At 42.8% G+C, this 255,708-nt stretch overlaps 6 protein-coding genes and 1 long non-coding RNA gene across 27 annotated transcripts; 3 read left to right on the top strand and 4 right to left on the bottom strand.

Moving 5' to 3' along the window:
- The first annotated feature begins 413 nt into the window (after positions 1-413).
- Positions 414-50,023, top strand: GNB4 (G protein subunit beta 4). Of its 3 annotated transcripts, none has more exons than XM_032446668.1 (10): positions 414-539; positions 38,181-38,279; positions 39,639-39,677; positions 40,407-40,513; positions 41,336-41,399; positions 42,097-42,259; positions 42,470-42,536; positions 42,623-42,824; positions 44,018-44,234; positions 45,141-50,023. In XM_032446668.1, exons 2-10 carry the CDS (start codon positions 38,223-38,225, stop codon positions 45,245-45,247), a joined length of 1,023 nt encoding a protein of 340 aa, XP_032302559.1. In that variant the 5' UTR covers positions 414-539; positions 38,181-38,222; the 3' UTR covers positions 45,248-50,023. The 3 variants fall into 3 exon arrangements, with proteins under 3 accessions (XP_032302559.1, XP_015727010.1, XP_032302558.1); XM_015871524.1 differs by lacking the exon at positions 414-539 and adding an exon at positions 25,893-26,023; XM_032446667.1 differs by lacking the exon at positions 414-539 and adding an exon at positions 26,401-26,527.
- A 160-nt stretch (positions 50,024-50,183) lies between these two features.
- On the bottom strand, positions 50,184-67,517 carry MFN1 (mitofusin 1). Of its 2 annotated transcripts, none has more exons than XM_015871519.2 (18): positions 66,575-66,681; positions 66,266-66,387; positions 65,238-65,373; positions 63,068-63,230; positions 62,355-62,479; positions 61,400-61,508; positions 60,796-60,903; positions 59,952-60,105; positions 59,760-59,827; positions 57,158-57,279; positions 55,570-55,696; positions 55,155-55,259; positions 54,950-55,052; positions 54,067-54,296; positions 53,406-53,561; positions 52,717-52,913; positions 52,216-52,350; positions 50,184-51,663 (listed from the first exon to the last, which is right to left on the bottom strand). In XM_015871519.2, the coding sequence occupies exons 2-18, from the start codon at positions 66,378-66,380 to the stop codon at positions 51,594-51,596; spliced, it is 2,223 nt and encodes a 740-aa protein (XP_015727005.1). In that variant the 5' UTR covers positions 66,381-66,387; positions 66,575-66,681; the 3' UTR covers positions 50,184-51,593. The 2 variants fall into 2 exon arrangements, with proteins under 2 accessions (XP_015727005.1, XP_015727006.1); XM_015871520.2 differs by lacking the exon at positions 66,575-66,681 and adding an exon at positions 67,393-67,517 and having other exon boundaries at positions 51,320-51,663.
- A 1,668-nt stretch (positions 67,518-69,185) lies between these two features.
- ZNF639 (zinc finger protein 639) lies at positions 69,186-72,825 on the bottom strand. Of its 7 annotated transcripts, none has more exons than XM_032446663.1 (6): positions 72,730-72,825; positions 71,857-71,953; positions 71,679-71,751; positions 71,000-71,107; positions 70,664-70,798; positions 69,186-70,410 (listed from the first exon to the last, which is right to left on the bottom strand). In XM_032446663.1, exons 3-6 carry the CDS (start codon positions 71,734-71,736, stop codon positions 69,263-69,265), a joined length of 1,449 nt encoding a protein of 482 aa, XP_032302554.1. In that variant the 5' UTR covers positions 71,737-71,751; positions 71,857-71,953; positions 72,730-72,825; the 3' UTR covers positions 69,186-69,262. The 7 variants fall into 7 exon arrangements, with proteins under 7 accessions (XP_032302554.1, XP_015727008.1, XP_032302555.1 ...); XM_015871522.2 differs by having other exon boundaries at positions 71,679-71,746; positions 71,857-71,985; positions 72,730-72,788; XM_032446664.1 differs by having other exon boundaries at positions 72,726-72,744.
- Positions 72,471-121,825, top strand: ZMAT3 (zinc finger matrin-type 3). Of its 3 annotated transcripts, none has more exons than XM_032446669.1 (6): positions 72,471-72,494; positions 112,427-112,752; positions 113,862-113,981; positions 115,704-115,870; positions 115,983-116,083; positions 116,934-121,825. In XM_032446669.1, the coding sequence occupies exons 2-6, from the start codon at positions 112,483-112,485 to the stop codon at positions 117,143-117,145; spliced, it is 870 nt and encodes a 289-aa protein (XP_032302560.1). In that variant the 5' UTR covers positions 72,471-72,494; positions 112,427-112,482; the 3' UTR covers positions 117,146-121,825. The 3 variants fall into 3 exon arrangements, with proteins under 3 accessions (XP_032302560.1, XP_015727011.1, XP_015727012.1); XM_015871525.1 differs by lacking the exon at positions 72,471-72,494 and adding an exon at positions 109,692-109,879; XM_015871526.1 differs by lacking the exon at positions 72,471-72,494 and adding an exon at positions 111,115-111,233.
- On the bottom strand, positions 73,953-109,550 carry PIK3CA (phosphatidylinositol-4,5-bisphosphate 3-kinase catalytic subunit alpha). 3 transcript variants are annotated; one of them, XM_032446660.1, is made up of 24 exons: positions 109,432-109,550; positions 100,546-100,688; positions 100,240-100,448; positions 99,361-99,510; positions 95,544-95,958; positions 93,818-94,027; positions 92,960-93,210; positions 91,627-91,872; positions 91,374-91,459; positions 89,037-89,142; positions 87,865-88,017; positions 87,622-87,756; positions 86,883-87,007; positions 86,724-86,805; positions 86,087-86,251; positions 85,412-85,515; positions 83,981-84,152; positions 83,609-83,715; positions 83,149-83,270; positions 82,820-82,898; positions 82,157-82,327; positions 81,576-81,693; positions 81,265-81,416; positions 73,953-80,702 (listed from the first exon to the last, which is right to left on the bottom strand). In XM_032446660.1, the coding sequence occupies exons 5-24, from the start codon at positions 95,893-95,895 to the stop codon at positions 80,432-80,434; spliced, it is 3,207 nt and encodes a 1,068-aa protein (XP_032302551.1). In that variant the 5' UTR covers positions 95,896-95,958; positions 99,361-99,510; positions 100,240-100,448; positions 100,546-100,688; positions 109,432-109,550; the 3' UTR covers positions 73,953-80,431. The 3 variants fall into 3 exon arrangements, with proteins under 3 accessions (XP_032302551.1, XP_032302552.1, XP_015727000.1); XM_032446661.1 differs by having other exon boundaries at positions 99,361-99,465; positions 100,240-100,688; XM_015871514.2 differs by lacking the exon at positions 109,432-109,550 and adding an exon at positions 100,812-100,830 and having other exon boundaries at positions 100,240-100,688.
- Positions 121,826-142,808: 20,983 nt separating the features above from the next.
- KCNMB2 (potassium calcium-activated channel subfamily M regulatory beta subunit 2) lies at positions 142,809-254,852 on the bottom strand. 8 transcript variants are annotated; one of them, XM_015871599.2, is made up of 7 exons: positions 254,565-254,850; positions 250,449-253,569; positions 250,222-250,319; positions 156,283-156,393; positions 151,497-151,667; positions 149,844-150,039; positions 142,809-145,014 (listed from the first exon to the last, which is right to left on the bottom strand). In XM_015871599.2, exons 3-7 carry the CDS (start codon positions 250,257-250,259, stop codon positions 144,730-144,732), a joined length of 801 nt encoding a protein of 266 aa, XP_015727085.1. In that variant the 5' UTR covers positions 250,260-250,319; positions 250,449-253,569; positions 254,565-254,850; the 3' UTR covers positions 142,809-144,729. The 8 variants fall into 8 exon arrangements, with proteins under 8 accessions (XP_015727085.1, XP_015727087.1, XP_015727084.1 ...); XM_015871601.2 differs by having other exon boundaries at positions 151,497-151,646; positions 250,222-253,569; positions 254,565-254,852; XM_015871598.2 differs by having other exon boundaries at positions 250,222-253,569.
- On the top strand, positions 151,664-168,261 carry LOC107318147. Its single transcript, XR_004308335.1, has 3 exons — positions 151,664-152,708; positions 163,925-164,212; positions 167,569-168,261. It is a non-coding gene; the product is annotated as an uncharacterized LOC107318147 (long non-coding RNA).
- Positions 254,853-255,708: the final 856 nt, after the last annotated feature.

A 255,708-nucleotide genomic window follows, 5' to 3' on the forward strand; every position in this document is an offset into this window, starting at 1 on the left:
AAAATGCATCCACTCTTGTCTGACTTCTCCTGTGAGCTGTCTGAATAGCTAATTTTGACAGAACTGAAAAATAAAAAACACTGCTTGCATTATTAAAATCATCAGCAACCAATTTGCTTCAGTTAAAGACTTGAAGATGCTTCCAGTGTTTTGATTAAGAAAAAAAATGAGAAAGTTTCTTATTCATCTCGACAGGCATCTTTGTAAAATGGAAGGTCCCCTGCGCTCCTTTGGAGCAGTGTAATACATCCATGAGCATGGATTCTCAGAACTATCTATAATGCATATAGTGCTTTCTGCTCTCCGTGGCTTTTTTCCCACTCTCTTTACGTCATTTGCCATTTGTGAGGGTTGCCAGGGTAATGACCAATCATCCCTGGAGAGATGCCTGCTAGTAAAGACAACATAGGCTTTCTCTTTTTTGGTATTCTGCAGTATGTATTTGAGAGCTATTCTAACATCAAGATTGCAGAACTTTTATTTAGTTAGTAGGGAGTAAAAGTTGACAGAGCATGAAATAGCAGCTTACAGCCATTAAGGTAAGTGAGAATTTTTCTTCTCTTTTCTGTTTTATTAACATACTGAATGTCTGAATGCCCTCAAAACACTGAGCATCATTACAGGCTTATTTTAATTTTTTACTATAGGTGAAACCAACCTTGAAATTATTTATAGCAGAGAGATTTTACCTAATTTGAACATTAAAATCTTAGTAGCGCTGTGTGTACAACAGGTCCAGATTCTATTCTCTTTTTCAACCGTGAATCCAAGCTACTTTCCCACCTATTCATTCACCAAATACATCCAGTCATCCCAAAAATACATTCAGAAGAATCAATGAAAAAGAAACTAAACCGGTGTGTTGTAATGCAGATTAGACAGCACTACCTTGGTTGCCTCTAAGGCAGCTGGTAATTTGAGTTGTACTGAATACGTATGTGTGTATGTATACGTTTATTTCAGGAGAGCAGGAAAACTGAAAATTCAGAGCTGAACCTTATCCTGTAAGATGCTGAGTATGTTCATCTCCAATAAATTTTGCTAATTAAGTAGGCACTTGCAGATTTACAAGGTAACTCTTTGCTTACCTATGGACAGCAAATAATAGAGCCTCCAAATCACAGATTCTTTTTCTAGTCTCATTGCTACCAGTGGAATGTGGTGCTCATAAATGCTTTGCAGGCTGGGATTGAGTTTTGCAATTTTATATTTAAGGGCACATTAAAACAAATTCTCACTGACTTCCAAAGCTTCTACAAAGTATTTGTGTAATCTGAGCTATGACGCACATGAATGAAGGGATTGTGGTGGTTGTTTTTGTTATAAATGAAGCATGTTGAAATGATCTCGAGTCAAATGCATGTGTATTGGTGCAGACACCTGTTTGCTTGCTGCCTTCCTGGGTGTAAGGGACAGTTGAAGGAGTGGTTGTATTTTTCTTTCTGTAAAATGGCTAAGGTAAGAGAATTTGAAACAGTAACTCCTCAGAATCTCTGCTTGCCACTTAATGTATTCATACCTACACATAGCTTCACGTGCTTTACGTCCGGGCAATCTTAGCGTCACAGTGAGCACAACTTAAGACCAACAAGAGAAAGCACGTATGTTTATTTCATTCTGTTTCATGCTTATTACAAAAACATGCAGTGTGAGCTTGACTCATACGGTCCCCAAGTGAAAAATGCATTTAGGGCATTTCATTTAGCATGTAAGTTCAAGCTAGTGAATTCTAGATGTTACGAAGTGTTCAGATGTGTTTCTGATAGCTTTGTATTATCAAAACAAGTGGAGCACAGCAGTAAGTCTGGATGTGTGTATATGAAGGAGAAGAAAATTGAGAGTAACAATTTTCGTCTGAGATGAAAACGATCTTTTCATCAGGCTGTAAAGAAAACATGTTTATTCAGAATGTAGACCTAGTTGCTCCTTCTTAAAATTGTTACTGGTTGTTTGACATCTCTTTTCTGGATATCACTTTTAAGCAGTTTATGATGCCTAATACTTACGTGGTTGTAATAGAAGTAAAAATGATCAGTAAGTTGACAGACAGCTTAATATTATCTGTTTATCAGCTTTCCACATGATTCTGCCATATTTTTTTTAGCAATCTTGTGGGGGGAACACAATCTATTTTTGTATTATTCTATGTGGTGGTTTACAACAGAAAAGTAATATGATTACAATTATGTTTTGTGATGAGATTCAGGGGTAAACCTTTCTGGGGAAGATGGTGGGCAGCAGGCCTCAGTGTTTGTCTTTTTTGTGTCTATTTGTTTCTGTTCTCTGTTTCCCTCTCTCTAACTTGGAAATGCACTGTGTGCAGAGAATAGCACTTTGAGGCAGTGGGAATGACAGAAGGTGAAAGGAGTAACATCTGTGATGTAAATTACTAACAGTGTGTCTTTCAACAATTGGGGCAAGGTACTTGTGACTCTGAGGAGCTGAGTGATGCAAGAAACAGGTAGTTCTGCAGCAGCAAGTCTAGGAAAGCATGAGGCAAACAGGTTGGGTGTCATGAAGGAAAGCCACGAGAGGAGGTGTAAGTATGTGGTTTTTAGCTGTGCTGGGATTGGAAATGTGGTAAGCTCTGCAAGTGGTAGAGACTCCAGGGAGCAGGATAGGAGGAGATGGTTTCTAGAGCATGTTGATAGAGCTGATGTGCAGGGCTTGGGGAGAAAAGCTGTGGGAAGTAGGCTGGGCACTGAAGCTTGGGATGTGGGGTTTACCCACTGTAGGTGCTGTTGGGTGGTTTGAGCCTTTTAATGCCTTGTCTGTTGCTGGAAACAGCAGAGTGGTGAATTCTAGTTGTTTCTTTCACTTCTGCGTTGTGAGAAAAGAGGAGGAAGAATTAACAGTGCAAATCAATCCACTTTTGAAAAGTCAGGCTTCAAAACAAAAGGGAAAAATATGGGAAATGCTAGGAAGAAGTTGTTTAGAGGAATAGGAAAATAAATTAAGATAGCAAAAGAAAGCAATGCTTATCCTAGAAAAGTTGAGACATACCAAATAAGTGGAAGAACACCTGAAAACATCCAGTCGCCTGAATATCTCATCCCTTGAGAAACAGAAAGCAGGAAAATATATGAAGGTGAACAAATGAGTTTCCAAGCATGGTGTACAGTAATGCAAGCCATTATTCATAATATACTATCACTGCACTGGACAGCTCAGCCTAAATTGTAGCCTTTGCTGCTAGAGGTTTAATTATCCTGAGCTCTGATGGATTCTTTTTTCTTATGGGCATTGACTGTAAATTATGTCATTACTGTTTTTTGGTGTTTTTTTTTTCCTTATGATCAGTCTCTCTTAAAGAAATACTGTGAGGGTTAATTCATGGCTGTAATCATTAATGAGACCATCTGATGGAATGTGTACTTATTTTTTTGTCTAATCCAAGTCCTGCGGTTCTTGTATTTGTTGCTGTTGTTGCATTACCTGGCCCTAATTATCCATTGCTACGAACAAGCTCAGTTCTGTTACTTCTGGGATCTGGCTTCTGGATCGTAGGTCCAAAATTCCAATGTGAAATGTGTGTGTTTCTGGTGTTGGAGAACTAATTGAATTGCATAGACTTATAGTGGCACCAGAAGGCACAGGAAGAATTGCAGTAGAAATTTCTAATTTTTAAATTGCCACTTACTGACGTTTTTGGAGGGAAGTGGTGAAATTGTGCTTTATCATCCAAAGCTGCAATCTAGAAACGTGCTCTTTGCATAGGCACAATAAAGGCACGCAGGAGGGAGGCTGCTGTTATTTGACTAGTAGTACGCACGGCCAGGAAATCTTTGAATTTAGCGTGTATATATTGGTACTTTCTAAAGTTGCCTTTAAATTGAACCTTAAGGTTTGCTTTTGAAGAAGAAATTAGTGAGTGTCTTGTGGCTTAAAACAGAACTGGTTGTCAAATAATGGGCATTTTAATGTGTTTTACTAAAAGATTTCAATTTGTAATTCTAGGCCTGTTTTCAGATGATTTGCTAGAGTTTCATTGCCGGTCAGTAGGCTTTAAGGTTCAGATAGACACATGCTTTCAAACATAGGATCGCTTATTCCATATATTTACTGTGTAATGGTGGACAAATTCATTTAACAGTTTAGGAGTTGCTTCTTATATATATCCTTATATATAAACGGCTGAGACCTTGGGTCAGTGTGGCCAGAGAGATTATATTACTGCGCTGATGATGATGATGGTTGAGCTGTGAGTGTGCACATAGGATTGAATCTTTGCAAGATTTTATTTCCAATTTTATGTAACTTTTGAGTTAAATTCAGGCTCACCATTGCATGATTGGCTTTGCTGTGTCAAGCCAGTAAGTCCAAGTGGCCTTAGAACTTCATCCTGCCTTAACGTGCTGCTGATGGATGGCTGCAGCTCAGCTCTGCTGCAGCTGAACAGCTGGACTGAATATGGGTGCTGCAGTCGTGTTGGCTTTTACAGAGCCTTGCATCTGGCAGGTGTTGCCTTATACAAATAGATCTACTCATAGTCGGTATGTAGTAATGTTATGTGAAATGCTATAGAGCCGAGATGCAGCATGATCGAGTGCAGTCCCTGTTGACTTCAGTGGGTGTGTTAGTCAATTAGGGACTGCGGAGTTTAGATCATTGCTTTTGGCTTACATCATTGCAAATATTATTGATGATTATAATGCTTTCAGGGCTCTTTCAGGCTTTTAGTCCACAAATTGACTGTAACGTTAAAGACTTGCCTGGGGGTAAAAGGAGTACTTACATCCATCTCATCTTTCATTTACTTATTCCTGAGTCTTTCTGCACTATTCCTTTGGGAGTGCTCATAGGAAATATACAATTTAATGAAGGGGGGGAAGGAAAGTTGTCTCAATATAGCTGTACTCAATTTTTGTTTTTGTGCATTAGACTTATGCCTTCCCTGTTTATTTATTTATTTTTCCAAATATGTAGAATTGCAGATTTTCTTTATCATAGAGAAAATTAAGGCACAGTAAATTTAGAATGAATATTGAAGAAAATTAAGTTTCCCAGCGGCAGGGATGGATACAGTGCTTGAATATTAAAACTAGGCTGTGTGGAGTCATAGGAATCTTATTATAAGGAATGAACTCGTGTCAGCAAGAGGAGGGACTGGGTGGCTTATTTTCTTTTACCTTTCCAATCTGCATGCAGTGTACAACTACTGCACATGCTGTTGCTCAAGCCAGCTCCTGAGTTGCTTCATGTGAGTGAGTAGCACAGACAGGCTTTCCATCACATAATTCTGACAGTTCAGCCTCTGTTCACAGTAGGAATATGGATAGGATAGAAATCTTTTTGCTGGTTCTGTGTTAGCCACTGAAATAGAATACTGTTTCTACCCTTTTCCATTCATGCTTTGAGGAAAAGCAGTGAATGAGCCTCTCCATGTATAGTACATGTAATTGCATATGGTGATTTTTTTATTCAAGAATTGACAATGAAATGTCTAAAAGCCACATATATACTTAAGCAATTGAAAATAAAAGAGGTTAGTAGGGATGGGCAGAAACACTTTTAGGAGATCTGCCATAGAAATCTGTTTGCATTTCAGGTAATATATTCTCATTATAGATCTTCCCAAAGGCATCTGCAGATAGAGATGGGATAAGTCTCACTCATACACGTGTGTATTTTTAGGTCTAATTAGTAAAAGGTGAGAAATGCATCTGCGGGAAAATTGATTCATGTACTGTGACTCCTTATTTAGCTGCGTCTTAGGTGAAGTGAAATTGCACTAAAATAGTCTCCCTATATGAGGCATTTTCTTGCAGTAGAAGGCACAATACATGTTATCTGTCAGGGAAAGAAATGGGCTGTTTAAATTCAGGTAGTGTAGCATCTTCAGGCAGAAGAGCTATTTTTAACTTCAGATGTAGCTTAATTTAGAAGCTGAGCAGTTGAAGTCCCTTTTTTTCCCCTCACTCCTCCGACTGGAGATTTTTTTGATAACGACTGTAGATATCCTTGTGTGAAGATAGTGAATAGAATAAAAAATCCATTATCCTCAGCTTCAAGGTCATGGAAGTACACAGGTAAACAAGGCAGCATTATGGCAATGTTGTCATATGTGTACACACAAGATTAGATTAGATAGATACACTAGTTTGTAAGTGGAAGGACCACTCTGGCTCCTTTTATATCCCTTTGTGCAGGATTTTGCCAAGTCTGTATTTTTTGTAGGAAGTGCTATAATTGCACATAGTGATGTACAGCACATGGTGAAGGGAGATGGTTTCAGTGGTTTCTAGGGGAGAAATATTTATGAGAAAAGCCAGCACTGTTTGCCCGCACTGAGTTTTTTCTGAACCATCTTCTGTTTACTTTGTAATTTAATCACAAGAACTGAGAAGCTCATCTATTTAAAGGAAGTCAGAATGCAGAATTGAAGACCTGACTTTATGAACTGATTACGGGCTTTTTAATGCATTCACATTCAGAATGTTGGGGGGGGGAAAAAACGCTCTCAATTGGAAGTCCTTTCAAGATGGCTTATTGCAAACAGTCTCTTGCACAGAATTGCACACGATTGCAGGGGTTGGAAGGTGGCTTTAAGACACTGTGGAGTCCAACCCCCTGCTATAGCAGGTACCCTGCAATGCAGTGTGCACAGGTAGGCATCCAGACAGGAATTGGTTCTTGCATTATTGCGTACTCTGTGTCACTCAACAGTCATCTATTGAATTTCAGTAGTGTTTCAGCACAGAATTTATTTCTTGTGGAGTTCTACAGTTTACATCTCCAAGCTCAGCTGAAGGTGATTCTGAAAGCTATTCTGGTTAGATAACAATAACAAAAAGCAAAGAGATGTGTGCCATTATCACAGAAATAATTGGGTTATGAATGAGCTGAGTCTGACATGGAATGGTTGGCTCCATTTCTAAGCGTAGTGACACCTGCACCATTAACTCTTAAATACCCACCTGCTCACACAGCTTCTTAGAGACCCTGAAATTTTGCTTGAATGTTTGACCAATTGTTCACTTACAGAGTAAGTAATGTAGGATTTTTAGGTAGCTACAAAAAAACACAATTATAAGTGAAAGCTTTTGCTGCCATTTCTTCCTTAACTTATGACAGCTAAAATTAGAGGGTTTCATTCTATTGTTTTTATACTCAGAGTAGCATGATGTAAAGTAGTAAGAACATCATAAAACGAGGTAAAAATGCAGACATCTAATCATGGATGTTCAGTGGAGTTGAAAAAGAAATGTCCTCTAAAGCTTGACAATTCCTTAAGTGCCTACGTTGTATAAGTATTCTTTCAATTGAGGCATTTGTTTCTGAGGAATGCTCCTTTCCTTGGCTGCTTCTACATGGAGGGGAATAAGGGAGTAACCATTGAGGTTGTTAGAGCCACTAAGCTTTGTTAAGGGCTTTTCCTAGTTCTCTACTGGCCAAACAAATCAGAAGTAATGCTAAATTTAGTCTCTGGGAGGTATTTTAGTAGTGCTGTCAGAAAGTCGGACTATGACGCACAGTTTGGATTGGGGATTTGAATTCTTAAAGTCTTCCCTTTAAAAGGATTTTCTTTATAATGAAACAAATGAATTGCAGCAATATTTGCTGAAATGCTTTTGTCTTTGTAGAGAAGATCTGCTTTTATCACATCAAAGGCTTAATCTGAAGGTTGTAGGAAAAAGTAACATTCAGAACAGATTATGCTTTCTTGTTTTGGGTATTTTGGTGTGTTGTCAGGAGACAGGATTCAGTTTGCCTATTAAAGAGGTTTAAAAAAGACTAAAAAACATCTAAAAGGAGTATTGCAGTTGTCAAGAAACAGTTGAAATCTTATAGAATATAGAGTGATATTTTTGTTCTTAAAGAAACACAGGCTATGCTCTAAATTTTCTGAGTGGCTTCATAAAATCTGATCAGCTTGAAGTTATCAGTGTTCATTTGTATCTGCTTTGTTTTCATTCAGTTTTTAGTGAAGAGGAAAGCAACTGTTTGGAGAGCAAATGAGATTTCTGTCTACTTTGTGATTTCTTGCAGAAGTTCCATTTAAATGTCCAGACAGGTTTGTGTCCCAGAAGGGTGAGTGACCAGAGCAGGCATTCAGGTACCACTGTGCAGGGAATGGCAGCAATTCTTATGCAGGAAGATAGCTGGACAGGATGGCCCCAAAGCCTCATGACTTTTACAGTCTGTGTTTTCACTGACAGGTTTTCATGTGCTTAATGTAGCGGCCGTTCCCTAAGAATTTTATGATAATCTTCATGCTTTAAAAAGTTTAAGCCTTCTATTTCATATTATTTGTTGCTGAGCTTTGTCACTCAGCAAGGAAATGTATTAGTGTTTTCCATGCCTGCAAATCACAGGGTGACACGCAATAGATGAGCTTTTATTAATCACTGTGCTGTCTTCTCAGAAATGGAAATTGATTTTTATCAAAGTGTGACAAATTACAAGAGTTAAATGAATTGATATTAAGGTGAAATGCAGGAGAGTGTAGCAGTCATACCATGTATCTGATTAATTATATAAATGCTGTGCTCTTATGGGGATTTTCGCACATCATTATTCCATGCTACCTGAAGGACATCTTTTATCTTGGAAGAGACTGTCATAGATGAGCTACTAGAAACAGTTGATGTAAAAGCTTCTGCTCACCGAAGGGGGTGAAAGACTGAGTGCTGTTTAGATGTGTAAACAACTAAAAGTCATAGAGCAGGAAAGAGTGTGGTTGAAGCATTTAGTGCACTGATAAAATCTGCTGCTTCTGGCTTCAGCAAAACTTGAGAATGAAAGAGAAATAAAGTGTAGAAACACAGGGAAGGAGATGCACAAAGGTAGTTCCTATTGCATAACCTTGCATGCCTGACTTAGGTGCCTAGTTGAGGAAAACTATTTTCCTGGGCTCTTGAGAGGTTTAATGGAGAGAAAGTTCTTCCAGAAAGTAATTCTGAATCCAGATGTATTGCTCCACCTACAGGGGAACCCAGTGCTCTTCAATGACTACATAGAGACCTTTTTGGTTAACTACCTGTCTCCCTTGACCTCCTGAGATATGTATGGAATGTGCGGAGGTAGTAGTGCAGTTCTTATAGGGTCTCTGTGAAGACAGGTTTGTAGGTAGGGCTACCAACCTGATATTGACAGTGTTCTTTTCTCATGTGCCATCACCTTGGGAAAATTCAGTTTTCCCTTCAGTTTTCTCTCTGTTTTTTTAGTGACGTTCAGATCCCACGTGTAAAGGCTGAACAGTTTGTGTGAAAGAAAAATGTCAGTGGAGGAGAGTACCTCAGACCTGTGCAATGGGTTTGTAGTCTGGAGTCAGATAGGTTCGAGGACCATTCTCTTCTAAGTTCTTTCCAAGAAATGGAAGCAGTGAGAAAGCAGTATTGAAAAGAACATACATAAAGTCTGGCTATTCATTCAAATGAATGAAAATTTTAACTGAAAGAGGCTTCAAAAGCATTAAGATTGGAAGTAGATTTCTTCAAGTGTTGATACCAAAAACTTTGCATCCAAGGCCGAGCTTCCAAGGATCTGTTGAATTCTCAGTCCCTCACATCTGACTTGCAGCACTGTTAACACTTTTATGTTTCTCTGTTGCACTTGTTGTGTTTAATACAAGACACGAAGGCACACTGGTGACAGCTCTATACCAACAGAACTTTGCAGACAGATGCTAAGATTTGATCCTGTTACTCACTGTGTGTTTTACTCACTGCTGTAGCTGGGACTTTAAAATGCAAGCAACACACTTTTTTTTTTCCCCGTATATATTTCCAAATCGTTCTGATTTAATCTCTAATTAATAGAAAATAGTTTATAACCTAACTAGAGATTTTAACACACCTAGGTGAACTTTACATTAACATGTTTTGTCATGCAAAAGAAAGGTTTTCCTCCTTTTGGCTGACATTCCTCACTGATTCTTGCATGAACGTTCATCATACCTACATTAAGTTTATTTTTAAAAGAAACTTCTTCCTCTTATAAGGTGGCCCTTATACATAAAAGTTAAAATTCATCTGATAATATCATCAGGAAGTATGAGTGATACTTAAAATCAAGTTGACATTTTAATTACTGTTGCAGGAAAAAAAAAACCAACACGGTAGTTTACTCAGAAATGATGTTGAGAATTTCACATCAGTCCTATGACAGAATTGAAGGCAAATTCACTGATTCCTTTTTACCACTGTATGATCAGTGTTAGGCTTAGGAGCTCTGGAAGAGCGTCTGGATAGGGAGCAAGGAGATAATGGTTTAGGGGTTTTCTGTAGGTATGGTAAAGGGAGGACTAGATGATCTTATAGGTCCTTTCCAACCTTGTGATTCTATGATTCTATGATAAGGGGATCTGAAGGAAAAAAATGTTTGCTGGATGCCAAAAACCATTCTGAAATGCTGTTTCCAGACCAGCTCTCTGATTTTAGTTAGTAAAAAGCAAGTTACATGACTTTGGTATACCGGGACAGAAAATAGTACATAAGGATCAAAATCAAGGAGCAATTTCATTTTAGCAGGTGGGTTAAATAGGTGTATGTTAATTCTTACCTGTAATTTTGTTTCATTTGTTTGATTTCACATTTTGTTTTAGTGTGAACAGATGCTTTTTCACTGGCAGATTTGGTTACAAGGTTCAGTTGGTCGACCAGGACTTCTCTGGTCTTACAGAGCTCCATAATACAGAGGAGAGAGAAAAAAAATCAGCTAAATATTAGAAAGTGTGAGCAGAGGTACTTCCCAGCAGAAAAATAGGAAATGAAAATCCTCATGCTTGGCATGGAGTAGCAAAATTACAATGTGTATATTCCCCAGAACCTGAGAAATTAGGAATTGAGAATATAAACATGTTTGTGTGGTATTACAGTTCAGTCTTGAAGATAACAAAAGGAGGAAGACCAGTTTTTATTTTGGAGTTATTATTTTCTGACACATATAAATAAGGGCAAATGTGTGTTTAAAAACAAACAAACAAAATAAAAAGAGCTACAAGAAAATCACCGGGGCAAAATCCCAAGGCCAGCTAAAGAAGTGGTTTAAATGAAACAAGACTTGTGCAGCAAACACTGAAACATCTGTAAAAAGCTTCAAAGTAGTAGCAAATACAGCTAAAGGGAAATGCATTTTATAATCCAAGCAAGAAGACTTCTATAGTACTACACTTAACTACCTTTCCAATGTCATTAGTGTATACGGAGGCATAAAGTATCCTCAGTCTTGTGGTCTATAAATGTCATCAATTCAAGGGGAAAATATCCTTGCATTGTTCATGGATGCGTGCTTTGGGGTGAAACAAAGTTGTAAGCCCAAGGCCTGAAAATGCATGTTGGTGCTGAGTTCTTCTGATGATAACAGAAATACATGCACATATAAATATCGATGCACCATGATTATGCTTTTGTATTCTTTCTTGTATTTTCTCAATGTACTTTTTGAAAGAGTAAATAACCAAGCTTAGTTACAAATGTGTTCTTCTCCAGGCATAGCCCTTGGTGAGAAGCATGCAGCCTCATCCCTGGGCCTGCTGCTCTCATTGTGTTGTTTCTGACCCAGGCGTCCCTGTATTCATCTGATGTGGGTGCTCCTGTACCACAGCTTGCAGTAAGGACTTCAGCTGCCCTTAGGCAAACCCTTTAAATGCCTTCTTTGATGTCAGCTCAGCCTTGGGGACTGTTTGGTATTTCTCATGTGACCCATAAGAGGACGTTCCCTGATAAACACACTGAAATGCATGGACAAGGGAAGCACAGTGTGATTCCCCGGGGGATATCAGCTCTGATTGTTGTAAGGGACTTTTTCATATGGGACTTGAAATGGTCAGACCGTGCTCCCAACCACTAACGCATGGGTGTGCAACCTTTTGGCTTGTCTGGGCCACGTTGAGGGAAAAGGAATAGTCTTGGACTGCTTATAAAACACACAGTATAGTTAACAAATTACATAGTTAATGCATAGAAGTTGCAAAACTTTTTTATGTTTCAGTAAAAAATATTTATATAAAATTTAAGAAAAGCTGAAACTAGGAGGTTGGGCACATGTCCCACTTAGATTCAAAGTAATAACCCACAGTAAATTGTTCATGAATTTGCAGATGCTGGTGGTGAGCCCAGCAGTAGTGAGCAGGATAAAGGGCTGACTGAAGGGGATGCTCAAAAGAAAGTGACTAGACTGGAGAATGACCAGATGGGGCTGGGCTTGGGAGTTGTATTTGATGTATTTTGCTTAACAGAGAGAAAGAACTATAAACACCTTCATACAATGAGCACCAACTCCTTTTGGGTCTTCTGTATTCAGATGAGCGAACTGTGGCAGGTACAAAGAAGAGCTATCAGGATGAGCGAGGGAATGAAACTCCATCTTGTGAAGGGAAATGAGAAATGCCTCCTACCCAACCAAATGGAGGTTGCTAGGCAGAAGGATCATTAAATATAATGAGAGCAAATATTGATACATGGGTAGGTTTGGTTTCCATGCTCACAGAGCCCTTAGCCTCCCTACTGAGATCACTAACAGAGCGGCCCACTGCTGCCTGCTGGGGTGAGTGGTTGTTGATGGGAGTGAATGGCTGACTGATAGGAAGGCCAGCAGACCTCAGAGCTTTTGCATGTGATGCTCACGAGAGAGTTGCCAGTAAAGCCATATTTCCGTCAGAACTGCAAAAAGTGCTTAGCAGCCTTTTAAAAAAAAGACATTAAAAAAAATGTTGCTTGCAGTATCGCTTACAAAAGGAGGAAAAAATCTTTCCTTTGGGATCTGGCTGGAATTCCTGTTTGGCCTTTTGAACTCCGCCCTGGTGGTGTCACAGCCTCCTCTTGCCTGAGCAGATCACTGGGTTCAGCTGCCGTACCCAGCCAGGCCTTGATAGCTCTGTAAGTGTGAGTGCTGGTGACATCATGCTCCCTAGGGTGTCAGCTATTAGCTGCTAAAAATAGCTCCAGGCACACACAGTAGAAAAATCAAATGTCTGTTTCAACCAGGAGTGAATGGGAAGGTAAAGAGCGCTCAGCAGAGGGGCTTTTTGCTTAAATACGAGGGCAGCGGTGTTGTACCACGACCCTGGCAACTGCTGTGGGTGATGCTTCAGGACTGAGAGCTGGGGAAGCCCACAGGGACAAGTTCATCCCTGATGTAATTCCAGCACTGTGATGGTAAGTGAGCTTTTGTGTTTATTTCCCACTGGCTCAGTTATCTTGCATTTTGCAGCTCTTAATGAAAATTAGGCTATGGGATTCACAGCACTAGAGTGATGTCAGTATTACTGCCAATATAATCGCTGCTCTATGCAAGAATGAAACACAAAGCAGTATTAATAGAGTAAAATGAAGCATTCTGAGAAATAACATACAGTACAAACTATTTACAGGCATAAATGGTGCATCTAGACTCCAAGATGTCCTGCTCAGTATGTGTTTGGAGGCTCTTTGGTGTAAAATTTCTGAGAGTGCCTGTAACATTCAGGCCTTGGTTTTACGGATCTAGGAGCTAAGATGGAGAATTCTGCTCAGTGTTTCTGTGATATTAGCTAGCTGGTTCAGATAAATTGAGCTGCTCCAAGTTAGAATTGATTCTGGTGAAGCACATATAAATGCAGAGGTGACATAACATGAAAGTTAAGATGAAAGTAGGTCTGGGTGTCTCGTGATCTTTGAAAATCACATCCTGGAGTGTTTATACTAATTAGGCCATGATCAGACACGTTTGTCCAGGCTTATCAGTGCTTCTAGCCTGAGCTACTCATAGCAGCCTTTGCTATGCTTCTTACCTTGTCTAAGGTCTGGCTTGATCAGAAACATGAGGGCTGGGGCTCCTCTAGCCAAAATGAGCAATTTTCATTCTAAGTTACAAACACATGGGCCTGAAACTCCCTTGGCTAAAGTGTCATCCTTTTCTCACCTGTTTGGAGTCATCTACCTGTGTTGAGTCACAGCCGCCAGAATCTGCTTGTAACTTCAAGTGATCAGGTGAACACCTTGCTCTCCTTCCAGCTATTGTGCCCTGGCCCCCAAAACTGCCAGGTCTGTTTGCAACCAGGACTCAGGCTGAGAACAGAGATCTGCTGCACCTGCAGAGCCCAGCTCCTGTCTCTGCCAACTGCAGCCTTTCCAAGAGGGAACACAGAGCTGGATATGGATGTGGGTTATCAGAGTGGATGCAAGTAAAGCAGTGGATCCATTACAGCAACAGATAACAGACTCATAAAGCAACAGATGCATTACTTACCCATTTTGCAAGATTCAATTATGTGAACTTTGTGAAGTATATAATTGTTTTATTCTTTATTTTTTTTACTCTGTGTTCATCCCTTAAATGATGATGCCTCTAAAACATATTCCCATCCTTCCATTATTTCATCGTGCTGATTCATCTGTGTTCTAAGTTGTTCAGAGCTGGGATCTGGTTCTGCCATAGTTCTGATGGCAGAATGATTTTTTTATAGATCTGCTCGGTAACTGTCATGGATAAAAGTGAAGGATGCCTGGGTCCTTTGCTTGCTCAGCGTGACATGCAAAGTAGAAGTTCCTTGCCATTACAAATAGGAGGACAGGGGACCAAAGTATGAATGGTTCTGTAAAATTATATTGTCTCTGTTTTTCATAGGGATTCCAGTGATTGTGACTGTCCCTTTTGTCCTCTAAAAATGAGAATTTACAGCTTTAATGATGTTCCTCTGTCAGATATGGAGTTTTCAATTGTAGTGAATTGGATTTTTAAGGGCATAGATTTTAGTTCAGCTGTGGTGTTTTGAGTGCAAGCAGACTTGCAGTCCATTTCTTCAGTCTGCAAAGCAGACAAAGAAAAGAGGATGGAAGAGATTCTCTCTTCAGTAGTGGTGGCAGAAGGGTCAAAATAAAATCATAATAAACTCGTAGTGAACTTTTGTGTGCTAGTGTGTTGATTTCTTTTTTAATTGAGGACTAATTTAGGTAGCTACTTAAAAGTAACTGCAGGACTACTGTCTGAAAGAAACTGAGAATAAGGAGTGGAAGTACAGAGGAGTTTTTACAACATAAAATACATTATTTTCAGCAGACAGTGGACTTCTTGCTTAGCGAGCTTTCCTATCACGTACATTTTCCTTGCTGTATCCCCCAGAAGGCTGAATGCTGCTCTCTCCTGCAGACAATGCAGCAACGCCCTTATTTTGTACTAGCAAAATGCTTCTTCATTCACAAGCTATTTCAGTATTGCAGAGCATCTCGCTGCTCTAGCATGCATTTGTCTGAATGTGAAGTAATTTTATTCATAAAAAGATTGTTTTCTCTTGGCTTGGGTTTGCTATCAGGGATGAAGGCACATGTGATAGCACAAACCACTGTGATCTTCAGGCAGACTTTTTCTCTGCTTAAGGCTTTCACTGATGGCCTCAGTGCTAATAATAATGTCCGTAGAATTAAATATCCTCTGTAAAATAAAATTTCCTTCTGAATGCTGGCAAAACAGTGCTTGTGTAGCATATGCATTGTGGATCATCTGTGGATGATGGCGCTGTATCCTGCATGTTGTGCTCTCAGGGTTAACCAAAAGTTCTTGCTTATGAAATATTCTGGGCAAGGGAAAGAACTACCTGGGCCTTAGGTCTGACTTTAGCTGAGTATTCAGACCTTTTTGTGTACGAATGGATCTGATGTGTATGGAGAGTGTTCCAGTAGAAACAAGATAGAAAGCTAAGCTGTGTAAATGGCTGGTAATGGATTTAGCAAGTTTGTTAGAAAGCCTTGGGAGAGGGGACTTTAAATCATCATAAAAATAGGGGTAAAATTCTTATTAATGTGCCCATGGAAGTATGGAACTTTCAGTTTCACATATCTCAAACTGGACCACACTGCCAACTCAACAGGACATGGGTCAGGAATGTATTTAGATCCAACAGCAGGAAGCTGAGTTTGGGCAGATTCTAACTGGAAACGAGGCAAGTGTATCTCTTACTATGGGTCATTAAGTACTGGCACAACTACAGAACAAATGTGGTGTATTCCACATGCATAGTAAATTGATGGCTTTGCTACACAAGTCTCACGCGTAATCCAAGTTAACTGACGCTGACAAGATGAAGGTAGAAACTGCTTAGGGAATAATGTTGACTCTCATGCTGTAAAATGTCAGACTGAAAATTAGTATACTGTCTCTGGCTGGAAAATATGAGCCTACAGCTATGGCTCTGCCCTATCTGTGCACAGCAGGCAGAATAAGAGAAGGGTTTTCTTCTGTTGCATGAGGAGATGTTAATGGCACTGTTTAACCAGAGATTTTCATGCAGTTAGGTAGCATCTCATCCGTGCTCATCACTGAGACTATCTGCCACAAGATTTCTGACTTCAGAAGAAGGGCATCCGCATTAAAAAGAAATCTGAAGATTGTCTAATGTGTGAGTTTGAGAGAATCCTTATCCAGGAAACAGTGTTGTCAGCAGCACTGTTTGAATTAAAGCTGCAGATTGGATCTACTCCTTCATGCTGATCTCAACTTTTATGTAGGGCATAAATTGAATACATTACATTTTCTAACACGCCAGGCCAGCACTCTCTGACGCAGATACTAAAGCTGAAGTAAATAGGAGCTGGCAGTGTTTTCCAGCCTGAAGTGTCAGAGCGCTTGAAATTTCAGGTGCTGAATGTAAATGTAGTAGAGATGTTCTAGTTGAAAGATGTCTAAAAAATACACCCAAAGATATATGTTGAACTGAGAATTCCCTCTGGAATCGGCAATTACTGCTAGCATTGTGCCAACCCAGCAAAGGAACCTTTTGATGTATTTCAAGAAACATGCAAGTTCAGTGTCCTGTAGCAGTGTCTGTAAGCACCAGGCTCTCAGGCAGGAAAAAGAATTAAGGTGTTTTTTTGTTGTCGTTGCTAATCGTTAACTTTGCACTCTTGTGCCTTCCTTCCTCTCTAAGTTTCCTTTTTGTGAAGATGGAACCCAGCAATGCAGTGTTTGCCTATGGGCGTCCTTTTTCCTGTGAACACAGAGAGCCCTGGAGAACAAATAAACTTTTTTTAAGTTGCTGATCCTGCACGTTTGCAAATGCAGTGGGAGATTTGGCTCCCATGTAAGGACAGAAGGATCCGGCTCCTAGGGAATAAACGTCAAAGAACATGAAAAGAAAAGCCTTAGCAGGCACTGGGGCTATAAGAACAAAAAGTGCTTCCAAACGGCAGTAAGTGAAAACCACTGGGAGATGTGGAATAGTCTGACAGGAGCAGTAAGAATGATGGTTCTGAGTCAGGCACTGAATCAGGAAAAAAGAAAAGGAAAAAAAAAAAAAAAGAAAGACAATCCAAGTGAATTAAAGCCTCTTATATTCCTGGAAATGAATTATTTCCTTTTTATCAAAAAGGGAAGAAAGACAAAGAGGTTAAGAATGTAATTATACATTGCGGAAAGAGTTATATGGCAATTTCTGTCTCCCAGGCTTGCAGTCAGTGTACTAACCAAGCTCTGCCGGGCTGGCTGCCTTTTTGTAGTGAGTCTCAGCAGCTCTGCTTGCGCTGCCTATTTGCTTTTCAGTACTTCCTCTTGGAGGCTTTCTTTTACTTCATGCTCTCAGCAGGCTTTTAGAGGAAGCTCTGGGTATTATTTTGCGTCCAGAATAAACAGCACAGCAGCGTAAGCTTCTATGCATAGGCTCTCTACTTCCCCTGTGAATTTACAAATATTGTAGAGAAACAAAATGATCACAGAAACAGTGTTTTGAGGCAAAACCACTAAAAAACTAGTGCTGAGGACTCCTTTCCTTTGCCTGTGAGTTCAAGTGTATCAGTTGCTTAATTTACTATGAGGGCCTTCAGTGCAATACAAAGCCTATGACCCATCTTCTCCCCTTTCCTATCTCAGACTGAGGATATTTTCATTCTATTCATCTCTGCTTAGATGCAGGGTGTCTGGAGGCTGCTGCAGAGTATCTGTTTTCAATGCACGCCAACGTTTTGCCAGTCATATGTCACGAGGGAACGTCCTCCCATCGGTATGAACTATATGGCCATGAAAGGAGGCGAACAATAACTGCATTGTGTCCTCCAGGAGATGGATGGAAGCTAAGGGAAATATGTTTTTGTGCACTGTACTTTAGGGTCTTGTGTATCAGTTGCACAGTGCTGCTAGATGTGTTTCCTAGTGTTTGTGAATGAAATTAAGTCAAGAGTGTAAGCAAGAAAATGGTATTTATGTGCTTTTTGATGACAGACGTATCGTAAAATGCTACAAAAAGAGCAGCTGAAATTATTCTGTAAGGAACCTGATCACCAATATGGATTTATCAACCAGGATGTTACACAGTTAACTTGATTCTGTCTGATGGACTTACTAAGAACATCCTTTTTGTGGTTTTTCTTGATGGATGGAAGTTGGTTGGAAATAATTATTCTGAGATTCAGTTACTCGTAAAGCTCTATCATTTAGTAATAACAATCTCTGCCTTTAAATGCATTTGGGTTGCTGCACTTAACATTGGCATACCCAGACTCCTGTCCTCTGGTCACAGAAGAGGATCTCTGTCATTCCTAATTGCCTGGAGAGCAGAAAAGGGCATTTCCTGCAGATTTTCTAGCTCTCATGGTGTGATGCCATGATGTAGATGAGCCCCTGCTACATTGCACAAATCACTGGGTAAAATTAACCAGAGCCCAGTTAAGATTTCAAAAACAATCCCAGAGGTTTTATGGGGTTGCAAGCTGCTTTATCCTTCATTATACAAAATAAACAATTTATTTCTTGCTACTTCTCTGGAGAGAAGAGTTAGAAGTTGTCCCGTTAGACATGAGAGCTGCCCAGGAGATAGCTAGAAAAAGCAATGTACAAGTGGTGTGGCCAGCTGGAGCTGTGTGTGGCTGTGACTGGTGGTCCCCTGGAACAGAGAGGACAAGGAAGGCAGGGACAGCATGGCCCAGGACAAGCTGCCCAAGACAAAACAAGGGCAATGAAAGCAAAACAGGAAGGGGAACAGTGGGAAGAATTAGCCTTTATTTTGTGTGCTGGAAAGATCAAACTGCGCTGCACTGTTCACATGTTTAGAAATACATTTTGTTTTGGGACCTGTCTCTCCTTATGCCATCAGTTTAACAGACAGTGATGCAAATGGAAGCGTCAACCACTTTCCTGTCTTCTTGTACAGACAAACATTAATGTTGGATGGTTGCTTTTTAGCACAGGAGCGATCCAACAGTGCTAAAATGGCATTTGTTACACTGTGTCGAGGGAACCAGCTATCACTGTAGCCGCATCATCAAATTGCATTACAGCCCTTGGTCTAATGACGTTTGTATAGATCTTCAGCTCTCCACTGTTTCTTGTTCATCACAGTAGTCTGAAGATAATCATGCAGGGACACTATCCCATTTGATGTTCTTTCCATCTACCTTAGCTAATCATCTCTACAATACACACAAGCCAGCATAATCTGACTTCTTTAGTTGAATTTTTTTGTCTTCATTTTCCTTTCTTTTAGCAGAAATGCTTGAGAGATCAATGAGGTTATTGTGCCTGGTGTATTGCTTAATTCCCCAGCTTCCTGTTGTGGTGGGATCTAGCAGGAAACTTGAAGAAATCCAAAGAACGGCCAAATCTCTGCTCATACTCCAGAGTCCTACCCTGCCTGTGGAACAGGGAAGGTTGAACAATGTGTTGCCTTAAAAGATTAAGTATCTTTTAATTACTGTATGTTTTTTTTCCAATGGACGTAATGCTGGGATTCACTTTAGCATCGCTGGGTGCTCTTGTTTTCCTTTTCTACTTCAGCAATGCCAAGTAAAAAAAAAGGGAAAAAGAAAAAAAGAAAAAAAAAAGATAAATACTCATTAAGAAGGAAATTGGATTGTTTATGATTTTAATCATTGTAACATTTGACACAATTGCACATCATTGCACAATTTGACCAGCTAGCCTAAATTCGGTGTGTTTATTCTTAACATTCAAAATGTTACATTGATAATTTAAACAATTGCAGGGGATGCACTGTTGTATTGACCTTGCAAGTGTTATTAAACATAGTAAATGCAGTATTTGCTTGCTAAAATTGAAAGGTTAGCAGCTCAGTCTCTTGGTGCTTCATATGGTAATCATTGGGAAAGCAGCTCTTCTTTAATGTAGCTGTCAGGCTGATGGGTTACAGAAGAAACAGATTCCCAGCTATGCAACGGCTAGGAATCAGTAAAAGATCAAATGACCCAGTTTCATCAGACCATCAAAGAGTGAGACTTGAATTCCCCGAATTCAATTCATTCTTTTTTCTGTTTGCTCACTTAGGCTGGTCCTAACCACAGGTTCATCATAAATTTGTAATTAACTCTTGAGCTATTACTCATTCTAGGATGGCACTGAACATCAAGTAGCTGTCACTTATAAGGCAGCAGAGACTTGAATAGAAATGCAACTGCCTTTTTTTGAGAAATGCTTTGGGTTTATTAAGAACACTTTGACAGGAGATACAATTCTCTGTAAGTGAAGATAGCAACTGATTCTGGCATTTTCCTGATGGGAGCTTTTCCAGGGGTATTTGATGTAAGCAAATATCTCTGAAAATTGGCAGTGGATGCAGTTGGATCTTGTCCGAAGCCTTGTCTGAAAAAGACACTTGCGTGTGTGCCACAGTTTAGATCAGACTGTACAACTTCATTGATTCCTGACCCTGTGGCCTTGTCTGTAACAGCCTCCACTGCTCTGACCCATCTGCGTTTTCAGCATGCTGAGATACCAGGGATCCCCTGCAGAGATGCCCCCTTTCTGCTGCCTGGTATGGGCAGGCACATTGGCCAGGGGGAGAAGCAAGAACCCCAGAAGGAGCAAGGCCTTTCAGTTTTTGAGTTCTTATTCCAAAAGTCTTTTGAGTCAGCAGCTGTGGGCCCTTCTCAGCTCTGGAAGGAATGCCAGATCAGTGCAGTGAGCGAACAAGGTGTGTGTGGGGGTGGCTGCTTCTCTGTCACTTGTGAGAAGCTTTATTCTAAAAAATGCCTCTCTCTGCTGTCATCGTTACCAGTGTAACAGAGATCTGAATGCTCCAGTGAAGCTGGTAATGGTTACGGAGGCTTCCTTGTCCACGGCCACTGGTCCAGCTAAACCAGCCGAGGTCATTGGTGCCCAGAAGCTGTAAGCCTGTTAGCATAGCCTGATGGATGGTGTGAATGTGCCTGAGCCTCATTGCTAGCAAAAAACTGTCATGCATAGAAGTTTGGACCAAAGCCCTGTGTATATGAGGAAAATCATTAACACACAATGAGCAGCTATGCAGTTATAATGTGAATTACTTCTTCATTGTAATCTCCAATTTATTTTACAGTGTTTTTACTATTTCTTTTTTACATTCTCTCTTTTTATATATATATATATATATTGGAGTCTCATACTGGCCATTTTCACTTCACTTATATTTAATTCCACCCCTTTGCTCATTAGTTCTGCAGTCTACAAAGTGTTGGCGGTGGTCAGTTTGCTCAGCAGGTGGGCAGGCAACCTGGCTCCTGATCTTGGCTCTGCCCCTTGGCAAACAGGTTCCTCCACTCCACTCCATGCCTTTCTTCCCCACAGAAGGAAACTCAGAGGTGAAGAACAACTTACTGCATTCAGCTGCATCTACCAGTGCCACTTGCTAAAGGAAAACACAAACAAAAACAAGTATTGTATTCCATATGATCCTTGAAGTATGCACAAGTTAATTAAATTCAGTAAGCCTCTTCGTTTTGCTTTCCTGAATTAGACCTAAACGTTGAGTCATCACTGATGTACACATCCAAACTGCTATAGACATCTCAGCCTTTGAGTTATAAAGAGTCTGAAATGATCTCGATTCTTCATTTAACAGCTGTGATATGCAAGCAGCGAGTCCTGGTAACTTGCAGAACAGATCTGAGCAAGCACTGCAGACAGTGTCCTCCCTCTCTACCTTTCAGCATTCTTGTATCCTCTACTCTCCTTGCCCAATTTAATTTGTTTAACAGGGTGCAGTACTTTATTAGGAGTGTAGTTGTATCATTTGATACTATTACATTTGTCTTTTAAAGCTGCTGCAGTTGACAATAGAAGTACTGTAGTTTCTCTGACTAGAGCACAGTGCCATACGTATACATGTGTGTGTGTGTGACATCTGAAGGCTCGCTGCTCTGCAGCCTGTAATTACCAACTGTGTTCAATGGCACAGTACTGCAGTTATGTACAGTAGGGTTCGGCTGTGTCAATGCACTCATTTATTGGTGGTATTGTGTGAGTATGTCTGCTGATAAATATCACACCTGTTATTTTCCAAGGTGCTGGATGATGGGGAATGCAAGAATCTTTCATTATAAATGTAAAAATGAGTTTGATTTGGTTGTGATTGGAAACTAGCTGCTATTTGTAAGAATTTCTGGAGCTCATTAATGAACATGATTGTGCTCCTTCAGCTTCCTGTCTGCTTCTGCAGCAAGGCCAAACAATCTCTGACCAGCCTGAACAAATTAATAGTTTAAAACTTCTTTCTTCTTACTTCCACACGCCTTTACTCCCCATGTCAGTTACTCAGTGTTGTATCAAGCTACGTTTCATGGCTGTTCTCCTTTTCTGTTTCCATTCATTCCACTTTACACCTGGATACATTAGTAACATACATTGCACTCTCTGCTTTTTGTAGTAACTGTAATCTCACAAAAAAAGTGACCACCTGCTGTCTGTGTGCAGCAAACTGGGCCTGGTTTGTTCCCTGTAGCACACGCTGTAAAATCCTTGAGGTATTATGCTGAGTATATGGTCATTTCCAGAGCAGGTCTAGGAAATGCCATTTATAACAGCCACAAGAAGAACTTTTTGGCTGTAAAAAGTAGGAGATATTTCAATCTGAGACTTAAAAAGGGATCTTCATTGTTTCTGCCCCTCCCATCTGTTGTTCTCTGCAGCTGAAAATGGGGCAGAAAGCCAACACCGTGACATTTGAGCAGACAGCAGTTTATGGAAGCGTCTATTACAATTCCACACCCACACCCTTGGTCGATTGGAGCCTTTTCCCCGGCCATTTCAAGTGAAGTTGCTGCCAGAGCTACAGCTGACTGGGACTTCATCTCGAGGCTGGGATTTGTCGTTCATACTGAGACTTGTTTGTGTATGTTTCTCATGCACATTGTCCTTCCCCTGCTTGCCTGCTCCTCTCCCCATCCAGGAAGAAAACAAAAGTATTTCCAGAATTGGCTGTAAAATTTTCTCAGCCCTCGTGTGCCATTGTTACAAGTGGGCTGGACTGTGGGCTCAGAGAAGAGGCAGAAGCATGAGGATTAATGTGAGCTCTGCTTTCTGCCCCTCTCAGTGATCTCAAGCATTTGTGAGATACCTCAGAAATTCCAGGAAACACATGAAACCTGCTGGTGCTCTCACAACTGGTCTTCAAAGGGAACAGTAGCATCTGAGCGGCTTTTCCAGCCCATTTGGTGTATTCTTATGTTTTGGTGTTCTTTTATACTGTGCACTTTCAGTAGTTGAACAATTATCCTGCATCACTGTGTAATCCTGCCTAATAGAGCAATTAAACATTATCAGCAAAACAAGTGAGCTTTCAGGCCCCTGGCTCCCCATAAGTTTTTAAGGAAAAATGAATTGAGCTGGATGAACAGAGTGAATGACTGGATGGGGTTGATCACCATTCTAGTTCCTAGATCTGAAGGGGAAGATGGAAATGCGAGGGGAAAAAAGAGGTGGGTTTGCATATCTCACCTGAATGAATGTGGATTGCAGAAGTGCTGCCCACGATAAACAAAGAACGAGGACAAAACAAAAGACAAGAAGCATTCCTCCTGTGGGAGGGTTCTGATTGAGCCAATGCAAAGAACTCTGATGAAAGAAAAACAGTGTTGCTACTGTGGAGGTGTCAAAGTGAATTGCTATGTGAGTACATTAAATTTCAAGTCTAGCAACTTAGTTTTTCTTTAGTTTACTGAAGGCTCCTGTGATTCATTCATGCCAATGAGGGGATTCCCTCTGGATCTTTTTGTCTCTGGGCTACCTGCATTTTTTCCCTTGCCTTCTGAAGTATGATTACTTATTGTATGGGATTACTTCTTGTATGTCCTGAAGTGGTTTGGGAAGGAATTAGATAATGGGCTGATGAAAGGTGGGGACTTTCTGGAACATGGAAAGTACCACAATAATAATGAACTCTGCCTTCTTCTGGAGCTGAGAAAAGCATGCATAGACTTTGGTTGTACTTTCAGCCATTTAGATTGTGTACGTGCCTGCCTGTCTTTACATCTTTTGGGCTCAGGCCCTGCCAAGACTGGGGTGTTTTTGAGAAAATACCTCATTGCTTCCTAATAGCAGATCACTGCTCTAGCTCACAGTGTTCATAACAAATCCATGCAGAGGGTGGTGAGGGTGTGCTGGAGCTGCCTGGGCAGAGGTTTTCAGTTAGAGCTGAGTCAGCACAGCATTCAGCAGGTTCCCTTCCTCTGCCTTCCCATCTGGGATGGCTCCAACTCACCAGGCAGGAATCCCAGCAGTGGGGACCTCCAGAAGGATTTAATCTATCAGAAAACGAATTGCTGTGCTGGCTGCATTCACTCATAATTCAAAGAGAGCACGATAGAGAAACTGATCTGGAGATTGATTTTGAGAACTCATCTGGCGCTGTAGCTCAGTATTTCTTGATCACTGCAGAAAAAAACGGATTCTAAAATAATATAAAGTACATTGCTGAACTGGCATAAGAAAATCTCCATTAAGGTATCACTGATTTTGCAGAGTAGGATTCAGCATCTGAAAGCAATGATTAGAAACAAATACGGTCAAAAAGTAGTTGTAAAATATTGCCACTAGCAGGACTCACAGCTTCCTTCTGCAAAGACAGAATGGGTGAGAATTTGACAGAAAGACATAATTCCTTTTATTTGTCTGAGAAAGGAGATTCCTTCCTGCACAGAGCTTTGCTATAAGCCATGGACCATCACAGCTGCAGCAGTGCTGCTCCTGCGAGACGGAGTTCCCTGCTGAGAGCCGTGTCCTGTGCGCTTCGTTTTCCCATCTGCTAAGAAACTTCCCTGTCTCCCAAGTGAGTCATGAGGATAAATTATGTAATTTTTTTTTAATATAAAATGTTTTAATTTGCTCCTCTGGAAGGGCACAGACTGCTAATTTCATAATATGCCGCTACCTAAATACCAGCTGAACGTTTCTGGGGCTTTGTTTATTGCCTGTGATTTTCCAGAGCTGCTCCAAAAGAGAAGATGAGAAACGATATGTCCATTCAGGGACCATATCTTGTCAGCAATCACTGCTCAGAGAGACAGAGATTGAATTAAGAAGAATGTAAGGGAACAAGCTCAGATTAAGGACTGTCTTTGTGCCCATATGCTCCTTTTATGAGGAGATGAGCTACTTCTACAGCATTACAGCGACTGAAACAAGATGATTTTTCCTCCTTGGCTATAGCACAACAAACCCAAACCTGCCCCGTGTTGATTTTTTTCCACGTTATCACTCATTAAATGCAAAGAAAACGTATTGCTGAGCGACAGCTGTCCTTTGGTACGTGGGACACAGGTGTGTGGCAGCGGAGGGAAGCAGAACACGGACCTTGTGTCCAAGGCAAAGCTGAGATGTTTGAGTCAGCTCAGGGATGTGCATAATGGCTTTAAACATCAGGGCAGCCTGATGTCACATCAATGGCCACAGGTGTATGAGGTATACGGGGTTTGAATATCCACTTGTACGCATCACAACCACCCTTCTTAGGACCAGGCCCTTCACCAGAGGGTGGTGGGCATGGAACAGGCACCGGGGCAGCGGAGCTCAAGGAGCCTTTGGACACTGCTCCTGGGCGCAGGGTTGGGGTGGTGCAGCGTGGAGCCGGGAGCTGCAGTGCCTTCAGCTCGGCATGCTGTGTGTTCTGTGACATGATAGTCCACATCCACAGCCCTGAGCTCCGCCTGGGCCCCCCGCCCCTCTAGGCCACCTCCGGGGTGGCGCTGTGTCTTTAAGCGCTCTGACGTCAGCGAGGCGCCGCCATGGTAACGGCCCGTCACGTTGCCCGTGTCCATGCGGGAGGGGGAGGAGCTCCTCCCGCCGCGACCCAGCGCCATGGAGGCGGCTCGGTGACACCCTGGCGGATCCGCCGCCCGGCCACCAGGTACCGGCCGGCTGAGCACGGCCCGGGGCGGCGGGAGGCCGAGCCCCGGGGATGGGCGGGCGGAGCGCGGCCGGTGGGGCGGCGTCGCGCGTCCCTCGGGGCCGTGAGGGCGGCGGCGGGGCGGCCTGAGGGGAGCCCTGAGGGGAGACGCTTGGCAGAGCGGGGTACGGGACGGCGGCGGCCGCAGGGCGCTCCCCGCTTCGGGCGGCGCCGCCCGGGTTCGGCTCGGCCTGCTGTGCCCGCGGGGAGGGGCCCCTCGAGGAAGGGCCGGGGGAAGCCCCTCGGCCGCCCCGGGAGCTGCCCTCGGCCGCCGCGCCCCGCCCCTACCGGGCGGCCCCAAACCGAGGGCGGGGGGAGGATGGGCGGCACCACCCGCCGCAGCGCCGGGGGGAGGAGGCGGCGATCGGCGGGGAGAGCGCAGCCGGGAGGAGCGGGGACACCGAGCTGAGGCGGGCGGCGCCGCCACTGCGGCCCCAACCCGGCCCGCAGCGCCGCGGGCACAAGGTACCGGGCGGAAGGGCCGGGGGTGGGAGCCGAGCCTGGATCCGCAGCGCCGTCACACCCCGCTGGCGGGGCAGGGCGGGGTCCCTGTGCGGAGCGGCGCTCGGAGCGGCTCGGTGTGGGGCGGGGAGGAAAAGCCGTGTCTAACGCTTGGTGCCTGGAGCCGCCCGCTCCGCATCGGGGCCCCCGGGGGCGGCGGGGAGGCGCCTGATGTCCGGGAGCCGTCCCGGGCTGCCGGCACTACGGGGCACTACGGCTCCATCACCGCCGGCACCGGCTGCGCTCAGGGAATGCGGCACCGCAGCAACAGGCAGCTCCGGGCTGATTATCCACTGCGGGAACAAGGGCACAGTTCTCTCTCTCTCTCTCTCCTTTACTTACATTCCCGTTCTGCTGTCTGCCACTTGTTTGGGTTTTTTTCCTACCGGCGCTCTGTGCAATCATCGTGGGATAACGGGGCTGAGGTTGGCGTGCAGTGGCGGAGCCCTGTCTGGAGGTGCTTCGTCTGTAAGAAAAATGCACCGTCATGAGGTGCTGTGGTGACACTCGCGAGGCAGCAGTGCTGCTTTCTTCCATCAGATTTTACTTCTTTTTGCACTATGTGCTTTTTCTGAACGCACTTAGCACTGAGCTGATCTATGCAGCAGCAAAGCTAAAAAGGAGTTGAGGAGAAAACAGCTTGGAGTTCAATCTGTTTATATGTAGTGCACAGGGCTTCCTCTCCTCACCTGCAGTGTTACCACGGGAGGTTTTGGAGTGTCTGCCTCAATGCCCCGTGCTTCCCTGATGTGGATATTGCACCTGGGTGTATCAGTAGCTCAAGTAGCTGCTGGGGGGTGTGGTGGGGATATGGGGGTGTGGATGTGCAGTGGAAACCTCACCCAGCGCTCTGACTGCTGGTAGGAAAAGGGGGAGGGATGTGGAAGGTGGTCACTGATCCGATAATCACTTGGCAGGTACAACAGGTAGAACTGTTAGTTACAGCCGGGGGAACTCTGAGGTAATGTTAAGAATAACTTGAAAATGCCACAGAATTTATGAATATAAGATCTTGAAGATAAAATAAGAAATAAAAACAGGAAAAAAACCCCAATGCAGTGTGTTGTAAATCTTTCTCAGTTACTGTTTTCTCTGCCTCAGTCATAAATTAAGGCTGTGTTGCTAAGGGCAGCTTTGTTTGATGTATTGTTTCTAATCTCAGGAGTCACGTTAGAAAATATCATCAGTCCAGTAAGAAATTCAGAATCCATGAGCCTTGTCGGGCAGCTCTTGCTTGTGGTATGTTGGTGCTTATGGGCAATGATGGTGCTGGGATCCTTCATTGTATTTAATCTTGTCAGAAAATATAAATCCATGGGTTAATGCCATTTCTGAGTGCCTTCAATTCGCCTTTTAGAAGATATGGGCAGTATTGCTAACCCAAATTATTCTCCCCTTTAATTGGATGCAGAGCTGTCACTTCGTCTTCTGGAGTGTGAAGTTAAGTTTGTTGTTGTGTCCTTCTATAAAACTTCTGTGTTTTGTAATCCAGTCTTTTGTAATAGAATTTGTGTGGAAGATACTGAACAGAGCTGAAGCAGACAGTCATGGAAAGCACGAACATACGCTGCTCTCATAAGGTTGTGGTTTGATTATCTGAAGGAGCTCACAGAGCTTTCTAGATAACAAGAGGCACTGCCAGACAAAGCTGCAGCTTCTCAAATTAAAACATCTACTCTTGAGGATTGCTCTGCTGTGCTCGGCAGCGTGCAGACAGTGACGTGTTCCATGTTTGAAGAGAGCCTGAAATGAAAGACCAAGAGCTGAACCTCTCAATGTTTGAATGGATCTCAGCTTGGATGCTGTCTGCGATACCCGATGCTCTGATTCGTCTGAATTGCTGTGGTTAGTCTGGAGAACACTATAAAGATGAGCAAGAGTTGACCTGAAGGTTTAATTAAATATATATATGTAGTTGGCCATAGTTATGTCAGTGAAGACAGTCTCACTTCCTTTAAGATGTCTCAGCTTCCCAGTGTGCCAAACGCTGACGTAGAGCAAATCCAGTTCTGATTCAGTTACTCTTATGTCTTGCAGTGTTACCATATGAAGGGACTTCATCTGGGGAGGAGAGGGAGAAGTACCCAACAGTAACATTAGTTGGTTTGAAGGTAGAATAGGTTTGCCAGCCTCTGGAATCTGTGGTTTTCCCCTCCTCATTATTTACGTTGGATCTTAGACAAATATTAATCATGTGGACCTTCAATATAAGCCAAGTCTTTGAGTCATGCTGAATGCTGCTGTTCAGAAACACTGTTAAAAGAGCTGAGTAATGGTAGGATTTAAATGATATCTGTATGATTCTCATCTTTACATGAGGAGGGAAACAGCATCCTCAGTCCTAGTATTTATTGGATGTGTTTCTCATATGGGGTTGAAGGTGTTGGAGTTACTTTGTGACTGGTGTGGTATCTTTGGGAAGAGCAGCTGACCTCATTGCTCACTGCTCTGTGCACGAGGGTTCTGCCAGTGAGACTGCATTCCCTGCACTGCTGCCCTGAAGAGCCAGAGTTGTGTACATTGGACGTTGTACCCTGAGGCACTTTGTGCTGGGATGCTCATTTTGAAACCAAGGGATGAAAAAATCACAGAATTTGCTCCTTCGGGGAAGTACTGTGAGAGTTACGGCCAGACGTGTGGAGGCCTCTTGGCACTTGGATGTCGTGATGCCCTGAAGTGAGAGCTGTGCTCCCCTGCCCCATCAGTACTGCTTTTGAGCTCGGGCAGAGCAGGTTGAGGGTAACCTGATGGATAAGGAACCTTTGAATAGCTTTTCTGCTGCCCTCTATTTTTCTTTTCTACCGCACTAATTGCTTCTAATGTAAATGATATGTGTCAATTTCTGTTTGGATCAAAATTGAAATGCAGTTTTTGATGGAGTTGCCCTCATCTGAAGTCATGCATTAAAACTGAAGATGCTTATTCAAAACATTCCAGAATCATAGAATCACAAGGTTGGAAAGGACCTACAAGATCATCTAGTCCAACTGTCCTCCTATCACCATTACTACCCACTAAGCTACTAAACCATATCTCCTATATAGTTATAACCATATAATACTGTTAAAACGCATTTAGTATTTAAAGTCAATCTAACTGAAATAAATCATATTTGATGTGAGTCTCTTAAATGTGTTTAAGTACCTCTTGTGGCTGATGCTTGTGGGGCAGGAATCTTCTTTGCAGTTACTCTTTTTAGATTCTTTTAGTACATAGTGCCTGAATGAAGGAAAACAAACCCTACCAATCTAAATCATGCAGAATGAGGTGGTCCGGAAGTAAAGCTCCTGTTTTGGGCACTACAAACACGATTTCAGTCTCCAAGGTACGTAACAGAGAAGGGGAAACTCTTTCATCTAAGAAGCAGCTTAAAAGAGGGAGCTGAATTATTTTTAGTACGGTACAAGTCCAATAAAAGCACTTTAAATGACTGAATAACTGTGTGAGCTCTTCAGTGCTGCTCCCCAGATGTTGATAAGCACCTACTTGGGTAGGGCAGGTCGCTGGGACAGGAAGTCATTTGGAACTTCTTTTTTCCTGTCGTCTGTTTTGTTACAAATGCTGGTAGGCATCAAAAGTAAAATGTATTTAAAGATGCAAGAAAGAAAGGGAAAATGGCTTGTGCCAGTGGTGGTAATTCAGAAGCTTGAGCAATTTGCAGCTCGGTCTCTGCAGTAACAGTGCAGCCCTGGTTTGCAGACTTTCCTGGTGACTATGTCAAAAGGACGAACAAAGTGCTGAGGTCCTCAGCAAACAGTTGAGTTGTTTGGGGGTTGCAGTGGCGTTGCTAACGTTTGCTTTTTCATCAAGTCTGATAACGTTTTGCATTGTGCTCAGCTTCTGGAGCTGGCAACTTCAGGACATTGAGCTATTTCTACTCATCTTTCAACCACAAATGCTGAAGAAAACTCTAAAATGGTGTGTGTGTGTGAATGTTGTGCTTCCTTTTTTTCCTTCCATCCTCTTCTTCTGAAAGCTCCATCCAGGACTGCTTTCCTTCCAACACCCAGTGAGGTAATTTCTAACTTTTGGCAACTGAACTCTATATGTTAACGTTACTTAAATATATTTGTTCTTTTTTTTCTTGCATTTTGAGATAAGATCTCTAAAAATACATCTGGATTTTAAGGCATCATAACAGCATGAAGTGGAATGAGTTGCAAGCTCAATTTACAACTTCCTGTTAGCATAATGCCAGCTTTATGTGGATGGGTTTTTATCTCGTCTGAAAGCTTTCTGCTAGATACAATCAATGTGTTAAAAATATTCTTTCTAGAAAGACAGACGTTACTTTGAGAACTTGGTGATGGTGAAGATAGTAGAGCGGCAGTGATACCCACTGCTTTAGCAGAGCATCTTCCTGAAGCGTTCAGTGTGGTTTGTTTGAAAAGAGGCAGTGCTACATGAGGGACATCAAAAGCAGTTCCCAGCAGGATGAATATCTGAAACTCCATCTCGTCACAAGTGGTGCCTGAGGTGGCTGCGCGATCTCTGCGCTCTTAATCCCTTACATGCGTTAGTAAGGAGGAAAACTGGTGCTTGAACAGTTTTCATTTTCCAATATGGTATTTGTAGTCATTCAGTGGTTCTCCAAAACTGAGCTTTTGGTAGATTTTAAGGCCTATGAGAATAAGTGTCTCTTAAAAATACGTTTATATATATATATATATTTATATATATATATATATATATTCATGTATATATATATATTCATGTATATAAAAACCACTGAAGTAGCCTGAACTCTAGACTGGGAGACAACTTATTTTTTGTGGCTTATAATCGCAAGTAATTGCCCAGAAAATGTATTGTGAACCATAAACAAAATTCAAATCAGATTTGAGGGCAACAGCTTTATCTGATATTTGGGTAATCAGTATAAAAAACAAATGCTTATATTCCCTTGTTTTCTTATGAAGGAGTACAGCTGTATGCTGAATGTTACAGCTGCATAATTGTGTGAGCTGCATAATGCCTCGCTGTAGCTGTGGTACCAAGGGAGCGTGTGTGTAGGGCTGAATGGTGAGGAGGAGGGAAGGGTGCAGAAGACTATGTATAGATAAATGCAGATTTCTTTTTTCCAAGCTGATGGATACGTCTGAAAGGAAGCAATGTGTGTGTGTAGCTGGTAGTGCTGGGTTTTCTGCTCCTGCAGTGTGTGAGAACACTCTACTCTTGAGATCTGTCAGCCAGAAATTATTTCAGTCAAGCTTACAGTCATCTGTGTGGATCAAGGCTCTTCCCTGCAGACACTATTAGTTTCTCTAAATGTCTGTCTTCACCAACTTTAAGCCTAACGTTTGCTGTGTGCTTAGAGCCTGTTATGTGTACTGTGCTGTCTGCGTATGCTTAGAAAACAGGAGGCTGCTGGAGTGGTGCTTTGTGCCTATAGGAACCAGAGCAGACCTTACATCACTTATCGTTATGGCTCTACAGAACCAAAGGGAGTGTGCCACTTCAGTCAGCCTCAGTGCGATATCTCTTAAACACATCTCAAATCAGGCTTGTAGAGGTGGGCTTTAGTACAAGTCGCTTCAAAATGACTTTGGATTGTCCTCTTTGCTATGAAAAGTGTGCTGGGCAAGTTGGTAGAACAGCTTCTGGGGATCGGTGAGTGTTTGAGGAGGCAGCTAAAGCAATATCTTGGTTCGCTGATCTGTGTGTGCCCACCTGTTTTCAAGGAGAATATTGAACTGGAACCATCCGTGTCTCGTTACTTTGGTTTACAAGTTTTCACCTCGCTAAGGTCTTTCTTGCCACCACATACACGTTTTGAACTGCAAAACAGTGGCAGCTCATTCAGCAGGTGAAAGTGCTGTGGTCACTGAGCAAAGTTTTCAGTGGCAATCGTGTTGTCTTTTGTGACAACAATAACCTGAATTTCACATGAAGTTCTGGTTACAAGGAATGTGATTTAAAAAAGAAAAAACAAGAGAAAGAAAGAAAAATCTTTGCTCATATACTGGAACATTTTGACCTGGAACTGAGCAAAATTAACATAAGATGCAGGAATGTTACTTGTAGAAGAATCCCTCTTTTGGACTGTGAAATATTCATGACATTTAAAAATTCCTTCTTGTGTTCTTTCAGTCTTTTGCTTAACACTGAATTTCTTGTTTTTCTAGAATCCAGTGTGTTGGCAAAGACGAGCGAGGGGTTTCGGTATGTTTTACAGATGTACTTGGCTTGGACTTTAAAGATGGATTTTAGGAATGAACTCATGCCTCTGAGCTTACCACACTGATCTAATGGTTTTTAATTATTGTGTGTAACACTACTGGCCTACAGTCACTGGGAACTTCTTATTTCACTGCGACGTCTAACCTGTAACTTCCTTTGCCTGTTTTGTGACTGCTGTTAACAACCTCAGTGTTTGTCAGTCTGTTTGTCTTCCATAGAGACCACAATCAACCCAGAAATCAAATGCAGAGACGAATGCAGCGAGCTGCTAGAACCCATCACTGCACGCGTTTGCTTTCTCACGTGCAGGCTGTGCACGCACAGTGTTGGCCGTGCTGATAAAATGGCACTGCTTTACATCCAGCAGCACTTTGTGGTGCTCTCTCACTGCTGCTTCCTCTGCCCTCCCCACGTTCATGACAAACACTGAGGGCTGGTGCTTACTGTGCTGAAGCCTGAAGGTGAGATTTCATGCACATCTTTGATGCTCTGCTAATACATCCAAACAGTTATTGCAGTAAATAGAAGCTCTTTTTTTCATGGCAGGCTTTATTTCAAAGCTCTATTACAATCCCAAGCTATCTGGGTGTGTGCAATAGCAGATCCTTCTGTTCTTTATGATGGGTAGGAGGGCAGGGTGTTTCAGCAGAGGAAGGAAAGCACTGGCCTGGCCCTGCTTGTGCCACACGGCTGCGTGCTGCAGTTGGCACCATGAGAGCTGAGGCTGTCCTGGTGTCCCACCGAGAGCTTGTTTGCTCCTGGGTCTCTTTTGCCACACGTGCCTTCCAGCTGTACGTGAAATGTTGAGCACATATATTCAGCAGTCCCTTAAAATTCAGTATGTTATCTGTTAAAGAAATGGGTATTTAACAAAGTTCTGCTGGTGCCATTCCTCTTAGAGGCGTTGGTTGATTATTTCCTGTTTTTGTACCGAAGCTCTAATGGAGACGTATCGCTTTAAAACACTTCCAAAATGTGCAGAAGTGCAACAATAGTGGTGACCTCAGAGAACAAGGTCACACCCAGGCTCATTTCCTGTTTTGTTCTTGGGGAAACTGGGGCCTGTGAAATGCTGGAGAGCCCAGGGTTACGTATGTGTGTGCTCTGAAACCCTTCAGGGCAGCTGTTTGCCCGCGGTACAGAACAAAATGGTGAAAACAGAGTCGTACAGAACAATTCAGTTACAGTTTCTAAGTTATTTTTTAAATGCTAATGGTATTTTTCTTTAAATTAATCGTTATTCTGCTCCTTTCTGAAAAGCCTGTGGTGTTTCTCCCCAACCAGCGTAAAGTGGCACCTTTCAGAAGTGTGAGTTAAAGCTACAAAAGGGAAGGAGGTGCACAGGGGAGGTTTGGGAGAGAGAAAAAGGAAGAGAAAGATACAAACTGACAGGTTTGAACGTCTTATGTAGTGTTATTTCAAATGATGCCTGCTTGGATTTAAGTGTATTTAGTTTATTGATGCAAAAACTCTTTGGAACATTGAGTATCGGGTAGGTGGAAAGCATGTATGGTCTTCTCCATTCATAGCTTCGAGGAGACATGAATGAGCTGAGCTGCGTAGGTCTCCAGTATTGTCACTAGATGAGGAAATATTCTATAGAATGCTTCTTTTGCGCATCCCAGATACAGAAACTATTGCTCTGTGTGCGCTACCAGAGCTCAGCTTTGGAAAGAGAATCCTGCTGTCTGTCACTGCTGCGCATGGGCTGTCAGCAGCGATGGGGGCAGGCAGGCAGGTCGCTGGAGCTGTACAAGTGACTGCAGTGTGTGGAAGCTCAATGAAGCCTGGATTTGTGCGTTACCAGTTTAGCTCACTTGAGAGAGAGCTGCAGTATTTCTTGGTGCCGTTTTCCTATATTTAGCAAAGCGTTATAGTTAGCATTCCTTATGTTTAGCCACCTGTGTGATCGCTAGCAGGGATGATTGCATGGGAGTGAATGGTGAAGCCTCCTGCCTTGCTTTCTGCTGCTGTATGTTTACTGTGTGTGAGATTCTCAGCATATGCACTGATGAAATGGAGAACTGATATGTCTAGTTGAGCGCTTCAGTTCTGAAGGGCTGTTTTTTTGGTACCGAGTACAGTTACTGCTCGAGTGATCCTTTAGTTGGTGCTTTTTAGGCTCCAGGCGGTCAGACTGTTCTTTTTTTGAGTCTCCTTAGTCGACTTATATCTGTTATAAAAATAGCAGTGCTTTGTTGTGGGGAGGAGTGCATTTACACTCCTCTGCTCTTTTTTTTCTTTCCCTGTGTATATGGTAATTTTACATGGGAACAAGATAAATGAAGATATTTTTTAAAGAAACCAAATAACTTACGATCCTCATTTGTAAACTGTAATCTCTGGATAGTAATAGCTCTGCTTTGCAGCACCGAAGGCTCCTATCACTCTGTGCCTGACTGTTCAGCCACCTGCCCAGTGTCAGCCACTTCCAGAGCTGCATCGTTCTCTACTCCTGAGTCAGCAGCATTCGGGGCTCCCCCTGGCACGTGGAGCTTCCCTGCTCCCACTCAGGCTGTGCTCACCTGCTGCTCCAGGCGGCTCCTGGCCATGGTACATCGTGTCCTTGGGTGCGTTTGGAAAGAGTTTTTGCAGAGAAAAAGCCAACATTTGAGTCAGCGTGCGACAGAGAAAGTACTTTCAAGATGAGAACTTGGGGTAATTTGCCTCTACCTGCCAATAGAACGAAGAATGAAGCCATTAGCAAATGACACGGCTGCTGAGTCAGGATCAGGATGAGGGATAATTTGTCTCTGGAGCACTCAGGCTTGCTGGTGGCTCTTGTGACACGGGATGTGCTGTGTAATCGTAGTTAATTATTTTGCCTCGGGAGGTGGCAGTTTATTTTGGTATCGCTCAATTCGCTGATCCATATTCTCCGAGGAAACCTGCAGGGAGCAAAGCTGAGCCCGCAGGGACGGAGCTTTTGGGAGGGCAGAGCTGTGCCACGGGGCTGAGCAATAGCAGCTCCTCACTGCTCGCTCTCGTTACTGCCGGCCCTTATGGGAAGCTTGTGATGTCCTTGACCCCATTTCCTGACTGCTCAGCTCTGTTGCAGTGATATACCCCCTGGCCAGCAGCATTATTACAAAGTTCCTGCACTTCCTGTTGCTTTTCCCCCCCAGGCCTCTTTGCTGCAGGTACTGCTCACAGTACAGTGTGCACGTTGGCAATTGCACTGGAAAAGAAGCATCTGGCTTCATCTGATTCGGGTAATGGTCTGCACAAGCAGCTGCATATTAACTATGGCTACTTCTCTTTCTCTCACTTTTACCATATCGCTGTAGTGTCAGAAGCATTAGAGATACCTGCACACAAATTCTTGCTGTGCTGATTCTGGCACTGGCCCTGTGTTCATGTGGTGGTTTGCCAGCAGCTGCTGTTAGTGCACATCTGGGAAAGGATCCGTGAGAGCTTCCTCCTCGCCCACTCCATTTCCCCCATTTCCTGTGGGCATCTCAAAATAGCGTTAAAAAAAATCCCAAGAGGAAGCATCTTTCTCACAGTTCTGCTAAATACTTTATGGTGAATGGCCGTTCGAGCGTGCGTGCTGTCACGGTGTCATCTGCAGGCAGCCAGTCCAGCAAAGAGGTTGGGATGCACTTCAGTGTGATGGTTACGCTGTGCACTGTGGTGTTTATTTGCTGTAGGACCCCTGTGCTTATCTATAGCTTCACCTCAGAATTAGATGTTCAGCTGCTGTGAACTGCAAAAAGAACTTCAAACTGGTTTATCTGAGCTTTCAGTTAATCTGGGTTTTGTAGCCGAGCTGACTTGGAGGCTGTTGTGTTTGGTGAGGTATAGATTGACCTCAAACCACTGCAGCATCCCTGCAGAGCAGTAGCGCCAATAACAGCCTTGCGCACTTCAGGACGTACTGATATTGCTAGGGCTTCTCAGCTAAAAGGAATGGGATTTCTTTGTTTGTTAAAGGAAAGGTAGGAAAAGGCATTGTCCTTTCATTGGGATTGATCAGTTAGGATTGATTCCAGAGATGGGTGAACAGGAGGGTCTCTGAAGTTGGGTTGTGTCCATGCATTGCCATGGTACAGCTGTAATGCTGTTTAAGCTGCTGCAGCATCATATAGAAGTGGCATTCGCAATGAGCAGTGCTGATAGTAATGGCATTATAAAGTCCTTAACACTGACTTAATGACTGAAGTGCACAGTGATCATCAGTGGTCTGTGTGCACCTGTTTTCCCATACACTCACAGTGTTAGGCGTCATTAAAAAGGTGCCCTGACTTCACCTAGATGTGGCTGTTGTTCTGGATGAGGTACTTTTCTGTGGGCTCTAGGGCAAAAAAGGGAAAGCGTTTTAAAGAGGAAAATATGATGCTGTTGGAACTGATGATGGGACCATATTTCATAGTGGTACAGTTTAGAGGTTCAGTTGAAAAACTGAAGTTAAGAAAAGCAATAGATTAACAAAGAAATACTTTTATTTTACTGTAGCAGGAAGTGTCATACCTCTCAAACGTGTGAACTGTTAAGAAGTCCAGGGGTGGTGGTTGTTCCAGGGGTGGTGGTTGTTCCAGGGGTGGTGGTTGTTCCAGGGGTGGTGGTTGTTCCAGGGGTGGTTGTTGTATTGGTAAGTTACCTGGAAGGAAAATCTTTTGCTGAAGGAGATGGTTGAAGTCTGTGCATGTGAATGGACTCCTGTGTCAATTGGTTGTGTAGCTGTAGTGGGGATAAGGGGGAGAGCTGATCTGAGGAAGCTGTTACACAGGCTGAAAAATATTACGTGCAAAGTCTGTATGTTTTTTAAGAATATATCTAAAAACTACCCTGAAAGTGTGCTTACATGTGGTCTCACTGCCTTTGCGAACAGTTGCTTTGTGTCCTCGTTGAGGTGAGAACTGCTCTGGGTTGCTGTGGGCTGTACCGGTGTGAAGATGTTTTTACAGATGTCTCTTTGTAGTCTCTTCCTACCATGTAGGTGCTTTTTAAATGAAAACAACATGGCCAAGAAAAAAATACAGAAAACCTCTTTAAGCCATTGTCAATGTTTTAAGGTTTTCATCTTTAATTAAATGAAAACTGCTTTGTGTATTGTGTATAAAGATGCTCGATCACAGCACTGTTGAGCTTAAAGGCTTTTAAGTAACCACTTCAGTCTCTGCTCTCTGTTGCCATCTTGGGGTGAGGACTGACATTCTGGGAGGTTGTAGGGTGGATGAGAAGAGCAATGCTACAAATACATTCAGTAACGTTTTTTACAGTACTACTGGGTTTTTTATTTGTTTGTTTTCATATTCGAGATTTACTCCATTTAACTGCATTTTTCATTACAGTTGAGGAGTAGAAATAACTTTGGTTTTGTCAGGGTAATTATGCAGTGTACTAAAGGAGTACCTATTTGGAGCTTCCTTAGAAGCTGAACAAATATAGATGCATAGTGATACTGAAACTTATTTCTCCTCCTCCTTATTGGCAGGTTTTCTTCACCCGTGGAGTGTGAAATAGAAACTGAAGCAAGATGAGTGAGCTGGAACAGTTACGGCAGGAGGCAGAGCAGCTGCGAAATCAGATCAGAGTAAGAATTGCTAATTCCTTATTTTCCTCTCTTTAAGAAAAGTTGTTTTGTTTAATTCAGATCACGTTCAGAAACCATTTTATGTTGAACACCTTAAAGTGTTTCAGCTAAACAAAACAATTAAACTTGTTTAAAGTCCAGCGTGTTTCTTCCTGTGGATGAAGTCAGTCCTGTGCTAGGGGATTTGCTGCTCTGGTATTTTAAACCCCTCCTGATTCCAGACGTTGACATTTCATAAATATTTCTACAGTTCAGACACTTTAAAACATATGTTGAGATGACTTAATCCACTCTGAAGCTTGTTTTCTGGGAGGAAGGCTGTGAAGGGTGGTTATAGTAAACACACTCCGAAAATTGTTGAAGTTGTATATCAAACAACTCTTGAGCAAGTTCCTTAAGAATTTTAAGATCCCAGTTTGAATGTATTAATTCAGTTCCAAAATGTGTAAGTAAAGGCTTCTGTTCTTTCTCTCAAAGATGATGTTGTCAATAGCACATAGATGGAACACTTCCTTAGGCAGAGGGGCACACAAATTAACGTTAAACGAGGGCCATCTACCTGTGTTGGATGCCTACCTCTGTAGTTGCAGAACTTGAGCCTTATTTGTAGAAATTACTGGGAACTGGGAAGGCTCTTGTAGTGGAAATGCTGAGTCACAGCCTGAAGCAGTGATTGATCACCTGGTGGTTAGACAGGGCCAACCCAGGGCAGCTCAGGTGTGTGCAGTGCAGCTTCATGACCAGAAGGAGTAGATTCAGGATCCATCCCTTCCCAGACCTCATTTAAGGGTTGGCAGTGGAGACAAAGGTATCTTACTTGAGAACCTCGTCTACCTGAGGCTTTCCAAAGGTTAACAGCTCCTTTCCTTCGTTTCTGTGTCCATGGCTGCTGCATTTGGGCTTGTTCTCATTTGCTGCAGCCAAAGACTTTGCCACTCTGCTGTTATCACTGTACTTTTAATCACGTTAGAGTGTTACAGCTCTTGTGGTTGATCCTTCAATGTTGCTAGAAACCCTACAGCACAAATTGAAGATAAAACTATTTAAATTTAAGACGGTTATTTTAAACCATGTTGTCACACCTGCTGTGGCAAGGGAAGTGAATGCAAGACTTGCTGTTTATGTATAGCATGTGGTTGGTATTTCAGCTGTATATTTCCTTTCCTGGCTGCTCGTTGCCCACCAAGTGAGCACAGGGAAAGGGGCTGGCTTCAAATGCTTATTAAGCACTTACTTTGTAGAAAGAGAGACTCAAAGGTTGCTAGGACATAACTCTCCTTAAGTCCCACATCTCCTGCTCCTCAGCTTGGTGCTCAGTGTTGCATTCTGGATTCAAATTGTTCTGTTCTTTTGTTTCAGGATGCAAGGAAAGCATGTAGTGACACAACACTTGCTCAGGTATGTTCCAAATCTCTGTGTAGGCTGTTCCTTCATATTCAAATAACCCTTGTAGTTTATGGCTGTAACATGCTTTTCTGTTCAGTAATGGAAGGAATAGCAAAACAAGCATTTGGAAATGTACCACATGTTTATATAGTTACTTTGGAACTGTAGGTGAATGAAGTGAAGCAGTTAGAAAGACAATTGTTTATTTTTACCTTCATGCCTGACCAAACAAACAGCCACACAAAAAAAATCCCAACCAACCAAACCAACAGTCCACTATCTTAGTATGTCCTGATTCTAACTTACCCTCTCAATAGAATGGGTCAGCTGTACTTGCTCTATTTAGGATCTGGGTAAGTGTCTTTTAGCTGCGCTTTGGGAACAAAAATACTTGGCATTTAGACTTTGCCGTGCTTGAAAAAGTAACAACGCAATAAATATTAGAGGATTTTCTTCCCATTGTTTCAATAGAGAACTTCCAGATTTGGTAATCTGAAGTAGTCTCAGTATTACATAGAGATACCTTCAGAAGCTTAGTAAAGCTCCAGTTGTAGTGATTATGATGTTATTCTCTCATAAAACTTCTTTTCCCCAGTGTTGCATGGTTTCAACACTGATAATCCTTTTGTTCTTATCTGTTGCATGCCAAGATAGCTTTTTTTAAGCAAAGTTTGAGTGTATTTAATTATCATGTATGTAAAAATAGTCTTCAGTATCTCAAGGGTTTGTATTTATTTTTAGATCACAACAAGTCTGGACTCAGTGGGTCGAATTCAAATGCGAACGAGGCGTACGCTTAGAGGTCACTTAGCCAAAATTTATGCTATGCACTGGGGATCTGACTCAAGGTTTGTATGATTGGTCTTTAAACCTGCAACTTGAGGCTTAGAAATAAGACTGTCGACAGCATTGAGCTTTGTGAGAGATGTGGTACAGACTTTGTGCTTTCAGAGGGAGGCCATGAACCATGAATAGGATTTTCTTATTTTGTTTTAGTCATAGTTTGTTTTTGTAAACCCAGTGAGGACTGCACAGTACTGAGAGAGAAGCACTGACTGAAAGGGGAGGTGCTTTTTACTGCCACAGTCATTTTGCTTTTTTCTTCCATTAGTTTTAACAAAGTTCTTAGACTGTTTAAGCAGAAGGGTTTGTGGGCAGGTCTGTTCCTGGAGTGATGGATGTCATGTTTTCCAGGATACTGAGTAATGATGTAACTTGGTGATAACAGAGGTTTTAAGACTTTAAGTGCAAACTTCATTGAAAAAAGGATCTTCATGGGTACAGCAAAGAGAAGTTATAAGGCTTCTAGGAGAGAGCTCTGTCACTCTGCCTTAGAGCAAACAATGTTCACAAAGCTGTTCTGTTCCCCTTTGTGTGCATTTCTTATTCTCTGAGTTATTTTATTTAGTTTATATAGTTTTTTTTTTAAAGGCATGAAACGAGTTTTGTTTTTTGTCCATTGTAATCGTGAGCCCTTTTGGATGCAGGTTTGTTCTCTGGGGTGACATACAGTTCTTTGCAGATTTTCCAACAAACGTTGCACTTAATTAAAGAAGAATGGCAATAGTGAAAGTCTTTCTGATTCACTTGGTAATCATGCATGATGTGTGTCTATTTTGAGATATTGCTTTGTTTTATACTAACTTATTTTACTCTGTGCTTGTATTTAGGCTACTAGTCAGTGCTTCGCAAGATGGAAAATTAATTATCTGGGATAGTTATACAACAAATAAGGTATTTATAATCCACGGCAATAATTAATGCATAATTTGTGTGTTTGCAAGTCAAAAATGAAATGTTCAAAAATGAACAGCCTAGCTGTTCAGTGGGGATACACTGTAGGCTGTGTTTCAAATTAATAGTCCTTGGTGATACATAATGTCTTTAGCTTTTAGCTGTTTTTATCTGCCTCTGTGATGATGTTTACTTAACTGATTTGGCTTTAGATTGTAGAAATAGACGACGTCAGAATTTAATGCTTTGTCTGTGAGGTTGGATGGGGTGCAGGTGGAGAAGAAGCTGTTACAGAAGGGAAACTTAGGCAGAGTGTGGGGCAGTGATTTGTGGCTGTAAACTGTCCATGGGTCCCATTTTGTAACCTGTCATTCAGAAACAGAACTGCACAAAGAAATCTCACCTGAACAAACAAATCTTGTAGATGTTTAAGTTCAGAATAGCGTTACTATTAAATGATGTTGCACAGGAGTTCTGTATCAAGAACTCAAGAGACATGGTGGTGTTTTTCATCCTGATATGTATGTGAGCATAGGTTGCAGTAAGTTCAAGAAAAAGAAAAAAGATACAAAATTTATGCTGAACAGTCTATTTGTCGTGTTTCATCTGCTGTAATCCAAGAATTGTTACGAGTGACTGCAGTAAAGCTTGAAAGCAAAGGTGTGATGTGGCACTGATGAGCTCTGTCTTTCTGAAGATGCACGCCATTCCTCTGAGATCCTCCTGGGTGATGACTTGTGCATATGCACCGTCTGGCAACTACGTGGCCTGTGGTGGATTGGACAACATCTGCTCCATATACAATTTAAAAACCAGAGAGGGCAACGTGAGAGTGAGCCGAGAGCTGCCAGGGCACACAGGTCAGCCATACACTTGTGTCAGCTTCATTTCCTGCTTTTATGTTTTATTGCATCAAGTGAAACAGTCTGGCTTTGAGGTGTATTGTGAACGGTGAAATAGTTTTGTTGGCTTACAAAGTAGCTGTGAGAGAAGTTTAGTGGCTGCTCTTGGATGGTAACCTTCAGCTTAAACTCTCACATCTGACATTTTCATAACTGTTTTGTTTTTAGGGTATTTGTCCTGTTGTCGCTTTTTAGATGACAACCAAATTGTCACGAGCTCAGGAGACACCACCTGGTAAGTTGTTTTTTCCTCTATATTACTTGTTTTTTTTTCTGCCCATAATGAAATGCAGTGTGTTAACGCTGTCACTTTGTCTGCAGTGCTCTGTGGGATATTGAAACTGGTCAGCAGACCACCACATTCACTGGGCATACTGGCGACGTAATGAGTCTCTCTCTAAGTCCAGATATGAGGACTTTTGTTTCGGGTGCCTGCGATGCCTCCTCCAAGCTCTGGGACATCCGGGATGGGATGTGCAGGCAGTCGTTCACAGGGCACGTGTCAGATATCAACGCTGTTTGTGTAAGTGAACACTTGTATTTCTACATGGGAAAGAAGAAGGAGAATAACAGCAATAGGTGCATGGATTTAGCTTGTGATCTGTTGTTACCTTCATTTAAAATCAATGACTTAAGGTGGAGACTGTTGAATTATGCATAATGAAGATTATCTAATAACCTATGATGCAGCTTGTAACTGAATTACTACTGTTATCTGTGATGCATCGAAGTGGTTTTGGAATAGTTTCAGCAGTGTTTTGTTCAGCCACTGGGACTGTGCTTTTTTAAGAAGCAAAGAACTGAGGATGGGAACTTTTTGCAGTGTGACAGAGTGTTAAAACTGAAACAGTAGATAAATACGATGTGCTGAGAGGGAGCAGAATAGCCAGGCATCCTCGTCTTAAGCCTTTTCGTTACGTAAAAGCATATGTGGTGTTTTCTATTGGAAATGTGCTGGAAGGCAAAGTTACAAATCAGTGCTTACGTTAGATGTTCATCCTCGGAATAATTTTGTAGTATTTATAAACTGGATTATATTTCCTCTCTGTCATAATAACACTATGTTCTGATCTGCAAGATACAAGCCCTGATAAATAGGGAATGAAATCTAAGCTGTATCTGTTTTTGATAAACATGAAAAATTATTAAGGCTGAGAAAATACCAAAGGCATGACCTGTAGAAAAATGCAGCTCCTATACTTAGACCTGAATCCTGAGATGTGTTGAGCTCTTTTCATTCCAATTTCAATCATTATGGCTGCTGTGAGACGGACTTTGATTTGGAGTAGATTTTGGCAATTGAATTGCTTGTTTGCAATCTTCTGTCTTGGCTGAGCCAACCTGGCTGACCATCTTAAGACGGAACACAGCGTACACATCACATAGGTCCTCCTGGCCCCCAGCCAGGGCACAAGTACATTTTGCTTCATTTCATGGCAGTTAGTTACATCCCTTTTGGTGCCTTTTGAGCTGCATGCTGGAGCCTGTCTGTGTAAAAGCGCAGTCATTCAGGTGATACTTGAACTATTCTAGAACTGTTTAATTGCACAGCTGCACAGGTAGCATGGTTTGCTAACAAGCTGTTTTTGTTCAGTACGTCATTCTGTCTTTGCCTGGTCACCCTGCTAATATCATATTGTGATGTTTTTGAAATAATGCATGAGAAATGGTTTTTTTTCTGATGTCAAACACCCGTCTCTCAATTATAACTTCCAGTTTTTCCCCAATGGACATGCGTTTGCCACTGGATCGGATGATGCCACTTGCCGACTCTTTGACCTGCGTGCGGATCAGGAATTAATGATGTACTCGCATGACAATATCATCTGTGGAATCACTTCTGTAGCCTTCTCAAAAAGTGGCCGCCTCTTGCTAGCAGGTTACGATGATTTCAACTGCAATGTGTGGGATACTCTGAAAGGAGAGAGAGCAGGTAAGTGCGTGTGACTGCAGCGAGCAGTGGTGGGTATTGGAAATCTGTGCAGGGCTGGTTCACTGTCAGTGCTGCTGCTGATGTAATGAACTCTGCTTGCTTCCTGCCAGCACTGCTTTCTCTTGGAATGATACCTTTCCATTTTGTTGCATTTGGTTGCATCTTCCAGTTGTTTAAGTGCACTGGCCATATTCTGTCTCTGTAAGATGGGTAGCTCTAAAGGTTAAGGAACCACCACCAAAGTTGCATTACGTGTGTGGGAAGTTTATTTTGCTGAAATGTACAGAACTGGGCAATACAAAATGATGCGCTTGCATTGATTCTGGCACCTGTCACAAGTAGTAATGCTTCTGGTGACAGGAAAGTTGTGCTCAGACAGAAGTAGTTTACAGTAGACCTTCTGATTTGAGGACTTTACTTGGCTGCTGTTTGGAGAGAGGGGAAGTGGACTTTCTCACTTGGTATAATAGCTTGAACAGTGAAGCAGTTCTGAACCTTGGCTCTGCAATTCAAAATGACAGTGTATCCTTCTCCCTAAGGGATGCGGGCAGGCTAAATTTTAATGGACACGGATGCGATACTTTGAGAGAGGAGATGAGTGCAAGAAGTGCTACAAGAAAGCAAAAACGATGCGAAGAGGCAGAGTAGTAGTGCTGTAGGAGCGACTGTTAGTCTGATGTGATACATGATGGATTTTACACATTGTTAGTAACCTCGCTGTACTGTTTCCCCATATGGCTGTTGTTGTGATATACAGCTCCTAAAGCTAATGAAAAGGGAGGATGCTTAGACCTCTTGTTAACATATTGAATCAGCCTGATTGAAGACTTAGTCTGGGAGGGCAGAGCAGCAGCTGAAGTCCTTGATGCATCCTGTAAATATTAACGTTCAGTTGTTCTTTTCCAGGTGTCCTTGCTGGCCATGACAACCGTGTCAGCTGTTTAGGTGTTACTGATGATGGCATGGCTGTAGCTACAGGGTCTTGGGACAGTTTTCTCAGAATCTGGAATTAACTGGGAGCCAAACATGTACATTCTCCACTTGAGACCTGGAGAGATCAATGCTGCAGCCTATAGCTGTGAAATAACATTTCTACCTTGTATTTGCAGGTGAAGTTTTTCTATTCACTGATTATTACACAAAAAGGCTTTCTGTAAACTAGAAAAAAAAAATCAAGTGAAGAAACAGGGGAGGGGGGAAGAAATCACTGACTTTTTAAAAGGGGCCAGCACACATCATCATGGTGACCGACAAACTAAGAGCCAGTCTTTTTGTTACGGATGGTTTGGTTAGATCGTCTTTGAAGGGTTTTTGCTTGTGCTCAGTCTGCTAATCCTGTACTTTTTTTTTTTTGTACATAACAGAATATACACATTATAGCAGCCAATCATGTAACATTTGTCTGTATGTAAAGAAATACGTTTGCATTTTTTAAGGAACTACATTTATAGTTTTGCTTTAACCTGAGGTGTCACTTCTGAGTTTTGTAGTGGATGAACTATAATTGCTGTTTTAAATGTTTTTGTGAATTTACTGTAGATAAAGTGAAGCCGATGGTATGTATGTGTTTTTATAATGGAAGGCATTTGAATTTCTTCTTTTCTTTTAGAGGCCCTGGAGACTCCCAGTTAATACCTACTGCCTTACTCACTCACTTCTTGACCTGCTTGCCTATTTTTAATCGTGGGGGTTCTTCCTTAAGCCAGTGGTTCCTGGTTCATCCATTGGCAGTGACGCCATCCAAACACCAAGGAGTTAATGCCAGGCAGATTTGCAACAACAGAGGGAAAAAGCAAAATTCCACTTCCAGAAGTATTAGCCTCCTTACTGCGGCTTTCCGCATCTGCTATTCCACCCGGCCCTCGGGTATGGAAACCAAGTGACCTGCACTGCTGATGTTAAGTGGCCGAGTGCTTTTCTTTTTGACAGTTCAGCTCTAGATGGGGTAGTTTGGCCTGTCACAAACTCTAACAGAGTGATTTGGCGCGATAGTCGGTGTGCAGAAAGCAGGGTGTTTGTGGAGCTCGCTCAGTCACCCCAACAAACAGAAATTCCAGGGAACTTTGCTTAGAATCTTAAATATTTAAATGTGCAGTTAATCAACTATAATTCCCCTCCAAACTGGGGGTTTGCCAAAGCATACCACAACCAAAAGTGCTTGTTGTCAGTTATGTGCAGTGTGAATTATAAAAGGAAACGTGTAACTTACAGTGAATCAAATAACCTTACTTACTTGTGTGGCCCTTTAAAACTTTGTGCTATAAAGTTAGTGACTTGCTTGTTCTCCTGTGGTCATGGGTCTGTGCCGTAGTGGCTCATTAGATGCTAATTGTTCTGCAGTTCTCACACTGTAAATAGCCATCTCCTCTTCCTGATTTATTCAGATGTTGGTGTCAGCGGCTTATAAATGACAAGTTCTGGCCAAGTATGGTTGAGTGTAGATAGAAGCAAATCAAGTGAGTGATGCCAACTTGAAACTACCCAGGAGGACTGCTTAACTTCTTGGTGCCTGGCAGCATGTCTGTGCCTGCAATGGATGTTCCCTTGGGAATCTCAAAGCCTGTGGCATTTGGTGAAAGGGGAAATCGAGTCTATTGGCTTTTCTGATGCGACTTGTCTTAAAAACATATGGATTTTAAACTACCAGGTCGGAAGATAAATGTTCATCTGCCCTCAGCTGAAGTTATGGGGAGTCTGGGTATCCGTGGGTCAGGTACCAAATCTAAGTGCCCAATCTTTTGTAGTACATCAAAACAGAGACGACTCTGTCATGTTTATGACGTTTGTAATCCTAAATTTCAGAACTTCCAAGCTGTGCCTGTGAACTCGCCATGTCTGAATGGCGAAGGTGCCAATAAATGTACCCATCACAGTAAATTCCCTTAAAATTAAAGCAAAGCAGCAGATCTTGTGCTGCACAAGGGTACATTTCCCAGCAGCAGATTGCGGTGTAGGACCAAAACCACACGATATCGTATGTCACAGGAATTCCTCAGCATTTTGCTTTTCCATCTGCCTGCAGTAACAGAACTATGATGGAAGACTTGTTGCTCTTTTAAGTGAGCGAGTTGAGATCTCTCGGATTTGGTTCAGTTTTTAGTGGTGCACTTAACTTTTGTTTGTTTTTAACTCACAGCTGCCTTGAGCGAATGCTTCTGGAAATTTGTTACTACGGAATTTTACAAAAATATTCTTTTTCTAAACAGTTTTTTGCCATAGAAGTGCGTTTTGAACCAATTTCCTACCCAACGCTGTTGCGAAGACAGGTGCCATTTTTACATTCTGTTGTTTAAGCTGGTTTCTACTTGTGAAACTCCAGGAACAATTTTACAGATGTATATAACTTTTCTTAGAAGTTTGGGTAGACTGTCAGCGTTGTAATGGCTCTGATGCAGGTATTGCTGCAAACAGCTTCACTGGCATTGGCTGATGAGCCTGTTGGGTTCAGCTGCCAGTAAGTAATGCCAGCTGCTTGCCTGGGAGGTTTCCCAAAGCATCGTTAAAGTCTCTGCCTGTTTGTGCTGTTTGGTAACTGGTTCTTCTAGTGCTGCAGGTCCCACCGTGGCTCCTTTTGTGTTGGTGCACAAGGAAACGTGGAAGGAGCCTCAGCACAACTGTGGAAACAGTATCTGATGCTTCTTGGGGACCTGTAGAAAGCTTTGATAGATCCTGCCAAGGTGACGTTTGCTGTTTAATCACTGTCCTGTAGTATCTAAGGCTGAAGGAGAAAACCCAAAGCCTACAGACTTGATGTGATGTGCTGTTGCCATTGTATGAGGGCAAACAAGGAACTTGCACAAGATTGCTCTTCTTATTTTCATGGCTATCGCTGGTGAGCTCACTCAATAGAATGGACGTGGTTTAATGGTTAAATGCTCAAACTCCCTCTAATACGAGGAAGTTAAGAAAATGAGCCTTTGTACGTTTTACTTAAAAGACGTAATTCCCGGCTTTGCATCTCAAATAAGATGCTGCCTATGGTGCGGTGTAGGCGCAGAAACGCAGCTCGTGCCATTTCCAACTGCTCCACAGCAGCCAACAGTGCAGCAGATTGGGCAGCCCCAGCGGGTACATCTTAAGCTGTCAAAGTTGCCAAACTGCATCGTGGTCTGAGCTTCAGATCCCTTGTGCTATTACAGAAGTGCAGTAGCTAAGATTGTTGAGGCAAAGTTACTCATTCCCAGCCTCTCTTCTCAAATCCTATTGGTTATAGCTTGGAAAGTGGAACTCTGTGCTTTGCGGGGCAAGATTGATTTCATTCAGGTAGTTTTGTTTTTTATGTCAGCATTTTCCAGCGTTGATTCAATGTTGCAATACAGGATACTAATCAGGCCAGGCGAGCACCTAACCTGGGCTTGTTCTGGTGTAGATTCAGACATTATTCATTGGTGGGGATGATGATTGAGATTCTGGAAACCACAAAAGCTTCTAAATGTAAACTCACAGAGTGCTGCAGCGTTGGCCTGTTTTCATCTGTCTGCAGACCCTTTTTTCTTCCAACCATCAGCACCACCTGCCTTGCAAACTGCAGCTGCTCGGCAGTGCCTGGCAGAACGGATGGGTTGAAGCATTGACACCCATCTGTGTATGGAAGCAGAACGTGGATTCGTGGGCTGTCCCCCAGTCTCTGAGAGGGCCTGACCTGGACTTTCCAAAGCTGGATGGATGTAGCAGCTGGTCCTGGCGTGCTTACTTTGTGCATGGGTCGGAAATAGTAACTCTTCAGTTTGTGTCCCACAATGAAGTTGGCGTTACTTTAAGGTAGAATGAAACCATTGTGAAAACATTCCAAGCGTGCTTAGTTGTTCCTCTCTGAGGACACCGTCACCTCCACTAGGTTTAGTGCTGTGCTTTAAGATGTTGGTGAGAATAAGTATTGGCTAATTCAAATAGTTGGTATCAATGGTTGTGTAGCAGAATGACTGATTTTTGAGATAGCGTTTCCTGTAAAAGTAATTAAGCATGGGTTGATGGTGCACTTTGTATACAGTAACCTGGCATGCATGCTGGTAAACTACTTCCTACACTTCAGAGGCACCACAAGCCTTTTTATCCAATTGCTGGTTATGTAAAATACATGCAGAATGTTAATGCAGTGTTGTTATGGTAAATGTGTGAACAGTGTTACTAATTGATATAACTGATAACAGATTACATGTGCCTGACATCCTTATACCACACAGTATGTTTAGGTTTTAACTAATATGGACTTCGGTGGAATAGTCTTAGATATTTCAAGCCTTTGTTTTACTTACACGATGGTGCTCTTCTATTTGTGTTTTTTCTCCTTTTCCTTTGTTTCTTTTTTTTTTTTTAAAGAAAAAAATAAAAACATCTGAACACTTGTAGTACATATGACATCCAAAGGAGTCCAAAACTAAAACGCTTCTAACCATCTCCGTTTTAATTTGCCTTCAGTTTCTGGCATTTCTCATCAGCTCGGTTCCTTCTGTCACTTGTTGCTGACTACTTTGGATACCTGCGGTCATGTTACCAATTATGAAGTGATTCTGCACTGCCTTTGGATCGTGTATGTATACAGAAACAGTCTTAAAGCTTTTATTTAAGCTATTGAAGAAACCAGGGACTTGTGCCATTTGTTCTTTAACAGTGCTGTTGTAAAAAGACCTCCCTGTGAAAAGAAATCACTTGCTATGAACTCTGTTTATAGCTTTTTCTTTTTTTTTTTCCCCCACAATGGATCTTTTCTTTGTATTTGTACAGTGGCTCAGTGAAAGATGTTGCCATGAGTTGATATTGTAACCAATAAACAAGTGCTTTTAACCAGACAGTGCCACCTGTGGGTGCTCCTTTACAGCTCCACCCCGTGGCCCCTGTCACAGAATGGCTGGGGTTGGAAGGCACCTCAATGATCATCCATCTCCAACCACTGTCCTACAGTGGAAGCAAAGGGTGACTTTTCCTTGTGAAGTAACATTACCACAGGAGAAGAGAGTTATAATTTTTTAATAAATAACTGCAGAACACATGCATGTGAAGTTCCCACCTGGGTACAATCACTGTAGCAGTGCTTCAGATGCACCAACACACCCCTGTCACCTCAAACAACACCTGGGCTGTGGCTCATTTCAATATTCACAGTTGTCCTCAGACACCCCCCACTGCTGCTGCCAGCTCAGAGCTGCACAGTCACAAACCAACACTGTACACTACAGTGCAAACAAACAGCGCTGGTTATTAACAGCACTGCGCTACTATTAGCTTTTAATCTCTCTCCTTTTAGGATAGCCCTTATTTACTGGAATATAAGTAAATCCTTAACTCTGAAGTTTTGAGTATTTCATTAATCTTGTTCATACAGAGCCATAAAAATATATAAATACTCTGAAAAGGTTTTCTCTTCTAAAATAAGTTATTCTTAAAAAGTCTGGTTAGAAAAACGAAGGTGCTCAGTGATTGCAGGTGGCAGCAGCCACGCTGAGGGGCTCTGCAATGCTGGAGGTGAGCAGAGGGGAACCTGTCACAGCTCATAGGGATGGGTGCTACAGCAGAACCGAGGAGCAGGTCAGGATGTTACATGAGGAGATCCCATCAGGCAGCCTCCACCTCTCAGTGCTGGAGCCCGACACCCAAATCTTTCCCTCCAACATGCAGAAATGGGATCCAAACCACTGACTCAGCCACTCATTTGCTGCCCTTCACCTGAATGAGGCTTCCCGCTGTGCTCACAGAGACAAGTGTCCAGCTTACCAACTATTTATTGTTACTTAAGGCCATCTTGGCTGGAGACGCAGGAACCAGTGGGGAAACTACAGCCAACCGCATCCCAGGAGCGACTGCTCTACAGTTACCACCTTTTGTTTCCTTATCCAAGAACAGGAACATCTTCCCAACCCGATTCCACTTGCTTTCAGAACGCTCAGCACCTCTTGTCCACAATGCTGGGGTTCATCATTCCCTTCCTTAAAACCCCAAACAAGCACAAATGAAAGGCAGCATCCTCCTCCCCTGGCTCTTCCTGGTCAACTGAGAACGGTACAGACAGCGGTGCTAAGCACCCTCCCTGCATAAACTCCTGGATGCCAGGAAGCCAGACCTGCCCCTCCTAAGCACTAACGAAAATCAAAAGGGATTTGGGTTTTTATTCTCAAGTGCCCAATGAAATTTAGTGTTAAAGACTTTAAACCCCCAATCTGCAAAACAAACATCACACGTCTAAGCGTCCCACAGCAATTCAGTTTGGTTCACTGTCAGAGTCTAAATTAAGCTTTACAATAATTCAATGTAATCAAAATAAGGTTAAAAATATAAATCATTTTATGTGACCCCCCAGGGAGGCGTCAGCTGTAAAATGTGCTGTGTCCTACAAGGGATCACCGGGAAGCGAAGGCTGATGCTTTATTTACTCTTCTGAAGGAAATGCTTTGTAAAGCGATCTAGTTCGTTCTCAAGGTGAATGGCTTTAGTTCTGCAAAACAAACAAAAGCAGAGAATTCACTTCAGTGCAGCACCAGAAGCAAAACTTGTGTTTGGTTTCTACTCCTGAAACCCAAAGCACTGAGAAAACCAGAACTTCTGCTCCGGTCGGAGCCTGGACCTGAGTCCCTCAGCCACCCACTGCTGCGAGTTTCTGTTCCACAAACACCAGCTGCTGCTGGTGGCAAAACCAAAATGGGACTGAAATGAACGACAAGCTGACAGCTGCTCTAACACTCTCCTGCTTCTTGGGAAGGTGTCACCCCCCACTTTACCTGCGGGAGACAAACACTGTTACAAAAGCCACCACTCCAACAGAGTGAGGTAGAGATTGTCTAAGAGCATTTCAGGAGCTTTCCTCATTCTCGTGGAAGAAGCCTGCATTTAACTCTTAACCAAGGAGCTGTTTGCTTCTGAGTAAAGGAAAGAGGTGTCAGTGTCTGCCCTGTGTATACCTTGCTTTTAGGCTGCAGGTGACAGCACACATCCACTCAGGGGTCAGCAGTGCCAGCAATTGGCTGTTGGCAGCCACATGCAGACTCACCTTAGATGCTTGGAGTGGCTCTGTATGTCCTCCAGCTGATCGATTTCTTTGGAAAGACGGGCAATTTCTTCCTCCAGGTTTTTCTGGGTAACATCCACCTGCTGACAGAGCCGGGCAAAGGTAGTGGCCATTTCCCTATAGGAAAAACAAGTCTGTAACCGGAGCTTACAGAATCCCACCACAAAAACAAGACAGGATCAATCACACGGTGTTACACTGCAACCAAAGCCTCCAGCTGCCAGGGGATCACAGAACACAACGACTGTTAAAGAGTCCCGAGTCCACAACTCCAGACTCTCACCCCTGCAGAGAAGATGTCTTACCCTCCCTAAGTACCAGCTTCACACCTACAGTCCACCAACACCTATTGTTGGTACTGCAACACCTTCTCCCTGTAACAACACTACAAACATCCCTCACAACAAACAGGGCCTGCAAGAACATTCTGCTGCCTTTCCACACCCACACTGACAAAGGTTCCTTATCTTGTGTGACACTTACTGCTGCACCTGGTGGCTGCAGTTTGCGCTCGTAAGGCTGACGATCATCTGCAGCTTTTCGGTCGCATAATTCACAAACTGCTGCTTGAAGGCTCTCTCTTTTGCTTTAGTGGTCCAAGTGAGTCTCTCATAGAGATATAACAACCCGTACATACTTAAGGAGACAGAGATGAGTTTCCAGCCAACCGTTTTCCAAATCTGAAAAGGAAAACTCCTTAGTTTAAATTAGAGTTGCCCTACAGAATGCAATTAGACTATAAGGAAATCTATTTATTTCCACCTTTTGTTGCTGTTTTTGTCTTCAAGGCCCTTTTACTAGATTAGATTAACAAATATATTATTATAGAGCAATAGAGCTCTATCCAAACGAGCTGGTACCCCAATGGCTTGGAGAACATCCAGGCTACAGGAGGAGGAAGGAAAAAGCAAAGCTCCCACCAGTCCAACAACATGTAGGGCACAATCAAGTCACCCCATAGTTGAGAAACTGAACACAGAACACGCCCAGCTACACGCAGCATCATCACAGCAATTTTCTCACTACAATCCGATAACTTGTGCCCAGTGTACCACAAGTGCTCATCCATCCCAGCCATGCTAAGAAGTTACTACATGCTTCACAGTACGGAACCCCAGAAAGGAAAGAACAGCCCATCTCTGCCCTCGGTGAGTGCTGCTAATGCTACTTGCCACTCCGCCAACAACGATGATGCTCATAGAGGTCCGTGATGTCAGTGAAGCTAAACTCATTATCAAAGGAACCATGAAATCATCGGGTGATGTGTTCTCTGGAGTTGCAGCAGGAAGGCTGGCAGCAGACGGGGTGGTAGCTAAGGGACGAGGGATCTAGAAGAGTGGAATACGGCAGCCTGAGTCAAAAGCATTAGAGAACTACAGAGATTAGTTTTATTGTCAGCTATTCAGGGTTCCATTCATTTGAAGGGAACTGCTCAGCACAGACATCTGAACAACGTTCCTGGTAAGCAGTGGAGGTTCTGACAGTTCCCTGCCACACCGGGACTAAGTCAGAACGAAGGCTCTGCTCAGAGATCCAAAGGTGACAAATAAAGAAGTTCCCTGGAGTGGTCACTCCAAAGGAAAACAGAACTTAGGCAACGTCTGCAGAAAGCATGGGAAGGATGCTCGGTTCCCTTTTAACCCTGAATAGAATCCAATAAAACAACCCTTACCAAAAATATTTCACAGAGGGACCAGGAGCAAGCGGAGAAACAGCAGAAGCAAATAGGATTTAAAATAAAAACAACTGTAATTAAAAATAAATTTAAAAATTGAATATATCCTCATTAAGGCAAAACAAGGCACTTAAAAGCTCAGCCTCTGAAGCACTCACTTGTAAACTGGGATCTGCCAGTCCCAGAAGGACTCTCTGAGCATGTTTAGGACCCAAGAACCGGTTTACGAGTGAAGTCCATCCCAAGGAGAAGTGGAACACAATGTCCTCCTGAAAATCCGCACAGAGACTGTGACAGTTCAGGTCGTAGCTGAGGTCAAACTTCCTGCATGGGATCAGCAGGTGGAGCTGGTTCTGAGCACCAGAAGGCAACAATGGTTTCAGGTTTTCTAGAAACAGAACCCAATAGTGAGGATGAGTTAACACTGAAAGCCTGGCAGCACATTCCCAAGCAGAATCCTTGCAGTGCTGACCAGCTTTGAGAACTACAAGAACACAAACTGACTGTTTAAACAAACCCCTAGAACAAGAAACCCTCGAGCATTTTAGCAGCCTGGATCCTAACAGAGCAGCCCCTTCACTGCGCTGATAAAACAGCCGCACAAAAGTGACTTGTAGATAAAGCATCACTGCCCAAAAAAGGACACATTAACTTAAAGACCTCCAGCAATAGTAGAAGATAAGGATGACTACAAATCTGTTTTTCCAGCCATTTGGTGGTGCCATACAGAAAAGGCAACATTACTGAATAAGATAACAAGGCTTCATGTAATTCAATCATCTTGCTCCGAATCTTTTATTACCAGAAACAGAGCAGAGCAGAAGAAATGGATAAGAATTAACATTGCATAGGAAACACTGCTACCAAAAATAAAACCCCTGGCTACTACCAGACTCAGTCCTGAGCCAGGACGGTTCACCCTTACTGCTGTATCATGTAAAAATTACAACACATTCAGAAAGAAAATGATTCCAAAAGCAAATTATCCCAAACTGCCTTCTCTAAACACAAAAAGTCAACATCCTGCCCGTCCCGCATTACCAATGATCTCCTGCTGCGACTGATGCATCGACTCATTGACTTCACTGGAGCAACGATCAGCCAGGTTCTTCCCCAAACCATCTTCTATGTGTTTGTTGAGTTCCTGAAGGTTTATAAAGAAAATCAAAGTTCTGTAATGCTTAAACAAAGCGTCATACGAAACAATAAGCACATCATGAAAATGTAGAAGTTAAAGAAAACTTACTGTCTTATAGAGCTTCAGTACTTGAGGAGAAGGGTGAAAGTCCAAACAAAATTCATCAACTAGAACTGAAAGTCGGCAAATCTCATCAGTCATGGCAGAGGAGACCTGTAAGACAAAGCACAGTGATGCTCCTATCTTCTCCAGACAGAGTGGAAACAGGCTTCTGAACTAACCCAGTTACAACAAATAATTCAGTTACGTGACACTCAGCAAGGAATCTGCTCAAGCTGAAGATTTGCTTTGTCCATCTTTGCAGAGTTTCAGCTCAAACTTTGGTCAGCCCCAGCTTTAATGCTGAGGGTGAAGTCATCTGTAAGAAGTCCATCTATTGCACAACACCCATGTGCTGACAGATTCACTTATTCATCTGCCAAGCTGTGTCACGCACACACTCCTCCCTCCCTGCGTTACTTACTTTATTTTCTACTTCCTCAGTAACGCGTTTGATTTTTTCCTTAGTATCTTCTGTCAAAATGTTCAGCTGATTTCGAACAAAGTCCAACCTGTCCTTCTGATCTTCTCGCTCTTCTATTGAGAGCACTCTAATGGAGCAGAAAGGAAATCACCATTACCAGCAGGTATTCTCCTATATACGAAGCAAGCTTGTACCATCAGGCATGACCCACCGAGCTTACAGCGTACTGAGCAGCTTAAAAGGCTCCAAAGTGACAATAGTGGAACAAAGCAGAAGCACTGACTGCCTCAGAATGACTGCAAAGTAGATATAAATTTACAAGTGCACTTAAAGGCTGCATTGATTGCGCACAACTCTAATGACTGGGCCTTGATATATCTTAAGAATGAGCGTTTGGAGTTGGAACTACATAAAGAGGGAGCTGGAATGAGAGGCCTTTAATACTTAGTCTTTCCTGACTATAAAAGAAGAAAAGATAAATCCAATCACTCTGTCCTACTGCTGCTCACCAGCACCATTCAACTGCTCCTTACCAATGACATCAGCCCAATGACCCTGCAGAGCAAATGGGAGGCAGCAGAAACTAACCTTGTCACAACCAGCTCTCTTCAAAGGCATTAGGCCTATCGTTTAAGTAAAACACACTTAAAATGCAGAGCAGCTGTATCTTGAAGGATCAGCAGTTACATTAAAAGACAATTCAGACTAAGAGGGGTCACTGCACAGGTTTGGGTTGGTCAACAGACAGAAAGAAGGAGGTATCAAAATATTTTCCAACAGTTTCACAGCAAGTTTTCATGGCATCTGACAAAGTGAGACAGGTTAATATGTGAACAGGCAGCTTGGCAATGCCGATATGTTTGGGAAGATGAATGTTTGACAGGCATAGCAGAGTCTGTTGGGACATAAAGACACTTCATTAACAGACACAGAGAGGAGGTGGATGCAAGTTCACAATGTTCGAGAAAGAAAAGTGGCAGCAGCAAAAGTGGGGAGAAAACATATCCAAATGTCCAAAAACATGGAACTATGAGAGAAGAAATGTGAGTTATTATCACATGTACTAAAATATATTTTTGTGAGCAAAGAGAGAGTAAAGACACTTCAGGATACAACATGAAAAGAACCAGTGGCCCAGACCAAAGAGCTCACATGGGCTTTTCCCACCCCTTGCAGCACTCTTAAGCACTCAAATCAGAGCACTGCAGCCTCCCATAGAGTTGCTCAATGTTACTGTAAACAAACATCTACAGGTACAGCATCAGGCCCAAATGTAACTGCCGAGGTGCTGGATACAATGAGAAAAAACTTTAAAAAACAACTGGAAAACCCACAGATTATCTTTGTGACCATAAATCAGTAAGAAGGAAAACAAAGTAAACCAAGATCCCTTTGCAGGAGTCACAGAACAAGGGCAAGACTGAGCAGTGCCAGAGAACAGTCGGACTGACACACCAGAGAAATCCTCCATTTCTTACCAATGGAAACAAAAAATGTGCATTTTATGACCCAAGAACCCACCAGCATGGAAACGGCTCCTTAGATGAGCTGGAGAAACCAACACCAACCAGCCCTCCAACACACCTACCTTTTCTCTGCTGCAGCTACGTTTATGGCGTCCATAATGTTTTTCACAGTATCTATTATCTGTTTAGCTCTGATAGTGTGCTGTTCAAACTTGGTTTTCACGGCTGACTGCGAGATACACTCCTGCGAGGAGCCCAAGCCACAACACATTACTGCAATTCCATACCAACACTGTCTGGAATTTCACTGTCAGAAAGCACTTGCTGCTATTAGCATGAACTTAAAGGCATGGGAAACAAAAAGAGAAAATACACAGAAATAAAAGACAACAGAACTGAAATCTCAAATGAATCTGTAGCAGCAGATCTCTACCTTCGTGTTCACTCACAGTAATGTGCAGAGGTTTGTTGTCTAAAACAAGGAATGGAAACCAAAACCAAATTTGTGGCCTATGTTTGATACATCCAGCTCTTCAGGAAACCCTCCTGACTGTCTATTGGGAGCAGAGACTGTCTAATGGGACCCCTGGCAATACTGCTTCTCTGCTGTCAATATTGACAGTCCAGGCACAAACCAGATAATCAGGAATTAGAAACAAATTTGCCCAACGGTCCTTCACATATTGCTGAAGTGTCACATCTATGAGTGCAGAACAAACATTTCTAATCCATCTGCAGTCTTGAATCTTGTACAGCAATTCAGGGGTTACAGACAATTAACTGAAAGATGTATAACTGTTTTAAATGTGGGTTAAAGCAAATCAGTTGTTATTGGTCATAAATTAAGACTTAAGTAACCGTGCACCATGAGGCACGTGGCCGATAAAAGGTGCTGGGGCTCAGTCTGCACTGTGACCACTGTGATCTTCTGTACTCAGGGGGAAGAAAGGAAACAGCTGGATTCCTTAGATCGGATCTGTTTGGTGGTGGTGTTTTGTGGAGGTATTTTTTTTTCTTTAATGATTCTGAACAAAGTTTATGTTGCTTTTTAAAAGACCCGTCTACAACCTCAGCATACACTACAAAAACAAATCGCACCTATCCAAAAATAATAGATCAAAACAAAAGGAACAAAATGAATAAAATATATTCCCTGTTCCTCGATGAAGCAGATCTAGAAATCAGCAATGAAAGGCCAGAGTTTCAGAAATATCAGCACATTGTTAGAGCTAGACTAGACACAGAGGAAAGAGTCTTCCCAGCATTAGTATGTGGTAGGTAAAAGGACGACAGTCACTCACAACACAACCAGACAATCCAAGTTAGAGCACTAGGAAAAACACAAAGGTTAATTATACGACTGGAAAAGGTAAGAGGAGGACAGGAGCATTTTTGCTGTTAGTCTGTAAATCAACATTAGATAATGCTGTTATCTATTGAAACAAAGATAAAAGCTTTCAATGTTCCAGTAACATAACCAAACCCACTGTGAGCCTTCCAGCATAGCCAGACAGTCTTTTGGTGTTAGGGAAGGAAGCAGCTGCAGGGCACTAATTCAGGCTGTGTTATTCATTCTAAATTACAGCCAGAATTATTAGTTTCCAGCTTGAGAATCTCAAACCTGATTCACTGATGTGCCGAGTGTTTATAACACCAACTAATTTAATAAGTCGCATGTCTGCCAATATGAAAATATCCTGTGTCGAATGCATAACTGTGACTATGAGAGATTTCATAGAAAAAGAAGTGCAGCGTGTAGCAAAAATACATGGCAGTAATTGATTTAAAAACTGAATTTCCACTTTTTCCCTACTAGCTGAAGGTTCCCTACTATAAGTCTAAGGACAAAAACGACAAACAAAAATGTGTGTTTGGCTACAAGCAGCAACTCCAGCAAGAAATTTCAAGTTTCACGGACAGATGTGCTGTCTGTATTCTGAACCAATGATTTCAACATCTTGGTCATCTTTCATAACAGTGCGGATAAAGCCTGAACAATCAAGGCATATCCAAAACCCCAACTGAAGATAACAAATAACAGCTTTAGAGTTATCAAATTCCACAAGATAAATGGATCCTATCACACAGGAACCAACTGATTATTTAGCCAGACCTACTGCTGAAGAACATGTGAACTCAGCTGTGACCACAGCTGGACTGAGGGTGAAGGATGGTTTCAGCAAAGCACCAAGGATGCAAGAAAACTGTTAGTGTTCAAAGCATCGGAACTAAGAGGCAGGTAATGGTGATAATTTCAAAACTCTGGCTTTAAAAATGCAAATATTTACATTAGTGAAACATACTGCCTTACTGTTTGAGTGCTGGATTGCAATAATGAATGACAAAGCTAAGTGTGCAGAACAAAATAAGTCTTACAGTACAGCAGGCATTTTAGCAGCTAATGGTTATTACATGATACAATCATTTCTAAGAGCAGTCTCTTATCATCTATACTACACCAGCATTGAGAACTGAAAACACGAGCTCAGAGCCCAGCTTTGACCCTTTCTTTCACTGAACAACATTCTGTTCTAACAATCTGTTGTTCTAAGAGGCAACTGACGGACAGAGCCAGCAGATAAAGCACAGCTGTCACATGGTTGGAATACCTGACACTCCTCTACTTGTTCACCAAGGTCACGCTCAGTAAAATGAAGCTACACATAAACAAAAGTTACCTTCACATCAGTAAAAGAGGCAGTTAAAAAAGTCCGTCATAAATACCTCAAATATCTGCTCAAAATTTTGGAATTCTTGGAATCTTGTTTGAAATCCTTCAGCAAGTGCTCCGCCTGTGGAACATAACAGGCCATAAGGGAGAGAACAGCAAAACATGACGACTGTCCATATCACTTTTATCAGGTTTTATGATATTTTTTTCTGCATTTGAGGAAAAAGAAAAAAGTTCCTACACACCACTCTCTGGCATTCCTTGGGCCTTCTGTCTCCTGGCACTCAGAACTTCTTTTGCTGAGACAAAAAAGATGCGATTCCTCGCTTCCACAGGATCAATAACTTTGAGCTCATCAACGAGAAAAGTCAGACAGCGCTCCATGTGCTGCCTGCGCACCTGAGGGAAAGGTGGGAAGCTCATGAGAAAAAGGCAGAAACAACCGAGTGCTGCCATCAAATCAAAACATCCGAGCACAAAACAAACCATGCCTGACCATCCTTAGACATCAGATGCCTTCTAATCCTACTGATGCAGCAGCTGCTTTCACTTCATCAGTCCTAGAAGCAAACATATTTCCTTCTAGAACTGTCTTTATTGTATGTTACCAATCTCAGTCAGGTAGTGAGGTAACTGATCCATTCCCCATATGCAGAGTACTGAGCATTCCAGCAAGCCAGATGCCCTCAGACAAATACGAAGAGTACACTGACAGCTACTCCAACATATTTTAATATATATAATCTGTGCCCTTGAGCAGCAGAATCACGACAAAACTGAAGTCAAAGAACATTTGAAACATGCTTATTGTGGAAGATAAAGGTTCTAATAAAGCCTTCCACTGCATTACCTGACTGCATACGCTGCAGTAAGAATTGAAGCAGCAAGTTGTTTCCATGCTTGGATCAAACAATCTATCCTTTAACCAGTAAGACAAAGCAGCTGTTTTCATTCTAATAAGTACATCACCTTGGCAATCGATATAGATATACACCTCCATGTGCATAAAAGCAGGCACACACAAATATATCATCATCTCTTTGCATATACAAATACATCTAGCCAAGCAAGAGCCACCGAGTCACTTACATCTTCCATATATTCTGGCTCTGATGCAGAGGCATCCCATCTATTGTTCAAGATGAAGATATTTGGCTTTGAGAGCCGCTCATTCACTTTATGGAAGAAATGTTTTTCCTAAGAATTAAAACACAAACAGAAAACTGTCCAGGCATCTGAAACTGTCCTGCATTCTTCTGTAATAGATCTGACCATGAACAGGGTTGTTTAAAGATTCATATTCTAAATAATTCATTAGAATGAATTAGAATTCACAGAAAACCACAGACATCCAGCAAAAAATAATAAATGGCTTCTGATAGTTCCAAAGTCTTAAAACTGATGCCAATGACACATGCCAACACGGCTGCCTAAAAAGGGGCAGAAGTACAACTAATAAAGCTTCCAAACAGATACTTTAGAAAACACTGCAACAAAAAAATCAACTCTTCTGTACATCTGTCACGTCATTTACTGCCTTCCTTTTTTGTTACAAAACTGAATCTTACCTGAATTGTTACATTTCCTGCTTGAGTTTCTATGGCTTGAGCACAGGAAAAAAAAAAGCCACTGCTGAACGTTCCCATTTTAAACACAAACCAAAGAACTCACGAGAAATCACTGCACACCATACCGTGTTCATGAGAGTTGATTCAGAATTGGCAACCAAGACAAACACATCAGCATCTAAGCAGAATTTGTCAATCCAGCTGTCCAGCTCTGTAGTCACATCTGTGCCAGGACTGTTGATAACAGAAAACAAATTTATTTATCCAGCTATGGAGTACCCAATTTCTATAAAGTGATGAAAATAGATTGGGATCAATCCTGGCAGAATTGCTCTTCCTCCCCATATCCCAAGTTTTAGATTGTAATCAGAAAGAAGTTATTCATTATGTGTTTTTCCACTAGTAATGGCATATTTGAAGTTATAAACCTATGCACAGTTTGCATAACGTAATGATTAAAATGAAGCTGGGACTGTAAAGCTGTCAGTTTTTAAAATTAAGTGGGATATAAGCATTAGCTCATGTTTGCAAAACCTCACTTATTTCTGGTACAGACCAGGGGAAGTGTCAGCTCAACACAGAGGCCACATTAATCCACAGTGACAGTTGCATTTTCATGGCACTCACTAGTGTGACATGTATGTCCTGCAGCCCTTAAAATAAGCTTTTAGATACAAAGTCCAGGCCGCTCACTCTTCCCTCACGTGATCAGTCTGGAGCATTTAAGGACAAGGAATGAGCAAAGGGTTTCCAGCTGCATTGACCTTGGTCACACTTCCATGCTGTTTGTTTTAAAGGTGTCAAAATGATCAGACAAAATCAAGTCCCTCCTGCAGGACTCACAGGACACCTTTTTGTTCCAACCCCTACAATGCCAGAATCGGCAGAGCAATGGCAGGCAGCACTATACACCAAAGAACAAGCTCTGTGCTCTTAGGAGAGAAGGGGGGAAAAAAAAGCACCACTCCATAACTTTGATTGCTTGTGCTTTGGTTATCAGGTTGCAGTCAGCAAGTCTCTTTTTTAAACACTGCAGTGGCATATTTACTAGAGGAAGTGTTTATTGCAACAGAAACATACCTGTCCACTAAGACCAAATCGTCCCTCAGCAGCGCACACTTGGACTTGGGCCAGAAGACGTGGACCAGACAACCAGCCTTCAGGTCTTTATCCATGTGAAGAGCATGAGCAAGCTGATTGACGGTCTATCAGAGACATGAAGAGAGGAGACAAACTGCAGCGTGTGCCACAAATGAGTCCACAAAGCAGCCTAATTCAGTTCTTGTGCAGATTGTCAAGAGAGTAATGTTCACTTCTGATGAATATCTGTGCCTTTCTTTTAAAAAGATTTTTTCCCCCCATCTTCTTAATACTTGCTACTACTTAAAGAACAAGTTGTGCTTCAAAAACCACACAGGAGCCATAACGTGGTGTTCCTCACAGGGCTACATGTGATACTGACAGCTGTCATGAGTTTGCCTCAGAGCTTTAAGGCATCACTCTGAGCAGTTCAAGAAGGTAAGTGCCCTAAGGCCAACGAGAGAAATGCTGTTAATCTTTAGCAAGTAACAGAGCTCATTGACAGTCCTACATAACAGATCACTCAACATACTCTATGCTATGCTATGTATGCAATGACACACACCTCAATCATTTTCAGTTTCACCTTCTAGCTTATAAATGATAAATGAGTTATCCTTATACTTTCATTAGACTTCAAACTGTTGTTAAAAGACAGAACCTTTGAGAAAAAGTTGCTGTGAAAAAAGGCTTTGACCATTCAGGAGCTCTACCTTGACACTCTTCTTCTCATCCGACCCCTCCGTCATGAGGTAGGCCTTATCTCCATCAGTCCCTTCCACGCTGAGAAAGCAGTTAGTTGTATGGCCAATCCCACTAGGAAGTACCTTATCCCACAGCATCGCATTAATGACTGAACTTTTTCCACTGCTTGTTCTAAAGAAAAAGAAAATGAGAGCACTCTGAGCACAGTGTAGCAGCATCAAGCACACCTTCCTTCTGAACTGAACGCACTCCCCTTTAATCATATTAGGCACACACTATTTTGGGGTGTGAGAGAGCATCAACCTAAAACAAGGCCTCAAATTAATGCAGAGCAGTTGCTAAATGCCACCACTCTGTCCCACAGAAAGGGCAGCCTGCTCTCTGCCTTGTGCCAGTGCTGGAATTCCCGGAGAAAAGAACTGATGGAAAAGCTGTGTAATATTTTGGATAGAATTATGTTTTGATCAGGTAACAACTCAACATTCCTCCCCGCAGCAAAGCTAAGGGACAAATTCCAGGGATGCTGGGGAAGGACACGAGGAAAAGGCTGCATGACAAAGGCAAAAGAGGACAAAATAATTTCTATGATTGCATTAACAACAACTCCTTAAAATGCTTGTGAAATTACCACCTCTGTAACTTAATGCACTGCCTTCAGAAAACACTGATCTGCACCAGTCAGGAAGGAAGCAGTGCCCCTGACACAGCCCTCTAAAGCACCAGATGTGGTAAAAAGGAGCACTGTACCAATGCTCTGAGATACGCCTGAGTATCGCTGGCTGGGGATTCTCATTACAGCCAACTCCAAATAATTTAATCGACAATAAACTCAATCAATATCTCCAAAGGAAGATGTGAAGCAACATGCAGAAAGACAATCAAATTTATTTCTTGCATGCAATCCTTTTAAAGCAAACGTTGTCTTCAATCATGGCACTTAGACTTGTCCTTATTTTGGACAGAAAAAGCAGCTCAATTAAACCAGTCTTCTCTCAACTCAATGCAACTGTTCACCACCTCAGCACCTCTACAAGGATGTGAAGTTCTCTGCAATGCCCCATTCTGCAGTAACCCTCACCCGTACAGATTTAACTCTTACACCATAGTGTGAAGCAAGCACGGGCTGTGATTTGCTAATGGAGCTACTTCCTCTAGCAGAAAGTTCAGTATTCATCCTACAGTACTTTACAGATTTATTCAAAATGTCAGAGGGAGAGTTCAGGTTAAGGTTTAATTAATCCTCTCCTGCAAAAGCAACATTCACCATGTAGGTGTAGCACAGCTTGTAAATGCATTCGGCTTTTATTATATGAAATGCCAAGGTCCAGATACAAGCAGTTTACTTATCCCAGCACCTTTCATCGTTTCTCTTTAAATAATGGAGCTACAGCTAACAGAGTGAGAATGCAACCACACACAACACCCAATGCTGTACGTACTTGTTTCAATACCAGTGCATTTTTTTTCCAATTAAAAGACTGATATTCCAGAAAATACATGTCACCATTTAAATAATCCATAACTTTGAAAATGCCAACTAAATATGCAAAATATTTGATACTCAATCTGTAATAATATCAAACACAGTGAATTGGGATTTTTCCTTGTTAGTGATTCCAAGGCAGCAGAGATTCATATTACATTCAGATTTATCAGCAAGCCATGTAACTTGTTACTGTTTTCCCTAATAAGCACCACACAGACCTATCAAACTAATGGCACAACCAGCACAACGACAGCCTCTAACATTGCCTATTTTTCTTCAGTTGCGTATATGTGGAAAGGAACAGCTCTGATTTTGTTCTTCAGTACTTATAGGACACACCAAGAGCAGTTCTTAAAACAGTTCAGTACAACAAACACACCGAACAAACAAAACCATCACGTTAAACAAACAGAACAGCCAGGAGAAAGCAACTAACTCTGATCTTCCCAAGTCAAACAATGGACCTAAACAAAAGAATTATTTGATGTAACCTATCAATAAAAATACGTAACAAGACGTATGTAATTAAACTACACAAATGGAACATGATGGTGTCACAGAAATATTCTGCAGCCATTAGGGTAGGAGTGAACACGTTCAAAGAATAATCACATAACAAAGAACTGATTCTGGTACATATAATTGACAAACATGGATGTTAAGTTCTCAAAGAGATCAAATTCATTCATTACCTGCCAAAAAATGCCACTTTCATGTGTCTCCGTGAAAGCACCTCACCGATGACTGCTAACTTCTTTTTATATGCCTGTATTTCTGCTAATTCATCTTCTGTCGCTACATGTTCAAGCTCTGGGTTCCTGTATGTTGCTACATGTAGAAAAAAAATATAAAGTTATCACATCCAGAATGCACACTGTGGGATACAATATCTACATTATCAATACTTTGTGTGCCAAAGATATGCCTACATTTTAATTATGCAGCAGTAAGAAAGCAAAAATAACTCCCTGATGTCAGCCCATCGTTTGGCAGCTCTACACAGCACTTGGGAAATCACATCACATCACTACAGATGAATCAACAGGCTCACTGCTACAGTTAAAACCTATCTACATCTAAAGAGAATGCACAGATCTCAGAACATGAACCACCCTCCACAGCAGGCTGTGTCCAAAGGCTCAATGCCTGGCCCCATTCTTTTTGACACTGCCTCCTTCAGAAACCCAAACGAGGACTGCCATGGATGTCAGAGCTGGGCTGGGCTGCCCTCTGAGCACAGAGCTCAGCAGAGTGATGAGCAACCAACCCGTGTGGCAACGTGCACCTCCATGCTGCTGAAAGCTGTGGTGTCGTAACCATGGGTTCTTTGCATTGCATCTTTATGATCTACTTTCCTATTAGACAAACAAACCTACTTAACAGGTAGCAGAGCCTGTCCGTGCTTTTTCTCTATGTGTAAGGAACTGAAACTGGGCTGTAAGTGGCTCCAAATCACATGAGGTAGCTCAGCTTCCACCATCACAGAAAGCAGCCAATGCCACACGATGCAGTCAGCTGTTAGTAGGCACAATGACCCTAGGTATGGCTGCCAGCACAGGATTTCACTTTCCTCAAGCAAAAACACAGCGATGTCTAAAGGCACATTCACACAAGCAGCACAACGATGCTGTATACGATGTATACCATAACACTGCACAGTACCACTAACATATTCAGTTCAAAGCAATGGACCAGGCCTCATGTGAAGCCCAAAACTGACCTTCCACGAAAGCTGCCCCCTCAGTGACGTAGTCCAGCAGCTGCTCGAAGATGGCCGTGATGGTCTTTTTGGCCAGCACGAAGTGCTTCAGCGGGGACACGGTGGCTTCAGCCATTATGGAACTGTGGGGAAAGTCGCATAAAGTGACCAAAACACGCAGGGAACCCACGTCCGCGGACGAACAGAACGAGGCCAGGCCGCAGCTCCCCGCGGAGCCCTGAAGGACAACGGGGCGGACAGCGGGGCGGACAGCGGGACGGACAGCGCTACAGGCCGCGGACCCCCCTTCCCCCCAGGCCCCGCCGTTACCAGGCAACCGCCGGCGGAGCCTCCGCGCCGCCACCTTGCCGTGCCCCGGCTCCAGGCCGCGGGCTGACATCACATCCGCTTCCTCCTCCTCCCACTGTGACCCCCGGCTCCTCCCGCGGTACCAGAGCGGCGGGCGCCATGTTTAGTGAGGGTCTGCAGGGAGGGGGGAGCGGCTGCCGCCATCTGCAAGTGGGTCAGAGGGGAAGGAAGGCTGTGAAATGGAGACTGAGGGGAAGTAGGCTCTCTGTGCCCTTCACAACTGTCAGGGTTATGATTTCCTTCCCCAGTCAGCAGGTTATGTGCAGCCACGTCCCAGCGGGGACATTTGTAGGTGAAAGCTGCCTCCAGCTGTAACCCTGACCTCAGAGCTGGGAGCCCCAAGGAAAGCAGAGGAGGCAGGGCTGGGTGCCCAGCACCGCCTGTAAGCACACACAGCAGCACCCAGCGTCTGTACGTCTGCATGGAACAGCAGGAGAAAAGCACTAAAAAGGACAGTGAAAATCAACCACACTGGGTAAGCATTGGGGAGATAGTAGAGAAGTGGTAGGTCTCTGTGCTGCAAGTTCCTGCAATAAGGAATGGGATTTGAATCTTGTTTTCAAGTCCACAACTCTTCCATATAAAGGAATTCTCTCATCCAGTAGCCAACCCAGAAGCTGTGGTACTCAATGCAGATCTATAAGCTTTAGGCTCAAATGCCCGAACACAACCAAAAACCACTTCCCAAAGTGACCCTGCGATTGTGGAGAGCTGCTCGTCACTGCAGCACAAACCCTGCAGGTATCAGTGTAATAAAGAGCCGAAATGGAAAGGCTTACCAGCAATCTCCTGCTCACTGCAGCTGATGGCTTGAACCCAGGGCTGATGAAGCACTGCTAAGGTCGGCTTCAGTGTCCTGCAGCACTGGCATGGCCTTTCACCCAGCCCTGCATTCACAGCGACTGCACAGTGCCCTCCCTGGGAACAAGAGGCTGTCCCCACCTTTACGGTCACTCCTTCCAGCACTCCAACTTCTAAACAGCCTCCACTCATGACCTATTTTCCACTACATACCTTGCTTGTTTAGGCACGCTGGTCATGCAGAAATAACCAACTTATTTCTGCTCCCTCTGAGGTGAGATGAGACCAACTGGTCATGAACATTTCCATGTGTAAAATCCTACCTAAGTAAAACCTGAATGTATTTCTTTACTAGGCACAGTGGTGTGTGTTTTAGTTTGGAGTCTGCTTTCATGCCGCTCCTATGGCATATTCTTTTAATCCCCATTTTAGAGATTAGAAATTGATGTAAGTCAATAGGAAGTCAACCTGGAGTCCTGAGTCACCATGAGGAGGGTGGAAGAGAAGCTCCAGCATCTCCTCCTCACTGTTAAGCCCATATGAGCAAGATCAGACTTCCATATACAAAACAATTCTTATTAGTACTCCATAGACTACATTATTGCTCCCATATTAAGCCAGGCAATATGAAATTAGTGATACGACTGCAGACATTGCCATTCCCTATAGAACAAACTAAGAAATATACAGTTAGGATACGAAAGCCCATAAACCCACTATATTCAGCCAACATTTATAGCTATAAAACTTCAGACTAAGTCCCTTGGGAGCTGATAACACCAAGTCTCACCAATCAAGAAATGTTTTATACATTAATTATAGCCTTACAAACTTACAATCAGTACAGAAACTTAAACTCCACCATTTTATGGGTTATTTCATCCTGATAGCTAAGACAGTCTAAATGACCTCCCTTAATTATCCGTTCAGCTATCAGTCACTGAGAAATACATCTATGGCCTGAAGCTTAAAAATTCACTTGGTAGGACTGTAATGCCCAAAGAACACCATCTATCTAATCACAACAGTTGGACTAAATCACTTCTAATTGTTTGGTTTTTTTTGGACTATACCAGTGTTTTGAACCAGGACACAGAAGTTTAACACGTACAGATTTAAAATGACTTTCCTCAAATGATTAGTCCCGGAAAGCTCATTATAAATCTATGGAATTCTGAACTAGGTTCCTTACAGAGGCTTTCTCCAAATGAGGTTGGAGGCATATTTCAGGGCTAAGCTAAGGCTTAGATATGAAAATTACATTGTATATTCTCAGCTGGGTCACTTCACACATCCCCTTAGAACTGCTCCTCAAAACACCACCCAGTCTGCACACAAGCTGTATGTCTCCTTTGTGCTTCAAAACAAAGACAGCAAGTGAAGGTAAATTAAGGAAATAAAAGGGATGTCGGCGGTCCCTGCTAAACGTGTGGATGAAAGCGGTGAGCAGCGCCCTGCTGCTGCGGAGGGTGACACCAGCAGGAGATGCAGCTGAGGTCAGCATAGCATCACTTCAGCATGGAGGGAGAAGCTGGCTTTCTCTTTGTCATTTCAAACTCCCAAGAGCTGCTGTTGGACCTTTCATGTGAAAGTGCAGGATAACCATTGGAATTATCATGACATGCAACTACTCCCACTGTGTCCCCCCCCCAGAATGTGATCCATCACACTGTATGTGTGATTAGACCTACTGAAACTCCGAGGAAAGGAAATTCATAACACCAAGTCATTATACATGCTTTGTTGATGTAAAAAACATTAGAACTGTACAAGTGCTGTTAAAACTGTATTTAATATTGTACTTTTAATTCCAATTCTAACAAGCTTATTGCAAGGGAAAGAAAGTAATCAAGCTGTCTCATGTATCTGAAGATGACTTAGAAGATCTTTTTCGTTTCCAAATCTCATTAAACAATCGGTACATTTATGTGGCAAGTCTGTTGAATGCCTGAAATCCAAATGGGTTTTAAGGTCTTCAATCTGTCCTGTTGAATATTCACAGTATTGACACAAATAAATCCCTTCAGATAAATGAGAGCTTAAATGCTTGCAATACTCCAACATACCTGAAAAGCCCTTTCCACAGTCATCACAAACATGGGGGAATATTTTGGTGTGTTCAATAGCTACGTGCCTGTTGACGTTTGTGTGCAGCCTGCTCCTAAAGCCACACACTTGGCATACGAAGAAGTTCTTGCATTTGTCAAAACTGATCTTGTTGATGAGGCTGTACTGCCCGCGCTCCTTGCTGTGATAGCTGTCGCTCAGCTCTATCAGTCGACACGCGTGTTCGTTCACCACGTGGCTGTGCAGATCTTCTGGATCATTAGTTTCATGCTCACAGAACTGACACAAATACTGCTCGTCACAGCTGTGTTCCTGGAAGTGCAGGTACAACTCGCTGCTGGAGGAGAACTGCATATCACACTGCTCGCACCAATACAGGTGGTCATTGAAGTGAGTGTCCGCTATGTGCTGACTCAGGTTCTCAAATATCACCGTTTTGTAATCGCAGTATTTACAGATGTACGGGTCCTCCTCGTGCAGTTTCACGTGTTCAATGAGCTGCACTTTGCTGGAGAAACTTTCTTTGCAAACTTTACAGACGTGAGTGTCCGCACACGTCTTATGCTTCAGGATCATGTGCTGTTTTAAATCAGAGAAGTACTTGCTGTTAAACTCACAGAGCTCGCATTTGTACAGGCCGCTGCTGTTGGCTCTCAGCAGAGGCCATTTCTGCTGAGCTGTGATATTCAAAGCCTGGTTCTTCTCAAAGATTTTACAGCTTTCAAGAGGGATCTCCTCCAGGTCCTCAGCTTCCAGCTTCTCAGGTGACACAGTCTGTGTTTCTATATCATGGACTTCTACAGCATTAACTTCTGTTGTAGAAATTTCTACAGTTTGAATATCCAGAGGTTTTTCTTCTTCTGTCGGGCTGTCACCGAACAGAGGCGAGTCACACGTGTCTTTGCACACTCCATTATTAGCTGCTTTATCTGTAGGAGCACGTAGATAATAAAGGTCAGTTAAAAAAAGCCCCACAAACAACCCCGCAAAGCAGCTGGGTCCATATTTAGTTGGTTGTAGAAGCTCCTAAGTGCAGAAAGCAGATGCTGTCACCCAGGTACTGGGACTAACACATAAATGATGTAAGCTAAAAAGCCTTGATTTCTTCTGTCAAACCAAGAAAGTAAAATATCTGTTACATTAAACACCAGTATTTGTGGCTTCCAGCAAACTCACACTTACCTTTATCCTTCTTTTTAGGGTCTGTATAGTGCAACCCTGTGTTTGGATGTGACCCACCCCACTGAGAAGTCCCGGCATGCACTGGACTCCCATCATCATCCGTGTCTACACTCTGCACCGGACTGTAGTATCTACCTGCAAAGACAGAAGGATTATTTTTACTTCGTTTGAGGACTTTTTTACTTATTATAATTGAAACATGATTTTCAGTCTGAGGCAAACCAGATCAGAATGATGCTCAGAAGACAACCACTACGTATTCTGTACTATATTTACTTTAACAAATGGGAGCACAATACGAGCATTACACAGCAAGACCCCAGAACTGACTCTTACCTCTGTTTTCAGAATACTTTATGTCTGGTTGTTTCATAGAACAGACGCTGTAGCAGTGGTCAGAAAAAATCCCACTGTTGTCTATGTATTTAGGTGCACCTGAAGAATCTATGTCAGAAAAAAAAAAGAAGAGAGATTGACGCTAACAAACTGCTGTAGCTACATATGATTTAGTATTCACCAAAATTATCACTGGCTACGTCTTCACTTCTTGCTTTGTGAGAGTTCTACCCTGATCTGGTAACATTCCTGTTCTGATCTACAGCTTTCAGCTGCTGCCCTTGTGTTCAGAGCATCACATACTGTTGCTGTCAAACCGCTGCCACAGAAGACAGTGAAAGGAGCACAGCTAATGCAGTGCTGAATGCGTATGGACTGGAATGCCTACAGACCCTTTAATCCCAACATCCAGGGAACTCCTCCCCTTGTGTGTTAGTCGAATCATCTGCACTTCATGGTTTGCCCCAACGTTCCAACATGCAGGAAGTCCAGAACAAACCTGCTCAGATGCATGGACTGAAAGTGGCCTAAGAACAGAAGATGCAGGTGGGTGACCTGCACATTCAGTAGAAGCCATCTGAACCCACCCCTTGTATGTTACTTATTTTCCAGGTGCAAACATTGCAGAGCCATTATTCTGAGACAAATTAAATGAACATAACTGGAGCTCTGTGCTGACCTGAATATCGAGAAGGGTGTAGTGTCTTCCGTTTCCTCTTCTTCGGATGCTCATTCATTTTGAACAGTCTGTGCTAATCATAAAGTGAAAACATTCAATAGGATGAGATACGCTGGGACAGAGGCCTTCAAACAACACTATCGTGCCAGAAATGGAAACAGGAGCGATGGCATCTTACCAGAATCCCACACTGTTCAGCATCAGCACACACAGCAGCTCGGAGGCTGACAGCCGCACAGCTAAACGCAGCAAAGGCAGCAGCACGAGGCCTTCATCTGTGGAGGGACACGTTTAATAGACTTTAATCCTACGATAAAGACAAAACGATCCACCAAACGACCATGTCAGAAACAAACGCATTGTTATTACTGAAGCTACAACACACAACGGGGAGCTGACAGCAGCGCTCGGTTCCGAGTCTCAGCCCGGGCTGCCCTTTGTCTGCTGCTCCCGAAGGGAAACGGAGATGACACCAAATTCACCCGGCCGATGTGTCGGCCCGAATAACGAGCACCGCAAACCGACCCCGGGGCGTTCTACATTATTAGCACACTCACAGGCCCAGATTCGGATTCGAGAGGAGAATCCGCATCTCCACTATCACGTTACCGACGCTGTGGTGAGATGATGAAACAATCGGCACGGAGCACCGCTTTATCGTAACGGGCCGATCTCCGGGCCCTCCCCGAGCCGCGGCCTGGCGGGGCCGGACGGCGGGGACACAGCGGGGACACAGCGGGGACACAGCGGGGACACAGCGGGGCAGGAGAGCGGGCCCGGCCAGCAGCCGACACCGGGAGCGTGTGCGGAGCGAGCGTGAGTCACGGCTACGGCCGGAGGGACGCGGCCCGGTGAGGGGGGAGGCGCTGAGCCGCGGCTTCGCGCTTCAAATGGCGCCGGGGAGAGGGATTAAGATGGGGGCGGGCGGGAGAGGAGAGAGGAGAGGCCCCGCGGGACGAACCGGCTGCAGGGAGCAGGGCGACGGCGGGAGTCACGCGGATCCACGGTCTTTCTCTCCCCACCCCGAGCCTCGCCGCCGGGACTCACCCACCTCCTGCTCATTGCCCAGCACGCACCGCAGCCGCCTCCGGACGCGGCGGTCCCCGCGGGGGAAGGGGCGGGGAGAGCGGCCGCCAGCACGGCGCCCTCTGGCGGCACATAGAGGATGGCGCATCCCGGCCCCGCTGCGGGATGTGGGGGCTGCAGGGAGGACCCGCATCCGCCCCGTTATTACACAAGGAGCTGGTTGGGGCGCGGCGCTCAGGGGCGTTTCTTCCGCACTGTGAGGCTGCCGTTATTGTGCCAGGCTTAATGTATAAAATCATACCTTCAGCCGGTGTCTGGTGAGAAAACAGCGCTTTAGGGGCAGCTGGCTCGGTTACAGCCACGCAGGCAGAGCTGTCACCCTATGGTCGTGCACTTTGAGGCAAGCAGCACAACTACAAGCCCATGTGGAAGCAGCCTCCTGGTTTAAACGAGCAGTGCAGGTGATGTTCTATTCAATCTGCTGAAACAAGGATGGGATAAAGCATTCAGTTAACCACACGGCACATGTAAGTTCTACAGAGGCTTCTCTGGGATGGGAGGCAGTTCAGCTTTGACCTCACAAGGTGCAGAGCTGGAATATCTCGTTGTGCAGCCCAGGGGTGACAAATCCAGGTATCAGAACTCCTTGCAGAAGGACTCGTGCTTTCCTTTCTGGAAGGCCCCAACCTGACCCGCGTTTGACAGAGGAAGCAATGGAGCTGCGGGGCATCCCGTTTCAGGGCATCCCATAAGGTTGCACCCAGAGGGCAACAAAAAAACACTGATCAGAGAAAGACTGTGCGTCATTGTACTCTGCCACCTCAGTCAGTTATTGGAGATGTGAGGAGTACAAGAACAGATACAAGTCCAGGTGAAGATCCTCCTCATTCAACATCAGGTTTTGCTGAGAATAGGGTGAAATCTGGGAGTCTCTTTGGAGAGGCTTTGCAGCCATTCTGCTTAAACACCTCCATGCTGCACGCTCTCCTCTCACAGCTTTGAGAACATCTGGACTCAGTTGCTCATTCTGAGTGTCAGTGTGCACAAGAGTGAACTCCACGTGCAATTATGACCTCTCACATAACTATACCCATAAATAAGGCCCATTCCAGTATTTGTCCCCACCTAAATGAACACATATAAGCATTTTCTACCTCCTTTCTTCAAGCCTTTCCAATAAGACCCCCAAATAACCAAATCACCCCTCCGCAACTCGAGCTGCTGTAAATTCTCATTTCAGAACAAGCGTACCAACCATTTTACTTTAATTTAGTTTTTAGTATATACAGGAACACTCAAAAGTGTGATAAAAACCCCAAGTGGTATTTTTTCTTTAATTAACAGCATATGATACAGACGACGGAGATAAATAAAAAGACTTTTTACAGTTCCCCATGAACATGAACTACAATTAAGTGTCACAGGCCAAAGAAGTTTGCTTGTTACTTCAGTAGCACAGCAGAAGGGATTCTTTTCCTTTTAATGTACTGCACGACTTTCTCAGTACAACAACACATGCATCTTACTGCGGATCTTCAACTTGTTTTGGCCCATTATTACTAAAAAATTATTGTTCTCTAGCTATTATACCACAGGACCTGTATTACAGAATGACATACACATCCCGACATCCCCCCACCCCCCATAGTGGTTATTTCAAAGATAACTGTCTTGTTTTAAAAAGGTATTCAGCACTGGTGGGTGTTTTACTCTTTTTTGATGCAGACAGACTGCCACTAGCTTCCATAAAGCAGCATAAGCATCAAGAGAATACATGCTCCTGGGCTCTGTCTATGCAAAATGCCAGCAGAATCCTGGTCAACGGAAGTGACCCCTGATCTCTGCTCAGCACCGGGGTGACCAAACCAGCAGCACTGGGCTCCCCAGTACAAGAGACATGGACATACTGGAGCTGGTCCAGTAAAGAGCCATAAAGACACAGGATACCTAGAGTGAGACTGAGAACTGGGATTGTTTTAGACCAGTGAAGAGAAAGCTCACCGTCACCTTGTCAGTATATACACAGACCTGACAGAGGGGGGTAAAGAAGGAAGGCAAGGCTCTTTTTGGTGCTCTACACAAGGACATTAGGCAATGAAATAGAGGGAATTTCATTCAGACATCAAGAAAAAGCTTTTAGTGTGAATCCTCCTCCGGGGCAGCCTGCTATAGCTGACCCTGCACCAAACAGCACAGTCAGACTGGATGATCTCCAAAGCTCCCTGACAACCTCAGTTCTGTGACAACTCTTGCTATCACGGTGCTGGTAGCAGAGATAGCAATACCTTCAAAACTTCAAGCACAGGAACCTGGGACATTAAGGCTGCAGCCATATGTTGTTCTATTTCAGCATCCTTTTCTCCAGCAGACAAAGGGATTTTGGTAGTGTATGTGGCTATTCAGTTAAAACTTGCAGAGGTGGAATGGGGAAAGGAGAGAAAAGATGATACTCCCAGATGATGAAATTATACATTTACATTCACACACACGAAAGGTGATAAATGTAGACCACAGTGGCTATAAAACAAGAAGAATTAATCTCCTTCCTCCCTCCCTCTCACTCTTGCCCCAAATGAAATAGACAACTTAGGCCAGCCTGGTACAGCTGATAATTTAGACTTTAGAACACTATTACTAAATGCTGGATATGGAGCAAATGCATACAGACCAATGAAACAAAGCAGAATTAGACCACAGCTGTAAACATACATAACTTGGACTTCATGGATGGAACTACAGCAGATGTAAGAGCCTTGGGAGATGGAGCTTCAGCAACACAGTTGTCAAGTTTAACTGGAAGTAATTCTAATACTGGAACAGGCTCCTCATTAAACTGACAGTGTTACACTGAACTAAACTATTTGATAGCTACTGGGGCATTGGCACCAGAACTTCAGGAGTCAAGGTATGTATTTTTTGGCCTTCCTCATGCTGAAAAAAATTTGTGTCGCATACAGAAATGACAGCAAGGACACTTAAGACATTAATGCAAATCAATGGGAAAGCTAACAGAGCACTGCTTAGTCTCTTGCAAATAGTTTAAGTTGTTGTTAGACTGTGGGTATGCCCATCTGAGGGGAGAGGAGTGTTGGAGAAGGAAGGGATGTGGACAGAGGGGCCCCACCTCTGTGCTGCGGTCAGGAAAGCTAACACAGCACATCTTGTACTTTTGAATTCTATCTCGTAAAGCTCAGAAGTTAAGAATGCCGTGCTCTAAATACTGCATTAAGAACAATTGTATTTCTAATGAAATCCGTGTTATATCTGCACATAGTGAAACCAGAATTTCCCAAAGATTAGGGCACCTAAACCTGGTACTATCTGCAAACAGAAAACTCCTATATGCAGTTTGCAGTTGGCTTCCTTCAAGAACACAGATGAAAAACCATCCCACACACCATCAGCTGCAGGGCTGGGTGGTGAGCCACCCACCCATCGTGTCGGACAGAGAGAACCTTACCCTAAACTGAGACAGCTTTTAGCACACACAAAAAGAAACAGATAAAGATTCATTATTTGTACGAAACATATATTACAAAATTAAAATGGAGATTCAACAAACTGCAATGATATCTACAGCTACGTAGTATTGAACAACAAATGAAAGCCAAATAAAACCAACAACAAAAGCGTGGTTCTTCTTTCAAGTAAAACTGAAACAAAAGCAAGAAACCATGGGAACTGAAAAGGGATCTGAGGAAGCAGCAGATGACAGTTCTCTCTGTAACACCACACCGATCCCATTAACTTGTAGTATGTTAAAAATCTGACATCAAAAGAAAAGTCATTTCAGTGGCTTCGTTTTTGTTTTTCAAATGGGCCCAGCCCACATCTGCAACCTGTGCAGACATGCAAAACAGGAGGAACTCACAATTATTGTGTAGAACGGGTGCTGGAACGTGCCAGTTATTAAATGACAAGGAACATGCCAGTTGTTGAATGACAAAGAAAATGCCTTTGAGTTGTCAACCAAGACACGTTACTGACTGCTAAAGGGCTTTCAACATTTTACATGGAAAGGAAAGCTGACAAACCAAACTAACCCTCCAGAAGACCAGCACAGGGTCAGCACGTACAGAGTTCTCTACGAGCTTGGTAATTTCTATATTGCCTTTAATACGCAGGCTTACCTTCTCCGCAAGATACCAAAGCACTGACAATTGTGGTTTTATTTAAATGCCTTCCCTTCCTTCCTCTCCCCTCGTTTATACTGAAGGTATGTCTGAAAAACCTCCACATGCACTCCTTCTGAGCAGGAACTGTGCATAAGTCAAAGGTGCTTTTTGAGCTACCTCCAGGGAAGCAAAGAATGTATATTAAGAAAACCTAATCAGCGGCAACCGGCTTCATTTGTCATTAAATCAAACACAACTCGCTTCACAGTTGATGAGGTTAAAGTGATATTTCACTGATTTCTTCCTAATGCTTTGCAGTAACACGTACAGCCCGGTCTTGGGCTCCTTGCTCCAGCAGCTCTCCTACAAAGTTTTGCAGGAACAAGGTGTTCGGATTTAACTCAAGCCCAAAACAAGCTGCGTAGTGCTTTGTGCATCTGATACTCAGAATGAAGGGAACGCTTTCCAATGTCCATGAAGTGGGAATAGTAAAAGAAAACAAAAACCCCAATTCCAAGCAATCCAAAACAATGTAGAGCTCAGTTACAGGTGCTTTCACAGTCCATAAGCGGATCTTATTTCTGATATTGAGAATAGATGACATCATCCTATTTACATCAACCTAAGTCAATAGAAACTCCATTATCTTTAGTGAATTTATATCAGAGAAACGCGGCATAACAAGGTAAGGTAATTAGTATTAAATGCTTTGAAGCTCAAACCCCTTTTTTTCCCCCCTGAAACACCAGCAGAATGTTTTCCAAATGCCCATCTTGGTTACAGTAGGAACAATAGCTTAACATCCATGATCTTCCCTTTTCTGTTTTAAAACAACTCTAATTTATCCCACATCACAGTACGTCTATCACTACGTTTCCTTTCTTTTATTATTCGATGTCCATATGAACATGCACAGCATATAGATGCAGTAAGTTTTGGAAACAGAGCCTGATTCCTCATACCTTCCTGTTTGTGCAAAAAGGGTGCAAAACACTGTATGCTTGAACTGAAAGACATTTATATCCGTATTTACACAAGTATATGGTTAAGAAGGGGTAAAGTACAAAAGAAGGCGGGCTCATAGGATGCAAGAAATTTGAGTTTATCTTTCCATCCTGGTTGGAAAAGTCCAACCATCCTCATATAAAAAAAGAAGTTAAACATTGTTTCATTAATAGATAAATAATGATAATATAGCACCTAATGTGGCATTTGTGCAACGATTTTACTCTGTTAAATTAAGAGTTATAGCCAACAGGGTTTCAGATTTCGCAAACAAAACTATTTAAACTCATTGGAAAAAAAAAGTCATGTTTTCAAAGAGCTACACCATTAGTGTTGACTGCAAAGTAATCTGTACAAAAGTCATTTTGCTTTAGGAAGTATGACCAAGGTTAGCAGGAGTAAAAATATGAACATGGAAAAATAAAAAGGAATATGTAACAGTCGATAAAGAATAATGGGAAGTCTGTTGCACTACTCCAAAGGGTTTCTTAGAACTAAGGAAATGAAACTTCACATTTCCCACACACTATTCTTGGAACTCCCATAGCTTTCACTAAGTCAGCTTTCCCCCCCACAACATTGTCAAGTATCTACGTGTACAGTAATCAACTGCAAGAGCTTGACTATGAAAGGATCTCCAAAAACCAAAATCCTGGCTTTCCAATCCCCAAAGTCTTTCATAACGTAATTGATTGCACATTTTTAATATATTACAATTTGCTAAATTAAGCCAACCACTCATTACCTCATCAGTACGGCCTGCACAAAGTACAGTTTATTTATATACTTATATTCTAATCTAACACCAGCTGTCAGCATATTTTATATTACATGTGGTATTGCACTTTTTGAGTGGCACCTCGGTGTGTGTTTAGAAGTGAATGAGTTGAAACCCTGAAAGCTCCAGACCTTTGGAATTCACTTCAATTGCTGCCAATCGAGCAAGCTTAAAATGTTAGGGTGAACATCACCCTCAGAATCACGGGTTTCACTGATTAAAAAACAAAAGAAAACAAACAGCCTTTTTAGTAGTTAGAAAAACAGTCCTACCTGAAGTTGTGCATGAGGGCAATCTGACATCCTTTGTACTCTGAACTGCCTCAAAAAAGTGGTGCCAATTTAATTGATTGCACACATCGTAACTGTGTTGGAGGACAACAACTAGATTTACAAATATATATATATATATATATATTACACGCACACAAAACAGACAAAGCTATAAAATGTTTGGTAACTCCACATGCTTTGAGCTAGCCAACATATCTGCTGCATGTTGAACTGCTTATTACTGATCATAATGAAAACCTAAACAGCTATTTCTGATGCATTGGTTACTGGATTAAACAACCACTTCCAGAGCGGAAGAAGAAAGAGGAGAAATGATGGACCCGAAAGTTGAGGGTTTAAACGTACGTTCCTTGAATAGCCAGCAAATCACTTCAGTAATGTGAAGAGTTTTGTCCCAATTTTTATTTATTTTTTAAAGAGTCTTAGGCCAAGTTCACCTCTGGCATTAGTGGGTGTGCCTCCCACCGCTTCAATGGCACTTGTGTCCTCTTTCACCAGGGTTGAATTTGGTCCTATAACTGGTCACCTTCAGTGACATTAAGAGAAATGGGAGCCTTGGACAGATAGAACTGGGCTGCAAAATTAAAAGAGTGAATATTGGATAAATCATGTAAATAAAGAATATATATTAATAATAGTTCCTATTATATAAATAGCCTTTATAAAAAAATAATCTTTCAATAATTTTAATAACGCACCTTTTTTTAGGTTCTTGGAAAAGATGTATGAAAAAAATCTATTCAGTTCAAGTTAGATTAAAGCAAACCTAAGATGAACACTACGACTCTTTGTTGCACTAAACCCAATTCTGACCATTCAGTTTCCAGGTTAGTCAGTTTTGGGGGATGATAAGAAAGTTTTCTTTGTGAAGGTATGAATTGCACCCCTAGAAATACTGAGCAGAAGAAACACCACACTGAATGGGCCTATTTCCTACGGCTTTCCGAAACTGTGCAGATGACAGACTCAGAAATCAAAGGATCATCTAAACCCCATGTATGTTAATGCCTCTGAGCACATTTAAAAGGCACTGTCCTCTCACTATTTTTAGATCTTCGAGCTTAAACTCATTCCCTTCAAACTACACTGCATTTAAATATTAACTACTGCTTGAACTTTCTTTCAATGCTTCTCAGTCCAGCATAGTCTCTGCCTGCTGTACCAGACCTAAGGTAAAATGTGATGGACTCTGTATTCATGCTGGCACTATTTTCTTTTTCCTTTTAATTTATCCTATCAAATGAAAAAAGGAAACATTCTTCCAAAGTTTACCTTTTTGGGCTTAAGGCATAACATGAAGTCACACATCATACTAAAGCTTAATTTTTGAAGTGTACAATTTTAGTGCTATCTGAAACCCTGTTTTACATCGTTTTTCAACAGTTGTCAGAACAGTTTGTCTTTTTTCTTGCCATAAGTTCTAATATCATTCATGGTTTGTGCAATTCCTATGCAACCAGTCTTTGCTGCTAACAGGTATTAACAGTGTAGTACCCATAAAGTGGGTTATTAGTTCTCATTTTCTTCACTTTCATTTCAGTTCAAAGCATGTTGCTTTATTGTGTGGAAGATCCAGTCCATTTTTGTTGTCCAGCCACCATGGTGAGCATCATTCATTTGCTTCATGAAGTACTCAAGAGCTTCCTGCTCAGTTTTGTCCAATGCAAGGGTCTTTCGAATGTATGCAATATCATCAAAGGACTGCAGTTCTGGCATTCCTGAGCCAAGCATCATGGAGAAGAGATTTATGAACAGATTGGCATGCTGCCGAATTGCTAGATAAGCCTTATAACACATCTCTTGAAACCTAGAGGAGATAGAGAAGAAAAACCACAACCACAAAAAACAACACTCAGTATATTGCCTTTTTGGATGCATTTCTTTTTCACCTCTATAAAAAGGTTTTCAAGCAACTATATACAGATAAAAGGTAGACATTTATAGCTTAGCAAAGCCCAACAAATGTTAAGAAAAACATCTTCCTACCCAGATTAGGAGTATGGCTGTAAGACTTAGTAATGGTCTAGCCTCAATTCTCAACTTATGCAAACGTTCAACAACTCTGAGAGTACACAGAGCCATTTTACTATTTGTGCTGACATTTCAGATCATAAAGCAAATTTCCTGATCAACTGCTGCAAGCAGCGCTAGCCTGTTGATCATCAGCAAGAGATTCACTGTCCCACACCTTTAAGAAGTTACTGTTCAGCCTTAGCTACTCTGAATACAGGAGCATTTCCTCTGTTGAGGAAATAGAGTTGAGTGAGAAACATCTTTTTATAAGAAACAATAGTTCTCTTCAGTTAAAAAAAACCGCAGTTTGTGTATTTAATGCTCTGTAATTTAAGTGGTTTCAGAAAGGTACTTACCTTTCAAACTCCCTCGTTTTGGTACATTCTTGGGCTCCTTTACTAATCACTATTAAGAAGTCCTGTGTTAAGACAAAGGGCACACGCTCTCTTTTGTAACCAAATTTCTTCTTCTTGTGGTCAAGGAAGTGGCCAAAGTCAATATGAAACAGCTTTGAAAGACAAAATGTATTTTAAGATTAGTAACTTCTTGCTTAAAGGACGAAATTGTAAAATTGCTCATTCCTCATATTTCAGACTATTTTTTTAAAAAAACACACATCAAATAGAACAGTTCTATTAGACTATGTGCTTGCAAAAATAGATCTTACTTGTCCATCATCTTTCACCATGATGTTACTGTTGTGGCGATCACCAATGCCCAGTATAAAGGTAGCGACACAGTAGCCAGCACAAGAACGTGTAAACAAGTCAATAGCTGCATCATACCTATTGAAAGCAAAGAAAACATATTGCTACAGATACTCTAATAATACAAAATTGTCAATTTATTTATTTAAAAGGTGTAAACCAATTTTACTATTTTCACTCAATGAAATAGTTTCTAGACTTTACTGAAGGAAAAATTTCTGCATACACTGGAAGTATTAGTAGTTACAGTTAAGCACATGGAACAGTAAAAAAGCTATTAAAATGACAGTCTGTGTTCTAAAGACAGGCACAGGCTTTCACTTGGAAGAGCTACAGTTAAGCCATGTCGGCTCAATTCTTCTGCCCTCAACTTGCTTTACTGTTGGGAAGTCACCTAACTATTAAATACAAAGAAAATACAAACAGGACTATTGGGCAAATGAGAGCAGACTATTTCCCACTAAGATGCATTTTAGTTCTCTTGAAGATTCCATCAGAAAGAGGAAGTGAACAAGGAAAACACAGCAACAAGAAATCTCACATTTCTCCTTTGTTCTTGTCCTTGAGCCACTGATGCAACGTATGGCTGTTGAACTGCAGTGCTCCCTTTAAGCCTCCTTTACACTGAATCTGCATGATTGTATGAGAACTTCTCACTACCTCAATGAGTCCCACACAGTCACCAATAGACAAACAACCATAAGGCAACATCCTGCAAGAGAAAGGATTTTAAATAATTTTAAAACATTTTAAGACAGCAAGCAAAAGGCATTGTTTTTATGATCTTTACAAGTGTTGTGTTACTGACTTTAGGACATGAAAGTCTGATTTAATGTTTTACAGGTGTATTGTACGTTGTCATTGGTTTTGTGAACAAAGCATACCAGATGTTAGTAAATGCTACAGATACCATCAGCAGACTACAGGGTGGCTGGTTTGCATGATGTCTGGTAGCCATTCCTGGGATGTAGATCCCTCACAGCAACTTGAATAAGATAAACATTTTTCAAACAGGACTGTTAACTTCACAAAATCTAGTTTAGCTAAGTGAAGGTTATAAAATATCCTCTTAAGTACATACAAGCATTCCTACTTATTGCATTTTACTTACTACCTTTGGGTAGTAGAGGAGTAATCTCTAATAATAAACCAACGCATTAACCATTAGGAACAGATTTGCTTAAGAATAACCTCTAATACTTACCGAAGATCAAGACCTTGATTTTGCCAGATGTTTTCCATAATTCTAATTATCTGAAGTGTCAGCATGTCTTGACGCAAGTCTAGAATAATCAAATAGATAAGACAGCAAGTTCAATTACACAGAATACTGTCGCATCTTATTTCTTTTAGAAATACTTTTGAGTAGTAAAGTCAAATAAGGTTTGTATAGATTCATGCAGGGTTTGTTCTCTAAAGAAAAGAATGGCTTGTAAGGAAGGTGAGAATGAGTATAAACTTGTGGTGGTAATTTTCAAGCTGTTTAAAAATATATGTTAAAACATAACAATGGAATTGTCACATGAACCTTACCATCTCCATTTTTAAAGATTATCTCATTGTTCTGAAATAGCAATTCAGACATAATATCTGGGTTTTCCCAGTTCAACCACAGTGGCCTTTTGGCAGATGACATTATTCTGCACTCCTCAAGCCTATAAACAAAAAAAGAAGATAGATATGAAATAGGGATACTTAGATTCTCATACCTTGTTTCCATAACACTATTATAATTTCCATTCTCTTCAAAATATTTGAACTGTTATCAAATTAATTATGCATAACACAGGTAGCTGAAAATCAACCACTGTTTTCATCTTGAAATGTACGTTAGTAACTGCAGTGCTAATCATTGGCTAACCACAAGTGAAGAGTTAGCTATGCTAATTTTTCCTTTGGCAGTGCATGTTCCTTAGGCTTGGAAAAAGGTCTGCAGTTCCTGCCACCTAACAGGGATGGCAAACTATCATGTTGTTCTCTATTAAATAATTACCGAAGATTTCCCAGTTGATGAGCAGGATTAAGAGGAGAGATAAAGCCTTGTAAAGCATCCATAAAATCTGGACGTCTCATTTGCTCAACAAGAAACTTCATCTGCACCTAAAAAATAATTACATTCAGGTTGTAAGAACACTGACTAAATGTAAATGAAGATTGGTGACTGTTTTGCCACAGGTTACACAATTCAAAGCTATCAACTATGGTTCCATTAGCTTAAGATACAGACAATAGCAGTATGCACACAAAATACTACAGCTTCCAAGATACTACTTATGAATACATTTCTAGTTAATCCAGTAAAATAGTTGTAGTGATTCCTATGACTAAATAGCAAAAGTTTTGATGTGTGGACAGCTTAAAATACCTTCTGGGTCTCATCTTTCTTTTCCTGCTTGAGAATATCTGTGAGGTTAATCAACTTCTCCATCGCCTCCACCTGCCTGCTCAGATGCTTTAGGTACATCCCGCACGCTCGACAATAGGACTCCAGAAGTAAACCAAACCTCTGACTTACAGTTTTATTGTGCATTTCAGACCTACACAGACAGGAAGAACAATTATAGCTTTAAGACAAGACCAATTACAGATGCCAAAAATGAAACTATACCTATAAAATTTCCCTGAAGGCTGCCTATGATTCCTTCCCAGTTAAGTAACTTGCGTTGACCTCCCACAACTCATCTCATTTTGACTTAACTGATCAGCAGGTCTCTTTACCTTTTACAACGAATCCAGCAGTTTTCAGGCTTTTCCTTTTCTCTTGACCCCAGTCCCCTTATTGCTACATCCTGTCCTTCTATAGCCCCTAACTTTGATCAAAATCCATGCTTGCCAAAAAAAAAACAACCACAAACACCCCCAAACAACCAAACTAAACCTCCAGCTTCAAGTTCCAGCTTTCTAAGCAGTTTAGTCTTCTTCTGTCATCTAGCTAATTCCGGGCTAGTTATCTTGTTCTTACCTACTCTCAAACTTTGCATTATTCTAAAATACATCCCCTCAAATAAATTAATCAGCCAAGTTATTCCATTATCCTTGGTCATTATCAAAACAAGGAAAAAACAATAAAGAATCCTTATTTCTATTTCTGCGCCTTATCTTTGGTGTGTCATCTTAAAACAGAATTATTAGATGAGATCTGGATACAACTCAGAATGCCTGAGTTATATTCAGCCTTCTCAACAACAGGAGTTAAAAGAACCCATGTTATACTTAATAAAGAAGAACAGGGGTATTTTGGTAATAAATGTAGCCTTTACTAAAGATTTATGAACCATAATTTTTCAAAGCTTTATCTGGTCTAGTTGCATGGCTTGCTTTAGGCCTCAGCTATTTGTAAACGCATAAACATGCTACAGCCTTCTAAAGACAAGTCTGCAGAGATGGGGAGTTTCATGGATCATTTTCCCATAGATTTCTGGCTTAGTATCAGAAGTAGCTCAGTGTTGGGAAAAAAAATTGCTAGGAAACACTGGTGGGAAGATCTAGAATAGAAATGTATCAAAAGTTGTAAGCAGCGAACAATATAAGAAACTTCCAGCAATATTAGACTCCCCTGTGATTAGAGTAATCACTATTAGAGGAAAAAGTCAAAATGAAGCGGATGATACAGATATTCATCATCAACTAATTTGCTTTTAAAACTGCAAGAAGTTCATTTTATTAGCAAACTACACATTCAAACTCTTAAAATAAAGTTTGCTTTCTGTTTGTCAAGTGCTAATATTGTCCAAAAAAAGAGTATGTTGCTTGTAGGAATCTCATCACTTGCTATTCATTATATTATTATGCTTACTTCAAATGCCAAAAGAAGAAGTGTCCTATCCGTTGATTGGTCAGTGCTTTCTTGAGTAAAAATCTCACGAGGTGATTATCTAAATACTGCTCATATTTCAGAACCTGGTTAAGGACAAGGAGAAAATTTGGAAAAAAAATCAGCTGCTGTTATTATTTCAGTGAACAGCAAATAGATTAAGACAGTTAAACAGAACACAATTCAAGTTTGCTATAAAAATGTTGTTAAAATACTGAGGTCAGGCAGTGCACATGTTAACATTTAAAGACTATCAGCTAACAGAGCACATAGACTGCTTTTATTTCAGAAACTTACCATCTGATGCTTCCCATACTGTTAGCAAACATTTCAGCTTCAGCATGCTTAACATTTAAAAAACGCTTCCGTTTGTGCGTTACCATATGCAAGGCAGCTGAAACAGTTGCTTGTTCCACTTGGTGGAACAGTTCTGCGTCTCAGCAGGATTTTGGCGTTTCATACCAACACCAGAAACCAGAGAACTACAGAAAAGTAACTACATTTAATCTTTCAGAGATCCTCCTAATGTAATTTGCAGTGAAAACAATTCTTGTTACCTTTTCCACCGTGTCTTCACTTTCTTTGTATTTTAAACTTGCATAATTATAAAATAATCAAATGTACATAAGGCATCAAGAATACCAAAATGTTACATACCTGTACTAGCTGGATTAAGTACTGAGACAGTTTGTCATCTGTTAAGTACTTCTCTAGACACCGGACTGCAAAATTTCGCACCATTGGATCTGGATAATTACAATCCAAAAGCTCCATTGCTTGTTCTGGCTTGATTGGAGGCCAGTCTTTTACCAAGCAGTACATCTGTGGACGATAAAGTTCAAGTACATTACACATTCACATTGAAGAGGAAGAGGTTGTAATATACACCCAGTAGAAAGTATAACCACAGGAACTGCTACCGAATATAAACTGTTTACTTGCCATTCCCTTCTGAAAAATAATTTGGTATTAGAGCCAGTTAACTTATTTTATCCACTTTAAAAGAATAACAACAAAATCTCTCATTGAAATAATAATCAGCAACATAACAAGGATTCAAGTAATGCCACCAGAAAAAAGCTAAGACTCAGACTGAGCTCAAGAATGAGAGCTCAAGACATTTCCTGGAACAGGCAAACAGACTGCATACAACAAATACAGAATGATCAACAGCAGCAACTCAAATTATCTGTTTTCAATCAACACGTCGTCAGAACAACTCATGTTATTTTACGAGAAAATATCCAGATTTGAACGCTTCTTCAAAGCTTAAAACTTCATTGACATTTGTTACCTGAGCCACTTCATCTCTAGAATTCCATTTAACAGACAGAAGTAATTTGGGCAGAATTTCTGGGGTATTTACACAGTAGTGTCTGAAAAAGAGAATGAAGGTTGTTTATACAAGATGTCATTTTTGTTTTGTGCATTTGTTTTTGTTTTTTCTCAGTACCTGTGGCTCCAGAGGAAGTCCTTCTCTTGCTCAGTGATTTCAGACAAAGGATCTCGTGTGCATATGGCTCTCAGTTGCTCCTTGTCGCTTTCTCTTAATTCATTGTCTCTAGCTATTCTGGTACTCTGCAGAGAGAAAACGGTCCATTAACCCTCCACACGTCTCATTCTACTGTCATACAATGTAGAAGTATTTTTATACACAGGAACATTTATAAGACACATAATACAGCTTTGTTGCTTCCTCCTATTATAAACGAGGACTTACAAGTTTAAAATAGAGAAATTGAAGACTATGTCTTTGATTTCTATAACTGCTTTTATTCACTGCTGGGACTAAAAGTACATTTGACCAGTCAGCTTTGTAGAGAAATAGTAGTAGTTGGCATGTGACAAACAACAGTGTCCTAGCATGACACAAAATGAAACAGGTCACTTCTATCTCCAGTTTTAAGATTTCTAAGAACTGTTTAAAGGTTTGAAAGAATCAGAATTGAAAACACAAAGTACAGGATGATAAAGCTAGGATAAGTAAAGGTAAAATACTGTAGTAAAGCTTACATAACAAAAATGAGATGAATACATTAAAAACATGCTTACAGTTTGCATGATAAGAGTTTCTCATCTAGGTGTTGGCCAGGAATAGATTAAGATGATCTATCACGAGCATACTGAGAAAAAAAACATGGCAGCAAATAGTTTGATATTTTAGTAGCTATTCTTGGAAAGCAAGTTCTTACCAGTCCCGCATAGCTGTAGTTAAAGCCCAGTTCACGTGAGATAGTCCAATTGGCATGTTCTTCAATCACTGTCATATCTGGAAACTTAACAGGATTGCTAAACCAATCAAATTCCAGCTCTAAACATGGAGTTTCCTACGTAAAGGGAATTTAGATTACTTCTTCTGTTGAATTATACTGATTAGAATATAGCATGTTTTGAATATACATTCCTGAGGAGGCAGTTCACATGCACATACTTACCTTATTTGGATTTGATCCGGTAACACCAATAGGATTCAACAAATCCTCCAGCCCATGGGGTACTGCCCAAAGATTTAAAGCCATTTTCCCAGATACAAGAGTGTCCGTGTAGTCAAACATGTTTATATTTCCCCAAGCCAATGGACAGTGCTCCTTAAAGAGGTTAAAAGGCAATTTTTCAGTTTCAACTTTAAATCATCATGTATATATTTCCAAAAAAGAAACATTAAAAAAAATAATAGGGATTCACCGCAGCTTTAAGTACTTACTAGGTCCCCCTTAACCAAACATTTATAATTTTCACATGTGTAGTAGAGAGATGTTATCAAAACCAAGTAATTCTGATCTATCATAAAATAAACAGCAGGCTGCTTTCGCTACTTTTGAACTCCAGCTAATAGTAAATCTGCAGGTCAAGTAAAAAAAAGATAAAAATTAGGTTAATATCATAGTTTGGTGGTGTTGCTGTCAATATCCCACATCATAACACCACCAAACCATGACAGTTAACAGTGAAAGGAATGCTTACAGTGGACTCCTTTGCTACTTCAAGCAGTTCAGGAAGGGGAAAGACAGAAAATGGACTTCAGGAAACAGTGAAGTACATAACCTTGCTATTACGAATGCCACTTCACTTGGGCAATTGAAGCTGGCAGTGAGCAAACAATTAGAGAAGTATCATTATATCAGAAATTGCTTTGTGTTTCTTTTGGCAACACTTGTTCAGGTCCACTTCTCTTATAAGTCACATATCTAGCACACCACTTCACTGCTGTGGAACCACTGAAATTGATCTGACATCAAATCTCTGATTGTGAGTCACGAGAAAAAACATTTTTATCTAAGAGCAACATGTTACACTTCCAGATTAGCAGAATGAAAGTTATTGAAGTTACTTTTTTCTTATGTACTCAGACCTCAAAACACTACACTGATCTTTCTGACCAGCATCATAGTACTGATATGATGTAGCATTGAATGGGCAAGCTTCTTTATGTGGTTTAAAATAACACTGACAAATGAGTTATACATAAGAAACATCCTTATTTAAATCAGATTCAAATCAAACATTACATTGACTAATTACCAGAACAGCAACAACCAAGTATCTTCCCAAACTTTACTTGAGTAACCTCTGCTTGTTCGTTTACTAAAGCTACGAAGCATTTTACCTCTTTAGCACCCTTCCGGCCTTTAACAGAACAGATAGAAAGGCAGAGCCGAGCAGCACGTGGAAGATCAGTAATGAACATGTCATACGACAGCCATTCATTCCATCTGTAATGTTTAAAAAGCAGATTAAAATCAGGTTAAAAGAGACTGTGCAAGACAACTGCATGCAATCAACTGCTATACTAAAAACAATGTTATAACCCTAAAAATAATAATGTTAATTCCTAAAAGAACAAATTAGAAGATGAAAATGTAACATAGAAATCCAATATTTCTAAAGTCTGGCCACATTTTTTGTGCACGATAATCACTATACAGAAGAGCAATTTTATTTTTGCTAATATACTATGCTTGGTATAATTAGAACTCGATTGCAGAAAAATGCTTTATAACTGCAATTTACAGGGCTAAGCAAGAAAATGATATAGCACAAACCCTTTTCCTAAATTTGAGGGGAATTGTTGAATATATGGATTAGATTCCTCAGCAACAGTGATACAAAATAACACTGTTATAACTGCGTAAAGAAAGGAAAACCAAAATTGCTAGCAGCGATTGGACACTTTCCAAATGCTTGCTTAATTCTACTTGACTCTATTAACTGTGCTGCTTATACACAGTAAGTAAACGCAACAGGAAGCAATTAACAGCTGAAATGCAAGGAACTGCAAAATCACAGCAAACTGAAACATGTTACATTTAAATTACATTTAAATGACTGTGCATTGTATCACTAATTAGAATATAGCCTCATTTAGTTGTGAAAGTAAAGGTTTCCTCAAATCCTTTCTACAGGATGACAGGTTTGCTATCCCACAAGGTTGTAACACATTAGCAAAACAGCACTCCATGGAAGGAAATGAGATTTTTTCCCACTTCAGTTATTCCTTAAGCAACCCAGAGCCTTGTGCACTGTCACTGTTTTTCCTATTTCATTACCTTCTGGTCTCTCCATCATTATGAAGCAGTTTGAACCACAAAAAATAAGTGTTTTCATTCTGCTCTCAGTTCTGTAGTTCTATGATAAGACCACTGAAATAACTCTGCTATCGCTCTATTTACCATAGTAATAAGAGCAGAGATTAGTTCTAGAGGAATATATGTTCAAGAATTCTTTAAGGAGGACTTCTCTCTCAACACGCACAACTGTGCTTTTGAGCTCTTAAATAGTTATTTTCTCAGTTCAAAGCAGCAGCAGCCTCCAAGGACACCGTTAATTTTGTCACGTTTCTGTAGCTATTAAAAGCAGCATTTTACATTAAAATAACTACCCCAAGCCCTTCCCTAAAAATAAAGGAATTGGCAAATAAAACCTAGTTCACTTCTCTTATGAGTTAGTTTTATATAATATGTATCTGTGTGTGATAACATCCATGTTTTCCAGTCATGTCCTTCACCATCTTTCCCACAAGATTTTCCCTCAAAAACAGCTAAGCCTGAATGACAAGTTAAACCATCTGCAGGATGAGCAGGAGGAATAAGCTATTTTTTCTGAAAACTGCATATATAATAACGCCCTCTAATGTTAATATCGAATCATACTTAGTGAAAACACTCAGATACCTCCAAAGACGTGAAGGCAGACAGAAAATGCAAGTCAGGACTTATTTTTGAACACAGATCACACCTAATCCTACCGGATGCTCCTTACTCAGGGTCACAGGCAAAAACTCAATTTCTTTTCAATATTTGTCCTCAGTATGCTTTCATACGCTCATATAAAGCTTCTTTTTGCACATTAATAGCACTTTCAGTTCACGTGATTTATTTTCTTTGACAACATTCACAGCAGGTCAGATCTCCTGAAAACAATCAGCCCAGACCTGGCAGCCCTTTGTACGTTACCAAATGATTCCCATCAGTGCTTCTGCTTTAGCACACGTTCTGCAACCGCACTGGAACAAATCTGTGGATTGCATTACATCACATTGCCTCTTACTGATGTTGGAATCTGAACCTGCAACTGGAACACCAGCTATAGATCCAGAGTAAAAAGCAGAGCTCAACTGCCCAGAGCTATGCTGATTTCATAGCACTAAAGAGCATTTACATAGGAGTTTCAGAGGCAGTCGTGAATGTGTATGTAGAACAGACCTGGTCAATACAGGGACTTTATCAATATACATAACATCACAGGACACAATACTTGTATTTGATGGAATTGAATTAATTTTATTTATAAATACAGGGATATGCAAAAATGTTCTTCAACTGAAGTATTGCCAGAAATTAGATAGATATGCCTGAATAATGCTAAGCAGTACCTTCACTTCTTCAATACTATAATTCATGATCCCCAAAAGTCAGGATCTCCATAGTTTTTCTAGTTATCTTACCTGGGATTAGAGCAAGGTACCCTCTGAGTATTCACATTGTCACATAAAGGTTCTCCTCCATGGTAGATACCTGTTCTAACGTAGATCTGAAAATAACATTAATATTAGTGCTATTCTGGAAACACCACTATAAACAAAGTTTTCATTCCTAACAACATACAGCACGTTTACAAAATATTGCCTTCTCATTTGCATTAAAGAGGGAAGCCATGTGTTGAAAACTACGTATAATGCCATGCAGCATTTGCCTTACTTTGTCAATGTCTCTAATGTTCACATTCACATAGGTTGCACAGAGGATTCTTATTCTAAGAGCACTGTTTATCGTCCAGAGGGATTTGGCTGTAGCTTCTCCATTCATGTAGGGTGTAGCTGTAGAGATACGCCTGGAGTAAGAAGGCATCGTAAAGGTATCCAGTGGCAGCTGGGTATATAGGCTTTCTTTAGCCATCAGCATCAGATTGGGCATGCGACCAAGTATTATACAACTTCTTATGTACTGTAAGAAAACAAAACTGAAACTCAGTATATTTTCTAAGTCTGTGCTCTTGGTAAATCAGTACCTAAAAGTATTCAGAAAATCATAAAAATAAAAACATACTTCAAGAGCTCACATCTGTTCCTTTACGTAAATCCTTCAGTGTTTTTTGTTGCAACATTCAGCAGTTTAAATACATTACTGGGTAGAATGGTATTAGGGATGCTCCTGGAAGCAGGTTAACTATATTTTGCCTTGCTTATTGCTGTTATAATCTACTGTACCAAACTAGTACATGTGCCTCTAATATTCCTAGCCACAGTTAGAAAAAACACAAGGCAACATACAAAACCATTCATTTTCTGTTCAGACACACTTATCAGCTTCACCTCAACACTGATCCTACCAGACTCAAGCCTGTATTCTGTCTGCTCAGGAGTGACTGCTGACAGTATTTTGTCTGGCAACAGTACTACAAAGCATTAGGATGGGTTCAGCTCTGGACTGTAATTAGTAAGCTCTTCTGCGGCACAGAAAGGCATACCAGATACTTCTGAAGAAACCACACTAGATCAAATAGGTTTAGTGTTTGATCTCATGACTGTACAAAATTATTCACATATGCCTGCACTTCTTTCTCAGTTTGCATAATACTAAGTTCCTTCTCCCAATATTCACAATCTCCCACTCCCTGTTCACAAGAAGTTTACTGATGTAATTAACAGTAAGCCAAGAGAGCTTGCTTTTTTTTTTTTTTTTTTTTTTTTTCCCAGCCCTTAATGCAGGAAGGGTGAATATTCACAGAATTAATGGTTGCCTCATAACTAATAACCAATCTAATTTCTTTTTGCATTCCATCAGCTCCATTCAAATGTTACTCATCTCTTGCCATCAGAAATGTAGAACAGTTCTCAGAGAACCTACCACCAATTAATCACTCATGTTAGAGAGGAACTTCTACTGCATTTTTAGAAAGTTTAATGGGTGACGTAAATTCTACTGTAAATTACCTTCCCTGGCCACATATTGAAGCACACACAGCAACAACTACACGCTTGAGTTAGGATTTTTTCAGAGTACTTCAAAATAAATTCACTTTGTTACTCACCTTATACTGGCTCAGTGGATATTTTTCTAGCAAGTATTCATCACAGCCGCACACTTTTAAAATATACTTGCCCTGGTACTCCAACACACAAAGCTTCAGTTGTTCAGATGACAGCAACATACTTCGTGTTTTCTTCCTAATTGCTTCAGCAATAACTTGCTCAGGCACACAGTCGTGATTGATTTTTAAGGTGTACTTCTGCTTATCATTGTTAGGTGAAACTATTACCCATATCACCACTATTATTTGCCCTATAATAGATATGAAATAATGTTAGGTTTACCATTTTCAATGCAAGCAAACCATCACCCCTTCACACCCTAAAGAAATAAAACCACATAGAATTACTACTACACTAGTAGACAAGATTCACAGCCCAATTCAACAGAGCATTGATAACTTCTGCAAGGAACTGGGTTCCCTCAGCTCATTCATAATTCAAGTGTGAATTCAACTTTACTCCTTGAAGTTAAGAATATTATGCATCAAATACTACTGACTATCCACAGACTCATAGAATGACTGGGGTTGGAAGGGACCTTAAGGATCACCAAGCTCCAAACCCACTGCTGCAGAAAGGGCAGTCAACTTCCACATCTAATATTCAGCCTTCAAGAAAACAGCAGTAACTTTTCCATGAAATTACTAGAATAGCAAAAAAAGGAATTTTGAAGTTTTGCTGCTTGCCTTTTGAACCTACATTCTATTAATCAAATTATTCCAAATAACTCAGGGTTATTATATTGCTGCAGTGTATCAAATATACAACACAAATCAGTGATTTGCTTAAGTCACCAGTTGTGCTTTTTTATTTCAATCGCTGAAAAATATTATGCCTACAGTAAATATTTATCTTACCTTTATCTAGTTTATTGTATATATGTTTGGGTAGCTCAGGTGAAGACTCTACATTTGGAGGACAGACGTATAACGCTCTACTGTGTGGAGCATTGGCATCTCGTAGATCTACTGCTTCTTTACAAACATTAAGAATATTTCTTCTGAAATCTTGTACTTCAGGATCCTTAACCATGTCAAACTCACAGATGGGCATGCCAATAGCAAAACCTACAGTGTTGCAGAAGCATGGAAATATAATTACAACTGATAACCAAATTAAACTTAAGATTCCTTCTACCACTGCCAGGAAAAAAAAAAAAAAAAAAGTACATTTAAAGCAAAATATAACCTAAAATATTTGTGTTAAGCCAATGGCTTCCACTTCATATACAAACTGTTTTTTATGTCATCCAAGAACAACACATTAATCACAAAAAAAGTTAGAAACCAGATACATTTTCAGTGAAAATCCTTCAAACCTTAAATTACCACTTTCATTGCTAATAACCCTCAGGGAGAAAAAGAATCAGTAATAAACTTCTTTAAAGTCAGCAAATAAAGTTTTCTGAGTGGATCACAGTAGCTGCGGTGCCTGACTTTCTCTACAACTCTGATAGGATCTCTGATAACTGTTAAAGCCATAATCAGCTTTGCTTTCAACTCAGCATCAGGTCTTCACATTTTTTGTGAACTCCTGTAGCCCCTCAAGAAATAATGAGCTTAACTCTTTGGCAAAGATTTGCATATTCCTCTCAAGGCTTCGGTCTCATATCTAACTCCATTTATTTTCATTAGATTACATTTGTAATTAATGATTCGTGCATGAATGCTCAAATCTGAAAACTTCCCATTTTACCTCCATGCATAGTTAGGTAACCACTGCTCTTCCCAAGTCCCAAACAGGCTATATTTCACAAAAACAAAATAAGTTTACCCATGATGCATTCACAACAATTAGATAATTTAACAATTAGGAGCACCCTAGAACAAGTATTTCCAGTTGACGAGTCCCTACCACTGCAACATCCATCTGTTAGAAACTAAGAGGAAGGCAGTATGCTGCACTAACTGCATTTAGATACTTAACCTAGATACCAAAACACATGCTAGTCTTCCTGTGCCTCCCCAATGGATAATGAAAGTTATGGGCTTCCCCAGAGATAATTCAAAACAATATACTCAGGTGTTTTTATCATGATCCTTCCCACACCTACTATTGCACTGTCTGAAAGGGAGGGGAGGGAGAAAAACACCTTCTTTCTCAGATTTTGCACTGTAAGCAAAACAAAGCAGTACTAAAAACTGTACTACTGCAAATGTAGTTAAATATTTGCAATTAAGTCCTCTTGTACCTTCCCTAAAATATCACTGTTCTGTAAATTTCAAAACAAATCAAGATTTGCTGCTCAAATAAAACAGGTTCAATAAGGTGTTGCTCTGCACTATTATGAAATCCTGCTAACTGGCGACTGCCAAAAACATGCACTACTAATCCATATACAACTGCATGTATGTGCAAATTCACGTGTGAATGAAATCAAGAATAAAATACAAATATAGGCTTATAAATAAACAAATCTAGGCTTAACTATGATCAACATGTTGGGACATTTGATGCAACAATTGACAACTCTGTCAGATACAGCAAAAGGTAACGAATACAACACTTTGATTCTTGTTTTCAGTTTTGAAGAGGAGAAACCAGTTAAGCAGATTAGCAATGTTTAAATACAAGTAATCTCACCTATTTCTCTGTTCAGGATCTTTTCTTCTCTGTTACCTACTGGTTCGATGACTTTTAGGAAAGGTTGAAATAGCCGCAGGTCACAAAGTCTCCGTGTTTCATCAAAAAACTCTTCTCTTTCTGCTTCTTGCGTAACACTTACAAAAATGTAAGAAGATTCATCTTGAAGGAGCTGATAGAGAGGGTATTTCCTTGCTTCTTTAAAGAGTTCATGTTTGATAGTTAGTAATGTGGCCTCACGGAGGCATTCTAGAGTCACTATCATTCCATTTGGGAGAAGACACTCCACAAGGATCCTCGGGGGCATCAAGTGGATGCCCCATAGTTCACCAGATGATGGTCGGGGTGGCATTTTTAAGTCTTTTGATAATTTCGCACTTGAAGTTTTTCAAGCCGTGATTCGAATGAGTTAAACCTATGTAAAAATCAGAGATATAAACATCAGTATTTTAAGCACAAGCATCAGAACAAATTTCAAATAAAAAATTTTCAAACATTCTTACAGGTACAGATATACATCCATGGCTAGAACAGCATTTTGGATTATCTACTGGTTGCTCTTCTGACTGCTCCTGTGCATCAAGACATTTTCACTCAACTACACATCATCTGCAGAGTAGTGAATTACCTCCAAGGTCATCATATATTATGCAGTTCTCAAACAGTGCTTTACTTATGCTTAGCACATAATCTCATTAAATTCAGCATTTCCATTATGAGAAAATTCCTTATGTGAAAAGGCAATATCAGACTTCTAAGGAACAGTCCATTATGCTCCCACCATTATCCAAGTGTCCTGAAAGCATAGGGTTAGGAAACCACTAGGCTACTATTTCAAAAGCCACATACTACGTATGTATACACATGTGTACATAAAATACAATTACGACCCTCCTGTTTTTCAGTACTTCTTTCCTGAAATGATTTCTTCTGAATTATGACCACTATGTGCATTTACTACACTCCAGTCCATAAGTTGCATAAGAACAAGAAGATTTCCCCAAATCCACTGCTTCCTAAGTAACACTCAGCAGGAATAGGGTTTCTTTTTCCTTCCTTCTCCTCCTTTGTAGCTGCAGTTTGGACTTTTGAAATTATCAGCAAAGAATACTAGGGGGACACTGAAGGTTTAGAAAAATGCTTTTCCACTAACACTTCATACATATTTAGAAGGGCTGTACTACTGACTTCTTTTTGAAAAGCAGCTTAAAGAAGCCTATTTTCCTTATCAGTGTAATGGTCTCAGCAAGCAGATACTGAAATGGAAAGTTCTAAGCATGCTCACAGTGTATCCGAAGAGTCAAACTAGGAAAGCTTTCCAATGAAAAGCACTACAAATGAACCCTGACAGAACCATTCAGAGCAACTTGAAAAACCATGAATTACTGCTAACTCAGCCTACAGATCAAAAGAAATATAAAGTTAAGTGTCATCTTATTTATTTCTTTAAATCAAGTAGAGCATAACACCCCCCTTATATAGAATAACATGTAGATAAAAATATTTCTTAATTACAAAGTGAAAACACATCACTGTTAAGGTATATACCATCATTAAAATACCAAGCAAGAATATGCAGCCGTAAGTACTTTTCTGTCCACATAAACAACAACGTAGGTGGACCACAATCAAGTTAAGTGTTGACAACACAGGCTGAGTTTCTACCAGCAGTCTTTTAAGTTTGGTGCCACAACCCTGGTTTGGCCTTTCTGAAGGACTCTGAAGACCATCTTCTCACTGCCCAAGGCAGATGTTCTTCTGCATCATGTTGGCACCCACACTCCCTGAGCCAGCTCCTCGCAGGCTCAGCTGGATTTAAATGGCAAAGAACTACTCACTCTACCTCTCTTGGTTTAGTTTCTGCTATTTGAGCTGCCTTATTGAGAGACCGAGGTGAACACTGGGGTCTATGCTGGGCAGAAAGCATTACTGCAGCAATGCTGAACTAATTCTGCTTCAAAAGCGATGGCTTCATTAGAAGGGAGGGAGGGAAGGTTGGCAATAATTGCCAACAAAGAAATGGAGGCAAAACTGTGAAACACACATATTGAATCCTTCTGTAGATTATATTTTCTAAAGAAATACAAACCCTTGGCTTTTGAAAAGATTCCAACGTGAAGTGCCAACTCATTATCGTTTCTTTTAAAGACTTGAAAATGGGCCAAAAAGGACAGCCCAAAAAAAACCCTACACTGCCTTTAAGAGCAACTGCACCAGAACAGCAGCTTTTGTTTTAAATTGGGCAACAGATGCGCTGGGTCTGTGTGTGTAGTTGCTCTGTGTGCACATTCAGTTGTGCATGTAAGCACGCCTACAGGGTTTGGATATGGAAAGCAAAAACATAAACAGTTTTGAAGTACAGTTGGCAGCTTGCATTGCTGTGTACACTTCCAAATCTGGAAGGCTGCCTGGAATAAAAGGAATCAATTATGTTCTTCGACAGTCAAAGTATAATTTTCATAGAATTCTGGAGAGGTGTTATTTAGATCCAACTAAGGCTACATGCAAGCACTTCAAATGAGCACCACATCACACATGCAATCCAAAAATACCTGAAACCTTGCTCCTGAGCCAAAAGCTTTGTCAGAAAAGAAAAACTTGGTCTGATCTGCAGATGCCTTCGTGGCCTTTTGAACTCATTACCGCCTTCCTGATCTGTTAAGCATGTTCTCTATCGCTAACCTTGCTAAGCTACTAACCTGGCAGATCAAATCTTAAAACTCAATTCAAAAAATAATCAATATACACAGAGGAAGAAAGAAAAATCTCACCAACAGATTTCCCAAGGTACTGATTTCTACTCACTTCAACAGATACACCTATCACACCAATGCTAACTTATATAATCTATTTTCTTATAGGATACAGTCAAGCTATAAAATTTAGTTGAAGGAATTCTAAGACATGAGTCTTCAAAATATGTTTTTGATGAACTCTGGTATGGTAAGGTTTTACCACCTCACAGTACTGAATCACACAGAATCGAGGCAGAACAGTTAAGTGAATTTCATTCTGTTGAATAGTTTACTACGAGTTGCAGGCTACAGTTAGCTTTCTAATGCCTTCTTCATGCCATAAAAGTATGTTAACTCTGAAAACATTCACCAGACTCTGAAGTTTGCTGCTACTACTTCTGAGAATTCCTTCCCCCTGGGGAATGGAGATCAGTGGAGGAAAAAATCAGTAAGAGCTGTACCACACCCCAGTTAACAGAGGCTCCTATCCATAACATGTTCTGTGTTCATAATATATACAACCTTAGCTTGAGACAAATTAACTCCAGTCAAAAACCCCCATATATCTTCCCTGAGCCTACTGCAGCTGTTATAGCCATCCTATCAAATAAAAACCTTGCGCATCTATAGCCCTGTAAGGACACCCTGGCAGTGCTTTTTCCACTGCAAGCATTTTTTCACATAAAACGTTGTCAGAAGACTCTCAAAGAATCTTCTGCTGGTCTCAGTTCTAAGCATTTTGCTAAAAAAGGCTGTTATCCTTCAGTACAAATGGAATTCACATCACAAAAAACTGCAAGTGAGAATAGAGAAGTGACCTCGCATGAACTGCTCTATTAAAAAATCTAGACAACCTTCTTGCTAGGAAGAGAACATTATTTTACATATTAGATGAATTTTCACTGCAGACACTGTCCACAAATATTCCTCTAACTTCACATGGATGACAATATTTGGCTACTAAGTAACATGGTTAACACTATTTTCTTGTCCATTTTGTAAATGTTCTGTGGAATGGTTCTCCAAGGAAAGGAACACCATCTAACATTAACACGTGTTTTGAAAAGCAGATATAAACTCACCATGCAAGTCTGAGGGCCAGTCCAGGGAAACAAATCTAGATCATTTTATTCATTTCAGGAGACTCAATTTGTCATCCACAAGCACCTTCTACTACTCTTCAGACTCTGCAAGGAGGAAATTCTTCAATTACGTACCACCTAACAAAAAAGCTAACAAACACAGAGGGAAGTGAGAAACAAAAATGAACTGTACAGAAACACCACATCAAAGGCATAAAAAATGTGAGGCTTATGCAAAAAGGTACATATTCCACTAGCTGAAAGAGGACTGAATAATTCCGCATTGCTGTGAACATCAGCTAGTGTTTCAAAATCAATTCAGAAGGGCAGACTGAACACTCAGTACCATTTTATAAGTCCATAGCTGAAACTGAATTAATCATTCTGACTTCTACACCTCAAGTGAAGACCACTGGCTTCTCCAATTGCAAGACAAATCTCATTACATGGCTGTCATAAACAGAATGTAGTAATGTTTTATAATAATTTGTAGTATCTTTAGTATCAAAGAGTTGGTTAAAAAGATTGGTATGTAAATTTGATTTCTTTGCCAGTTGGAAGCATCTTCGAGACTTTTATCACTGTCATCTAAGGAAAAAAAGGAATCTGCTCATTAAACAATCCAACCATGTTTATAGGTTCCAATTTACTGCACACTTGTGAGTTTGGTTTAGTTTTTTTCCCCCCTTTGGTTATCTGGCCCCAAAAGCTGGTTTTGGTGGTTGTTTGTTTGTTTGTTTTTCTTAAAGAAAAGCAAGTTGTGTGGCAAAAATAACAGAACATCAAAAACCTACGTTCCATTTCATCCCCCACATTTCAAACTTTCAAGACCAAAATATTTTATTCTCATCTTTTGAGAGCTGCAACTCCAGTGCTTACCATGAAGAAAACTGGGCTGGGCTGCCTAATTTTGCTGCTGTCCCAACCTGCTGCGTGGTGACGGTGTGACTGTGGCTGCCTCCGACGAGATATTTTCAGTGCTGTCCTTTTGTTCTTCCTGCTTGCCAAGCTGGCACTTCTCCAAAATCCAGGAAGACAAAGATGTCTGAAACTCCTCTATGACAACACTGTTACACACAGTAGCAGTGCTGCTTTGTTTATAACAGATAGCAGGAGAAGACTCATGTAATGCAAGTTAATGAGTGCGAATTTCTTACGTATTATTTACGTATGTGAATTTCTTACGTATTATTTTTCTCTTTATCCTTCCACAGAAGAGGCGCAAATACGCAGAATTCCTTATCTGATCACAAACAGCAGCTCAAGGGAAACAACATGCAGAGGGATCTAACAGCCAGAAACACATCTTCCCAGCGTTTTGTTTCCTTCTGAAACAGAGAAACAACAATATCAATGTTAGATGCAGTCACCTACTTCTCTTCCCTCACCCCCAAGCAGTACCACTGCATTGTTCTACACCAAGCTAGAAAAATTAACATTACTGCTACTACCTGTAGAATTACAGTGCAGAAGAAACACAAGATCTTTCTCTCCTGTGAAGAGGAAATCTAAGACTCTGTTTTAGTTTAGTTACGTATGAGAAGAAAGGCTTTATCAGATGTTTCTTTAAAGTTCCCCTGCATGCAGCTATTTTTTCATTTCAGAATCTAAAATCCTTTGGTTCTGGTTGTGGTGACACTGACACTGTGACTATCACCAGTGATGAGATCATCCAGGAAAAAAAGGGAACTCACTACAAAACACTGCTGGGTCATTCTGAGAAATTACTCAGGAATGATAAAGTATCAGATACCAGAAGAAAAAACCCAAAGATGAACAGTTGTTTTTCATTTGTCTGCTTTATAACAAAACCTGCAAGTATTACTCTTTTCTTTTTCCTGTAAGAAAAACAAAACACCTTCATAAATCCTCGGGTTCTGACATCACTTTATTTCCATACCCCCTTGAGCAGCCACGTTGTTTACAGCCTCGCTATCTGGGAGCCATGAAAACAAGATGACGGGAAAGAAGCATTTGCAAGTTGCTGGTGACCTCTGTAACTCCCACCACGATTGTGCTTTCTCCCCAGGGAGCCCGCGACATACCAAAAGCACAGCATTTGTCCTAGAACATTTTCTTCCAGTTTAAGGAAGATTTCTTTCCCTTTGTGAATGAAAGGAAAGCCTGGAATTAAGCCTCTTTTTAGTTCCAAGTCATTCAAGAATTCCATTTCTAGCTTCACCTCAAAGGATCTTGTATTTATAGAGGACTTGCAGTCACACAGCACAGGAAAGAACTACTAAGGCAACGCATCTTCTCTCTACACTTCCTTCATATACTTATTACTCCCTGCTTCAGGGCTGGGGGAGCAGTGGGATGGGAAGGACTCTCCCATCTGAATGCTGGGATCAGGGCTGTGCAGCCAGGGCCAGCTGTGTGCTGGAGCCCAGGGAGCAGTGCTTCTTCTGAGCCATTTAAGTCAAAAGCTGTGAAGTTAGAAAGTAAAAATCACAGCAACAATTCATTTTGTACTAGTAGAAATAAGGTTTTCCTTTATTTACTTGTTCTTTAATAATCTATTTTGTATGGGAGACAAGCACTCCTTACAAGAACTTCAGAGGTGTGCTTTTATTTTGCATTCTCTCTAGCTCTGCTCCTTGCTACAAACACCAAGAGCTTCAATTTCAGTTTCTGCATGCAGAAGTCTTCTCTTTTGGAAATTAGTACAGAACAACATCAAGAGAAGAAGAGAGATTCTTCCATGTAACTAGGCTACATAGTAACAAATGCTAGCACACAGATATATACAAAACTCCACCTTAAGTAACGCTGTTTACTTTCCTTTCTGCTTCTTCCCATCCTCCCACCTTCCCAGGCTATTTGGAACCCAGACAGTAAACAGGATCCGTACAAACAGGAAGTGCTGGCACACAGACAAGGACAAGGATCAGCAGAGTGAGTCCAGGTGCTCCACGCTCCCTCCAGCCCAGCCCTCACCTAACGCCTGCCTGTTAGAAGCAATTCCCTTCGCTGCAGAGAGATGAACCTCCAGTTCTGTTGAAAACGAGCTGCCCATGCCTAGAAGAGCAGGGAAAGTAATACAGTGACAATGGAGGGATTGCAGCCTTCAGACTGCTACACTCGCCCCTCTGCTACAAGCAAAAGCCCAACTCGACAGATTTTGACTTATGACACGTCATATATTATTCACATAACATTTCTCAGAGCCAAGGTTGAAAGCAACTGTAAATAGAGATAAAAGGTTTCTGCTACACTGACAGAATTGCTCCAGACCCTGAATGCAGCTCATGTGTAAAATAAAGAAGTTCTGAGGTGGCAGTCGCACTGTTTCTGCAACTGTGCAGATTTTTGAAGTTAAACATAGGGGAATGAACAGGAGCACAGAAGCTTCTGTTTCATAATCCAAACATAAGATGAGTTTCCTCTTCTACCTTCATTGCTGCAGCCAAGCATTTGCAGAAGCACAGCTTTGGTTTCTATAGACTTCGTAGCTTCCTTTAACAACAAGCACTGTTTGCCAGTAACAAATCAACAGAAGATGGGATGAAGCTTCACTTCTGACAGAGCTTTAACAAAGAACTGTGTGCCTCAGCAAAAGCTGTGGAAGTAGAGGGTTTTTTTGTTGTTGTTTTAAGCTTCTATACTAGAAACAAAACCTCCACACATTTTCCATTGAGGTATTTCCTAACTCTCCTTTTTCAGATTATTTATGGAAAGTTTGTGATGGAGTTCACACAAAAGCACAGCTCCCTGTGTGAGACATCTCAATCCTGCAGCTTAACTTTCTTGCTCTACAAAAGGCAGACAGTAATGTGGTCCTCAGCAAATTGTCCACTACAGACACAGAGCTGTAGTATAACAGCAGGCAAACACATGCAGACTTCTGAGAACCCTGCCCTGCAGAAACTGCTGCCTGTTTGTTCACCAGCTACAAGCACCCCAGGAGAGTACAATGGCTTTTTGAGAATCAGTTAAAAACAGTAAACACTATTGACCAGTTTTGTGTCACAAACAAGTTCATTGGAGAGCAACTAAAATATTTAGCCATAAACCATAGCTCTGCTGATAGGAAAGGAGCAGGAACTTTCTGTAGGGGATTCCTGATGGATCTCTGCTCACCATGTCTGCAAATGGGGACTAGTGGTAGTTACCCACACACCGAGTGGCACAGCAGGACACTGTTTGGCTGCGTAACATTTAACACCAATCCATACTCCTGTAGGGCTTCACCTCTGTCCCTAAAGCTCATAGGTTGCTTAGGTGCATTGCACCTACATGTGTCAGAAGATGGAGGGGGGAGCCTCTATTTGAGGCAACTCTTTCAACAGAATCACTGATTTTGTAAGTACATTTGCTTGCTTTATTTAAGTTGGAAATAAAGCAAAAGTTTCTGTCAAGCCTGAAGGAGCGTGGGTTTATCCTTGTTCCAACTGACAATGATGGCTGAATAGGACTTCTCTCTGCACTTCCAGGTTGAGCTCCAAGGTAACAATTATGATTCCTCAGACAGTAACATATTTGCATTTGTTTGTTTGCTCTTCCTGAACATATGACTCATGTTGACTATGTATGTCATTAGGCCTTGCCTGCTTCACCCTGAATTATAAGAACAGCTATGGTTAACTCCAAACAAAGGGGTCTTCAGCCTGTTTTGATCAAATGTTCATCATTTCCGTACGCATCTGTAAGAAGCATCTGCTTTGCAAACCTTGTGTTCTGCAAATAAGCAAGCACTATTTCAAGCGTGTGCTGCTGAGACACTGTGCTTGTTGTTAGTGCATCTCCTTTTCCTATGCTCCAAGCTGCTACCCACGTTGTTTCTCTAATGAGGTCAGGATACCACCCGTTCATGTTTACTACATCTGAAAGAAACCACTAAAATTTGCCTCAATAGATATGTACAAATAACAGGAACTTTCCTAAGTAGTGACATGAGCTCAGAGGCATTTGAACAGTAAATACCACCAACTTGTCCACAACAATTTCAAGACTTCTCAGCTCTCCTGCTTGGAAGGTCACTTTCATATCCATAACAGATTAAGTGCTTCAAGACTACAGCAAATGTTGCCTATCAGTACAATCGGAACTCTGTTAGAAGGGATACATTACAGAGACAGAACTTCCTCTTAGGAAAAAAAAAAAAGAAAAGCCCAGCAAAGAGTAAACTTGTGTGATGTCCTGTTCTGTCCCAAGGTTTAGTATTCTACATTTAATTCCAGCCCATAAAAAAACACAACAAACCAACAATTAGAGAAGAGGAACCATACTGTAGATGACTTAAATCACGGCTCACACACCAGGACATCCAGGCATTTGAAGCTGTTGTAATGATGGTTACACATCTCAAATCACCTTGCAGTTGCTTGTGATATCATCCTGTCTGCTCATATACAATAAAGCTTCTGGAAAAAAAGGTGGTGAAAGAAGAGTTGAAGAGCTGGATTGCAAAATAATTTGACAACACGCTTAAGCAGAACCTCCAAAGTCAGGAATAGGTTTTGCTCTCCTTCTCATCAGGTAATTTTCTTGCCTCCCAGTTCACATTTACATCCTTTATCCGTCCGTAGCAGTTATGCCATCTTCCTCAACATGTCAAGACATTCCAAGCTGGAGATATCAAAGATCAAGGGAGTTCTGCTGAGCAGTGATAACTACGAGTGCTTCATCCTCCATTTCAGAGCAAGATGAAGAATATAACTTAATTGAATCTTACTAAAAAGCAAACTAATTAAATTTCACCTACTCAATTAAAATGATGATGTCTGCTTTAAATGCTTCATTTTAGCTAATACTGTGTAAAAACAAAACACAAATGGTTAAGGGTATCCTCTACAGCAGCAGCACCTCAACTAGACGCCAAAGGCTTTCCTGGGAAGACCATCCTGGTTTTACAAGTGCTCCTCAGCAGTACCTGACATTGAAATGGAAGACTGCACAGAACTGACAGCAAGAAACACCAGAACAAAATGCAACAGATTAATTGCTTTCTTTCCACCAGTGAAGACTATCTTCACAAGCTGGTAAGCAGAACTGGATGATCAGCATCCACATAAACTTCCCAGAACCCGGTGGAAGCTTTTAGTTCTACTAGAAGCATTTCTACTATTAAAATCCAGCAGTAGGATTTGCTGATTACTATGTTCAGACTGGGAACATAAACACAAAAATGAAGAATAAGTGGCGTGTTTTATACTCTAAGCATTTTAATGACCACAACGTGCTTATTTCAGAGTACTCTTTGGAATGGAAGTATTTACTTCCTTCCCCAAAGGGAGGTTTATCTAGAAACTTCTTAACATAATCAACGTTATTTTATTTTTTTTAAGCCATGCCTGTAGTCAAGAGTCCAGTTAATGCTTTCCAGACTTAATAGAAAGTTGCTTAATGCCACAAGCACCAAAGTTACCCAACAAATCTCCCCACAAAAAGTATTTTTGTAAAATCTGAGAAACAATTTATTATCACTTTGTGCGGTAAAGCAGCTTTCACTCTTTGCTCATTCCTCCTTTCCTTGTGCCTGTACCTGCAGATGTCTTGTGCTTATAGCTTGCCCACAGCTCTGCAGATATCAGCATCATTCTTCTTCTAGAAAGTCAGACTTAATCTTCCAGTTCCTTTTTCTTTCTTTTCTGCTTGAACTTGTAGAGAAACACGTCGTATGTGTTTTATTTTTCACCTCTTTGCCTTAGAAAAGGGTCATAATGTACAGCCAATAATGTGACTCAGCCGTCTCGGTTTCAGAGAACTTTACCGTAAGTCTTGGCCAATTCAGTAAACCCCTTGTATCCAACAAACATGCTTCAGGGTTCGCAATCCTCAAAAGCTCAATTTGTCAGCAGTTATTTAATTGGAAGGTACAAGTAAAATAACTGCCAAATGCATCCTATGTAAAATCCATAAAGATAAAGTTAATGTAAGGAAACCTGTCAAAAAGCAGACTAAAGATTTCTTTGACATACGCCTAACTGGTGAAAAAGCAACAGGGCACAAAAGCAAAGTACATCCAGCCTTAAGTTCTACACTTGACTCAACTGCTCTTAAACTACACTTCAGCAGTTCTAATTTACTGCTGAGTTTGCAACATCCCGGAGAGGTGAAGGCTACACAAGACCTTCATCATCCCCTCTTCAATTTTGTAAAGGTAAGTTGGTTTCTTTGAACTTTGTTTCCACTTTTCTAGAGTTCAGGTACTCAGATGTAACCTCTCTCAAGCAGACCATAAACATTCCCAGAGAGTGTACTTGCTCAGTCATGCCTGCCAAGCGCTTTTATTCCCGGCTTTATTAGCTCTGAGAAAAGTACACTGTTACTAGAGAACAAGTGATTATTTCCACTGTCTCTCACACTTCTTGTTTGAAGTACACAGGGCTTCTACGCTGCCTTTCACAAAGTGAGATCCAAAATTAACTAGGAAAACACCTTCCACGTGTTCTATATAAAATAAAGACACTTGGTTGCAAAACCATTGCTTAGAGATTATAGATTCAACCTCACATAGACCGTACCCTGTCTGCAGCGTTTCCATTTGCGCACAGGTAGAAACACAACATGGAAAACAAACAGTTAGCCCTTCAGAATATTACTTCTGGTTCATATAATATTCCATTTACCATTCAAAAGTATGCTCACAGAATAACTTAAGTTGGAAGGGAGCTCTGGAGGCTATCGGAGCTCATCCAGAACTCAGAACAACTCGCATACGACTGGCGTATGAACAAACACCAAGAGAAACAAATCTGTTCTCTCTGCACCGTTCCCACTTGGATGAGGGTAACAGAAATTTGTAACAATTATTTGCCAGGACACATTCAACTTAGAGTAAAAGAAAAATCCACCCTGTTATACCACAAATACTTTTGTTGCCTCTTGTACTTCTAGTTACAATTTAAGACAAGCATCATCAATTGGAGGAACCTGAGGTCCTAAAACTAATAAAAGCAAAGAACGGGAGACAGGAAAAGACTTAAAAAACAACTCCTACCTTAACTTACACTTCATGCCATCAGCCTGTTCCTTCAGCTGGTGGATGAACAAACACTTCCTCTCTCTAATGCTCCTCCTCTACCTCACTTACACACACAGAACACACGTGGCCCATTTTTCCTCATCAGGGAGATTTATTAAATCTCACATGTTTTCCAATAGTTACAAAATTGTAAGTGATAAAACAAAAGTCAGTTTTATAATGTTTGAAATAATGCAAAGAGGGTTTTAAATTAATATTCCTGCTCTGGTTATAAACCACAAGAGGAAAAAAAAGAACGTTTCCTCTTCAGTATCAAAAATAAATGGAAAGCCTTACTTCCCCATCATCCAGAGCTAACAGATCACGCATCTCTTTCTGAGTGTAATGTTATGGCTATTGATGTTTAAAACTTTATGACATGTGAGCAAGCACAGTATGTATTTAAACACAAGGAACAACTGCAGCTTCAGAAAGAAGTTTGTTCTACACATGATAACACCTTTCAAAGGTATTCATTTCTTCCAGTACCTGGAAAGCTCCTACAGCCTACTTGGTTTTGTGAAGCAACATGATGGTGAAAGTATGAAACTCTTTGCTTTTGCATAAATCCTGTTCCAAATCTTCCATCAACTTCTTACAACAGCTGTCCAGAAGCAACTATTCCCCACTTGTTTCCAGAGAGCAGTTCATTCTGACTGGCACAGAAGCAGTTAACTAGGCATTGAGCTGCTTTATGACTTCCAATAAAGCACAACTGCTTTGTAAACAGCTCGGCTACACCACCTTTTCCAAAGAATACTCCAGAAAAGAAAACAAAGTGAAACCAAAACACTCGGTTTCATTATCAGTGGAAGCAAGCTGTAACAAAAAGCAATACATCGCTGCCATTCAAATGGAATGAGAATTGGAAGCAGCAGAACAGCTAAAACATCTGGGCGTGGGGCTGTGGGCTGGGCTTAGTGCTCTGAAAAACAAGAAACGTTGTCTCCAAGTTGCTAAGAATGGCATCAAGTTCACACCCCTGAAATTCAGGGCACCTGCAAAACTCCAACTGAGCTCCCGAAGCTGCAACGTTTCCTGTCTTAATGACAAAGACAATACATCCCAGATCACAGGCAGACTCGTGTGGTTTCACCAACTCCCCTGCAAACACTGTGAGCTTTGTTGATGTGAGGTTTCACAGTGACATTGTTATAATATGCTTCCAAATCGCTGCTCTGGAAGAGCTTGTTGCTGGAGAACAATGTTACTTATTGTGAATTTTTATGTTCACACCGAGTATTATTTCAGAACAAATTATCCAATGAGTTCCTTACAGTGTGGGAAGCATTAAATCCCATCATCCAGAGGACTGGAATATTCCTGGGCACTCATGTTGTTTATGCATAGTGAGAGCTGGACTTTGATTACTGCACTGCATTATAGCATAGAAGGAACTGAAGCAAAAGCTACGAGAACATCCCTATGAGTTAATCGTGAGAGGAGTTAGTTGTGAGAAGAATAAAGAACAACTCATTTAACGTTGACAAAAGTGATGACAGCACGATGAATTTGGAAACTCACTACAGCTTCAAGCTAAGGATGTACGGGTACAGATAGGTGACAGTCCAGAATTCAGCATTGTCTATTAAAACACTGAGGAATTCAGAGCCCAGAATCAGTCTATCAGCCAGGTTCCCTGCAGTGAGGCCTCAAGCAAAGCCCCGCAGCCCACACTGCCCGCTCCTAAACACGCCCCACGCTGCTCATTGCGGACACGTGGTGTTTACGGGGCGATCGCTGTGCAGCCAAATACTTCAAGCCATCAAAAGGAAAAACAAACCGACTGATGGAAAACACTCCGATCAGCACCAGCAGCTCTTATACTGTAGCAATGCAAGGAACACCCAGAAGAGCAACAAAGCCCCTCATAGCAAACAAGCGCGCTGTTTGCGTTAGGCCACTCAAACTTCCACCAACAGCCTATAAATACCCGATGTCTGCTCAGAAGCCGCCTTCATCATCAGCGACAAACAGACCTCGGGATGGGCACGCACAGCAAAGCCACCACCCAGCAACACAACGCGCTCGGCTCCTCCGCTTCCCGAGCCCCGCAGCCGCATCGTATCGCATCGCATCGCCTCACCCTCGGTCTCCTCCCTCACCTCACACACGCTCGTTCCCCCGCCGGGCCGGGTTCCCACCGCTCCTCGCAGCCCCCGGGCGCCGCCCCGCGGGACCTGGAGCGGCCGGACCGCCTCCTCCCGGCCGACAGCGGAAGCGGCGCCGCAGTGCGAGCACCACCCCCGGGAGAGCGGCAATAACAGGAAGCGGCGGGGCCTGACCCCGGACGGGGAAGTGGAACCGAGGGGGAGAGAAAGGCGGGGGAGGCGAGCAGCGCTCATGCGCCGATGGGAGAAACCGAGAGGGAGGGTCGCGGCGCCATGATGTCACCCAGTGCTGTGCCGCCACCTAGTGTAGGGCCACCGCCGTGTCACGGGACACCGAGCGCTGCGTAGTGCCCGCCCCATCCCGCATCACTTCCTGCAGCTGGGCTCCGCTGTGCCCGGTGCCGGCTTCCTGCGGGCCGGCCTGTGTGTGGTGGCGGCTCCGGTACGTGCGGGCCGCGGGTGGCGGTGCGGGGATGGGGCGGCTCCACACGCTGCGCGGTGCCTTTGTTCTGTGCGTCCTTGCCTGGGTTAAATCATAGATTCCTAACGTAGAGGGCCCCGTCCCTCGGTGCGGGTTGTTTGGACGTTGTTCTGTGCGCTGTGCTCAGTCCTGCAGCGTGACACAGTGCGTTCCGGGTGAAGCTCTGTAGGCTGCGGCCGAAGGGGCTCTGAGGGAAGGATGGAAGAGCTGGGAAACCGACCGGCTGAGGAGGAAACCTCTGCTGTTCTGGGAAGGCAACCCACGGCTTTTTCATCCTTTATATAAATCGGCGTCGCTGTGCTTAATTGCCCCCGTGCGCTTCAAAACTGATTCCTGCCAGAGCGCTGCTTGTCATGTAGACATCTTGCTGTGAGCTGACAATAGCAGGACACGGGGAAATGGTTTTAAGTTGAAAGAGGGAAGATTTAGGTTGGATGTCAGGGGGAAGTTCTTCACTAGGAGAGTGGTGAGGCCCTGGAACAGGCTGCCCAGGGAGGCTGTGGATGCCCCGTCCTTGGAGGTGTTCAAGACCAGGTTGGACGGGGCCCTGGGCAACCTGATGTAGTAAAGGTGTATGTTTGGTGGCCCTGCCAGGCAGGGGGTTGGAACTATGTGATCCTTGAGGTCCCATCCAACCCGGATCATTCTGTGATTCTGTGAGCTCTGTCTGTGGCTGAGGAAGGTCGCAGGGTGTCCCTGCCCACAGTTAAGGCCAAGGCACAGCTCTCTCACGAGAGGTTCTTTACTCATTTACTGTTTTGTGAGCATAATGAATTTTGCAGCTTATTGCGTGAATGGAAATGAGAAGTCTCAGTGTCTGTGAACTTCTGGACAAGTATCTGTAGCGATCAGCAGTGGGATGTTAAAAGGGCACGTAAATAAGATGAAACTCAGTGGTTTTATTTCTTTGGAATGGTGTCTGGAAGGATGAAAACAGTGTAATTAGAGCAGTTGTAGTGATAGATCACCTTTAGAAGAACATCAGAATTATATGTGCAAAGCCAAGAAGTTCTGTTTTTAAATTGCCCATGCAGCTTTAACTTTATCTTCAGAGTACAGTTTACTTTGAGGAACAGCAAATGACCTTATAAATAATGATTTCTCTAGGAGTATTGCTTTATGCTTTTTCCCCCGTGGATGCTGATCCTTTAAGCAGTGTCCTGCCTTGTGCTTGATATCCTAGCCTTGCATATGGAAGATGTGATGCAACGAGCACTCATGCAAAATTAAGCAGATGGGTCCCGATTGCCATTTACTGTAGGTTGCTTTATATTGCTCTCTGAAGTATTCATCTATAATTGACTCTCTTTTTAAGGTAAGAGGCCCATTATGATGCTGAAGTAAAACTCTAAAGTTTAATGTTGTGTTTAGCTACTTGCATAGCTGATGTAAGGTGACTTCAGAGGTCGTTGGTGTGATGTGTGTAACTTGTGGATACAAACTGGTTCCATCATCAACACAACTGAAATTAATTATGCTATCTACAAAGTATTAGTAGCAGAAACTTCTTCCACAGTTCCATTGATGTAGCATAACCCATGTCAGAAGTTGGAGAGAAGCTGGGTGGCAGTGCAGAAGTTGGCCAGCTGATGGCTGGTTTAGCCTTAGCTAAAAGTGATCCACAGACACCCCAGGTAATGCAGCCGTCTACTGCAGTGTAACAGTGAATGGGATTTGTTATGATAAGAAGCTAATAAGATGTTAAAAAAAAGTAGCTGTGCCTCAATACATAATATCACTGCTCTGCATTATTCTGGGAATGTTCATCCCGGGCTTTAGATGTGATTTATAAACTTTAATTAAATAAGCCTCTCAGAACCCATTGTTGGAAATGTAACATTAGTTCTAAGAGCTCAAATTAACTGAGAAATAATAGAATAAAGGTTAATATGGGATAAGCGCTCCATTTTTGTAGAAGGAGAAGGTACGGCAGCTGCATAGGTTATACACAGAAAAGGAACATGGAGAAGTAGCTCAAGGTCATTCCACAAGACTGTGGAGAAGCTTGAGAAATGATTGTGTATGAGATCTACTCATGTAGCATTATGTAGTTATGAACTGTAGTATTTGTTTATGTTTTAGATAGTGATCTTCTTAGGCTTTCAGAAGGGGATGTGGCTAATGGTCATGTCTATCTCATTCCTATTAGCACAGCTTTATTTGCTGTGTATATTGGAGGTCACATCTTCTAGCAGTCATGGAGCAGTGGGGTGTGTATGCTGTGGCAGGGTCTGCTTCTGAGTCAGGTTCTATGAGGAATCTTCATGTGTCGGGAAAGGTGCCCTGGGTTACTAACAGCTGTGTTTCAAGTTACAGTCTGTTTCTTATACCCATATTTCTTTTTATGTCTTGCCATGGCTATCTACCATGCTGCTGTTCTTAAAAGTTGACTTTATACCTGCTTGGAATTGTAAAAAGGCATAAAGCAGAGGCAATAAAGTTGCAGAAGTTGTCCCCTCGGTTGTTAGTGTGACTTGTTTCAGCGTTTCTGTCTTTGTTTTTGTCTAGATTGGAAGAGGACTCCTCATACTTCAGAAATAGTATGCACACAGTCTTCTTGGCCAATGATTCTTCTACAGCAAGCAGGACTTCTTCCTCATCCTGAGAAACCTTCATCTCTTCCTATGTCAGTGGCTACAAGGCCCAGAGCCACCTCACCACTCTCCCCACCAAAATCTCTTGGACTGGGGCCTTCCTTTTATCACGCACAAGACGAAGAGCTTGCAAAGGTGGTGGAGCAGGACCCTATGCTGGAGGAACTATGTAAGCCTCTGTGCTGTAAGCTCTGCAATGTCACTCTGAATTCAGCCCAGCAAGCCCAGGCTCATTACCAGGTAAGCAGAGCAGCAGGGTCTCAGATTCCAGGGCTGCTGCACCTGCATTGGGTTTTGAGTTCTGTGTTGAGGTGGCTACATGCATCGTTTAAGTTAACTCATCTAAAGGTACCTTTGTGACATCTGGTGGACTGGAAGCTGTGTCTAGAACTACTATACACACATGGTTGAATTTTCTGGTCGCTCAGATAAGCTGCAGAGCTTTCTTTTAATGTATTATGACAGGATCAAATGACAAAAATTTTATCATTGCGGGCAGAGAAATCCTACTAAAATGACATGAGTAGAAAGGTAGATGTACATACATTTTCTTTGTTTTATGCGACCTGTTTTCTACTTCTACATTTTTCCCAGTGAAATTCAACTTATGATTCCACAAACATGATTTTTGTAAGGCCCGGACAGGTGTTTTTGCTGGAACTAGCTGTGCCCTTAGGAAAGAAGTCTGCTACCATGTGCTTATCACTGCCTCCTTTCTGAGGCTATACACACCACTGCTTTGCTGGAGGCCATATTTATGCAAACTCTCTGATGTGCTTTGGACAGAATACGGGAACTGTTGAGTCATAGCCTGAACCACTGCTTGAGCACCTGTAGAAAGGACTCAGTCAGCCCTGGGAACATGGGTGAAGTCAATTCAGCTGCATGACCAGAAATGGTGGAGCCTGGCTGCACCTCTCTTAGACCTCATTTAAGGGCTGACTGCCACTGGGGAAGGCTCTCTCTTTGGTTTCTTGCATTATCTCATACTCCCAGCCCTGTGAAAATAAACGTGTGTGCTCAGGCTTATCAAAAAACAGTTAACATTTTATGTTTAAAACACAAAATGCTGTTCTTAAGTGAAATGGAAACAGATTGAAGAACTAATTGTAACCTTACTTGTGTCAGAAAGTTGTTTGAAAATTAGGCTTAATGTACTAACTGGTGAGAATCTGGGAGAGAAGGGGGGTATGCCTGCATCTCTCAAGGCTGGGGTTGCTGTTTTCTGAGTGATGGTTCCTTTACCTGAGTTGCCATCTTCCTGGCCATTTCTTTCTTTTTATCTCTGTCTTGTTTTGCATTCGCTGTAAGATACTGTTACTGGGACAGTGATTGAGTTCTCTTTGCAGGGTAAAAACCATAGTAAGAAACTCCGAAATTACTATGCTGCCAATAGCTGTCCGGCACCCGCCAGGATGAATAATGCAGTTGAGCCTGTGCCACCTCAGGTTGTCTCCCTTCCAGCTCAGGTAAGGCATGGGGTGGTGACTGAGATTGTGATGTTTGCCTACAGCCTAACATCCAATTAGAGTAACTAGGTCTCATGCTTTGAGGATTACTGCAGGAGTTTGGAAAGAATTTTCCTGATGATGACACGGGAAGGTGGTTATGGCCTGTTGTGAGCTGTTTGCTTTCCTTTGAAGAAACAGATAGCAATCTGCTGTTGCAGCAGAATTTTGAAATTGAAATAGTCTATTTCTGCATGGCAAATACTTTGTTTCCTATGTAAGTCTGATGTGCTGCTGATTACGATTATTTAAAGGCAGGTATAAAACAAAATAGCTGTATTTGGATTTAAGCATGAGGGTGTGGATCTGCCCTGCAAAATCACGCCTCCGTTGTGTGAGTGAAGCCTATGTGGAAAAAATGCGTAGGTGCTTCTGCACCCATTGTCCAGGGTTATTATGTAATTCCTCTTGCTCCTTCTGCATTGGTTATTCCTGGGTACAGGGTGAGTGTAGGGATGTGTCACTGTGATTCAAATCCCTTTGTTCTCAGACGTGTTAGAGGCAAAAGAGATAATGTTTGCTTTGTTCTTCTAGACTTCTGATTGTCGTGGGGCTTAGCAGCTAACCTGTGTCTTGTATGTGAAAGTGTGGAGAGCCATAGCTGGGCAGCAGGGATGAAAGTTATGCTTCTCACCTCCAAAAGTTGTAAGCCTCTATCAGTATGAAAGTGGGAAGCATTTGCTCTAAACAGATTGTTACATGTGCTGTCAGAGCCACCAGAGGGAGACTTAACCCTGTGTAAAATGGCTTGTGGCACACAGAACTGAATCAGAGTCTTAAGAGGGCACCGAGTCCTGTCCTTGGTGGTACATAGGTGCTGTACTTGGTGGGGTGTCTGCTGCTTCTTTTGGCAGAGAGAATGGTCCGTGGCAATAAAAAGGCCATTCTGGTGCCATGTGAGGATTTATGTTCTAACTCATGAGTCAAAATTGTGTGTAAGCCTGTAAACTTGCAATTTCCACGGAGACATGAAAGAAACTTTACTTTGCAAGTGCCGCAGTGACATGGCTGTATCAGCCACTGCACAGTTTACAGAGCACTCTTGTCTGGATGATGCACAAACACTGAGGGATCCTCATTGCTGCCCCAGTCAGCATGTTTGTCTGATGATTGTTTCCAATGCTAAAAGCCCGTCATGTGGGGCTGCATCTTTCCTCTGAAATCATGGTCCGGGTTTCCTTGCACCTGAAGGGCAAGTCTAAGAAATTTGGCAGCTGCTGTTATTGCTATTATCTTTCAGTATCATCGGGATACTGTGGAGAGATTGGCTACACTGGAAACATGAGCGAGGAGTGCTGTTACATTTCAGTGAATCTTCCTCAGTGTGAAAGTCATTGGTTGGCTCCCAGGTGTCAGGAATAGAGGTGTTAAATCACTGCTGTGAAGTAATCGAGCCTCTGTGGCTGTTGAGGAAATGCAGAGTGTTTATTCAAATTGTTTTCCATCTGAAGCATGGAATTTATATAGACCTCAAGGAATTGGAAGTGCTTGTGAAAAGCCGAGGCCAAGAAAACTGAGTTTTCCTTGTAAGAGTAGTTGGGGAGGTACTGGAATGTTGTAACCCAGTGTTTTTGTTCCAGTGCTCTTGTCTGACAGAGGTGATACTGGTCTCAGACACTGTGATTCAAGTATTGCAACAATTTAACTTTCTGTTTCGCATTATGTTTCTCCCTTTGCTGCTAGATGGGATCCAGTAAACCAGGTGGCCGAGTGATCTTGGCCACAGAGAATGATTACTGCAAGCTTTGTGATGCCTCATTTAGTTCTCCAGCTGTGGCACAGGCTCACTACCAGGGGAAAAATCATGCCAAACGGCTGCGTCTTGCAGAAGCACAGAATAACTCATTCTCGTAGGTATTGTTCAACTTCACACTCAGGCTGAAAGCATGTGGCAGTATCTCTGGCAGTCTCTTTTGTGAGAAAACTCTGAATTGCAGCTGTTTGTATTTGTTTAATCTTCAGGGATGGATCAGAACAAGGCAAACGGAGGACAAGGAAAGAAGGGAATGAATATAAGATGATGCAGAACAGAAGAAATATGTACGCAGTTCAAAACAGCACAGGTAATCAGAAGTTTGCATCTGTTATCTTGTATTTTTAGAATAGTAATGAATGTTGAGCAGACTTGTTTTTCTTTTGTTTCTGAGCTCTGTTCTAGCAGGGACAGGTTGTTAAAGGAGCTGGTTCCAGCTCTGTTGATTCTTCTTGTCTGCCTATATTTTCCCAGCTGCTAAAGTTACTTTGTTTTGTCAGCCTGCTTGTTATTCTGTTTTCTCAGTTTGTAACTTAATTTACCATCTGCCCTGCCAGTCTGTAAGGCTGCACTAAATGGTGACAATTTTCCTGCTTTATTTTCTTGGCAAGAGACCAGATGCTTTGACACCTACTGTAGCACAGCAACCTGTATGTACACTCCTCTGTCCAGAATGAGAACGTGTGTTAGCCTCCCTCTAAGACCATCTGTTCATAGAACCCTCTCTCAGGTGTTAGATGCTAACTTTTTCTCTTTAACAGGAGAGTGTTTTAGAGCATCCAGTCCTGCATCTGTTTCTCTTTTTCACTTTAAGTTGCATTATGAGCACATATTGGCTGAAGCCCTGCTTCCTGGTGAAGCTTAGTTTAATTTTATCATTTTAGTTGTTACCATTTGGAAAAATCAATGTTTTAAAATTCTATCAATGTCATTTTGGGATGATTTTAAACTGGGTTAGACAGCTTATTGTAATCAAAAGACTGCTCTAATTCTTGAGTTGGGTGATTAAAAAAAAAAAAAGAATTGATTAATCACTTAAATGATCAATTAAAGAAGTTAATCTGTGGCTTCCCTTTGTGCATTTGTTGGACTTGAAGTTGTCAATGAGGTGCCTCAAGCTTTTTAAAATAGATAAATGGACTTTTCTGTTGTTTCCTCAGGTCCCTACTTCAATCCCCGATCTCGTCAGAGGATTCCTCGGGATCTGGCCATGTGTGTCACCCCCAGTGGCCAGTTCTACTGCTCCATGTGCAACGCTGGGGCCAGCGAGGAGATGGAGTTCAGGCAGCATTTAGAAAGCAAGCAACATAAAAGCAAGGTGTCTGAACAGCGGTACAGAAATGAGATGGAGAACTTAGGCTACGTACAATGACGCACCGCCCTTGGTAGTAGTTTGCAAATAGAGCAGCTTGTCTCTCGCCTGCTGTTTGCCACATGCCCTGCTTTGTGCTCCATTTGATAGGAGTATGCTCTTGAGCTATACATGTAACACCTGCAAACTCAATGGTATGGTTAAATTTTTGTTCTATCGTAGTTGGCAGGATGACACTGTGCAGGACATGAAGTGTTTTTGATGTTTGTTTGCTAGTTATCTAAGGCTCTTCATTGTGTTGAGTGGCTGAGGGGACTTCTCCTCAGCCTTCTGCATGAATATGCAAAGCCCAAGAAGTGCTGGAAACTTCTGTGGTTCTACCACGTGGGTGAACCACATGCAAAGCCTGTTCCCCTCTTTGCACGCCACAGAGTAGTGCTCCAGAATGTATCCCTCCAGCAGAGTCAATCTCTGAACAGCTTGTAAAAGAGGGGCAGGAATGGGACCTGTAAATGTGTGAGTTAGGGGTGTACTTGTCCACAAATTGCTAATTGTGGCTCTTGTTACAGCCTACAGTAAATTCTTTTCGTGTGCCTGTAGAAAGGCTGTGCACACCTCTCTACCTTGGAGGGTCTTGCCTCTTACTTCTTTCTCTGTGATGCAGATTTCTCTCTGAGCATCTAACATTAGATATCAGCTGATTAGTCACGTGCAGAAATATTCTTCTACCAAACAGTTAACAATGAAAAAGGGTTCTTGGCATTGTGACCAAGTACTTTTAATGCACTGTGGGTCTAGCTCATCCCTCTGTGTAAGTCTCTGTGGCTTAATGAAGTGAATTGGAAAGCAAACTTGATTCGGTGGGATGTGCTGTGCTCTGATTCCGTGTTAGATAGGGTAGGGTTAAGGATAGGTTGGAAGGAACTGTCAGCTGTAACTTCTTTGCATACTGATGTAGAAGAGAGTGATAGTGCCTGGCCTGCAGCTTTGTTGCTTAGGGAGAGCAGGGCTTACTGGGCCTTGGGAAGTACAAGTTTGTGTATTCCACCTCCACACCATTCCCTGGAAAAAGCCGAAGGGATGTTATGAGAAGAGGTGAAATGAATATTAGATGAACTTTTTTCACCCTCTTTCTTTTCCCATCTCAAACTGGGTTTTATTTGCATTCCTTGATGTGGATTTCACCAATTAGGGACCATAGAAATCTAAGGTTAGGTAGGGTGTAAATGTCAACAGTGATGATTGAGTACAACATTTTGGCCATGCAGAAGTATTCACAAAACTTTCCAAGCATCTTTTTAAATGTCAGCAAAGAGTTTGTGTCTGTTTTAATTTTCCTAAGCAAAAGTGGAAAGGGGATAAAGAGCAGAAGTAGGGCTGGCACTCTTCTACCCATTTAGGTAGATGTGAAGAGCTGTGATTGGAATCTGGCTCACAATGTTTCTGTAACATTAGCTTCAGTGGCAAGTGCAGCATTTAGCTAAGCCCTGTTGGACCTTATTCACCACAACACTGCTACAGCTGTACAGTGGTGGCAGATGCAGAGAGAGGGTATAGGAGGGACTGTGCCTTCTCTCTTACTCCTCTGTAGGTAGACTGAATTAGGTGCAGCTCTGTGAGTTTCAGTAGCATTTTACCAGGGATAAATTTTACCAATGCATGATATTGAAGGTAACCAACCCTGCCTTTTTTCTTTTTGCCATTCTGATCCTGCCTCTTGCATTCCAGAAGGATTATCTGCTTGCCTTAAAAAATGAAAAATGACTAAACAAAAAATCTAGGTAGTTTTTATTGATCTTTTTAGTCCACTTTGGAAAGGCTTGTCTCACTTGGCTGCTCATAAGGGAATGCTTCTTCTCAGAAACTGTGTGTTGTTGTCTCTAGGTATCTGAGCACCAGTTAGCTGTGCAATCTTAGCACTGCTTTCCTGTATCTTGGCAAGTTGAGCTCTTGCAAAGTAGTTGAAAGCATCATTCCAGGCTGATCCTTGCTATGCAGATACAGGCAGGGCAGTGGACATCCTCTTGAATGGGATTCCTCCTTTCTACAAAGCCCTATTAAATATGTCTTGTGCACAGGAATGTATTAGGAGGTATAATGGGCCCAGACTGAAGAGCACTAACTAGGCAGTTCTGACAGGCTGTTTGTTTCTCCTGTGCTATCCAACCAACAGTTCACCTTTGCAACCCTGAAGAGCATTCCCCTTGCAAATATCTCCTGTCAACCTTCTCCCCTCATCCTTCGCTATTAAAGGGCTGGTTTCCTTTTTGCCCATCTTTTGTTTTCCTAGTCTGACACCACTTTGCAGGGCCAGAAGGAGCTGGATCAGCCTTAACCTAAGTATTTCACCAGTATGGTCCATGCTTTGTAGTTAAACATCCTCTTGCTGTAAATTAAAGCACGATATTTCTCACAAGCTGCAATTAGTAGCAGAAAATCAATGCTTTTTAAAGTAACAGCTGGGGGGAGCTGTAGGTACTTATCATGAGGACCAAGAAGGCTTTTTTTGGTCTGCTTCCACATAGCTTACAATCAGCTCTTCACCTCTTTGCTTGGGTTTCTGCTCCCAGCCCAGCAACCTGCTCCTCATTTGGCATTTCCAGTGACTGTTTATGTCCTGTGACTGAGTGACTGCTGGAAGTGTCGAGACTCATTTTGCTCCATGTGACATTACCTCCTGGTACAAATGTGCTATGTCCTGCTCTCCCTTTAGTGCAGGAAACTTGATTACAAATGCCTCGCTATCATCACTAGGGTTCAAGCCAATCCAAACTCATGCTTTCCAGAATGAGAAGCAGGGTGGACTGTGGTTTTATTCTTTTTGTGAAAGCTGTTCTCGAGATTATTGTTCAGAACACGTGCTGTGGGATAGGAAGGATACCATGCAGCTGCAGTAGTATTTTCCATACCCAGCAAATCATTTTCTCCAGTTAATCAAAGCATCAAAATCAAGAAGTAGTACTTCTGTGAAACTGTCACATTGGCCAGTAGGTTAATGATCTTTGCTGCTACAAACAGAATATAAATCAATGTCTTCATATTTATTTTACTGTGCTGACCACTAATTGACTTGTTAGTATTTAAGGCATTACATAGGTTGTTTTTGTTTAAGTAGTAAACTCTACATCGCACTTTGCTTTTGGATCAGAAATGATATTTAATATATTTGTGAAAATGTTTTGCCTCTCACGGATGTGTTGTTTTCTTTCCCTTAATGCAAAAAGCTCCACCCCCCCTAAAAAAACACACACACAAAAAGCCAGCAGTGCAGCCAATGTATTTCTTTGTTTATGACAAGCAAAACTAGGATTTCCTTTCAGCTCTTGCTAAAATGTCCTTATTAGGTTTTCTGGTTTGGTTGTTTTATTTTTCTCTCCAATGATTCCTTTGGTAACTTGAGATTATATTTGCAGGGAATTTTTAAGCATTTCTTTTAAGATGGGGAAGCAAACTGTGGAATCCATGTACTTGCGAGAAGTATGGGAGTGATACTGTTTTGTTTGTGTTTAAGCATTAGTTGTTATTTTGCGTTCTGCACTGATGGGTAAATGCTTTGTAATCTTGCCTACCATTGGTCTATTTTTGACATTTTGCTTTTTTTGGTATTTCTCAAAAGGAATCTGGAAAACTTCTGTGGAGTTGCTTAAGATGTTCATGAGTGCAACAAAATGAGTTTTTTCTATAAAGCTTTTTGTCCTTTTTCCTTTTCTAGATGCTCATTACAGGGTATTAGAAGGGAAAGCTATTACCATGGCATGGATTCATATTTTGGCTTACTAATGCATGAGGTCCTTTTGCTTCATTATTTAAGTAATACTCTCACTGTAACCAACTGAAATTGTGGCCAAGCCTGGAGTAAATGAAATATTCCAGCTAAATATATTGCATTGATTAGGGCCAGGGGAATTATATTGCTAACATTTATGTCTTTTACTTCTATGTTTGGGTTTCAACACTCTTCAGGTTATGAGAGCTTTTTTTGTTGTTGTTGAGGAATGTGTGTCTTACTCCATAAAGATTTGCTCCTGCTCCAGCTAAAGTAGTTTGAAATCCTTGGACTTCAATTGAATAGGAGCAGGCCTTGAAACCTTTCAGGAATTTCATACTGCTGATATTTTCTCATAGATGTGCTTTTTATTTTTAATTTTTTCAGCTGTGTGTGTACAAGGATGCTCTGGATGAGAAAGACATTTATTGCCAATTATGGAAAAACAAACACCAGAGTTTTTAAGGAATTAACAGAGAATGAAAAAGTATCGACTTGATCGACTTGATTTCTTTGAAGTTAGTAGCCAAGCTTCTATTTTCATGAGCTTTTCCTTTACCATCTGCACGAAGTCAGAAGTGAAGATAAAATATACTTTCAAATAAATGTGGTCAAATAGTAGTTCTGGGAATTTTTCCTTTAAACAAAAAGACAACAAAAAACAAGTATTGCAGTTAAAACGTATATCTTTTTATCTGAAATATCTGCATTTTTCTTTTAATAAAATCAGTTTTTCAGTCTGTATTTTGCAGGGGAAGAATGATTTAATTTCCTTCTGCATCTGTCCAGCAGGATCATTTGCAAGTGCTTTGAATGTGTTTCATCTAGAGCCTTCTTGTCAGGTTGGTTTTGTACATTTGTCCTTCTTTCCTTTATGTTCCACTGATCCCCCTGAGGGAATAGTTGATGAAAATGATTTTTTTTTTCTTCAGTCTATAATAAATCATCTTCCTCTTATCATTGTGCAGCCTTAATGTTTGGTTTACTGCTTCTTTTGTTATGATGCCAGACTGTGTATCACTGAATTGACTTTAGCATTGAGTGGGGCTGTATGAGTAATATGTTTTAATACAGTGATAAAGGAGTAGAGCCATTGTAGGGTTTGATACTCTGGGTGATCAGAGCAATTTGAACTGTTACTGAAAGCCAGTAGGGGGCTGAGTTCTCCCTCTGAGCTGTATTGGCTTCAGGAGGAGTTGAGATGGGAACCAAGAAGTATGGGAAGAGCTCTTTTTCGTGCTGTACATGTCCCTGGAGTAGACACCATAAGCTCTGGAACAGCCCCAGGCTGAACCATAGACTTGCAATTCTAACCCCAGAAATGTTGGGATGAGCTGAGCCTGATACATATATTTGCTTTTTTTTTTTTTTTTTTTGCCAGTGTGCTCTTTTGCCCTTTTGTTACTTGAGAGCTCTAGAAGAGCATATGCTTATGCAGCAGAAATGACTTTCCAAACTAAGAACATCCTGAACTAGAGCGTTAACACCAAGAAAATCTGAGGCTTTCCAGGCTGAATTCAGGTGAGAGGAAAAACCTTAGTTATCCTTGGAGCTGTGGTGGTGTGACAATTCTTGTGGCACAGTTCTGAGTCTAGATGCAATTGTCTGAACAGGAATGTGTATGGAAATGTTAAGTCAGCCTGAAACAGAGATTGAGCACCTAGTGGGAAGGCAGGGCCAGCCCAAGGGAGCTCAGGTGCCTGCAGTGTACCTGAGTGATTGGAAGTGGTGAAGCTAGGATGCACCCCTTCCTAGACCTCATTAAAGGATTGGCAGTGGAGGCAAGGCCATCTTGCTGAAGTTCCCTACATAACTGAGGCCTTCCAAAGGTAAGCAGTTTTTTTTCTTTTGTTTCTACATCTGTGACTGCTGCATTTGGACTTGTTATCATTTGCTGCAACCTAGGATTGTGTCACTCTGCTATTATTGCTGTTCTTTCCATCATGCTGTAACATTGCAGCGAGTATCCCTGCGCTCCTATGCCCTCTGTGATTCAGGGCGTGGGGGCACTGCAGTGAGTAGTGACACCATGGTGGGATTATTCTGAGGTTCTGTTTTGTGGGGGTAGGAGCTGCCTGAGTGTTTAGGTGCCTTCTCCTGTTGTAAGAATCAAATACAGGGTGTTTAATGTGTTCTTGTTTATAATTAATAGGGTCATTAAAAAAAAGAAAAAGCTTTATGTTAAATCTGACCTCAGCTCCTCATTGTTTTTTGTTGGACTGTGTTCCTTACAGTTGTAGGAGTGGATGAGCAAACCTCTACAGAGCAGCATGTTCTTGCTATGGGGTGTTTAAGTGCTGCCTGACATAAGATGCTTTTTAATACTTACAACTGATAATTGCATTCTGTGTTAATTCCATGGCAGTTTAGTACAGTTAAACCTTAGTGACACACAGAGACACCTGAGCAACCTAATTTAAGTTTGCAGGCATTTGTTAAATTATGCAGCAAATGAAATAATACAGAAGGAAAATCTTAGACTAATTGTGTAATTTAAAAGCATAAATAGCCTTCCTTCTGTTTCTCCAATTAACCTGGTGTGTGGAGAGCTTTTTTTAGTTGTCTTGTGACATTTTACAGCTGAGGAAGTGAAGGAAAAAATAAGTGATCCATCCAGAAAGGCAGTGGCTGAAAAGGAGTATTGAACCTGAGGCCTTTAAATACCAGAGTTCTGACCCTGCCCCTTTTCTATGCATCCTCCTTGCTCACTGCCTGACAAAAATTATAGGATTTTAAAAACAGTTTGCTTAATAGCTCTTAGATTTTCATTTTTTTTCTATAAGATGACTTTACCTTGTGTGAGAAAATGGTCTTTAGGAAATGGCTTAATAAAAATAATGAAGCTTGAGAGAGAGTTCTCCACAAAGATTTTGTGGCAGAAACAATATGAAGTGATGGGAGAAAAAAAGACCAACACAACAGCTTTTAAAAGGGTTGTAGATGCTCTATGCATGTGAAGTACAGGTTAGGAATGCTTTTCTGTGTTCATTTATATCCGCTTCATATGAATTCTCTCCATTCCAATTGCTAGTTCTCTCAAAGTGTTTGAATGGGATGCTGCTTGTCCTTTTAGGAATTGTAATAAACTGTTGTAACAGGTAATACCTACAATTCAGTTGGGCTAATCCCTTCCTGAATGGCACTCATTCTCTTGGCCTTATTCTGCTGGGCTTGCTTCACTTCTCTACCTGCATAAGACAAGAGCAGATCTATTTGAAGTCAGTGGAATTACACAAGTGTAAAGAGACAGGAAGATTATCCACTGTATATTAGCTGAGACTAGAGCCTCCCTTTGGGAGTGCTTGCTTTACACATTAAGATGTTAAAAAGTATGAACTGAAGTGTTGTGTCCTGCTACCAAGGCCTTTCTTTCTTTCTTTCTTTTTTTTAAACAAGGACATAATGTGAATTAAAGAGTGAGGTGTAAAGTTGTAAGAAGAGTAGAAAGTAGTTGCATATAGAGCTAAACATGCCGCATTCAGTGCATCTGTAGAATTTTGTACATGAGTGCAGCATTTACCTGTGGAGGCCTGGCTATTTACTTTGCTAAATGCAATGTGAAAAACAGCACGTTAGCCTGCCTATTGCCCTGGGTATTAAAAGATGAAATATAGGTATGAAAAACCTGTGGAAAATCAAACTGCAAAACTCCCACGCACCAGAAGATGAAGACATATGGGCTAGCACCTGCTATTCTGGGGAGGCTATAAAGAGTATTTCAGACTCAAGAGACTTGTAAAAACAATAACACGATGACAAAAATCTTTGCAGCTGGCTAGAGAGTTTGGGAGCTGACTGAGTTGTCATTTGTGGCAATGACTCATTATTGCTCTGTGAACTTGTGCAGATGGGATTAATCCAGTAGAGGCTGGAAGCTGTTGTGCAAGGCAGGGCTGGTTGAGCTCAGTAGCTATGGGACTCATCCTTCTCTGCTTTGACCTGCTGTACATGTGTGCCCAAGTGAAATAAACCTTGTAAGGAATCTTCCACCTTGGTATTATCATGGGAGGAGAATGTAAATAAAAATAAGGCATGTTTCAAGGTTGCAGTGACCCTGGGTTGAATGCAACAATGCACAAAACTGAGGAGGTAGAAATTAGGGGTAGCAGTGGACAGCACCAATTTATCTTCTACTATTCCCACTGTCAGAAGACACATGCTGGGCATTCATCTTTCATGTTTGCAGTTATACTCTTGAAATAGTATCTGGTAAGATCTGGGTAATACCTTCTAACCATTTGTATTAGCTTCCTTTGAGGCTGATCCACTAATGTCCAGGGCAAAAACCAAGACGCAGGATGCTCGGGTGTCATTATGCTTGGCCAAACACACTGAGCTTCCTTCTTTTCTCTTTTCCCACCAGGCAAAATGCAGCAGGGCTGGGCTGAGTGTTAGACCGATATCAGCAAGCACAGAAGACGTGACAGTTTTTAAAACATAAGATGTAACCACATACCTGAGTCTCTGGAGGTAATATTGGAGGTTGCAGGTGAACCAAATATGAAGAGGCACCAAAAGTTTAGGCTGGGTGTGGATACTTGGAGTGGTATCTCAGCTCTAAACAGGTTTCTCAGTGTGGAGAGTTGCATCAGCCTAGAGACCTTCCACGCATTACTTACTGTCTGGTACGTGAAACAGATTTCTGAAGACACAATGTTAATCAAGATTAGCATTGATCTTCATACAGCTGCTCACAGCTGCTGAGAAATTCAGGGATGGATCAGAAGTATAGCTTGAATTATATCTGTGCTGGATGTATATTAGAAGGTAATGAGCTTCCAGGGGAGTTGTTCCTAATTTGGGTGCAGACTAAAAATACTAATTATATGACAATGGTCTTAACAATAAGCATTCACGCTTCTAGTTTGCATTTCTGATTGAGATAATGAAGCTGCCATTGCTTTTTTCCTCTCACTAACTTCAAAGGCACTGACTTGATATAGAAAATAGTGTCCTAAAGCCATTCAGAGAAAGTGAAGCTGTATTTCTGTATCTGTCAGGCTGCCCACATAACAAACTGCATGGTAAATGGATGAGCAGCCAAACTGGGATTGCTGGTGCTGCCTACATGAAAATAAAGGACAGCCTTGCTCTGTGCCCATGAGGATGTGGCACTGTTTACCAGTCTCAAGGTAGATGTTCTGTATAGAAACCCATCATCTCAGTGCTGCAGTGCCACAGTCCACTTAAAAATATCTGAGCATTTTCATGGACACTGGTCAGGGTCACCCTGTGCTCATCTGGACCTTCTGAAGATGAGCTTGGTTTATTCCTGAAGGAAATGAAGTTGTGTCACATCACGCAGGAGCATCGCTTATATTTGGCATTTGTGATAGAACCATGCTCTGCAATTAGAGCATCAGATGGCTGGCAGCAGTTTTGCCAGATGAATACTGCACATCTTTCCCAGAAGGATTCAATCTTTAATATTGTTTTGATGCTGGAGGCTTTTCCAATTTCTGTTTATTAGAAATGATTTATTTTTGTTGGAAGTGGTAGTGTGCCATCTACAGCACTGTAGATGAATTGTGGCTACAGTGCTTTGCTTCCTTAGAGGGCTGTGTGACTGAGGCAATGGTCACCTTTACAAAATACAGCCTCTGTGGGCTGCTTAAGGCCAGGTTGAATGTAGCTTGGGTAACCTGATGTAGTGTCTGATTTAATGGTCAGCAGCCCTGCCTGCAGCCCAGGGGTTGGAACTGGATGATCTTCGAGGTTCCTTCCAACCCAAGCCAATCTATGCTAAGAACCAAGGGGTCTACCGTAGCCATCAGGCCACCATGTCCTGGGTGCTCAGGGTCACCTGCAGGTGTGCTCCAGTTTTTATGAGAGAAGAGAAAACACCTGTAAAGTCAGGTTTTTATTAGTTAACTATTTGTGTAGTGAGAGGGACAGAAAGTGCACACTAAGTCGGTACTTGGAAAGAAAGGATTTTGCTAGTTGAAAAGGTTGTGACTGTGTGAATCAAGTTTGCTAATGTAACACAGCCCTCAGCGTTCCTTCCCAGAACATTAATCCTCATTGCTCCCTCTGTGTTGTTAATAAAGCCTGTGAAAGTCAGTTACTGATCAGGTGGAGCAGAGAATTGGGAATGGCTGCTCGCTCAGTCTTAACCAATTCCAGTCACTGCATTTTCATTGATGTGACCTTGGGGAAGCAATGACATTTCTCTGTTTCAAGGGAACCTTTCCTATCCCTCTGGAGAAAGAGTAAATGTGAGGTGAGGGGATTCATAGATATTTCATAAGAGTATAAATAATGGACAAGGTGTAATACATGAGAGAGAACTCTGGCTGTGCTGAATATTCATGGCAGTGCAGTGATGCGCTTGATCCTTCTTCTGAGTGCTTTCTCTGAACAACTCAGGCATTTTCCTGACATGTTGGAGGAGGAGATGGCAGGTGAACAACCATGTGGTGAGATCAGAACTCACCTCCTAAGATGCTCTAACCAGTGCTTGATTCTTCTTCCCTGGAGGAACGGCTGTAGTAACTGGAAAGTCAAAAATAGCACAGAACTGTGGCCAGTTTTGGAAGAAATGGGTCACAGTAATTCATAACTCCAGAAGAAACCCTATCACCTCCGCAGCCTCTGTTATTCACTGCTGGTCCTACAGGCGGTGTGCTGTTTGGTAAGCACCGGCCCAGGTCAGACACACTGCAGGTACAGGAAGAGGTTTCCTACTGGGTGACTAAAATCAAGGCAAATGGAGTATGATTTCCAGCAGTCTTGTAGCTTCTTGGAAACATACGTTTTCTGTACCTGGTGCAGGAGTCCCATCTGCTTGATTGAGGAGCTGGAGCCGTGGCTACAGTGGCTCTGATGGGTGCCTGGAGCAGTGCAACACATGCAGGATGCCTGTCCCCAAGTCTGTGCATCAGTGCCAGCCTGAGGCTCAGCTCTCACACACTGTGCTCACTCCTCCTGATGGCAGTGCAGACGTGCTTTTAGAAAGGACCGTTACCTCTTTACACACATATTTCAGGTTTTTATTCAACGTTGCCCTGTTTTTAGAGAGGTGATGGAGCATTATGGATGCTGTATCGTTGTTTTGAAGCAGGCGAGGGGAAGGTATTTTATTTTGATTTCAACAGCACACCCAACAGGATTTTGGCAGTGGTAATATCCCCTGGAAACAGAAGAGGGCAGCTGAATTTTGAGAAACGAAGAGCTCTCTGACAGTTTTTGAGAATGAAATAGCAGCCACTCCAATCTCAGCAAAAGGGCTTTTTTTTTTCCCTATGAATGAATAAAAATAGCGCAGTATTCCAGGGCCTGTGGTAGTGTAATTAGTGTATGAAATAACGAGACCCCATCACCTTCTGCTCAGTCCCTGGGCTTCATCTGGCAAAATTAGATTTTTTTGCAATTTTATTGCGATGTAATTAAAATGTAACCAAGGGAATACAGAACTCAGTCTGCAGAGATGTTCATCATCGGGCTGAAAAGAATTGGAACGAAAAGGATTCAGCAACTTCGCTGGTTTTGCAGCTGATTTATTTGCTTACTGCTCAAACTGAAGAAACTGGAAAAAAAAAACCAAAAGCTGTGAATTGTACATATGGAAAAATGTGGGGGGAAAAAAAATCAGATATAAGAAGTTGTTATTCAAACCTTTAAATGGATATTTTTAATTGATGGTTGTTTTCAATTTGTATTTAACAACAAATGCATGAATTCCAAAACAAAACATCCTTCTTGCTTCAAATCCAAATGAAGCATCTGGTGACTTTTTACTTTTCAAAGCTTTGATTTCAACTGAAAATAGTTACATAAGTTCAGTGTGAATTTGCCACTGGGTTAAGTCCACCTGAACCTCTATGCCCTGGGGCAGGGCTTAGATCCAGTGTTATGAACCTGTTTATATGCCTAAAGCCAAAGCAGGCAACCAAGGCAGATAGTGCTGGAGCACTGAAGGCTGAATACTTACATGAGACTTCCACCTCCCAGTACCGTTGTTGTTCTCGATAGGAAATACTTCTCTGAAAGAGTGGTCAGGCAGTGGAATGGGCTGAGTTGCTGGAGTCACCAACCCTGGAGGTGTTCAAGGAACATTTGGACATTGTGTTGAGGGACATGGTTTAGTGAGAACTATTGGTGATGGGTGGATGGTTGGACTGGGTGATCCTGTGGGTCTTTTCCAGCCTTGGTGATTCTATGATTCTGTCCAGTAGGAAAACTGGAAAATTCAGCAGAGATCCCTTCCAGTGCCTTCCCACTGTCTCTGTGCCCTTCTGGCTCTGAACGCATTTGCGTTTTTGTATTTGGCTCCAATGAGGAGCGTGTGAAAAGCGAGCTGTCTTTCTTTTTAAATAGCTCTGAGGCAGAAACAATTAGAGACCCACAGTAATGAAACAGTACTGACTGAAAAGGCTAACCCAGAAAGACTGCTCTTCTGATGCAGAAAATAATGAGGACTGCCCTAAACTTTTAATCAGGATCTCAACTTTTATTTGCAGCTCCTGACAAGGGCTGCATCCCTTAATAACATTTCTGTCAGTTCCAAACTCCTGAAATTAATATGAGAGCAATGAGGATTTAGTGGAAGTGCTAATTACAAATGCTGGAATTATTCTGCTGCAATTCAAAACCTCTGGTGTAGAGAAATTCTTAGCACGGATGGGCTGCCATCTAATTTCTATGAAGTTGTGCTGTGGAAGGTGACCCTGGCTTTATGCACTTTCATTCTGCAAAACATGGGCATCCTGCCTCCCTGTTGACTTCCACACCTTGTGAAGAATGTGGACAATAAATTCCACTTGCTTTGGAGACTAGGATCATACTCCTATCGCATGCCATTCCCTTTATTTTCCCCTATCATGATTTGTCTTTATGTCCTGGACAAATGCATACCGACACTCTGGGGCAACTTCCTATGGTTATTCGTGCTGTGAGCCTGGTGCCGGCCCAATGAGATGCTCAAGGTGCCCAGGAGAACCCTGCCAGCATCCCTGGAAGGGTTTTATCATTCTTATGGAAGCGGGGCGCACAGCAGAAAGCCCGTAGTGCCCTCATTGCAAATCCTGAATGCGCTCTGCCATTGGGTAGCTCAGCAATTAGGGAATGAAGAATTAAGTCTGAAGGCTTTAAAGACACCTCCAGGGATGGGGCGCTCACAGCTCTCTGGGCAGCTAGAGTAAGTTGCAGACCTGGGCTCCGACTATGGATCTTTCCTCAAAAGGCAACAACTTTTGTGCGATTCTTCTCTGCCTGTTTTGCAGCCAGCTCTGAAGCTTGAACCGTAATTTTAGTTCCATTCCATCTGTTGAATACCATTAGATGATTCATCTCTTCTATTAACACAAAAAGTAATACTGCTTTCTGCTTTGCGCGTAATGCCTTTTGAGAAATAGATGAAGACGTAAGGGACGTCAAAGAATTATTTAATCTAAGCCTTTTTCTCCAGCCCTGCATTTTCTCTCTTTATTGAATGATTATGTGCTGGTCCCTGCCCTTGCCCTGTTGTACTGGAGATGATGCATACTGACAATGGCCATCTCTTGTGAGGGAGGGCCGTGATGAGAGTTGCACAAAGGCACAAATGCCCCTGGGTGGAACAAAATGAAGAGAGGGAAGAGAAAAGCTGCATTCTCTGTGCTCTGTTAGGAAGCTGAACTTGCCATCAGAAAAATGCCAGCCCAAACTTTGAAAGTTGAAGTGAAGTCTGAATGATTGGGCTTAAAACCTCCTTCAGCTGAAGAGGCAGCATGGAGATTTTCTGTACTGGTCAGTGTTTGCAGAGTCATACATGCTCATGATCCCAGCAAACATTGTGAGGAGTCAGTGTGCTCCATGGCGATGTAGATGGAGAGGTTTTTGTTGTTGGGCTGATGGTTGACAAGTGAGATGGGTTTTGCAGCTGGAAAGTGGAGACCTGTTGTATGGATTTTGAGCTCTCATTACACGATGAGGGCCTGGACAGAAGGGACACTGCACACTCCCTCCCTTTCTCTCCCTCTCCGCTATTAAGAAAGGGGAAAATAGATCAAATAGGAAATGTTAGAAGTAAAAATGAGAGTCAAGAGAAATGTTGTGGCATTAGCTTTTGGGGAAGGATATTTGTAAACCCAATGCTCAGTTTCAAATATAAATATTCCCTCTTTCAGAGAGTTTCTTGCTGTTGTCAAAGGCAGCAGCTCTACCAAAACAAAGCTGCATTTTCTCAGCACATATTATGGTTATTTCCCCAGCACTGACAGCATTCTCACTGCTTTCTCATTATTTTAAAGATGTGTGAGAACCTGGTCCATCTCCCATTGAAGTCAATACCTATCTTTCTTAATTAGCACTCAAATCATTACCAGTCTCTTAACATAGAGGTGCAGCTCCCACTCTGTTCTTGGAGCTCTCTATGGCTGAACTCAATGACCATCAGAGTCTCTCTGAGATGGCGCTGGAGGAGGAAGAGGATTCCGAAATGGCAGACCCAGCAGTGGACCAAGGGATGTGGCGGCTGAACCTGCAGAGGGACAGCTTTGCTGCCCTGTTCCACTCCAGTAAATCGCCTGTGAGTGTCAGAACTGCCATTTTATTCACAGGAAAAGGAGTATTTCCTCCTTTTCCCTCTGAGCTGTATCCCTGAGGACTGCAGTGACCTTGGCACTCCCACCAAGAACTGGGCTGGGGCCCAGGAATTAAGACATGCAGGTTTCTAAGGCCAATTACAGCACCTGGGAATGAATGATAACTGGCTCGGGCTCTGCAGCCTGGAAAGCTGCTGCATACCAGTGCCAAGTTCACTGCAGCAGGCACAGTGCAATTGATGTAGGTACTGAGGAGATGCAAAGGGAGTTGGACCCTTCAGCGTTGGGTGCTGAGATTACAGGGTGTGTTTGCTATGTGAGGTTCTTTACTCAGATTGTGATCTGAAGTGTTTGCAGTACTTCAGTCAAAAGGAGAGAGAAAAAAAAAAAGGCAAGAAAGAATGTGCTTTGATGAACTTAAAGAGTAGAGCAAACCTGGCTCCCTGCTGACTGTACCAACGTTTGCTGAAATTTAGCTTATCAGCACATGGTGATATTTGCTAGCAAAACAGACTAAATGATCTAAACCAAAGCACCTGGGGCCATTATATACCTCCAATGCCTTAGAATAGAAAATTGTCTTGTATGGGGGCTCTCAGGCTTCTCTCATATCAACCCTCCCAGAGGCATCTGGAGACATCTATCCTCATCTAGGATTGTAAGGGCTGCCACCTATTTTCCTCTCACTGCAAAGCCTATTTTACACTTGCACTACTTGCACTCTTGGCTGCTGATTTTTCACACCTACTGGGTAGATTTAATTAATTCTGTATATGGGATACGGAAGCAGAAATATGTGCTTTGCCTTAGGTTCCATAGGAGATTAATGTTAGAGATTTGACCACTTTTACTTCAATCCCAGACCCACATACTTTGCCCCCTCCTTCCTCTTTGTTCATTTGAGTTGGTAACAAGACCCTTCTGACAAGGGCAGCAGCACCTAAAGTGAGCCCTATTAATGTACACTGCTAGTTTGGGTGCAGGAGCAGACATCAGTAAACAAATATCAAGAAATATCAAGAAATACTGGGCAAATATCAAGAAATACTGATGGAAAAGATGAGGTGCATGGGGAGCAGGGCCCCTTGCTGGCACCACAGGCTGCCCCAGCTCCAACATATTTTTTGTCCACTCACATCTCACAGCAAGGTTTCATTTACCTATATGTGCTAGCTCAACAAAACATCCAGTTCTTAACTGCTATGATAGTCTCACCTCTGCTGCCTTTTGAAAATAGAAAAATCCATGCAGCCAAAATGGAGTTTTGATGAGTATCTTTATGCTTTTTCAGTTCTTTCTTTGCTTCACATCATAGCAAACTTCAGAACCTCACCTCGGCACCTGCAGGACTGCCTTCAATTTACATTAATTTCAGACACCACAAAGTGAATCCCTAATAATTCCCTCAGCAATGTTAACTCCTTTTTTTTTAATAGAGAGAATGAAGAAAAAAGTCTGAAAGAAATCCATATATTGTACATAATAACAATTTGCAGTGAAGCAAATACCTTTAATGCCCCAATGAAAGCTCCTGCAATAAAATATATGCAGTTCTCTCTCTTTGGCTGTTGATTCCAATTTCATGATGTTATCCCAAGCCTTTCATTTTTTTTGGAGCAAAAAGAAAATGCAATCTCAGTTCTTCATGCTCAGGAACAATACAGCCTCATGGAAGAGTGAGGTTTCCTCCTGGAGCTGGGGTGATTCCTGGACTTGCCTAGGTATGGTGTGAGATAGGAAAATCCCCCTTCTCCTGATGCTTTCCAGTCTGGAAGGAGAACTTTAAAGAACAGTCACTTAAAATTATGATATATATTCCATCAAAAAGGGTCCTGGCTTATTTCTAAAGCACAGAAGACTGAAAAATGGCTTTGTTTAAGCAATATACTTAACTCCATTGGAATGTGAATGAAGATTAATCCTTGGTCATGCTGGAAAAGACTTAGCTTTGAAATCACAGTTCCAGTGATTTAAAATTAATGTATACAGCAGAATGAGCTCTTTTCCTCTGAGTTTGTCCACTATGGACAACTTTTACCTCAATTTAATTGACTGCCAATTAATGTTAAGCAGTCATACGCTTTTAAGTCTGGAGTAGATGCCTTCTCGTATTAATCTCCATGTTATCTGAGATACCTGCCCCCACCAGACCCAGAGACAGTTTTGTCTAATAGATGTATGGTATACAAGAACAATATATGATATGTGACATTGAAAAGAACAACTGTATCTTCATTTAAGACAGCTGGGTTTTGCACCTTCCTACAGCCCTTCACAAGGAGCCAGGCTACATAATGTGGTACGTGCAAGAGTATAAGCACCTTTCCATAAATGCCAGAACTGTGCATCTCATCTCATCTTGTTCTGAGAGCAAGCACAACCACCTGCTGATGGCTGCTAATGATGAGAATGGAGCTGCATGCAGTTAGGGATGAACTAAACCAATACTCGAGAGGGGAAATTGCTGGCAGAACCATTTGCTTTCTGGTGGTGAGGACCATGTCCCAAAGTGTAAGTGACTCATTCTTAGATCTCAACAAATGCGTTGCCCGGTGTTATCATGACAAATACAGCAGAAACCATCAGGGACTCTTTTCTTTGCCTAATGAAAGCAAAGTATTTAATCAAGAGAGACCAAATGGATTATTAGAACTTTGCTGTTCTGCTCCTGGGACCCGCTGAACAACTTTAATTGGGACTTGCTCCAGCATTTCAATGGCTGGATCTGCTGAGCCCACAAAGTTCCCAAACCACAGCAAACACCTCAAAACTGGAGTGTTATGGGCAGCAACACCACAGGCTGGGCAGTTTTCCTAATTCAACCATACCAAACATAGATTGGCCATACCAATCACATCATGGTGAACTGGTGCCTTGATAGAGGCAACAATAGTTTCCCTCTTCCACATGAAGAGACAACAAGAAGCCTTGGTTTCCAAGATGAGCTTTTTCCTTACGATTCAGCAGATCTGCAGATAACCCTGTAGCCTGAGGAACAGGAACTTCTGCAAATGTGACTGAAGGAATGTGAATGAAGGATGTGAAGGAAGCCCCTATACAAACACTGAACGTGTCTTAACCAAGGTCAGTAACAGTGCCACAGTGGTGAACTGAGCTTTAAGGGAAAACAATGCCATTTATTTTTAATTATTATTTAAAGAAAGGTGGATATTTCCTATTGATTTTCTTTACTCGGGATTTTTGCAGTGATTCCATGAAGCAACTTTCACTGCAGCGTTCCTGAAAATAAATGGACCACATATTACGTTCATTCATTTAAACCCACCAGATCTATTTAAAAAGAATAGGAGCTGATTGTGTTAGCTTTCTGTAATTGAAAAGGGGCTGGCTGCACCACTCTTCTCACAAAGTAATTTGTCTGCTTGGGAGCTGGATCATCAGCTGCAGTTAAAACTGCTGCTGCTTTCAGGATTTTTGTTTTATGTCTTACTCTGTTGTGTTGTTTTTTTTTGTCCCCAAGCCATACTGAGCTTGGCTTTGTAACCTACACAAACTGTAGTGAATTAAACCAAGGCCTGTCTAAAAACTTGAGCTGTAGGATCCCATATTGTGATCTCAGAGAAGAGCTGCTGCATGGCTGTGCTGCCAGGGCCTGACAGCTTTCCTCCTGATTTGTGGCCCTGTGGGATGAAAAGCAGTCAGAAATCAATGTTAGTGGATTTTAAATGAAGTCCTAAATTATTTCACCTTTGGCCATAGTAGATTAACTCCAGAATGATTCCTAAAAATTATATTGGTTTTAAATGCATGGTGGGTCCAGCTTTATATATCCCACTGCCAGAGGGTGGAAAAATAATAAAGGAAAATACTAGAAAAAGCAATAACATTTTTTCCTGTTAGATTCCACATAAAGACCTCTAGATTTACCACCCAGAGAGCTACTGATGAAAATACTACAATGCAATAACATTTGTGGAGTAAGAATCCCTGCACTGCTGATGCACATAGCATAGAGACCATAAAGATAGTATATATCAAATAAAGAGGGTTTTTTTAAGTATACAAATAGAGGGTCATCTGCAAGTTGTTTTTCTTACTGGCTTTGGAACCAGGTGTCAGTAGGTTTAATCAATGTGCACTTATAGGTTGGTGTGATACAAGTGAATCTTTATTGTAGTGGGAGAGAAACACCTGTGACAGAAAAAAAAAATAAAAGCACTATAAGTACTTCATCATTTCAGCCACAGCTGCTCCGCGGCACTTGTGCTGAATTGTAAGAGATAGTAAAACCCATAATCATTTCCTTCTTCTGCAGCTTCCAGCCAAAACACAATTAGAGCGAAATGCTGAGCTTTGCGGGAAGGAAGAGGTGAAACCATGACCCCCAGCGCCATCCCCAGGGTGGGGTGGGGGTGAGATTGAGAATGGCAGCCCCCTGAGCAAGGAAGGAGGAGGATAACACCGGGCCCAGGAGCACACACACAGGTGGGAGAACAGAGCTCCAGCACAGCTGCTGGGTCAGGGGGTGTGGGGGCCACAGGTGGGCCTGATTGGGATGGTTAAGGTTTGGGGCTTCAGTTCAGGCCTTTAAAAGTGCTTAAGGCAGCAGTTGCAGAGTTATTTGGAAGGTTTTAAGGTCGGATGCAGCACATGGCTTGTTTTCTGGCTCTTCGCAGTGCTCCCCCAGGTATGTATCATGTACGGGAATGCCAACGGGTAACCGCATGGAAGAGGTCTGTGACTTGTTTCTAAAATCTGGCTGTGAGTTGGGTCCTGTCAGTACTGGAAAGAAGTGACACCAGCAAATGCTGCAGTGAGTGTTGGGCTACGGGCAGCTTCTGATGGTCCCATCAGGACTGGCCCCATCCTGCCTTGCCCCATGCTCAGCCCCTTGGGGAGCTCTCTGGCATCCTCTCCCCTTTCTGTGAAGCAAATGGCTTCCCCTAATGAATGTCAGAAACTTTTGGTCAAAAGAAGTCATATCCAATGTACTTTTTTCCTTAAAGAATCTTTAAAAAGAAAAAAAAGAGAAATGAAACTCCATACCCTGATGCATGTATTTTATCTACTAATTAAAGGCTCTTATCGCACCAAGCTCTACTTTAAAAATAGTTCATAGTTCCCCCTATGGACAATGGAGGAAAAAGATATTAAGCAACATGTGGTAGAGAAACATATGCACTTCTGCCTCTAGAGAGGCAAAGTTGGGGAGGGGAGAGGGAGTCAAAGCAATGAAATATTTATCCCTTTGTTAAGTGAAAAGGCCCAGTTCTAAACAGAGGCCAAAGAACAGAAATAGGGATGTAATATTCTCCTCTCCTTTCAGTCTGATGTTGTGACAAGGACAAAGTGGCCCCACACTCTGGTGGTGTTGGGGTGATGTGTGGCTGGGCGATACTGGGCCTGCACTCAGCTTGGAGCCCCCTCCTCCTTGCTGTCACATCACCCGATTTACATGCACAGCTGTTCCAGCACCAATTAGTCATGTGGTATTTGAAACATCAAATATCCTTTCCCTGCTTATCAACACTGTAATTATGGCCTGTCAGGGCTTTATGCTCTTCTTAAAATAAACACCCAAATGCTGGTGTTAACCCTTCAGCACTGTGCCTTGGCCAACTTGTGCATTGATTTAAATCTCCAGGATAAATTGAGTTGGAGAGTTGGTGTCTGTCTCAAATGCACAGAGCAGGCTCGCTTGGCAGGATGGGCTGTACAAGCCTGGATTTAATTATTTGCTGCCAAAGCATGTGTGAAAAGGCTGCAGCACACTGAGCCCTCCACAGCACCCAGCCATGAACTACAGGAGAGTGGTGGCTGTTTGGTGAGTGTTGTAGGATTTGGCCCAAACCAGGGATGCATTAAACTCAGCACGATTCATTGCTCGTTTTTTCAATACCTTGCAAAAGGAGCATTTTTCAACTGCATCCTGACTAACTGCAAACCTCTTCTGCTGGCCAAGACCTGTGTTTTGCTGATTTGAGCCACTCCAGAGCTAGTAGTCCCTAGAATTGTGTGAGGACAGTGCACTCACAGGTACCAATGGGTACAGTTATGGGTTATACTTCTGCAAGCAAACACAATGATTTTTAAGGCTGTCCTTGTGCCAGCACATCTACCCAGAGGCCATCTAAATGCACAGCTGTGGAGCTACAGCTCTGGAGCACTGCTTTGAACTCTGCTGGTCCCTATTCTTTGCACTTGCTGCCAGTGTGGAAGTGTAGTCAGAGGAGTGCTCTGAGTGCTCACTGCTTTGGACTGGACATAGCCCTGGAGACTACAGAGATTAGCATGGCAGATGCAGGCATATAGGGCTACTCCTTACCCTTCTTGCAGCCTCGGTGTCTCTTGGGCCTGCAACAGTCCTGTAAGCTGTGAACCTGCTATCAGAATCTGCACTCTTGAGGCACCCCAAAGCTAATGGCAATTACTCATGGGCAGTGACGTTCAGGTCTGGACTGAAACACACAGTTCTGAGGGTACATCCAAGTCTTAATGTCTGCATTGTCTTTGTCTCAGTTCACTGCCTTATCTGCCGTGGAACCCTGACATGCTGAGTTGGTAGATGTAATTATTATTTTTTTTCTTTCTGTTTATAATGCTTGATGTTTCACAATGTGCATATGCTTATTTGCTTCCTGAGGATCAGGAGATGCTACATGGTGCAAGCGTGCTATGCATTGAGATTGTGTTAATTCTTTACATTTCCTATGCTGGAGATAACTTGGAGTCAGTGAGCATGAGTTCTGACACATTCAGACTAAAGGCATAATAATAAAAAGCTGGAGACATTAAGAACAAACACGAGTGAGATAGACTCTGACACAGTCTCTGCTGTCTGCGAAGCACTAGTCACCATGGGGAAAAACATTTAGGGAAAAAAAAATCCAGGTAAATCAATTAGTTTTACTTCAGTTCTTCCTCATTTCTTTCACTGCCTTATCATGTTTCACCACATTTTGCTGTGACGCGGTGATGTGCACTGTGGCTGAGAACTGATTGTGCATCGTGGTAGGGACAGTCACGGCTCATGGAGAGCCCTCGATCTGTCTGCAGTGCTGATGGCTGTGGTTGACCAGTTCCCATCTTTCCAAGCTCACATCCATCCTCCTCTCTGACCTGGCCTATAAACAATGCCCAGATGAACTAGGAGAATGTGGTCTCTGGTAGCTGTTGAGTCTGTGTGTTGGTAGATTTGCATTGTACTGAGGAATAGACAGACCTAGGAGATTCAGAGCAAGTCTGTGTTCTGGTGTTGTTCTCTTCAATCTGCTCTGGCAGACTTCTATGGGAGAGGTGGCAGGAGCTGGTGGATGGGACTAGTGTTGCACCAGACTGGCCATTGGTAGAGTTAAGCAGTAAAAGGATCTATAGGATTCTGGGGACAGAAAGGCTCTCCATCAGCCTCTCTTAACTTCATCCTCACCATGTCCTCTGCTGAAGGACATCAGATGTCTCCTCCTGACCCTGCCCTGGGTACAGGGGCTGTCTATACATGTTGTTTCTACCTCTGAGCTGGGCTGCTCAGGGCTGGCATGGACATCTTTGGAGAAGGAGACATAGGATTCTGCTGGACAAGCAGCAATTGACAGCAGCTCGATCAGGCACTGAGGGCACACACAGATCAACAAGGGGTAAAAAGAAGTGGAGCAATGACTTATTAACTCAATTTCTTGGGGCAGGGCTAGGGGTCCTCCCGTGGAGAGGTGGTATATCACTGTAGAGGTGGAGTCTCTATATAAATCGTATATACAAACAGTGCCGTGTGAAGGCTGTTCAGGCAGCTCCATTTCTGACATTTTGAAACTTTAGTGCTTGCTTTTGCAATCTGAATAATGTTCTTTTAAGTGTATGGTTTGGGGTTTTTTTTAGTATGTAATTATAATCTTGTTCTACATAATTTAACAGCATCAGGGCAGGAGATTTTTATCCAAGGCTGGAAGTAATTGTCGCCCAAGCTTATTGCTCAGCTGAGATGACACGAAGAAAGGTCTAAGTGCCACTGTCAGCCACACAACAGAGCACAGAATGAGCCCACCCCTGGGTGTGCACGCACAGAGGGATGATTCTGGGTCTGGAGCAGTGATTAAATCTTTGCCATGCTCTGGATCCTTCCGGTGGTGGTAGTGAATCCATAGCAAGCTGCTGGGGGGACAGCCAGCTCCCAAGCTGGAGGGCTGGTGATACCAAGGTTTCCTTGGCCAGGAATCTGGGTTTTGATTAGTGCTGACTCCAGCTACACAGTGCTCTGATGGGAAGCAGATGGCTCCCAGGCTTTGCTTCTCCTGCTGTTCTATGCGTGTTGACCAGAATGGCCACGTCATCACAGAGAGAGAGGCCAGAAGGGGTGGGATGGGATTCAGAAAGGATACAAGGGAGCAACACATTTCCCAGATCATTAATCTGCTATTTGCGGCCAGGATGATATTGGCTTGAGATGAAGGACTGCCAGAGATGGCAGCAGAAATCTGGGACTGCAGATGTTCTCCCTCCTTCAGGTGACTGCTCAGCATCACAGAGCTAATGGTGGAGAACAGGGACATCAGAAGCTGTGTGTGTCTCCTGAATTCCTGCTAGCTGACCGTACTATTGTGCACAGGTGTCGAGCAAGGCACTGATGGCTTAACTCTGGTTGAATTTCCTTAACTTCAGGAAGAACATCAGGCTTTGAGTGAGGTCGATCAAATTGCTCACTTGCATCCAAGTCTGTCACAGCCCCAAACATGGTTCCTTCTCGCTGGTTGTATCCTTTGCTGTTGGGCCTGGCAGCTCTCCCATTCTGCGTCTGGTTTAGCAGTGCTTGTGTTCCCTCCTTGCCCAGCGCCCAGCTCTGCAGTTCGTTGTGGTTCTTCCTGTGATCCCCTATGGCCGTGCCGTGTGGGGATCTGAGCGCTTCAGTGTTTGGCCTCCAGGTAGCAAAACACCTTGGTTTTAGCAACCTGAAAGCAAACCTGGCAGCATTTCCAATTAAAGTGGACTTCTCCAGGTTGCTGGGGACATTGGCAATGGGAGCTGCTACCAACCACACCACTGATGCCCTGGTGATGGTGGTTAAATGCTGCTTTTCTCCTTCCCCTCCTGGTGCTGTGGTGCTGTAGGCTCTGATGCTTTGCTTTACTCATGGCTACAACCAGTGATGTTTCTGGGGTTTGATGGGGGGGCTGCTGGTGACTGCATCCCTGTGACCGATCCCTTGCTCCTCTGATGGTTGAGGAGAATGGAGGAGAAGAAACATGTCACCAGTCAGCCTCTAAAAATAAATTCTTCAGAACGTTCACTGAACCGAGCAATTGCCGATAGCTTTGTTTCACATCAGAGGAACTGTTATATTTATTTTTCAAGTGCCCCTAGTAGGAAAGCTGCTCCTCTCCTGGATTTCAGCAGGCAGCGGTGGGTCAAACTGAGAAATGGAAACATCGTGTTTTCAAAACATTTCAAACTAAATAGTTTATACTTTTTCCCCAGATAACCCAAACCACTCAGCAGAGTCTGTATGCAGTTGTGAAATGTTTGGGTACACCACAAACAGCGATTTCCTTATGGACTCTGAATGCTGGGAAGTGACAATCTCAGGGCGCTCAGTGAAGCAGGAAAGTGCTCTTTTCCCTGGGTCTATGATAAATGATGAGCAGTGCAGCAGCTAATGGAGAGCTGATGGTATCGTGCTCAGGTTCTGAGGCTGCAAGGTTGCATTGCTGCCGAGATCCACTTGAAAAGCTGCAGCTCTATTAGTAAGGGCATTATTGGATGAGAAGGGGAACTAGCTGTCCAGATCTTAAGGTGCTGTCGCACTGAAATAACTGTTTCCCCTAGAGATTTCACTGCATTGCTGTAGGGCTGCAGTTTCTGTAACACAGGTGCTGGAGCCTGCCTGGCCAGGCCAACAGTAGATGCAGCTTTGAGCCACCTTCACCAAGCTGTGCTGTGCCTTGTGCCACGCGAGCAGCCTCTGCTGGGCACCACTTTTGGGATGCATGCTTCAATGTGAACAAATGCTGCTGTGCTGCCTGAGGATCCCCTACTGCACTTGAGAGGTTTGTGTTTGGCTAGCAGTGGTCGCTCTGTGATGTGGCCGTGATGAAAGAGCAGTGAGTCCCCGAGGTGGGGACAGTGGCCATGTCCCCAGCCTTACCTTGGGAATTTGTACCAGGCCTGTGATTGAGGTACTGTGTCTTCTCAAGGTGTGCAGCTCTCTCATTTCCTGAGCCCTCTTTCTACCTTTCTGTATTCACCTCCAACTTGCACTGATTGTGCTCTGGATACATTTTATGAGATAAGAGATGTCTGCTCAAATAGAAGAGCTAAACCCAGCTGTGCTCTCTGTTGTCCTAGCTGGTGACGTTTAGTAGGTCTGCAGCAAGGTGCCAAGTTTCAGAGGATTGCAGCAGGGTTGGTCACACTTCTTGTTCTCAGCTGTTCCAGAGTAGAAATAAGACCTGAAGTAAATCTTCCAATTAAGAAAATACCTCTTAAAAGGCTGTGTGAGTGTGGAACCTGTAATATTACGTGTGCCCTAAATCCCATGAGTGGGTGCCATGTGTCCAAGCACTGTGCTGGCATTTTCCTGTGGCACTTACTAGTCACTCACTCCTGGAGCTGTGTGTGGATAGGGGATGTTTCTGTTTCATTTGTGCTGCCTACAAGAATATCAGTTTTGTGGGGGCTCAAAATGGTATTGAAGTGGTGGTAGAGAAGAACAGCAGCACATCCCCACCAAAGCACTTCTCTTTGGGGCAGCAGGAGCTGTCAGTGTTGTGTTTGCAGTGCTGACACTTCAGTGGGAGGTTAACTGTGCCAGGCAGGTAATTCACTTTAAAATTACTGTTTTACCTCGCTCCATCCAATTACTCAAGTTATTTTGCTATCGCGTGGATTTCTCTGTTAATGTCAACAAAATGATTATGGTAAGCAGCAGCATCAAGGTGTGTCACCCACAGGGAGCGCTGACAGCAAGAGGAGTGTTTCAGGAGCTCCATCAGCACTAAACGACACTATATATGGGCAGACTAGTTGTCATGTATGGCCCTGGGGTGATGCTGGATTTGTGAGCTGAGATTGGCAGCACAGCCCTCGCTTTGGTATAAATGGCAGCCGGGGGGCAGACAGGGGACACAGGGGACACATGAGCACCGGCACAGGGCAAGACCCTCTGCTTGAAGGGAAAGAAGTGTTGTAAAGGAAGAAAACTGGGAGCCATGTGGCTGTACTGGTCCTAAATATGTCCCAGAAGGGGCAGCTTTGGCTGAGGACAGTGCAGAACTTTTTGCCCAACAAAGACTTTGCCACACTGGTCCCACTAATGGTGGGAGTGCCCAGATCTGCTGTGATCCATATGAATCACACAAATTGATCCAGAAAATATCCTACACAGAAACTTTTGTAAATTCCCTGTTGCGTCAGCACTCCTGATTTCTTAGCAGCAGGAGCTATAAAGAAAAGTCTAATGAAACAAGCCAGGTCAGAATGCAGAAGATATTGAAATCTGGAGGATTTAATTCAATATTTTTATTACATACCTTTGGAACCCTGATTATCCCCACACCCTTCAGGCATTTATTTCACTAAGGAAAATTATACTGCTGATTACAAGATTGCAGCTCCATTTTTACTGCTTAGAACTGTTTTTGTTTTTTTTTTAACAGCTCCTGTTACACTTGCATGACTTTAAAGTTTCAAAACATCTTGAAATTTTTAATTCTGTGTTGCAGAAAGGTACTTATATAGAGATGAAGGAGGCAGAAGATTTGCTTTGCAGTCTTTTTGACGGGAAAAATGTTAGTTTCTTGGTTTGGACAGGCCTATAAATGATTCCTTTGAGTCACTGGGCAGTGAATTCACAGCCTGCTGTTGTCCTTCAGACTAAGTGCAAAATGAGAAACTATGAGAGATGCCTTTAAACAGCATTAAAAGCAACGTTTTCTATGTGGGGAATAAGAATAAATTATGCAGAAATCATGGCTATAGTGTGTGTGTAATCAGACCTGCAATATCCCTCTGGTAAATAAATGACAGATAGAATCAACATATTAGAAATAAACAAGAGTTTTTCCAATAAATCCTTGTACCTGGGCATTTTAAATCAGAATTCACTTTATCCAGATCTGCACACTGAGTTGAGGTCAGGAGAGATTTCCAGAAGTATTAGGATTATTATCCAACAGTTCAGTTAATAAGAGCTGTAGAATTGGATTAGATTTTTGTCATTTCGGATGTTACAGCAATAGGGACCTTTGCCTGACACAACATCATGAATATTGGATGGAATCCTGCAGTGCCTCCACGTTATGATATTATCCAAGGCTGAAGGTTATGAATACATAAGTTACGTTGTTCACTTCTCAGTTGGTAAAAACAATAAAGCCACCACCCCATAATCAAGTTCCGATACACAACTAGATATAATATAGCTTTTCTTTATATATATATATATATATATATATATATATCTGTATATATATCAAGTAAAAAATCTAAAATAGTTGGAGGTAAAAAATGAAAAAATAGCTGATTGTGTTACTTTTTCTTTACAGTGATATGGTAGCAAATACATGGCAAATGAGTAATAAACCTTTACATAAGGAGTTCTGGTCCCATCTCCATCTGCAGGGGCTCAGACTGAAGTAGAAAATGGAACAAGGTGATTTTTGTTGTGTTGTGGGTTTTTTTGTGTGTGTTTTTGTTGTTGTTGTTTTTTGGCTACAGCTTCTGCAGATGACAAAGATGCTGTTGGTAAGACAGAAGGAAAAGACAGCGTTAAATAAATAGAACTCCAAAGTGTTTTGCAAAAGACTGTACATACCACAGGGTAAAATTTACTTCTGAACTGGGGGAGTTACCACATAGCATCACCAAGTTTTACTTAGGCAGAAAATGCTCATGCTTACCCTGGCCTCGCAGTAGTCCACGTGGTGCCACCTGCTCTTAGAAAAACCCCTGTCTTATTTCCCTGCTTTTTATCCCCTGCAGCCAATAACAAAAAGGCAAAACCAGAAATCCATTGGCAGGGCTGAGCCAGAGGTGAGACCTCAGTGATGCACAAATCATTCACTGCCCTTTGTCCAGGTGTGAATTTCCCCAGAATCCTTTACATTGAAAAAGTCCATTGACTGAGCTTGGCAAATGGTCACACTAAGCCCAATTCTGGCTGTAGAAAAGAAAGAAGTACAAGTCTCAGCGTCAAACAACATGATCAACACAAACAGTAATTTTTTCGGTTGTCTGCATAATAATAACATCATGTTTGCATATAGAACAGCTTTTGCATTATTGCTCTACTCATAAGAATATAGTAAGGAACTTATAACAGACTTGCACGTTACAAACTTAAGGTTCTTTGGTGAAGAATGAGAGAACAGTATTTTAGTTGTAATTAACTCCTGGAGGAGTTTTCATTCTTATCTGTTGATCCTTTGGATTCTCTCACAGAGGAGAGAAAGGTATTGAGTCAGCTTGACCATCGCAACGATGGCAACGCCACCGATCATCATGCATGTGGGCCAGAAGAGTGAGTGGAACAGCACGTTGGAGCTGTACAGTTTGGTCAATATCACATTCTTCTGGGTGCCCTCAGGGTCGTAGAAGCAGGAGAAGCGTTGATACTTTCGGAAGTTTTCCATCACAACGTTCACCGTTGACATGGATTCCTCGTAATTCTTACCACACTTGGGTATGTACGAACACTGGGGAGAAATCAGAGGGAGAAAAATGGAGCTCCAAACCAGATACAGTGTCTGTTTTCAGGTGGCAAGCAGGAAAATCTCAAGATGATTATGCTTTTCATAATAAGAGCGCAGTACTATTAAGCTAATAATAAATTTATCCCAGACAAAACTCAATATTTTGTACATCTACAGAATTTCCCATTGGAGAGCCTACAAGTGCTGTACAAATATTAATGCTTTAATCTGCACAGCGGCCTCATGAGATAGGTGAATACATTATTATTGCAAATTTACACATTCAAAAATGAAACTGATGAAGCACCTCTTCATCTTAAGTGGCATGCATACCCGTGCAGAGAGATGGGTAATTGACTCGCTGTAAATACAAATCTGGCAGCTCAGATCTGGCTTGTACGGGATCAAAATGATCTCAGTAGTCATGGGAGTTCGCTCACAGAAGGAAAGGCCAACAAGAAACCTTAATACAAATCTTCCATTGGGGTAGTGCCTCAATTAAGGACAAATAGAAAACCAAAGAGGCTTCACCTATTGCTGGAGCTCAGCCCTGGCTCTTGGGCTGTTGTTTAACTTGTTCTTGGGTCCTGCCATGCTCCCCGGCCTGCACTGCTGATCTTACTTGTACGGGGTGATAGTTAAATTTAGGTAACTTAGTGATGGCAAGATAGCTTTTCAGAGGAAAAGAGACGTCTTTATTAAATTAATGTAACACATGGGTTTTTATTACTATTGTTTTAAGTTATAAACTTTATAAATGTCCCTCTGTTCTTTTTCATGACTGCACTGTGACTTTTCATAGTGTACTGAGACAGATCTCTAGTCCTAATAATATTCAAGGATTAACCTCATAACAGGATTTGATTGATTCATTGGCAAGTTTATTAGCCCAGAATGTGATTTGAAGCACGGCAGGAAGATTGTCTGGAGTTAGCCGAGTGCAGCATTAAGGGTAGAGCATGTCAGCCTGCCTTAATGAATATTTCATAGAGCCCTAGAAATTAAAGATGGAAAATATCAGGGCAGTAGTATCTCATCCATCTTCTTGCTGGTGTGGGGCTGCTCCCCCCAGGATATTCTCTTGCACTCTGCCCAGCTTTGTCTTAAATGTCCAAAGCCGCAAGCCCTCTTCCACCATCTGTGACTCTTTAATAGATCATAATCTAGTCAGTAGGGGAAAATTGTCAGTGAATCTGTACCTGATTTTCTTTCAGTGAATCATGCTATCATGGCCCTAGTAGCAATATTTCCAGCTCTGATGCTTTGTTGACTTTTTTTTTTTTTTTTTATTGCAAGTTTGGTGTGAGATATTTTTGTTCCTTGAAGTCACAGCTGCTACTGTCCTGAGAGAGGAGACTGAATGAGGACTTGGCTGCTGTTGCATAGCCCTCTCCTCTTGACAGAAAACAGCAGACATGTAAAAGCCCCAGTGATGACAGATTCCTGGAATCGGAGGCTACAGAAATGTCCCCAGAGCACAGTGGGGAGGTTCTGCAGATCTTGGCTTCCTGCAGGCTTGAGTATTCCGCAAACACTTTTGAGGCAGACCTGGTGCAGAAGCAGAACTCGAGCTGTTGCCTCCTACGCAGAGCCACGGGCCGTGTCGGGCTGGTTGGGCTGCCTGAGCCAACCAGGTTTGAAGTGATGAAGCCATGGAAGGCAGTCATGCAGGGGAGCTTGATGTGCTTTGCATCACAGCCAGGCTCCTTGTGCCAAAATCATCTCTCCTCCTGCTTCAAGATAACGGGTGCCCTTCGCTCCATGTGCTAATGTCCTTGTTTCAGTTCTGCGCATTGTGTAGGTGATGGGCAGGCAGGGAGGCAGACACTGATAATGGGATGCTTGCAGTGTTTTCTTTGGTTTGATTGTCATTTAGTTTTCTACAGTGCTTGGCAGGGAATTTTATATCTGCCATTCTTATGCTGTGTCTGTGAATGTAAACTACTAAAGCTATGCTGCTGTATTACAGTTCTGCATTGCCAAACACCTGGAGGTCTGCAAATACAGAAGTAAACTTTGTCTGGACCTCTGTCTCAAGTAAGAATTCTGTGATAAAACATGGGAGAAGTGGCTTTTGTGTTGCTAGAGATCTGATCACAAAGAGCACGTGGTAGGTAGTTATAAAGAGAACTTGCTACATTTCCAACCCTACTTTTCTAATTTAAAGGACTGGGCAGTTTGTACAGGCTATCTGCCTCTCAACATGTCCAACCCAAAGCCCTGCTCAGTGAGGAGTCGCTTGGCCAGTCAAGCTGTGAGTATCTCCGTTGAAGGAGACTGCACAACAACTCTGGCCACGCATGTCACTGGTTCTGATGATCAGACCTGCTTGCTTACCTCACTTATGAAGCATGGATATAAACCAGTGGTGACATGAAAGGAATCAAGATGGTGTAGTATGGAATGGAACCAGGGCTTTTGGAACTCTTATAAGCTGCTCAGCCCTTTCTTGGCATGGCAGATGGCTCTGGGTGTAGGACACACTGCCCAGTGTACCTCCCCTGTCAACTCTTACAGTGTATGGCAGCCAAGTAAGGAAAGTATAGCTGTGAGAGCATTTAAGCTGCCATGATTCTTCTATTGGCAAGGGGCTGGTCTTGCCTTGAGGCTAGAGATAAAGTACAGACAGTGAGCACAATGACAAGCCATGAAAAACTGTGGATGCTTTTCTGGGATAGGCTTGAGCAGCTCAGCTGGCATCCATTTACTTCCCATTGAGACTGGCAGCAACATGCCGTATGTCTCAATATAAATGGCACCTGTTCCTCACCACACCATGTGGGACAGCAGCTCCGTTAGGTAGCAAGTCTCCTAGATTAATCATTATTTAAAATCAAAGTGCATTCTGCTCATTTTGCTGCTGGCAAGAGGGGAGAGATGGGCTGCAGGTGCTGCTTGGCATGCGTGGTGGTGCTCAGCAAGGCAGGGGGACCTCTTGGAGGTTGTATGTGCTGGTGTATAACATCTCTGTGCATCCTCATCTGTTCCAGGGCTCAGTGAGCCAGGGCAGGTTTCTCTCTGGCTTGTTTAGAAGGAGGAAGATGGGGAATGTAGACCTGCAAGATAGGGGTGGGTAGAGGGGGAAATAGTGAAAATGGTCCAGTGGCTGCTTAGGGTGAAGAGTTTGCTGGGACATGGATGCAGGGGGTGGGGGTGAGTCTACTGGGAAGGTGCGATGAAGCAGGAGGAGGGTGCTGAATACTGAGCACGGGTTGAGCAGGTGTGGGGTTTTTGCCATTTCCTCTGTCTTTTGGGAAAATACTATCTAATCTGTAGCCATGTGTTGTGCTACAGCTGCGATGATCTTTGGGACTGAAATGGGACATCCTCCTAATCCCCCAAGATCTGCACTAGGGATTGTCTCAGTGCCTCTGCCACCTAATGCAGATCTTAGAAAAGGTTTGGGAGGAGGGGGTCCCTGCAGAAATGGGCTGTGCTGGCCTGAAGCCTGGAGGCTCTGCTGATCCCAGGCAAGTATTTCCAGACACGGCAAGCATCCACTGAAAACTGTGTTTGAATTCAGGTCACATAGCCAGCAGCACATGAGGAAAACCTAGGAATCCTCTTGAGAGCAGAGCTTAACCTGTAAAACAACCTTGGGTTGGAGGAGCATTAACTGTGCCCACATGAAATTAAGAGGTGGAGGTGTTTGGGAGAATTTCAAAACCTGTTTTCATCAAACACAAATCAGTAGCAGAATGTGGAGATTTATGCTAAACCTCCTGATTTACTTGAATCCAGTAGAGTGCAGATTGATCTGATCTGTTTTAATCAAATCACTGGATATTTACTTCTGTCCCAACAGAGTCTCAGATCTACCCTAGCTTGTAGGTGCTGAGAAACAGGCTGTGGGTGCCTCTTTTCTGCACTGTTGGGGTGGAATGGGGACACTGCTGCATTTCACACCTCAACTCCAAAGGACTTAGTTTCTCAGCCACAGGAGCTAATTATCCAGTAGAATAACCAGCCCTGTGCAACCACTCGGTGCTTTGACTCATTTTAATATCGCTTCATCTTAATATACAGAAGTAATTTGGTCTCCTGAACTGCTGCCATAAATAGAAATACAATAGGTTACGCTGTCAGCTGCTTGAACATGGGCTCTGCCTTTGCGGACTGCAGCACGCCTGTAGTTTGGGGTTCAGTGTCCTTGGATAACTAAGAAGTTAAAGCCTCATGACTGAGCTGCATCATGTCTTGCGGTCTGTGGTCTTTGGTACCCAGTGCTGGGGATGTTTGGGAGGAGAGATGGGAGCCCCATACACAGCATCACAGAGGCAGCTCACAGCCACCTGTGATCAGGCACTTCTCAGAACCCACTGCCTGCATCACAGCCTCCAGGCAGGAGCTGTCTCTGTCCCACCTGGACTGAGTCGTACTGGGTATCATACATGCTGAAACAGAAGAGTTCTGTTAAAAGTATTTCTGGTTTCAAAGTCTGGATTTGAGGAAATGACGTGAGAAAATGGGCTGGCATCTTAGTCTGCTTTTATTTTTTTTTGGCCCCATCTTTTATCTTGACAGTCTCTTTTCTATAAACCTTCAGCATCTTTGCACCATCTGTGACCCCAGCACTGGTGGGGGGATGAGAGAAGGAGGCTCCAGCCACAGGACTGTGACACTGTGCAGGATGTTCTGTCTGCATGGGGTGGAGGAGGAGAATATCCCCCTTCAGAGATGGAAGCTCTGCCTGGGTACTGCTCTCTGCTCTGCTTTTACCAGGGAAGTAGGTGCTGCAAGCCTTCTATCACTTTTAAACAGGGAATGGCTATAACACAGTGAGCAGCCCTTCAGAAATCCATTTAGGAAGAAATTTCATTCCGTGCTCCTACCTCAGAATTAATTTTCATTGTTTCTTCGGTGTGGTAGAGCAGAAGCTTCTGGCCAGAAGAAGTGAGATTGACGTACACCTGCAGGCAGGGGTACTGAGAGATTTTCCAGCAGTCTGGGCCGCAGCTAAATGAGCAGTTGAAGGTTTCGGTGATGGATGCGTTGAGAAGCGAGCACTGAGCTTCTTCTGTCCAGACACTAAGGCAGAAAAAAAGGAGATGTCAGAGCATGGCTAGAAGGGGTGAAAAGCACTGACCGCAGCTCAGAATTTCCACTGGGGGTGTATGTGTGGCATCTTGAAGGGCTTTCACAAGCAAAAACCTGCAGAAGCCCTTTTTTTTCTCACTTTTACCTTTGACTGCTGTTTTATTCACATGTGGGGGTAATAATGTAACACCTACCCACAGGAGACTTGTGAAGTGGGAATATTTGATACTTCCTACTTGCTTCAGGCATTTTTTTTCACATAGTTTGTTATATAAGTCAGCTTTCCACATGAGCAATTTTGACCTTAGCAGCCTCTGCAATTGATCCTGATGCTGCTGAAAGGTCTGGGAGGGTAGTTTGGAAATGCAAATACTTTGAGATGCTTAAAAGGCCTCGATCCCTGTCTCCAAAAATCTAAACTTTGCTTGGATTTAAGAAGTGGCAAATACTTTTATTGCACAAATAAGATGCTGGATGGCATTCAGTTCACCCTCAAGTGTCATGGTTCTTTTTTCCTTATCATGGCAGAGTCAAGGGGGGATGGTTTTCAGTGGTTGGAGTGATATAATTGAGGATATTCATACCAGTTTACTTCAGACACTTGCAGTAGATAACTTAGCACAGACCCTGTGGTGGATAAGCCAACGTGTGCCAAGTTTCGGGCAGTGCTTCAGTTGGGGCACGCAGACTCCCTTTTTGATCCACAATTACACAATTTTCGTTCCCCTAACTTTGCTGATTGTGGTGGAAAAAGCATTGCTGACAGTCTTATTACTGTTCGGGATGGATTTTAAATAGGGCTGATGCTTGAAATCTGTTTTCAAATTCTGTATATGTATTACAGGCCAAAATTTCTTCTCTGTAGCAGAGAAGGAACCCAGAGAAGGCCTTGGAAAAAATTAAGTACTATGCAATAAAGATGAAAGACGATACTTCACTTTCACAAACTGCTGTGTTCTGGGAGGATTTCACTTGTTAAACATGAAAGCAATAACCCACATGGAAAACAACATGCTCCAAAGCAGCTGGATTTCTTTCCAAATTAATTCTCCATTTTTCATTGTTTCTCGAGGACGCTGAATACTTTTGCTCTCTCTAGAGTTTGCCCGGGCTTTGTAGCAAAGCGCTGGGGGGGCTGTTAGGGTTCAGCAGGCAGCAGAACAGCTGATGTGGATATTATGGTTGTGCTAAACTGCAGCAAGGCTAAAGCCTATGGATCAGATTTTGTCAAACAGGGATCTAAATTTTCCATCACTTATGCCTGCTTTGCTCAGCTTGCTTTCGCTGTTGTTATGCCTAATTTGTTTTAGGGTGAGGAAATGCAGAATGTGATCTGTGTTGACCAAAGGAAAAGTTATGCAACTTGAATAAAATCAGTCATAAGAACAAGCCATGGTAAGTCAGCTGGAGCAGTTTGTGTGAGGTCAGGGTAGCTGAACCAAAATTACCTTTGCATGTAGGACCGCAGCAGGGTGATTCCCAGGAGAAAGTACATCATGATAGAGCACACCATCATGGCCAGCCCGAGGAGTATGGCCCGGTCTTCTCCAGCTTTTAGGGCTGTGACTGTTTTCCTTTTGTCCAGTAGATCGTGATCCCTGATTTTTTGGTAAATATTTCTGAGGTTGAAAATAATACATTTTTATGTGAAGTTCATATTTAGTCAATGAACCCTCCTTAGGGTGGGCAGTTCCACCTCCATACCCATCTTGTGGGAGAGAAAGGCTTAAGAATCCTCAGGTGTCCTTATTCAATGGATTCACTCTGACCTGGTGGAAATTAATTCATCTCCAAAACAAATGACAGCCATTTCTGAAAGGGTAAAAAACTCTTATTGCAAAGATAAAGATTAGACACTTGTGCCAGCTCAGTAAGTCCTTCTTTGGTGCAGCTTCATTAGCTCCCAGTATTTATTCTATAGATGAATTTGATTTCTTAGTGCCAATTCAGGGTACTGTAACATATTTTGGTACGTAAGGTGTCTTGTCTTCAGTCAAATATGGTAACAAGTCTGGTGTTACTGTATGCGGGATATAACTTGAAGAAAGTAGTCACTGACATTTTGTGAAGGGACAGCGTTCTGTCCTGATTCCCTGCAGGTTTGTGGCCAGGGAAATGTTTGGCCCTGAGTGAGGCTCAAGGCTCATGAAACACTTTGGGGATTTTGCAATTGATTTCTGTGTGTTTATTTGATTGGGAGCTTATTTGCTTTATTTAAAAAATATCTTTCTGGAAGCTCCGTTGCTCATTACAATGAAAGCTCTGGCAGAAAATTATTCACTAAAGCTATTTGTTCTGGGATTAAAAAAAGCAGATACAACAAACCGTTCCCCCTTCAGCAGAGTCCTTTCCATTTTCTACCCGTAAGTCCTCCTTTCATCTCTGAGCCTTTGATGATTCAATGGGTCATGAGGACACAATGGTGAAGAAGGAAATATTTGAGTACATTTCAAACACACTCAAACTTTGTGGGTTTAAAATGTACTTACAGACCTGAGGCTGGTCAAAATCTCCTGTGTTTTCTGTTACAGTTCTTTACAATCATCCAGGCAGCACCCGAAGCGTGAGAACCGCACACCTCTGAGCCCTGGCACCACCATAACATGGACATGGTAGTACACGCGGAAGGGATTCCTCTTCTACTGTCTGCAAAATGGCAGGTGAGCAACATCAACATCACTGCAAACCCTCATCCTTTAAGATGAGCCACCAAATCTCACTTAACCTTGGAAAAAGGCACAGTGTGATGAAAGACCAGCCATATCGCTTATATCCACCAAATGGGACAAAAGAACACAGTAGAAACAGATGGAAAATAGTACATGAGCACAGTAAAAACAAGAAAAACCATGTTTAATCATAAACTCCTTAAAAGTGCAATTGAATTTGTGTTTAGGTGATGAGTCATAGTCAAGCAAAGCACAGGTGGTGTGGGGTGTTACAGCAAGAATCGTGCTTAGATGCTACTGCCGTCAGTCCCCCATAACTAAGACCTCTTGAGGTTTCTTCATCCTTCTGTAATTTACTCCTTTGGCTGTCTGTGGTTTCTCTTCCAAATCATCCTTTAAAGCTTGTCAGTGTTTTTCTAGTTGGGAATGAAATGGTAATTCTGCCTGTCAAAATTTTCCCTGGTGCTGGGGAGAAAAATAAATTGTCAAGTGGTGGATGCCATTGCCTTCAAATAAGTGACGTAGAGTAATAATCTGATGCTACTTTTTTATGATTATTTGTCAATCTGTGTTTAACTCTGAGAGCTGCTATTATGATTTGCATTGCTCTCAAATGGAAGCAGGCAGGAAGGCAGAAATTGTCATGCAGTTCCAGAACATTACCCCATCACACAGCATAACTTATGTCAGTGCATAGACATAAAACACAGAGCCATCGCTCACCAGTGTCACCAGAGCAGCTAGGACATAAAAGGGATACAAATGGACAATTTAAAAACAAATAGCTAATTGAGAACGGTTGCAAACGCTTCCTATGTGGCCTTGAGCTAAGAGTGTGTTAGAAAAAGATGGACTAAAGGGCCGGTAGAATATTTTGCTGCAGCAAGGCAGCCTGAGCATTGCCTTAACAGCTATTTTACCCTGCCTGTGTGTTTGCTGCTTTGCAGAATGGGTTTTGAGCATGTGTGAACTTTTGGTACATATGAACTTTTGGCACAGCCCAGGGACTGGGTGAGCTGGAGGGGTGCTGTGTTCAGCCAGATGCTGCTGCCCCCCAAGGCTGTTACCACATGGGTCACTGCTCATCTCACAGCTTCCATCTAATAACTGTGGCAACTCCCCACATATGATAGTGGTGTGGAATTGGGTGTATTTTGTTTTTAAAGATGTCACAGCCATCAAAACACAAGCCTGAATGCTATAGCCAAGGAGAAATACAGTGCCTAATCACCTTCATAAAAGAAGTTCCATATCTTATGCAGAGCTGCTCACACTTGTTGCAGCTAAGACTTTTCTCTGCCATCACTGGGGACAGACATTTTAGCAGTAGCTGAAGAGAAAGATGAGGTTTGCCACTTGCTTCCCACTTGCTCTGTGGGCTGCAGGGTTGTTGAGATTCCTGTCTGCTGGGAATATTCAGAGTGACTTTGAACCTACGTTTTCTTCTCTGATATCACAGTTATTATGCAGAAGTCATACTTCTGATAGCTACCGATAGTAGAAGTCCTTGAAGAAAAAGGTCAAAAACCTCTCATATTTTAACCACAGAATTTCTAGTGCTCAGGGGCTTTTCTACTCAGAATCCAATTTATTTACATTTTTCCTCACTGGGAATGCTTAATTGCATCAATTCTTATTATCTGAAGTACTGCAAGAGGATATCTCCCTGGAACTCATACATGAAACTCTGTGGTGGTTCCCATCTCTAAGAATGGACTTCATTCAGTTCCCTACCTTGTTACCTCCAAAAGACACCAAACTGAACTGCACACAACCAGTGCTTTGGTTTTCCAAGCTTATAGCAGTGTGGAAAATATAATGAACTGAGAAGTAATGAGGTCTTGGCTAGGTTTCCAAAGCCTAAGAAGTAGCAGTTGGGGAGCAGCAGTTTTCTCAAACATAGCAATGAATGCACTTCTTGGCCTTGGTCATACCAAAGCAGATGCCCAGGAGACATTCTCCACTCTGGAGGAGGCAATTATCCCTCAGTAAGAGACCCGCTGCTGCAGCAGACTGTTGTTTGCTGCCATAAGTTTGCTGCTCCATCCGACAGCCTTTCTGTCTGAAGCTTAATGAGCACAGAATTCCTAGGAAAGGGTCATGTAGGGGATGTTATCTGTCTGAAATGTACTGACTGTATGATGTGGTGCTGCTGCCAGTGACCTTACACGTGTTAAAATTGCCATCAGACAGCAACGGGTGAGTTCCTCCCGTTGTGTGAGCACTTGCTCTGTGTTCACACCTCTCTTCTGCAGTTCTGAGGCTGCAGTCAGCACTCTCCTGTTCTCATTTTCTCTACCTTCAGTCCCTTCTGATGGCTTGAAAAAGTACCTGGAATTACCACAGCTGGTGTATAGGGGTAGAGGAACATAAGCCTGGGGAAAACTGAATTACAGAAGAGGTCTGCAGAAGTACAGGAGGCAGTTAGATGTCCAGCTCCAACTGAATGCCCTTGGAAACCTGCTGCCAAACTCAGGTCCTCAAAATACTGATTTGGGATTGGGTTATCCAAAGAGCTGAGCACCTCTGTGGCGTTTGCAGCAGACTTCAGTGAATTAGGCTGTGTCCTCCAAAGAAACCCAACATCCTGTGGGCATCTCTGGTACCTGGACTCAAACCCCATTTTCCTGGGCAGATGCCAGCAGTAATGCCTCATTAGAATAACTAATGAGTGTGCTTTACTAATTGGCACTGTAGCTGCACTGACCTCTGGTTTTGTTTCAGTTGAGACTGATGTTTTGTGATTGTAGTTAGTAGTGACTGCAAGGAGAGCTGAAGGAGAGGAGGCAAGGGAGAAGGGGGAAAGAAAGGAAGGGGAAATGTGTTTGGTGGTGACAAGATGAACTGCCCAGCAAATCCCATTACAAAGCAGAGAGATTTTGGAAGGATGAGCCTGAGCGTTACTGACAATTGTTCTCTCGGCAATGATATTTAACTTCTCTCATTCCCAACTGAGCGCTGCCTTTGTCTGTAGACTTAAAACCTCCCCTTTCCTTTTCTTCTGTGCAATTCCCTGCCTGTTTGAGACTCAGTATTCCCATGTCCATCAGCCTATTTCCTGCAGCAGCACTGCTGAACTGGGCTGGACCAGAAGCCAGTCACTTTTCCAGCTGTTTGCCATCACCCAGCTGCAGTGCAGTGCCATGCACGTATGCTCCCCACGTGTGCATGCATAGAAACAGAAAGCACCTCTGGCAGCTGGATGCATCACATAGATGTGAAAAAGGTACAGGTGGCTGGAGGGGAGGTAAAGGTGGAGGAGAGGAGGCTGTGAGCTGTGCCTGGAGCAGGGTGTGTGTGTGTGTGCTTTGGGCAGGGAGCAGGACACCTGTGAAGGGCTTGGAGCCATGGCTGCAAATCTGTGCTGGGGATTAGTGTGCATTAAAGTGTGCTGTGTGCTGCAATAACCTCAGAGTGGGCCTTCAGAGAGCACCTGGGGGGAGCGAGGGGCAAGGGGCTTTGTATCTCTCCTCCCTCCCCCAGTGTCACCGCTGTATAGCAGTGACAGGTCATGGTCCCAGAGATTCCAAACCCATCAGAGACAATCATCGTTGATGCCATTTACCTTTTCTCATCGTGTCTGTAAGATGTAGAGCTCCGGCCACTGGTCCAAATAAACATTTTAGAGGGTCGCCCAGTGTTGGCTTTGCTTGCTGCAGTGGGACGATGGAAGGACCTAGGGAAGAGTGATAGCTTTTGTCACTGCCCACCCAGAGCAGCAGACTAAATAACACCCAGATCCGCCATGGCTGTGCCCAGGAGGGATTATTGGATAAACTTGAGCTGAGATGTAAAGTAATGAAAATGACAAATTGGTGGTGGGAATAAAGGATAAATCATGTTTGCCCCCCTGGTAAAATATGCTCCACAGTGCATAGGCTTTGCACCAGGAACAAGAAATCATCGTCGATTTAAGAAAAGGTAATAGCTGCATCCAATGTTATGGCGGTATTTTGTTGGAAGAAAGTGGCTGTTGTTTAAGCAAATGCATGCTTATTGCAATTTATTGGCTGCACAATGGCCCTCAGTGAGATGAAGCTCTCAGGCAAGGTGTCGGAATGAGGCAGAAGTATGAGACATAAATGCAGTGTTTTATGGAAATATGTCTGATGTGACAAAGATGTCTTTTCCCACAGAAGAATTACTGTCCCGAAACCATTTGGCCAGATCAGGCAGAGCTTTCTCTGAAGCTAATAAAGTACGGTTTGCTTGATGTTTCAACCTGGGCTTCAGGGATTTTCCTTCCAATATCACTTTTCAAGAGATTTCTCTAAAATCCCGCAGCATAAGTTCCTGCCTGGGGCTTCTTTGTTTCACAGGGGTGTGAGACAGGTGGTGCTTTCTCTAGTTTGGCCTTCTGTGTCTTCTGAAGAGGGGAATGTCTCGGGGGTTTCATTTTAACTTCAACCAAATAGATCTCATGAGTGTGAAATACTGCATTGAATGGACCTCAAGAAGTGCTTCTCTTTTGTCTGGACCTGAAGAACTGCCCTGATTTAAGGCATATTTGCTATATCTACTCCTAGAAGATTATGGACACCCTGGATTAATTGAATATGAACAACTGTCCTTCCAGATTGCAGTTTCATTGCCAGGCTTTAAGCATAAATAGTATGGATATGGCTGGTGGGGTTTCCACTCCCCTCACAACTTCTCCTAATCTGCCCCTGAGTGCAGTGTAGTTTGCTATAATCTCCATCTCTGGAAATGGAGCCATACAGATTCACTGTATTTCACGTTACTTCTTTGCTCAGCACTTTGTGCTTTCAGTTCTTACTGAGAAAAGTTTAAGAAAAAACATGAAATATGCTGGATATTGAATGCTTTAATGCAGGTGTTCAAACACTGGAGCTCACTGAAAGATATACCCAGCTGTTGATGCTGCCATCAGAGAAGGCACTTGAACTCCTCAGTGCTCCTTTCCTGGAAAAGTCTGTAATGCCACTATCTGCGTAAACACACTAATTTCAATATTTGTGTAGTGATGAACCTGGGAGAATACTGAAATCCAGCTGAGGTGGCTGCAGGGAAAGACAGGCATGGCTGGGAGCCAAAATCAATGTGTACACAGATGGGCTGCTGGGTGACATAGCTGAGTGCTATCAGGCATGGCACACACAGTAAACAGGTCATGAAAGTGGCTTCAAAGAAGGAAGGCAGTGGAAAGGGACTGTCCTCTGGTCTTTTCCCCATGTCCATGGTCATCTCTGCAGGTCTGTGTGTCAGTAAACCTCTTTTATTTCTTATAACAACAATAGGTAAGCATTGGGGAATCAACAATAAGAATAAATCCTTCCTTCCTGTAATAATTGTAGTTTAGAAGGCAAAATAACATCTATCAGCCACCAGCTAAGAATGATCACAGAAATTTGTATTATGAGACCTTAGGTCTAACTCTATTCCGGTGTTTCTGCACTTAGCATTTCAGGAGAGTGCAGAGCAGCTACCTGAGAGGCCATGATGGGTGTTGGACTGAGACCTCAGCCAGGCTCAGCCTGGATGCTCCCTAGTGCTGGAAAATAAAACGATGTTTGTATTTACCACTGCTGCCTTGAGGGTAAAGGATGGAAAGCCTGGCTGGCTGGGCTGCTATGGCCTGATTGCTCCCAGAGATGGTGGTGAATGCTACCAGAGAGTCTGTTCCTAATTAGGAAAACCCTGGGCACTCGTTAGAGGTGATCAGCAGCTTCTGCTGCCTGCTTGAGTTGGCAGAGCTTCCTGGGTGAGGAGCAGACCCACAAGCTCCAGAGCACATAAGAGACATAGGGTGACAGCTGGGCAGTGAGGGGCTGCCCCACGGCGGGGATGCCAGGGGGGAAGAGAGGTGTCCTTCCTCATCTAACATCAAGGGATTTCAGAGTCCCTTGTGGTGCTGGTGTCTAGAAATGGGCCATATGTGATGGCATTAATGCTGCCTGCTTCATTAGCTGGGCAATCTGAGCTAACGGTCACTGTTTAACACACAATTGCACGCTTAATCTTGTGTAAAATCTTAAGTCTGATGACATCATGGAAGCTACACCAGAAGTCAGGTGGAAGTGACTAAATTTGTATCTCCTTTAGGCAGGGATTATCTTTAAGGTGTGACATCTGCTGTTTCCTACTCACAGTTATGCAGTTAAATGCCAACCTAAGATTCTCCTGCCTGTATCCAGAGATGACTGTGGGGAGTTTGCTAGTCCTGGTATGGAAGTAATGTAAGAGCCAGAATCAGGACAAAAACAGAGCCTGAAACATCCAGCTTCCAGGTATGGCCCATTGCAACATGGAGGGGTAGATGGAAGTGGGGTTGCACCAGCGAGAGGTTGAGGTGAGGTGGTTAAAACTGAGCAGGTCGGTACCAAACTGGCAATTCCTGTGTTGTGACACTATTCACAGGGCAATGTTTCCTCGAATTGCCCTTTTTTCCCTGCAGGGCTCCATGTGAGCCCAGTGCCTGCTTCCTTGAATTCTACTTGTCTGTGGCCAGAACAGAAGAACAGCCAGCATGGACTAAGAGGAAAAGCAATAAGTTAACTTATAGAAGAAATGCATTCGCATTAGTGGAAGACAGTTACCATTTAGGGAACATTTAACGCCCTGCCAGCAGCAACACTAAATTGTGAGGCAGTATCAAAGGGTATATTTCTGCCTTGTGACCAGACCTTGCTATACTGTGAGCTAATGGGCACAGTGTGGGACAGAGCGACATAAATAACTGTGCTTGTTGGAGTATCCCAGGAGCTCTGGCTGCACTCAGTGACTAATCCAGCCAGCAAATGACCTTGAATTTGGGGTTCCTCATTACAGCAAGGGAAAAGTGGGCAATGGGGAGCTGGTGCTTATGTACTAATGAGTTCAGGAAGACTGGTTGCTAATGATGCTGCATTAATGGTTTCACCTCTATTTCTGGCCTTTCTCCTAAATCTTTCTTGAGCTGAGGGCTGAGTGTTCCACCTGGCTTTTGAGTTGAAGGAGGGTGATGCCTGGGATTGATCTCGCTGCGCTCCACTGGCACAGAAATGGCTGAGATGCTCTATGTCCCAAGGAGAAGGATGAGGCTGCTAGGTACGACTGAAGCTATCCCATGGGGATGTAACTTAGCTATGTGCAGAATACAGGGACATGTGGTTTTGTTTTCAAAGACAAAACTTTTAACTTCAGGTCATCCCTTATAATTATTAAATCCATCTGCCCATTATTATACAGGAGTCAAAGGGATGTTCAGAAAATTGAGTCATGCTTCTTTACTACGTGTTGGCATCCAGTATGTACTTCACAAATAAATATTCCAAGGCAACCTCTAAATCATCCAGATTTTCATGTCAGGATCTTTTTTTCTCGAGTACTGATTTATTTGTGTAAAACCTTCAAGCCTTATTATTCAGTTATTCTTTTAAGCCCTCGGCTTCTTTCCTACCTGGCTCCAAGAGCTGCCTGCCTGGTAGGCAGTCCACACAGCACAGATGCAGACTTTATAGTCTATACTCCTCCTGATCTTTTTGACTCCTCTTCCCTCTTTTTTTTCCCCAAAGCCTCTTCCTGTCCATTGCTATCTCCCTGATAACTTGTTTCTCTCATCCTGGCTACAGTGAATTCTGACTTAGCTGATCAAAAAGACCACTTTCTGAAGAAATTCTTGCATACACAGGTCAGCTACAAGAGAGAGAGCTGCTGCTTGTTATTGCAAACAAGAGAGTCACATTCTCTCTTCTTTGATGACCTTCTGGGCTACTTCCAAGAGCCCTGAGAATGTGGTTCAGATCCCTTATTCACCTAAGGGCTGTGTTGGTCCTCCTGCTCTACCTGGCAGAGGACACCACCAGGCCACCTTCAGCTGGCAGAGTAAAGAACCAGCCCCACTACTCCCATGTTTTGGTGCTACTGAGTTTGTAATCTAAGCACGCGGCGATGCTTCTCTTGGCACTTTGCAGTTGCTGTGGATAATTGTCCCCTTTGCCCGCCAGGACTCTGCAGACATTTTTAGCTTTCTGTGCTTTGTCAGTTGTAAATTAATTTGAATCAACGTAGAAAGTGACATGTTGGACAAGCACTGTATTTATCATCTCTGCTGCTCCTGGGGTTCAGAGATCACCTATAACATGGGCTGGTTTTGGGGGGGGTGTGCAGCAAGGTCAAGCACTGTGTCACAAACCCCATGTTGAAGAGCAAAGGCAGTGCCAGGTCCCATCAGCATTCCCTCCAGCTCTGTGCAGCTATGCCTCAGTGTCACACTCTTCCAGAAAAAAATCTGATCTGAGAAGTGCATGGTTTTTAAACATCCCTGAAGAGATGTTTCATTTGAGAAAGACAGCACTAAAACCCTGTTAAAACCCTTCCTGTGTGGAAACACAAAGGGGGTGACAGGGAGAGCGTCAGCTGCCCTAAGGAAATTGCAAAGGAGGAATAAGTTGTAGAGTGCTGTGGTTTGGGAGAGGGGTGAAGGCAGGGAGAGATGAACAGCCACAAGGCAGCACCCAAAGGGAAAGCAGAAACAGCTGGAGCAGATAGGGCAAGAGTGGCTTTTCTCCCACCTAAATCCTTGAGCAGCTCAATCATTTTTATCTCCTTTGAGTCCGACCCTGTGCCATCGAGAGCACCAGTCAGAACAAAGAGAAGGCAGAGGCAATGCTGAAAGGACAGCCCAGTGGGAGCTGAATGCTCTGGCACTATTTATTTTTGAGTCCACATTTGGATTAGCTGTAAAGAGCTGTGTGGATAAGCAAGCAAGCAATTACAGCTGGGACGTGCTGCTCATGAATGGAAATGGCTCCAATCTGCTTGGGACATATTGAAATTCTAATTCAGTTAGATTCCTTTAGTTACAGCGTGCATCACAAGCACTAAAAGCGATCGGATTAAAAAATAAATACAAGTCGTATGCTGTCTTTGCTCTGCCTTCACTGTTCTCCTTTCTCTCCCTTCCCTCCCCTATGTTAGCTGTTGTTTGACTTTATTTTCTGTGGCAAAATAGAGTGGTCTGCATTGAATAGCTTGTTAATTTTTATGAGAGTCTGGCAGTCTGCAGGTGGCTGAACGTGCTCACTGCTAACGGGTAGACTAATCTGGAGAATAACTGAGGTTTCACATGTCATGTCTTGCTAAAGGCCATTACTCAGTGGTGTTTGTATTGCTGCAAATGTGCAGGTGCAAAACTGAGGTACAGAGCAAGGAGACTGTTTGCACAACTAAGGAATGGCCTTGATGGGGACAGGCAGCTTTAATAATTCCATGCTACAGACGTAACTGAGGCACTGAGCTGTGAGGTAAGCATCTCTGTGGCAAAGCCAGAAACCCAGTTCTGATCTCACAAGCATCCTTCCTAATTTTCTTAGTACAAAAGGGTAAATTTTGCAGGATAAATATTCTGTGGTAATTTCTCATCTTTTCGGAACACCTCCCTCACTACCTGTAGCCTTTTGTTACTTGAATATGATGAACTGTTGCAGTCAGCTTCACCAAATAGAATTTTGCATGCAAATGCCATAGAATAATACTGGAAATAAGTTTTCATTCATTAATTTCATATAATTTCCACTTTACGTGTCTTTATTTTTTTTAATGCAATTCTATAGAGGAATTTGACCAAGTCCGATTGACTTTGGAGCCTAAGTCATGGACAGAACGGCTTCATCGCTATGGACTGCTGAGCTTCTTTTCTGTTTGCTTTATCCACTGGTAGGGGTCTCCAGGCCCCTTGTCACAGACAGAAACCTCCTGTCTAAGTGGAAAAAGACACTGCAGAATCCTAAATTTTACAGGAAAGGTGCACGATCCAGAGAACAATTTCCAGAATAAGAAAAGTGAAGCATTTCTGATGGATTCATTTTCACAGACCAAATCCAGCCTGGGGAAAAAGACTGAGAGAAAGTTAGAAATGAAATGGGGTACAAAAAGGCAGAGGATTAGAAAGACGGGGAATGTAACCTATAAGGTAATAACAATGTGCTCACAAAAGAGAGAGTAGAAATGTCTAAGTATTCCTCAAAAATAGTCATGAAATCTACAGAAGTATTGGAACAAAGTGGACAGGAAATCTGGTGAAGTGAGTCAAATGACTACTGAGATGAGGCTGATGAGCTGTGTTTGGTATAATGCTGCTACAATCTACTGGGTAAAAATCACTGTAGAAACCAAATCATCTGCTTTGTGGGTGAGTTCAGAGCATGTTATGCTGGATGCTACAGATGCAGACATAGCCTCCTTGAAACACCAATAGCTTGAGAGCTTATGAATCTCTGTATAGATGTGTTCTTGTAATATACTTTTTAGCATAAAACCAATTTTTCTTGAGAGTCAGGAAAAAAAGATGATGAGAAAGAACAAAAGCAAAGTCTATATAGGAGGGAACAATGTGTCTGCACCCTCTATGCAGTCTTTAAACAACAAAGAGAACAAAATCTCTGCAGTCCTCTGAGGCCAGCAGTGCTCTGAACAGTGAAAGGGCCACATCCCCAAAACATAAGCCCAATGTATTTTGGTCTAGAAGTGAAAACAGTGGCAAGAACAGGTACAGATGCTTCCATTCCTCATATGGCAATAATCTATATTAATTACAGCAAGCGTCCAGCTTCGAGCAATGTCACTGCAGTGCTATTAATGTTGAAGAGTATTGAGTTTCTAAGGAGGTGAATGTCTTTTTCTCTCCCTAATCATGATTACTTGGTTTAGTACTTGAGCTAAGCTTTTATTTAACCAAGATAAATGGGTATTTCCAAAACCAGCCACTTAACACTATGCATCACATTATTACTCTCTTCTAAAATTTCTTGTCTCGTTTGCTATTTTACATAGCTGCTAAACACAAATAACAATAAGGAGGAGCTGTGCAGAATTCCTTAATGATTAAAGATAAAAAAAAATTAATAAATCTGATTTTGACTCATTACTTCCATCTATAGTGATAATATTTCCACTCAACCACTCTAACATAAGGTTATACCTTCTATCATTTCCCTGTCTTGAAACATGAGTGTTCACATCACATTTCTGCAGACACTGCCAGCCTCACTGACTAATATTTGTTGCTTTCCATTTGGAATCTCTCTTTGTCATTTAAGCTTATGTGCCAACACTGTAGGTTAACATTCAGAAGAGCAGATGGGGAATTACAGGCAAAACTTCTGTCACTGATAATGGGGCTTCTGTGCTTTGTTTCCCTCAGGGCATGGGGAATCTTTCCCTTTTCAGTAGCTCCTTAGTACAGGGCTTTTCTTTCTTCTCCACAGACCAAGAAGGTGATTGTCTGCTGTAGGCACACATTGCTCACAGTCAAGAGATGGCACATAGATGAGCACATCTGTCCTGGGAGATGCTTCCAAGCTGAAGAACATTTCTTTGGGTCTGATCATCTCCATGCTCTGTGGGCTTTGCTCTGGGCTTCGCCACCAACACCATTCAGCAGACACCCAACAGCTGCTGAGTGACAGGAGCTATCAGGATCAAGAGGAATTCACTGTCGTAACGGTCCAAATGTCACACCATTTTTGGAACTCATGACCAAGAATGCAGCTAAAGTAAGTTTAATCCAAAATGTTTCTCATAAATGGGTTCTCTACAGATTCTGCTTGTTTCTAAAAGCTGGTATTTGAATTCCTCAAACTATGTAGGTCAGTTTACAGAAAGATACCTGTGGGAAAGGTCACTAAGCTATCAGCTATCAGCCTGCAGCCGGCCCTGCTGCAACACTGCTGTGCCTCACTGTAATACAGCATAGGAAGCAAATAGCAGCTGATCATCTCCCTCCTAATGTTCAGAGGGCTTTTCTCCTGTATTACTTTGATAGTAGTAATCCAATTACAGCAAATGTCTTCAGAGGCTGTTGTAATGTGGACTGCAGTTTTACTTCATAAGATGTAACTCTCACTCCTAACTGCTCCTCTCTTATATTGGAAATACTGTTGTGAATTTCCCATCTCAATGCTTTTATTTTTTCGAAAGCTGGTGTACAATCTTAATGAAGTCTATCATTTCAGTGCTCTTTGGTATGTACTTCAGAAGAGGCTGGGTACTTGATTCTCTTCCTATTTACATCAGTGAGGCCAGGAGCTGAATTCAGAAGGAATCAAGGAGTAGGGCAATGGCACCGAACTTGTCAGCACCAGAGCAAATGTTTCTTCAGTTTGTTTTGCTGTTTCAGGACCACAGCCTTGGTCCAATCACCAGCTGGACTAACACTGGAGGTTGCTGTGGAATAACTCCTTAAACGGGAAGGAGGTTCCAGAATCTAAATAGAATCTTTAAAGAATTCTCAAAAAGTCAGTTTTGACCTTCATGCAAGCCAAAAAAGAGATTCTCAGTGTCTGTAAGGATTCAAAAATTGATGTGGAACATTTTGTCCTGTAGTAAGTTTGTGATGCCTTAGTGTTTGTATTTCCACCTTTTGCCACAGTGGAAATTCAGGTCATATGTTCAATCAAAGTCAAGTGTTTTATCACCCTTTTGCTCAAATATCTGCTTAAAAGGTAACACCAGCAGCTCTGTAAGTAGTAGATGTATTAAGACAAGGAAAGTCAGCCTTTTGCTCTGTATATAAGAAAATATTTTTTAATTTTATATATATATATATATATTTAATATCCTGGTGGAGCCATGTGCTATGAGAACATGTCACCATCAAAAGTGGTCTGCCACTGACACCTCATAGCTGTAGGAAAACACCGTTACTTGAGTACTTTGGCTTCCAGAGTGCTCCCCAGTGAGATCTGTCTGCTGGTGGGAGGTTCTGAGCTCACAGCATCTTTGCTATCAAACCCATTTGCCAAGTGGGAACTGGCAATTCAGTTCCTCTCCCTTGGGTGCAGAGAAAAGCAGTATCTATTTAATCTGGAGTTCAGAAAGCTGGAGCAGAATTGGAGAGATCATTGCCCAGAACCTTTCCATCTTCCATTTATACCCCAAGGCATGTTTTTCTTCACCATTCAAAGCTCTCACTTCACTCACTGCTGTTAGAGCAATGTGTTTTTGGTAGCCAGCTCCTTCTGGAGTTTTCTGGTTCCAGGCTGGCCCTGCTCTGAAGATACCATAAGATACACCACCAGTGTTAAGATGCAGGAATATACCTGGTTCTGGTTCTGCAGGTTTTGATGCTCAGAATTAATTCCCTGAGTTATGCAAGCACTGAGCAGTAGCCACTGAGCCTTAGTTAGAATGAACTTTGTCCTAACTAATAATATATATAAGAGTATTTCTTGTGGCATCTACTCTGCCACCTCCATGAAAAACACAGAGCTGATCTCGGAGTAGTTAATTTGGCTGTTGTAATACAATCAAGGTGAAAAGCAGCACTGGAAGACCGCCTGTGGATTTCAGAGTCCCCATAGTTAAACTAAATGTCATCGTACTACATGTGGCTGCTGATTTCAGGTTTGCTAATTTGTAAAACAATGTGAAGAACATGCTGCAATTGAGAGCGGAGCAGCTGAATTATAGGTACTTATGCAGCACAGTAGGGACATGAATTCTCTTTATTGCACAAACCTGTCTCTAATTAATAGAAATAGTAGCATATTCTTGCTCTGCTTTCATTAATTCAGACCGATAGCTTTGGAAGGCTGGGTTGTGTTAGGAATTGTTTTGGGGTTTTTTGGAAGAACAGGACAGAACCACAAGACTTTCTTGACTTTTCAGCATGAGTCCTGATCTCCTTCAATGTGCAAGGAGCAAAATTACTAGCAGTGCCCTGCTGTGTGTAACAAACCATCTGTCACCATAATTGTAGCTTTATTTTTTTCCCCCCATACTTCTGGGAGAAAAGACCTATACTTCCCCAGCTGCCTGTCTGAACAGAGCGTTATAAAATGTATTTTAGAACCTTGAGAAACAGCCACAGTGTGTCCAAAGCCTGCTTAAACCCCAGCAGTTCTCCACTGACGCTGGCACCTGCTGATAAAAACTGGCTTCGGGCTTTACCTAACAAGCTGCAAACGATCTGAACAGCTATGACTCCTTCAAAGAGAGTTTTATAGGCCTTTCCTCTTCTCTGAGGAGGCATAAACATATCAAGCCCTTGAATTTTGCTTTATTTATCTCAGTGGAATGGCATGAGATTGTTCCCACAGAAGCACTGGTGATATTTCACCAAAGCAGACAGGAGGGAATGGCATTAGGAGTAGCTGAGGCATGAGTTGGTTTAGCCATTGGTGGTGAACACCACAATAATAGCATAGGCTTCAGCCTGGGCATATTTTATTATTTTTGGTGTTTCAAGGACTAAGAGGAAGAGCTGTCTAGAAGGGTGATGGAAAAGTATGAAAGCTGAATGGCTACATGAGAGGCAGAGGGCTTCACTTTGCTTGGCAGAATGCTTTGCCCCATTGGGGACAACGGCTACTTCCCTCTCAGGGTCAGAGGCATGGGAATAGATATGGCAGACAGGACTTTCTTCCCAATGGTTCACTGAAAAACTATTAATCTTCATAGCTTTCTTACATGAAGTACATACTGACCATTGAACAGCTCTAAGAAGGGCCTTTTATTGATATGACTCCTTAGCCAAGCGTAATGCAATTAAACGATTGGATTTCATTAAGCATATTGACAGGGTGTCAGTGACGATTTCCATTCCTCCCATTATTTCTATAAATAAAGTCATCTGACATAATCAGAAAATATGAACGTGCTAGACCTCCATTAATTCTTCCCCATACTAATCTAAGAGCTGGGCAGATGTTTATTAATACCTTGTTACACCGCATTCATCAGCTGTTTCCAAAAATAGAAAGGCTGAGACCTGATCTCTTGCTGAAGGTTAAATGAGAACAGATCTGCCTAAATCTAGACTTCTGATTAACTTTTTGACAATATTTTTGTTTTTTATCAAAATATTTCTTAAAATTTTACCCTTTCTTTCCCTCTCTCTCCCCCTTTTTAGTGTGTTTTGGACCATGCATGAAGCTCAATGGTGCTCCAATCCCTCCAGCATGGAATTCCTTTAGCTGAGGTCCTGAAGTCTCTCTGGATTTCTGTGGACCTGAACAACATAAGCCTATGACCTTCCCTCTGCTTCTCCCTCCTGGAAGGTATTTAAATAAGTGTCCTGGTCCACTCCATTCGGTGGTGGGTCTTTGCTGGTAACTGCTGGTGGGCTCTTGGGGATGGGTGTGAGAAACAGAAGGTAAGGGTGGATGTGTACAAACAGTGCTGATTCACATCAGCTGTTCGTTGAAACAGAACATAAGATCTATGTCTATCTTACTACATTGAGATTGCAGTGGGGCCATTTTCATTATTTTTTGGAATGCTAAATCTTGCTGTCAGATCTTTGTAAATTTCTCCTGAGGGACCCAGCCTCTTAGGTTAAAATGGAGTTGCTTTTTTCCCTCCCTCTGAATACTGGGCTGTTTCAGTTCCATATTTAAATCAAGATGATTCGTGGTTCTTCTCATGACTGAAATTTACTTTCAAGGGTAATGTGTAATGCTCTGAAATGGGTTAGGTAGTTCTTGGTCTGAACTTGTCTTGGTGTGTTTTGGCTGGGCCACACTTGAAACACAAAACTAGAGCATGTTGAGAGTTGCTCAGGTTTGGGGCTGGTCACTTCTTGCTGCTACATCCAGCACCAACACCTGGGGGGGCTCTTGGTCTTCATCAGGCCTTAAAGAATAATTTGAATAATAATATTTTTGAGAGAAGTCACCACACTACAGTGGGAGATAGGCATGACCCAAAGCCATCAGGTGGCCATTAGTCCAAATCTTAGATTGATGAACTGACTGGTGGGAACTTTGAAGTGGTGGTGGCCAGCCCAACCTACTGCTTTTCGTGCTGGGATACCTCATCCCTTGCCATCCCAGTGTCAGAGATAACAAGGCAGATGTAAAATGGCTCATCAAACCAACCAACGGAGTCTATGTCAAAACTTTTCTGAACCTCAGGAAAACGTGTGTGGATACTCTTGCTGCTGCTGTTCTCCCTCCTGACTTGATTTCAATAGTATTCAGACCTTTAATTTTGAGAATTCGCTTGAAAGTTCTGTAAGAATAATCAAATAGAAAATCTTATTCTGCTTCCACTGCTTTGTAGCTCCTGCTCTCCTCCTTAGAGCTGGATGCTGCTTATCTTGTCTGTCATCTCTGAAATTATCCACTTCTAGCACTCTTTCCCTTTCCTGGTACTCCATTTGCAGAAATGCACATAAGCACCTATTCTTTGGGTCAGCATTTCAATTAGTTTTAAATTACACATTTCTATTTCCTAGGTCTTTACTTATTTATTATTATTTATATTGAGTCTTTTTTCTGAGTGTTTGCATTGATTCTGATAAATCTGGTGGGTGCTTATCTCTATAAACAGATCAATAGCTTTTGGACTGCGCTTTCTGAAGCAATAGATTGAGAGGCTTGCTTCAAACTTGAAAGCCTCTGTATGGAATGTATTAATATACCCATCCATTACAAGTGTATGATTCATAAAATGACTTCAACCCCACTAAAAAGTAAGTGGACCTTGTACCATTTCTTCATGGACAGTTCTATTTGGCAGTTGCCAGTCTTACACCTTTTTACTTTACAGATTCCCTCAGTGCATGAAGGGAACTGAAACTACCTGTGTCATGATGAAGTTCTTTCCAGAGCTGATGGTAAAAATGGGATAATTACAGGCCTTGTTAATTATGAGTCCCAGCAGACAAGGAGCATCATGGATACCTCCAAGGGACTCAGCTAATCCCTTGGGATCTAAAATGAATGATCTGACAGGAACCAATCTCCCATCTCAAATTCTCCCTTCTCCTAAACTACAGGAGAACAACCCTACATCCTTTAAACTGTTACTGAATTGAAACTAGGCACAAAACAAGAGTTTCATTTTTATTTTTAGCTTGCTCAAAAAAGACCTGTATGCACTGTCTTTCCCTAAGCCTATTTTGGGCTAAATAAGAAAACACAGTTCCACAAAATCTCTGTGTGAAGCCAGCAGAAACACAGTAAGATAATAGTGCTGCAAGATAAGGGGGATTAAGATTACCTCTGGGCTTTTTTAAGAAATAAAGGGTGAAAAAGTTAATGGAATGCTCAAATGGGAGATGTTGCTGGGGCCTGCAAAAAGTGATAGACTGAGATAGCTTGGTTCACAGCGGGCACTTAGTGTGGAAGATCGTTGCATGGACAGCCTTTTCCATGTGGATTGAATTCTACACAGGTTATGGCATAGCACTTCTAGGAGCTATGGGTAATGAAGGTGATAATTTCCAGCTGATGTACCCAGAAAAGAAGTAGCTGAAGCACAATGATTTGTCCATTAGCATAATGAGAAATACAAGGGCTGGTAATGCAATGGCATAATCATTGCAAGGTGGGCAGTATGTCTCCTGTTGGCTGGAGGATCCCTTGGAGGATGAGCTATTTGTTACCACAGTGGAAGGGGCTGTCTATTGATTATGCCTCATTTAGGAAAGTGTAATGGTTGCTTCCCATCCACTTATGATTTTTCTGTGCCAATTTGTGTCTTGCTTAATGCAAGAAAAGGCAAGCACAGCAGTGCCTCCTGCATTCTGCTTTCAAGAGCAGCACAAACTGAGACTTTATATTGTTGTGGAAATTAGAAGTTGCTTTAATCACTGTGGTGAGTCTGAGTGGAATATTCTGCGGAGACAATAACAGCCACCGACAATCCAAATGCAATGGAGGTCTGGTCTGGCTTGTATTGAAGCTGAAGTAATATTTCTATTGTATTTAATGGACATCAGCCTCAGAAGAGCGCGCTTCAGATTGAACTTCTCTGCTTCTGCAGAGATCCTATTAGATTTGCAGAGTTGATATTAGATTTGCTGTGTGGTATGAGAACATGATTATTCAGTTAAATTACTTTTTCATTTAATAATACATTCTTTTCTACAAGGTGTTTTTTTTTTTTTCTTAAGTCTTTTCTACCTGTTTGCATTCAGCTGGTTAGGGAACTCACACTGACTTTCTGTCTTGAATTATTGCACAGTGTTGCTCTGCAGAATTAAACAGCTCTCGCCCACTTCTCAAATGAGTGTCTCTGTGCTAAACTTCTGGTCTCCTGAGCAGAGTGTTCCTGTTTTACTGCTGAGATCAAACCAGGGAGACCCTCTTGAGTTACCGGGATACTTAAATCAAAAGAAGTTCTTGACCTTAAGTATTTCTTCATACTTGAGCCTTTTCTATTGCAGCATACAGGGAGGCTTTGTGGGCCCTTTTCCAATGAAACAGATCTCTAAGCTCCAAACTGTATTATATTATTTGTAGTATTTACATTTGTAATGCTGGCAGTGTACTAAGTGCTTTGTAGAGACACTGGAAGACAAAGTCCCTGCCCAAAGAGCTTAATATTCATATTTTATTCAAAATGAAAAGTATCCCTATTTTGAGTCTGTAAGACACGGGATTAAGAAGGCTTTTCTCCGTATGCCTGTATATAGAAATACAGCCCCAAGGGGAGAAAAGGAGGTGGCTGTGGAGGGAAGGGAGCCAGCACTGCAGTACACACAGCAACCTGGAGGTGTGCTCCCAGCCTGGGGTCCTCATGGACCCTATGTCCCTGCGAGCCCAGCTGGGATCAGAAATAAGGAGGATATAAAGCGCAGTTCCCTATCCCTGACTGCACAGACTGCACTATTCCTGATATTTTGTCACGTCATAATTAGCTGCTATTTCTATGTAAGTACGATAGTGATAAAATTATTTCTAAAAATACATTAATTCATTAACATTTGAAGAAATTTGAATAGTATTTGAAGAAATATTGGAGAAAAGCTATAATCCTCCAGGAGGTATACTTGAAGTTCAGTGGAAAAATCATAGAATCAGCAAGGCTGGAAAAGATCACTAAGGTCACCGAGTCCAACCACAAACACACCCCCACCAGTCCCACTGACCACAGCCCTCAGTCCCACCACCTTTCTGGGTAATCTGTTCCAACGAAGCGGAACTGGGATAACTTTGCCATAACAAACAACAGGGAGAGTGAAGTGGAGCACAGAGGAAACAGGGAATGCATCTAATACATTTCCAAGCAGAATGAAAATCCAACATTACACACAGGGAGAAGCAGAGCCAAGAGTTTTAGAAGCCTAAGTTCTCCAGTTAGCTGCAGAAGTTTAACGTGTTTCCACGAGTTACATTTGTAAAAACAAGACTGGAAAATTGGGATTAGCAAATGAGTAAATTAAATTGGAATTTGAGCAAAGAGATTTGAAAGTAGTTTTAATCACTCCAGTCATCGCTGGCTTTGCCTCCAACATATTTTTTTTTCCCTTTGAAAACAGTCAGTGAATTATTACTGGATCTGAAGTTGTTTCCACTATAGACACTAGAGATTTTGCAGGGAAATCTGCTGGTGTTGTGGAACAGCAACAAGAACAGCCCCTGAAGAGGCATTACGGTTCTGACTTAATGACCTCCCATTTGTGGAGCAATCATCGCAGATACAACTTCTGGGCTTTGCTCCTGGCCACAACACAAGGACAAACACACTCAATGCAAACCTGGAAATGTCTGTAACAGCCTATACCCAAATCTGTCCTTCCAGAGTTAATTACTTCTGAAATCTAAGCAAGATGCAAAGAAAACTGCAGGTACCGGCAGCACAAGTGACTCTGGCTATTGGCTGCACAGCAGGAATGTCACCCCATAGCAGCAGGCAGGGAAGAGCTGTGGGGAACCCTGAGGTGCATAATATGCCCAGCACCTGTGCTGAGCTCCCTGCCAAATTCACTAAGCTAAATCCACCCCCAATGTTACGTTGATTAACGCAGGAGCTGGGGTGCTGACACCGATATGAGCCAGAGAGCCCAAAGGTGGAGAAAGCAATAAGCGTTAGTAAAAGGAAACAGCAGGTCATGAATCACCCTGATGATTTTGTCAGTGTTTTGTCTGTTCCACGAAGACCCAGACCTGACATTTTATTGTACTGAGTCTCAAGGAACACTGCAAGGGTGTTAGAGGTAAGGAAACAGGTACAGAGCAGTCCGACTACTCACCGTGATCGTACCTACTGAGTCACAATTAGATCCAAGGCTTCCCTCTCCAATTTGCAAGGTTAGATCACACTGATTTCATCAACAAGGTCATTTGAGCACCCACACTTAATCCAAAATCTAGGTCGATACTTGTTTAGGCGATTTACCTAATCTCTTTAAGACAATTAACTAGTGTTGATGTCCTAAGGAAAAATCTCTCTGCCCTGTCTGGAGCACAAGGATTTGAGGTCAGAGTTAGGTGAAGGGTCTTTTCAAGGCACCCTGGAAATAAATCAAGTTCTCTTTAGAGACAGAGCACTCACAGAGAGGAGATTGCAAGTAATTTTGTGTTGCTTTTTGGATTCAGCCTTTTGGCTGCTCTGGAGGCAACCAGAACATGTGGCACTGGTGCTGGAGCACTGGTAAGTCAGGAGCTTTTGCTCCAATGAGTTTTCTTGTTTCCACAGTCACCTGCAGTCCTTGACCAAGCAGCATGTGAATGCTCTGATTCCCTTCCATCATTGCCACACGCTGCCTCTTGGCCTGTCAGACCACTAGCCCTGCGGCCATGTGATGGGACCAAATTTCTTGTTAAGGGAAAGGATGGGAAAGTTCACTCAAAGTCACTGATGCTTGAATGCCAAGCTGCTAATCTTCAGTAAGTCCTAATTCAGAAATCAGTCTTATTTTATTGGAAATACTTACAAAGATAATCTGTGGATAAAAGGTCAAATGATCATTTCAGGCTTTCAGGTTAAATTTTAGGAAGAGTTTCGAGGAATAGGCTTTGAATCCTTGCAGCCAAGGCTACTCTGTGTATCGTGGTTGCTGGATGGATCTGAAATAAACCATTTCTACTGCTTTTGGCTGAGAATATGTGGCTAACATCTCCTAAGATTAACCCTCATCTTGCTGACAGGCCATTCAGCCCAAGCTGGAGCAGGAAGGACCCTTGTTTTGAAGTTGTCTGCTGTATTTGTTGCAAGCCACTGCTAAATCTCATCCCTTTGTCCTAACTGTAGAGCTGGGCCAAGCACATGGCAAGACTTCTCAGGCCAGGGACATGCCTGTAACAGAGGCCTCTATCGTTATATACTTTCTTCTATTAATGCCAGACTAAAAATCTTAAAAACTGAAAGCATTATGGAAAGATGCTGAAGTCATGCAGAATTACACAAATTATTTAATGCTCATTTCTTGATCTAGCATTTGTTTCAGCTGAAACTTTATCAGCTCCATGGGATCCATTCCAGGTTTATTCCAGGGCAACACTGAACTAAGGGGCCTGTGAAGCTGCCAAAGGAAAACGCCAGGGTCAGTAACAGCAGCTGCTACAGCCCAGCTCCAAGGCCTGAATGGAATTTCAAGGAGCAGAACTGGTCCCCATTCAGAGTCTTGATTTCCAGTTCTGCTCATAATCAGTCAAAAGCCTTCCATAGACCATTATGTTCATAATGTTGGTAACATGAAAACACCTGGTCCTATATCATACTCATCACTATTTGCTAAAACAAAATAATCACTCAAAAAAAACTGTAACAAACCTAAAGAGATGGAACAAGAGCTACTTCTTTGGTGACTTCTTAGAGGCAAGATGCATGAGGATGTAGAGGATGTACATAATTGCCATATAGGTATCACACTTGTGCTGTTGTCTTTCCATCTGTAAGCACATATAGCTGGCCTGGTAGAGGCTAACAGCTGTTACCTCCTTCTTTTTCAGCCACCCTGGCTGCAGATCAAAGCCTGCTGTAATCAGTGGTACAATGCACCACTCTCCCAGGCAGCTCTTTCCAGCGGCACTCAGAAAGTTGGGGTGGTCTGGTTGCTCAGGGTGCAGCTGTATCATCAGAGGAAGCACTGATGTTCACTGTTGTGTCATCACACCATTTTTAACGTTACGTATCCTAATGCTGAAACTCAACATTGCTAGGAGCTGTCAGACCAAACTTTTAATCTTTGCTATGTTAATTTCAACAGATAGGTACAGTGAACTTAATGAAAGCATGGCAGGTGAGAGCAATCAGCCTTGGAGCTGCTGGTGGATGCTGGTCCAGGTGCCCACCATCAAGGTCAGTCTGGGAGCAGATAAATAGCTCACCCAGGAGTGTTGGGGGCTGGTTTGTAGAGTTTTCTGCTAAGGTGTTTGGGAGATGGCAGCTCTGGGATGTATTGGCTGGAGGAGTGAGGAGCACTTTGACATGGGGAAAGAAGTGATCACCCAAGGTACAGTGTCAAAAGCATTGAACTGGTCTCTGTCTATTACTTTCTTGTGTTTTGTGCCCTTTGTTATTGTAGCCTTCTGGGTGGAAAAGTGTGTTTTGTTGTGCTAAGGCACTGCTTTTTGTGTGTTTACCTTAAAGCTCAGCAAAGCTCATTGTATGTGCTTTCCTCTTTGTGTAGGAATGTGGCTATGGAAGTGGAGTGCAGAAAAGCATCTATTGATTTATATCATGGTGTTTGACAGGAGCAGATCAGGGGCTCAGTTCAGCTGTTGGGATGTACTAAATACAGTCTGGTTCTGCAATAATTATGTGTAAGTTATCTTTGATGCAGCCAAGCTGCTTTAGAAGTATTGTAGAAGGTGAAACAAAGCCAGCTTTATAGGCAATAAAAACAGAATGGTATTATTTAGGCTAAAACGAGTCAATATTTGGAAAATTCCACTGTTAGCAATAAGACCTTGCCTGAGGGAGACTGCTTGGTGCTGCCTGCAGTGAGCCTGCACCAGATGGGAGAGCAGCACAGCAGTGTGAAGCAGAGCAGCAGTGATCCTGTAGCTGCAGGGAGGCAGTGTTGGGGGCGCAGCTTGAGGGTGGTGAGGGCTTGACCAGGAGAAAAGGCAGGTGGGCTCTGAGGGTCTGAAACATGGGGAAGCACAGCTTTAGTTGCCTGGTGGCACAGGATGAGTAGTGGGGGCTGTATGAAGTGGAAATGAGCCTAGTTACTGAGGCATAGAGTGAGCAGAGCATAGCCATAGGCTTTAATTAATGGGTGGAGGAAAAAAACAGCTTGAGTATGGTGTGAAATAGGGATCTGAAATACCTGGAGGCTTGTCCCTGGTTGTGCTTGAAGCTGACTGTCTTATACTGATGCTTGTCCTACAAAACTGACAGCAATAATGAATGATAGTCTGTATTTCTGTAACCTCAGCACACCTAACAATGTGCCATTGACACCAATTTTGAGGGCTGGATTGCAGCCAGTTTTTTGAAGTGGTGATAGCTTGGCTGTGGTCCTACAGTGGGAAGCACTACTGTGTACTGCTTGTGATCATGGTGGGGTGTGGGGCTTGCCTTTCCCTTCTCCTCAATACCTCCCTCCCCAAGCAAACAAATCTTCATTACACCAATGCTGTGTGTCCAGGGTTGTCTAGAAGGCATTAAGGATGTCACTTGCTCAGCCTGAGCACCACCTAAGTAGTCTCAGTGGAAGGTTCAAACTAGAAAGCTCTACTTGTACAAGTTGTGTGTGTTAATCAGCTTTCTAATTGGAGCAGGTGTTTGTGGTACCAGACAGCAGGTGTAATGACATTGCTGGATGAGTTCTGGGGCAAACTATAGCAGTAATTTATTTAATGCAACTCCAAGGGAGCCAATTCTGCTTGTTTTGGAGAGGTACAAATCTGTGAAAAATAAATAAACCTCTTTCTATCATTGGTTCATTTTGGAGGTCAAAAGTTCTCAGGTTATTTGGAGGCTGAATCTGTTACTGACCATTGTTTTCTGAGTTGTGAATGGAAATCTCAGCCTTCAGGTTTGTGATCTTTCTCTGAGAAAGGAGCTGCCAAACATCTTTTGCATGCAGAGGAGAGCGATATGGTTGAGGGATGAACCACTTTAAAGGCTCCTTCAAATCCTGGAGTGTGGGTCTGCATAAACCATCTCACACAGAGTGCAGCTTGCACAGGCTGCATGCTTATGCAATTAGGGTGAAGCTGGACTGCATCTCGTGGGGCTTGAGGACTTGATGATGGCACAGAGCTGACCCCCCAGTGTCTGGTTACATCCTTGTAATGTATGGGAGGGATGTAATGAGTGGGAGGGAGCTGGCACCTGTTCTGCTTGGAGGAGTGGTGGGTCTGTGCTGGGCTGTAACTGCAGGCTCATTGCTGAGTGTGATTGCCGTATCAGCAGCACCTGTGTGCTTGTTTGCTGGGCTTAGTGCTTATTTTCATGGATCAGGAGGTTGCAATCAATTCCAAAAATATCAAGAGTACAGTTTTAGCCCATTAGTCAGATCAGGAGTGGATGCGTACTTTGAAGAAATTGCTTAAGGGGTAAAAAAATATTTTAAAGTATCAATCCTATAATCACTGTGAAGAATTGACATCAGCAAGGTTTTTCCTGCTCAGTGAAACAAAATGAGTCAAAATTTCCAGACTTCTGGCTTTTCCACTGATATCTGAAAGCAAGCAACAACCTTCCTGTGGGCTGAAAGGCAGAGCTGCCCTTAGAGCGGAGGTGTCCTGTGGCTTTAAGTCTGGGCAGTGATAGAGAGCTTTGGTGAATGCTATTGTATAGATATAGAATGATTAATGCAGGCATCTGAGAACACTTAACTTAGCTTTTGGTGTTTGTTATTTCACTTATGGGGCTGTTAATATCTCGTCAGGCCATATCTTAATGATTAATAGTCTGTTTTATCAGTAACACAGGAGAAATGTGATTATCTTTAAGTGGTGGAACTCCTGTGCTGACTGAATGAGTGGTATTAGATGGCTTTAATACCTCAACCTTCAGGCTGGCTGGGAGGTCCTGATGCTTTGGAGCTGGTGTAGGTATAATACAGGAGCAATGTGGTAGGGGTAGAGCTACGGGACACTGCGGCATAGGCATCAGTGGGAGAGAAAGGCTGGAGATCAGGAAAGAAAAAAATCTGGTCCTCCCACACTTAAGCCCCTCTGCTGATAACTAATTCTGTCCAGGAGCAACCTGTGTCTCCTGTTGGCCTGCAAATAGCAAGGGCCTGCAGACCTGTCAGCAGCAGTGGGATGGTTGTTCCATTCCTCTCCCTGCAGCTGAAACTTCCAGTGCTTGTCAACACCACACAGCATTGCTCAGAACTAATTAAGCTGAACATTTGCATAGATAGACCAGTTTCAAGCAGAATAAACCCAGCCATGCCCTACCCACATGCTCGTGACTGGGTTCATTCTATTTGAGGCTTTTATTCATTCTTCCATCATATAAGACATTTTCTCTCCCTATCAGCACTTCTACACCAGCAGTAGAGCTGAGAATAAGGAGCAGAGTGGGGGGGAAATAAGACAGTTTTAAAAGCTTGCCACATCTCCAGTGGGGAGGGCTGCTGTTCAATTCAAACAAGCCCAGTAAGGAAGCTAATTGCTGAGAACAGTGGGATCTTCCAAAGCCCTAATTAGAGGTGATTTTAGATCTTTGCAAGAGCAGGAAACCTCTCTTGCTTGCATACCAGTAAGACCACCTTACAGCTGGGAGTGCAGCTGGCCTCTTCTAGCAATGGGCATGGCTTTGCTGAGCAAATGAGGAGCTCAATGGACAGGAACTGGATGGAAACTTGGCCATGATTCCTCCTGCATCCCTGCTGTGTGGCTGGGATATTTGAGTACAAAGTGGCACAAAGCTTGAGCACAGTGCTGAGTAAAGTCAGCTGGATTGGGACCCAGCCCAGAACATCAGTGTGTGCTTGAAGCACCAGGGTTACAGCCTGGCTGCATTGGGGAATATCTGTAGTTCAGTACTAAGCATAAGCTTTATCTAAATAACAGTTTTTAACTCCATGCTTTCCATCTTGCTTCATTTCTTGTGAGTTGCCTACTGAAAGCAGCCAAATGCTACAACCCAGCAGCATTTACCTGTGAGTAGGCACAACCAAGTGTGTCTGTGGCCATGTGGGAGCCAGGGGGAGTTCTGCCACAGAGTTCAACTGGCACTAAAATAATTCCTGTAGGATTGCATTTGTGCTATTGCACTGTAATCTCTCTGCTGTAGACCTCTAGCTTAAATGCACATTAAAGTCTGGGGTCAGGCCAACTGGCAGTGAGTTAATGGTCCATAGAGTGGCTGCTGCTGTGCTGCCTCCCCTCCATTAAGAGGCAATGTTGCTGAAAGTGGTTGGTGTGCCCCAGTTAATGGGGTTCATGGCTCGCCCCTGCACAAGGGAGGATGCTTGTTGCATTTAAACAAGATATGAACCCAAGAGGCACTGCAGAGCTTCTATATCCAAAAAGAATACTGAATTGGGGTGGGAAATCCTGGTGTGGCCCCATAGGTAGCTTCTGGGGAATCATGGACCCCTGTCCCATTGCTGTATAGGGCACTGCTCCCGCCTTACCCCAGAGAATATTACAGACATCAATACTCACACCTGTAACCTCTGGATGAACATGCAAAACCCAGGAGGCTCCTTTTTTACCAACACGGTTTTGCTGGTGAACATGCATCATCTGGTTGTTGATAAAAATTATACACCAAACGATCTTTAATACAAAGGAGAGAAATGTTGAGTCTCTGAACACATGCACTTCTCCAGCCTGCACAGCTGCTTCAGGCTTTTGGTAGCAGCCTGCAAGGCTCGGTGCTATTCGGTAATCCTGATTCTTGGCATGCAAAGAGGCACAGAGAGAGTGATTTCTCTGGCTCACTGAGAAGAGTAAAAAGATGGAAATAAGAGACATTTACCAGCTGTGGTGGTGGGAAGGGTGCTGAGGCCTTCTGCTTTCCTTTCCCATCGTTGTGCTGCTTTTCTCTCTGGGGCCCCATGTTGCAAATCCTACACTCCCATCTGGAGAGCAGTGGCTGTAAGCTCCCTCCAGAGCCCGTTGACGCAATCTGGGTCATTCGGGGAAGGTTGTTGGGAAGGATCCTGCGCATCCCTGTGGTGCCGGTGCTGGGATTTGCTTTCCATGATGTGCAAGGGACTGGGCTGGCCCCATCCCAAGCCCAGCTCTCTCAGCCTGCTGCATCTCTGGACTCCAACAGTGCCCACTGGGAGGCCAGCTGAGAAGTGGATGTGATGATCCCACTCCAGGGACATAGGAGGTACCTCATGGGATCCACCTAAGTACTTTTTTTCTGGATGAAGTTGATGGCTGAAGCTATTGCAGTAGCACTGAGGAGTGTAACCTGGCTTCCCTGCCCAGGAGTGTCAGTGAATAAGGGGATTTCTAAAAGGCAGTGACACCCTTCTAGGGAAGGCAGGATTTCTTGAGGTGGGACTGAGTGGATTACTGTTACTGCTAGGAGCTAATCTGTACGGCTGCTTTGTGGGATTCCCTAGTGCCCCCATTTGGTACTTGGTATCAGAGGAGAAATGTGCAGAGAATTTGATTTTACAAAAGCCATGCAAAAGCATATGCATGCAATGGTGCAAAGCAAGAAGATATCAGGTTGTTGTTGTTTTTATATATATTTTTTAGCTGTATGTGTAACAATCTCTTCCATTCCAATACTGGTTTATTACTGTGGGACCAAACAAGTTAAGTATCACAGCTCAGTGGTACCTTACTCTAGGTTTTTACGCATAGTCTTAGTGTATCTAACATTGTTTGCAATATGTATTGTTTGCAACAAATCCAACTCCAGAGCTGTAGCTGAGATGAGAATGCACAACACCCGCATTCCCACACAGAGGCAGCTGCTCCTTGAGCCTCCTGCAGTCCCCAGTCCACATTCAGTCCCTGTTCTCTGACCAGCTTGAAGGTAAAGCAATGGTCACCATTGCTGGTGCTGCTCCACTATCCCATGTGTTGCCTTCAGCCTCACTGCATTAAGGAATGCTTTGCTTTCTATGTGAGAAGCCCCCAGTGATTTCTAGAAATAATGTTATGCATTGCAAAATATTGCCATAAACCTTTAACTACACCATGAATGCTACTACCAGAAACTTCCCATCTGAACAAGTGCAACTTGAATCTTGAAGCAGCTCTTGAACTACTTTGCACATACACATCCTGCAGTCCCTTGACTAGCCTGTCTGGTGTGTCTGCCTGGCAGACAAAAGTGCACCAGGAAATCCTTTTGGGAGCCTCACTTAGCAACCAAGCCTAAACTCAATCTAGCTTTAACCACCCCCATGTGGGTCTGCCCAGTAGCCTGCCTGGTATGGTCCCCACCTCTCATGCCCCACAGCAGTCACCCTGCTGTGCCCAGCTTTACCTTGCCAGCAGCAGTGCCTAAAATGCAGATCTCAATGTGGTTGGAGGGTTTTCCCCATCATCTGTGTGCTCCTGCAGTTTCCACCTCTGGTGAGCAAGAGTCTTCCATGGAGCTCTTGGTGTGTATCCAGTTACTTCTTTCTGCTCTTGCTGTTCCTGGTTTGTTTGAAGTACTTTGTATTTCAGTAGAGGTAATGCCAGCATTCAATGATTTCTCAGCATCAATCCATCAGAAGGAAGGAGGTGAGCAGACTGTCTGAATGAACCCAGCCTTGGGAAGCAGCGTTTCTTCTGCCTGTGCTTTACTTCCTGATGCTCCTCAGTACCCCTGTACTTACAGGTGTTCCTCTTTCCACCTGCTTTGCCTGGGCTCCTCATGTGCCCCCAGGGCATGGTGCTCTCTGCAGGTGATGCCTTTACTCTCACTTCTTCCTTGGAAGAAAACTGCAGAAATTGGGCAGAAAATCCAGTTTGCAGCAGAGTCTGGTGGTGGGGCAGCCCTTTTCCTGCCCTGATATCTTCTTGTGGTTCCACCTTTTCTCTCAGAAACGTCAGGGCTGTGATGAAGCTGCTGCGTGGCTCTCACTCCTGTGCTTGCTCAACCTTGTGTTTCCTTCCCTGTGCGACACTGGGGGCTTTCCAGCCCTCCCCTCCATCACCTCCATCCGGACCACTCTGCCCTTGGATGGTGTCTGCTCTTCTGAGCCAGGCGTGTGCTGGAGCAGCTCACTCACTTCACACTGCTCTCCCACTCGGTGCACTTGCTGTTTGCTCCTACAGCAGGAATAAAAGCTGCTTTTCCTGACAGAGGGAATGCACGGTCTGCGGTTGAGATAGGATCTTTTTCCCTCTGTTTGTTACGTGAGGTCTTATGAATTAAGAAGCTCCAACCCATCTAGACCTTATACCAGTCAGTCTGATTCATCAGCGGATCTCCTTGGAAACTCGCTGTTCCTCTCTGATTTGTTACAAACATCTCTCCCAATTTAAAGATGAAATACAGTGAGAGCAGAAAGAGGAGCTATACTATGTAGATACCTCATAAAGAACTGTGTGCCTTGTGTGCACAGTTGCACTGATACGTGTGGGAAGCAATGCTGTGGCGCAGGTGGGAAGGGGCTGCCCTGTCCTTGCTGGGAATCTTTCTCTCAGGATGGGGTGACTGTGCAGAAAGACAGTTGTAAATGTGTGCCAGCAAACTACCTCCAGTTCCTTTTACAGGGTAAATCTCCTATGTTTCTGACTCTCTTGTCTGGGCAGAAGTGCCCCAGAATCGTGTCCTCTGTTCCAGCCATGCTCAGATTTGTCTGAAATCTTTGCTATGAATGCACTGCCCCTACCAGCACAGCCTCAAGTGCTCAAAGCTCAGTTTGCTGAGTAATCTGGACTGCAGTGAATAGCTGCTGATAAATGAGGGTTCAGGCAATCAAGCTCATTTCCAATGCAATTAATCCATGTCAGGAACATGACCTCTTTCTGGCTAATTGAAGTTTTTGCAGATAGTTGAAGTGATGGTAATAAAGGGCTGACTCCCAGAGTGGGAGAGCCCCTGGGCTCTGGGTAATGCCCATTTGCCCTGCTCCTGTGTGGCTGAAGCGACACAGGAGGGTGGGCATCCCACTGTGTCTCTGGTTTGTCAGCTAGTCCAAAGTGAAATACAGGGGGAAGCCTCTCCTCCACCTCATTCCCATCTTTTTGCTTTCTTTGTGGAGCTTAAAGGAAAGAGCAAAGCTGTGATGCTGCCAGATCTCAGTGCTGGTGTCTGTTGGTGGGAGAAAGGAGAAATGGGATGGTATCAGCAGGGCACGCTCTGGTGGATGGCACCAGCATGGGAAATGTGGCTCCATTCTGCACAACCTCAGCAATGAGATAAAAGCCTTGTTACTGCAATGCAATGAGCTCTCCACACTCTCAGTGGTACAAACTGGCTTCATTTGTATTGGGAAGATACAGGCTTATTGTTTTTAGTCTGTTTCTGTAGCACCAGGAATTCTTAATGTGATAATCAGTCTGAGGAAATGCAAGTAGAGTGAGTTGCAGCGCTCTCAGCAGGCGGTGATGGTGACAAGCTGTAATGCTGCTGGAGGTCTGTGGGTTGTTCGCAGGTGATAACAGGAAGATGCAGGAGTGATACCTGCAGCCCTGGCCCAGCCCTTCCCTGTGCATTTCTCTGTGCTCAGCATTGCTCTGCCACAGTAGTAGCGGGCTTCTTTCTCACACAGCCTTGCACAAGTCGCTGCAGAGCACTTTGGCCATTAAATGAAGTTGCTTTGACATATGCAATCAATTGCACCACGACCTGTGTTTGTGTGCTGCAATCAAAGGGTTCTGTGCTCAGGGAGGGGGCTGAAGCCAGAGCTGGAGGTACGGCTGCAGTGATGTGTGCTCAGTGTGTTCACACTCATCAGGAAATTGCTTACATTATGAAGCAATTATCATGGTTTAAAATTCCAATAGCATTTTGGAGGTGTATGTGCCAGGGGGCTTCCATTTGCAAAGAGGTTTTTATTGCACCAACTTGCCTAATGACTTTACTGTTTGAACCACACTGAGGTGTTTTAGAAGCCAGTTTGTAATCTTTGTTGGAGAAACTCCACGTAGAACACTTGTTCCATTGCAGGCTGCTATACTGAAGTCCCTATATGCTCTGTGCAGGTTTAACTGGGTAGAGCCCCATACAACGTTTTCTACTCCCCTTCTTAATTGTTGGCAGCACAACACTCAGCTGATGCACAGCATGTCACTGCTCTATCACTGAGCCCAGCAGCCTCTCCAGGAGTAGCAGTCACTCCTGCAGGACGTTTTCACCCATTGGCTTCAGTGGGAAAAGGGTAAATGATGTCTGTAAGCTGCTAAACAGTAAATGTGCTGCTGGAGGTACTGGTGTAGGTTTTTAAATGTTGGATCAGTGCATCAATCGTTGTACCACACCCATGCATGTCCTAGCATAAAGCCCACACTCTTCTGGCAGCCAGTTTTGTTTCTAGATGTCACTGCTTGACTTATAAGCACTCACCAAACCTTGATTAATCCTGTAACGTTTCTTTGCCGTACATATGGTTCTGTGATGTCTTTAAGGTCACATGGAATTGTGTTTGCAATCCCTTTTATAAATAATACTACAAAACACTTGCTGCTAAATCTAGCTGTCAGCAAACAAATGCCAAGGAGTAAAATGATTATTACTGTTATTTGCTCTATTCCAAAATCCATTAATTTGCTTGTTGCAGTGTTAAGTAATGAACACTTCTGCAGCAAGGTCACTGTTCCATTTTCATCACAGCTATCTCATGTACAATATGCAGAGCCTATTCCTTGCTTTGGGCTATATATTAACATTATTTTCCTTTGTTTTCTTATGGATTGTCTATCACGGCTATAAAGATTGCCTGTGTGGCATCTCTTTTTAAATTCAGTGCATAATTATATGATTTTGGGTGTTTTTTTTAATATATTGCTACCTTAATACACCTCATTTCCTTTGAGCAGGAGGACATATTGCTGTTATTTACATGACAACACAGGCTTAGCTGAGCTCTGTGGAATTTTGCTGTCTCTGACACATATTGGGTACAGGCAGAGCAGTGATGGAAATAATGTGAAAGAAAATGATTCAGTTCAAGTCAAAAAGACTAATGGAAGTAGTAAAACCGAAAAGAGATGAAAGGAAGAATTACTGAAATAAATATCTGAGATGGGAACCTGCAGGAAAGGTTCACTGCAGCTGCACATTGCTGTGTGTCAGCTGGGTTAATTTGCAGGGTGGTCTGTGTCATAGGAACAGGTGGTGATGAAGGAAAGATCTGGTGTCCTTGGGCTGGGTCTGCCCATGAAGCTGAGCCCTCTCAGGTATCCTTGGAGCATCCCTGATTTACTGCAGCTTAAGGTGGTTATGCAAACCTGCCCCCCTCCCCACAAGTGCATGCACAAGTACGTCTTGGACTGAATAGCTATATGGTGCTTCATCTGCTTGAGCAGCTCTGGCCTCACCACTGGCACTTCCTCTGGGCCACTTTCTCCCTACATTGGCTGCTCCCACTTCTCTTGGTGGGCTTCTCAGCCCTCCTGCCCAGGGGCCAGGAGGTGAGTGCTGATCTTCCATGTAGATAGAAAACCTTCTGAGTGATGCGAAGTACTTGGCTCAAGGTCACCATGTGCAGCTTTGAAATTACTTGATAAACACTGCATTCCCAGCAAATAACGTGCTTTGGGCTGTGATCTTATCCTGTAAATGAATCTGGGATACATTCCTCCTCTTTCGTTCTAGTCCAGTAGAGTATTTTGCCCACACTAAATAAAAGAAGTGGAAAATCATTAACTTTCCCTTCTGATATATGTCTTTAATTTCTTCATTCATAATGAGTTCATTGCTGCAGCAGCAGGGGTGAAATATGTTGTACTACTGGAATTCCTTTGCAATTCAGCATTAATTAATGTCCACTTCTAACACAGTGTTAACAGTAATGAGCCTAATCTTTCAGAGACCACTGTGGGAAATTCTGCTTTTCTTTTTTTTTCCTAGCAAGTTGTCAGAAATACAGTGAAAATTGTGCCTTAACCTTTGTTTAAAGCTGCTGCTTTGGGATTTTGAAGGGTTGGAGGATAGTTCAGCATGGTGCCCTTGTTCTCTGACCCTGTGACATGTAATGGGGACTCTGGTCTACCTTGCCAGAATCAGCTCCATCCTGGTGCACCAGAAGGTGCTACTGAACTTGTGTGCAACCTCAAGTTTGGAGGTTTTCTTGGACTGCAGAATAAGCTGCTGTGGGAGCCCCATGGAACCAGCAGTTCGTGCTGTATTGCAGGGGCTGAGCCGGTCTCATGGCTTCAGGGGAGGACTGTGCATCCTCCCTGTTTCACTGACTTTCCATCAGTGAAGTTTCTTGCTTTTGTTTCTGTGTCCAACTTGGAACATGTGTAGAAATTTCAGTCAATTAAAACACAAACAATGAAAAATAGGAATTACTGCACCCTGGGGGCAATGACATAACCCTCTGTATACAGCATTGAACTAGTTAGGACTGAGGAGGACTAAATAAAAACCCAAATGGCAGCACAGGCGCTTGAGTTAATAGCACATCATAGCACTTTAAAATAGACTGTAGAAAGCTTGAAACCTTTCCTTGCTACACCTGCTGACAAATGTAGCCCTGACTAATATATATATATATATTTTTTTTAACTGAAGATCCCATTGCATCTGTCTGTGCTGAATTAATATGCAAAAGTTTATATGAAATGATTTGCTTAGAGGTCTTAATGAATTTGGTTATCAGAAAGGCCTTTCTAATAAAGATAATAGATGTCAGCAGAGCTGGCAGCACTTCTACTGAGGCAATTTTTCATTGAGTCTGGAGTAAATGTTCTCTGATAAATCTTGTCAGTGCTGTCACTCTCAGTCTAATGGCAGAAGCAGCCTTTTAGTGCACACAACAGCAGAGCTATTCAGTGGCTTGTGGGTTCTGGCACCACAGTTGAGTGTTCTCCAGCCTTTCCTATCTTGTTAATCCCTCTGCTACTAATTCGTCAACTTACTTAGAACATAAGAGAGGTTGCCTCTGTGGGAGTCTCAGCCTCTGTTGTTCAGACTCTTATGATAGATGCTGCCAGCTCTCCATGTAGGATGTGATGGGCATGCTGCACTTCACCTGGCTGCCTTGTCATAGAAGCATAGGCAGAATTCATGCTTTGTTCTTAAAGCACCTGTGCAGTCTGTTTTCTATTTCTTTCTTCTTCAAAAAACGTTTGAATCGGATTTCTTTTGGCCTTCACAGCCAGGTGTTGCCTGGAACCTCTCTGAGGTCTAAAAGAGAAAGCGTGCTTTGTATTTCTTGCAGATAGCTTCATACAGCAGGCTCATTCATCACCAGGGATGCTGAGCTGCCAGCCAGCTGTGTATCTCTTTAACATTGTGGTCTGTCTCACTGAGGCACCCACAGCCTAGGGCTGAGTCCACAGCTGTGAGCTTGTGTGTGCTATCAAGATGACAATGACCTTGTTTTCTCAGCTAGGTCTGAAGCTGCCACTACCTAATGTAGGTTGTGTACCTTGCACTCTGAGACAAATGAAGAGTTTGGTAAATGCCTTTGCCTGGTGCCAGGAGTGCCATGTTTTGGAGCCCCTCCAGGGATGGTGACTCCACCACTCCCTGGTTAGCCCATGTCAGTGCATTACCATTCTTTTGGAAAAGAAGTTTTTCCTAATCCCTGAACTGAAACCCCTCAATGAGTTGGTTAGCACTTGTGAAGATCTGAAAGAAACTGAAAACAGAATCGATGTTGTATAGCTGAGCTAGAGCTCTGTATCAACCAGATCTAAAGCTGGCTTTGGAGAAGTCCTTGGATGATGTGAACTGGCTTTTACTGTGAATGGAGAGAATAAAGCTGAAGCAGTTTATTCCAGCTGAATACCTGGTCGTTATATCTAATGTTGTAAAAGCTGTTGTGGAAGCACAGGCTAAAATGGCTATTCATCTTTGATCCTTCAGCAATACAGGAATATCAAGAAATCTCTGAGAGTGCAGGGTTAGAGACAGCTCAATTTTATCTACAGCCCCCTGAATACTGCAAAATGCTTCAGCTCAAAGGGGCTGGACAACCATGCATTGAAGTGTTCTTTGTGCAGACACCAGGGCCCCTTTGTTTCCCCAGACTGTTAGGAGAAAAAGCAAGATGGTGAATGCTGTGGTTTGCCTACCAAAGCAATGCTCTTTGAGAATCCACTCGTATTCAGATCTCATGTATGACATTGGAAAAGGATGGATTAGTGGAGGTTGGGGGTGCTTTTATGGTGGATGGAAAGCTATTTTCTTCTCAACTCATAGTAATAATTACATGTATTTTCAGAAGTTCTGTAGAAAAACTATTTGCCTCCCTCTGAACTACTTAGTGCACTGGTTATCTTGGAGACTGCAGGAAATGTTTGCTCTGTCTTGCTTGTCCTTTTCCCAACAATGCACACGCACAAAAGCCAATTTGGAAACGCTTATGCATTTTGATTGACAATAGAAATTTTTGCTTTGAATTTTGGCAAAGAGTTTATGCTCCCCAGAATGCTTTTCAGTTAACTCTCATTTCATTTGCATGACTAAACAGTGGTTCTGCATTGCTTCATTACAAAAGATTTGCAGAGCTCCAAATGCCTTTCAATGCTGGGGGAAAAAAAAAATACCAGCAAATCAAACTGCTGTGTATGGTTAAATTGCTCCAAAATAAAGAATTTCAATAGAAGCAGTTCCTTTTATCCCTTCAAATTTAGCCCTTGGCGATATGAAATGAGGAAGCTTCAAGCCCCAGAAGAATCTGGGTGTGGATGGTGAAAATGAGAGATGTTGTCTTTTAAGTAATAATCCTGGTTTCTGCCAGCACAATAATGCAAAATGCTGATGATTCACTGCTGGGATTCACTACTACATCAAATGTATTGCCATGAATTATTTAGCACATCTAATTGAATGTTAATTTTGCTATTGGAGATAAGTAGCCATTGAGCTTCGAGTGAGAAATCAATTTATATGTGTCATAGTTCTGATATCCCTTGAACTTGCTTGGGCATATCCACAGTGCTGCCTCTTTGTGTTACGCCTTTATGCTCCACAGGCATTGGTTTGGCTGGGGAAGTCCAGCAGCTCTAAGCCTCTGAAATTCTACATCCAGGAGGCTGTAAACCTCTCTGGCCTTGCAGGCTGGGGAATATCTCCACTATTTTTTGTCCCTTTTGGAGCACTCAATCACCTTTGGGCAGTGTGACAGGACCCTGGTTCCAGGAGGGTTGGGGTTTGCTGCTGAGCTGTGGCATAAAGGAGCCAGAACCCCCTGGGGCTGGAAATGCTCTGCAAATGCTTGGAAACAGCACAGAGAGGCTCTGCAAGCTAAAACACCTAGATTTGGACTATCAAGGTCAGCATTGCCCACTGGAGGATTAGGTAGGATCAAGTAATTAAGGAAAAGGATAATTTATACCAGATTTCCCTGCAGGCAGAGCAGATGACAGTTTTCTGTTGCTGACACTTCTATGTCTGTGTTTTTGTGCAGAAGCACAGGAAAGGGAAGGACAGGTAACAGGTTGTTCAAGCACAGTTAAAATTAAATTCTTGGACTACTCTGAAATGGTTTTCTGGTTTAAAAATGTGCCTAAGTTTTAAAAAGCTAGATTTTAATATTTTAATGACTTGAAATAAAGTGCTAATTTCATTGTTTACACGAAAATTGCCCTTTTCAGATCAACGTCAAGTGATTTCTTTCTCTCAGGTCTTCCCTGGCCATCAGACTGGAAATGTCAATATTTGTCAATCTCCACCAGAGATTCTAGATCCTTAACAAGTAGAAATATTGGTCTCCTAAATTAAGTGTGGCTGTTGCTGGAAGAGTTTGCACCAGGGAACCTTGCTGGGCTTTGGGGACAGAGTATCGTGCTTGAATGCACAACCACGCTGCCCTTCCTGACTCAGCAGCTCTGATGCAAAAGAAGTAGAGCCTGAGTACACTGATGCTTCTGGTTGCAACACAGATATCAAAGGATGATTCTCTCATTGTTCTTGCTTTTATTGCTGACACTGCAAGCTGCTCAACTGCAGCATCTGGAGCCATTTAGCTGTGTGCAAGAGAACATTTCTGGGTATATACTAAAGGGCTGTGTGTTGGTGTGCCTTCCTCCCTGCTCCCAATACTCACTTTTCACAACATGGGGTGTTTACCATCCTCCCATGGTGTATGTGTTATCTCTTAATTTTTTTCTGTATGTTCAAATTTGCCTTTCCCTCTTTTGGAAAGGCAGTGTGTACTCTCACACCCTTTGAAACCAGCACCTGAAAGACAGAAGCAGCATATCCAATTGCATTTGATTTGGCCTCCACTAAGCAGCTTGTAGGCCCTCTGCTGTGGCATCTTGCTCAGAAATAATGTTATCAGATTAGCATAATCAAAGTGGGAATGGCTCCTAAAGCCCAGGTGGAGATAAAGCAGTGTAATCAGATGCAGCATGCCTGTCTTCTGGCACATGGGATGGGCTGTGATAGATGGTGACCCCCGCACAGGCAGATAAGAAACACCTGAGGTAAGGGGAAGAAAATAGGAAGATATTTCCCACTGTCTGTTTGTAGTAGTTTGTATAGTGCTACAAATTAAACTATATTTTAGCCTGTGTTGTTGCTAGCCATAGCATTCAAGAGCAGTTATGACTTAGCACTGTTTTTGTGCACTCCCTTTCTTGTCTTTTATGCCACTTTACAGCTGTATGAGGCTATAAGGTTGCATCTGAGTGAGGAAGATGCCAGCAGGGCTGTGATGGGTGTGGGATATGCCATGGCATCTCTTCCATCCTAGCTGGATTTCCATTTTGAATGTTCTGTACTTGCAGACTTATGAATGGACAGCAAATAGCCCAATGTGCACCGTCACTGTTCAGTACTGGCTGCATGTCTGTCCTGCTCAGCAGTTTGTTCTGGAGCTCCTGTTTGTAGGTGTTCCCTCTGTTATGATAAATGACAGATGGCTGTGGTTTTCAATGTACCTTGGGCATGCTGGAATAAATTGGTCTGTGTTCATGTGTTCCATATGCAGGAAGGACCCCAAGAGACAATCTGATCCCAGTGCTGGCAGTTTACAGCTGGGTCCTGTGCCATCAGCCAGTGGGCACAGCACCTTCTGCCATCCTTGGGGAGAAGGGTTTTCTCCTGCCCACCCAGAAGGAGAGCGCTGCCTTGTGCTATTGCTTTCCTAGCACTGTACTTTCTCCCAGTAGCATGAATACTGGAGGCAGACTTTAACTGGACAAAAACTTATTGGCTATTGAGCTGAACACAGTGTCTTTGCACCCATTAATGGAATTGTTGCTGTAACACTGCTCAGCTCTCCTGTGATTACATCAGATTCAGCAAGATAGTGATGTTCCAACTGGCAAAGCAGCATTTTTGAGATGTTGTTCAAGATGTTATCAGTGGAACGAGGGGGAAATGCATCTATAAGTGAGGTTGCAGTTCTTTCCACCACCTGTTGGTGTGGCATGGTGAAGTAGAAATGCTAAATTGAGTGGGGAAGTAATTTTTTGCACACACAGAATGCAAGTTGCAGGGGAAAGACCAAGGGGAAAAGAACTGGGGAAGGAGAGGCAAAAAACTGGAGGCGGAGCCCCATTCCCAGATCCTGTAGATCCAGGTGATTAGCATGGAGCTGGAGCCCCAGGAAATCAATCCACAGGAGTTTGTGCATTGATCTGTTTGGAAGCATTAACCTGAGGAGTTTCTCCATCTACACTTGTTTTCATTTGGGTGCATGTTTGCAGGGATTGATTTTTCTTAAGATCTGAGCGTTGAATTAGATGTTTTTCTGGATGTACTGTTTCAAACTCTGCTTTTGTAAGAAGGAATCAGCTGGGATTTCACTTAATTTGACTTTGTTATTGAGATTCTCGGGCAGTAAGCAGGAGGTTTGTGACTGCACTTTTCCCTGTAGCCCTTGAAAGGGCAGAGAGCTCTACTATCTGTAAGGCTTAATCATGTTCTCACCCCTGTGCAAGGATGAGGGGCAGACTTGGATAATACTATGCAGTAGTAGGGTCATATAACTTGACATGGGGTGAATTCCTGCTGTGGTGAAATATGGTGATTTCTTAAATGGCGAAGGTGCATTTTGACTCATCTTTCCTTAAGAAAAATCACATAGATACATACAGTGTCTGTGTGTGTATATGCATATATGTTGTACCAAGACTGTATGCCTCCTTTGGCTGAGGAGAACAAAGCCTCAAGTAAAAGGGAAACTAAGTGGCTCTGTATTGTGCTATTTGGGTGAAAAACAAAACAACATTTTTTGGGGGGGAGAGAAGGAAGTCAAGGGCTTTTGCAAAGGACTACAGGAAGGCTTCCTGATTGTGTCTTTTTGGTGATGATGCAGCCCATTTCCCAGCTGGCCCTGTCTGGATGCAGCCCTGCCTGCTCCTTGTTGTGTCAAAAGCCCCTGAAATGAACAGAACGGGCACTCATAAAGCAGGCATTAATAGTGTTTTGCTTCTCTGCTGGATGCAGGGTCTGAGTTCAGGCACAGTGTGTCACCAAAAGCTGATAATAAATAGATATGCAACACCTTTGAAATGCTAACTTCCCCTGGAAAGTCTGTTTCGTGACTATTTCTAAGCAACACAAAGCTCCTTCCTAGACAGTCTGCTCCCTTCTCTCTTTTTTAATAAGCAAGAAGCATAGCATATGGCTGGAAAGAATGTGACAAATAGCTTCACATCCACACAGCTCAGGAAAGCAGGGACGTGGCAGAACTTCAAGGAAGCTCAGTTTCTAAGTGCAAAGATACTCGGAGAAGGGGAAGCTGGGAGCAGCTGGGTCTCAGGCAGGGGGCTGCCTCTCCCTCCTGCTCCCATCTTTTCCCCATGGGCTGGAAGTGGCTGTGCCTTTCCAGGGGAATGTTTTATTTTTGAAATGGTTGCGAGAGCAGCTGAAAGCCCAGGTTTCTGCTGTGCCAGGCTCTGTTTAACACAATGTGCACTTGCTTTCTCCAGCTGCATTTTCCCTGTGCTCTTCTGAAGTCGGGTTTGCTGCTGATCTCCTTGTGTGGGTACACTGTGACCCATTTCAGTTCAAATGAACTAGGTTAGATAAAGAGATGCAAAATGTAGGTCCTTGGCTGTTTTGCCTCACTTTGAGTGAAATCTATTGGCCACAGATGGACAGTCCCTCGGCTGATGCAAGTCAATGCACCTCCTTTGACTTTGGAGGTTTGTATCTTCGTTCCAGCTGCAGATCTTGCATGGCATCTGCTACGATTTATCCTGTGTGGTGTTTATTTTAATAGCTTGATAAAACTGTTATCCTCGAGGGGAGATGGAGGCTGGTAGCTGTGTGCTTAGTACAAATCTGCACCCGTGTAGATTCCATAAGTATTTGCTTCAAAGATGTAAACACCACATTACCCAATTAAAGGAGCGTCCTTAATAATTTATCAGGCAATTAAAGTATTCATTGCCCTTTATCCCAGGGAGCTCCACCAGTGATATACAATCTGAACTAGAGTTAAAATGCGATAATAAATGAACAGTGATGCAGTGTATCAACCATAATGAGAACATTAAGGCAATGAAGGGTGGTTTGTCAAAAATGGAGTACATAACACAGTTAGAGGAGCTAACTTAATTTCTGGAAATACCACTCATCTTGGATTGGGGCATGGGGGGAGATGACTGCAGAAGAAATCTCAGAAATACGTTCTAGGGAGAATTTACTCGTTGCAAAGTCAGATGGAAAAGGTCTGTCTTCCTAGTTGTTGTTAATAAGCCTCTTGAGACTGGGATGAGAAAGGGAAATGAGCTGCTGAATGAGAGACCGTAGCAGGAGCTGTGTTTCAGCTTAGCTCTGGCTGCTTGTCATAGCACTGTATTGTTTCGTCCTTCTGTAACAAAAAGCATGAAAGCAAAGGGGAAAGGAAAAGAAAGGGGGGAAAAAAAACCAAACACAAATGCTTTTGTGACTAATTCTGGCCTAACTGTTTGAAAATGACCCAAGAGGTTAGGAGTCCCACTCAGAGAGTTCTAATCAGATACAGACACTTCGCTGCTCTTCTGGAAGTCTTAGTCACTGTTATAGAAATCCCAGAACAGCCCCGAGGCTCCTGTTGGTGCTGTTAGTTCTGCTGCTGGTGGTACCTGGGGCTGTGAATGTACACCCAGAGGTGATGTTCATACCCAGTTGAGAAGAGTTGAACAGGGCATGAAGAAGGGGTGATATCTCAATCTTCCATGTTTGAATCATATCTTCAGGGGAGTGGGGTGACTATAGGTCATTATTATTACTTTTGAAGGATTGTTCTTGCACTGTCCAATTCTATGTATGAAGAAGGATGAGATGGAAGTGAATGCCGATAAGAATATATTGATTCCGCAGTTAGGCAGCCAAAAACAATTTGCTTTAATGGAAAATCCCAAGCAAGACTTGTGCTCCAAATTGAGATGGACTTCACAGATACAGTTATTTTGACTGTCTGCATGAATGTGACATACTTTGAAAATGAGTCCTGCAGTATCTCTTTTAGTGGGTGAATTCGTGATTCTTTTATGGTGACACAAATTGTGTCTTGGTTAAGAAGGAACTACAGTATATCAGGTAATGTTACACACTTTCTGATCTATTTGTTGTCCTTCATAGGCCTGTATAATACCTGTGGAAACTTCAGTCATTAATACTGAAGGTTTAGTATAGCCCATCACCTGAAAGCATGTATCTTACATCAAAAGGAGCCAAATGACCAAAGATATGTTTCAGAGTCATTTGCAAGGGCAAGAAGTACACGGGCTCTATTCCTGCGCTGTTACCAAAGTGCTCTGTCACATTGGACACTTTGTGCTATTATTGTTTTTTCCCTTGCTGATTCGGTCTCTTGTGAACTCTTTGGAGAATGAACAGCTGCTTGCAGCAGGATTGTGCGGTGCTTAGTGCTATATGGCAACTTGTAACAATAGTAGAGTGATTGGGTAGCGAGTATTATATTAACTAATTTGGAGTGGATTATATGGACTAGAACAGTGTACTTGAATGCAAGGCTCATCTTCTCACCACTACTTGCAGTACATTAATTCTGTTTATTTATATTGCTATGCTTTCCCCTTCATGTGATGTGAAGGAGAGTCGGTGCCCTGCCATGAACTCAGCAAAGGTTTTGGGGTGAAGATCTGCTCTCTAACAGATATGAGAAAGCTTTTATAGTTACTGATAGCCTCTGGAAGAAGTTTCTTCAGACCTACACGTGGCTCTGCCACCTTCACCTTCCCAGTAGCATTGGTGCCATTGTGCTGCACTCCCTTTCCTGCTGTAAAATGCTGGGGAGCTTCTTCACGAATTTTTATCCTTGTCTACAGAGTAAGCAGCCCTATAGGGATAAAATATCTTGGTTTTCCAGGTCACTTCAGAATCAAATTTTTCACTGAACAAATTTAATACACTACAAATAAGAGCATGAACCATTAAAATAATAGCAAAATATGCTTTTAATGTGATGCTTAATGATTTTTTTTGTTGTTGGTTTAACTCAGCTAGCTTTTAAGTTATTTGTTTTAAGCAGAAGCAGGAATCTCCCTCTTCTATACTGAGGAAGGTACAGAGAATATCCTTATTTCCTTCATTTGTAGCCTGCATGTCCTTGCTTTTCCCTCTTACCTTCTGCACTTGTTCCCTTCCTTTTGCAACTGAGCACTTGGATGCTATTCAGCCCACTGGGGGACTACAGCTGTTCTCTCACTCTTCATCATTCTGGTCATTTGGCTGACATTTCAATTGCATACTTAAACTTCCTCATTCCTGGATTCAGTCTGACTTCTTTGCAACCTTTTGTAGACAGAGCAGTACAGCCTTTTGTATTGTTATGAGACAAAAGCAAATGTCTGTGCTTCTTAGAACAGTCATAACTATTTTTTTTCTTGACCTATTAAGATAGTTAAATGAGAAACAGCTTGTGTGGTTTTCTGATACCCTGCTGCTGTAAAGGTTATGGGAACTGCTGAAGGTCCCTCTGCAGCTATATACTACCACTATTTTCTTTATATGAATGCTATTGCTCGGCATAAAATTTAGAAGAAGACCTGAAACAAAGCCAGAGACCCAATCTCCCACCCTCAGCAACTTAGTTGAGATGTGCAGTTTTAAATGTACTGTGAAAATACCTGACTTGTGACTAATTCCTAGGAAAAAGAAAAATTACTGCCTTGCAAAAAGTGCAAGATTTTCAGCATCGTGGAAGACACATTGCTTTTGGTGACCATTTGAATCCATCTCATGTCATATAATTTATGTTAATTAAATGCTGATAGTATCTGAAGAAGCATATTGATGGAAAATGTATTTGAGATACTATTATTAATTCATCACTCAGTAGCTGGTGCGTGAAGTAATACGTTCTGAGACTTTGATTTAGGACATTTCACTTTTGATATTACTGAGCTGTCTCTTTCCAGCAGAAATAACTCCTCGCTATTTTTTCCTAGAAAACAAAACAAAATCAAAGATCTCCTTGAAATCAGCTGAGTTGAATAAGAAACGTGCACTTCCAGGCCTATCATGCATATGCTGATCACAGTTGTCCAGGCAGATGGACAATAAATCATTGATTTTTAAAATAAGGACATTCAAGTATGGAGGAGAACTTTTAAACTCAACAGTATGTGCCATATTGCAGCCCTTGCTTAAGTCTCAGCAAGTATAAGGACATGATGGTATTCCTGGAAGTTCAGTATCCAAAACCTGCTCTTTTTCATTGAAGGTTTTCCCTGCCACTTGCAGCTGTAGCTGTTAGGTTTGCTGCCACCAAGAGGAAGGGCTGACACTGATAATTAATAATAAGTAATAAATAAGTTAAAGACGCCACTTTGCAACACCAGAGGCCCTGGGTTCGAATCCCCTGTGGTGCAAGTGGTAGAAGTGCCGCTCTGCTACACAGAGGCTTGAATCCCGGGGGGTTGGACTCGATGATCTCTAAGGTCCCTTCCAACCCGCACAAAACTATGAAACTATGAAATTCCTCAGCTGTGGGACAGGGGAGCTTGAATATCAGATGTGGGAAGAAGATGATGAGAGACTCTAATGTGCAATTCGTCACTGACCCCATAATGCCTCTAAAAGAAAGTGGGAATTTGTATAATTAGGTCCTGAATAGCCTGTGCAGGTTTAAAGGTGCTCACCCAAGGCTTACAGTTTCTTCCACTCTATAAGAGCATCACTGATTCAGGGGCTGGAGAAGCACTGCTGTTGACAAACCCAGTGTTAATGCATGGGGACTTCCATGCGTTCCCCTTCACTGCTTGGAGCCCCAGGGATGAGTTGGAAACAATGGAGAAACATAATGACGAGCTTCTGTCTGGCAATTACAAATGTAATGGGTAAGGGAGTGAGAGTAAGCAATGAAAACAGAGGTGAAATTTCACAGCTGACTGAAGCTGAGCTAACTGGGAACTTGCTGAAGCTGTCCCATCCTCTACTCCCAGATATGTGGCTTTTGTTCCACCAGTACCACCATGTAGGTGGCAAGCTGAAATATTCATAGGGCTACAGGGTTAGTTTTCAGGTGCAGCAGTGAGCTGAAGTTAGAAGGAGATGCTTTTGCTGAAGATGAATTGTAGCATTGCCAAACTGAGCTGTACAACTGAAGGTATAATGCGATGTGACAGCAGGATACGTGTACGCAGGTGCCAGCATGCCTCTTTGACAGGACTGATTCAAGCCCTGATGGATCACTTGTGATTTTCTTTCATCTGTTCAGATTTGTTAAAAATTGACCCATTAATGGAAAATTAGCAAGAAGGATCAGCTCTGTGCCAATACTAATGAATGCTGTGATAAGAAAATAAAGAAATGCCCTGCGAGCCAGACTGGGTTTTCAGCTTGGACCTGTTGTTTCCTAGTCTCCAGACCTGTAAAGAGTGGGTCTGCTCTGATTGCTACCAAAGGAGCTTGTTTTTAGCTCAGGTATGTAGTGCTCAGTGCTTCTTGGTGCTGCTGGTTCTTCACAGCTTGTAATGCTGTAGGTTGAGTAGATAGACCTATGTGACCATTAGGCTGCACTGGGGAATTGTTGGCTTTACAGTGCTCATAAGCAGCGAGAATTGAATATTTGGTCCTAGCCTCTAGGGACGCTTGTATTGCACCATCAAGAGAAATAAAGATCTGGGAAATGGTTTCTTAAAGCATCTGCGTGGAAAGGATGAAGATGTTCCAGATTGCAAACAGTCACTTTGCTCACCAAGACTAAATAACTCCAAAGTCATTCTGAGTTTGTTCATAAACATTCAGGCTGCTGGATTCTTTATTTAAATGTAATTCCTGCAGCTTCTCAAATGGAAGCTGGAAAGCTTTCTATGCATCTCCACCAGGTTGCTTAGAAATGGTACTTGCTGCAGTGTTAGGATGCTCTCATGAAGGTAGAAGGCTGTCAAATATCATTTTCTAGGACTAGTGTTTGCCTTTGCTCTTTGGATTTCTTACAAAACGGGCTTTCAGGACATGGTGCAATAGCAGGAGGTGCAGGGTCTGCAGTGCAAAGCACAAGAAACTTTTTGCTTCTGCATCACATGTACATCCTCTGTTCTTGCATTTCTGTTTATGTACATCTACCTGCCTGGGGATTTATCTTATTTGTAATCTATCATTTTAATTATTATTTGTGAAGGTGCTAAAGACATTGTGCCAGTGAGACAACCACATAATTTGTTAATCATTCATTATTGCTAACAACTTGGTAGTAGAGAGCTGCACTGAGTGAATCCTCTCTCATGGCAGCAAGGTAGCAGCTTTATTTGCTTAACTTGCCTTGGTTGGTGGTAAGGCTGCTAAAAGAACTGGGGGAAGATTTTCATGTAGGTGGTAACTTCTGATGTGAATCTCTAAAATCTGACATAAAACTCAACAGAAGGAATCTAGGTTTGCTAATCTACATTTGCACATTGCAACATACGGCTGACTTATACCCAGAGAGCTAGGAGAGGGCTTTCCAAGGTGGGTAAGAGAGCTTTCATTGCCCTCGCTCCCACTTAAGAGGTGTATCCTTCTTTTGAAGATCCACCCAGATGTGAAACTCCTCTGGGTTACCTCTAAAGTTCAATGCAAAAGCCATGATGATCTTCATTGCATTTAATTTTAAACACAAATGTTAAAAATAGAAATATCCCAGAGCTGAAATAATTTCCCCTTCCTAGCTGACTGTCTCACTCACCAGGGTCCACTTACATTTTGCCTGCAGTTGCCAGACTGGAGCTCCCCAATGCTAATCCCAGTGGTGGTTTTATCACAAAGATACTTGGTCTTAATTTGCCACGGACTTTTATTAATTTCTCATCCCATTGCAATCTGATTTTCACCATTTCCTGTACTGGCTATTATAAAAATAGTGGAATTACAGATGCCATTACTCCAGTTTTTGAGGTCAAAGCAGCATATTCCTGGCTCAAATCCAGTGCTTCCTTCAATCCACCTTGCTTCGTAACAGTACAGTTCATGTTGCTTGGTACTAGGGGCATATATGGTTGCAAAAGTGGCTTTTAGTGTAGGTAGAGGTCTGAGATCTGGTCCCACATGGATGTGCATAGCTATGGTTAAGCCAGGTGTCACCATGTGTGGCTCCTGGATGTCACTGCTGCTGGGTTACACCTTGCTTCCAAGCTGGCTACATGTAACTCTGAGCTCCAGATTTACACAAGGTTCTTTGAAACCTCAGGGAAGATTTAACAGGCTGAGTGTGACTTGTTTTGGGGTTAAGTTCTAACAATCACTTAACAGCTGATGTTTGGCTTGAGAGGAAAAGACCTTAATTAGTTATTTGATTGGTAATGAGTTAGGTTGAAACTCCTCAAGTGGATTCATCAGATCAGACATTTCCTAGGGATGGAAGAATGGGATTGGAGGTAGAAAGCTGTGCAATATCTATATATATTTTGTCCTCTTGAAAAATAACCTTTCAGAGAGAGCTCCAGTAGCCTGCATTGCTGTGTGCGCTTCTGGAAATAAAGTAAAATCGATGCAGGCTGCTGGGTGCTGTCATGGGGAGCAGATCCCGTGAGACTGTCAGGAGAATTTCTTAGTGTGTTGAGGGTGTTTCTGGGAGCTCTGAGACTGAGAGAAAAACTTTTCCAGCTTCATGGGCTCATCAAAAATCCTCCTGGGGCTCTCTGGTCACCGTGACTGCCTGCTCAAGAGATTTCTGCATCTGCTTGATTAGCATGTTGGATTGCTTTGGTAATCAAGGAAATTAAGTCTTTAGTGCTGTGGACAGATTTTCTGACAGTTCTAGATAGGGTTGAGAACGAGCTTGGGTGAAAACTCCTGGCACTGGAAGGGTAAATGTAGAGCTTGGCACTGTCATTATCTGTTTCATGGAAGACAGCTCAATCACCGGTGCGATCAATCCCTATAGATTGAGCTCATGGCTATTATCAACTTTTCCTACGCCCTTCCTGCTTGTAATTTTAACTCCAACTGTCAATTACTTTAAATGAAAGGCACAACAGTGCTGCAGAGAAAGAAAATGTAGTGCTTTCCCACCACATTTTGTTGTGTGCACCTTTCTCTGCATGAAGCTTAACGTCTGCCCATTGCCTACAAGGGCTGTGCTGTGCATTCAGCCCCTTAGTGCTCTGTGGCTGTTGTTGAGCAGTCACAGTGCAATACAGACAGATGTGCCTGTCTCTGTCCCTCGACAGTTACACACTCCTGTTGTAAACACTTAAAAGAAAAGGCTCTCAGGAGAGCACAGCCCATTACACTCAGTTGTAAGAGTCTCTAGCAGAGATGCATATATTAAATGGTTAGTATCTTATGTTTTGCAAGGCAGTTTTCCCTCTATTGCTCACTCCAGCTCTCCTGCTGCTCTTGGACTCAAATATTTTCACAGTCTTTTACTGATCTGCCTGGAGACGTTTAGAAGAAAAGGTGGGAAAACACTGGAGAAGTGACTGTCGGTGCTCCTGCACTCATGAGCAGCCTCAGGGCTGTGCTGCCGTCTGCTGCCTTCATTTCAGGCAGCCCCACAGCCCAACACTGAGAGCACCCCAGTGCTTGGCTGAGTGCTGCTGGCTCTATTTGGGAATGAGATGGCCTGGGGCTGGCATGAGGAGCAGCAGGAAAAGCCTTCTAATGTAAGCTCCCAATTTGGCCGCAGGCACACAGAGTAATTTTAGCTCTCACGCACTGCTCGACACCAAGGCGTTAATTTTGAGGCACCCCGATCTGTTTGCCTACAACTGTCTGTCTCACACAGACTGCTTCGTGTTGAGCCTGGGCATGAAGCCAATGGCTAGAGGCATTGGGTATGGCAGCAACAGGAGCATCCCATGCCAGAACCTCCGCCTAGGCTAATAGAAAACCGCTCGGATGCTTGCTCCATTTGAAAAAAGAAATGCCAACACGTCTTGGCTACCAAAGGCCTTTGTGTGTAATTGTGTAGAAAAAACTGCAGAAAGGGATGAAGTCTGTCTCATCACCTGAAGGAGTGAATACCCCATATATTTTCATCTGATATGCATATGGATTAATGGCTTTTCTATACCTACAATCCCCTATAACATTACTCCTGGCTGTGTAAGGAGCAGTGAAGATCCCAGCACTTTTCCCCGAACCTCATACAACAGCAGTGCAACATCATCTAGACAGATGCTCTGCTTGCTGCCCTGCTGCCTGGAGCACATCCAAAGCTATTCCTGCACCTGCGAGGAGAGCGGAGCACATCTGACACCGCATCTGCTTGCCCTGTCCCAGGCTCCTCATGAACACAGGGATGGCTCAGGCTGACGTCTGTAGGAGCCTTGGTTCCACCAGCCTTGCTGCCACAGAGATTTCAATCCTTGCTCAAATTAGAGAGAATTAGAAGTGAGGAATGTTGTTTTCACTATGACAACTTCTGTGCTAAGAGTGTGGCAAGGTAGAAGTTAGTCTTTAAAGCAAGTACATTGATTATAAGGAACTAATACAAGGGACATCTCCCCGTCCTTCCTGCCTTTTCTACAAGGTGTATGTGTATATACACCAGAGCTATCAAGCAGAAAGGCATCACCCATAAAGAATTCTGCAGTTTCAGAAAAGTATCACTCATAAAGAAGCCCTCTTTGCTGCCTGTTAAAATCTTCTAATGAGCAAAAAAGGTACATAAAGTCAACAGCTTCTTGCCAGCAGGTCAACTTCAAATGTGTAATTGGTATCACGTTGTGATTCCACCAGAGCTAGCAAAAATTGTAACTGATGATCAGAAAGTTGCATTTTCTGGACAGAGAGGTTTTTCTCCCTGGTTAAGTTAATTTAGCTGAACAAGTGTTACAGCAGCTTACAGCTCTCCTGCTCCTGGAGTGCCTGCAGCTATCCTCCATGGTCCCTTCCCATCACTGCCTAGGAGCTGCTTTCATCCCAGATGTATTCTTGGGTGTTGGGGCACATGGGTATGGGAAGAGAGCTGCAGAGATGCTGTGTGGAGTGTCTTGGGGGTCCTTTCAACAGAAAAACAAAGCAGCGTGTATCTTCAGGTCTCTTTCCATTATTAAGGCAGTTTTTGTTCAGTCTATTTGCCTCAATGTGCACTGTGAAGATTGGTCTGTGGAGGTGATGCATTGCCCTGCCATTCTCCCAGTAACCACCTCATTTCCAGGTTCCTTGATTTCGCTTCCTTTTACCTTGGGTGATCTCAGAGGAGGCGAAGGGGAGATGCTATGATTTGACCCATGTCCTGCTGAACTCAGTGCGCCTGACAGTATCTGGGGCTATTTAACAGGTAGAGACTAAACATGCTCATCCTCCCCTCCCTGCCCTGTCAGTCACCTCGCGGTTGCATGATTCAGTGGTGGGTTGTTATCTGAGGAAATGAAATTTAGCAAAAAAAAAATATTTTTTTATAAAGCCAATCTGCTCTTGGAGAGAGGATAGGGGAATATTACAGCTGCAGTATTTAATATAATTTAAAAGCTGATTACCCTGCATGTGGAATAACTACTTCTCATAAGGCTTTCAACTACGTATTGTACACACCCTAATTCATATTAACAGCTCCTTAGGAGCCATCATAGTTTATCAAGAAAGTAATATGCATTTTAAAAGCACTCAAATAGAGATTTACATTATAAACCTTAATGACTCCGGAATGCCTTATTAGTTATCCTACACTCCCAGCACCAGTCACTCACTTTGGGCAAACTGGATAATTCAAGAAGCCCATAGAAAACTTCCGCCCAGAGCGAAGCTGTTGCTCACCCACTTGCTAGGATTTATTTCCTGTGTGAAGGAATGCTTTTACCTTTCCCTTTGTATGGAAGGTGTTGATTTTTGTTGACAGGAACATCGCTATGATCTCTTCTAAAGAAAACACCCCGTTAAATGTTAAAGCTTGTTATTTATCTTATAATGGCCTTATATCTTTGGCAATATTTCCCCGCAATTGTCCTGTCAGCCAGATGCTAAGTTTGATATCAGTATAAACTGCTTTCACAGTATCTGTGAAATATTGCAGGAAGATAACAACATTACTGAGATGATGTTTTTAAATCATGCCAAGAGCAAGCCACTAAATTAAGCGATAGCTTCTGTAAAGCCAATGGAAAAATTATTACCGTGAAGGAGTGGGGTTAGCGGTTGCATTTCCCCCAGCAAGATGAGATCAAAGCAACTGTGAAAAAGAAAGCTCAATGAGTCTTAATTGTGCTGAAGACTGGGACCCCCACGATACGAAGACTTACACCAGGGAAACTACATCCAAAGGAATAACAACCTTCTCCAAGTGGAAGGATTCACTGACCTTTCTCTGCCCTTGTCTAGACAGTTTCACTTTAAACCTCCCTCTTAGTGAGACTAGTCACATCATTACAAGTGAATGGTGATTTACATTTCTTTCCAGTGTCTTCTGAGCTGACCCTTTCATGCTCTCATTTCTCTGTTTTTTGGCTACTCTGTATTTGCAGTTGTTTTTATGGAAAAATATCAGTGCATCACAGCCTGCTGGCATAACTGCCTCGTATCTGCCTCCATGTCGGTAAGGAAGTGTCAATGGCTTTGGCAAGAAGTACTCACTTTGTGCTGTGTCCAACCTTGTGCTCTATCTGAGCATGAGATGTTTCTTGGCCAAAAGGGAGGAGGGCTCCAGTGGCCCTGGCTCCTCAAGTGCTGCCCAACCCTGCCTCACTGCTCCTAGAAAAAATGGGTCCCTAGCTACATTAAAAATAATATATATATATTTTTTAAGTGGTTATTTTAAAAAATCATTATTTTCCTTCCCTGTTGCTCTTTGAAAACTTGTGAAAATACTGTTTTATTGGTTTGTTTTGCAAAGTAAGAAAAAATAACTTTGGGGTCTTGTGTATGTCCCTCCTGCCCAGGCTGCTTTGAGGCTCTGCATAAGTTCGTAGCAGTGGGAGCTGTGCCGAGCAGGAGGAAGGATCCTGGCTTACCCCCAGCTGACCCAAGCTCATTACCTGTTTATAAAAAGGCTCAATGTCCATGAATGCTCTGCAAATCTGGAAAACTGGGCTTCCTCCAAATGAGGTCTGCTTGTGTGAATGGCACACAGCTTAGTTTTGTGTTGGGGCTGGAAAGGAGGAGGTTTGGGAAGAGTTGTGCTGTCTGAAATCTGGGCAATGCGGCTGGGAGCTGAGTTTGCCTTTCCTTGCATGGGGCAGTGTCCTGCTCTCACCTAATGAGACTGTTTCCGATCCTGCTGGTCTGATAACTACTTTACACGTGTGCGTTTAAAAGTAATGTTGTTTCCCTGTAGACTTCTTTTCCTGTATCTCCTTCAGTTGCCTGATGCTGCTGATCCCACCTTGAGTGCTATGTGAGTTTCCGGCAGTTGGAAAACAAGCCTTGAGAAAGGGCTTTGTTTCTGTAGGAACACAATGAAGATTTCCTTCCCTTCTACCATGAATGCTGGTCTTTGCTTTTGGGGCTTGAATTGTAGGTACGTTAGGTATCTATTTATTCAAAATAGAGAGTTTAGTTGTGAAAAAGAGAAAAGCAAATCTGGCTTTATTGATTCTCTTCCTCGTTTAAGTGATCATAGTAGCAGCAGCCATAGCAAATGCTTGGACACGCTCATTTCTCCTTTGGCATTTGCTCTTGGTCGCCTAAGTCTGACTTTGAAGTGAATTTTCTGCAAATTTGTTTCTACATATGAAGTTTGGCACAAGGCAGATTTGAAACCTGGCACAGCAACAGTGAAAGGAAAACTGCTCTGAAACACAGGGAAACAATGCTGGCAGCATTTCAGTGCTATTTACCTTCCCCTGGAAACCTCCCTTGTAAACACTGGAGCCAGTCAAAGGCACTCCGTGCTCCCTTTGCAACTTGCATGCTCTCATTAACAGCCAGGCCCATTGGCTTGTGTGATCCCCAAACGCTTGTCTCAAAGTCTGTGCTAATTAAATAGGGAAGTGGCCTTCTCAGAGTGGGAGTGCAGCTCCTGAGTAGACGTTTGTGTGGATAACATGAGAGCTTTGAGTAATGGCATTTAGAGTTAATAAATGAGATTCAGAAGCAGCAATCTATGCTTCAGGGCTCAGTCTCTGTCACTGTAAGACCATCATTGGCATAGATGATCCTGTATTTATCAATGAAAGGTTGCTTAGTTTCTGACCAGGTTGTCCCCAGGCTGAGGTGGCAGCTCTTACATGAGGGGATAAGGCAAAAATAACAGTACCCTTAAAAAAATTTGGGAGTAAAAAATATTGAATGGGATTTAACCAATGTGCTGGGACCTGGGAAACCACTGACTTGGATTTAGCCTTCCTTCATGTTCTTGGACAATGCACACAATTTTTCGGAGGCTTTGCTCATCTGCTTTAAAATAAGAAAACAGCATTTTTCCCCTGCCTTTTTCAGTCCAAACACCAGCTATTGGATGGGTAGGAATCTGCTCTTTCTGTGGGCTCGTACAGTAAGTGCCAGCACTGTGCAATCATGGAGCCTTGATTGAATTTGAGGATTTTGATTTTTAGCTGTGATGCTGCCACTCCCGCCGATAAGGATGACAGCTGCAGCTCTGCATTTTCTGAAGTTTATTGGTTTCAGCATTTGTTTTTATGTTTCATTTTCTTGCGGTAAAAGCCACTTTTCACACATAACAGCCTGCTTATTCGATTTTTAAATTGTGTGGATGGATAGTAAAGGCAATCAGGAGTTAGCAGAAGGTGAAACAATTCCACAATATTACTAAGAAATCAGGTTTAATTTATGATAAAATGGTGTCTCTGTAACATATGTTTTGTCCTATTCATCTAGATTTAGTAAAAAAGATAGGACGGAGCAAGACACGTCTGAAATCTCTGGAGCTGGGAGATGCTGCCATATATAATTTGTTACTATTTTCTTGTGTCTCAGTATAAAATACTATAGATGAGAAAGATGAGTTAGGGAGGCAAAGGGACTCTCTTTGGATAAGCAGTGTTTCCTAGTTATGTTCAGGTGAAAGTCAGAAATATCACAGGCAGTATTATATGTGAAAGGGAATGGAAAAAATGCTGTCCTGGGAACTTTGTATCTAAGAATCCGAATGGCAGATACTGCTTGAGAGGGGAAGGCTTGTTTTTGTGATTACTATGAATCCTCATGAATGAAAATGTCATTTTTCTGGATTTATGATATAATACAGTCTGATTTAATGGCTGGCTACAAGCTCTCCGAGGGAAGAGCGGATGGCCCAGTTCCAACGATGCTGCAAATACAGCCTTTCTCCTCTGAAAAATGGCCATGCAGAAAGAGTCAGAAGAGAGCACGGTCATAGTCTGCCCTCCACCTCCCTCTTCCCCAGCTCATCACTGCTCTGCTCCCACCTGCCCAGCATCTTGGCTGTTGTGCAGCCTTGGAGAGCTGCAGAATGAACCTTCCGTACTCACACTGTGGCACTTCATTTCCAGCTGCTGCTATCCCAATCTTTCATCACTCTCTGCTGCCCACACTAAACAGTTCAGAAATATGAATGAGGTTCTTTAGTAAAGGAAAGCTGGGATCCTTCCTCATCCTTCCTGAGAAAGGTAGATTAAGCTCCATGCTCAGAAGTCTCCTGGGCTATGGGTAGTGCTGGGTGACTGACAGCTACAGGATGACCAACAGCCTGCCAGAGCAAGGGCCCGTGAGAAGTGGCCAGAGGTCATTGCTTTGATACCTTCATGCTATATTTTGTTCAGAGCCTGTGTGGATTCACATGTGACATACTGCTGGTTCTGCACAGTTAGTATTGCACATCTGGGAAGCACAGAGCAGCCAGCAGAATTATGCCAATGGTATGTCAAACACAGATAGCTAATTACCACCCTGTTCCACACTGTGCCCCTTTGAGATGCTGCAAAGAAACTTACATCCGGGTGCAAAACTTACATAGCAAATGCACATCCACTTGAGTTTTCATTTCTTCTTTACAAGCTATACCCAGAACTGTCCAGCTACTAGGACTTGCAATCTTGCTTCAGGGAGTAGGAAAAAGGAGACATCAAGCACTGGGTGGGATGGCTCTGTCTGCATCAGGGATGTCTGCACTGCTGAAATGCTCACAGGCTCAGCCCTGCAGGGTTCATTTCCTATCACGTTCCTCTTGATGCTCCCCAGGGTCTGTCCCTAAAACAACCTGTGTGCTCGCATGGGTGGCAGCAGTGTACTGTTTCCTCCCACTGTGGGGAATCCCAGTGGTATCTAATGCCTTATACAAGCATTGTGTTCGTGTGCCTCCTCTAACACATTTAATTTATCTTTATGGCCATGTGTTTGTCTACCACCTGGCACAACCTGAGGCTTTCAGCAGCCACCACGTCAGACACATTAATAATAAATATGCCAATTAGGTATAATTAGTCTGATAGCTACTTTGTGTTTTGCATCATGCATGAAGGTGCACAAAAATTGCCATGTGTTCTGTGCATTGTCTCACAAACCAAACACACGGGTACTCATCCAGATCCTGTACAAGGGACTTGTTCCCGAGTCTCAGCTTAAAGCAGTAACAGTCCTGTGCTTAATCACAAAAAAAAAAAGAAAAAAAAAGAAAAAGAGACTTCCAGTGTTATGTGAGTGATGCTGTTTCAGACTATTTCTAACCTGTAGAAAAGATGCAATGGCGGTGAGTTTTTTCATAGGGGCACACTGAAAACTGAAGACAAATGGCCTTGTTGTCCATTTTCTAGGGAAGTCTGGAGGAGCTCTTCATGCCAAGGGCTTTTGAAAATCCATTCTTTAATTTTGACAGGACCCTTTGGAGTGTGAGTGTTGTTATTGCTGGTGTTTGCAGCTTTTAGCAGATCCCACATTTGTGATAACGTATTTCTGTCTCTGACCAGCCGGCATAAAGCAATGCACAGTTACACTGTAATGAATAAAAGAAGGGCAAGTGGCTTTGTCAAGACCTCTGATGAAGTGTTCACATTTGATTTTCTCAACTTTAAGACAAGAATCAGGTTGATATTTTTTTTGTCCAAACCTGTTTGTTCATCTTTAGTTGTCAAACAGGAGTAAAATAGGTTTCTGGTTATCCCTGGCACTGTGCTGAATAATCCCTTCTGTTGGGTTATCAAGTGCCATCATCAACCCTCCATCAGGATCTTTTGCTGACATCTCTGAAGGACATTTCCATATTCTGATCCCTCCAGGGTAAAGCAGTTTGACACCTAATACAGTTCTCAAGGCAGAATGTGTTATGAAGGCAAGATTCTGCAATAACATTTATTCTCTGATTGCCTTTATAAACTCCCAACGCATCTTAGCCTTTTTATGTTTCTGACACATGCACAAGAGATGAAAGTTATCAGCGCGAAGAAAAGCAAAAATCATTAAGGATGCTGTCACAGGTGACTATGATATTTATTCATGCACATCTGGGGGACTTCTAACGCTTCCGGTATAGCCCAATAGAAATTATAGGGTTGGTGTTTTTTTAGCATTAACAGTTGTTAAATATGTCAATGCTACTGAAGGCAGAGGTGCTTTGCATAGAGAAATGTATGAGTAGCATGACAGTTGGTGAAATTCATTGATGAATGCTAGTAAGATTGATTGGAAAGAGTTATCTCAACTCCTCATGTGTTGGGGGATTTTAAATTAATTATGTTTTAACTGCGTTGGAGACAGACCTGAGAATGGAGCCCAAGTGGAAGCGACTGTTTGATAAGCAGGAGAGGAATAGAAAAGTAATCAACAATTTAGCTGTGTACGTAATGAAGAAGAAATAAACCACTGAAAATATTATTATAGAACCATTGACATAAATCAATTGCATGCTCTCCCCTCAGAATCCTTTTTCATTTCTAGTCATCCTATCTCATAAATTCTCTAATAGATGTAAAAAGAGTGCAGAGACTGACAGTGAAAATGATTAGAGATATGAGGAGATTTGTGCACAAGTGGAGGCAGTGAACTGAGACTGCTTGGAGAAGATTTTGCTTTCATTTGGGGTGTTCCTGAAAGCCAAACACTTTCTATCTTTTTCCTTGGTGAAAAGGAGAGAATAAAAAGAGTATTTCTGAGTGAGATGTAAATAATGTTCAATGAGAAGGTCTTGGGGTTGTAAAAGAACACGTGCACTTGTGCTTTAATAATTTTGGTGGTTGATTTTAAGTCAAATCTAGCTGGCTTCACTGAGGTAATTAGCCTGATTATTGCCAGAGGGATTCTCACACAATTAAGGTGAGCAACGTTTGATTCTTCTCACTGAAACAACTTGTCTGCACAGAACTGGCTGACAGAGGAGTGGTGTTAGGGCAGAACAATGGTGGGTGCTGACAGAAACCTTCAAACCCAGATGAAAGCCTGGCTTCTTCCAAAGAAGTTGGGCAGACATATGAGCTATCTGGAGGAAGCTAAAATCTAACAGCAAGAGGTGCATTCTCACATGGAACTGAACTGTTGCTGTTTCCACAGCTTCTCTAAAGGAAGAAACGTTTAATTAGCTCTACCATTGCTATTTATCTAAAAGAGCATCTGAAGTCTTCCAAAGATATTTTTTCCCCTCTCCCTGCTATTTCTAAGGCACCTTTCAATGTGGTACATAAGAACCATCTGGATATCTGGCTAGCAACCAGCAGGCTATGATACGGGAGGCTTTTTAAATACAGGCAAGCAGAACAGAAAGTAGAAAGAGTAGACAAACAGCAAACAGTTTAATGAAGACTGAAGAAGATATCGATGAAATCACTGAGAAAGAGGGTACAGAAATCCATTTGTTGTTCAAGGTTTGATGCTCAAAGAACAGGCTAAGTACTTCTATGAACCTCCAAAGGCATATTTAAGCTTCCTGGAAAGTGTACTTTGCAGGATAGAATAATTAAGGTATAATTAAACCACTAAGATCATTTTGTCCAACTGTTGATCCATCATCACCATGCTCACTAAACCATGTCTACTGGATTGACTCCTGAAATGAATATCCACAAAAGAAGGGAAGGTACAGCACTCAGCACAGATATGCTGGATTTCTATTAAGGAAGGGAACAGCTTTGAGATAAAGCGTACAAATTGCCAGACCTTCTCCATCACCCTAAGTTCTAGAAATTTAGTTTTTATCTGGTTCATAAGAAATGAAGACATTTTACAAAATGTGAATATGTCTTTTTTGATTGACATTAAGAGTTTCTGAAGGCACTACTGCAAGGTTTTAGTGTGAACAAACTGATGTTTACTTATTCAAACTCACTCAGGTCAGCGGACTTCACTGTGTATGGTAGTACTGTTCCCCATGTGGAACATGTCCATGCGTGTGTAGATGATGATGTTGCAGCCTGGCAGAGTAACACTCTAAAAAAGCTCCCGTTGTCAATTAATGGGAGTTTTCTTTCAACTCTGATAATTCCGGAGGTGAATCATGACTTGTGGAGTTACAACAGAATCTTGTAAGTTCTGTGATGGTTTTTGACAGCTTGATCCCAGCAGGGGAAGACTCCTTGCTTGAAATCTATCAACCTCTTCATCACATGGGAGAAATGAAAAAGAAACCTGCCTAGAAGCTCAAACCAAGTTTGAAAGGGAATCCTCTCCAACTGAGCTGAGTCACTGCAGACATCTTTACATGACAAGCATATTCATTGAGGGAACCATCTAAAGGCGGGTGCACCTAACAAAGACATCCTGTTCACGCTTAATGCACCAGATAAATTGTCTTAAAATGTGGAGTTATTTTATTAGTTCTTAGTGAATAAATGCACTCACATATGTATCTCTGAAGAGATTTTTAATTAATTGCTTTCAGTCTTACTCTTTTTGTAAAATTAGAACAATGAAGGCATAGACTGGCTATGGAGTTTGGCCGAGGAAAGATTATACTAATCCACTTAAAATATGACTAAAGCAGCAAGCAAGAAGAGATAAAAGCTTTTTTTTTTTTTTTTCAAAACTTGTTTACCTGTGACAAAATCCTTCCATATCAGCTGCATGCAAATTGGTGGATTGTCTTAATTAAGCTCTACTAAAAAAAGATTTTCCCGTGGACTTCTTGGACTTTACAACCAGAGGATAATTCCTGTGATGATCTTTGCTAGATGGAGAAATGCACGTTTCATGCAATTAATAGTTAGGAGGGCGGAAAAGCTCTCAAAGAACAGAGTTGTCATTGAGATCAATGTCTTATATGGAAGTAAATGAAGACTGAGAAGTTTTCAGAAGCTTACACTGTGTCCTGATGCTTGGGTTTTCAAAAGCCAGGATGCTCATCTTCCACAAGATCCTCTGGTTAATAAAACGCTATGGTTACAAATGAACTTCCTTTGTTCCCTGCCTGGATTAGTGCTCCTTGAAGTATATGTGCTTTGTTGGAGTCATTGAAAGCTGGCCTAGTTGCATTGATGTTTTCCACTCAAGCTCTCTACCTGAGACACTTATTTCCTGGATCAGTAAACTTGGCCTTACAACAGACATCCTTACACCGGCTCTACAAGGACTATTTTTCACAGCCATCGATTCTTGCACTATCACCACAACCAACAGCAGCTCTGGAATTCAACATACGAGCTCAAAAACTGCTTGTCAATAGATAGAAGGGCCTCAGCAATCAAAGAGCACAGGGAAATTCTTGGGGCCTTTTTGCTCTTCGGTTATTCTATAACTCCGGGTCTCTGCTTTATGTTGCTATGGTCAAAACATGGTTATCTGAAAACTGTTTCTGCAGCAGCCTCATTGAGTACTTAGGACAGAGGAGTTTGGGGGTGTTTAGCTGGAAAATGTGCTGTGCCAGGGCTGCTGCTGCTCCCCACATCTCACTCCTGGCTCTGCTTTCCTCCTGCTTTTATTGCACCAGCTCTGGTGCTTGCTGAGTCCCAGCTGGCATCCCAAAACCAAAGCACTGTTTTCTGGATCATTTGTGAGCTGATCTTATTTGCCAAGAGGAGTAGAGGGATGGGAAGGGGGAGGCAGCAGGAGAACAGGAGGTGACACAAGGGCAGCCTGGCTGCTGGGTCTCTGGGGCTGACATCCCAAAGCCGCAGCTTCTAAGGTCAGCGTCAGTCTGTCTGGCAGCTGCTCTGAAGAGTGTGCCTGCTCCCATGGATAGAGACGGGCACAGGTCTCCAACAGATTTTATATTCCTTTGTTTCCTCTGACTTTGATTTAACCACAGACTGTGATGCTTTAAGTACCAGATATTAATTAGAAGTGGTAGGCAGTGTGTCCCAGAGGGACCATACTAGTGGCCTTCTCACCATTCTGAGTTTGACTTATTTCAAGTTATTGCTCTGAAATATTATTTATTCACTCAGGAGCCTGACGTTTATAGGGCCCGTCTAAATTTGCAAATAACTAATGGCTGTCAGGAAGGAGTACCACTCTGTTGAGGTGGAAAAATTGCCTGCCTGCAAATAAAGTACAGCCAAATAAACTGAATGTTTTCTGCAACACTTCTTTAAGGCAGCAATTTTATCGCAGCCCTCCTCTGGTACTGGGACTCGGAGGCACAAAGGGCTGTGCCATGCATGGGCTTCTGCTGGGACAGTGACACTGGGAGATGGACCATATTGGGCTTACACAGAAACTTCAGCCTCACTCCGATCTCTGATCCAGACAGAGAAGTGGGGAAATGGGACAAATACTCTTTTGTCTCCTTTGGTCTTCAAAATACTTCTGGTGGTGGTTTATGTAGGGCAACTTAGTGGCATGCAGAGCCAGGAGGAATGCTGTATGTTCCTGAATGTCAAAATAGCCAGGTACCTGGGGGTGGCTGGGACTGGTCCGAGCTGCCACATGCCCATTGCATCCACTGCCTGGGCATCCAGTCATAACCCCTGTTAGTGCTTTAGGGTCATCTTTCATCTCCAGCTGTTTTCCCCCTTTCTCCCAAAGGACACCTTCTCTGCTGTTTTTGTATCTCTCAGTTCCTTGGGACATTTGCAGGCAGGCCACTGCCAAGGGGCCAGCAGGCAAGACTGCAGGTTTGGGTGAGGTTTTGGCCAGGCTCTGATGCAAACAGATACCTTAAGAATTTGTGTGTTTACTGAAACAGTTTTGAAAGACTGCTGAGTGCCTCCGAGCTGACAGGTTACTCCTGCAAAGCTACAGAAATGGATGATAAACAAACAGTGGGGAACTCCTGATCATTAACAGCCATGTCGCTGCTTCTAATCTTTCAGGGATCTTGGCAGAAGGTGCTACAACTCCAGGACTGTTGCTGGTTGTCCCTGCAGAACTTTTATCAGAGATACAAACATGGCACCCAGCAATGAGGGCCGAACAAGCTGTGATTTCTCTGTTTTATCTTTAAAAATGAACTACAGCTTTACAAATGGTCTGTACAAAATCCTGCCTTGAACAAGCACAGATATGGGCTAACCGTGGCCAATAGTTCAGCTTTATAATAAGAAAGCAAAAGCAGTATTTGAAGAAAGAGGCATAGCAGGAGTTTTAGCACTATCCACGGGGTGTTTTAAGTTGGGATTTCACCCCAGACTACATGAAATCAATTTTTTTCGTAGTGAAGATCCTCTGTGTTTGCTTTGTTTTTTGTTTCCCTAGTTCGTCTAGTTCTATTGCTCTTCCCAAGCAGCACTAATCCAGCACTGTGTGTGCCCTGACAACATAAATGCACAGGTACATCTCATGGTGACTGTTGGTGCGTGGCGTGGCTTCTTTGCTCTCTGCTGTTCAGGCTTGCTTCTACTTTTAAAATAAACAGGGATATGTAGGATTGTTATGGTTCAAAATCACTGAAAAGTTGGAAGAGTCGACAAAAAAGGGTGCCACACTGCTGGTCGGCTTAATGCTGGCACAGCAGTCCCATCCATTCAGCAGGCACCTGACTTGTTCTACATGCAGTGAAGTAGTTGGACTTGATAAGAGACCTGTGGCTTCCTATTTGACATAAGTACAGTACAAAATTAGTTCAAAAGGCAAACACATCCCTGTTCTATAACTTTCTCCTCCTCATTTGTTTCTGAGTCAAAAGCGCTTGGTATTTTGACAGCTGCTTTTTTTTTTCTGTCTGAGAAAAACCACTTGACAGAAACTCTTCACCCAACTGCTTTTCCCCGCTTTTCAGCCATACACCAGATGTTAGTTAGTTTCCTTTCTGTCTGCTGCTTCACTGCTCCTCCACATCTCCCTGGCATGCCGTCAGCGCCCTGCATGACTACACTGAGCCACGTCACCCCTGTCCCCGCAGCCGGCACCTGCAGGGGGGTACAGCTTCGGGTCCTGCCCTTGCCTGCGCTTGCTGGGATCAGGAACCTTGAGGTAATAACCTCCACTCACCAGCTTCATCACTAAAAACTGTGAGGGCATATTTACTTGTTCATGCTGTGCCAGACCCTGTCTCATAATGTTCGAACTCTGCAAGCACTGCGAGAGAGTGGCCCATGCCGTGCGCGGTGGATGATGCTGACTGTTCCTTTTAGCAAAGCTGTAAGAATTCAAACGTTTGCCATGAATATTCATATGAATCTGAAAGCTGTTAACCCGGCTCTCACATCTGCCTGGTGGGAGCCCTTCAGCGCTTATGTGTTGATCGTATGACTCCTCGCAAGACAGGAACTTTAAACCTGACTGCTCAGATAGTGACGGGAATCCAAGATGAAATTGTGCGCTTGGTTGTGAAATCTGCTACTCACTTGGTTAGTTAGTTAAACAAATCATCTACCCGAGGAACACTACATGACTAAAGGAAGCAATACAGTATGAATCTGCAAGTGTCTGCCATTCCCAAAAGGTCTGCCAGCCAAGTGTTATTTACTGATGAAATTCCCAAATAATATCAAATAAATAAATGAGAGAAATGCATGAGCTCCACAGGCGATTCATAAAGCAGGAGGACGAGCGAGATTCATAGCTTAAAGGAGTCGTTCAGCTTTTGAAGAAAGCGGCGAAATTGTTTCTCAGCACAGTGAATCAATCTGATGCAGCTTACTTCATTATCTGCTGTGCATTGGCGGAGCAAAGGGAGCATGAAGAGATTTGGAGTCACTTCTGACAGGCTCTCAGACAAATGGATATTTGCTACTGGCAGACGTTATTGTAAGTGGCAAATTTGTCTGGAATAGTTCTGAAAGCAGATTTAGTTTTGAATCATGGGATTTGCAATATGTCTTATTTACAGTCGAAAACACCTGAAATATGAACCTGCACCTGCAACAAAAGTTTGCTTTGCGTTTTCCCTTTTCTTGAACGCTACGTGCAGCCTCGTTCCCTAAGCACCACCGCCTACATGTTCACTGATACACTGTCCCACAGGTCTAGAACCGCTGCCTATGGTGATGCTGGGGATTGCCCAAGGCCCCAAAGGACGGAAAGTAAAAAAGGAGAAATTGCCAAAGCCTCTGGATAAAAAGGAGATGAAAAGATGGGTGTTTGGCTTCCGCGTGCTCGTTTCTGACACAGGTTTAATATCTCTGCATAACATCTCTTTAATCCATATTGCAAACTACTAGGAACATTTTCTTGAGATAATTTTTCCCCTATTATCATTTTGTACCACGTAGTAGTGTAGATAGCATGGGTTGAAATGATTTTTCCCCCAGCCTGCAATGCAAAGCAAAGCAATGCGCTTGACTGAAAAGTTGTTGTTCGGATGCTGAATATTTTTAGGTTGTATTTCTTAGGGGGAATTCTCACTGTTCCCAAGCCAGTATTGCCTCTCTTTGGCACAAACTGTATTTGCTGTGACTGAAGGCATGTGGCACCTTTGTTGTTGTCAGCAGTGTAGCATTATTAAGTGAATGACACCACAACCCACGTTTAATTTGTTATGATCACTGAAATTCTCCTTAAAGGGAACATTTGCTAGGATGAGTAAATTCAGATTCCTCTGTGAGTCCCTGATACACTGGGATCCTTTTTCTAATGAAGCTGTAATGAAAACACTCAATCTACCAGAATTCTCTAAGTTGTGAGCATTTAACAACAGCATAGTAAAGTATGCCTGTAGACACCCACACTGAAGTAGGTTTAAAATGATATCACAGCCTTCACTTTAATACTTAGCAGAGTAAGCGGTACTATATCCCTTGCTGCAAGACATGACTCTCAGCTCCTTTAAGTGTATTTTTAATAGCTCCTGTGAGAAGCATTTCCGCAAGCAGAGCATTTTGTTGTTGCTAAATACCTCTCACTCTGAAGTCTCTCTGTTGTTTGGGAATTTGAAACTTTAATGCGCAAATAGAAACAATTCATCAGCCCAGGGAACGTCACACTCACATCACACACCCCAAACAATACTGATGCTGCATATACACCTAGGTAAGGCTTTTGTTCATTAAGTTCCTGCTGCTTATCTTGGTGATACACACAGATGCAAATACAGAAACTTACAGCCCAGCACTGAGCAGGGTCACACACAGACCTCACTGTCCTGCTCTGTTGTGCAGATCCTGACTCTGCAGTTTGGACATTTTTAGGTCTAGCAAAGCCAAGGAGGCACATCACTAAAAAGTCCATGAATCTCCCAACTTGGCATATCTACTCCAGGACTTTGGTTGAGATGAAAGCAGCCTTGTTCAGAGGCTGTTCCTGTAACAATGCTAACCATTTCTCCAGTCCCCAGCCCTGGCTGCAGCCCTTTGGGTACCCAGCAGAGCCCCGATCACATATATTCCCCACACCGCTGTTTTATGGAGGGGGGGGGGAGGGTGGTAGGGGTTGGCAGCAGCACAGCAGGGAAGCCCTCCCTCCTTCTGGCTGAAACTACAGTTCTTATCCAGCAAAACAATGTCAACAGTGCAGAGGAAGCTTTGATCACGCAAAAAGGATGGACACGTTATGTTTTTGTTTTGTTCTTTCTTTTCTTTTTTTTTTTTTTTGCAATAAGTTATAACCCCAGGAGTTCCTCACCAGAAAATCCAGCCCTTTTCCATTTTCCCCTTCCCAAATGACAGCAGTGGCACATCAGACACATTTTCCATGTTAACAGCAGTCTCCTCCAGATGACAGATCTGTCGCTTTCCCCTTCCCCTTTTATTTTAGGGCATCCTCCCCTCTCCACCCCAAATGCAGCTCGGTAGCTGAGGGGCGAAGTGTTTCCCGCATGACCTCTATGCATTCCGCTCACGGGAGCGCACATGCAGTGGGGAGGACTCCGGAGCCGCTTTGTCCCCGAGACATTTCTGCTAGAAACCCCAGTGCTGTCGGCAGCGCTCCCCGCAGCCCGGCCCCCACCTGGCTGCACAACCCGGAGCACCCAGCAGCAACAGCTCCCTTTGTCTCGCATGCAAATCCTACCTCCGACAGCTGTCACATCTTCCTCCGAGGCGAAGCCTAATTGTTAATAAACAGAGCTCCAGCCGTATCCTCCAAAGTGCCACCAGTTGTTAAGCGCTGTCATCGTCCCCTCCCGGTGTTCCAACCCCTTTGGACCATCGGTGTCACAACCCCTACTAACTCATAGCTGGGTGCTCCCCGCTCAAAATGTCTGAGATAGTTTGGAAGGACAATGGGAATGACAGGCACACTAGACAGCCATGCTTGAAATTAGTTATCTCCGGCGCACTTAAGGCTGTTTGCAGCGCTTTAAGGCATTGCTCTCGGGAGGGTTTATTCACCCAGGCTGGGCGCACTGCTCCTGCCGCGATTCATTGCTGGGAGAGAGCGGCTGCTGGAAACGCAGAGATGGCTCTCACCCCACGCATCCCCCCGCGGCTTTTAAACCTCCCCGGGAGAGGAAATTGCTTCAGTCATCCTTAAACTCACTGAGGCTCCTGTGCCTGCAGAACTGGGCTTCACACATTGTTTGGAAACTAAGGGAAAAGCTGCTCCGGGAAAGGGAAGGAAGGGACTAGAGCTCCTGAAGCCGATGCAAGCAGCAAAATGAGGGCAGCAGCACCTGAAGGGCTGAGCTGGGTGGTGAGGAACTGAGAGCTCACGGAGCTCCGTGGGGTAGATGAGGCAGGAGGGGAGCAAGGGGTTGTAGGGAATGTGCCAGTGGCTGGAATTTATGGGACAGAAGCAGGCTGCACTTCCCAAAGGGTAAAATGCCGTTTGCAGAGAGGGTCTTGTAAACTAGATTTGCAAGCTGACAGAATGCAGGATAGTAATAAGTGGAAGAAACACAGACAGTGTGGTATTTGTGGTGTGTGGAGAGGGGTCGTAACTGAATGCTACCAGACTGCTGTTTTCAGTACACCTGTGTGCATCCTTAGATCTCAGATCAGAAATATTACTGCCCTGCTGAGCATTTTGCCCCTTGGCTGCTACTTCATCACCAGCCTGGTGAGGACAGATCAAAATTCGTTGGCTAACATTTGCTGTCAGTCCGGAGTTGCTGGTCCCAGTGTGGTCCCTAGTGGACAAAAGGAAAAGCCACCAGTGCAGCTGCACCTCCAGCAGCAGCGGCACAGAGGCAGCCTGAGGCATTTGGCACTCTGCTTCTCACCAGCACCTGCCTGAATTTTTGGTACCATTCAGTCCATGACCCTGGGATTAAAACGAACATACTGTGCACAGTGACAATCCCTGCTCTGTGGTCATTTAAAGAAATCTTTCTCTACCACCTCTCCAGCATCTTTCTAAGCACTAAACCTACCCTCAAGGGAGAAGGAGAAAAGGAAGGAAATAAAAGTTGTCCTTGTCCTGAGCAGTGTCTCACTTAAGGGCTCACTGTGCCATTGGTTTGTGAGCGGGATGGCACAGCAGCTCAAGAGGCATCAGACATTAATGCTGGAATCACACAGACCTGGGGGTTCTAACTTTGTTGGTGACTGCTTAAGAGCTTTCAGTGCTGAAGTGGAGACAACTGTGTTTACAGGCAGGCTGTAGCAGGGGATCATTGCCATCTATGAGCACTGTTCCTCACCCCTGTATGCAAGGTGGCTCATAAAGAATGGATGGCTCTAAGCTCCCCTCACATGGTCTGTAGAGAACCCCTGGACCTCCCTGCTACAGTGATCCCAAAGGAGACCTTTGGTGATAAGTTGAAAGTCACTCTGACAACAGGCACAACTGTCAGAGGGAGCTACACGTCAATGGCCATGATCTGCAGCAAACCCTCTGAGAAAGCCCATTGCTTGCAAAGGAATTGCAACAACTTAAAAAGGCTCTTGTCTACCTGACAGATATGTGTGTAGGAAACAACCAAGGAGGGGTGGAGAGGAAGAATTCAGGAGCTTTGTAGTTTGCATGCTGATTTTAAGTCAAACAATATAACGAATGGAGAAAATAATGCATAATTTCATTATGAGTCATCCTAATTATAACAAGAATTTGATAGAAACATAACTAGGAAGTGTAACTATCTGTTACACATTTCTAATTGCGCAAGGGAAGTACACAATATAATTAGAGCTGCAGGTTACACATACAATAACCTTTTCTCCTCCCGTGGTGATAAATCCTCTAGGAACATTATGAATTTGTTTTGAAACTGCATACCTATCAGACAGCACTCTTTCTACTCTCTTGCTGTGTGCTTTTCAAAACATGTCTGCATTTGAAACAGCAGCAGGGAGACTCGTTAATCCATAGGTACTTGGTGTGAGCCACGTGCTGAAGACATTGGAGTGGTGATAATGGCTCTTCCATGCTGCATCAGCTCAGCATTTGACTGGCAGGGCTGCAGATACAACATGCACAGCAGGTAACACTGTGCATTAAGAATGTATAATTAGAGCATAAATGAATCATAGAATCATTAAAATTGGAGAAGACCTCTAAGATCATCTAGTCCAATGGTTCATCACCACCAGTACTGCTACCTGACCACGTATCTCAGTGACACATCATCATGTTTCTTGAACACTTCCAGGGATGGTGACTCCACTGTTCCCTGGGTAGTCTGTGCCAATACCTCACAACTCTTTCAGGGAATAATTTTTTCCTAATATCTAACCTGAACTTTCTCTAGTGCAACTTAAAGCCATTACCCCTCACTCTATCATTAGTTACCTGGGAAAAGATGTTAACCTCTTTGCTATTTCCTCCTTTCAGGGAGTTTTAGACAACAAAGTTTTAGCCAGAATAACCCTTTAAAAGAGGCCAAATTCTGTCATGCACATCCAGATACTCTTGGGCTTTCTGGCGGCTGAAGTCAGAACAGGGCTTTATTTATTATTATATTCCATAGAAAGGGTGAGTCCAGCATGAGGGAAGACAAAATCCTCATGTTGAACCTGGCTACATGTTTTAATCCCACCCCTGGCTTTTTGATGAAAAAATTACTAAGAAAGTCAGTTGATGTCAGTGCCTCCATTTACAGCTCTAGCTGCCCTCCATTCTCTTTCCTGTGGTACAACAGTCAACACTGTCTCTGCTGCAGCTTTGGAGTGCTCACACTCAGCCAGGCTGCCAGGTGACCAGTCGTAATCTACAGCGCTAGCGCAAAGCCAGAAATCACTTGTTTCCTGATGGCGAATTGAAGACCTGTGTTTGGCCCCAGTCCTGCAGTCTCTGTTGTGCTGAGCACCACAAACAGCCAGGCGTCCTGCAGCTCTGTCCATTAACTGAGTTACCTTTCACAGACTGGTTAATCACTTCCACATGCTGCTTGATTGTCCCCTTTCCATGCCGACTGGCTCTTTCTCACATTGCTCTTTTTGAGCCACTCGCCTCGGAGAAAATGACTACATCTGGAGCACTGCTAAATGACCCAGAAGTCTCTGCCTTGCAGGCTGACACTATTTGATGCAAATAGATGGCTTCTTGCTGTGAAAATCTCCTTGGTTGACAATCCATTGGGTACTTCTGGCGATAGTTATCTGAGGAGTTAAAGCACGGGCTCCTCTCTCTGCATATTGACGCTCTCACCCTCACCCAACTGCAGGTATTAAATCCTTCCCGCGCTGTTTCGGAGGAGGCCTTCCTCCTCCCTGTTTGTTCGACAGCTGCTGGTACACGTTGCTGATTCTCTTTGCCTTCAGCTTTTGCCATCTGCCATCATTAAGTCGCCCAGGTGTCGGAAATCTTCTTGCTCTTCTCTTGTAAACATTATTCTGCCTTCTCCTTCAGTAATTCAGCCTTCATTTATGTAAAGGCTGATAGATCAGGCTAGCTGTTCGCAAACATCTGCTACATTTTGTACTTTACGGGGGTGGATGGGGAACAGAGGATGTATACTTGCTGGCAAAAATAAAGGCAGCTTAACCCTTCCATCACTTTCTGCCTCCAAGATCTTGCTGCCTTCATGTGCTTCTAGATTACTGTTTGCCAGTTGTATGTTACACTGATCAAATATACCATAAAGCACAGTTAATTTTCACAAACATCAAAGCTTCCACATGTTGTAATAATGTCTATAGCCCTCAATGGTACTGAGGAACAGCAGAGGTGGGAAATGTCTGAGACAGTTATCAACAAAGACATCAGACTAATCCTTTTCCCCTCTCCTGCTGGTGCAAACAGGGTCTTCACTATTTTTTTCTGCTTGGATAAGAGTCAGGCATCTTTTTGTGATTACCCGGAGGGGACATTCAGACTCGAACAGCATCTTTCACAATGGCGGGTAGTGTAAACTATTGAATTCTTTTGGCAGAGATGATGAAATAAAATGATTTCTGGTGTGCCCAATCCTCCTCAGTAAATCACTGAAGATTGACTGTGAGTTTGAGCAGCAACAAAACAGAATCCAACAAAACAGGCTGCTTGCACAATGCTGCTTGCTGGGCCCGATGGATGTTTACTGCTTAAAGGGCAGTAAAATATGTATCTGAGGATGCACACCCAGTTGCTGGGGCCAGTCTCCAAGATGCGTGGAGAGTAATTCCAGCAGAATTTCATGCTCTGGTGATTTTACTCTGCTCTGTTTGGGGCTCAGCAGCAGTGCTCTCAGAGCCTGATTTTGTGTGCAGCCATTGGGCAGGGATGCTTTCCTGCTCTGAACAGTTCTGCTGAGAAGCAATTGCTGCCTGCTGCTTTCCCATTTGTTAAGCAATGGATTACTGCTCAAACATTTGCAGCACATGTTGGTCTAAGCTCTGCATGCATTTCTCCCAATTTACTCCTCTCCTGGAATGCCATGATCAGAGGGGTTTCTTCTTTGTTCAGTTATTTCCAGAATCAGTGTCCCAGTCATCTCTGCTGTGATTTCCATGCTTTGTGATGGATAATTTGTTGCGTTAATTCATCTTCCACTGAAAAAAATAAAAAACAAACACATCCAAATAGGCCACTTAGATGCTCTCTGATTTTATATGGCATCTAGCTGTTTCTTTTCTACCTCGTGCTGGCTTTATCCACGTTGTCCTATTCCTATGGTAATTTTACTGCTCTGGCAACTTGATCAAGATACTGCTGGAGAATTGATCCCTCACCCTTTTTTTCCCCACCCTCTGCAAATCATTTGCTATGCAATGCTCTCCTTTCTTCAGGACTCAAGTATCTCCTTTAATCTCTTCTTGCTTTTATTCTTTATTCAGCTGCTGCTTTGCTTTGGTGGAATAGTCACTTCTCTGATGAAGCTCGTGCTTCTATTTTCATTCTCTCTCTTTTTCAAAGGTCTTTTGCATCAGCGAAATGTTTCTGTTTTAGTGCCTTTGATGACTTGGTGCTGTGTGCTCAGCTCTGCACTCCAGGTGCTAAGGATCAGGACGTGGAGAGGAGATGCAATGCAGGAGGGAAACTGACTGTTGTGTTGAATGAGGCCATTTTCACTGGAGCAATGATGTGGTGTGAGGGCAGAGAGGTAAATATACTGGGAGCTGTACTGTGGAGGGGCTGTTTTGTAGTGCTGTGCCTCGGCTTCCCCACCTGTAAGGCAGAAATAATGGCACTGCTCTGCTTTACAAAGTGCTTTTTGAGCTTTGGCTGAGAACTAAATCATATGTGTATATGTAGATACTAAAAATTCTCCAAGGGTCCAAATCTCTCAGTGGTCCTCTGTAAATCAGGAACGACTAGTGGGATTTCACTGTGCTTACTGCAGCAGAGTTATTAGAGATTTATGCCACGGTGGTCAATGTTTGGTCTGAAATGTATATCTCCAAAGATATATGGGCTGTATATGAAGTTATTTCCCACATGTGAAAGACTTACTGCGCCTGCACAATGCTGCCTCATATTCCCTGCCATCACAACTGCTGAGGACGTGGGATGAGCTTATGGATAAAGGACTCAGTCAAAAAAAAAAGGTGCTTGGAAACCAAACTGATGCTTTCTAAGAGAAAACATTGAATGGTAAAGCTTTGCCTTTATCACAGGCCAGAGGGGTACTCCTTTGGCATAAACACACTTTTTTCCATTGATAAAAGAAATCTTTGCTCTCCATCCTCCCTGATAGGTTTTTCAATCTTGCGTATAAAATATTAATGTATCATCAAAGGCTGCAGTGAAGAGGACTCCAGAGGAATTTAGCCAGTGAGCTATCTCAGTTTTTAATTACCTAACACTATTTATTTACATCTGCTTGAAATTATTTTACACTCATCATGTCTATTGAAGTAATGTTCCGTCATTTCTCTACTTAGGTAATATTAAAAACATAACAAAGTAAAAGGAACAACTTGTCCATCAGCTCACCTATAACCTGACCTTTCCTCTGCTCTGGGAAGTTTTGAGGTTCTCTAAATTCTTGTGCCTGTACTTGCTCTATTTTGAGACTCTTACAAATAACCTTGGTAGGCAAAGAAGACACTCTGCAAGCTGTGGGACACGTCCCTACTGTTGTGAGGGGCTAAATGCTTAAAATATACATTGCCTATGGATTTATCCTACAGGACCCAAGTCCTGTGCTTCTATTGCAGGGTTCCCAGCCTTACCCCACAGCCACTGGCTATGTCTTTGTGGGGAGACAATAGAAACAATCTGAAAAACAGTCCCCAAAAGACTTTACTCCCTGAAATAATGCTCAACTGCAGTGAGAGCAGCTGGACGTTGTAGGATTTCCTTTTATTTAGTTTTCATGCTTATATTTCTAATAACCCTTGGTGCAGCAAACCAATGAAAACAGTGTGGCCATGCCCAACCTGGGATAATGTGAGGATAATTGACCAGGTGCCAATAGGTGAAATGGCAGTAAGTGATGCTTTTCCCACACACCAAGATGGGGAACACAGCTTTGAGTCCCAACACTGAAGATATTCTTATTCTTCCTTCTTTCACAAATAAATCAACCACAGGTATTAATTGTTTTGGACAGCTCAGTCCTTTCAGGGTTTTCTGCCAGGGACCGCACTGTTGTGTCAAGAGCTGTGCAAACACTGAACAAAAAGACACTGTCCACAATTACTGGTGCACTTTACTTCAGTAGCCCCTGGGTATTTTGGCTACTGGAACACTCCTTGGCCCATATGAAAAGTCTGAGGTACTCTTCTGATATTTCATGTCATTAATTTTAACATAGCCATCTTTAATGAAATAAAGGAACAAGATTTGGCATCTAAATATTTGATATGATATGTGATATATTCTCTATTCTTAAAAACTTAAATCCTGAAGTGGGATTTTGCTCCAGAGATCTTTCATTCACTTAATGACCCTCAATAATGTTTGAGTACAATGGGAGAGCCACCTAAATGTACGCCTCAGCTCCTTTACTGTTGGGCAATGCCATTTTATAAAGGAATTCTTTAGCTTTCCTGAAGCCCTTCTGATTTCAGTGGGCTGAAAGGAATATAAACGAGAAGGAAATTTCCCCCTTTGCTGGCATCTGATTTCTAAATTGGATTAATTATGACAAGAGCTTCTTTTTATCCTGAATAATCAGGATAATTTGCTAAAATTTCCTTTCTAGGCTCATAAAAAATGTTTTGTCAAACATTTAAAATTAAGTGTGTTTTTTCTCTGCAGTTGGGTACAAATTTAGCTGAACTTTCAGCTGGACTCTGGTATTCTTTCAGGGTCTGTCTTTGTTAATAACCATATTTCAGTTTCATTACTTTCTCTAATTCCAGCCACTGACCATTCATTTCATTTTTGTAATAGGAGCAGGAGATTAATTGTCCATGCAAGGCTGTTTGAAACAATCCTGGTACAGCCCGAGTGAAATGCTCTCATTTTTCTTAATTTTCATTAACTCGTCAACTTTACTGCTTGCATGTAGCACAAACAAGTACTAAAATGCCATATTGCATTCCTGTACGACACAGCTTGGAGGTCTCCTCATGAGTGATTGAAATGGCCTGTGTGCTGAAAACAAGGATTTGAATAACTTGCTAACATAAACTCAGAACACAGGCACCTATCAGATCCCCAGATCTATGTCCTTTTCCAGGAGTGACCAAAGGTTATAGAGCTGCTTAAGAATTAGATCCCCAGCCAGAAGGCTATGGACACCTAACAACCTGTTAGCTGCACCACCCAGAAGCCTTTGGAGCAAACCCAAGCAAAAAACATTGAATGTTCTCCAATTAATTTTCATTTCTGATCACCTGCTTCTGGGTACTTAACAATTCTCTGATATGTTTAAGGGAACAGCTTCACTAATTGCTGTGGGAAGGTATATAGTATTTTGTTTCCACTGGTCGTGTGGAAATACAGCTCTTCCATTGCTTTTTTAGAACTCAGTCTGTTTCTTTCCCACACCCTGATTCTGTACTTTGGCACTGCAAAAGCCCAATTATAAACTGCTTTTGAAGTAACAAATGTAGAAAGCTCCAAACATTTTGGAAAAGAAAGCCAACAGCAAAGTAGGTAATAGAGGTTAGCTGCTATTTTGATCTGTCTTTGCTGGAGTCAATATGTAGGGAATCTATCTCCAGACAGGGCTTGGAACCCACCGCCTCTCTGTATAATACCTGCTTTGCATATTTGAAGAGAAATGTATATTCCATATGATTAAAGGCTTGCTCGTCCAACTTCAATGTTATAAAAACATTGACAAAAGAAAATGGCTGCTTTCTGATGGAAAGAATGCAACAGAATTTTAGCAAAGGCATACTGGGTCGCATGAATTTGATTCTTTTGTTCGATAATTTATTTTCTTGGTAGAAGCAGTGCAGTAGATCTAATCTCTCTGGACTTCAGTAGTTGACATGGTGAAAAGACTGGTCAAACTGGAGGGAACAGAGATTAGTTGAATTGTGCTGAAAGTCACCGATGGCTCAGGGAAAATATATAATGGACTGGGGGAAGTTTGGGATGCAGTGGCTGCACCTGGACTCCCTTTAGGATTGCTGTGAGAGGTTGATGGCATTTATGATTCTCACGGGAGTTTATATTCCTCATGGGAATCACATCATGCATTACTGATGTGAAATCCAGCATTGAGCATCACTGAACCAGGGCTAAAGAGACCCCACCTGGAGTAGCAGGCAGTCCTGGCACACCCATTCAGAGAAGGTGTGCTAAAATAGGATCATCTGCAGAGAAATGCAGCAGGCGCAGCCTTTATTTGGCATGGAGTGATGTGATGGCTGCCTATAAATGTAGAGTTAACATTGGAGAGCGAGGAGAGAGATTTAAACTCAAGGCTAGTGTTGGCACAGGAACAAATAGGTATAAATGGGTCATGGATATACTTAGGCTGGAAATTCTGAGGTTTCCAGCCATTGGAAGAATGAGGCAGCAGATTGGTCCTTTTGAAAAAGAAGTGGGGGTAAAAACAAACTAGCTTCAAGACAGAGCTTCACTGCTGGTTGAAAGAGATCTTGTGACATGGTGACTTGTGACTGGGCTTGGTGACGCAGAACCTGCTCCCAGTCCAATGCTTTTCTCATCCTGCCATGAAGGCTTTTGATTCATAGCAATTCTGTGAAACTCTGCAGGGCAGGGGCTGAGGAGAACTCAAAGGAGGGCTCAGAGGAGAAAATTTTCCCCTGTCTGTGGTGCAAAAAATACCAACTGAAGGCCAGCTCTCTGAGTCCACGTGTGAATATCCCCAGTGTGCAAGTTTGTGAGTGTCAGCATCTTTCTGGCCCCTGGATAAAGGCTTGCTCAATGCTGGGTGCTCCAGCCAGGCAGCTTGGCTGCACTCCTCTTCCTGCCCCACAGGAAAAAAAAAAGCAGTCAGGCTTCCTTGCAGCTGAAAGATTCATGATCAGTGCCCTGAATTTTTATCTAAATCCTGAAAATAGAACTGGTCTGAGCTTCAACTCCCAGGCAAACAGCAGCAGCAGAAGGTGGAGCAGTGGCAGTCCTTCCCCCTTCTTGTTCCTTGGGCTCTTGCTAAGTGAACTCCAGCTGCTGCTGCTCCTGCTGTTGTTGTTTGGGAGCAGCACTGAGGTGGGCAGCATCACAGGGCTCTGGCACCTGCAGAAAATACACACACTACTGCAGATGGCTGCTGCTCTGCTGCAGTGCTGCTTGCAGTGATCTCAAGGTATGTAGGCACAGCCTTCTGTGCACCCAACCCTGCATGACAGCGGCTTGCCTGGCTGCAGCCTCCTGCTGATCACACCACCATGGCACAGGGATGCAAAGAGCATTCATGGCAGTGCTGATGCTCTGCACATCTCAGGGCTTGGCTTCAACCAGGCTTGCTCATGTCTGCTGTTAAAGGTCTTAGCTCCCTGTCACAATCATGCATCCCAAAGAGCAGCGGGGCTACAGCAGAGTAACAGAAGCCTTATGGAGCACAGTAAAAAGTTCTCTTTCTGCTGGCACAAAGTAGGTGTCTCCTTAGTTCATGTAAGAAAGGCAAGCTGAGCAACAGCACGGTTGAGACGTCATGTACCCATGAAAGTACCTCTTGACACATTTTCTTAAGAGTGACTGAAGCCACAAGGATGCCACTCAAATACTTGTTCTTATCTAAGCAAGCCTGTTTTCAGCTCATCTCCCAGCAGGTCCTGTCTTTGGGGCATAAAGGTACTCACAGAGCCCAACAAATTGCTGTCATAATTAAGTCAGGAAGCAAAGGGGACTGACTGTTCCTAGAAGCATCTGTTTCCTTGCTTTTAGGAAGTTCAGGCCTTGCAGTGCACTGCACAGTTCAGACAGCACTGTCTGAAACGGAAATAAAAGTGGGTAAGTTGGAGTCCAGGTACTATCAGTGCTTAAGAAGTACGTGGCATTTTAGGAGAGCAAGGACTTGATTTTGGGAACATTCTGTGTGTCACAGGTTAAAGATGGGAAAATGAGCCTAGGTTTCTGATCATTGCAGAAAATACAGTTTCTGAGAGGTGAAGAGCTTGTGTCAAATATCCCTTTCATAGGTGCTGGGTGACAACTTTTTTCCTAGTGTTTCAGTTTGCTCACTTGTAAAGCAAATATTTTTCTGTTGCTGATGATATTTGTAAAGGCAGGTGGTGTCTGTGGAGTGCCTTGAGATCCCCAGCAGTCCAGAATTGCCCTAATCCACTGGAGTGGGCAGGGGGTGCTGCTCAAACCCAAGGTCATGCTGACCTTGGCTGCTGGACACAACTGAGCTGCCTTTTTTGTTGCTGTTAAGAGTAGATGCTGTGAAAACGGTTCACTCCCTTTTGCTGTTTTGGCAGATTCTCTTTTACTGTGAGAGCCTGCTTCAAGTCAAACAGTCACATTGTAAAAGGTTTCTGCCCATCTGGTAGATGCCTCAGAATGAGAGGAAGCCAGCAAAGATGACACCACGGCATATATCAGCTGCCTGAACTCAGCTATTACAGAAGACTTTTCCCCATCACCTCATCTGAGTATTAAATAGCTGAGGAGTAATTATGTCTAATGTTTCCTGATCGCTTCCCTCTTTGCACATGGTAGGCTGTCCTGTTCCTGAAACACTCACCTCATGCTCACGGCATTTGGCCTGCAGCAGTGAGGTTGAGTCCAGCCCCAGAATATCTAAAACATTTTCTTCTAATAGATTGCTCACCATAAGCTAGAAATGCGTCACACACCAGCCAGTTATTTCCACATCATAAACTCCTAATGCTTCTTCAGACTGATGGGGTTTCGTATTTGCTAAGACATGGAAATATGCCAAATATTCTTCCATGCATGATCCTTCTTTTATTTTAGCCACTGCTGAGCTAATCGTTGGGTATTTCTGGTGCTCGAAAGCCCCTCCATTTGTTTCTGAGAATTAGCTTAAAGCACCAACCACTCTGCAGCTTAGCAGCACCCAGCATAGCAGGGACAGGAAACAGTTGTGCTGCGATGTCACATCACAGCAAGGCCAGCAGGTTTGCATTGCAAGCATTCTCAGGGCTTCAGGGAATTCCTGGGGTTGGGAGCTGAGCTGTCCTTATGTCCAGGATCCTACTTGGTGCACTTCCAAACGTTGTCTTGGAGCTCTGTGTGCTGCGATTTCTCTTCTCCCACATCTCTTCCTTATTTCCTCCTCTGTTTGCCTTTCTCACCTAAAACCAAGTTAAGCAGCCTGGCTGTCATTAGTGTTTACTGAAAGAAGAGGTGCTTCCTCTTGGTGCTTGAGAGGGTGGTTAGGAAGTGTGGGCTTTGAGTACAGATTTATTTCAGTGATGGCTTGACTTCCTCACATCTCTGATGTTCCAGCTAGGATGCTATTGATTTCTGGTCCCAATGACCAAAATCTAACTCTAGTTCATTAATCACTTTGCATCCTGGTTTCTGATGGTCTTACCCACGTGCTTTGCCTTCCACAAGCAGTCCCACCTTCGAAGCACTTCCATCTCACTTCTCCCTTTGAATATGTTCAGTTTATGGCAAGACTTCGGTACCTGTTTGCAGAATTTCCTTTTTCCCCACTGACTCCAAGCCTGGTGTGCTTTCCTGAGTCTCCTGCTACTCAACACTAGTTAAGGCTGTGCCAACTTGCCAGCAACAAACCCTTCTTTATTTTTTTTCCTGTGTGTACAAAGCTTCAAGCATAACAATCTGCCTCAGTCCTGAAGCTTGGCAGACAGCGTTTCAGGCTGAGAGCAAATATCTTTGCCAGCTTAAAAATGAAGATGATACATTTGGCCATTTATCAGTAATGAAAAGTAATCATTGGTGTGATGCAAGAGTTTATGAGTTTATTTAACTAAAAATGAGTTTGATTTAGCGTAAGAATTTTGCAAGGGACTCATGCTCAGCATAGCTTTATTGCAGTGCTTTAAATCCCTCCTCCTTCCTTTTTTAAGGTTAATGCAGTTGTGTTCACACAAAGGTAAGAATCTATGTATTCTGCAACAGTGTACTTTGTTCTCCAGATTTCTCCAGAAAGCTAGGTGTTAATTACATCCACAGACTTGCTTGCATATGCACATGCATGCAAATACACACGGGCACATACACGCCTGGTTTGTTTTCTCTTTGCCCTTTCTAAAAGCTCTGACCTTGTAACAACTCTTCTCCTGGTGCTACAGGAATTGTTCCTTGCAGCTCTGCAGAGCTGCTCTCCATAAACAAAAGATCTCCCTCCTGAGTCTGTGGCACAAAGTACCTGAAAGCCTCCACTCCTGCATCCTGGCTGCCCCAGCTGCCAACAGCCCTCAGAGTATACAGAGAACCCTTCATGTGTCAGCTCCCCTGGGGACTACATATCAAAAGATGGTAATAATAGTAATACATTCCACTTCGGCCACACTTCTCATCAAAGGACACCAAAGCATTTGATCAGTGCTGGGTCCTGACTACAGGCTTGGAATAACTGAAGAAGAAGGGTGTGCTGGCATCTTCAAGCCTAGAAAAAAATATATCTTGACTTGAGTGCAAACATCACCCTAGTGCATGCTGTGTCCAGGGCCAGAGGCAGGATGGGAGCTCTGAACATGGCAGGCAGGCAGGCATGAGAACATGGAAGGATGGAAGGAGGGAAGGGAGGAAGAAAGAACAAGGCAGCTGCAGTGATGAGATCCTGCTTTTACTGCGCTCTGGCTGTGTGAGTCGAACTGGTTCAGCCGAAAGCATTCGTAACTCACAGCAAGCAGTGTAAATCACTGTAAACAAAAGCCAGCAAATCCCCTCCATGCTACCTGTGTGCTCTTACAGCCATCCCTACTTACACGGCAGTGTAAAGATGGACCAAATCTCACACTTTAAGATAGATGAAACCTCTAAACATTTTATGGTGTCTAGAAAATAGATTAAACAATGCAGTTAAGTTTACCATGACTCATAATGCACAACAATTAATAACAGGAGCACAGTTACTGCCCAAATCCCTATAAGCACAAAACAAAAGCCTTCCTGTAATAAACACAGCATCGTGCTATACTGCTTAATTCCACCCCAAAACAATTCAAATCCCCTCTGCCACCGGAGGGCTTTGCAGTTATCAGAAATCCAATAGATGAAACCAAAAAGGCATGGCAGAGCTGAGGCTGTCCAAATTAAATCCCGAGTTTCTCTGTAAATCCATAAACAGAACATAAAAATCATTAATTTATCTCCTGCCTCCTGACAACATTGTATCCTAATGTATTGCTGGCGTCTCTTCCCAGCAGCTGGTGACAGTCAGAAGAAAATCAGGAAAGAAAGGGCTCATGGCTACCAGCACACACCTGGGCGTCACACACCCTGTACCCTCATGGTCAAGATGCTTAACCTTTTCATGCCCCATCTCCCTCTCTGTCCTGGATAACAACTGCTGATTTACTTCACAGGGCTTTTGTGAAGCTCCATTTGTCAGTGCCTGTGATGTATTATTTATTGTCAAAGCCATAAACAGTCGCATCCTGAAAATGCTGAGCACATCAGCTGCATTTTGATTTCTGCCAAAACCTGTTTCACTTAGGACAAACCCTTTCTTCTCCTTCACTGCTGTAATAGTATTCTATTAAATGATGATCAAATTTAATAGACTAATCTGTATGTTTGGAGCCATGAAGTCAGCTTCCAATTAGAGACCTGATCTAATGGGGGAAGCTCCAGGGAAAGCCTTTGGATCTGTGATGCAGTGGTGGCAAAAAGCTTTCCCAGTTTGGAGGACTCTTAGGAAGATGCTTGTAATGGCCATCCTGCAGCAAGGTGTTACCTGTGCCTGAAGGACAGCTTTTAGGGTATGTCCTGCATAGATGCTTAAAGAGCAGCAGGATAAACGTGATGAAGGAGCTGAGCAGAGCTCAAAAGAAGCATGTATCTCTCAGTTAATTCTACAAGGGGTAAATGTGTAGAAAATGTGAGAGGACATTTTCTATGAATCTTGGTGAAAATACTGGTTTGGTTTTAATAATGATTTCTTTCTTCTGGAGATTCTGGTCTATCAGACTCCCTTGTTCCTGTTACAAAACCTGATGACAAACTAGGCAGCAGCTAGATTTAACATCCTGACTGACCTTATCTAACTGACCTTGCACCAAAGCAGCACAGCGTGCTGCCAAATTTCCCAGTTCTGTTCAGTATCTGAAATCTCAGGGGCGACATTTCTTACACAGTTTTGCATCTGCTGACCTTATCACACCGGCCAGAAACAAACCTGGGCAGTCAGGGGGCATGTGAGCACACTGCAAAGAGGGAGCTCTGGGTGCAAAGCTTTTCTCTAATCATGCCAAAGCATGGGCTGGCCTGGATGATGCAAAGGGCTGAAGGCAACAAAGGCTCTTGATGACATTAATCTGGTCTCCAAATTTCCAGGGAGGTGATGGAGTCACCATGGAGGTTTTCAATTAAAGGGTAGATGTGGCACTGAGGGACATGGTCAATGGGCGTGGTGGGATTTATAGTTGGCCTGGGTGACCTTGGAGGTCTTTTCCAACCTCACTGATTCTATGATTCTATGAAATTCATCCAAATATCAGTATTTGACCCAAATCCTGTCACACTGTGGGTGTGTGAAGGAGGTTTCAATTTGCAAAGTGTTGTGTTCCCAAAGAGGCAGAGCTGTATCCAACAGGTACAAAAAAAAATAGAGAGAGAGAATGTCAGAAACCTCTGCCATGGCTCTTCAGAAGAGTTTTATCTTGTCACTTGTTATGCAAGCAAAAAGTGGGCTTAATGCAAAATGCCACTGGCTTTTCAATCATTAATGGCACAATCAACTAAAACACATAATCTGTCACGGTGAATACAGTGTTTGTAAACACGTGCAATTAAAGTGGAATAAGATTCAATTATAATGGGTTATGTGTGCATAATAATGCAGATCATGCAATTCTTATTAGTCGGGCTGTAGTCTGAGCTCAGTTTGGGAGGAAATTATATTGAAATGTACTATAATGAAGAAGAAATTTTAATGAGAAGACAAGGTTGAAAAAATATTACTCAAAGCATGAGAAATGAAAGCATCCGGAGGCAGAATGCAAATGAGTGCACGGAGCCATCTGACTACATCTCCGGCTCTGTGCCAAGATCACACATTTACACTTAGCTGCTGCCAGGACCTGGGCAGAAGTGGGCACTGCACAAGAGCAGGATCCACCCTACCTTCCTCTGCCTTCTTCTGGTCAGCTGCTTTTTGGGTGGGAGCAAACAGGACACCCAAAGATGCTTAGCTTCATTTTTTTCCCCCATGTTTTCTTCAGATTAGCACATGGTTAAAATCCAAGGTAGATTTTATACACTTCCTCATCTTTCCCTTTGTTTAATCACTCGTGGAAGTTGGTTTACTTCACATGAATTGCTTTAATTAACTGTCGTGAGGAGGGGAGCAGGACCAGACTACTCAGAAATGCACAGAAAATCACTGGTAAGCAGCACGTAGCTGGTACTGAGCGCAGGAGAGCTGATCTCAGCTAAAACATGCAGACCTTGTCTAATTCTGGAACAGGCAGCTCACCAACTACTTGATAAAAACCAGTTATAATGGGTACACGTGTATAACAATGCAAACGGTGCTGCTCTGATTAGAACAAGGCGCTGAATTGACTTAGTCAATATCTGAGAAGTGAAAGCAATACAGTGTATGAAGTTAAACAAAATAGATGAGAACAACAAAGCACTGTGTTGCATTACTTACACAGTTCTTAGGAGATTGAAATCCTGAGGAATAACTTGTATCAGCTAGAGCATGGCATTAAACACATCTGCCCTGAGATCGCTACTGTCAGCTAGGGCAGCTTTGCTGAAGAACATGAAGAGGAATTTCTGCATAGTAGCAACAAGTGACTGCAAGTGTGGGAAATTAAATGGGAAATACAGATGCAAACCAGAGGAAACCCATGTGCATGCATCTGCATCTGCTCCCAATGTACTGCAAACCGAAAATGCACTCAGTCAAGGAAAAAAACATTCCAGAGACCAGAATCCCAGCTCTTCATTCTGAACAAAAGCTCATGAGAGGAAATTTGAAGTTATGGGAAGGAAATGATGCTGTCGCTACTGCTCGCAGTGAGCGGTAGCCTCATACAGACAAGGCTGTGTGGCCTCCCTTGTCAGGAAATGTTTATGGCTCATCAGTCTGTATTTCCTCTTTCTCACTTCGTATTCCTCGTACTTTCATTTACACCCTTCCATGCTGCTGAATTTTTCCCTCAGTTTGGTGTTTCTGCACTGGGCTATAATGTCTCTCCACAGCCATTTCTCTGAGTGACAGTGTATTACAAATTCAGCTCTTCCAGTACTGATTTAGCTCCTTTAATCTTTCCTTATAAATGAGTCTCTCCATCCCCTTGATAATTTTTGTTGCTCTTCTCTGAACCACTACAATTTTTCAATATCTCCTTGCTAATAAGTTCCCCAGAAATGAGCACAGCATTCCAGGTACTGAAGCAGCAGAGCAGCATCCAGGTAGGCAGGAGCAGGGCTGCCCCAAATGAGTTGCCCTCCCCAGTGCCCTGTCTCATTCCCAACTTGTCTCCACAGGTTTTGAATCTCCTTTTCTCCTGCCAATGAAAACTGATTGGTTTCTTCTGTTCCAGTGCAGAGAAAGCTGGTCAAATTCTCCCGTGCTGTAACAAACACTGAGTTCATTTTGTAGTGCTCTTATCCAGCTGCTTCTGCCTATGGATCTTTTGTGGAGGCTTTTAGTCCCTTCTAATGTCATCTCACCTGTATATCTTGTTAACATGTTGCTTTCTCCTCTATTTCTGCATAAACAGGCAAGACCTTAAATAAAACTTCTAAAACTGTGCTTTGTGGTTCTTCCAAGGATTCCTCATCTTCTACTCTTTGCTCTGTTAACCCCTCTTTATAGCCTGCTAGCCTGTTTTCAATCAAGAAGGCAATGTTCATCTCCAAGCTGATTTAAATTATTTTATTCTACAAAGATTTCATGAGGCACAGTATCAAACGCTCCACTCAGATGCAAATATATTACAGCTCCAGCATTCCCTTCATCCGTTAATTTTCTGTTTCTATCAAAAAAGCAATCAGGTTTGTCTGCTGAGATTTATTCCCACTAGACCAACGCAGTCTGAGACTTTGTGCTGCTGAGGCTGCTGAACACTCATGGCCAGAATTGCCTCCATGGCAGCTGGGTGTGTAAGTACCTCCAAACATGAGTGTTGGGGTCACTGTTATGCTCATCCTACACTGGGGTTCTGCTAATTGGAATTAGTGCCAAGACTGTGATGGGGCACAGCATCCCTGTAGGGCTGTCCCGGGGTTGTTGTCCCTGCACCTGCTAGGAGCACAACCCGTGTCCTGCAGCAAGGTCACTCCACACAGCTCGGGAAGCCCTGCAGCAGCACGCCTTGCTCAACACCATCTGCAAAGTGCCTGCTTCCCTGCCAGGGCTCTCAGCAGTGGCATGGTGCCTGGCCAGGATGGGGACCTCCTGCCTGCAGTCTCTTGACAGATTGAGGAGCAATGAGCTCCTGGCAGCGGTGGCCTTTGTCATGAGGGACTGCAGCCACCTGGGGACAATTGTGGGACCTTTGGATGGGCCAGGTTTTATCTGGCTGCATTTCAAAGCAATACGGATTTCTTTCAGAAAGGTAGTTTTCAGCTAGACGTGTTTTGGGATCATTTATTTCTCCTTCTAAGTGTCTGCAAGCACTTTTATTTAGTCACCTCCCAGTCTTCTGTTTACAATTCAGGAGGGATGACCACAGGCAGTATGGTATTCTGCCACTTCCCCCCGTATCCTGGGCTCATCTCTATCAGCTGATTTGCATGTAGGATTATTTTCCCTTGAGTATTTTCTCATATGTTGACTAGGAAGAGATCTTTTATTGGCTTTTCCTCATTTCTAAATTGCTCACATCTCTTTCATCTGTATCATTAAAGACAGATTCTAGCAATCATTAGCTTCATGACCATCCTAATTTACTAATTAATGGACATTCTCTCTCATTCCCCTGAAACTCATGCAATAAGTGTCTTCCATATTCCCTTTAAATCCTTTGGCAGCATTAATTTACTCTGAATTTTTTTGCTGTCCTTATCCATCCCCCGCTGAGCATTAAATGAATCTGTATTCTTGTTTGATTCCTTCCTCACCATTTCCTATTTTCAGTACAGGTTTTTTTAACCTCCCATTTCTGAGCATTCCTTGTGGAGTCTCTGTAATTGCAGCATGTAGCAATACTTTCATGCACACTTATTAGTCATGCAGATTTGTGAACACTCATCTGCCATAGAAATTGGATGGGGTAAATGTGGAAATGGCCCTTTGTGAAGAATGGGTGTGGGACTGGTCAGGATGGGGACCACTGCCATCGGTCCTCCAAAGCTGATTGCCTTCCCATGGGTGTTCATGCTCAGAAAGAGCAATAAACATCTTTCCCTCAGTAATTAGTTCCTTAAATAACTAGTTAATATCTGTATAGTGCTCTGAAGATGCTAAGTGCTCAATAAGTGCACATTATTTTTGGCATTTCGGAGCCCTTTCAGACTGTGCTGGCAGCATGTAGTTCTCGGCATTAATGAGTTACATGACTTTGCTTAGGGGGAGATGTGTTTAGCAGGATTAGTTGCCATCTCTTTGCTGTTTTGTGGGAGAAGGAACATCTTGCTCCACTGGCCCTTAGGGCAGCTGAGAGCCTCAGCCTGGGCTCCTCAACCTGCTGCAAAGGGTTTCTTCTGGGTGGGAATCACAGCCTGACACTGTCCAAGGCTGTTCCCAACACAATCCAGTGGAGAATCCTTCCTCATATGAGGATCTGGTGGGATGAGGGGAAAAAGGTAAATCATCTCCTTCTCGGCCAGGTAAATCGTTGCTGTTTTGATTTCATCATGGACATTGGTGATGTTAGCCTTAGTGCTGAGCTATGTAGTTACTTAATAGGGTATGTCAAATGCAAATGGAAGTGTTGCTGTTGTGTGTTATATTCTTACAAACATACTTAAAGCTCCTAACTAAGCTGTTATTCTGGGAACCTAATGCAAGGCAGCAGGTACTACAGTTCCCCCGCCGAGTCTATTTTCAATATTAATTATCTTGCTGTGCATTAAGTAGTTTTTGTTTTTGCATTAAAGGGTTTATGAAGATTAGATGATTAAAATGATAAAGACTAATTTTCTCAAGCGTAGCCCCTTGGCAGCAGCCAATTGCAAAGAGAAAAATGTGTGTACTTAGTTGTTGTGGAAGGCTGGTACAATGAGTAAGTTATTGTACAGAGGGGAGGGACCAGTGGGAAAGGCTGTTCCACCACAAACATTGCTGCTGTCCTGCTGGCCATACACTTATGCTGTGTTGATGTGGTAGTTGTTCATTTTAATTCCCAATAAAGCAGATTTTTGTCCGAGAAATCAATTTCTCCATATGAAAACCAGTGACAGGAATGGCTATTGCTTGCAGATGTATGACATCTGCTGCAAAGCTAAGCTCAGTGTGTCAGCAGAGTATGCATTGCTTGCTCTTTGAGGAGGAGGGGAGCTCTGCAGTTGGGTCTGATTTCAGGGCACTAAGCTGGGCTGCCAGGTGAGTGCATCTCACAGGGGCAGCTGTCACTGGAAGGAGATCTTATGTCTGAAGGAATCCCTTGTGTAATAGCCAGGTTTGTACCTTAGCTCCCTCACTGCCTGCTGATGAGGGAATTCTGAAGGAGAAGTCACAGCTCTGCCCTCTGGGAGACTCTGTACAGAGTATGTATTTCCTTTTCTTTCCCCTGGTTATAAACACGGTGACATATAGGCAGCATAAATTGTTTTGCCGTAACAGTCTTTCCTTCCTGTCAGGTAGAGGAGCACACATAGTACTTGCTAATGCTAAAGCCATAGGCATTAGAATCACTGTTATCATTAACATAGTCATCCCCCATTGCACAAATGAAAGTGAAAAGCAAAAGGTGCTCTGTGGAGTACAGTGCCAAGAAGCTGAGGACATGTAGGAGAATTGCACTGATTATTTTCTATATTGCATAAAACATTTTATATAGTCCTGTTATGATTTCTGCATTTTGGAACACTTCCCTTCATTGACTTGCATTCTGAATAGGTGGTTTCTGTATGAGTTTGCTGTCATTAGTATTATGAGCTGTTATTTGTTAGTATCATGAAGTCTTTTCAATGCCTTAGAATTTATTACGGGTTTCAGAAATGCCAACATTTATCCATTTTACACCTTCATTATCTGATCTAGCCTCATCATTACACCAAATATATACAATGGTATTATCACTGCTGTCTCATTTCATTGTATTTTCCATTTCTTAGAAATAAAAGCACTACACATTTTGTAAGAAAACATGCCTGAGCATAATCAGCCCCAGTATTATATACATCTGAATCTTGGGTATTGACAGAACACGTCCATTGCTCAGGGGTGGCACAGTGTGTGTTTTAGGCCAATTCTGGTAGACTGGGACAACAAGAATCTCCATGCAGGATCTCAAAAAGCCTCTGAAAAGCCTGACATACCCGTAGTGATCCCTAAGCTTTCTCAACATCCGCAGTGAAGGTTCCTAACATTGCTAAATATAACACCTGTCCTCGGAAGATGAATTTGTCTTACTTATAACATCTGATGTGATTGTTTGTTCTAGTTCCTCTAAACTAAACTTCATGCTATGTGAGGCTCCAGAGCCAGCTGTAATGTGTGGAAAAAAGGGAGAAGGCACAGATTAAATGAAGGTACAGCTGTCTTGAAGATGAACATAAACATCACCCTCTGATGGAGGCAACTGTTGTTCAGTTCTTACATTGAGAAGGATTTTTAAGGATCAACTAAATAGAAAGTAAATCCAAGATGAGAGGAACAGAAATCCAAGATGAGGGGACAGAAAGACAGCTGCTAAGTGTGTGACACGAGGTGACTTTTGATTAAGAAAACAGCCTGCCCACAGTGGGGAGAGAAAGTGCACTTGGAGACCAGATCAGCTCACTGAATATCCCTCCTGAGAGAAAGCATTGTAAAAGCTGACCTGAATCCATTTTTAGCAGTGACTGTTCTTCCAGCTGGAAGTGTTTTCCAGCTACAGTGAACTCACAGTCGACTGTAGGCAGGATCTGCTTTGCTGGACTCTGCAGTGCTGGTTCTCAGCCACAGACACTTGGAGGAGGACAGCATCGTCCTCTGGCAGTATGAGGTGGCTCATGGCACTTTTTGACCACAAGCAATACAAAGTTACAGGAAGTCTTGCAAACTGCTGCAATAAAAGCAGATAATTATCCCTGTATTTTAGGGAAGCTTACAACAAGTCTGTGTTAGTAGTCCCAAAGGCAGCACATCAGCCACGTTAAAGGCTGGAGGGAAAAGCTCTAGTTTCTCAGTCTGCAAAGTGGTGTTAATAAATCAACCTACTGAGAAAATATTATAAGTATTTTGGAACAAATAATGTGATTGAAAAAGGCATATTTCATCCAACAAGTCAATTACTACACCCACTGATATTTGTTAAGATTCAATTTGGTGAAAAAAGAAATCTGTGTTCTGCCACAAATTCTGGCCCACTTCCCATAGATACTAATCCTCAATTTTTAGCCAAAATTTGCTGATGCATTGTCTGACACAGAAAAGGGCCTCTGAGCTCTGACATAAAACCTAATTACAGGAGGTACAGTAAAACAGGGCAAGAGACGATGAGAGGGAATGGTTTTAAGCTCCAGGAGGGAAGGTTTAGTTTGGATGTCAGGGAGAAGATCTTCACAGAGAGAGTGCTAAAGTGCAGGAAAAGGATGCCCAGAGAGAATGTGGATGTGCCCCATTCCTGGAGGTGTTCAAGGCCAGGCTGGATGGGGCCCTAGGCAACCTGGTCTAGTACCAAATCTGGAGGTTGGTGGCAGGGGGTTGGAACCTGATGGTCCTTGGGGCCCCCTCCAACCCAAACCATTCTATGATTCTTGTAGTGCTGAAGACATGCGTGATGCTCACTCTTTTCCAGCAGTAAAATACCCAACATTAGTATCACTACATTAGATTCAGAACATGCACACAGACACATGCATATGCCTGTACTGAAAAGCATAAACTGCCTCCTCTTTGCTCAAAGTCCAACCGCCTGCAGCAATATCAACAAATGCCATAGAAATGAGAAACAATGCTCCAATTCCCAGTGCAAGAAAGCTGTGGTGTTTGCATGTCCACAGAGGGGAAATGTGAGGATTTGGCTAATAGGTGAGATGTCAAAATTGATTACCCACAAAAGTGTCTTACGAAAGCTTGTCTATTCATAGGGACCTGCCTTGTGTATGTGCAATGGTGGCAGCTGGGTGATTTCCCACAATAAGCTGGGGCTTGCATCTCTGTAGGCACCGGTGCCTCCAGCATCAGGATGGATTCCCCAGGTGCCTTTCTGTTTTCAGCACTTGGGAAGCTGTGCTTTGCTGACACTTCTGCCTAGAGGCTGTGTATCAACACAGACAGGAAGAGTTTGCTCTACAAAGCAGCAGAGGAATGACAGTGGCTGGCAAAAGACAGGTTAACAGCGTAGCTGCAGAAAAGTATTTTCCATCTGCTCCCATTTCTGCACCCCACCATTGCTCTTCTCTGCCATCCATCTCATTCTCACCACATATCTGAGACCTTGTTCTGAGCAGCATGGTGTAATCCTAACACATCAGCATGCCACGCAGCAGCTGCCAGAGCTCACGTATAGGCCTCAAATGCATTTGTTTAGAGCAGGGTTCCCAGATGGGCACAATTAAACAGTCATTCTCTGAGATGTGACTGACCATGCGCCATCCCTTGGCTAAAAGAGGATTAATATTTTGGAGGATGTGCAGTCTCTATGACCACTTCCTTTAAATAACAGCCTCGAGTGTTTCTGCTCTCCTTCCCTGGGACAAATCATGGAATCCCAGAATCACAAAGGCTGGAAAAGAGCACTAAGATCATCTGGTCCAACCACTGACACAACCCCACCATGCCTACTAAAACATGTCTCTTGGTGCCACATCTACGCGTTCCTTGAACACCTCCAGGGATGGTTAAATCACCTGTGCCCCTGTTCTTAACCTAATGGGGTTAACTCCTATCATAATGATAGCGGGAACTCAGTTTAACCTCTTCTTTTTCCCTTGGTAGCGCAAGAAGCCAAACTACAGCTATAGATAAAAGACTCTGGAGACCGTGCTCTCGGGTCTTCCCTCTGCAATCCCCGCAGAAAGCAGTCGGCTATTGCTGGCCAGCCGGCTGCAGTGCTGGTGTACGCGATGGTGACCGAGATGCATCCAAAAAGCACTTTGTGGGGATGCGGATGCTGCAGCATCCCCCCGCCGCGCCTCCCCGCAGCTCCCAGCCCATTGATGGGGGAAGAGCAGCACCTAGAGGCCCCGGGCGGCCCTGCCTTGGGCTCCGCAGGCACAGGGGTCCCCAGGGCTCCGGGACTTAGGGGCACTATGCGCTTCTGGCGTCTGGGGGATTTAGGGATGAAACCAGAACGATCACAACCTCTCTGAATCCCATCCCTTTTCCTTCCACATTCAGCCCTTCCAGCCTCTCCATCGAGATCTGGCAGAGAGAAAGAGTCCTTCAGTGCTGTCACTTAAAGGTTGGTGGTTTGGAGGTTGGAGTGCAATGGCCTTTTGGGACCTATCTGTGCTGAGCCTTGTGCTCTATTTGCTGGACCGGACCCACATGGTCAGTGCTCTGTGAGAAGCTGCTGCAGACAAAATAATGGTCTTTGTATGTCCCTTCTCTGATCCCCAGCTTCTGCTTTAAAAATGGCACTGCAGTAATGGGTTTCTGTAGGTTTCTGTAGGATTACTGTAATTCAAAAGGTCACATAGGCAGTAATTATCCCATGTGTTTAGTTTAAGGATCTCAGAAATACAATGTCCATTCTAATTCTGTCATCCCAGATTGAATGTTTAATTTCTGCTTGCAGGTATGCTAAACTATAAACATTAGGCCTAAGTTTTGAGAGAGATTTCACCAAAAATGTAGATCTACACTTTCAATGTATACCAAGATTAATTCAGATGTTGAATATATTTCTAGCAACGCAAAGTTAATAGGATTATGTTTAAAATCTCTGAATAAGTATTTCACAAGCAGCAAGAGCATGGGATAAACTATAATTTGCTCTTCATTCAAGAGTCCAAAGGGCATATTTTGAAACCACCCCCTTGACTTCAGAAACCTGAAAATTAATAAAGGTGAACTTTGTCCAGTGTTTGGGTAGTGGAGCCCAAAAGTCACACTGCCCTCAATCTGTGCACAGCTTTTTGAGCTGTGTCTGTCAGTGGATTTTGACTGATTAAAATCTTCTATTCCTATGGGCTTGAAATGATGGTATGGTTGGATCCTTCATGCTGGAGTCTGCTCTGAGTTGTTACAGTCCAAAGATTTGCATCCTTTGCTGTCAGCATTTAGCCACGTTAAATGCACTGTCAGGAGTTTAGTGGTGAAACTTGAAGCCCTCATTCTCACCTACACACAGCTGAGTTAAATATTCCAGCTCCTAAAGTCTAGGTGAGCAGGCAAGTTTTAAACCCCCACTGGATGATGCTTGATGAAATATTGTGTTTGAATGTTATAGTCAGACAAACGTGGGTTTCTTTCAGGAGATCTTTTTTGGTTCAAATTAATACAGGTGAAGCCTTTAAATGAGGACTGAGGATGAAACCCTGCAGTGCAGGATGAAAATGAACACTAATACAACATTGTCCTTTCTTAAACAAGTTTTTAAATGAAAGGATTTTCATCAAGTAACAGGAAAACATTCATTCACTGAGTACTTCAAAGCTTTTCATAATTGCAGTTATTCCTTCCTATCCTTTATTAATAAACTGAATCCACACTAGAACTATGTAAGTAGCAACATGTTTGAAGACAGTAATAAGTACATTTTCTACCTCAAAAATAAGAATGATTCAATTTCTTGAGAGGAAAAGGTTGAGTTTCCCATAGCAGAAGAGGAGACTTGAAGCCCAGACCTTACCTAGGGTCTCTCATTACATGTATAAGTGCCAGGAAATAAAGTTAGACCTCATACTTCAGCTGCTCTGTAACTAGGGCTGTTCTCCAGTCCCTTATTTGTGCAAGTCATCACACTATAAACATGATGATTAGACTGGTAGAAGTGTTTAACAGTGAATATTTTTAGGATGTAATCATTCCAGGCTCAACTGGGAGTAAAAACACTGTTCTTAATGTCAAAGATAGGGAAATGGGACACATTACTTCATTCAAGCTTGTGTGACTGTTGTGATCAGAGTCCTCCAGCTCCAGACTATGGCCCTGGGTCAGTCCTATGAACTTTGTTGTCTGTCAGTGCTCGGTACTGCCAGTAAATTAAATAATTGCTTAGTGGAAGAGGAAAATGAGGCAGTACTGACAAGGGAGACAAGATATGCTTTCCAATGAGACCTGAAAATTGAGACAGAGCTGATTAGGCTCATATCACTGTGCAATCTGGAGATACTAAGCAACCAGCTCTCTGCATTTACTTCAGTGGGAACATTGACAAGGTGGAAATGTTCCTCCTGAAATGCAGAACCTATCAGGGCTGCATGGGGGAGGGAGGAGAGTTATTTTGGAATGGGAGAGCTAAAAACTTTCACTGACCCCCTTAGAGATTCCTGCATATAACAGCACGGTACCAAAATCCTCCTTGAGTTTATTTTGCAAAGATAGAAGAGTGATAGTCTGTAGGTAACTATCCCACTGTCACCAGTACAACAAGCACATCTATATGGTGAGGTCACATCTATGTTGGGATGGGATGAATAACAGGAAAGTGATGTCTGAGTGTGCTGAGCTTCAGGACAAGCGCTCCAGTTCCTGGCACAGGTTTTGCCTTGGCAGTGGTTTGGATACATTGGATGTAGGACAGACCAGTATGTGAAGCAAATGCCCTGCACTGCCTCTTTAGGCTTTGTGGATGAATGAAGCTGGGACAGATATTGGAGTGGGGGAGATGAGGGACTGTTTACAATCCAAGGTTTTGTAAAGTTTTTCAGTGAGTTTCTTTGGTTGCAGAAAGGTTTCTCTCAAAACACTCTGCCTTTCTGGGACTGCTCTGCCCTTAGTGCTATTGTAAACCTGTTTGCCTCATGATGATCGATCTATGGGTCACAGAAGGGCTCCCTGATCTGCCTGATGGCTGGCAGAGATGTTCCTGCTGACTGGGAGAGAAACATGCTCCAGGGCACCTGGCAATGGCTCTACTTGAGACCTTGCTTGGCCAAGGGGGGCATAGCGTGTGCAATTGGAGGCAGTCAGGGTACCCAAGGCTTTCTGGAAAATGAGCAGGATTTCTGGCTGGCTGATCACAGTGGTGAATTTACAGAGCTCTTTTGCCTCAAAAAGGAGCAGCAGAGGTGAGGAGGGATGGATCAGCATTGATTAAACTGCCAGTTCTGCTAATGTCAACGTGGACACAGTCACTTTTCTTTGCCAGCAGCAACTTAAATAATAAGATGCAGAGGGAAAAGGAGGGAGTGTCAGTGCTGAGCTACTCACAGTGCTGTTGGCAGTATTTAGATGAGGAACTGGTGGTGTGATGGATGGCCATGATGCAAAGATACATGGTGATCAGCTCTGGAAACAGGCTGTTTAAGGACGGCACCTGACTAGTCTGAAGGTGACTTCACCAAGAGCTGGTTGCTAGATACTAATCAATTATAATAATCCATACTAATCAAAACCTCGCGCCTTTCCTTTTTTTGGTTACTTTGGTATCCCACGGTCAGACATAATGAAATGTGTTTTGTGATATATATTTTTTTGAGCTTGACATGCATTATTCTGTGATTCTGTGACAACAAACCCTGATGAACATCTCTGAGAAGAACCTATTGTGTAAATACCCAGACATTGTTGTTTGGGTCCACATCTCCCTGGTCATTACAGAAAGGTGATCTTTTGATGTCTTTCAAAACAGTACATCAAGTTACTTCCAAGGAGGTTTCTCCTAAAAAGATGAGTATAATGCTTTAGTTCTAATTTTGTAGGAGTTAACTTGAATGTTAGTAACAACTCCAACATTTGATTTAATGTACAGAAATTAGGAGTATATATCTAGTGTTTCCAATTAACCAGGGACACGGCCTTTCCTGTCTGTTCAATCCAAGGACAAAAGTAATTTGTTAGGATAGCAAATTGCCTTCTACTCCTGCACATTAGCATTAGCGTATCACTGTGAAAATAATCCATACTATCTGGATTATGGCAGTGAAATTGCTACAGGTGAAAGCTGTTTTCTGAACTAAAATTTGGAGAAGATGAGAGAGAAAGAGAGACATGAGGGGCATCGTTAAATAGATTTTGGTATTTCTTGTTTTGAAAGGTTTCTACTGAAAAGGAGAGTACATCTATCTTGCAGAGGGGTTCCTTAGAGGGTTTAAATAAAGACTGAAGCTTTAAGAACAAAGTGAAAATGGAAGAAGAAATATACTGCCATGGGTAGCTCAGAAATGAGGCACTGGGGGTTTCACAGTTTTCATTAATCCTCTCCTGCCCTGAGGGTGTTCCTGTGTGACCATCAAAATGACACACGTGCAGCTGTCTGGTGCTTTGCTACATCTCTAGGTTTGATGTACTTTGCTCTGGGGATGGTTAAACCTCCAGCTGTTGAGAATGGCAGTTTGTTTCCTTCAACAAACATGCTCGGATGTTTATCTGAACTATTTAAGTCCACAGAATTAGATTATACATTGTTTCAAATAGTTTTTCAACATGTTTTCAGATGTTGATTACCAGGTTCTAGCAAGGAAAACCTGTCTTTCTCAAGCACTGCTTTACTGTTACATCAGGAGCTGGACTGGTGGCTTTGCCTGGGGTCTCCTAAAATCCTTGTAGTACTTAAGGCTTAACAAAACACATAGCAAGAACCACCTTACTAATACAGACGGGAGGAAACCAAGCTCTTGACTACCTGTCTTGGCAATAGGACTGCAAAGCTATACAGCATAGCAAAAAACAGTCACTAGGTGCTTCCCCATGGCAGTACAGCTCATACAGTTACATGGCAGTGTGTACTTGGGTAAAAGGAAGCAATGGGTGAGTCAGACACACTTGGCGGAGGAGAACTAGCTGGGGATGAGGGCAGGCAAGCAAGGACTCCTGGGAAGGCACTGTGCTTCTGCACACCCAGCTAAGCCAGCAGTGTTGGAAATGGTTTGGTTCTGATCACCTTATCAGCTTGGGCATTCTAGAGATTTAGAGCATTGAGAAACAGTTTAATAATAACTGACAAGACATTAGCATTGATTTTTAACAGGCTGCAAAGGTATGATAAAAGAGTAGGTATGTGATGGATAACAACTATGTGAACCATTTGTTTGGTTCAGCTCAGTTGGTGCTGACTGAAAAAGACAAGAGAGGGAAAAATGGATCTTCTCAGCCTGCCATGAATCTCAGCAGTGGGAAGTTCAGACCACCAAGGTTATAACAAACTTCAGAGCTTCTCTCAACACCCTATGGAACAATGTACTGATACAGAGATTGTTACTGAGACAATATCTGATGCTTAGAGACAACAGGTTTATTTGCTTTTATTAAGAAAAAGAAAGAAAGCAGGAAGTGTGGCTCAGGAGTGTGAACTGGGAAAGAGGACAGATATTTCCAAAGCTACTGCCAATCCCCTTAGATGGACATGATGAGGTATTGCGTGGTACTGGAAAAGGATCTGTGACTCAACATGTGAATCTGCACTGAACTGCATTCACAGGTTTAAATTTATTATGAGGCTTAAGGTCCAAAAATAGGAGCCTTTCAAAAAAGTGTATTTTAAAAAGGTATTAGAGGGTGATTAAAAACACCATTAAACCTCACCTCTGAAATAATGGGAGCGGTTATACATATTTCTCTGCAGTGGAAGAACTAAAATCCAGTCATTTTCTGACTCAGATAAATCTTAAGTTTCCCATGTGTGCTTTTGCAATTGTAAATTTGGAGAAAGAGTGCTGCAGGAAGATGAAAAGTTCTCTTGCCACAGGAAGACCTGGCCCTTCTTGCTCAAGTGAAGACATGCTTTTTAAGATAATTTGGTTTGTGATAAGTAGGCAGCTCTACATTCAGGTCTTTAAATCTCTTTACAATATTCCTGAAAGTATTAAATGAATGTGTAATATACAGGATCCAGGGAAACTAAAACCAGTTGTTTGGCCTCTTAACACACAGATGAAGTGTATTTCCCCACTTAAAAATCAGAACAACTGTATCAATACTGTGGAGGAAGACAGCATTCAGATGGTGTTGCGGACTGATATAGGCAGCTAGGTATGTTCTAAAAAGCTATGTTTGTATGCACAGCCTTTCTGCTCTTGGGAAGGGTTTTAGCTTTTCAGGTGTCTGGCAACACAAAGACCAGCTGTGTGCAAAGCCTGTTAGCTCTCCTGCAGAGCAGGAGGACTGTGCTCTTAAAGCAAAAGCAAACACACCAAGCTGGCTTCATTTGAACCATCCTGCATCGCTTCTGTTACTTGTCTACTAATGCAGGCCAGCTGTCTAGCCAGTGAAACAGAAGCATCAAATTACAGAAATAATAGGAAATGGAGAGTGAGAGGCCCTTTAAAGGTCATCTTGTCTGCCTGCTCCTTTGGCTGTGTTCAGCTTTACCTACAGCACTACTCCATGGTCTGTCAAACTGGTATTCAAAAGTCATCAGTGATGGAGATTCCAGCTTTACCCACAAACAAACAAGTGAAAAGTAAAAGCTATGTTAACAGCTGAGCAGCTAATCGGTTCTGTCTGTGATGCTGGTCAGATGAAGAAAATATCCGTTGCTGAAATATCTGTGTGCTTTACTAATGCTACAAGGAAACATGCTAATCCTCTGGGAACATGCACATCTTAGCACTGGGAAATGGGAAACGTGCGCTAATTTTGCCTGTAAGATGGTGAGCAGTAATCTGCATGGATGTCTTTTGGCAAGATGGGATTCTTTGGGACTATTGTACTTATGTGGTTGCCTTTTAGACTGTAATTGTAACAAATGTGATTATTCTACAGTCCTCCAAGAGAAGCTGTACTGTGACAGGGATGGAAGCATTCGCTTCCAGCCAATACAGGCCAGGCAGTGCTCATCCCAAGGATGAGCTGCATTTTTGTTTTCTTTTTTGGAACCTCGTCCAAAGCACTAAAATGTAATGAATTAAGACAATGCTGAATTGCTGGCTTAGAGCTGGCTATTTTTGATTCCCATGATTATTCTCCTGTTTGATAACAGTTATTGTTTGAGTAGATTTGGTTGAGCGCATCTTTTGCCTTGTTTTGTTGTTGCTTTTTTAATACAAGTTTTTAGAATGAAGACCCCATAGGAAGAGCCAGGGAAGCAGAAAGGAAGAGCAGAACTTTCTGGGGGCAGAGAAGTTGATGTAAAACCCCACTTTTAGAACCCAAACTTTCAGATGACTTTTAATGTCAGCAGACGTATCCAGAGGAATAAAATATATATTGGAGAGTTAATTTTGTAAATAGTTCTCAATAACTCACTAGAAGTTTTGGATATGTAATCGGATATTCCTTCCACTTCCTTAAACACATAGTACAATAAGGAATGAATAGATAACTGTTGGTTGCAACATAGCTTCATAATGCCCAGGGCATACAATTTTTTTACATAAAAAAGTAGAAATTTCATTAAGAAATGACATCTGAAACGCTCTTTGTTAAGTGTAATTTGCTGTTCAAAGTCACTTTTGGAAGTTGCTGCTTTGATTTCTGTCAGATGCAGAGGCATGATATGTGACATGGCACACATCAATCAACTCTCAACGTAAAAAGGTGTGGTGATTTGTCTCTAATTGAGGGGATGGGAAGGCAACTATTTCTTAATGTGAAATGATTTTAGATGGCTGTCAAACATCTGGAACCGATTAGTAGGCAAGTCAACTGAATGGAAGACTTTCATTTTCTGTTGTTGCCTGTTCCCAATGCTTTGTTTCTGTTGCTGTCCCTGTTTCTGTCTCAGTCCCACTTCTGTAAAGCAAACATCTGCAGCAGGAAGCCTATTGGAGGCCTTGGTGGAGGAGGATGTACTCTGAAAAAGCAAATGTTCCAATGAGCCATTGCTGCTGCTTTGGGCAGAGTGACTCAGCTCTCTGGGCATGGGTTTGCCAGCATAAGTGCAGTTTAACTCAGTTTTTCCCTGAAACCGATGAGTAAACTTAGTTTGAGGTCTGGTACTGCCATGTAAAACTTACTGAACTTTTTGCTATGGAAAGAGATGAATTAAGCCAGCATATTTTAGTTATCATCTGTGCTATGCTGCTATATATCTAATAGGCAGACACTTAGAAGCAGTGCATGAACACCTAATAAATGAAATTCCCCCAAGGAATCTGTGTCTGCGTGGGAGAGGAGACTGGGCAGGAAGGGAACAGGAGCAGCCAGAGGTGATGTGGCTGACAGGAAGATGATTCAGATGCTGCAAAATATTTCAGGGAAGTGTTCGTTCTGTTTGATATACGAACTAACTTTGTGCTGTCTGACCTGCACTGTTTTCTGTCAGAAGTCCTAAGCAGACGTAAAATTGAATGAAAAGAAAGCAGAAAATAACAGTGGATTCCTTTTCTTGGAGCTGGAAAGTAATGGTAATGCATTTGAAACAAACAAACAAAACCATACCATAGGTGCACGTGTAACACTTTGGGTGAGTTGGGGTTTGATACCAGAAACAGTCTGCAGAGAAGAAATGATTTTTTCAGAAGTATTTAAAGAGAAGTACAGGGGAAAAAAAAAGAGCCCTCTGCATCTCAGTAAGTTTCAAGATACTTGAAAGATATTGTAGAAAATGGAAAGATGTCTAGAATTTTTCAGTTTTTATTGCCTGCTCTTGACACACGTGAGCTGTGTTGTTTAGATACGTACCCCTTCCTCCCCACAAACCTTTTTTGTACAGTGCAATATACCAGACTATTTTCATCCCCCCACGTGCCAGATGTGACACCCTGTGGGTAGAAGATCTGCATGTCATCAAATCCTGTACTGAATGGTTTTCCTTTAAAGACACTATTTTCAATGTATCTCAAAGTCCAGCTTAGCTCTAAGTATCTCTTTTATGCTGGTACCACCAAACTGTATCAACATTATAGGATTACGAAGTGGGATCACTTGCCCTGTCAGCTCTGTGCTAGCATTATGGCTTCACACTGATACTTCCAGCAGGGCAAGTGCTGTATTTTATTAGTTACAGAGATTCATTGCGCATCCAGAAACTGCCCTCTGCACCCTGCTTTTATAACAGGATTCACTACAGCTGAGCAAATACAACCTCTGTAGTATATATGAAATACAAGAAGATAATAGTAGCAGGACAAACTCTGATTATCTATATAGTGTGTGCAGTGAATTGGGAATACAGAGATGCTTTGCACAATGGGGAGAAAAAAGGAGGAGGGAAAATGTATTTAAGGTCTGCCATGAAGGCCTAGCAGAACCTGCTTAAAGGATTCCTATCTTAACCAACTCTCCATAATCCCTAACAAAGGCCTGAATGCAATTACTTCTGCAATGTATTTCCAAGCCAGACTTTAGTTACATTCTTGAAATTGCAGTCAAACTGCAGGAGAAAACAAACCCAAATAAATCCAATGTACTGGTTGTTATCAGCCTCCAAACAATGAGCTGAAAGCAAACCCCCAACCCAAGCAGCTTGAGCCATTTGTTTCTACTTACCTCCATCTGTCTCTTGGATATTTGAAGCAAAGGCTCATTTTGTCCTGCAGATTCGGTGCTGCTGCTCAGTATTATCTCGCCTGATTGTAAAAAGGCTCCTGACCAAAAGGAACAGGAAAGCAGTACGTAAAACAAACACAGAAGCCCAAGAGGAAAGCTACACCCTAAAGACCAGCACTAATAGCAACTGAGAGACAGGGAAAGAGAGAACACTCCCAGTTACTAACTTTTTCCATTGATACATCTGTTACAAAACAATTTTGCTGCAAACTTCTCATCCTTCTTGCAGGCAATGCTTTGCTGTATGAGTAGACCTCAGATAAACCACACAGTGAGTGTGGGATTGGGCTTTTTTTCTCTTCTTTTTTTGGACCAAGTAATCAAATTAGTGAAATACAAGCTAGGAGCTCAGTTGACTATTCTAAAAGCATAGTTCTGGGCAGCACTTATCACAAGGTGCATTTGTCCATACTTCAGCTGTTGTTTTAATCCAAAAAGCTTCAATAGAAAGAGTGATATTTGAAGCGGTCACCTATGGGACTTCCTTGCCAGAGAGACTCGGTGCAGCAGAAGTGAATGTTTAGATGATTAATAACTTAATTTTCTAAGGGTGTGATGAGCAGGCGGAGAAAATACGCCGAACTGTCGTTGCCACAGAGGGGTTTTTCAGTGCCAAAAGAATAAAAATGGAGAAGGAGAGTTAATGATTTCACCTCTAAAGACTTCAGGATGAGGGGAATGTGCGGGGTACGAGTGGGATTTACTGCAGCGGCAGAAGGCACAGGGCCCAGCTGTGTGCACACAGTCCCTCAGTGGGTTTTGGCTTCTCCAGGGCTGTTCTTTAGTGTAGGTCAAAGAGTAGCAACGTGTGCCCGCAATGGCTGCACGGAAACTTTTCACACTGACATTTAATATGTGGCTTGGAACAAATAACAAACAATTTGGTTTAAATTAAAAAGTTTTGACAGTTCCATTTTGCCAAGCATTAGTCAGGGAGGAAAATTGATGGATGTGTCATGTTGGAAAATTCCCAGGGTGTAGTAAACTCATTTGTTTTTAGTTTGTTTTTAAAGTTAGGAGCAGATTCTCCTCTCATTTCAGCACAAATCTGGCCCTACTTCAGCAAGGCTGATCAAGCTGTGGTGACAGAAATTAAGGTCATGCTATTTACAAGATAAGGGAAATCTGCTTTGAGCCCATAGCTGGGAAATGCTGCGTAGAGCACTAGAGGTGGGAAAGAACCACTGCAGACATAAAGCTGATGCTGGGCCCCTGCAGTCAGCATCTCCTTTGAGCCTTGTTTTCTGAAGGAGTGTATGTGGTGGGGAGCCATGCACAGCTGAGGGTGCTCAGGATGATCAGGGCACCGACAGCCCCCGCTCTGCAGTCTGTCCATGCTGCTGGTGTGCTGGCAATATGGGCTTGTTTTCACGCCTGCTGGCCTTACTGCAGGGCAGCTCAGAGTAGCTGAGGACAGCTCTCAGCCATCAGTGCTCCAGTCAAGCTTTAATTCTTCAAGACAAGGTCATTACTGATTTGCTGCGCTTGCCTCACTGACATGTTTTGCTGATCAACTTATTCACTGCGTGTGGCCCTTTGCACAGCAGGGAGCTGCTACGCTGGGAAAGAGGGTTCTCTGTGAAGCTTTAAATAAGATTTGTTTTCTTTTTTTGTGCATTTGGAAGAAGCTCTGTGCTGACTTGTCAACATGATTTTCTTCCATCTGTATACATTTATCCTTGAATTAGAGCATCTCAGAAGCTGAAGAAGGGGAGAATCACTTTAGTCCATCTAATTTATCCGGGAGGTCAAATATACACTATTACACATTTTCCAGAGGTATTATACCAGTTGATATGTTGCTTCTATTACTTTGCATAGAGGAATTTTTTTATCTCAGTAGATCTCTTTCTCTCCAAAGACTTGCAGTGGCCTTTTTCTCTCTACCCTCCTGGTAGCTGCAGTGCCACTGTGCCACCCTCATTCATCTCTGCAGTATGGATGCTTTCTAAATCAGCTTTTATTAAGTGTTGACCAAATAAGACAAGTACTTTCTTCGTAGTTTTTCTGTGCTTCCTACTGTCATACCCTCTAATTGCATCATTTTCTTTGTTTTTTAATTGGGACGCAGCTTTGAAGCTGAACATGCCATAGGTCTGGCTGTTCAATACGACTCTGCAGTCCCCATATGTGCCTCTGTGGAGCACAAGTGGTTTGCAGTCTGCAGTTTGATGGCTAATCTCTGTTTCTGCACCATGCTTTTGTCAAACTTAAAGCATTAAGTACTTTTCTCTTTGACAAGTGTTGGAAGGCATTTCTACAATGGTGCTGTTTGATGGGTACGTCTCACTATCACCTCTCCTGGTGGTGCAGGAGGTACAGGGCAGGATTTCCAGTTCATAAGACAAAGCAAATCACTCTTAATAGTCAGATTTTCTAAAGAGCCCAACATGTTGAGCATCTGCACAACTTTGGGCTGAAGCAACTGGCTTGGAGTCATTAGTGAAGAAGCCTGGCTGTCAGTTGGAACCTGAGAACTTGAAAAGAGTACAACTCGTATGGTGCTACACAGAATTTATGCACCCAGATTTTGTCTCTCAGCTCTCAAAGTGCTTCACGGACACTAAACATGCTGATATGGTCAGTTGCTTTATGTAATACTAATATACATAGGGTGAGGAGATGTCCACTGCAATGAGGTACTAATGAACTCCGCAGGGCAGGGGAGGCGACTGCAGTCAGCTTTGTTTGGGAGCAGAAGTCGATGCAAATTAAGTTTGTTCTGCAAGAGCAGCTGGAGTGCTGGGAAAGCAGAGGAGCTGGAAAAGGGCATTTTGGGAAAGATGCTAAAAAGTGATTTACAGGACATTAAAGGGCGATGTAAAATGCTGGTAAATCATAAAAAGCCTGGAGGCTGCTCTGTAGTTCTTTGAAGCAGGGAAATCTAGTCTTGGGAAGCAAAAGAGGAAAGCAGAAACAGAGGAATCAAGCTGTACTTGGAGTACAAGCTGTAAACTCATTGCAATCAGCTCTATGGGTTGCAAGGAATCTCAGTGGTACACAAATGGTGGGTTGGGTCCGTGCTGCCCCTTTCTGACTGTGCTATTGACCTTTTAGAGGCGAGCAGCCGATCTCTCGAGGCTTCTATTTGCAGCAGCTGTTGCTGGGCTGCTGCTTGGGGCACCAAAGGGATAAAGGGATGCTGCAGAGATACCCGGCCACGCGCCGGAGCTCGCGGAGGATTCACACCCACGGGCCGAATTCGCCGCTGCGCCACAAGATGGAGCTGTCGTCACGGCAAAGCGATACTGCAAAGGTAGCGGCCTTTCGAGATGGTGCTGAGTACACCTCGAAAATAAACAAAAAATAACGTTAATTTCGTGGCCAGCAACGTGGTAAGGACTGTAAAAGAGGGGAAAAAAGGCTTTGGAGGAATAATCTGTAATCTCTGAGTCTGCAAAATTGGCCCCAAGCATGGAAAGCAAATGTAAGTGTGGAGACAACCTGGGCAGAACTGCAGCTCCAAAGAGAAGCAGGTGTGTTTGTAGAAAGGAAATGACAGAAAATGCCAGTGTCTGATGTGTAGGGCCGTACAGAGGGTCCTTATCAGTGCAGGACCAAGCTCATGTCCTGCTTCCAGCAAAGGACCCTGAGGGAAGAACTTCCATCCTTCACGGTGCTCATTTCTTAAAGGTTACTGTTCCTCCCTCATTATATTCCCAGTTAAACGCACCTGGATATTCTTATCAGCAGAAACAACTGAATCTTTCTTTGATTCATTTCTGTAAGACCAGCAAAAGCAGCCAGACAAGGAGTTTCAAGTAATAGTGCAGAAAAGGCAAATGGTCTCTCACATGGACGTTATTTTTAGAAGAGCTGAGATTAAAGAGGTTACTCTGACCCAGAGGCTATTCTGAGATATTGGAGGATTCCTCTTGCAGCCAAATTCCCTGGGAGGTTGTAAACAGGGCTTAGCAGGCAGAAGTTGTGGTATCATTTCCTCCAGAGAGAAACCTTGCTAAGATCCTTTCAGGTTACAGGTGTGCATATGGCAATGAAAAGGAAGGCATATTTCCAATCCCAATTACTACTTTGCCATAATTCCCTATGATGATACAAGCTCACCCTGCAATTTTATGTTCAAATGTGGATAACTGAAGTAGCATCTGTGCCCTTTCCAGCCTCATCTCCTTGTTTCAGTCATGTAAGTTGGCCTTAGGCAAAAAAAATCTCAGCTTCTCCTATGTCAGAGTGCCAGATCAGAGTATGAGCTCTGGTAATGAGCTCATATATATGGTGTTTATGCGATGGAAAGTAGAAGTATCCTGATAGCTTGTACTCACCTTGTTGGTGCAGTGAGCAGTGCTTATCCATGTAACTTTTATACTTTGTCTTGCAGTTTTGATTTTTGTTGCTGGGCAAAGATCTCTCTCCTTGCAGTTTTCACCCAAGAAGGGCTGCATCACTAGGACAAAACAGGCTTGAAGATCCTTTTCTTGCTACTAGCATAGAAAAACCTGAGCAGACTTGACCTAAATCCCTTTGAAATAACTATACATTATTTTTCAATTCCTTGTGGCTCCTTAGCATACATGCAACAGAGTAGGTGGCGGTTGCCAATGTAACAGTTTGGAGAGGAAATAAAAGACCCATTAATCCCTTGAAAAATCCACGTGTACTTTGCCTTGAGGGTTCTACACTCAGCATGACCTCAGTTTGCTGTGTTACTCACACACAAATTTGCTCGTCTTTAGTTCTGATGCCAAAAGTTCCTTTGTGTGCTGGGCTCTGCTGTGAGCCTTCAGCCAGCCCTTGCCAAGACTACTTTCATTCACTGTGCCTTATTTTGGCACCCTGTCTTGGGAACTGAGGATTTGCAGCATACTGAGGAGTAGGCATATCTTCCACAATGCAACTTTTTCCTTCCTATTTCTCTTAACTTTGTGTTACCTCAAAGCTTGATTAGTTTGATTCTATTCCCAATGTTGAATGCGATGCTCACCTTATGTTTTCCTGCCATGTGGTATTGCTGTTTAAAGATCTGAACTTCTGTTTCCAATTTGATTTTGCATCTTGCAGTGTTTAGTCCTGAGGTATTGCTTCTGCTGAGCCTGCTGCCTCTAAGCCTTGTTCTCATGGATGCTGCTCATTTGCTCCGAGGAAATTTTTTATGCAAAAGCTCTGTCTGTGGGTTAAGGCATCTGTGCAGTGCATGGATGTGTGAGGTGGCTCATGGAGGGCAACTGCACGGCTGCATTCAGTGGGGCAGCATCAATAAAGTTCACACTTGCAGTTTCTGCAGCCTTGGCCACTGCAGTGGCTCCCGCTGTGAGTGTCAGGATTGACCTTTTCTGGGATGGAAAATGATGCTGAGAGATTTCCTTATAGCTCCCATAAATGCCATGAATGCTTTAATATAACTAACACATTGAAAAGTCACAAATGTGTGATACATCCAAGATATGGGCACTTGGCCAAAATAGTAAT

Source organism: Coturnix japonica, chromosome 9 (genome assembly GCF_001577835.2).
Source record: "Coturnix japonica isolate 7356 chromosome 9, Coturnix japonica 2.1, whole genome shotgun sequence".
NCBI lineage: Eukaryota > Metazoa > Chordata > Aves > Galliformes > Phasianidae > Coturnix > Coturnix japonica.

Coding starts and splice junctions, on each gene's coding strand:
- PIK3CA (XM_032446660.1), bottom strand. CDS start 95,895: ATGCCACCCCGACCATCATCTGGTGAACTATGGGGCATCCACTTGATG. Junction 89,143..91,373: donor GTACCTTGCTCTAATCCCAG/GTAAGATAACTA, acceptor TAAACATTACAG/ATGGAATGAATGGCTGTCGT. Junction 81,417..81,575: donor TGGTGAAAGATGATGGACAA/GTAAGATCTATT, acceptor TGTCTTTCAAAG/CTGTTTCATATTGACTTTGG.
- KCNMB2 (XM_015871597.2), bottom strand. CDS start 179,329: ATGGGAAAGGAAAGCAGAAGGCCTCAGCACCCTTCCCACCACCACAGC. Junction 156,394..179,279: donor CCTTCCCACCACCACAGCTG/GTAAATGTCTCT, acceptor ACTCTTCCCTAG/GTCCTTCCATCGTCCCACTG. Junction 150,040..151,496: donor CTGCGGTCCTACATGCAAAG/GTAATTTTGGTT, acceptor TTTCTGCCTTAG/TGTCTGGACAGAAGAAGCTC.
- ZMAT3 (XM_032446669.1), top strand. CDS start 112,483: ATGATTCTTCTACAGCAAGCAGGACTTCTTCCTCATCCTGAGAAACCT. Junction 112,753..113,861: donor AAGCCCAGGCTCATTACCAG/GTAAGCAGAGCA, acceptor TTCTCTTTGCAG/GGTAAAAACCATAGTAAGAA. Junction 116,084..116,933: donor CGCAGTTCAAAACAGCACAG/GTAATCAGAAGT, acceptor TTGTTTCCTCAG/GTCCCTACTTCAATCCCCGA.
- MFN1 (XM_015871519.2), bottom strand. CDS start 66,380: ATGGCTGAAGCCACCGTGTCCCCGCTGAAGCACTTCGTGCTGGCCAAA. Junction 63,231..65,237: donor AAAGTGGCATTTTTTGGCAG/GTAATGAATGAA, acceptor CTTTTTCTTTAG/AACAAGCAGTGGAAAAAGTT. Junction 60,106..60,795: donor AGCCAGAATATATGGAAGAT/GTAAGTGACTCG, acceptor CCTTTCCCTCAG/GTGCGCAGGCAGCACATGGA.
- GNB4 (XM_032446668.1), top strand. CDS start 38,223: ATGAGTGAGCTGGAACAGTTACGGCAGGAGGCAGAGCAGCTGCGAAAT. Junction 42,825..44,017: donor CAGATATCAACGCTGTTTGT/GTAAGTGAACAC, acceptor TATAACTTCCAG/TTTTTCCCCAATGGACATGC. Junction 44,235..45,140: donor TCTGAAAGGAGAGAGAGCAG/GTAAGTGCGTGT, acceptor GTTCTTTTCCAG/GTGTCCTTGCTGGCCATGAC.
- ZNF639 (XM_032446663.1), bottom strand. CDS start 71,736: ATGAATGAGCATCCGAAGAAGAGGAAACGGAAGACACTACACCCTTCT. Junction 70,799..70,999: donor AAAGTATTCTGAAAACAGAG/GTAAGAGTCAGT, acceptor CTGTCTTTGCAG/GTAGATACTACAGTCCGGTG. Junction 70,411..70,663: donor CCCTAAAAAGAAGGATAAAG/GTAAGTGTGAGT, acceptor GTGCTCCTACAG/ATAAAGCAGCTAATAATGGA.